The sequence below is a fragment of the Cupressus sempervirens genome, chromosome 9 (assembly GCF_028749045.1).
Source record: "Cupressus sempervirens isolate cs-2001-9-10 chromosome 9, ASM2874904v1, whole genome shotgun sequence".
Classification (NCBI taxonomy): Eukaryota; Viridiplantae; Streptophyta; class Pinopsida; order Cupressales; family Cupressaceae; genus Cupressus; species Cupressus sempervirens.
Window position 1 is genome coordinate 677204269 of NC_143126.1, and position 288358 is coordinate 677492626.

Sequence of the window (288358 nt, forward strand, 5' to 3'; positions counted from 1 at the left end):
ATGTCATATATATAATGATGATGATATATTGTCTTAAAAAAATTACTTCTTAAATAGGGGTCTTGGTACCTTTTTAAAATGAAAGGGTGCATCATAGCTTCAGACCCCTTCATAAGCATAACTAAATACTAACTAAAAGCAAAATTGAAAAACATAAAAAATAACATGATTTTAACTTTCCTCTATTTCATTAGCAACCACAATTTCTTTAGGAGTATCATTGGGAACCTTGAGATAGACTTCATTCCACTTGGAAATCTAGGTGTGAGTAGGTCATACAAATTTTGAACTGTTGGGGCAACAGCTTGCAATTCTGCCCACTTCTTTCCCCAAGCGATCCTCACATCTGTTATGAAATTTGTAAATTTTTCCTCTATAGAAATTATCTTATTCAATAGTCTATGAAATGAGTCAATCTAGAAATTGTGTTCCTCCCTGAGTTTGGTTATTACTACTTGAGGTAATTTTGTGAACTCATGCCTCCATTCTTCCAATTGTTTGATCTTTCCTTCTTCATTTTTAATGCTGGGGAAATGAGAATGATCAACAAAAGAAATTAGATTCAACTTCTCCTCCAAATTTGGATGTTCTTGGCTCATATAACTCAAATTCTTTGAAACTAAATCAATGAAATCAATATTAATTTTTTTTGTGTAGGGGCATCAGGGTCCCTCTTTGTAACTTCAAAGAGTTTTCTTAATCCATATCAAGAGGGTCCCTATTTCTTCTCTATGTTAGAGAGTATATATTTTCCTTTCACAAAGAAATATAATGTATTACAAATGTTATTAAACCTCCCATACACTTCATCACATTTAGCGAAAATAAGGTTTATTCTGTAAACAAGAATATCCTCCAATATTTTGAAAGTACTTTTCTTGTGATCAAATTTTGTGGCAACTTCCTTGTTTGGACTTTCATTAATACCAACAATTTCTCTTTCATGAACCATAATAGCCCAAGTGCTTGTGGATTTTGAATCATATAAACTCATTTTCCAATCTTTGAGTTTTCACATGCATTTTATTTATGATTCAATTCATTTCCATTTACATCCTTTGTAGTTCTACGATCATTTATTTCACATGTTTAATCTAAGCTTGATTAAACACAAATTTACGTGTCAATTATGTTGCAACTAGCATAGGGTCTGTACTATCTATAGTTTGCACCAGGGTCATCCCTTCTTCTCCTTTAGATATATCAATCATCTTGGGTTTATTTTCCTTAAATGTAACCCAAGTAGCAAGGGTTTTTGTTTTAGGATCGTATCCTATACCTTCTACTTTGTCCAATGATTCAAATTCTAACACAAATGTTGGGTCATCTTGCTTCCTTACTTGATGAAGAAAAAATAACTCTTTCAATGTTAAACCGGGGAGTATTAAGATGTCACTGTGTTTTACCATTTCTCTAGCCTCTTCTTCAGTACATGAAATATCATACAAATATAACTCATCCATCATTTGTTGAACAATTGTAGCATGTTGAGACTCATCCACACCTTCAAGCCTTTTATTTTTTGTTTCCTCAAAATCTCTCATTTTGTATTTGATCTAGAAGTCTTTTAATTCTTGTGTTTGAGTAAAGTTCTCATGTTCAATAAGCCTAAGGGAAATGGCTTCTCTCTTATCTTTAGTAAATTAGTACATCATTCTGCAATGTTTGAGCATAGTATCCATGTCTTTCCTCAAAGAACCTAGGGGGTGGATTTGATGTTTCAACATCTTTACCCTTTTTCATGTATATGAGAATCTTAACAATTTTTTTAGATCCTTCATTGTCTGAATCCTCATAAGCCACCAAAGAGGTACTAGTCCCTTCTTCTTGAGGTTTAGGAGCAGGAGAATCAGAACTAGAACCAGCTAAACTTAGCTTCCTCTTTTTGGCTTGAGGGGGTGGAGGAGATGCATGTTCAACATACTCTTTATACAAATTTTCAAAATTCGTAATACATTTTTCAATCCTAAGATCTTCATTATCATCTTCAAAATGAAAATGATAAAACCTCTAGTTAACATTTGATCCTCTATCTTATTCAAGACATTCAATTTCCTCAACCTCTGGTATGCCTCTTGCAAGTCATCATAGTTTCTAATAATATCATCTTCAATGTTTATCTAATGTGCATACATGGCTTTTATAGTTCTAATATGCCCTTCAGGATCATACTCTCTACATTTATCACTGATTAACCATAATTTATTCATAAGACTTCTTGGACCTCTTTAACCTTATTATATCCAATTACATATCCATCAAACTTTATAAAAGAAGGCATCATGTTTCATTTCCTTCTCAGCTAAATAATTTCCTTTTCAGCCCAAAGTAACTATCATATAAACTCTAAATAACCCAATCTTTCTCCAACAAACACTGCGAGCATATGAGGTGGTTGTCTACATCCATAAAGTCTTATCAATGAATACTTTGGTTTCGAAACCTTTATCAGCTTGACACTCTTTCAATTTCAATATATTTTTTATTGACTATGGTATTCTTGTGATATTTTCCCCAAGTACCCTCACAATCCACTACACAAACACATCTCTAAAAATTGTGAAGTCACCATCTCTCACATGTATCTTAGAGTGAGCACTAAAGTTGAATGGGATGTCTAGCACCTTCTTCATCGACTCTATCCAACTTCATGGAATTCCTAAATCGATTGATATTTTGATGAAGAATTAAGTAGCACAATAGATAATGATTCTTGAAGGACTTAGCGACTTTCCATATAACCAATTGATTATGCAAGGTTTTTTCAATCTCACTGGCAAAATCAAATTCCAGATAAGTATGAGGGTTTTGGATCTTCATGCACATGTACATGTAATCAAGTGGGATCTTCTGTTGATCATCTTCTCCAAACTATTGTGACCATGCATAAAAAATGTACTTCAAAAAATCCATAAAGGACTCAATAGGATGGGGACCCATATGATCAACATAAATGATTATGTTTTTGTGATCCATATACATAAAATGTGCAATTTCTCTGTATCTTATGAACTTTATGGTTCTTTGATATTCATTATATTAAAGTGCTTCCTATAAATTTTTGTAAGGGCTTAGGTGCTCAATCCAAAAAATTCTTCAATGCAAGATTTTGTGATGAGTAACAGTGGCATAAAATCCATTTTCCTTGTAGCCCTAGTAGTTGGTTCATAATGACTAGCTATAATGTCTATAAGCTCTGTATCTATAAATACATTTGGAACCATAATTTTTCCTAAATCTAATTTCCATGGGTTATCCCTAGGCTCTTTTTTTATCTCTATTTGCATAAAAGTACCAGAACAAGACTCTAACATGTAAAAGGAGGTTAACATCTCTACAGTTCTCGAATTCATTAGAAAAGATAGTCTTTTGACCCCTAGAAGAGGAACCAAGAAATAATTCTAACATCTTTCAAGAATTAACTTCTTAGTATGAACCTCCTTAGCACTAGTATGTTCTTTTAAAGGTATTTTAGCAAATAAACAACACCTAGAGCAAAAGGAGTTGAACTTGTTTTTGCAACATCACAGGTACCCCTTCAAATCTTCATTGCTAGCTTTCACCTTTGCTTGAATGTAATTGTGAAATGATTCTTTTTGCTGAAGTAATCAATTTCTTTTTCTTTTGCATTTATGACCCATAACTTCTCGCACATACATTCACCTTGCGAATTGTTCAATTAGTCACATCATTTGAGTGCTCACTACGTACTTTAACTTATTAAATTAATAATTTATCCTTTAAAAACTTGATAAAACTCTTTTCATATTTTTGTGCCTCGATTTTGGGATTATTTCTGAAATTAAGAATTTTACTAGGCCTTTCACCTGCTTCTCTGAAATCATGATTTCAGAATTCATCTGTTTAATCATTAGTGAAATCACGATTTCAATAACCTTCTTAGCTATCAGCGAAATCATGACTTTGGAATCTTTCTTCTTAGTTACCAATGAAATCACGACTTCTAAATCCTTTTAAAAAGTTGTTAATGAAATAAAAAAGTCATCTCTTCTTTTCTAGCTTAGTACTTTGAAATTTCCAAAATGTTGATATTTCGCCTTTTTGTTGACAACTTGATTTCTCTTCCTGAAATGCAAAAAATGCATTGAATTACTCTCTTTTTGGACAAGGATTTTCTAGGGTCTATCAAAACCCAAAAGAGAACAAGGATTGGATTTAGGAAACAAATACAACACAATTCCATTCCATATGAAATAAAAAATACCAACCTCGACACCTATCCAAGTTGCAAGTGTCTAGGTCTCAATGAATACCTAGTAAAAACTTCTTGCTAATGTAGAAATTTTACCCTAAAATTCTTCCTAATTTATAAAGTTCCTTCATATATTCCTTCAAAAAAATACTTTTAACAAAGATAATAATGCCTCAAAGATAACATCTTTGGTGCCCTAATGTCAATGTCTCATTAAGAATTTCTTTGATGCGAATGATGCCAAACATAGTATACAATAATAATAATATTTGTTGATACTTGTTGTCACAAAAGTTTGCACCCTTGCCTAAAGTTTTACCTAAAGGAAACCTTGTGAAACATGGAAACAATGTCATGCCCAAAAATTCGGGCAAAAAAAATACACCATTTTAAATTTTTTTTTTTTGATTCATAACATCATTAAGATTGATATGTTAATAAGCACATGTTAAAGTATAGGTATAATAAGAAACAAAAAAAAAAATTGGATCTCCTAAGGATGGCCTGTCATTACTGTTTAAGTTTATAATCAATGTGAAAGAAAAGTTGGTTAAGTCTGAGCATTCGTTATTAAATTGATTTTGAAATTTGTATTATTATTATTTTAATTTCAAAGTAATATATTATAATTAAAATAAGTAATCCAATTATCCTACAACCCACAATACCAAACAACTATTTAGATTTAAAATCAACACTTGAAAATTAACCTAATAATCTGACTTAATTTTACCACCCTTACTTATCTAAATCATTTTAAGATATAATAACACTGGCTTTCGATTTAAGAACAATATAATCAATTAACATAATAAATCTAAAATTATTTTTAAGATAGATTGAATATACTAACTATCTTATCTTATACAACATATTAACCAATAATGCTCAACTTACCATTAAACTATATTATTCGAAGAATTCTAATGCACATAGCTTAAATTTCGTCCTATATACTAACGTTAATAAAATGACCTAACAGAATCATCGATTCACTAGTCGTTACACTTGATCTACATATCTTCTAAATTAGTCATTCCTTAGGCAAGGGTAAAATACACTATCTATCTATATATATATATATATATATATATATATATATATATATATATATATATATATATATATATATATATATATATATATATATATATATATATATATATATATATATATATATATATATATATATATATATATATATATATATATATATATATATATATATGTTTAATTTATAAACCCATCCTTTACTAACCTGAAATATTATCAAGTTAATTAATCACAACTTATATTATCAATGAAAATGACAACTAATTCAACTTCCACTAACAATCCTAACTTAACATTAATCACGAAATTAAAACAAAATGGCACCTTACACTAATTATCCTACACAAACTCTTAACTAATTGCTAATACCATCTACTAAATTACTTACCCTCAGTCAACATTAAGTCTAGCACCTTGACAATACAAATTTGAAATATTTGAAATAAAATTAACTAACAAACACACTTCAATATGAACTAACTAAATAAAATAATTAAAATTACTACCAACTAACACAATATTAAAATTTCGGCTGATTAAAATATATTTTACTATAACTAAAAGAATGTAAATATTAACATTACTAAGCCCTAATACTACAAATCACCTAATTCTAACTAAATAACATAATATTAATATTTAAAAAAAAAAAACTAAATTCAATTATTTAAAACTAACTAATAATTTAAGTACATCTATGCACACTCACAAAAATAATAATAACAACAATTATCTATCAAACTTACTATCATAACAACATGACACTTACTCCTTAACATCATAATCCCTAACTACACCATACACCAAAAGAACTCCCCTAAATCTCACCCCATGTGGGCTCAACCCCAAGCAGATTCTAGAAAAAATTAAAATATACTTATTTTTAAAATTATAAAAAAAAAAAAAAATACTAATTCCCCTCCCTATACCAACTACCCCTACACAACCTAGGCCACATGGCACAAGTCAAACCCCCAACTTTCCAAGCCTTGGCCGCTTCCCCATGCTCTCCCACGCAAACCAAGGTCTAAAAAAAATGCAAGGGTGGCAGAGAACGTAGCCCAAGGAAAAATTAAGACATTCACTTGATGAGGGGTAAGGAAAAGATGGGATAGAAGACAACTTGTTAATTAATCCAATAGGGTGCAAGTTGATCTGCCCAAGACAAGGAATGCAACAATCCCACTCATGCATGGTATTGGAAAGGTCAGGAAATCTACAGGTGTACGACCCAACCACTTCATTGCATAAAGTGGCATAAATTCTTATGCAAGATGGGTGTATTTTTGAAGAAAAAGCCTAGGAACAGGACTTCTCAACCAACAAATTAAAAGTGGGAAGTGACTAAGTCTAGGCACTATTTCCAAACACATTAAATCGCCTAATCCCAAGCTCATGATAGCAACCAAGGGGAAGTTCAACGCATGGGAGTAAGAGAACATGAAGGTAAGTGAGTAGTCTAGGTATGGCATGATGAGTGGGGTGCTTAAGATAGGTTCTAGGATAGTTATTGCGAAGTTTAATAGTGGAGTCAAGGATATTAGGAATATATTTAGGATATTTAGATACAAATAGTACTTTTCTCTTTCTAATTTTAAAAAAAAAAAGAAAATTAGATTTTAAACTAAAGAATCCAAAGAATATGCTCTGTTACAAACATGGGACTTAAATCATTTTTCCCATACAAATTCTAGAGAGTCTTTTTGTTCCTGGGGAATTACTTTTTTTTTTTACACCATATTTTCTCTAAGCGTTAAATTTTCTAATGTAATTTCATCTTTGACAAGGGAATACATATACTTTTATTTTCTAATTAGATTTAAGCCAACTATTTCTAATAAATCAAGGGCCATATTATTGAATTTCCTTCTAATGTTGATTACATTCATCAAGTTCAATTATTGTGCTTTAAACCAAGACATAGGATTACTTTGATTTCTAAGAAACTACAAAAATGCAATGAAGTCCATACCAAGCATCAAATTTTCTTTAACATAGTTTGAACCTTAAATTGTGTAACAATATATCGTCATTCTATCAAATTAGTCTTAGACTAAATGAATATGATTACCAATCATGAAAATGTTGTAGTGAGGTAAAATTGTCATCGCCTCTAGTATCAAGTAAATGTATGCAAACTAAATACGAAAATCTCATATGCAAGAACATTACTCAATCTTTTCTCTTTTATTAATCAACCTGGTTCAAGGCTCCATCGAGAAAGAACTAGTAAGAAAACTCGACATCTTTGCCAAATACATCAAAATTTAAATACATTTTTACGTAATGTCACAATTCAATTGAATTCTCTTCTAGGTCTTTCTCAAGAGGTCCTTTCCAATATCTTCAATGCACCAAGGGAACCATGGAAAGACAAGAACTAACCCGGAGGTAAAACAACATATATGATGAACAATTGAAGCATGCATTTCCAACCCGGCTTTGCACAATAGGTTCAACATTGAACCAAAATTGGGGGGAGGTGGATTTTCTCAATACAAGACGTCAATCACCATACCATAACATGGCCCTTTCGGGGCTAAAATTTAAGAACTTCGGTTCTTCTACAAATGCCCTTTCGAGGCCAATATAACAAGGGTTTTCATTCCTTCCCTTCTTCAAAAATTCAAATTTTCATACAAGGTATGTGACGACAAGTAGGGGCCCATACACCCTACCCTCTTTCTCTCTTCTCACCATGAGAGGAGACTCTACATTATTGAGGTCCAACTAAGGCCCTTCCCTCGTACTCGGCCACTTCTTCTCTATCCAAGGGTGAGTAATGCCAAAAAAATCCCCATGAAATCCCCTCAAAATTTCAAAGCAAGCATAAGAATGGCATCCAAGAACAATTTAAGATCCCTCCCCAAACAACCTCAACACAAAAGCAAGCAATACATGAACTACACAATGCCTTATGCATGAATAAAAGTATAAACCATATGAAGAACATGATCAAAGGAGTGTAGAACCCTACCTTCACAAAAGAAAGTTATGGTAAAATGACAAGTTGGGAAGAGCTTATCCTTCATTTCCTTCAATCTTCAAACTTCTCTCTAAAAACTAGAGATTGGGCAACAACCCCAAAACTTCTCCAAAATGCCTCTAAATATGATCCTAACTCAACTAGACTTTAGGTAACCCCAAGGTGGAGTTTGAGTCACCAACTTATAGAGGAGACAAATCAATTTTCGCAATCAACCAAAAGTAGGATTTTTGAGTGACCCTAAAAGTCAACCAAAGAGGCTAAGGGTGTGGAAAGTACTCCCAACCCATACCCTTACCCCTAAGGTACTTAAATTTAATGTTTTTAGGTCTTAAAGACTTAATAGAACTCAAACAAAAGCTAGGAGAATTTTAAGACTATACAACAACCTTCAAACAAAGATAATGCAAATTAGCACAATAGCAAGGGGTTCAATTTCGTCTTTCCATTATATTTTTTGATTAAATATCCTGCACACTAATTGCACACATCAGTAGTTCAAGAAATCACATGCATATATTCAAAACCTATTTGGATAGTTACGTAAATCAAAATATGAATCTTTCATGTAACTAACTCATTTAATTCATTTTGACTCACATTTAATCATTAGAAATCATGTATTCTATATAACATAACATATTCATTAATTCAGATTAAAATACTAGAATAATCATTGAGGTATCAAATCAACATCTTTCTCATCAAGTGAAAATGCTTCGTATCATTGTTAGTAAAATTTTAAGGTTTTATCAATCGAGATAATGTAGTAGTTCTTGAATCACTAAGAATTAAAACATGGCTACATCAATTACTCTAAATTTCATTAGGACATTCACACATACGCATTACTCCATATCCAATTAAATCTTCTATAATGGTTTTAGCAGAGAATTCATATTTTATAATTACATACAAGGTGGGTCCTTACAAACAATTTCCAAACTATGGGACTTGAATTGAGAGATTGAGACTCTGGAGAAAGCCAACTTCCTTACTATCAGGATGCACCTAACTACTCTTTGAAGGAAAGGGGAGAAGGAAATGCATGAAACCAAACTACCTAATCTAATCTAGAGGGGTGATACACCAAATAGAAATGATTACAATTCTACCCTTATATGCACAAGACATCAATGAAAAGCCCAAATACACAAGTCTTAACTTTATCCTACTTCCAAAGAATCTCATGAAGGTCAGAAACTAATAAAAACATTGAAAGAAAGAAATATTCACAATACAACCTTTATCAATAGATTAAACACAACATGCAGAATTAGGGGAAACATAAAAAAACATTCAAGGATAGGAAAGATACATGCACAAACTAATGAATGAAAAGAAGAGGTAAGAAACCAGCTATTTCATTAATGGAAAGCAAGGAATACAATTGCAAAGCACAAGGCTGTTGCATGTAAACATAACAAAACAAAGAACCCTTAAAACATATTTACAATTGCCTTTTATAGAGTTCAGACATAACTCATATGTTTACATTGAGTTAAAACTCCAACCAGGTGGAGTTGGATTGCAAAGGAGAGCAATAACTGAGGATCAGAAGAAATTTGATTAGATGCACATCCCAACGCTAAAAGATCTAACCTTTGCGTGCAACTCAGGCCCTGAAGAGACAAAAACAATGGCTATAACTGCTCTGACCGGTAGATGGATTACCATGGTAGTGCAGGAATGTCTTTTGCATTTATCAAGCATTAACAACACCAAAAGGTGGTTGCAAGTGATCAAAGTATATGTTCTCCATTAATGAATCATTCTACAAGTGTTGAAACAATGCCACATCACCAACCAATAGAAAATTAGTAGTCAACCTTGCCACATGGTTATTTATCATTGAAGCATCATGCCAGATCATCTCCCAACATTGAAAAGTCTCTCACTTGGACAACTTGAACATGTGCTGCAATCATGTTTATCTCAAACCATAGAGAACACCCACAAGTCATAGATCTTCATCATGCCTTACACATTATGGATGGTGATCTTTTAATCGATCACTATATCTCCACCATCAATATTAGGCTTAAAAGCACTCGTACAAGATTGTTTACTTAAGCTCTGGGACACGTGGCCATGGATAACTTTAAGAAACCACCCTTTAGAAAAAAAAACATAAAAATTTGGCGAATTGAACATTAGTTCAAGGGAAAAAAATTAATTTATATTGGCGAATTATTATTTTTAAGTAGGAAAGCTTTTAATTTTATTGGCGATTGTTTTTCAATCATATGAAAATTCTATAAAATCCTGGTGAATCTTTCATTATTAATGAAAACTAGGGGAAAAAGGACACATACTTAGAAACAATGATTTTATTATTATTATTATATGGATCCTAATTAATTATCAAACTTTAAGGTTAAATTTAGCCCACTTTTATCATTACAATTTGCCCCCAAATTATTGAATGGTGGTTTAAGAGAAGCATCCCTATTATTTTTAACTATTGGATGATCCTAAATCAATGGCCTAAATCATATTTCAAGCCAAAATTTTAAGAGGATACCAAGTTTTAAAGAAAGTTCCCAAAGTAAAGACACTTGTCCCCAATCAAATATATTTCATGGCAAAGTGAGAAAGGATGAAATTTTTTATGAAAAGTCCTTAGAATAGAGACACATGTCAAATCTACATAGTTAATATGTATTATAACTTAAATTTTTACCAAATATTGGCGAATATGACCATCAATTAAGACAAGCCTTGAAAATTGTAGGTGAATATATTTAAATTACTATGTAGAAAAATTAGATTCCATTGGTGAAGTCATCACTAAAATATAGATACTTTTGTGTTATTATTGGCGATTAGCCTAACCATGGGACCTAGTTTTAGTAAAGTGTAGGTGACATGGATACCCAAAAAGTGTAAAAAAAAGCCAAATCAGGGGCGCCCAATTATTGAAATTAGCCTATTGGCGAATATTAGCCACTAAAGTTATCCTTGCACATGGCCACATTTTGAGCTCTTGAAGCCTTTTCTTCTTTCGGTCCATCAAGACCTTCTGAATTGTCGATGCATGGCCACCACTACGTCACCACCACCGAGTCCCACTATATATCTTTTGTTTCCTCGCAAGGACATGAGCATCGCCAGATCAAGGAAGATTTGACGATGGAGACTCCATTTCAGGGCCTCACTGTACCTTTTTTCTTCGATGCCCCTCAAAATCCCAAAATGGTGACACTTGTGCACCTTGTGACATCATCATTGGATCACCTGACCATGGCCTTGGCATGACACATGTATGCATCGTGCTATTTCACAAGAATAGAGTGCACCATTTGATGAAAGATCCTTCATAAAAAATGAAGTTTTAATAAAAGGGGTGCTTAGACTTGGGAAATGAAAAGTGGACACATAAATGATTAAATGAATAGGGTGTGGGGTCAAAATTTAGAGTGAATGAACCTAACAAGGGGATCCAACTTAAATGACACATGGGTAATCCGACCCTTCAAAAGGGTAATACAAAGTTATATCATTGAAGGGGAGAACTATAGGTTTAGTAGGTTTTGGCTACATGCTTGGCACACTATGCAAACCTTGGCACCATGAAAAAGTATCTCTAGTTGGATTTAAGTGATGGTGACATGGGAACAAAAGGGGGGGGCCTTAAATGATTAACATTTCTAGCAACTTAGAGGGGATGCTTGTCTGCTAAGCATAGACTAGTGGCCTCAATAAATCCATTAGGCATAGAGTTACCAAAAAGAAAGACACATGATTGCACCTACAGCTTCACAAAATTTTGCAACCAACAAAAAACAAAAACTCCGCAGAGCTCTAGAAAGCTCAGGAAAACTGTTCACGTGCAATTCTTGGAAAGCTAGAAACTCCTACTTTACTATGTACAAATATTTACAAAAAAATGATCAAACAAAGCCATTGAATGGATTTTTGAAGTAGTTGCCCTTCCTCACTAGTTGATTTCTTCTATCATGCACATGGGCAACTGAAAATGGTAGCAAGCACAACAAACATGTTGTTGCATGAAAAACCTTCCTAATGCTGAAAACAAAGAAGTTGCTCTCTAGGACAGGGACATGCTTATCTTGAGAAAAACATGCTTTATTTTCCTTGTGGTCTTCTCCCTCATGCTCTAGAATGAGCATGACCCAGGGCAACATGCATTGTTGTAGAGCTAGATGCCTGATGGAGCATCCTCTTGATGGCACTAGGTAAAAGCAAAAAGTTTTTGAAATGTCCCTTTCTCTAATTTTATATGATATTTCAAACCTCTAATCATATTTTCAAAATCAAACAACCAATATTACAAAGATCCACCAATTTCTCAATAAACCCCAAATCGGGTATGTCTGAAATAGTGCAAAAAACTTCACAACTTCACAAATTATTAATAAATTTGAAAATGGACATTTTTACAGAAATTTCAGCAGCATAATGGCCACAAAATGACATTTCCAGATTTGTATAGCATTTACACAACAACTCACAAACGTAGGACAAAAACTATGCTCATCGGGCTCCCGAAATTAACACAAAAATGCCCGAAAACACCACAAAAACACTAATAATCTATCTCAGAAGTTTAATCACGTCCCAATATATATATTCAGCTCTATTTTAACATCTTAAAGTCTGAAATACAACAGCAACCCAAACTGATATGAAATACTCAACTGAAACACCAAACTCTTACAAAAAAAATACACCCGAAAACCCACAAATTTGCACTGTTCAGCACAAGGGCAAACTCTGCATGAGCTTGCACATGGAATGGCTTCAAACTCCTGTCCTTAGCCTTCCTAGAAACTTGCAAACTCCCATCCTTGGGTCTCCTTCTCCACAGGTTTTCCAGCCTCTGAAGAACAACAGAGCAATAAGCGAATATCAAGTTTTGGAATGAGCCCAAAATGCCTCCAAATCCCTTAAGAGAGGGCTTAACCCTAACTCACGTCCAAGAGGGGTTAATAAAATATATTTTAATAATAATTTTTATTTATTAGTCCATTGGTTTCCAAAGATTAGCCCTTTTTGCTGCAACTTCACCTTTTTTGGGCTTGCTTGCGTTAGCAAAGATTATTATTTTTAAATATTTGAAAAGGGGACATGACAAGTCCTCCCCTCCCAAATATTGCTTGTCCTCAAGCAATGAAGATTGGAATGTTCAAGAATATGCGCTCCTTCCCAAGTTGCATCCTCCAGTGGTAATCCTTTCCATTTGACCAAATGCTCTATGATGCTCCTGTTTCTCAATCTTTTCTCTCTTGTATCCAAAATCTCTTCTGGTATCAAAACTAATTTTCCTTCATCATCAAGAGGTGGTAATTCTGTAAATACTATGGTCTGCTGGCCTAGAACCTTCTTCAGGCAAGATACATGGAAAACATTATGTATTTTGTTGTTTGGTGGGAGCTCCAATTCATAAGCTACCTCTCCTAATTTCTTGGTGATCTTATAAGGTCCATAGAACCTTGGCTTGAGTTTCTCTGCCCCACTCCTCTTCAAGGTGCTTTGCTTATATGGCTACAACCTGAAAAATACCAAATCTCCCACCTCAAAAGATCTTCCAGTCCTTTTCCTATCAGCATACAACTTTTATTTTTTTCTATGCATGTTGTAGATTATCCTTGAGGGACCTTATTATGTCTTGGCTCTGCTTGATGAAATCACTTGCTATAGGTACTCTGCTATCTAAAAGTACTAAATCAACAAAGAAAAGGGCATCATAACCATAAAGAGCATGAAAAGGAGGCATACCAATAGACATGTGATGAGATGTGTTGTAACAATACTCCCCTAGGTGCAACCATTTCACCCAAGCATGTTGTTGATTTGAAACATAGTTCCTCAAATATCCCTCTATCCATTTATTAACTATCTCTGTTTGTCCATCTGTTTGAGGGTGATAGCTAGTACTGGGAGTGAGCTCAGTTCTTGCCAAATGAAAGAGCTCCTTCCAAAAAGAGCTAAGGAATCTACTGTCTCGATCACTGACGATATTTCTAGGCAAGCCATGTAATCTAAAAATCTCTTTGAAGAACAATTTGGCCACTTGTGATGCCTTGAAATCAAATGTGAGAGGAAAGAAATGTGCATACTTAGTTAGTCTATCTACCACCACATATATGCAATCCTTACCTTGAACCTTGGGCAACCCGGTGATTAAGTCCATGGAAATACTTTCCCATTTTTGTTCAAGAATAGGAAGTGGTTGCAACAACCCTGCAGGAAAATTTTTCTCACTCTTGCTTTGTTGGCATACCATACATTCCTTAATGTGTTTAAGGAAATCCTCCTTCATACCCTTCCATGAAAATCGCTCTCGAATTTGCCTATATGTCTTGAAGTATCTCTAGTGACCAGCCAAAGGTGTGTCATGAAAGGCCCTCAATATCATCTCCTTAGTTTTTTATCCTGGCACTAAGAAGATCCTGTTCTTGTAATAAATCAATTCGTCAACAACCCTGTACCTGTTATCATCCACTAACTTATCCAAAATCTTGGTGGCAAAGGAATCTTTAGCATACTTTAAAATTATGGAGACTTTCCAATAAGCAGAGATAGATGTTAAGGAACACAGAGTGGGCTTTCTTGAGAGAACATCAACAACCACATTATTCTTTCCTTTCATGTATTCAATATCAAAGTCATAAGCTTGCAATTTGCTTACCCATTTTTGTTGACGATCATTCAAATCCCTTTGGTTCAAGAAGAACCTGAGGCTATTATGGTTTGTCTTTACAATGAATCTCCCACATACCAAATATTGTCTAAACTTATGAAGTGCATGCATGATTGCCAACATTTCCTTATCATAGATGGAGTAACCTTTCTATGATTGATTTAGTTTTCTACTCTCAAATGCTATTGGATGTCCCCTTTGAGTTAGGACAGCCCCTATACCTTCTCCAGAAGCATCACATTCAACAATAAAAGGTAAAGAGAAATCTGGAATTGCAAGCACAGGGCATGAACTCATTACCTTCTTAAGCTTATCAAATATTTTTTGTGCCTCTTCTGTCCAAACAAAAGCTCCTTTCTTTGTCAAATCAGTCAAGGGGGCAGCAAGCTGAGAAAATCCCTTAGCAAATCTCCTATAGTAGCTACACAACCCAAAGAAACCTCTCAACTGTGTAAGATTAGTGGGTGGAGGCCAATCTAAAATTGCCTGAATTTTTTGTTGATCAACCTGTAGTCCTTTAGAACTTATAATATGTCCCAAATATAGGATCTCTGTCAAACCAAACTCACATTTAGATAGCTTAGCATAGAAATATTGCTGCTCCAAGATTCCCAAAATAGTGTCTATGTGCTTCAGATGCTCTTCCCATGTTTTACTATAAATCAAGATATCATCAAAAAATACCAAAATTTTTTTCGAAGATGCTGGTTGAATACCTTATTCATACAAGATTGGAATGTTGCAAGTACATTAGTGAGGCCAAATGGCATAACAAGAAATTCAAAGTGCCCATAGTGACATCTGAAAGTAGTCTTTTCCACATCTTCACACCTCATTCGGATTTGATGGTACCCTGATCTTAAGTCAATTTTTGAGAAGTATACAACACCATGTAACTCATCAATGAGTTCATCTATGCGTGGTATGGAAAACTTATTTTTTATGGTCTTCTTATTTAGAGCCCTGTAGTCTATACACATTCTCATTGTACCATCCTTTTTCTTGACAAGTACCACAGATGATGCAAATGGACTCGAGCTAGGCCTTATGAATCCCATGTCCAGGAGTTCCTTAATAGTTTTTTCAATTTCTTCCTTATAACCTTTGGGATGGCGGTATAGGGTTGTTATAACTAGTTTGGCACCCTGTTCTAACTCTATAACATGCTCAAAACCTCTATCTGGTGGTAATCCTCGAGGCAAGTCATTGAAAACTATACTATGCTTATCAAGAATATTTTGAATTTCAAAATGGAAATTACCTTGATTCTTTGGAGAGCTTGTTGGATGGATTATGACTCCTGCTGCCCATGCTACTTGTCCTCTTCGAAAAGTCCTCTCCATCCTCTTTGCAGAGACCGCCTTAAGTTCTCCATTTGATAAGCCTCTCAATAAGACTTCTTTCCCATTGGAATGAAATTTAAACTCCATAGTTTGATGGTTCATGTAATAGACTCCAATAGAGTGCAACCATTGAACACCCAATACAAGATCTGTCTCCCCCAATGCCAACAACATAGAAGTCATCACATAACTCATAATCTCCTAAGGTCATCTTGAGTTGTTTCACCACCCATGTGCAAGGCATAGTGAATCCATCAGCTACAGTAATATTGAATCCTTCAAAATCTTCTAATTTAAACCCTCTTTTCATGACAAATCCCTCATCAATAAAATTGTGAGTTGCCCCACTATCAAGAAGAACTGTCAACCTTTGCCCTGCTAGTACCCCTCGAATTCGAAAGGGATGGTATCTTGGGACTCCTGATAATGCCGCTAAAGTGCCATCTTTGCTGATTTCTTTTTCTTTCTCTTCTTCTACCTCCTCCTTAGTGTTATGAAATTCCTCATGCTCATCTGAATCAGATTCTGAAGCAACTTCAATATAGTGCACTTGACCTTTCCCCAAACATCTGTGTCCTAGAACCCATGGTTCTCTACAAGTAAAACAAAACTTTTTCCTTCATAATTCACTCCTAGTCTCTTCATCTACCTTCTTTTTTGCCACATTTATCACATCTTTTGGTGGTAGTGTTGGGAAAGTCTTTTTCTGAAAATTCTCCTTATGTTGCCAAAGATTTGGGAGTTTTTGATTAGTGACTAGTTTCATAGGCATGCAAGTTTCAAGTTGCAAGCTTCTTTTGATAGCTTCCTGTAAGGTTCAGGGTGAGAAAGCCTTAACCAAACCCTTAACAGAATCTTCTAAACCATCAATAAAAAGATAAACAATCCTCTTTTCACTCATATCAGGTACCATAATAGCCACTTTTTGAAACTCTTCTATATACTCATTAACTGATTTGGTTTGCTTCAACTTTGACAATTCTTTAAAGTACTCTTCATCATTCTTGAGGTCAAATCTATCTATCACTCTTTGACTAAAATCATCAAATGTAGTTACTTGATCATGACCTTGAGTAGTCATTCCATGATACCACCAATCATAGGCTGCATCTTCCAAGTGTAGACTTGCAAATTGAACAACACCACTCTCCTTCATGGGGTTAAGTGTAAAGAAAGTCTATAATTTTTGTAGCCATGCTCTAGCTGAAATTTTATTTGTTCCATCAAAAGTAGCTGAGGTAAACTTGCATATTTTATTTTTGAGCTCTCTTCCACTTATGTCATGCTCCCTCCTGTTCTCTTTCTTGGGCATCAAAGTGTTCATCATATCCACATATTCTCTAAAATGAACTGAACTGCAAAAGTCATCATCTAAGCCATTTTAAGTAGCTCTTAATGCAATCAAGTTACCTATAACCTCTTCCACGAGATTAAGGGCTAGATTTGGTACTGGTGGCTCATCTGCAGGTAGGAAAATAGTTTTTGTTGATTTAGAGGGTGTGGATTTCAGATTTCTTGGCTCCTCTGAAGTGCTCCCTCTCTCATTAATAGATGCAACTCCTTGCAATTTTTCTGTCAATATCCGCAAAGCCTCTCTAGTTTCTGCCAAACTATTCACTGTTTGCTTCTGAGTATGTTGGATGTCTTGAAAAAATTTCTTTTCCATCTCATTTTGATCAGCCATAATTTTTTCTTCCTTGGATTTTGTACTTTTACTTTTAACTGGAGGTTTGATCAAAATTTCTTTATTCTTTTCTCGCTGCAAATATCTCTTTTCTCTTTCACTTGGTTGCATGCAAACATCTACAAACTCTCAGGCTAGCAAGATCATAGCTCTGATACCACTGAAATGTCCCTTTTTTTGATTTTATATGATATTTCAAGCCTCTAATCAAATTTTCAAAATCAAACAACCAATATTACAAAGATCCACCAATTTCTCAATAAACCCCAAATCGTGTATGTCTAAAATAGTGCCAAAAACTTCACAACTTCACAAATTATTAATAAATCTGAAAATGGACATTTTTACAGAAATTTCAGCAGCATAACGGCCTACAAAATGACATTTTCATATCTGTATAGCATTTACACAACAACTCACAAATGTAGGACAAAAACTATGCTCATCGGGCTCCCGAAATTAACACAAAAATGCCCGAAAACACCACAAAAACACTAATAATCTATCTCAGAAGTTTAATCACGTCCCAATACATATATTCAGCTCTATTTTAACATCTTAAAGTCTGAAATACAGTAGCAACCCAAACTGATATGAAATACTCAACTGAAAACACCAAACTCTTACAAAAAAATACACCCAAAAACCTACAAATTTGCACTGTTCAGCACAAGGGCAAACTCTGCATGAGCTTTCATATGGAATGGCTTCAAACTCTCGTCCTTAGCCTTCCTGGAAACTTGCAAACTCCCGTCCTTGGTTCTCCTTCTCCACAGGTTTGGCAGCCTCTGAAGAACAACAAAGCAATAAGCGAAAATCAAGTTCTGGAATGAGCCCAAAATGCCTCTAAATCCCTTAAAAGAGGGCATAACCCTAACTCACGTCCAAGAGGGGTTAATAAAATATATTTTAATAATAATTTTTATTTATTAGTCCATTGGTTTCCAAAGATTAGCCCATTTTTCCAGAACTTCACCTTTTTTGGGCCTGCCTGTGTTAGCAAAGATTATTATTTTTAAATATTTGAAAAGGGGACATGACAGTTTTGACCTTATAGCAGAGGCTGGCTCTGATGGTATGGCAGTTAATGTATGTGCCTCCACAAACTACAGAAGGGGGGGATTGCTCTGCCTGAAGTGAGTAAGTTTATGCCTCGGAGGCTCCTATGCTTTAGCAGATTGCAACTGGGCAAGCTTGAGTCTTGTCTCCTCCTGGTCTACAACTAACATTTTGTCAAGGTCCTCCTTAAATCAAGCCTTAAGCACCTCCCACTTTGGAGAGTAGATGAGGGCCAAAAACTCACTTTCATTCTCATTATATGAAGGGTAGAAAAAGGGGTCTCTATGAAGTAAGTCCATGTTGAAGCATTATAAGAGACTTCATAGAAAGTGAGAAACACAAAAAGATCAAAAGATCTTTACACAAAACAACACTTGGTCTGTTGAAACCAAAAGGTGCATAGATTCACCATGGTGTTAGATAAAATGCCTCTAAAGGTTGATGGCACTGAGAAAAAAAACCAATTTCTTAGTGAATGGATCTTCAAATTGGCTAACCAGGGGGCTCATGAATCTGAATCTGTCCCACTAGGCGTGCCAAAAACCGTTGTCACAAAAGTTTGCACCCTCACCTGAAGTTTGACATAAAGGCAACCTTGTGAAATATGGAAACAATCTCCAAGCTGTGGGACTTGAACTGTGAGATTGAGTCTCCGAAGAAGGTCAACTTCCTTACTATCAGGATGCACCTAACTACTCTTTGAAGGAAAAGGGAGAAGGAAATGCATGAAACCAAACTACCTAATCTAATCTAGAGGGGTGATACACCAAATAGAAATGGTTATAACTCTTCCCTTATAAGCACAATACATCAATGAAAAGCCCAAATACATAGGTCCTAACTTTATTCTACTTTCGAAGAATCACATGAAGGTTAGAAACTAATAAAAACATTGAAAGGAAGAAATCCTCACAATACAACCTTTATTAGTAGATTAAACACAACATGCAGAATAAGGGGAAACATAAAAGAAACATTCAAGTAGAGGCAAGATACATGCACAAAATAATGAATGACAAGAAGAGGTAAGAAACCAACTATTTCATTAATACAAGGAAAGAAATATAGTTGCAGAGCACAAGGTTGCTACATGTAAACATAACAGAACAAAGGAAAACCCTTAAAACATATTTACAACTGCTTTTTATAGAGTTCAGGCATAACTCAGATGTTTACATTGAGTTCAAACTCCAACCAGGTGGAGTTGGATTGCAGAGGAGACCAATAATTGAGGATTAGAAGAAATCAAATCCAATGCATGTCCCAACGCTGAAAGATCTGACCTTTGAGTGCAACTCGGGCCCTGAAGAGATAGAAACAATGGCCATAACTACTTTAACTGGCAGATGGATTACCATGGTAGCGGAGGAATGTATTTTGCATTTATCAGGCATTGAGAACACCAAAAGGTGGTTCTAGGCGATCAAAGGATTTGTTCACCATTAATGATTTGTTCTGCAAGTGTTGAAACAATGCCATGTCACCAACCAATAGAAAATCAACAGTCAACCTTGCCACATGGCTATTTATCGTTGAAGCGTCCTCTTAGATCATCTCCTAGCATTGAAAAGCCTCTCGCTTGGATAGCTTGGACACGTGGTGTAATCATGTTTATCTCAAACTATCGAGAACACCCGTGGGTCGTAGATCGTCATCATCCCTTACACATTATGGACGGTGATCTTTTAATCAATTAATATATCTCCACCATCGATCTTTGGCTTAAAAGCCCTTGTGCAAGATTGTTTACTTAATTCTGGGACATGTGGCCACATTTCGGGCTCCTAAAGCCTTTTCTTCTTTTGATCCATCAAGACCTCCCGAAATGTCGATGTGTGGCCACCGCTACGTCACCACCACTGGGTCCCTATATATATCTTTTGTATCCCTGCAAGAATATCAACATCGCTACATCAAGGAAGATCTAAGAGTGGAGACTCCATTTCGGGGCCTCACTGTACATTTTTTCTTCGATGCCCCTCAAACTCCCAAAATGGTGACACCTATCCACCTTGTGGTGACATCACTAGATCAGCTGATTGTGACCCCGCCATGACACATGTATGCATTGCGCTATTTCACAAGAATAGAGCGCACTGTTCGATGAAAGATCCTTCATAAAAATGAAGTTTAATAAAAGGGGCACTTAGACTTAGGGAAATAAAAGGTGGATGCATAAATGATTAAATGAATAGGATGCGGGGTCAACACTTAGAGTGAATGAACCTAACAAGGGGATCCAACTTAAATGATGTATGGGTAATCCGACCCTTCAAAAGGGTAATACAAAATTATATCATTGAAGGGGATAACTATGGTTTTAGTAGGTTTTGGCCACATGCTTGGCACACTGCACAAACCTTTGCACTATGAACACATATCTCTAATCAGATTTAAGTGATGGTGACATGGGCACAAGAGGGGGGGGGGGGGGGGGGGCACTAAAATGGCTAACAATTCTCATCATGAGTATTAGGATTTTTTAACCGAAGTCAAAAAGACAATATTGTTACCATATAACATGCTATAATGTCTCTTATGTATACCATGGTTACAAGTCGTACCAAATTTATTTCACAAATTATGCCAAGATCAAAAAAGTCATGTCCTTTGTGAATAGTCCGTTAATCAATTAAACATCCTTGTATAACATAAGTTATTGATAACTAATCAATATCTCGCATAAATAAGACAGTGATAGCTCATCAATGTCAATTCCTTATTAGTGATAAGGACCTATAAGGTATCACTACCTTACGAGTGACAAGAATACTAAATGTGCGAGACTTAAAAAATATAAAATACCTTATGAAAACTACTAAAGACATACAATGTATCAAACATGTATACAACTATATGACTAGTAAAATATGTGCGAGACTTAAAAAATATAAAGTACCTTATGAAAACTACTAAAGACATACAATGTATCAAACATGTATACAACTATATGACTAGTAAAATATGACAAACCATCTTGTACAAATGTCCACTAAAGTGAGCGTAAAATGAGTATGCCAGAGTCATATCGATGAGCGTCAAAATGTTCAGCCCACTGGAATATACCACATGCCAATTATTTATCAATGTACGATAAACTGAAATGTATACCAATCCAATCTTAAATGTGACAAAAACTGAAATGATATACCAATATCAATGGTAAACTAATCAAGGCAAGTAATTATCTGAAATGATGATACTAATATCAAAGACAAACAAAAGTGTCATTGTGTATCATTTCCAATCAAATATACATGCTCATACTATATCAACGAATAAACAATACTTTATCCCCTATTGTTAATTTGATAGCTTATTGATTGTCTTATCAGATAATTATAGATTCTTTGAATCCAGTATCCGGATATCTTAATATGGGGCAGAGATGTACCATTTTTCTTTCTTTTATGACAGTTTATGTGATATGTAATTCACGATCTCATTGTGTGGCTCACAAAGTAAAATACATTAGGATCTTTCATTTGGTGGAATTTAAGCAACAGATTCATTGAATCCTTTTGTGTACTCGATGGCCTTGTGGTGATTATCAGTTCAAAATAATAAGAATCTGAGACCTCTGATTAAATGGGTGAAGTTATCTTACTGTATAATCAATTAGTTAGTTTTGTTATTTTAGTCATGTTATAGAAGGAATTGGCTTTGGTTGATTTATATAGCTTGGTTTTTCTTTATTAGTTCGGTATTCTTTGTTGATATTTAATCTGTTCTTGGTTACAGAGTCTTACGAAGGTAACATGATGAATTAGTTTTTTGAACATCAGTACTGACTAAATAAGAGATTTTCTATCAGTTGGATTGAATATTGTTACCATCTATGATATTAGTTTAGTAAGAAGGTTTGATCACTCTAGATATTAACGAGTTGTCAAGGTTTTTGGAAGATATTATCATTTATGTGGATTCCAGAAAAGGAACAAAGGTCTTTGTGAAGGTCTTGATGAACAATCTATTTATCATCCAGTTATTTTATTTCCACAAAATGTGAACCATTTTTGTACTATACTATCATATAATGCTATGTACGTCCATGAAGATCATTTACCTCAACCTTAATGTAACTCGTATATGTAAATCAGGAAGTTAGGGTCCGTTTGGTTGATGGAATAGAACTGGAATAGGAAGAGAAAATTAGAATATGTTTTATATTTGCTGTTTGGTATGCTCAATCAGAATTGGGAATAAGAAGACATATTCCAATTTTGCCCCTAAAATAAGCATATGTCTATGCCAAAAAATAGTTGGAATTGGAATAGCCATTCCTATTCCCAATCTGTTTTTTAATTAAAAAAATTTAAAATTAATTCCATTCCCGTTCCATTTTTCTATTCTAATTTTCCATTACTATGCCAGCAACCAAACAGGCCTTTAGTTAAATATCGGAATTGCACAACAATTTGGTTTGGCTTTTTTTTTTTTTTGGGAACAGGGTGGAACTTTCCCACTAGTGCTCTTAACGAATTGATTTGTAATATAGACTTTATATTAATAAAAATCTGACATTGGCCCATTACTTATTAAAAAGAAATGAACAATAGAATCAATCAATGATCATACCATCAAATTTGTATTGAACCAATGTTTTTTTCAAATGAATCTTATAGATCATAGTGTCTTTTGGCATCAAGGACAACAAACAAAGAGAACAAAGAATTACACTTAGCATCCATTGCATATAGGTGATGCTTGTATTTGTAGAGGTGAAGAATTGATCCTTTCCTAGAGGTTACCCATTTCAATACTACTCCAACTCAAGCATGTTTAACCATGGAGTTTCTTCCAAGGTTAATCCCACTTAGCTTACTACCTTATTTGTGAAACATTCATCAAGTGTTCTACCTTACGAATCATTCACTATAGAGCTCGTTTAGCTCACTAGTTGATAAGTAGGAGATATTTTCCACAATTCGAATTATGATATTTTTGTTTGAATTCAACCATATAGTTTTTGAATCAAACTTGTTGACTAGAGTTTCGGGAAATATCTTCTAGTTATTAATTGATGAGATAAAGGGGTTCTAAAATGAATAGTTCATAAAGAACAATAATTGCTCTAGATTCTACTCATGGGATAAAAAGTTGTGTGGGATTAAACCTTGGAGGATAGTCCATTGTTAAGCTTGCTTATGTTTGAGTAAAACTAGGATGAATGACCTCTCAAGAAGGTCCAATGTTTCACCTCTATGAACATCACCTAAATGTAATGAGCGATAAGTGTTTCATTCATTCTTATGAGAGGGGATCTTGTGAACCACAACTCATGAAACATAGATCAATGAATGGCTCAAAAACCACACAATTGAATCCTAATAAGAATATTAAATTATACTATTTAGAAAACTCAAACCAAAAGAAATCATTTTTTAATTTCAAATTGTCCACCAAATGGAACATCTTGAATAAGAAAAACCAAGATATGCATTAAATAGATGAATTGAAAGTCCATCAATTTATATTAAAAACTATAGACATCTTCAAAGATCCATGTAATACATTTTCGAACGATTGTTATTCCCTTTCTAATATCTAGTTTCCCTCTCTAAATAAAATTAATTTAACATTTCATCTTTTGTAGCATAATGATTATCAAGCATTAGTATTATTAATCTATACTTTCACTTATATCTAGCATATGTCAATTTTCTAATGAGAGACCTCAAATTGATTATGTGATTTAACATAATAATTCTATCTTCCATTCTCAATATAAATAATTGTAGTTCTAGAGAAAACTTTGTATTAAATGCTCTCGCTTCAAACATTTTATTTCAATTACTTAGATTTTTTTTCATAATTTGTCTAAACTTAGATAATATAGTTCAATGTCAAAATAACATATTAAAGGCTAATAATAACTTTAGCTTTATTATTTCCTTTAATTCCATAACTTATTTACATCTCTAAGTGATTTCTAGTTTTTCTTATAAATGTTTTGTTTATCAATTTTATTTTAATTTTAATTTTTAAAAGTTTAAAAAAATTCTTAAAAAGAACTACATCTTGAAAAAACACGCAATCTAGTAATTAGGACATAGATTTTTTGAACCTTTATTTTCAACTTTTTCTGAGTTGTGAGATTAAAAAAATAAATAAATAGTTTTTGCTATAATTTTTTGCAAGATAGAGTTTGTTTTAAAGACATATATTTAAGTTTAATGTTTTTTCTTTATCATAAATTTGATCATGAAAAAATGACACTAGATATTGACTATAGATGCAAATAATTTATTGGAATTAGATAAAGACATGATAAAGGTAAAGTCATTATTGGTCTTTAATGATCATTTTAACACTAAATTGCATTTTTATAAGTTTAGGCAAATCATCATAAAAATTTAAAGATTATGCAAATAAAATGTATGAAGTAAAAGAAATTAATGAAAAGTTTTCTCTAAAACTTCAATTATTTATATTCAAAATGGACAATAGAATTATTATGTCAAAGCACATAAGCAATTTGAAGTCTCTCATTAGACAATTGCCATAAGTTAAAACTTGAGTACATGATGAAGATGCTAAGACTATTTTACTAAACAAGTTCCCTTCAAAATCTTATAGTATCAATTATACACTCAATAGAATCCCAGACATTATAAGGTACAATTTTAGCCATTTTATACAGGAAAAATGAACAAATGTAGAAAATTCAAAAACTAATTCTCAACAATAATATATATTGTATACATGAGGCGATAAACAAAAAACAAAATTTATTTGTTGTAAGACAAAGTCTCGTGGCTTGGACCTGTGCAACTCAAGCCAATTATATTCTTAAGAAAACATTCAAAGAAAACTCGTTTGTTGTTAACTTGCCTATTGGAATATTGTTAACTTGCTTATTGGAATAAGTTGAGGAAGAGGAGATCTTAGATGGTGCTTATGTTATGAAGATTCTAGGAATGATTTTACTTAGTCATTGGAGATTAATGACACTAGAGGTCGGAGGATTTAAATCATCTCCAGTCAAATTCTTAGTTAAATATGAGGTTTTGTATGAAAAGTACATGTTTCAAGATCAACTTCATGAAAACCCAATGTGTTTTGAGGAGGTTATATCTTGTAGAAAGAATCTATAATGGAACTCTAACTTTAGTTTTTCATGATCAAGTGACCACTACCTTCACTTGGTGAGTAACACCTAACTTTATAAAGTAAATATGAAGCCATGTAAAAGACTGGAGATTTTTATTAATATATAAGCCCTAATGATATAATATACACCAATACATTGGTAAAAATAAAACATCAAGGCACACTTTACTAATGAGATAAAGCTCATATGGATAACAAGATCAAGTAATGTTTTTGGTTCTAATAAAAACAGGTTTTAAAGGGACTCGAAGCCCTTTACAACTTTAGAGCATAAAGATATTCAACAAAAGTGCTAAGATAAAATGTTGTCAACAGACATTGAACAGTAGTCCAATACAATCCAAAGAAATAGTGCAAAGGACAACACTATTCAAGGACCAAAAGAAACTAGCAGAATAGAAAATAAACACAAAGCCCATGAAACTACCCAATTTGTTTACAAATTAGGAACCCACAACCTATATGAAACAATGAAAAACTAAAATTAAATTATGTCTCCCTTCTATTAGGAGTGCTATATCATGTCAAAATGGGGAGGGGACTTCTTATGGTGTTTTCCAATAACTTGGATCCACCCCCCTCCACTATAGAAGCCTTATCTTGCTAATCTTGAGGAACCAAATCTTAAGACCCCAAGATAGAAACAGGATAAGAACCAACCATAACACAACCAACAAGAGAGTTATGGAGAGAACTAGTAATGGGGCTCTCATTCAAAGGAATGACAACATCCATATGTAGGATAGAACCAACAACTATAGTTTGCTTGATAGTACTAATAGTTACAATTTTCTTAGCTAGCCAAGGCTCGCCACTAGTAAAGGAAAAGCACCAAGCCCAAACACAACATCTAAAGAAGAGAATCAAGCAGGTTCAATACCCCTAGCCTGCAAATAAGAATTTGAAAATGCCTTGACCAATGCAGAGCTAGCCGAAGCAATAGTAATAGAACTACTAGGAGCTTTACTAGTAGACAAAAGAGAAACAATGCAAAACCATCTCAAGAAGTGGCAAAGATAGCAGGAAAAAACACTAGCAGTGGTGGGATTCACTCCAATGGGAGACCCTTGTGCAACAACTTAGGAAAATCTTTTCTGAACAATAGTGTAATTTTCAGAAGAGATACCCTTCCACCAAGAAGAAAACTTTTTGTCTTAGCCCTCCCTAATCCATATTAGGCCACCAAATGACCCATTTTAAAGCACTTCCTAGATCTGAAGGGGAGCCCTTCATAGTTCAGAGTTCGAATCCAAAAAACCTTACAATGCTCTAACTTAATCTTTTATGGACCCCTTAAAGATGTTCATGTTTACCAGGATTCATGTATAAGTAGAGTGCATAATGTCAAATGACACATCTTCTACCATCAAGAAATCACCAAGAGCCTTCCCACCTCTTCCAACAAGGAATCAACCCAATGAAGAGGAAGATAGGGGAGTTTCACCCAAATCAGAAACTTGTTAACAATTTCAGAAGAGAGGGAGAAATCAAGAAACCACGGTTTCACCATCAACGAAAACCAGTCCTCCAAAGTGAAAGAATGATTGCACAAAATCAACTTTCTATCATCAACAATATCAAACTTAGCTATAAAAATGCCTTGTCCATAGGGAAGATATAAACAATATCAAATATAATAGATTCCCAATGAGAAGAGATCTACTTGTGCAAATCAAGAAGACTCGACCAAAAACCCTTGAGCCAACAGATCACCCCATGGTCAGATAAATCAAAGGAGGCAATCTCAATTTCTTTCATCACAAACTCATCCAAAGAGATCTAGATAGGGTTTGAAATAGGGAAAGGTCCCTTTAGTTTCAATCTCGATCTACCACCATTCTCAGTCCCATTGAAAAGAGGGGTCGAAGGCCCAATCAAAACCTTACCATTAGGAAACAAGGTCTCAGAAGACCGAGAAGCTCCAATAGATGGCAAGGACCCATATGCAATGTCGCACCACAGTATATAAACGAAGACTATTTTCTATTAATTTGAATTTATCGGTGAGATGGAAGAGTGAACATGAAAAGGATGGGTTTGTTTATCTAGCGAAAATAGTTGATTCTAACTTCTTATGTTTTTCTAAACCAAAGGGAAACATGAATAAAACCCACTTTATGATACCTTAATGGAGCAATGACAACAGTACTCTTCAAGCCCATACATAAGCTAGGGCCTATGCATGCAAATTAGTAGGTAAATAAAATTTTATAACATCCAATCAAACATGGCTTAGTTATCAACATAAATAAATCCAAAAACCTCACGCATTACTTTGATAAGATGTTTTACAAAAGCTCGGCAAAGATTTTACTAAAGAATTTGAATATATAACATACATACTCACATATATGATTGTATGTCACTATATATGTTTGTATGTATTTATTCATGTTTGTGTTTATGGATGCATGCATGTATCTTGTATGTTTGTATGCATGTACATACATGCATGCATGTGCACACACGCATGCACGCTTGTGTGCATATGTATACTTTTTCTTTATTCTTTTAGGCAATTTTTTAGTCTTACAAGACAAGGGTGACGTCCCTTACAAAACTATAGCCTGAAGGAGTAAAAAAAAATGATATTTACAAGGTCATGAAAAGACCATTGACAACAAATTTGTGACTCAACTAGTAACCCACATCAAGTGTGGGAAACATCTCACCAACAACATTTGGGAGGAGAATGAGAGATTGGTGATTCTTCCTTCATCATCTTACAACCTTTTAGGTAATATATTCAAAAGGCTCTCTAACATAAAGGGAAGGTGGTGGGACCCTCAGAGAGAGAGAGAGAACTGACACCATCAAGAATAATAAAGTGCTAAAAATATTGAACCTTAGCAACTATAGGTTAAAAAAACTAGGAGCAGTAGCACTTAGAGAAGAATTCAAACTATCAGAGGGAACTAGATCAACAACAAGAGGTGGAGACAGATCCACAGAAACATAGAATGTCAAAACAAGAGGAGCATCACTCAAGGGGGAGACATCATCATCTTGAAGAGAGTCATCAAAGGAAGGCTCAAAAGCCAAGGCAGTAAGGTGAGTAACATTTGCATTCTTGTCTTATTATTGAATTATATTGACCGACCTTAATATTAATTAATATAATGCATTAGTTTATTTGATCTTTATTATAAAAGCAACATGTCACTAGTTTATTTGTTATAATAAAAAAGAAATCTCACTACCCGTAATGGTAACTAATTATATTTTGATTTCTTTCTAAATTAAATGTTTTTAGAAGGAATAATTTTCCCCTAATTTATTATCAATCTTGTTATTTAATTTGTATCTTCATAATCTTGTCCTTTAATTTGTTAAAAAAAACTCCTTAAATTTAGAAACAGATATAGTAAATTGTTTTGCAAAGTGATAAATTAGGCCTGTTATTCTTAGCTAGGGCAACTATCTTTGCAAACACTAAGGCCCTCTCTTAACAGAATTGAGATACACATATATTGTGAAATCCATGATTTGAAACTATTAGAGATTTGGTGAACTCAAGATGGATTGTTCCCTAGAAATTTAGGGTTTTACAGATGTAGAAATTATATAGCCTTTTCAAGGGTCATGAGGCAAACTTGATGATACATTAGATTATTGTCTAGTAAATTGAAGGACATAAGAGTTTATAAAGTGATGGCCAAGAGCTTAGGATTTCAAAAAGGGAACTACATATTTCAAAGGGTACCGAGAACTTGATGAAGCTTTACATTTCATTTATGATTGTTTTCCAAAAAAAATATTCTAAAAAATATGCACTTATTCATTATGTTCAACATTTTTCTTGTTTGCAATGTAAATCTTAAGGGGTGACAAAAAAGGGATTTGATTTATTAAAGTTTACAACAATAAAATCATGTTAGTAGTGAAATGCAATTTCTAAACTAATTTATTATTGTTAATTCATAATCAGATACATTTTGTAAGTGTGAGGCCTTGCCCCGACCCTTCGTAGCCTTAGTTGTTACTTTATCTTTTTGTTACTCATGACTCGAGATGTCGAGACATTATCTGATGCTTAGAACATATTATATTATTTCATCCTATGTGATGTTATTTTTAGATATTTGAGTTCGTCATTAAATGTTTTATGTATGTTGATGAAATCAATAAAGGTAGGATTAACATTGTGGTTTAAGATATTATAAATGGTTAAGAATTGAATAGAATGAGAGGAACCCTAATTGTTGTTAATAGATGGATGTTTTAATTTATGTGATTCCTGATACGTATATATACATATGTACATGTGATTTTGGGACTACTGATGTGTGCAATGAGTGTGCAGAGATTTTAGCCGAGGAGATCGACGGAGGAACAGAATTGATCTCTATGTGCTTATTTTGGAAACCTTGTTGTTCGTAATTCAAGTATTCTAACTGTGAGATGTATGTACTCTCTTTCTGTGTTCGGTGAATGGTAATGTTCGTAACTAAGTTTCTTTAGTGTCGCTTAACACTCGTGAATTGTTTATGTTCTTCTTCGTGCTAGTTAGGGTTAGCTGTGTAACCTTTGGACCTAAGTCAGTTGAAGTTAGTGTTAGTTTGCTAAATGGGTTCTTGATCGAGTTTAGTCACCCTTAATTTGGATTAGTGCTTAATCTGCATTTTTGAGTTGTTAGTCGGCCCTAATTATTTTCCAGCTTTTGCTTGGCTCTAAACCTTTTTCCTAAGGCTTAAATCATGAATTATTATACCCAAAGGGTATGGGTATGGGTTGGGGGTCTTTTCCAACCCCTAAGCCCCTTTTTTTGACTTTTGAGGCCACTCAAAAAGTCTCATTTTACCTTTGTGCGAAAATTGCAAGTGGTTATCTTGAGTTACCTCACTTCACCTCCACTTAGTGTTTAACCATAGTGTGGGTTGAGTTTGAAGCTTATTTAGAGGCCTTTCTTGGACTAGTTGAGTTTGTTACCCAATCTCTACATTTAGAGAGGAGTTCTTGAAGATTGAAGCAAGGAAGGGGAAACTCTACTCAAACTTGTTCATTGCCATTACCTCTTTATGAAGGTTGGAATTCTCATGTCCCTTGTTCAGATTTCATTCTTGTTTCATGCTTATGCTACCTTGTTGTTTGAATGTTTGTATGTTTGTGGGTATGTTGGGAAGATTTGAAAACCATGTTATTTTGGATGATTTCTTTTTATGTTTATGTTGAAAATTTTGAGATTTTCTTGCATGGGAGTTTTGGTATTACTCACCCTTGGATAGGGCAAAAGTGACCAATTTTGGAAAAGGTCTGTTTAGTCGGACTCCAACCAGTGTAGAGTCTCTTCTCAGGATGAGAAGAGGGAGAAAGGGTAGGGTGTTATGGGCCCCTACCTATCAGCACAAACCTTGTATGATTATGGTATGTTGAAATGGAAGAACAAAAGTTCTTGGTTTATAGCCCCGATTGGGCATCTGTTTAGTGTTGTGCTTGACTTCTCCTGATTGGAAGAATCCACCTTTCCCTAGTGTTGATTCATTGTGGATCATATAGTGATAACCTTGTCTGAATATGCATGGTTGAATTGCTCTTGGTCATGCTTGTTGTCACCTGATCAGAATTCTGTTCCCTCCATGGTTCTAGAAATATGATACAAAAATTGTTATGAATCCCTTGATGAGGGTCATGAAGAAAATTCAATTAAATTGTTGTAATTCAGGATTGAAATCATATGTAAAGTGTATTTCAAACTTTGTTGTAATGTCAACGAAGCTGGGTTTTCTTCCTGATTCTTTCTCGGCTGAGCCTTTGAATCAAGTTTGCCAATAAAATTGGTGTTTGAGTAAAATTGTTTACCTTGTGATTTAATCGTAATTTCAAATTAGATGGATGCACATCAGGAATAAGATGATTTGATGATGGTTTAATTGAGCAAATTTTCAAGTTCCTTATATGTTCAAAATGATATTTGTGTTAAGGAAAGAAAATAACGTCTATGGCTGATATATTGCAATTCAAGTTGCATAGGAAATCATATTAAATATGGTGTTAATATGCCTCAAACTATTGTATCCATGTTTTAATTCTATTCCAAATATATATATATATATGCATGGCTTTGAAATCTATACTTACAAAAAATTTCAAAAAAAAAAAGTGGTCCAAGAGAGTAAAAAACTCTTTGCCTTTTGTATGGGAGTAGCATTTAAATGTCTCTAGTAACAGAGAATCAAAAAGATTCTCTAATTATTCTTTTTTTCACCTTATTGAATATTGTATTTAAAATGAATAAAAAAGCACAATAATAAAATCAATATAAAGAAAGAGATTAAAAACTTAATAAAATACCCTAAATATCTATCTTTGCTACCTATAAAACTTTATAACATAAATGCTTTTTCCTCACCCTTGGTAGACATCAGATTTGAAATGCTTTTAAAAAAAAGGTTTTATAAAAAAAAAAGTTATGGCAAAGTCAATGGTCTTGATGGAGGGTGACGTCACCTGTCTCCATCCCCAAACCCATCACCTTGTTTTGCGCATTCACCTCATGCAATTTAAGGAAGGCTTTATTAAATTTGTTAACTTGTGTTCTTTGCCTTCTCCTAACCCTGCGCATGTCTTCTGATCTTGGACTGCGCAAGTTGTGTATGGGGTAGAGCGTTGTCCCAAGGACAGCGCTTGGGAAGCACTGCCCATGAGGTCAGTGTAGGTGTGTAGGGGGAATAAGGGATAGAGTAGGGGTGTAGGAGATTAAGTGTATGTTAGTAAATTTTATTAGTTTTTTTTTAAGTGTAGTTTGTGTATGTTTTAGTTATTAGTTTTAAAATTAAGTTAGTTTACTTTTCATTTGTATATTGTTTTATTTAGTTTAGTTTAGATTTAATTTAGTTAGTTTTTAAAATATAGTTTAGTTTAGTTTGTTATTAATATTAATATTAAAGTTAGCTTTAGATTTAGTTAAGTTAGTTTGTTTGTTTTAAGTTATTTATTTTAATTCATGTCATATAAATTAATTTAAGAGAAGTCAGTTTTAATTTATTTAAGTATAGATATTAGATTTAGATAATTTAAGTTTTTAGATTTGTTTTAATTGCTTAATTATTTTAGTAAGCTTTAATTTCGTAATTAGTTAGAATTTATTTAGTTGTTAGTGGATTAAATTTAAAATTAGTAAGTTTATGATAGTTGATTAATATGTTAAAATAGTCGGAATGTTTTAAGTTAATAAATTTTAGATATATAGATATTCAGTTTTAATTTTAGTTAATTGTTTTCTTAGAGTGACTTTCCTATATCGATTCAGATTGTCAATTGATAATTGTCTAAGAGATTTATAGTTAATATTGATTAGATACTTTCAATTAATCTAAACCTGAATACATTTTCATTGTTATTTAAATAATTGTTTCATATTGTTGCAAGTTAAAAAATAAAAATAAAAATAAAAATGTATCTTATGATCGATATCAGTCTAATAACGAAAGCTTCAAAATCTTAGCATTGTAATCATCCTCTAAAGTTTTAAACTTGAGATGTATTGTAGAGAACCATCACTAAAACTATTATCACAATCATTTCAAACTTAGAGCATGTTTAATTATTAATTATTTTTCAAAAAAAATTGTGTGTTTTTTTGCCCTCGTAGTTTGGGCATGACAGTAAGTTGGTAGTTGTATTTTAAAGGCTTTTATAAAACTCAAATTGTAATTCATGTTAGTATGAAGAGTGTTTTTCACCTAGCGGTCATGTTTAGAAGGTTGGAAAAGGCATTTAAATTTGAGTACATTGAGGAGTTAAGAAGTCAAACTCCTTTGTCCCCGCATCATACATTGTATGATTGTCACTAATACATTAACAGAGGTAGTTGTAAAAACTACTGAATTTTTAACTAATTTTCAAAACCTAAGATAAATAGGAAATTAGATTCTTTGGGGTACCACCTATACAAAATGCATAAGGTATTGTGCATATGCATGTGGGCATAGCCACAATACTCTAACCCACCAAACCTCAACCCTATTAAAATCAAGAATATTATGAACAATCAAATCAAATCAAATCATTATTGAAGAACACCGTGTGAAACTTGAAGACTATATATTTGCTAGCGAAAGAATATTCTAGGGTTTATTGTGAAACAATATATTATTATTAGTTGATGTTAACGGTACATAACTTTTGGCTTCTCATGAATTCAAATGCAATTAAAAGAATATTCTTTGTTATCACAATTTTAGCATCTTATGATTCAATGCAATAAGACATTGAGTTCTAAATATGGTTTCATGGGTTGATCACCTGATAGTTATTATAAGGTTGTTCATAAAGCCCCACATTTCAAACTTAAGAAACACCATCGTTCACATTTGTCTTGTCTTTGATAGAAATGATCTTTCTCTACTTGTCATAAAGGAAAACTTAGGCGATCTTGTTCATTATCTACATGATCATTCCTCAAAGTTTGACATAAGTGTGGATACTATTAACATTTGAAAGAGGCTTTATCTTTGAATGAGATATTTTCTATGGGGTTATACTCCACATCATTTCCTAAAAGATTGGGCATCGTTATCATCAGTATAGCCTAGAATACCTAATTTGAGTGTGGCAAATTCCAATGCCAAGGTAAAGACAATTGAGCAAGGTTTGCAAACATCACACTTCATCCATTTGTGCTTATCTTCCTTTTAGGAATGGGAAGACATCCTACATACCATCTTAGTTTTGTTTCTTCCTATGAATAGAAACGCTAGTCAACTTCTTTAAATCATCTCAACATTTAATATTGAGCATCTACAATCATTGCAAGGGACTCTACATTAAAGAGGGGTTTTATGGTAGCTTTTATTCTCCTCTTATGTGCGGAGGAGATTTTCCCCACGCACAATATTGTCTACTTAGGCAATGAAAGTATTTTTCTTTTTGTGTATGTTGGGAAGTAGTTTTGCCCTACCACATTTTCTCCTATGTTTGTGAGATGTAATGTTCTTAGACGACTTCAACCTAAGCAAGTTGCAGAATAGTCGTACGAAAGTAGGGGTCGTACAGCTGATTTTTGTTGGTTGTACGTTCAAGCAAGTATTTTCATACGGAATGCCAATAGAGGTGGTTGTACGATGGACAATATGGCTCGTACGATGGGGGTAAGGGTGAGCCGTAAGGTGGGGAAGGTGACCTGTACAGTGGTGAATGCAAGATGTCCTGTACAGTGGAATGAAGAGTGATCCATACGGTGGGATAATGTAGGATGTATGATAATGTATTCCTTCAGGTCGTACAATGATCGGAGATAACACTTCCAAATGCAAGTGCAGAGATCTGTACGGTCAAATTGGAACATCATGCGGTGGTCTTAGGAGGAGATGAAGGGTAGAAAATGGAAGGTCGTACGGTGAGGTGAAGGTGTATGTACATAATGCAATGGCAAGTGCCCGTACAATGGCAGGAAGATGATGTTATATAGTGGTGAGGTACAACAATGGAAATGTAGATAATTTTGACAGGAATACACAGTTGGCTCTAAAAAAAAGCCTTGCTCATATACAAAAAATGTTCATGAAATCCACACCACAATAAAGATTCGAATGCGAATAATGATTGTCGAAAAAAAATGCTATGATTTTCTCGATCCGAGTGAAGAACAAATACACTGACGGAATAGGGTGAGGGTAGAATCCCACCAAAACTGCATGAGCCATATAGGGAAGATCTTTCACTTCCGAAATGGCAAACAACAGAGAACCCTAAACAAGAGTTCGCACTACAGAGAAATATGATTAAAAAAATACCTAAGACTTCCTACAAGCTATGCTTAAATACCCGTTGAGAAACCATTCTAAGGTGTACAAAGCTAGCCAACGGCGACACAAACTTCGAACAAAAATAAAAAATGGGTCTGAGATAAATTAAATCAATTAGCCTGTTACAAGGTTTAATTTATTCTATAACGGGGACATTACAGTCCTCCAGTCCCAAAGTTTGCTTGTCCTCAAGCAAATGCAATGCCAGATGCTGGAGAATGTGCTTGCCTTCCCATGTTGCGTCATCCAACAGTAGGTGTCGCCAGCGTACCAAGTATTCCTTCATAGTGCAATTCCGTAAGGTCTTTTCATGTACTTCGAGGATCTCAACAGGTTCCAAAATGAGCTTTCCTTCTTCATTGAGTGGCGGAAGGTCAGTAGCAATTGTGATATTTTGCTCTATGACTTTCTTCAGAATGGAAACATGGAAGACATTATGAATGTGACTTCCCTCCTGGAGTTCCAATTCATATGCTACCTCACCAATGCGACGAACCACACGATAAGGGTTGCAAAATCGTGGCTTCAATTTTTCTTTTCTTGTTCCCTTTAATGAAGATTATTGGTACGGCTAGAGCCAAAGATAGACTAGATCCCTCACTTCGAAACTCCTCTCTATTTGGTGCCTGTCGGTGTACATCTTCTATTGATTTTGTGTGCGCTATAGGTTTTCTTTCAAGCCCTTCAGTATGGCCTATCCTTCCTAAAGCCAGTCCCTCGCCCTTGATGCGCGACTATCACCCAGAACTGTGTCGATGAAGGAGAGGGTTCATACCCATACAAAGCTTTGAATGGTGTCATCCCGATAGACATGTGATACATGGTATTGTAGCAATATTCCTCCAGATGGATCCATTTTACCCATGCTCATTGTTGTGCCAAGGCGTAGTTCCGAAGGTAGCCTTCGAGCCATTTGTTCACAATCTTGGTTTAATCATTCGTTTGCAGGTGGTAACTCGTGCTTGGCGATAATTTTGTCCGTGCCATCCAAAACAATTCTATCCAGAATATACTGACAAATTGTCCATCCCAATCGTTGACAATGTTTCAGGGTAATCCGTGCAGACGAAAAACTTCTCTAAAAAACAGATCGACAACTTGTGCACCCTGTAGGTCTGAGGGGATGGCGAAGAAATGTGCATATTTTGTTAATCTATCAACCACCACGAAGATACAATCCTTTCTGTTCACCTTGGGAAGACCTATTATGAAGTCCATTGATATACTTTCCCACTTATGTTCGGGAATTGGCAAAGGTTGTAGCAGCCTGGTAGGAAGAGTGTGCTTGGACTTGTTCTGTTGCTAGACCGTACATTCTCTTACATAGTGCAACACCTCCCCTTTAAGTCCTTTCCATGAAAACCTCTCCCGAAGACTTCTGTAAGTTTTCAAGAAACCTGGATGCCTAGCTAGAGGTGAGTCGTGCATTTCCTTCAAAATCTTTTGCTTCAATTTGGATTCTGGTACAAGGTATATCCAGTCCTTATAGTAGATGATGTCATCCACCACTCTGTATCAATCATCATGGGTTTGGCCATCCATTATTTCACAGGGAAATGTATTTTTGGAATTTTCCACTAACATATGTGCCTTCTAGTCAGTGGAAATTTGGTCTAGTGAGCAGATGGTGGGTTTTCGAGACAAGGCATCTGCAACCACATTGTTTTTCCCTTTCACATATTCAATATCAAAATCAAAAGCTTGAACTTTGCTTACCCATTTCTGTTGCCGTTCGTTCAAGTCCCATTGCTCCAGAAAATATCTCAGGTTGTGATCCGTGCGAACGACAAAATTGGTGCCTACCAAATACTGCTAGAACTTGGTTAATGCATGTACGATGGCCAACATTTATTTGTCGTAGATGGAATATAGGCGTTCTGCTGGCGTAAGCTTCTTGCTCTCATAAGTGATGGGATGCCTATCTTGCATCAATACCACTCCAATGCCTTCCCCGGACGCGTCGCACTCCAAAATGAACAGTCAGGTGAAGTTAGGTAGTGCCAGCACGAGACAAGTCCTCATGGTCTCTTTCGGCTTATCAAAGGTGAGTTGCGCCTTTTCGTTCCACTGGAATGACCCCTTCTTCGTCAGATCTATTAAAGGTGAGTTGAGCTGGGAGAATCCTTTAACGAACTTCCTATAGTAACTGCACAGTCCAAAGAATCCTTGCAAATTTGTGAGTGATTTTGGGGGAGGCCAGTCGAGGATAGCTTGAATCTTCCTAATGCACTTGAGCTCTGTATTTACTGACGACATGCCCCAAGTACAATATTTTTGTCATACCAAATTCACATTTGGACTGCTTGGTGAACAAGGACTGTTCTTCCATGATACTTAGAACTTCATTCAAATGCTTTAGGCGCTCCTCCCATGACCTGCTATAAATAGGATCATCAAAGAATATCAATAAATACTTACACAATTGTTTGTTGAAGATGTGGTTCATCATGATTGAAATATAGCAGGTGCATTGGTCAATCCGAACGACATGACCAGAAACTCATAATGTTCGTAGTGACAACAGAAAGCTATTTTCTCCACATCTTCTTCCCTCATGCAGATCTGATGGTATTTGGAACAGAGATCTATTTTTGAAAAATAGACTGCGCTATGCAGTTCATCCAGCAGCTCATCTATCCTTGGAATTGGATATCTGTTCTTTATTGTTTTTTTGTTCAATGCGCGGTAGTCCACACACATGTGCATCGTCCCATCCTTGTTTTTGACCAAGACCACAAATGACGCAAATGGGCTAGAACTGGGTTGAATCCATCCTTTCTCTACCAATTCCTGAATCGTCCTTTTGATCTCATCTTTGAATTTCTTGGGATGGCGGTACAGTGTGGTTATGACTGGCTTTGCCCCTGATTCCAACTCGATAGTGTGTTCAAACCTCGATGAGGTGGTATGCCAGGAGGAATATCCATGAAAACCTTTTCATATCTACTTAAATTATCTTGGAGCTCATCATCATGTGGAGGTGTTCTTTGCCCTTTTATAGGTTCCTTGCCAAGATAAAACAATGCGCAACCCACACAACGTCATCGTGTCGAAAGATTGCCTCCATTCCATGTGCAGAAACTTCCTTCGAACCTTCATTTTCCATTCCTCAGAGGACAACCTTCTTCCCGTTAACCACAAAAGTGAAGTCCATCTACTTGAAACTCTAGATGTATTCATCAAGGGTCTCCATCCACTAAATGCCAAGAATAACTTCCATGTCAGCCAGGTCCACTATGAAGAAGTCCTCAGTCACTGTGTGATTCGCCATTGTGATGCTCAGTTGAGGAACAAGGTGTGTGTAGGCAGGAAAGTCCCTCCGGCTACCTTGACCTAAAAGCCTGCGTGCACCTCCGTAAGGAGACTTCTCTATCTTACCAAGGATGAGTTGATGAAATTTAGAGTAGCACTGCTATCCAACATCACTGCAACCCTTTGTCCTTGAAGGGTACCCTGTACACGAAAAACTGTACACCTCGAGCTACCAGCCAATGTAATGGCTCCTCTGCGTTGTACCAAAGCGACAATTCTCTCCATACGGTTCAGACTAATGTTGGTGTCATGGTGGGGTTGGTTATCTTTGGCCAACATTTCTTTCTGTTCATTTTCATCATAGGACACGACCTCAATGTAATGGATCTTCCCCTTTCCGAGGCATCGATGACCTGGCTCCCAAGATCCCTTACAGTTGAAACACAATTTCTTCTTTCGGAGTTCCTATCTGGTAGCTTCATCCAACAACGGCTTCTTGGGCGGAGGTTTGTCCCTCAAAAACGTCGACGGTTTAGGATGTGAGTAACTTTGAGAGGATGATGTCGATGACGATGCCATACTCCGTGCTTTATTGATTGCTTCCGACAGGGTGGCAAGATTGAACCCCTTTACCCAACCTTTCAAAGGTTCTGACAGCCCATCCATGAAGAGCACTACCCATCTCCTTTCGGAAATGTCTGTAACCAGAACAGAGTTTTTGAAATTCTGCAATGAATTGATCGACCAATCCAATTTGTCTCAGTTGTGCCAAATCTTTGAAATTGAGTTCCAAATCTTTACCATCAAATCGTTTTATCAATCTCTCCATGAATTCCAAATAAGTATTTATTTGATCATGCCCTAATGTGATGTTGTTGTGATGCCACCATTCGTGCACCACTCCTTCCAAGTGTAGTGCGATAGATTTGATTGCTTCTTCTTCTGGCACAGGATTCAACTGGAAGTAGTTATTAGCTTTCATTACCCACGCTTGCGCAGATATGGAACCAGATCCATCAAATAGAGACAAATTTACCTTACTCAACTTCCTTCTAAGATCATCGTTAAAGTATCCTCTGTTTCCGCCTCCCGAATATCTCATTCTCATATCTGCATAATCTTTGTAGGATATATCTTCTTCAAAGTTTTCATTCTTCCAGTCTTCTCTCATCTCTTCAAAAGTTGGTTGTCTCCCTATGTGTTGTGCCTCCGTCTGTGGTGGAAAAGTTGGCATGGAAGGTCAAGAGCGTGTTGGCTAAGGGTTTGATTTCCTTGACATCGAGTCTGCGCTGTGATCATTTTGTTCTCCAGATATTTTGTTCTCCACCAACTTCTTGAGAGTTTCTTCCATAAGTCGCTGCGTATCAGTGATATGTGTCTGATTCCTAGCAAGTTCCCTCAGAAGATCCACAAGTTCGACAGTGGTCGGTTCCCGTTCGTCAGCCATTCGATCAATGAAATGTGTCCTCTTCTGGCTATAAACACTCATTCACTATCCACAGGCTGGTAGGATCAAAGCGCTCTAATACGATTGTAATGTTCCCTGACGACTTCAACCTAAGCAAGTTGTAGAATAGCCGTATGAAAGCAAGGGTCGTACAGTTGGTTTTTGTTGGCCGTACATTCAAGCAAGTATTCTCGTACAAAAAATGCCAATAGAGGTGGTGATCATACGGTGGACAATATGGCCTGTACGGTGGGGGTTAAGGGTGAGCCGTACGATGGGGAAGATGACCTGTACAGTGGGGAATGCAAGATGTCCCGTATAGTGGAATGAAGAGTGATCTGTACAGTGGGATAATGTAGGATGTACGACAATGTATTCCTTCAAGTTGTACGGTGATTGGAGATACCACTTCCAAATGCAAGTGCAGAGGTTCGTACAGTCAAATTGGAAGGTCGTATGGTGAGGTTAAGGTGTTTGTACATACTGCAATGGCAAGTGCCCGTACAGTGGCAAGAAGATGATGTTATATGGTGGTGAGGTACAACAATGGAAATGCAGATAAGTTTGACAGGAATACACAGTTGGATCTGAAACACAATCTTGCTCATATACAGAAAATGTTCATGAAATCCACACCACAATAGATATTCGAATGTGAATAATGATTTTCGAAAAAAAATGCTATGATTTGCCTGATCCGAGCGAAGAACACATACACTGACGAAATAGGGTGAGGGCAGAATCTCACCGAAATCGCACGAGCCAAATAGGGAAGATCTTTCACTTCCGAATGGCGAACAATAGAGAACCCTAAATAGGAGTTCACAGCACAGAAAAATATGATCAAAAGCATACCTAAGACTTCCTACAAGCCATGCTTAAATACCTGTCGGGAAACCATTCCGAGTGTACAAAGATAGCCAATAGCGACACAAACTTCGAACAAAAATAAAAATGGGTCCGAGATAAATTAAATCAATCGGCTCATTACAAGGTTTAATTTATTTTATAACAGGGACATTACATGAGAAAATTGCATTGCATTTCAACATGAATACATAACATGGCTTAGTTGTTGAAACTCATTTTCGCATCATTTGCATTTTGCACATTTTCTCTAAATTGCTCTTGAGGGGTGTCATTTTGAAAATGGTGGTTTACCTAGCTAATTCAACACCCAAGTCCTAATCACACATATTACTTGAATTTATTTAAGAAATGCAAAATAATTATCGCCTTATTTCTCAAGACATACAATGAACATGTTGTGATCTCATGCAATCTTATGTTCACTTTGGCTTATATAAGCAAGGAGTCTCTTTGAAATTGCATATCATGTTTTCCTAATCTATCTTATGTTCACTATGGCTTATATAAGCAAGGAGTCTCTTTATAATTGCATATCATGTTTTCCTAATCTATCATTTGCATCTTTTGAAGAATAGAACTATTCCATCATAGGTAATCATTCTTGTGTTCCTATAAAATTTGTAAGTTTTGGGTGGCTACAATCTTCAACAAATCTTATATTTTGTGTAACTCTTTCAATTTGATATGAGATGACCTCAATAAAATAATTAGTATCATTTTGTGTTGATCTATGCACCCTTGATATTTCCAATAATGAATTAGTTAGGAGGACGAATACATTGATAACAGGGAACAAGAGTTAAAGAAACACCATATTTGCAAAAGGGTAGAGTCCCACATGGATGAATTTCTCAACATATTGAGTCTCGGTCAAACAGTGAATTGGCTTGGATGTTTCAAGCTAAGTTAGCTATAAAACTTACTCGAGTATGCTGAACCTCCACCAAGTTCTCAATAAATTTTATATATATGTAAAACGAGAACTCCAATTAACGTATAGAGCTAGGATTAGATGCATTTCACTCAAACAATATATGAAGATGGCAATTTAAAAATCTTGAATATTTATATCCAAGAGTGCAAGCAATTATGATTAACCCGTGAATCACCATTCTGAAACTAAGATTTGTGTTAAAAGAATATCAATATGAAAAATATTCTAAAAAGTTACATATATTACAACATGCTGACTTGGGCTTGACAGCAGAGACGAGCTTTTGGCCGTAAATAAATACATTCTAAACTACTCGAAGCTCCAATCATTTATTTTTTCTTATTCATTAACTGCGTTGCCCATTACTCAACCTTTGGCAATGCACATAATGAAAGTTGGTTTACAGCGCTGTAAGCTTTTGTTGGAGCAATCATCTCAAACTTTATATTTGCCATTTAGTACATTTTATACAAGGAACTAAAATAGTTCAACCATGCAAGGAGGGTAGAGACCAGAGTCAACCGAAACTTGAGAAACCACAAGCAACTCCTTTTGTACTTTTCTCCGTTCATAGAATACAGGGCAGTCAAGGGAAATACATTTGATTCCCTTTTTACCAGCCAAATCAGCCCCCCCACAGTGCCTGCATATCTGAATCATGAAGAATAATTCCCATTATTCAATTTCTCATGGATGTGTTAAATTAACACAAATTTAAGACACATTAGAGATACCCAGAAGCATCCAAATGGCAGATACACAGATGCATTAAAGATCATCTCAAATAAAATGTTCTAGGCAGTATGAATTTCAAGTAAGTCTATCTAACTCAAACTGACTTCCAAACAATGTACTGTGCATTAAACTACAATATTACCCTTCTTATATTACCATAAATGAAACTTCAACATCGTCCTATGCCTATCTCTGCCAAAACTTGGCACAAAACCAAAGCTATATGGTATAATCAAATCTGCTCAACAGCACTGAAACAAAAATAAAGTTAATTAAGAAGGAAATAAATTATTGCAAGTAGTAAACAAAGACAATGTTATGATGGTCAGTTATCAGGCAGCATGACCAAAGCGTGATCATTTGTAATAACATAATCGTTAAAAAGTGATCAGTATAAATCAGAGTTGCACACCCTTGGTATCAAACTTTGTATTTGTAAATGGTTATCAACAAACATAAGCAGAAAATTAGGTAGTCGCCCCTCCTTTGTGTTACATCCCAATTTTTGACCCAATTTAAATGTTCATATAGCCTTTGAGGTTCACATGAAATAAGTTGACAATTAAATTTGTTATAATTTTATGAAATGGTAATATGGTTAGTCGTTATAATTTCATATGAAGATAACATGCTAGTTAATTATTTATCATCAATTCATGGAATTGAAAAGGCGATTAGCCGTTATAATTATTTATGATTAATAACTTGTTATGGTAATATGATTTAACTGCAAAGAATTTTCTTGTACGGAGCACGTCAAAGGGGTGGAAGCATTGTCAAAAAAGAATTGGGCACAGGAGCATCACCATCACTAGGCAAATGGGTATAAATTATGAATCACTATAGTTGAGGGCCTATCGACTGCATAACAGGATACACACATTAGACATGCATGAACTATTAAATCAACACTTAAAATATTAGTTTTTTTTAATTAATTAAAAATGATGCATACCTCAAATGGCTTTTGATTGACTTTTTCACCACATCATTATAATACATATTTATGTACGTACACATAAATATAAATTAAAGGTGATATCATAGTATTATTTTTATATAAGATTTTCTCTATTTAATACATAAATTTAAATACATATACAAGAAGATAAAATAATCTTCCAAACAAAGCATATATTTAGATATACTTAATAATCAATATGACCTTGGATAAAATAAATAATATGATGCCACCTAATAAACACATCTACGTGCAAGTAGATAATTATTGTAATTATCCTTGATTTATAACCTTCAAATCTTTTTCCATATTTATTCAAATTCTTGCTAGAAACCGAAATGCACATTTGGCATATTGGCGTTCAAGAAGCCAAGTCTTTTCTTTTTAAGTTACGGCTTCTTGGAAGCCAAAAGGTTTTTCGAATACTTCTTTAAACTATGAAGCCGTGAGAGACCATGGAGTATTATTTTTTCTCACGATATATCTCTGCATTATTCCTCAAGTTCTTTCCCACTGCATATTTCCTTGCCATGATTTGCCCATTTCATTGAATACTTTTGCTGAAAGACGTGAATGGTAATAACACTGAGATCTGTGTTTTAAGTTATTTCCATGAACTGATTGATAGCGTCCAGCCAAGGCTCCAACACTTCTAGACTTACCAGGTTATGTGGTTGACTTACCATATCCAATCGATTTATAATATGTTTTTATCAGATACCACAGCATTGTATTTACAGTGGTAAGCTACAGATTCTTGAAATGCAGTACATCCTTGTTTGATATCATCAGGTAGTTCCTCCTTAAGTCAGAACTTCTCATGATAAGACAAGATCAATCATTCATGATATGATTTCAAATCTTTATTTTTTTGCTGAATGTCAGAATCAAGTGGTATTTATTATGCAAGTCTTAAGATTATATTCTCAGGTCACAGAAATGTGATTTGCTGAAAAATATGTATATTTTTATATTAGTTGAGGATCAACAAAAAGAGTTGGTTGCTCTGAGATTCAATCACTTGAGACTCACCCGGTTGTATAGCCAAGGAAAAGGGTGAAGAGGTGTGAGAGAGGAATCTACATTAGCATGAAAACATAATCAGATGTGACATAACAATTATTTATTATTTTAAAATGAATTATTTGATAGCTCATGCATGTCCAATACATTCTCTGTTGTCAAGTCGAGTGGTGTGATTAAGAACCAATTTTCTTAGTGGCTGACCAAGTGTTCCATGTCTATTCCGGGTAGGGAGGGCCTTTCTAGTTAGAGAAAGTGTGGGGATAAGTTTGAGGTACGTGATTGGGAGGTTAAGTCCCTAACAATGTTTCCCCTCTCCACAAGATATGAGGACGTGCATCAGACAAAGACAAGTTAAGCATTCAAACATTTATTGGTAATAGGTATTTTACTTTTGTGATGTTTATTCAAGTAAGAAGATTAAAATGGATTTATTATATATCATCGTTTCAGATAATTTCCTTTATTGAAAGCAACCTTTCTCCTCAACATAATTTGTAACCAATTAGATCAATTGATCTTCCAACTGAATATGGAATATATCTATAGGATTGTTATTTCAGTCTTTCATTTATAAGAATAATGATTATGAGCATATCTTCTAATCTTATATTATTGCCACAGTTAGCAATAGGAAAAAAAGAAATGAAACAGAGATAATCGATGCCCCAAATGATACAGTAGTATCTGATACCCCAAATGATACAGTGGTATATGATGCCCTAAATGATCCAATGGTAATTAATGTCCTAATTGACATAGTGGTATGTGATGCCCTAAATGATCCAATGATAATAGATGCCCTAATTGATACAGTGGCATGTGATGCCCTAATGATCCAATGGTAATCAATGCCCTAATTGATATAGTGATATTTGATGGTAATCGTCAGTTGATTTTGATATAGTGGTATTGGATGGTAATCGTCATTTGATCCTAAGTGGTATTTGTAGACTAACTTGGGTGTTTACAGAAGCATTCCTAGATTGATTTTAGTTTTGAATTTCATGCTACGTAGATTTTTAATTTCCATAGTAAATTCATTGATGGTGTTTTCAATAGTTAGTTATGAAATTTTTGTTTAACTGATTGTATCTGTTAATCTCATTCACATGAACGTAACTGATATAACTGTCATTCACATGAACATAACTATCAATGTTCATGTGAATGACAGTTATATCAGTTACGTTCATCTATCAATGTTCATGTGAATGACAGTTATATCAGTTACGTTCATGTGAATGAGATTAACAGATACAATCAGTTAAACAAAAATTTCATAACAATTGAAAACACCATCAATGAATTTACTAAGAAAATTAAAAATCTACGTACCATGGAATTCGAAACCAAAATCAATCTAGGAATGCTTCTGCAAACACCCAGGTTAGTCCACAAATACCACTTAGGATCAAATGACGATTACCATCCAATACCACTATATCAAAATCAAATGATGATTAATATCAAATGGCAATTACCATCAAATGCCACTATATCAATTAGGGCATCGATTACCATTGGATCATTTAGGGCATCACATACCACTGATATAACTGTCTTCCTACGAAAATGAAATAATAAATGTATTTCTTTGATATGTTAGTTGTTAATTAAGACCCGGAAAAGTGGATGTTACACTTTGGCACTTTGGAATATATTTGCAACATGCTCTAGAATCTGATTCGCCTTTTGGGAGATAGGTTCCAGTCCCTATCGAACTGGTGCATCTCCAACTTTCATCGAACTGTTGCATGACTTTGCCAAGTATTTTCCTCTCTCCACAGTAAGAATGAACTTGATCACTTCAATTCTTCTTAGGAGGTACTTGAAATTGTGATTCTACATTAGACATTGTTTGATCTCTCATACACTCTTGCTGAATATTAAAGATTCCTTCTAGTGCTGAATGCTATTCACCATCAGAACATGGGATATTTCCACGAAAGGATGTAATACCTTTTTCATCTGATTTCTCAACCAAATTTTTCATACTGAATGTGATGTCTGAAGAACACTAAACGACGCATAAAATTCTTTGCTCTCCTCACTGACCCTATCTGCTTAGATATAATTCACAAGTAGACTAAAAGGAAGCCTATTACAGAGTGGAGGGAGCTCAAAAGAAGAGAAGGCATTCTAGAAACTCACGTGGAACAAGAGGAAGCATGATGTCCTCTCCAAGCATTTAAATCTACTCCAGAGTTACCTCAAGGAATAATTAATTGTTGAAACTTTGAAAACGGAGTACAGACTACAGCAGGGTGCCTTTATGAAGGACAACTGCATTAGTCAGTAGTGGAGAAGAATTACGTGGGTTGAGAAGGCCTTAGGAGGAAAAAAAGATGTTGGTCAGGTATCTCTGGGAATCATTTTGTTCACATGGTCCTCATCGTCAATTCTGATGGCTGACAATCTCTTGAGGATAATCTGGTCCTAGGCTCCATATTCTGAAAAACAAAATGCACACTGACACATGGCCTTTTGCTTCTTTTTGACCTGGTTATATGTTTCTGCCTCATAAATTTTCACAGGGTCATGGGCGCACATGTACATTCACAAATGAAGTCTTTTTTTTCATATACCCTAGGGTTCATATTCTTATGCAAAGTCATTACTATTGCAGTAACCAATGAATGAAGATAATTACAACTCCTACAATTACATCTTTGTGATTTGCTACCCAGCCAACCAAGCCATCAAAAGAGCATCAAACTGTAAGTTACCCTCAAGAGGGATGTGAATCTTTAACAGCACAATCTAAAAGTAAAAATGCTTGGTATTTTTCTAGGAAAGATGCTGCTGTACATGAATTCCATAAATGAGGTCATTGGCATTTCTATAAACTTTTGTCCAATCAGCAATCCCAGTAGAGTCTCTGTTTGAAATTATTTTATTAAATTAAAACAAAGATCAATGAAACCCCTATTTATGTGCATTTTACAGTAGCTGTGATTAAGGCAAGAGATAGTGAAGACATTCCGTATTTCACTCACTGGATAGAATGATTTGAGACAATGTAGAGTTTGTGTGAGATTGAGGAAGAACAAAAGAGTTGCTCATGTACATTTGGCCCAAGAAAAGTATGAAGAGCAAGAGAAAGAAAGCCAGCTGTATAAGATAAAGAATGGGAGGCACAAACATGAGATTAAGAAAAGTTAAATGGATAGAAAGGGTCATGTAGGTCATGAACAATTATGTGTTTGTAAGTCAATTGAAAAGGAAGGTGAAAAATTAACAGAGCTTTTGATTCTTGAATTATGTGACTCATTCATATTAGGTTACTGTTAAAATTTAAAAGTATAAATTATTCTATTATTCATAATTCATAGTAGTTCATTTCTTCAGTCATACAGATAATTATCTTTTTCAACATCCCTCCAAGTTCAGGTATCTACTATTTTCGAGTTCCGATTCGGGTTCAATAATGTGCCACTTAATGTTTTTCTTCCCCAGTTCGATATAAACACAGACACACACACACATGGATTTGAACATTTACATGAAATAATTGATTGTCCACTTTCCTGTATTTAAATTGTAGCGCAAATTTCATAGACTGTCACAGAGATTGCAGACTCTGATACTTGAATGTGATTGGCCAATGGACAATATACAGGTGAGAAATTTATATCAGAACTTCATAGTCTAATATTATGCAACTCTGAGGCAAGAGCCTACAACACAACAGTAAATTGTGAGCCTCTTATCTGGGAGGTCTTAGGTTTGAGTGTACTCGAACTTAATAAATAATAATTATAAATATTTATTACACATAATAATAATTAATCTTGGCTTTGGCCTCTTACAGATATATACAAACACACACACACACACACACACACATTCTCGAACTTAATAAATAATAATGATAAAAAACTATTACACATAATAATAATTAATCTTGGCTTTGGCCTCTTACCGATATATATATATATATATATATTGAATCCTTCTATATAAATATAAAAATCCAATTCATATGCAAAAATTATCATACCTGAAGCTGAAACAGTCCAATGACAATCTGCTCAGAAGGAAAACATTGAACTATAGTTGGAAATGGAAATGACACAAAAAAGTTGGGTAGATTTTCATTAGAATTTGGGACTTTACATCTGGGGAAAAAATCAATTATTCCATTGCAATCAAAAAGTTTAAATCAATTAACTTTAGGCTTCTATTTGGTAATAGAGAATCAAAAGATTCCCTAAAAATCCTTTTTGTTTTATTGAAAATTTATATTTAAAATTAGAAGTAAAACAAAATAGAAAGAAACATAAATATATATGTATAAAATAACACTATCCATTTGTTCCAAATTTTGGCAGGCTATTTTGTTACCTTTTTTTTGGTAACTCGCAGGTATTCCCACAACCCACCCCCGCTCCTAGCCCACTTTATCTCGGTCTTATTTTAACTGCCAAGTTGGGCGCATGAAAGGGCCGACATGGCACATGACCAGTCCCTTGGGGATGCATGCTATCACCCACAAACCACATGCATTGGGTTAATCTGAGCCTTGGACTCCAACTTTGGTAATAGAGAATCAAAAGATTCCCTAAAAATCCTTTTTGTTTTATTGAAAATTTATATTTAAAATTAGAAGTAAAACAAAATAGAAAGAAACATAAATATATATGTATAAAATAACAAAACAAATTTCAAAAAAAAAAAAATCTACCTTACCCTCCTAAATACCTACCTCACCTAATAAACTTTTTGGCTTTCAATCCCCTTGGACGTCAGCCTTGGTTTGCCTTTTTAAACTGAGTCAACAAAGATCTTTGGGGGAGGGGGTGACGTCACCCTGCCACCATGTCCCATCCCCATCTCTCTCACCAAAATGGGCGCTCAGTTTGGAGGGGAAGGCATTAAAGTTTGTACTTAAGCAAAGTATGCTCAACACTAAAGAAATGTTTGTTTCTCCTTGCTGTCCCCATGGTCACCTCAGTCCAGGGGGTCAGCATACTTTGTCCCACCCACTTGGGCAGCGCGCTGGGTTTTTGGGAAACGCGGTGGGGGAATAGGGTGTAGGGTGGGGTGCAGGGGGAGCTTAGGGATGGGAGAAAGTTAGTAATAGAGTTAGATGGGTTAGGTGTTAGGTTAGTTTATTTGATAATTATTTTAAATTTTAGCATGTTAGTTTAGATTAAGTTAATTTTAGTTAGTTTTTATATTTATGTTAATTTAGTTTGTTTTTAATATTATTTAGTTTTAATATTAAGGATAGTTAGTTAGTTTAAATAAAATTAAGTTTAGATTTAGTTAGTTTAGTAATAGAATTATTGAATTATTAAGATGATAATTAGAAATTTGTGCATTAAGAATTAGTTAATTAATTTTGTTTAGTAGTTAGCATTATTTTATTTCAAGTATATATAAGAATTATTTAATTATTATTTGGTTTGATTTTGATAATCGTTATCTTTAATGGAAATATCTTAATTAAGTTAGAATTTCAATTTAGATAAAATTTAATTATTATTTCTTTATTGTAATCATAAACTTTTCTTAAAATGCTTAAATTATCATTGATAGATTTTTTTTATAGCAAAGAGATTATACAAATTATTTTTTTATAATGTTAACCTTGTATGAGAGGAAAGATACTATGTAATAATTGTTAAACCTATCCTTAATTATATTGTTATAGAGGAAATTTAAATCTATTGTTTTAAGATTACTATGAAACGAAATAAACGTCGATATTATTTTAATAACGAGAGCTTCATTTTAACGATGTATGCCTTCACAAGATATGTAACTTAAGATGTAATGAAGAGAATCTTTTCTTGAAATGTGATTCAACCTTATCAAACTTGAGCATTTTAATTATTATTTTTTTTAAAAATAAATTTTTTTGTATTTTTGCCCTCGTAGTTTGGGCATGACAGCATAATATTTTGCAAACTCTTTAAATTTGGCAGGCTGGCTAAAATTGGCATAAGATTACAGAGCTGTCCTAGTTCACTTCCCCTTCTAAGAAAGCTCCACAAGAAGCAGCATAACATTTGCTAAAAACTTTAGATTTTCAATTTCTTATACGTGTCAAAAAGCTCTTTTGAATCTAAATAGTATAATAATATTTTGATTTATCTTCTCCTAACAAAAGTGATTTAGATTTCTGTTTGAAACTAGCTTCTCACATACATTGCAATCACACTCAATTAAAGTGCAAAAACTTTGTAATTGCTGGGGCAGCCTAAGCTCTTTTAAATCTAAATAGTATAATAATGTTTTGATTTGTCTGCTTCTAATAGAAGTGATTGAAATTTCAGTTTGAAACTCAGCTTCTCACATACATTGCAATAGCACTCAAATAAAGCACAATTTTTTTTGAGTTGCTGGGGGAGCTTTAGGCATTCACCATTTTATATTTCCATGTACTAATAGGGGTGGGAGGGGATAACTTTTTGCATTTCTTTTGCTGGTTTGGTTTCTGTTTGATTGATTTGAGGACTTAATCATGATTAACAAAAAGCAACTTGCTATTATCAAGTTGGGTAGATGGAACCATAGTTCAGAATATTGTTATTGGCAACTAATCGCCAAGGGCCCAAAAAAGATGTCAGGATATATCAGAGATCAGTCAGAAACTTCTCAGGAACATATCAGGAAGTTAAAACCTGTTTTCCGGACAAAATTCTGTTTTTTCAATCCTGATGAAACCTTCTTTTGTCTCTTTGCCCTTTCTTTCCTCTCCAAATCTGTTTTTCCAATCAAAAAAATATATTTTTCTGGGCTGTTGCTTCCTATAACAGGCCTGCAGGCGATTAGTTTTATATTTATCACAATACAGCACAAATATTGCTGATATTTGACCAAATTCTCTGCAAAGTTAGACATTACTTCTCAAAGCCAAAAAATATCATGATAAGTATGCTTATCACAGATATATTTGAGATATTTTGAACTATGGATGGAACCATAAAACCTCATGAGATGGTATCCTGAAGCATTTCAAACGGATTTATCCCTTGCTCGGTCTCTACAAACTCAATCCTGAACCCACTTCTTTTTGGTGAAAATTGTATGGAGGGATCATATTGAACATCTATTCGGATTAATTTTGTGTAATACTAATATTAATATCATGATGGCCACCATGCATATTGAGTATTATGAGGATCCAAATGAACCTCCATTCCTAGAAAATCCTTCTACAGATTGTTTTATACCTCTTGATGTTTTTCAACCATATGATACTGATGTAGTTACATCAATTTCTATCTATGAAGATTTTAAACGCCAAAATGATAGAGAGAATTCTCCTAATACTTCTCCACACACATCATTGGTTTTTTTGGTGACTCCTATGGTAGATTCAAAGGGTTTATCTTCTTTACCTTCAAGTTAGCATCTTGAGATTGAGCACCCTTTTATTACAAGACTTGCTGTTTTATATTTGGCCATCTAGTGTGGACAGAAAAACAATGGATCTTTAATCTGATGAAATGCACTGAGCCTTCAACATCATCTCTTTCCATCATTGAGTCTAGTGTTGCTTCAATGCGGCTACTAGTGACTCAGCTCAACAAGAACATATATGCCTTGCAAAGATCGCTCATTAGGAGGACTTCTTCATAGATTCTGAAAATCTATTTCACAAGTCCTAACTTGCAGATGTAGTGGACACTTTTGATCTATTTGATTCGGTTCATTGTAGGTATTCCCTTCATCTTTGCTTCCTATTCTATATTCATTTCCAATGCTTTGAGTTGCCACCATCTTTAGTTAGGCCAAAAAAATCTTGATTTATTTCTAGAGAATGCAGTACCAAAGATTTTCTTTCAATTTTCTTCCTCACTTTTTGATTGGGATAAGCTTTGACATGCACCATTAAGTTTACATCTTCCTAATGGAAAGAATCTGGTTTGATACGTATGGATTTTCTTCAACTTGTATCATCTTTTCATCTCCAATGCAGAAGGCACCTTTAATTTCTCCTTTTTTAAAGGGGGTGGGGAGGGGAGGACAAAGGGCACTTCCTAGTATCTCTCTTTGGAGGTTTAATCATTGTACATGGAAACCTAAAGATTATTAATTTATTCCTCTTCCTAAAGATAGAGCATAGGGTGTCATCCAAAGGTCAATCAAAAAATGCTCTCACAGATTTTTCTATAAGCTGTTCGACATGTATGCAATCGATTGTAGAAACTCCATGACTCTAATGGTTTGTTTTGTTGGAACACATTTTAGATTTATCCTAAGTTGCACTTAAGGGGAGGTACTAGTGTAGATAATTGTTACACTTTGAGCTCACTTAAGTAGTGAATTACATTGACTCAGGTAAATTGATAGGATAGAATAATAAGTACATTGCTCCCTTGTATTTTCAGAACTCGGTCTTATCCTTACCCTCTTTGGATTTGGAAACTAGAGACTACATATAGTAGCTCTTTCCTTTAATTTACATACACTGAACTGAATACAAATATTGACATAATATAGTTCTTACTCTTTCATTGCTCTTGAATTTATATCCTTGCTGTTACTGTTCTTAGGATGGATATTGCAAGTTCAATATTTAATTTAACAATTTAAAATACAGAATATAATACTTATATCAATATGAATGTTTAAACTTATATTTTGATGTCGTTAATGTTTGGTTTCAGACTTACTGTAGCCTTTATTTTTCCTTAGTTCCAGTACGGCTAGGTTTACACTGTACACTATAAAATACAGAACACGGATTGATGGCTACTTTTGCCTGTAAGCTTATCTTGCATTCTATTCACACATATAGAATGGCATTTTGAGGTAACTTAGGAAGAAACAGTTTCTGTAACTGAAATTCACTTTTTAATCTTGTTAAACTTTTTGAGACACAAATGAACTCATTGGAAAGCCTTACCGCATTAAGATGTTCAATCTCTTTCTCCAGTCTAGAAGTCCTTCCTGTCATGGTTAGGGCAGAAATGCATTGATTTGCAGAGCAGTGATCACATAAAAATGTTGAAGCTCTAATCAGGTCCCCGCATACCACACAGTGCTGAGAAAGATAGTAGTGATCTATTGTCCATCTGTTTGAAGTTCCTTTCTGATATTTCTTGGAATCATGTGTTTCTTCACTATTTCTACTCTTCGATGGTGATGCATTGGGATGGCGTTTAGCTAACATTGGCCTTACTGGACGTGGCATTTCTGCAAACCACAATTTTAAGTCCACACCAACAAGGCTAAATGCTCTTTGCAGTGCAGGAATTATCTGTTTGGTTATGTAATAAATATCATGTAGCCTAAGTGGTGTATTGATATCTAGAAGTTCTAATGGATCAACAACCATATCCATGAGACGTGCACCAGGTTCCCCATGAACAACTGCATATCGTACACGCTCTCCATAGTGAGGCTCTGCACGGGGATCAACTCTCATGGCTTTAGTTGAAACAATGGCTGCCGGCGGAAGAGATGAAGCTTTCACACTGTACGTTCCCAGGCGGACCTCCTTTGCAAAGATGAAATCCTGAAGTGATACCCTACCACTTAAGATTTTACTCCACTGGCGATAAAGATATGACTTGACCTGTACAATGAAATAAAATGCAGTATTACTTTCAAAATACAATGAACAAAAGAAAATGGCAGCTGAAATTTGTTTAGAATCCATTATCTCTTCCATTCATCATCTTTGCACTACCAGTCATGTATATCAGACTGGGGTCAAGGTTGTACTACTTACTTCTGAAAGGTTGTTTGATTCAAAGAGTATTCTTAGAGAGCGTTCTAAGATCTTTGCAACTGCAGGACAGCTATCTCGTCGCACAGTTTCAATGCCTTTAGCATCAAATATAGGTTTGGACTGTGCCGAGCTCTCATAACTGTAACCAACGTATCTCTTCTTGGTAAGCAAAACACATGGTTGATAGACTTTCTCCATTTTCAATGTGACAGGCTTAGGATTTATTGCGGTTATTGCAGATGCAATCTGTTGGCCAATTCTGAATGCCTCTTCTCGTGTACGCCCTTTAAGTAGTACAAACATGCTGCACAAAAAAATACAGGCTAAAAATTGTAATATCTTTGTCAAATTCCTTTTAAAAAATGTGCAACTGACTAAATTAACTATATACCTATCAGTATCTCCATAGACAACTCGTGCATTCCATTCACTATTTGAATTAACAAAACTAATTGCATTTTCAAGCGTTCTTCGACCACATTGGACAATGCTATCCGCAATCTCTGCACAAGGCATGCGGCCGCTAAATCCAGCAGCTGTGTAACCATAAGTTACATTTGCTATCAGCTTGAGTGCAAGCTGCCTAGCATTGAGCACCTGCATGGATGATGTTAAACATAAATATCCAGATATAAGAAGGTAAAACATCAAGTTCTAAACTGAAATAAAATACATGCTTATTGAATTGCCCACTTGTGCTTGCATGCTTTATGGGATCTTCTATTTGCGACTTACATTCTTATCAAATTGTGTGTCCTCTATACAAGTCTAAATTATGAGAGTCCATGCTCTCATTATATTCATCCTGGATTCATGTGATGTAGCATATAAAGCAAGGGATTATTTGATAATCAGCAGCCTAGGATTTTATGTGCTACTCATCTGTATGTTCTTTTATCATCCACTTCTAATTCAGTACTAGTGCAAACAACTTCTACAATTTAAAAGCAATAGTGGTTAAAAAAATATACTGCAAGAAAATATAGTTTATAATTTTGTTTTACTTGAGACAGTATAATCCATATGTACTTTCTAGAAGACTTGTTAAAAATCCAAGGAAGGTTAAAAAACAGCCCAATAATGAATATTAGTTTGATGCTTCTAGCAATGATGCTTACTTGACCAACTATGGTTTCATATAGTAACAGAGAACAAAACTAAATCACTTTATTGTCAAAATAAGGAAATTCTGTTCAATGCATAAATAACTGAAATGCTTCAGATAAATAACTCATTCTCTTTAATAAATTCACCACCACCATCTTTTAAAGTACAAAGCAAAGAGTGCACAGATATGGATGTGGTATAAACTACCCGTTGTAAGACTCTTTGTGTTGGCTGCAATTTCTTCATTGCATTCTTAACCATGATACGTGTTGATAATATTTCTTGTAGTAATCTGGGTAGTACACCTGGACAGACCTTGAAAACCAAAAATGTAACCAGTTAGATATATAAAATAATTTGCAAAAAAAACCCCTTGTTATCAATCGCTATATTAAAAGAAGATGGCAATGGCTAAAAAGGTTTGATACAATACAGTGGTAACACCAAAGGTATTGCACCATCAAAGAGAATTCAGTGAACAAGTGTGTGATATATAATAAAGAGGAAAGTAAGTGTAAAGAAATAATGATTGTATATTGCATTCAAGAAAATAGAAATCTTGCTATAACCTACAATAACTCAAGTAGGGTATTCAAATAATGACTAGTCATACATATGTTCAGAGTAGCTGTAAGGAAATCACTTTATGGAAAACAATTCAAAAAGCTACAAAACTGAAAAGATTTTATTTCTCATGCTGACTTTTCATGGTACAACGATCATTATTAATCTGCATGTCGTTCTCATTTAATGGATGTAATTTGTCTTAACTTGGTATACATGTTCAACCTGCACTCTTTTCCATTGCTGTAATCCATAAACATGGTGAACAAGAAAAGTCTCTTTGGGCATAGAAACTAATTTATCCAATTAAGTAGTTCTATTTTTTAACAGATTGCAACAGACATTTTGTAACAAAGAACCTTGCTTGTTAGCGAAAATAAGTATCATTTGATACATCCTCGCCAACTCTATATTTAATTGTGTTAATTGCTTAATGTTCTGATGTAATTTGGACAAAGAAAAACCCTAACACTAAGACTATGATCATACTTGTTAATTTTGAACATTAACTTAATGGCTAATTAGGACTTAACGTGTTAAACAACTGGTGCAACTGTCAAGTAATTGAAGAACTAGGAATAAAATGGTTTCATTTTTAATTTACAACATGGTCAAATAACCAGGTATTCACATTTTGTAATGATGTATGTATGAGAGCTGAACTGTTTTGTAAGGTACCAGAAGTGCAATAAAAGTGGTCCTAGCAACCTATTCCATGGACGATCCTTTAACCTTATAACATTTCCTTGCAATTAGGAGGTTGAATTGCCCTAGAAAAACATTGCGACTGTGAATATCCCCATAAACTGCGAGGATGGCTTTGATTAAATATCAGTCACTCACCCTAGACCGATTAGTCAATTAACCCTCTCACGCTTTGATGAATGCTCATACTTGGAAAAAAACATAACAAGAAAACTAATAATAAAACAAAAATAAACAATAAAGCTTAAGTAAAGAAAAAGATAAAAATAAAAACCAAAAGAATGAAACTAAAGCCAAAAATCTCACTGAGGTTTGTGGCATTTTTCCAAATACCCAATAGGGAAGAGCAGAAGGTATCAATGGAGGAAATTCTTCCTTTTCATAGCTGGAAAATAGCCCACAGTAACGAGAAGCAAGCATGGGCATTCCAACACTTGGTTTGTCCAGTTTTACAGGTCCTGTGGAAAATAACTGCACACTAGGCTATCTTTCACTCACAACCTTGGTGGACCTGCTTTGTAGATTATTTTTGGGAAGGAAAACGAAAGGGAAAGGCATGAACAAAGACACTGTGGTATGGTGACTTGTTTGGAAGGAAAATGGAAGCCAGGCAAGGTGTTAAGAAGACAAAAGATTGCAATGTCCCCAAAACTGGTTATTTTATACCAGTGCTTTCTGTGTCTTTATGAAAAAACTCAAAACTTGGAAGAGAGTATGAATTAGAATGGAATAGCCAATAGAGCTAGGGTGTAATGCTTAAGTTAAGTTGTTTTGATGTCCTTGCCATCATGGTTCAAACCCCACTAGGGTGATGTTGTTCAGTGTCTAAATCCCGATGAGGTCCCCCATTTTTGACCTCACCGATTCATAGTTCCATGCTCAAAAAGAATTAGAATGGAATGAAGGAGTTAAAATGGAAGAAATAAATTGAAGCATTAGCCAGCTAATACACCATGAACAAAAGGATTAAAAATTAATGACAGTCCCCTGTAAAAGCATAAGTGTAAAGTTTCTGCAAATTCTGCTTGTAAATCAAACTAATATATGACCTATATAGTGCTGGAGATGGTCTTGATCAACTGCAGATGAATATTAGTCCTTCCTATATGATATTTCTGCAATAAAATATATACTACTGTCTATTCGAATGAGGCAGAGATTGGTAATGAACAGACTTCTTTGTATTGTGTGTTCATTATCCACATTTCTATCTCATATATATAAGGTGACCAAAGGGCATGTCCCTTGAAGGGACATGACCCTATCTAGGTCAGCCCTATAATATAACTCCCATAATCGGCACTCAATGAATAATATAATTTACTAAAGACATTAACTAACTATAGTTAAGGTTATCTTTAATAATCACTATCCCTAAAGAGACAGCGATAATGCCTTTATAGGAGGATATATATATATATATAAAATGCCATATCAGATCTGTGTGATCTGTACAATCAGATCAGCATGATAATCAAAGTTATAGTTTTAACACTCCCTCTTAACTTCATAATCATACTAAGAGATAACATATCTAGCATCATCAATTACGATGAATAAGCATAGAATGATACTTTATATCTGTCTGAATCTTCTTAGCATGTGGTATCATCAAACACATGATACTATATCATATTATTATACCTGTGATATGACATATCACTGACACTAGTGATAACAATATTGCAAAGAATACAATATATGGGATAAAATCCGAAGAATAATTAAATTCTTCATTTATCCAAGTTGTGACTCATAGGTACTGGCATTCCTATATCACAACATGATCCTGAGTTAAGAACTACCAAAACACGGGATAAACTTCAGAGAATAAATTCTTCCTATATGCAAGTTGTGACTCATAGGCACAAAAATGTATATGTCACAAATGATCTTGAACTCATCTAGATTTGATAATAGTTCTCTACTGTTCAACGCATTATCTAAGAGATCGTCATCTCTCATAATGTCTTTTATACAAGTGTTCATTATCTCAAAGATCGTCACCTCTTAAATAATGAATACAAATGGTGGAGCCCATAACAGTCAATAGCTTGACAATAAAAATTATTTTAATAATAATTTAAAGAATACAAATGTATTACAATTCAACCATACCAAGTCTCTTCCTGAAGTGATCTATCTTCACTCGAGAGAGAGGTTTGGTAAGAATATCTGTTGTCTGATCTGTAGTGCAAATGTATTCTAATTTTACAATATTCATATCTATCATATCTCTTACATAATGGTAGGGAATTTCAATATGCTTGGACCTATCATTAAAAAATGGATTCCCAAAAAGCTTAATTGAACTCTGATTATCACAACGAATAATCGTAGGATTCATGGCTTGACCAAATAATCCCACAAATAACTTTCTAAGCCAAACTGCATCTCGAGAGGCCATCGTTGCTGCAATGTATTCGGCTTCTAGTTTAGACAAATCATTTATGTTTGCTGCATAACTAGAAAACGTTTTAGGTCTTTTGTTTTCTCTAAATGTTCCAGATGGTGCAACAAAGTCTTGTGCTTCCTCTACCATCTTAATGGCCCAAAGTGGTCTTTTCTTAAAATTTTGAGTTTTTTCAAGATTGAGATTTTGAATTTCATCCTCAATTTCTTCAATGTTCTCCCTCTGAGACTTAGATTCAGTATTTTCTTTAGAACTAGGTAAGGGAGAGGGATCTTCTGAACTTAGGGCTCTTTTGAATGCTAAATCTTTTTCAAAAATTAAATCCCTACTAAGTTCAATATTTTTCTGACTAGGTATGAAAATCCTATATGTTTAAGATGTTTCACTATACCCTACAAAAATACCTTTCCTCCCGGAGGGTTCTAACTTAGTTCTCTTTTCTTTTGGAACATGTATATATACTAGGCACCCAAAAATCCTAAGATGACTTATATTAGGTTTAACCTTAGTAAAGACTTCTTCAAGAGTTTTATCTCTAAGGTAGGAGTGAGGACTTCTGATTTGAATATAGACAGCAATACAAAAGGCTTCTGCCCAAAGACAATATTCTAGATTTTGATCAAATATCATAGCTCTTGCAGCTTCTATATGTAATGTCCCCGATTTTGGTAGATCTACGCAGTTGATGGAGTTAACTCATCATAGTGACCCTCGTGAGCTGACAAGGTGTTTTGGGGGTCTAAGTTGTGGACTTACTATTCTTAGTAAGTCTATTTTCGGCAGTTGCTATTTTCGGCAGTGCAATGGATGGCTTTAGCAGTTGGTCATCACCTGCAGTTAATAAAGTAATAAATTGCATGAGCTCTTATTTATTTATTAATCGTTGAGTTTCCTTATTATAATAATGTTTATATTATTATAATGACTTCAAGAGATATTTCTTAAAAATAAGTTGGAAAGTTTCTAGTGTTGATTTGTTTTGGGAAACTTCCACAATTTCGGAAGTGGAGTTTTAAGGAAACTTTGGCCAACGAAAGCTTATAAATGAGGGCTCATTTCATTGGGAAACCACACTGGAATATATATTTTCTTTTTGTGTCTTTGTGGTTTTTTTTCTGAGTCTGAATTGTGAGCCCTTGCTGAAGTATAAGGGTCTCTGAGTTTCTAATCTTTGTAATCACTGTTGTAGTATAGTGGTTTCACTAGTCACATCTCCCATCTGTCATTATCTATGTCTGAGAGATTGGCGTAGTAGTTCTGAGAAGTGACAATTCACAACTGAGGTATTGTGAATCGGATTTTTGAGAATTATTAATCTTTCATTTCTGTGTTACTGTTGCTTTGGAAGAAGTCTTTGTGCTAAGAGTTTGTAGTGGATGGAATTTTGGACATTGTGTTGGAGTCTTTCCTTACTGTTATTGATGTTGCTTGAAAGACTTATTGAAGTAGAAGCTAGTAGAATTACATTCTAGTATTGGACGTCTCTATCCTCTGATTCCTAGGCATTCACTCCTCTTGTATGTGGCGAGGGTTTCTATTTCAATGCCCAAATATCATGTGTTTGGCGTAAGGCTTTTGCTGTGCATATCATAGCTGGAGAAATGAATGTTGTATGATTGTTGGACACCATTTTGTTTGCTGTTGGGATGTGATGTTAATTGGAAGGTATTGTGGTGAATTTGAGTGACTAAGATCCTCTAACTACTGTCATTAGAAGCCAGCTATTTGATGTATTTATATGGTGAAGTTTGGGCATCTGCATAGTGAATTCTCAGTGGCTAGGGAAGCTAGCATTGGGCATGTGTCAAGACTCAATTCTATTCCAGAATCACTTGTTGCATCAGCATTTTGTTGGGCGACCAGACTTCTCAATTAGGTTGTTGTTGGGCAACCTTTTTCTACACTACATGTAACATCCCGATTTCCTGGGTCTTAATTAACAAATAACATACTCATAGAAATACAATTATCACTTCATCTTCACAAGAAGTCAGTTAAATTAGTTTCATTCATATGAAAGGGATTGACGGTTAAAATCAGTTAAACAAAATTTCTTAACTAAAAACTTGGAACACCATCAAATGAAATTACTACAAAAATTGAAATCCACATACCATAGAAATTTGAGATCGAATTCAAAACTAGGGATGCTTCTGCAACCACCGGGGTTAGTCCACAAATACCTCTACAACAATATCACGAAACGACTTCTATCCAACATTGTTAAATCAAACTCAAATGATGTTTACCATTAAATACCACTATACAAAATTAGGGCATCACTTACTACTATAATCATTAGGGTATCGATTACCATTGGAATCTTTTAGGGCTTCTAATGCCACTGTTTTAGATAGGGCTTCCAATACCACGAATTCAATTAGGGCTTCTGATACCACAGATTCAATTAGGGCTCCCGATACCACTATATCATTTGGGGTTCTAGTCATCACTCAATCAATTTCAGATTACTTTCCTTCTGATTACTTAACTGTGACAGTAACTCAAGATTAGAAAATATACTTATATTCGATATTCATATAAATGAAAAACAATCCATAAATCTATCTCTTGCATCTAGGTGTAACGATGAAATAACTCAATTAATCTTACCTTCTTGCATATTAATCATAAAGTGATAATACCTATTTCCGACAACCAATTGAATGTATGACTTATCTCTGCCTGACGCACGCCTGACATCTTGGGGAGAGGTGAAACATTGTCAGCGGCTTAACCACCCAACCTCAGACCAAATCTTTTCCCCATACGATCTCTAACGAGAAAGGCCCTCCCTACCTAGAATAGACAAGGGTCATCTTGCCATCCATTGGGCATCCTGATAGTAACCACACCTCTCGACTTGACAACAGAAGATACATTAAACAAGATCTTGCATGAGCTATTAAATGTTTCCTTTTAAAAAATAAAACTATTAAATCTTGTTATGTCATAACTGATACTGTTTCGTATTATTTCAGATTCTTTTCTTTCACCTCATCACCCATTTCCTTGGCTACACAGTCAGGTGAGACCCAGGTGTTTGGAATTCTCTGAAGAACCAGTTCTGTCAATTATACAAGAAAGATTACATGCATCTAGCATTTCCCAATCTGTGATTATATGATTATGTTCTTTAAAGATTCCAAAATTTGATTGTGTCAGTCTAATATCCAATGGTGTAATGATTATGGATTTGTACAATGTTTTTCTTGGTTTCAACAAAAGATTCATAATATTAGTTTTTCATAAGAGTACAAATACATTTTATATTCACAGCCATTGCAGTGTGCCCAACTTGGGTCTATGGCTTAGCAAAGATTAAATTTGCTTTGTAAATTATTTACTGGTTCTTCATGAGAGTACTACCCCTTATCTCAGAGGCATATGGAAAATACTTTTGTATAAGCTTGCTCTAATATGACCACCTTTTTAAACAAAGTTCTAATATAAAATCTAAATTCTATTATGGAATCAATACTCTGATTTCAAGCCAAGAATTGTATATGTTATGAGTATTGCAATCATATGGATTTGTTCAACAATCATATTTATCTCAGTCTGCATTAGGCTGCATAATTGATGTAAGTTCAAGATCATTTAGAGATTGGTATCATAAATACCTTAGACAACAATAGATAGCATAATGGATTATCTCTACTAATCAGTCTTAACTGGCTGAGGAGAATATGTCGAATCAAAGTGAGAGAGAGAAGGATTAAGATAAAGGATGGAAATTTGTATGGATTAGTTACATTCAGCTGAGTTCAGATACAATCGGCTCCATATCTATCTCTGTTTCTAAGAGTAATACTTGCCATTGCAAACACTACTATATTGGTTTATCAAAAAATACCAAACAAGAGCATGACCTGTGAATTCGATTGCAACTTGATCTCCCGCAAATCTAAAGCTTGTTTCCGGCTTCACTTCAGCAGCAGAGGATGTATTGATATCAACAACAGATGACCCTCTTTTTCATTGATGTAAATGCAAGGATTCAGAAGCATAAATAGTATGATGTTTGGCGGTAATGAAAGAGTATTCAGCGCAATGAATAAGGTGAAGAGAACAGAAAATGTGAGAGAGAGCTCCCTTCAATCCCAATCACAGCTCCTTAATAGTTAAGCCGAGACTCCTTGGCTTCCATATGTTTTTCAAGAAGTCTGTTCGGGTGCTTGAAGAATAATAAACTATTTGAATTCCAAGATGACCATTCCAATACATCATAAATTCAAATTTAAAGATAAGAAAATAAAAAGGTTGGAAGAGAAGTTGGAAAGATTGAAAAACAATTTGAATTGCCAAATATTAAATCGATTAAAAGAAAGAATATTAAAATGGGAAGAATAGAATTGGAAGATAATAATTCCATTATTATTAAAATTTGAATGTTATAATTCAAATGTTATTATATTTCAAATATTATTATTAAAATATTATATTTATAAATGTACAAATAAACATCACTTTATTAAATTATTAAAATATAATGATGCCAAATCATTTTTATATTTATATGCACGTATATAAATATTTATTAAAATAATATGATGAAATATAAATTAAAATCCTTTGAGATACATTTTTATTTTATTTTAACCCAATTATTTTAATTAAATTATTTATTTAGATAACTCATGTGGGTCCCATAGATGTATCCTATTTCAAGTCGCCAGGTCCTCAACCCATTTGCTTGGTGATGGTGATGCTCCTGCCTCATTTCTTTCTGACAATGCTTCCGCCCATTCGACATGTTTCCTGCAAGGAAATTCTTTGTAATTAAATTATAAATTATTTAATCATAAATAATCATAATAGTTAACCTTCATCTCAATTCCATGAATTTGTGATTAACGATCAACTAGCATATTATCTTCACTTGAAATCATAACAACTAACTATCTTACCATTTCGCTAGATTATGACAAATTAAACTACCGACTTCATGTGAACCTCAATGGCTATATTTCAAATTAGGTCAAAATTTGGGATGTAACACTACATTACCCATGTTTTAGAGAGTAGAGTTGATTCTTGGGGCTGCTGCTAACATGCATCTTCAAATACTTCCTATGGGTAAAATCGAGTACATATTTTACACCATAGTCTGCCAATATATATATTACAGAATTTCAGAATTTTCGTTGAGTAGTTTGAACCCAGAATTCCTCATTATCTCTATTGAGAGCATATCTTAAATTCAAGAGTTTGAATAATAAGTTGCAAGTTGATGTTTATCAAGTTGGACTGCATATATCATTTCAGAATTTGGTTTCATTGTCATGGCTTAACTATTTACACTAGCTATATCAAAAGAAAATTAAAGTCCATATATTGAAAGATTGTAAAGTAAGAACACATTTACAAGAATTAATATTATCATCCAATTGAACTATGAGAGCCAATTCAATTCTAGTAGTAACAATCTCCTTGCCAAGTGTTTGATTAAATGTCAAACTACTGATGTAGTGAAAGAAATTGATGTATGATTAGTCATAACTAGACAGGGTTTTTACACTATAATTGTCCTATTCTTCCTTTTTGTTACCCGATTTTGTTGTGGGTTATAAGGAACGGTATACTCCCTCTTAATTCCTGCTTCTTTACAAAACTCTTTAAACAAATCTAAGGTGTATTCCCCTCCATTATCAGTCCTAAGAATTTTAATTTTATGTCCTGATAAGTTTTCAATTAAGGTTTTAAATTCGTTAAATCTATTAAGGATTTCTTCTGATTCTTTACATTTTAAGAAGTAAATCCAAGTTTTCCTAGAGAAGTCATCTATAAAAAATATATAGTACCAGAATCCTCCAAGAGAAGGAACAGACATAGGTCCACATAAATCTGAGTGGATTAATTCCAAAACATTGTTAGTTTTTCTAGTGTTATCATGAAATGGACTTTTAGTGTTCTTATCCAGAGTGCATCCTTTGCATATGCTTGAATGATCTTTATTTAACTTAGGTAAAGTAGTAACCATCTTCTCCATAGTAGATAAGGTTTTGAAATTTAGATGTCTTAATCTTCTGTGCCATATTTTGTTTATATCAGTAGCTTCATGAATAAAGGCTTAAATGGGTCGACTAGGTTCTGAATTTAATCATACAAGTACCCCTTTCTTTGACCAATCAATTTTGCTTTCTTAAATGAGGAGTTCTTAGCCCAGGTCATTACTTTATCGTCCATGAATGCAACATTATGTGCATCATCTTCAAGTGTTGTAGATTCTTTTTTATCCCTGGTACATAGAGTACTCCTTTGAGATGTAGAGAACTGTCTGACTTCAGTTTCAGGGTGCAATTTCCAATTCCTTTGACGGAATGTGTTGAATTATCACTGATGGTGACTTTGCCATTAACTTTTTCTGATATATGGTCTAGTGCTTCTTTTGTATCATGTAATATGTCTAGACGATCCACAATCGATCACCCATGCCTTACTTGAGATTTCATTTGACAAAGCCGAATACAATACACGATTCTCAGGATCATAGTTATCTTCTTTCCTAGTAATGTTTGTATAGTTTACTTGCTGCTTAGAATTCTCAGGGCAATTAGATCTATAGTGTCCAAATTTTTTGCATTTGAAGCATTTTATTTTGGATAGATCTTTCTTAGGTGTCATTCTTTTGATTGCCCTTTTTCTTCTTGAAGTGCTTCTTACCTTTATAGGAATTTGTGTCTATAGCCATCTAAAGGTAACCCATCTATAGCCATCAATGTTAGTTCCTTGTCATCAATTATGGTTCCTATACTTGCAAGTTCATCTCTTAGACTGGCAACCCTTAGGAAGTAAAAAATTCATCGATTCTCTCATCTTTATCTGTATATGATTTAGTTGTCTTTTTAGCGCAAGGACTCTAGTTGCATTGCTGACCTCATATGCATTTAATAATGCATTCATCATATGAAATGTTGTTTGATTTTTCGTTTGCATGGGTACTATTTCATTTTTCACTCCATCTAATATGATCTGCATGGCTTTCTTGTTTCCTTTACTCCAAATAGTTTTATTAGGTTCAACAACAAGTTGTTTGGATGCTGAATCAACAAACTATTTCACATCATTTTCTTCAAGAATCATCATGATTCTGAATTTCCAAGCATCGAAGTGTTCTTTCCCATCAAACCTATCCTCGAGTCTGATTGTGTGTCATTGAAGATAGAAGAATGATGCTAGATATATTAAGTCTGGTCGTTTAATTTGCAAAGCCTAGGTTCAACTACCAAAGCTCTGATACCATGTAAAGTTTTTGCAAATTCTGCTTGTAAATCAAACTAATGTATAACCTATATAGTGCTGGAGATGGTCTTGATCAACTGCAGATGGATATTAGTCCTTTTTCCTATATGATAATTCTGCAATAAAATATATTCCACTGTCTATTCGAATGAGGCAGAGAATGCTAATGAACAGACTTCTTTGTATTGTGTGTTCATTATCCACATTTCTATCTCATATATATAAGGTGACCAAAGGGCATGTCCCTTAAAGGGAAATGACCCTATCTAGGTCGACCCTATAATATAACTCCCATAATCGGCACTCAACGAATAATATAATTTACTAAAGAGATTAACTAACTATAGTTAAGGTTATCTTTAATTATCACTATCCCTAAAGAGACAGTGATTATGCCTTTATAGGAGGATATATATATATAATGCTAGATCAGATCTGTGTGATCTGTACAATCAGATCAGCATGATAATTGAAGTTACAGTTTTAACAATAAGGAGAAGGGCCTGAAAGAAGGATGCAAATTAAAAATAACATGGTATTTCAAGGACCATAGCTATTATCAAGCTGCAAGCATGTGGACAGTCAGTTTTGCCACTATTATGGAACTTGGTCAGAGTTGGCTTGAGTGTATAGAATATAGATTGGGCCGAAATGTATTTAGGTAAGTATTTACTTCTAAAATGGCTCTGTGAAGAACCCACTATCTTAAACACCAGAATCTCACAGCAGTATGCCTTTGTGGCTGAATTCCAATGTAATTCACTGTTATAAATGATTGTTCATTGAGTTTTAACAATGATTACAATCATGAAATGCAATGCTGTATCAATATAAGCATACAGTTTATAATATTTAACACATTCAGAAATGAACTGCTGTTAGAATTCATGTGTGGATTGATGGGATTGAATTCATTTCAAATATTTACCATGCTTTTCAGTACCAAAATAATTTGAACAATTTTACATAGAAATGATGTGGCTAGAGGACTTGCTGGAGTTTTGGAATAAACAAGATGTTATAGAATAATTATTTGGTGATGCAATGTTATTTTACTTCTGATCAGTTTAAGGTAGCTGCCGATGTTTGGTACTCCTAACTGCCTGACACTACATATGTAATTACTTCCTATCAGAAGGTAGCATTCTCTAGACTATATAAATTGCATTTGAAAATAAAATCCATATCATTCTGCCATGTTCTCGTGAGTATTGCTTCTTTCTAGTATTGAATCCCTTCAATACGTATGGTATGTTTTGGTATCTTGTTTACTCTGCGTAATCAATTAGTTCCCTTCAGGAGTAAAAAAATTGGTGTCATTCTTCCACAAAGCCTGGAGATCAAAACCATGCAGACAAACAGCAACAGGTGGTATGGCAATGTAAATAGGTCAACCTTACAAACAACCAAAAGTCTCTAAATCCAAAAAAGAAGAAAAACCTGTGGAGGAAGATTCTCAACTCATACGTTTTCTCCTAAGTTGCTGATTCGGGTTCGGGGATGGGTTCGGGTTCGGGGTTTGGTTCGTGGATTTGGGCAATTTTTTATTTCCCCATTTGGGTTCGTGGGTGGGTTCGTGAGTATATATATATATATATATATAAACACACACACACACAAGAGAAACATGCATGGTTGCAAAACAAAGTCATTTCACAATATGAACAATTGTTGCTTGATCATTGATCAATGCCAAATGCCAAAGGGTTTCGGGTCCCTTCAAAACCTGTTTTTACCTGAATCTAAAAGCATTAAATACTCGCTCATTAATCTATCTTCATGATTGTAAAGAAAATTATACATTGAATTACTAAATTGCAAAACATACACTAGTTCATCAAATAATACATTGAATTACTAAATTGCAAAAGAAAGACTAGTTCATCAAGTAATAAAGATTGAAACATGATGATAGATGACAAGGTTTTAGTAGTTTATCAATAATCACAGTATCAAATGCCCTTCAAGGGTCAAATGGATCATCACAAAATGAGGGATCAATGGCTTCATCCCCAACTGCAACTATATCTAGATCTTCATCATTAGAACCCAAACTGGTTCCACTAGTCCCATATGCTGTTATATCATTGTCCTCCTCCTTGACATAAGGGATTAGATGAGTGAAATATTTTTTATTAAGTTCCTTTGAGAGTTGCATAAGAAAACAATTAAAAAAACACACTCTTTAATGTTGTTTTAGCCTTGGGTTCGCTGTGGGTTCATCTAGGTTTGCTTCAGCAAGGACCCGGACGAATCCACAGTCAAAACTAAGGACCCTGCCCGGATCCGAACCGAACCCAGGGACGAATCCGGACCCGTATGGACCCGAACCTGAATCCGGGCAGCAAGGGACGAATCCGGCAACTAAGGTTTTCTCGGAAGCCTCCCAACAAGGAATTCCTGAGATGAAGTCTGAGAATGGGTTTAGGGAGAATGCAAACATTGAGCATCTCCTGGCAACATTGTTGGACTTGCTCACACATAATCTAATAATCCTTTGAGATCTTTTGGAACATAGAGACCAAGAACTATGTCAGGAACAAAGACTACAATAGGATGAGGAAAGGAAACAAAGGAAGGAGGAAGAACGTGACACAAAAAGATGTCATGCGTCCAATAATTCCAACAATTAGTGCCCCCTCTGCAAATCAAAGACTAGACAAGACATAATGTGCATACTTGGCAAAAGAGAGAAGTATTGATGAGAAGATCTCTTCAAATCAAGGAAAAAAGTAAAACAACAATTACAAGAAATTGTCAAGGAATCTCAAAGTCCACCACGAAGCAAAAGTCCAAGTAATAGCCAAAGCTGGAATTGAGAGACAAGAGCAACTCGATAGAAAAGGTAACATCATATATGCAGTGCAAGTAGGAGGAGATTATCATAAACCTATCACTCTCTAACGAGGTAAGAGAAAATCTTGTCTACAAGACAAATAATCTGTCCATACAAGCAAATGTCAGACGAGAAAGTTATTGCTCAATAAATTGTACAGTGCTTTCTGCTTTCAAAATAATCAAACCATTTACATTCTAGTAAGTCTAAAATTGCAGACCTTAAAAGATTTCAGATGGTTGTTACTCACATGTAAACACTTAGATGTACATTAATGTATATCTGCTTTTATAGTTTTAGCTACTGATTTGTTTGCTTCTTTTTGTCACACTTCTCATGGCTAACAAGGTTCCTTGCGAGAGGATATTAGTGAGTCTCTGCTTCCAGATTAATCAAGCCATTTATATTCTAGCAAGTGTAAAATTACAGATTTTATTAGATTTTAGGTGGTTGTTACTCACATGTAAACAATTAAATGTACAGTGATGTATATCTGCTTCTATTGTTTTAGCCATAGTTGAAAACTCGCCAAATGCAAAAACTCACCAAGCCCCCCAAAAGTTTAATCGAGAAAAACTCGGCGATTTTTAAAAAAAAACTCGTGAACCTAAAAAACCCCTGAAATTTAATTAAAAATACATTTATTTTGCAAAATTTAATGAGAAGATGCATCTAATAAGTTAATTAAAGATAATACAAAAGAAAGAAACAAAGTTTAGATATATATAAATGCATAATGCGTACAAAATTGCATTATCATGCAGAATGCTCATGGTAGGAAGCAAAATAGTAAATTACTAAATAGTTTCAATCTGTCAAACTAGAAGTAAATACTAAAAGTCTAAATACATCAATACAATGTGACAATGTCAATCACATCTTCCTCTTTCCACTTGCACTAGTAGGAAAGCGAGGGGGTCTAGTCCTAGAAGAAGTGCCCCGCACTGGGATAGGGCGTGAGCTGCGTGACTGTGAACTCTGTGGCTGTGCCCCCTCGCTCGACGTCCCTACTGATTGGCTCGGTGTCCGAGAAGAGGATGCATCTCCTCCTAATGGTAATGCCTGATCCTCGCCTGAATCATCATCATCCTCGTCTTCATCCTCAATGTCATCCATAGTGAACTGAAAATCAGTGTTAGCCTCCCCCTCCATGGCCTGCCTCTCCAAATCAACGATCTCATTTGGTGTAAACAATGGACTTGGCTCGTGCTGTCCAATCAGAATAAGGATCTATCTCATCTAGATCAAGCGGACCAGGTAGTTCTAAGAGTTGTGCCTTTTTTATGCGCAACTTAAGATTATAGTGTACATAAACAAAGTCATTAAGCCGTTTTTGAGTCATTCTGTTTCTTTTCTTTGTATGGATGGACTCAAATAAGCTCCAATTGCGCTCACAATGGGATGAGCTACAAGGTTGGGATAGGACTCTAAGAGCAAATTTCCTTAAATTGGGGGTATTGCCACCCCAACTTGCCCACCAAGCATCTGCAAAACAAAATTAAAAAAGTTATAAAGCAATAAAAAAAAAAATCAGAAGCACAACTTATCAATTAGCAAAAGTTTTAAAGTTTGACGCTTTACCTGGTGCTTGAGTAGATCTTGCTCTCTTTGCTAGCATAGAAGAGAACAAAGGACCCCTTGATTCCACATAGATTTGTTGTTCGCTCACAATAAGGTCTCTCTCCTCTTCACTTGATATCATTCTCTCAATGCATTTAGAAAGACCTTCCATGACCTCTCCATTAGGATCTAAGTAGGAATCATCAGCCCTAAAACAAATAGAAAATGATATCAAGTCTTACTACACAACCTTAAAAAATAAACTAAAATAAAGACTTATTAAAATCCCAACTTCAAGGACAATCAATTATCATAGTACCTGAATTTGGGATTGAGGAAGTAGCCTGCTGCATGAATAGGTTGGTGGAGCATATTGTTATACCTCCTATCAATTATTTCCCAAATGGGGTCAAATCTGAGACTATCCCCGTGATAGTAACTTCTAACAGCCTCTTTCGCCCTATCCATGGCCTCATAAAGACCTCCCATTGGGGATTGCTGCCCATCACATGTGCGCAAGACTAGAACTAGGGGCAGAGACATCTACATTTGAAATTTGAAAAATACAAATTAGTTAATAACATAGTAAGTTATGAATTGATAATGAAACTTGAATAAACTAAAAATATAATGAAGTTACCTCCACAATCTCCTTAGCCTTTGCAAAAAAGCTATCATCAAAGACTATTCGTGCCACAGCCTCTCCTTCGGGCTTCTTTGAGTAAGGTGAAGCAACCCAATCAGCACACACAAACATTTGCTTCAAAGCCAATATGTGGTCAAGAATACTTTGCAACGTCAAGAAGACCGTTGCAAACCTTGTCATAGCAGGACTCATCAAATCTTTGCCTTTAGTGGCTTTTCTCATCAAACTAAGAACCCATGGGTGATTATAGATATATTTCGTGACTCGCCTAGCATATTCCACAACTGGACTCACCCAATCAAGTTTTCCTATGTCCTCCAAAAGAAGGTCAAGGACATGTGCTGCACAAGGTGACCAACAAAGTGTGGGATGCCTCTCTTGGAGGATTCTACCTAAAAGATTAGCAAAAAATCAATAATCAGTAACAAACTTTCCATATTTAGTATTTACAAATTACATCAAATCTAAATTGAATAATACCATAGCATTACATTCACGATTCATATTGATTCAAATATAAAAAATTAAATCTACCTGCTGCTGCATTATCTGTGATTATTTGCACCACATTCTCTATTCCCACCTCCATGACAACATTCTCCAACATTAAAGCCAATGTGGCTGCATTTTTCACTTTGTTGGAGGCATCGACAGATTTCCAAAACACCACATCATCTTTGCAAGCAATCAAGAAGTTAATAATGGTTCTACTTCTTCCATCTGTCCACCCATCAGATAAAATGGTGCAGCCATACTTCTTCCACTCTTTCTTTTGGTCTTCTATCAACAATGTTGCCCTACCAACTGCTTTGTCAAGCAACCTACAAAATTTAGGTGTAATATTAAATAAAGTGTAAGTGTTAGTAAAAAATTAGGAAATAAGTTATAACAATTAAGATTTAAAATATAACAATGAACTAAAGTGAATCACAATTATTTACAATTACTAAATAGTAAAATACTAACCTTCCACTCATATCCTTGCGATTAGGCAGCTTGTACCCTTTGCCTGATATTGTCATTGCATTCACCATATTGACCCAATAGGGACTATCAGCAGCATTCATTGAGATATTGTTGAAAAACCAAAAATTAGCTGCTGCAATATCAGTTTGCTCATGCACCTCCTTAAACCATGCAATGCCCTCTAATGATGGGTGTGCTCCAGGTGTGTTCCTAGGCACAAAATAACCACCTATCCCTAATGGGGATCCGGATGGTGATGATGAAAAAATAGGAGATGTAGAAGAAGTGGAACCGGTAAAAGAGAAATTTTGTTTGCGGATCCGTGGGCCACAAAGAGATCCTGGTATGTTCTCAAGTGCTTCTTCTTCCTCTTGCATATCAAAAGGAGCTCCTTCAAATTCAGCTATGGCTGCCCTCATAGCTAATTTTGCCCTCTCCCTATTCAATTTTTTCTCTTCAGCAGCTGCAAGTAGGGCATGGATGAATTCTTTTTCTTCATCACTTACCTTGAGACAAGGATTTGAGTCATGTTTCTTTATGCCTGCCAGGTGGTATTTGAGGCGGTTTATGCCTCCAGAAATAATTCTCTCACAGGAATGCATATCACCTTCCCAATATCATTTGGACTTGGAGCTTCATAGGCATACCGCCATGCCTTATCTCTTGCATTTTTAGGCCGAGTGCCTATATATCCAGATGGGCATGGTGATTGTGGCCACTCTTCTTGCGGGTTTGTCATTTTTTTAATGGTTGACCGCTACCCTACACATAAATATATAGAAAAATGAATAAACAAAGTTAGAACTTAGAAGCTAGGGTTTCAAATGATTCAAAGTTTCAAACTTCAACCATATTCTTAGCAAACAACAAACTTCAACCATATCCTTAGAAGCTAGGGTTTCAAATGATTCAAAATGATTTTAAATGATTTGAAAACATTTACAAACAACAACAAAAACAAAAGAACATTTGTTATAAAACTATAAACAGTTTTCAAACTATGATAAGATGAACATACTTGGAAAGAAATTTGTCTTCTAAAATCAGTTAGAATCCTCTACAATCCACTCAAATCCGCCTTGAATCACTTGCAATCAGCCAAGAATGCCTCCAAACCTTCTTCTCTTCACTCCTAAAGGCTCTAAACAATGCAAATACAAGAAAGAATGAAAAAAAACACATTCACTGCCGCTTTAATCCGTCATAGGTCGTGGGCAAAAATCTCACCAGTAAATCGCGAGTTTTTAAACTCGTCGAGTACTCGGCGAGTTTTCCATCTATGGTTTTAGCTACTAATTTGTTTTCTTCTTTTTGTCACACTTCTCATGGCTAACAGTTTTTAAAACTCGCCGAGTACTCGACGAGTTTTCCATCTATGGTTTTAGCTACTAATTTGTTTGCTTCTTTTTGTCACACTTCTCATGGCTAACAGGGTTCCTTGTGAGAGGATATCAATGAGAAAATAAATTTATAATATAGTGTAGGATCTGTAAAGATAATTTTCAGGACATCCCAATAGGTATGCCAGGAAGGTAATAAATTATACTCTGACTCCTAGTTTTGGTTTTTTTTAATTTTAAGCTACTAATGTGCTAACTTGAAGGGAAGCACATGTATATTGGATGTTTACAACAATGCTAGACTATATAATTGTACAAGTCATCATATACAGGTTCAATTGGCTTCCATGTTGATGTAAATACTAAATATCACAAATTCACAACTACTTTGAAGTTCATCTATTTAACCATCCTTAAGATTTGTATTTCATTAAATCTACCTACTGATATGTAATGTATTTGTCATGTCACCCATTTGAAACCCTAATTGTGATGTCCCCATCCTTTTCACATCAATTTTGTGAAGTCTCTGAGAGACAAAAATGCAAAAGTGATAATCAAATGAAGCAAATCAATTAAGGCATTTACCATGCATTCACCAAACATCAATTAATGGGAGATGTTGACTTGTATATTGCTAAACAGTGTTGAATTGAAGGAGCAGTAACTGATTGATAAGACTCACTAAATGAATATTTAATAACAGTTAGCATCAACGATACAAATTACAGCATATATTGTGGCATTCAACAAAGTTATTTGTAATGCTTACCCCTAGTTGACTTTTTTGTTGTATTGCCAGATTCTTTTAGGCTAGTTTTTTTTATTGTGTTTTATGATTATCGGTACTTGGTTACTGGATTTGATTATATGTCATTTCATACTCAGTTGATTTATGTGATGAGTTATTTAGTTATTTCAAGATTACTTTTATGATGATATATGTATGTGCATACAATGATTTCAGTTATTTCATGATATTAGATATAGGAATGATTTATATGCAGTTCTATGGTTACTTACCCCATACTTGTATGTGCATGGTGTACGTGTACATTTTCTTTATGTTTGATGTTCCTCATGTGGTTGAAGGAGGGAGTCGTAGTCACCTGCTAGTCAGGATCTACACAATGTATCACTCCTCGCCATTGTCTGTTTAGTTTAGAATATATGTGTTTATACATGTGTGAATTTTATGCAGATTGTAGGTATCTGGTATTGACTTCCCTGAATTGTCAAGATGAGCATACCCTATCGCACTATTTCAATGGTATAGGTGAGGGGATAACTCTTGAGTCCAAATCCTAACCTAATCCAATTGTCCTAGAAAGTATGACAAGTATCTGAGTTGTTTACCCGTCTGAATCCGTCAAGTGATGTGAATTCATGATTTTGATCCTGGAGTCTGATTATGTTTTGTCTTTAGTTGAGTTGTTGTATTTGGTTCTGTGGGTCTATTGTGATTTTCAGTTGTAATTAAATCAAATTGAAAGATAATTTAATGAAAATTTTATTAAAAAAATTCAATATTTAATTATATTGAATTAATTGAGAAATTAATTAAATAAAAGAATTTTATTTAAAAGATTTTATTAAAGTTCTAATTTTGGCGTTTTATATTTATTTAATTTAATAATAATTTATTTAGGAGTTTTATTTTAATAATAAACTCTAAATAACATTATTAGTTATATTAATAAATATTATATTAAAAACGTCTCGCAAATTAATAAAAGAGAGAAAGAAAACATAAATTTAATAAAATTTATTTTAATTAAATTGCATAAAACTTATGCATGAAATTAAAATATAATAAATTAATTAGAGAAAGAAAGAAAATTAATTTAATAAAGATATTTTAAATTGCCAAAAAGGTTGTGCATGAATATTAAAATATAATAACAAATAAAGAGCAACGAGTCTTCTCATGTGATTGCACAATCGAAGTCCCAAATTTAGGAGAGAACTCTTTATCAGAGATCTAGAGCTCATTTTGCAATTACACAAGTTTGGGGGAGCCAATTTCCGAAAGGAGGGTTTTCGAAAGGAAAATGAATTGTTTGCGAGTTTTGTGCGTCCGTTGTTTAGCATTAGATCCAGGTAGGATCTTAAGGGTTTGTGCAGTAGTTGCTCATTCTTGAATTCTCTATCTTCTCCATGTTTGCGAACCTATTTTCAGAATTGAATTGAATTTGAAAACTCTTGCATGTGATTTTATCATTCTTCATTTGAGAAACCTTTGTTTATGAATTGAATCTGAAACCTCTATTTGTGATATTATTGTCCTTCGTTTTGGGATAATCAATATTTGAGTTGGAAATTAGAAAACCCTCATTGGATTTAAATTGGGTGATTCATAATAGATTTGTTAAAAATCGAGATGTGGGTTTCAAAATGAAAACCAAGTTTGTTTTATAAATTGACTGTTTGAGCCGAGTTTCTATACCAGGTCTATGTTGGAAATTTTATCAAAATATATATATATTAAATAGTGTAATTACTATGTAGTCACATTATTAAATATTAAAAAAATGAAATTTTGCAAATTTTGATGGGGAGGGGCATGTTTTGTTTGTTTTGTTTTTAAAACAAAATATTTTTGAAAAAAAATTATTATTAATTTAAATATATGTTAAGTTATATTATATGTTATTTAATATATATTAAATGTTATTAATTATGAACTATTAAATATTAATGATATTATTATCATTATTAATAGTTATTATTTTAGTATTAGATTAATAATTATGTTATTAATAATTTAATATAAGTTATTAATAAATAAATAATTATGATCTTTGATTATTTAATAATTATTATTTATTTTAATAATTTTCTTTTAAATTAAAGATTTAATTGTTAAAATGTATTTGGGAAGTAGATTGATAATTGTAATTGGGAAAAATGATTATTTTAGTAAACTGAGATTTACTTGATGGTGCAATTTTGTATATGAAAAACGACTTCTATGTTTAGGAAAAATTTATTACATCTTTTGATAATTCGAAAACCTTAGAAATCTTGATATTTCGGAAAAGACAAAAACGGTTGTGTATGTCTACTGAACTCTTATAGTTTTGATAACGAATTGAACTATGAAATAATGTTTAAACAACTTTATATGAATTAGTTGAATCGTCTAGGATTCTAGTGAACTCGAAAACCATAGTGAATCTAGTAACTAAAGAAATGAAAACGAAAACCTTGATTAAGATCGAAAATGAACTGTAATATTTGAAAATGAAAACGAAAACGTGAACCCTAATTGAGATTGAAAACTCTATAAACAATAATACTTGGAAAAGAAAACTAAATCCCTAGTTGTTATTTAATCTTTGTGTTTTGAAAACAAAAATGAGAACGTGGAAACCTATAGTGAAAATTAAACTTGTGTGTTTTCCAAAACCTAATAAATTATGATAATGACTTTTGTATGTACTATGTGATGTGCGATTTATTGGTAACTTACAGCTTTGACCGGTTAGGATGTTTACCAAAGGCTTGGGAGTTTTGTTTTGTGATGTCATGATGATGTTTTGTATACAATCTTTTACACCCAACCTTGGTGATGTGACATGTGTGTTTCTAAGATGAGTTTGATTTAATGGTGATTATTGGTTTCTAGTGTTCTTATGTGAAACTGAGGTAAATGGTGAGACTTTCCTGATATAACCTTTGAGTCTTCGATCAGTTATCCTTGATTGATTCCCAATTGCTTGTATAAGACTGAGGTGATTAAATGATTTGTTTGTTTGGTGATGTCATGTTATGACATGGATTTGGTTTATGTGTATTTGATTTTTGGATCAGTCATGTTAGGATGATCGTATTGGTGAAATTTGTGATTATGATAAGTAATATTTTAGTGCGTTCCAATTGCTTGTTTAAGAACTGATGTGTGGTTGATGGTCATTTATGATCTTTTTCTTTTGCTGAGCTTAGGGTAGGTTATTTGTGTCATGTTGGGAAGTGGCTTGCAATGGAGGCCGAGGCCCTAAAGAGGTTGGCGGGTAACCCATTGTAGGTTATTTAAATAAGTGATAACATTTCATTAAATGGGTATAAAATGAATTAATAAGATATTGGTACCACAGAAAGTCACTAGGGGGTCCGGAGTATTAAAAGACTACTAGGGTAACCTTAGAGCTGACTTGTTAGTATGTTAGTATGCCTTGTCTGTACGAAAGGATACTAATGCTGCATAGAGACACTAGGGGGGCCGGAGTCCATAGTGGCTATCGGGGTAACCTTAGAGTTGGCTCATGTGATGACACTTACCCAATTACATAGGAGATTTCCTACATGTCCATGTTGCCCCTAGGATTAGTTGATACTTGTGTCTTGATACCCTTTGAGATAGTTTTCTTTCAAGTGTTTCCTTGAACCTAGATGTTCGTTTTGACTTGTGTATTGTTATCCTGTTTGGGACTTGAGTTTATCTCCTCGATACGGTGGGAGTGGGTCATTTAGGTTCCACAAGGTTGAGTGGTAGTACTTTTTACTTTTACCATTGAGATCCGACCATTGGATGTCGTTGTTGGATGTGTTTATGCAGATGCTCTTTTCTATCCGATCTTGTATTTCTATGATAGATGGTTATACCTATTGTATTGTATTTACTTCATGGATCTTAAGAGATGATGTAATCTATTTTATGATGTATATTATTTCAGCTTCTCATACCCTGTGACTTGTACAGTGGATGATTGTGCATTCTAGTTATTGCCAAGTAGCATTCAGGATAATTGTATATTGTTTAAATAGATGTGTACATGTAGTTATTCTTTAATGTGGATGTGTTATATATTGGATTTAATATTAATAAACTTGAATGTGATTCAACGTCATGGGACCCTTAGGAGATGTACTCTATTTATGATGGTTGTTATGTATGTTAGTTTATGCTTCCGCTATATTTTGTATTTGTTGTTGTTTATTATCTTTCAAAACAAAAAGTTTGACAAACTTAATGAAACTTTAGGTTAACTTCTTTTTGGGTTCCCTAGCAAGGCATTACATTATTTGCATAACACGTATAGAACAAGAGTGTAATGCGGATGTATTTCCAGCCATGTGAATGACGACCTGGCAGAATCCAAAGTGACTAACGCCACACGTGGATGGATAATCGCAACTATACTTCATATCAACAGCTATGGTATTAACGAGATTAAGTCTTGGAGCCACCTATGATTAGTCAAACTACAGATCATAAATGTCAAGCTGCATTAACAATATTAAAGTTATTCCGATTAATAATAAAACAAACAGTATCGACACAATATCAAAGACCTTATGACAGTGGTTAGCCAAATTGGACTTGAGGAATGATCTAACGAGAGGAGATGTCATAAACATCAGATTTGTATAATCAACAAGGAAAAGTATGTGATTTATATAGACGGAAAATTACGATGCATTAAGCAGTTCATCACATCTATCGTGGGAATAGTTATCATCTCTGTATCAACAATTCATCATTACAAAAAGTTGATATAAGGAGAGGATATTGACTAAGACATAACATCAATATGCCTTGTAATCAATTCACTAATCAAAGTATTCATCTATGCTAGTTATCTAATGAAGATCATGGATTAATACTGCTCGGCAAGGGAATTAAGACTGGCTACATACAAAAATAAGACATCAAGTCCAATCAACTCCATCTATCATTAATATGCCTCAGACAATGACAACATGAAGATACATGATTACGGGTGAAATGGTCAATACAGAAACAAACAGTGATTACAATAATCAATATCAATAGAGGAATGATAAATATTGATTATTCATCATAGCAATTTGCCAAGGCAGCAATTATGACTATATTATTGTGACATTGACTTGACTAAATCAAACTATAGTCATTAGTGATAAGTAGTAGCAAGCAAGAAAATCAATAATCCAAAAGGCACAATTTGTTACCGAAAAGGCTTGTTAGTAAAAGATGTGATCCATCGCACATGAAAAGGTGTGACCCTTCAGTTTTGCAAGATAAAAATGGAAAGTCAAGCACACAGTACACTCCATTTAGGAGGGGAAGGTTCACAATTATTATGTATAATTGGTGCTCACCATAGGAAATAAATTGTATTATATTGCTGGCAAGCATTGCGTGACTGCAAATTACACGGCAACTTATCTATGAATCAAATATTGGTTTACAGAATGTTATGTCTGAGTTCTATTAGGAATAAGGGACCAATATATCTCTAGTATATATGTTGTAGCATTTATATTGATTAATAATAGTAAAATCAGAATTATATTTTTTTCATAATACATAAGATATTAGTATATTCATAGCTTAATCCCTATTGACCCTTAAGAGGATAGGTAGGTTTTGTTAGGGAGAGATGGAGTAATTGTCAGAATGTATGTGAATCCCAAGATGGGATATGAATGGGGTCCTAGAGCCTTGAGGAAGCCTACAAGTAGATTGGTTTCCAAGTGCTCTATGACAAGTACTTCCCCATCCTCCTTAGGGTTGATGATTAGGAAAGAAGTGAGGAATTGGGGCTCAAGTACATTAACAGTCAAATGTATTATGAAACATTAAACTTCAATCTCATTTAAATACATAGTAGTGTATTTTAATCATTGGAAATCAGTAGCCTCCTAGTAAGGGACATTACAAAGATTCAGTTAAATTTTCATATCTAAGCACAATCCAAACCCTAGTTGGGAATTTTGAGGTAAATCAAGTAAAGTCTCAGATGGGGACATTACAGTATTTTATGTGCTTTTTATATTTTGTTGTATAACCTATTATGTTATATTTGTATTTGTAGTGATTTAAATTTTCATTTTGTAGAATTTTTTCTAATGTAGTTTTTATATGTTTTTTAAGAAATATACACTAGAGGCTGCTCCTGCTGGCATGTCACCATATTCAAATGTAATCAATATGCCCACAATGTATGACTATGCTTGCATTTCAATAAGTCCAGCATCACTTTTGTGTCATATATGGGTGATCATATTCATATGTGGTATCCGGTATGTAGTGTATCTGGTCATGGGAAGGGAATTATCCAACTCCTCTACTTCTAACCAATGGCAATTGCATGTAATTTAAAATAAAAAAGCAATCGCTCACTATTCTAAGGATGCTTGACCCACTTCTGCAATATATTTAAAACGGACTGTGAACCAGATAGAGCTGTAAGAAGCAATAGCTTTTTTGTTAGTGTGGATTACCAAGGGGTAGAAGCAGACAAATGAGAAATTATCTCTGTAAGGTACTTGTCTAGTAACTTCACTTATACAGTCAAAGAATAGACATATGATTAGTTATAATTACTTAAAAAATTATTAACAAGAAATTAAGGATAATACAAATAATGACAAAAAAAAGTGACTATTTGTGGTTTGAATTAGTGCACAAATTCTATTTAGTGTCAGCATTAAAAAGTTATCTCAAGCATAATTTGCACATTTGCACAGAATTATGATTGTTTGTCGTAACATACCTCTGGCGGGACATACATGACACCATTAGGAGTGATAAATAAGTGATCCTCCATTTCAGACAAAACATTAGTATCAGGAGTATATGAAGTAACACCCAGTATCTTTGTCTTTCCTGGAACAAGCTTCCCCAAGCAAGTAGAGTAACAGAGATTATAAGCTATTATCATAGATGGATAAAGAGATTGAAAGTCCAAAACAACCACTGGATCAGTGTAAAACTTTGACTCTGGTTCCATAACAAGTGGAAGACATTCCATAGCTGGTTGTGATGCAACCTGTAATGTTCAATTGGAGATTAGAAAATAGAAGTTAAAACAAAAAACATAGTACCTTAATTAGAAACAAGATGTGGTATAACCAAAGTGTGTAATTGCAAAGATCTGGACAATACTTTGATGCTGAAGACAATGGGGCAATAATTAGGTAAAGAAGTCATTCAAAGCTTTCACTAACACAGCCAAAAAAAATTATGAATAACAGGCCTCAACTCAAAACTAAATTAAAATAAGGCTAACGAAAGAAACAGAAAGTGCTCAAATGTGAGTTTACAAAAGAGGTTCTAGGTTTTGGATGGATCAAGGAACACAACAAAAAACACTTAATTTACGGTTTGAATTGTAATAATAAATGTACACCAATTACAATTTATAGAATAAAAGACTAATATAATCAATACAAACTAGATAATTACTGTTTACTAACTTTTTAAATAAACATAAACAACAGTTGGAGAATGAAACTATCAACTTCCCAGTTCCGAAATGATTATATAAAAAATGCATCTTTTTCACAAGTCAATGGAATTCTAGATGCAACCCATTCAGCGATTAAAAAACCCAATACTACAAACAAGTTTTGAAACAATCATCAGAGATTCCTCACTAAGCAAGTACAAGGATCTATTTGAAAATTTTGGAATGTTACACACCAGGGTCAGAGTTAACCATCAAATCTATGAGTTACTATACAAGACAATAATTAGCAAAGAGATAATATTTTCCAAACAATGTTTCTGGCAGGACTTTATTGGACTATCATCTGACCACCTTAACTTCTTGTCACCCTTTGACACTCTCTTAGATGTCTTACATACTAAGTAAAACTATTTTGCATGGTGAACTCAAATTCATTTGAATATTCTTGCAACAAAATTGAAATTAAAGCTACATGATTGTATAGAATTAGTGACAATTGCATTCTGTGTTAGATTAATTCATATCAAGTACATGCTTCAGACGGACTGCATCGTTTCCGAGTAAATAACTGGCAAAACCATTGATTTACCAACAAAGTATCATAATTGCTATTATTGTTATTAGAAAATTCACACGTCAAGAAAAGTACCTCAAAATAATCTACAAGTTTCAAGAGTTCCAAAGATATTTTCACTTGACTATGGAAACACATTGAATTTGTTTCAAAAAACTTAGAACTATCAAAAGAAAAGTAACAGAACAGAAAAACCTGTTGTTTGCTTGGGGACATAACGAGGAAATTTTGAGTATGTGCCAATCGCAGCATCATTGATTCAACTCGATACTGTGATCCCCGTGAAAGTACAGAAAAAAATTCAATGCCAAATACACGTGCAAGCTCTGAAGTCCGATTTATCTGTCAGAACAATTTATAATTTTAGTTTTACAAGCAGACCAAAAAAATAGGCTCTTCCCACTGGAAAAGATGGAGCATGGAAAGAGATTTCTTATGCGCTACCACAAGACAAAATATACACACTAGAAGAAGCAATGGAAAAGTTGAGTGTTGTAGAGAGCAATACAGTTTTATCAAGGAGAAGCTGTCTCTAATTTATAACAAACAACTAACTGAAGTACTGGCACATGTATCCAACTTCACTAGGTTTAATCATCACATATTGTGAGAATTTGGGAATATTCAAATGAAAAATAACAAATAGTTTCAAGAATCTACCAACTTGATGGACAACAACCAAAAGAAGCTTGGAATATATACAGTTTCTTTCACTTTGAAACAATTTGATATCAATAGCAATCTATCTTTTAGAATGTTTTCATAAGGATCAATAGTATAGTAAAATGAACAAACATACATAAAAAATATATTCCACCCCTCTCCTAAAATATGCAATTTCTAGTATATGTGGAACTAGAAATCAATGTTAGCTTTGAACACTTACTGGAATGTTCTGACATTGACTATGTTACATAGATGCTGCCACTCCTCTAAATCCCTATCCCCATCCCCGCAGATGTTTCTGTTATGTTGGGATGGCAGGGAACATCCCCTAGCTATACTTAATCTGCAGAAAATTTGAGTAACATCCCCAAAATGCCATTCAAACAAGGGGAGCACCATTAGGACACTTAACCGTCAACTTGGGGAAAGCCAAATGTTGAAGATAGATAGCTGCAGGAGCTACCTGCATACCTGTGAATGATCACATCAGAATCTTGCACACCTCCTCTTCATGCTGTGTATGATTGTATTCTGCAAGATGATCATTTCTCAGCTACATTATCCTACCTTATTTCAAATATTGGTTATGGACACTGTTTACTGCATAGGTTAATTAAGAAATGCACACAGATAATGAACACGAACAGTAACAGCAGTACTTCTTTATTCACATATGCCAACAAATTACACCCAGAGCATAAGATCAGATCAGATGATTTACAATGATCCTAGACGGGGTATAAATACTTTCCGCCGAACCTTCCCGAAAGGGTTCGTCGGCTACAAAACAATCCTAATCTACCCGTCGGCCAAAATCTTTACCGATGACATGAACCCATCGGCCCGTCGGCTACAAAATCTTTACCGACGACAACACCCTGTTGGCTACAGTTTCTACCTACGACAGACACCATTGCTTATCTCTCAATCATGTGTGTGCGTGGTTGTATTTCTTAGAAGAATCATAACTACTGCAGAATGTAGAGCTACAGCTTATGCAGCACCTCCAATATCATAACCGTAGAAGTTATAGCTATTGAAGTTATCTCCCCGCATCTTGGTATTCTTCATTAACAAATATGGAGACGGTCCGAAACAGCTCTTTCTCATAACTACCGTTATTTCTTGTGTTGCAGAGTTTAATAACATTTTATAGTAATCACTCCATGTAGAGGGTTATGATCTCTTGCATGTGTTGCTGCACTTTGGGTAACTGCCATCCATTTAAGGCTTATGCTATTTGAAGAGCTAAGGTCTTTATTTTTGGTGGTCTCTCGGTATCCTTGTGGATGACTGCTTGCTGTTGTTGCTCTGATGTACTATTCCAGTCCCTTAGACCCTTGTCGGTCTCTTGTTGGACATTAATAAAATTATCTTATCTTGCTCTGATGTACTATTCCAATCCCTTAGACCCTTGTTGGTCTCTTGTTGAACATTAATAAAATTATCTTATTTTATTATCTGTTGTGTGTGTAAAGATTTGGACATCATTCTTGTTCGACGATAGAAAGTCATTTTGTGTATAGCATCAGCAATTGGAGAGCAAAAGTCCATAGTTCTTGTTCTTGCTATTCTGGTGTATAGCTCAAGATACAAGCCTGGAAGTAATTCAGTATCGTGGGTGTGCGAGCATTTAAATGTTTTCACATTTTCTTGTTCAAAGATCTGATGATATTATCTGAGATTTATGTAGACTTCAGTATTATGTCATGCTTATTATTGTTGTATACAGTATCAGTGAGTGATACAAAAAGGTTCTCGGTATGCAATATAAGTCTCATACTTTATGTATGTTACTAAAAAGGCCTCTATAGCCATCTCAATAAAGTAGCTGCTTCTGGTTAAGCTTGTGAGCTTTGTGTTCAGACTTACTGATTACTCAATAAAGAATATTTTTCTGTGTGGCTAGATTTCAGCGTCAACTGGAGGGTTTTCCCAGGATAAATATTTGTGGTGACTATTTGTTCTTGTGTTTATCGAGATATCTTTCTCTGTTTATGTTATTCTGATTCTAAATTCAACATGGGGTCACAGCGGGATTAAGGAAAAAATCCAAAACCAGAACTTTTCAAGCTTTAAAGTCTCTTTTCTTCTCTTCTAAGTTTGATTCCTTCAAGATTCAAAAATAGTGACTAGACTCAAGGTTGGAGATAGGCTGGATGGTGTGTCTAATTTCACTTCATGGAAATTCAGAGTCCTCATTGCTCTACAAGGAAATGATCTTCTGGACTATGTGAAGTCAGATGTGGCTGAGCCATCTGACGGTTCTGAAAAAGCTCAATGGAAGAAGAAGAATATTATGGCGAGGAAGATATTGATTGATTATGTAAAGGATCATCTTGTACCTATAATATCCAAGTTGAATTCAGCTAAATAAATGTTTAAGAGTCTTCAAAACTTGTATGAATTCAACAATACCAGCAGGGGTTTGGCCTTGAGATGTTAGTTCCTTATAAAAATGGCTCGAGGAGAATCAGTTGTCACCTTCTCTGGGACGATTACAGAATTGAAGGATCAGCTAAATGCCATTTGAGATTCAATTGAAGAAAAAGACCTGGTTATGTTCGCTATGAATGGTCTCCCTCATTCTTGAGACTCTTTTATTCAAGGTAGTAGTGGAAGAGATGAATTACCCAAGTTTGATCGTCTGAAGCTAATTGTATTCACAAGAAATTTAGATTATAAGCAAGGGGAAATAGACGGGAATCTCATCATGAAGATCATGTTCATGCTGCTCGTACATCTAAATGGGAAGGAAGAGAAAAGAGAAAAGAAAATTTCAAGAGCAGTGGATATAGGAGTTCAGATTCAGCTCCTGGACCGAAGAAAGATATCTCTAGAATTCAATATTTCAAATGTGATGAGCATGGTCACTTTGCCAAAGATTGTTTAACATGATCAAAACATCAAGCTGCTGTTACAAATGTTGATAGTGCTTCACCTCTTAAAGAATCTTGTGACAATTCAGAGGGATTTTTATTTTAGGTGCAAAGATCAGGAAAGAAAAATTGGTGGATTGTAAATAAGATTAAACAATCATTGAGATAACTATTTTATTGGCATGGCATCCAGTTATTGCATATTAAAAGATTTACTCTTTGTTACTAAATAGTTACAGATTAGTGTTGTTCTTTTAGTTTATGACATAATCATCACTATATGTAATGTTTAATGTTGTCTTTCTTCTATGATTTTGTTACAATCATTAGAGTAGTTGTATTTTATATTATTTTGTTGATATTGTAATTATTGAAACTGGTATTTTATTTTATTGTATATGATTTCCACATCGGGCTGGCCGAAGTCTCCTATGATCATCGTTTCATGCAGCCTGAACTTTGTTTTTTTGTGAAAATGTAGTTACAATGGGAAACTGAGGTAGGAAAATCATAAGTTGGAACAACTTCTTTTCTTATCTATCAGGCAATATCTCGTGTAAGATGTATTGCTAGCAGTGTTTCTATTGGCAAAAAGAATTAGTGTATTTCTTTGCAATTCCTTTGATTTTCTTGTATGCCAAAATTCTCCTAAGGACACACGGAGATAATCAATCTTTTCCATGAGAAGTCATATTTGAACCGCCTCAGATATTTACGTTTCTGTCGATCAAAAATTTCCAAGTCCTATTTTAGCTGGTGCTATTGTTTCTGGGTATTGTGTCCTGGTGCAAAACAAAGGACATCTCTTGCTGAACAAATTTAGTCATGATGGTGGTACCACAGTGAATAATCTGATAGCACTTTGTGGCAGTCAAGCTTCAATGGTTGTTTCGTATCCTTTGTGAGATATCTGAGTATTCTGGGAAGCACTACAAATTGACTTAAGAAAACAAAGAATATTCTGTTGCATCTATAGAGCCTATCAAATTCAATGTTAAGAACCTTGTTCTAGGAGTCTATTACATGGGTAAGCATAGCAGGAGACATCTCTCTCTCAAAGAATCTATTCAGGTTGACTAGTGATCAATTTCTTCTAGAAGGAGGCAATGACATCCAGAGGGAGTTAAATTCCAAGTATTCAAGGTTCAGGTTGAGAGCATTAAGGTTCTTAGATCTATAGAGGAGATTCATTCTAGAGATTTTCTTTGCAATCTTTGAGGTGGGGATCAGAGGGTGTTTTGTGAAAAGTGAAAATGTCAGCTAGGTGGGTTACAGTGTTGAAGGTCAAGTGCTAAAGTCCTTGGTAAAACTCTTCAGCTGCAGAAAACTGAATTGCATAAAAAAATTATATTGACATTGCTAACTATGCAAACTTATTCAGAATAGGGTGATCTGGGATAAGGTTGAGGAGGACAGTCCTAGACCCTAGCATGGCAAAAAACTCAGAGGTGTATATTGAGAGTAGTTCCTCCAAAGAAAGCGTTGCAGGCAATCTTGAACAAGGTTAGGAGATTGATGCAAGTTAGCAGATGGAGAGTGTCAAGTTCTTTGCAGAGGACCAGCAAACTTGAGAAGTAGTGTGGCTTCAAAAGTTTCTTGTTTGGTCAATCATTTGAGCCAGCTGTAATTTATTTTGATAATCAAAGCTGTGAAAATGTTGCCCTTATTGAGAGAGTCTCAACAATCAACTATTTTTTATTATGTGTTGTAATGCATTTTTCTTTGAGACAGAGAAATTTGAAGTAAAAGCCCTTGTGACGCATTTTTCTCTGAGATGAAGAAATATGAGGTGAAGCCCTTGTAATGCATTTTTCTCTAAGATGGAGAAATGAGGTGAAAGCCCTTGTAATGTATTTTTCTCTAAAATGGAGGAATTTGAGGTGAAAACTGTTGTAATGCACTTTTTTCTGAGACGGAGAAATTTGAGATGAAATTCCTTGTTGCTCTTTCTACTCATGGGAGTAGCCATAATGGGTCTCATGTTGAGAGACTCCATGACAACATCACGTTGAGTGATTATGTGATGGGAGCATGTGTTAACTTCACACATGGAAGTAAGCATGGTAAACATCACATTGAGCGACTCCATGATGTGAGCTTGTGTTTATTTCACACATGGGAATAGCCATGGTGACTCAATGATGCTATTACATTGAGAGAATCCATGATAAGTTATGTGCTTCTCACAAATCGGTGCAGCCATTGTGACTGTCATGTTGAAATAATCTGGAAAAGATACCTCTATAGCTAAGACAAAGTGTTGATTTTTAAGATAAATTATGCTTTCCTCACAAATGGGTGAAGCTATTGTAAGTGTCACGTTGAGAGATTCCATGAACTCGGTACTTGTAAAGATATTTCCTTTGCTAAGAGGAAGTGTTGAAGTTAGGTAGCTGCAATAGCTATCTGCCTACCTATGAATGATCACGTACATATCTTGTGTTTCCTCTCCATGTTGTGTATGACTTTATTTTGGAAGAGGATCGTTTCTCAACTATATTATCCTACCTTGTTTCAAACATTGGTTCTTCGTGCACTTTCTGGCATCTTGACAATGGATCATAGTGTAACAAACGGTTTTTCATAACAAAAACAAAGACAATTTATAAAGAGATTTTCCCAACATTCATTGAATAGATAACTGAATTCCTTTTCTTATGATATTTAACTATTTTAACTATCAACGATTAATTGAAAATAACTATATCAATGATCAACTAAAATAACTAGATTAAGGATTAAATGAAAATAACTGTATCAATGATCAATTGAATAACTAGCTTAACGATTAACTGAAAATAACTGTATCAACTGAAATAACTAGATTAACAATTAGCTATCTTTCTCTACATACAAGTAAAGTAAATGCTTAACATGGAAAGAAGAAAAAGTAACATACAAGTATTATCCAGTGGGTCTTTAGCTAGTTGTGCAAGCCTCGGCTTTCAGTAAGAGGAGAAGCATTGACTTAGGCTTAACCTCCCAACCTCAAACCATACTTATCCCCACACAATCTATTGAATTAGAAAGGACCTCCCTACCCGGGATCGGGCTTGGGATACTTTTAGTCTAGCCACCTGAGCATTTTGGTGTTTAGAATGTTTGCATAGTTATGGACGGACATGTCTGCATAACTGGCACCACTGACATCAAGTGATCAATAGATGGCAAACATGTCTTTAAACTACCTTGGCCAAAGTTTTCTGATGGGTTCAACACCAGATCATCACCGCTCGACTTGACAACAGGAAACATTTATAGGGACAAGCATGAGCTATTAAGTAAGATTATTTAATTAGTTTTAATGTATCATGTCTGATTTCACTTTCTTTATCCTTGCAGATTCCATCTCACCTCTTCACCTTTTCCATGGCTAAACAACTGGTGAGTCCTAGATGCTCAGAATTTCAGAGCAAACGACTCTTATTGATTCATGAAGATTATATACTTCCAGCATTTCACAATCTGTGATTTAAAAGATTATATTCTTTAAAAGAATAATAGCAAAAATAATTATCATCCGATTCAGCAAAAATAACTTATGATTCCATGTTATAGGTACTTTACTATGCTTATTGGTAAGCAACTCCCTAGAGTTATTTAGTTGTGAATGAGGATAATCTACAACTTACGGCTATGGAAATCAAATTGTAATAACAATGGAATATAACATTAATTGGGAATGATTGCCATATAACCTGATATAAATCCGAAACTGTCTAGAGTCTTGCTAAACAATTTGTATCAGCTCTTCTTTGGTTGCTTGTAAACGTAACCACAGTGTATAAATACTATTTAAATCCTCAGCAAGGAAAGAACATATACGGCAAACTGTAATAGGATGGCACTGCTATGAAATGAAAAGGTCTTCCAATGGACTTGCAAAAATTCAAATGATTTATAGCAGAGTATCGGTTGTGAAGGAAGCTGGAATAAGCAAGGAAAATGCAATAATGAAAGGAAGTCAGGAATGTGTTATGTTGCGTATTTTGTCTCTCCCAACCCATGATATAAAAAGGATTAAAAGGGACTCTTTGGCTTCCGTAACTTAAAGAATTATCTTGGCTCTTTGAACACCAATTAAAAGCCAGGTGTTCAATTGGTTACAAACAAAGAAAAGAATAAAAAGATGGAAAAAGAGTTGGAAGATTATAATTCAAAAATTATTATGATTTATATTTATCTACATGCATGTAAATATATTGGTGAGGTGGCATCATTTTTTTTATAAGAAAATAATATTATAATGTCACTTCATTTTTATATCTATGTGTACGTACATAGGTATATGTTATAATAATATGGTGAAAGATCATTTAAAATCCTTTGAGGTACATATTATATTCTAATTAAATTATTTTATATTTCTTAAATTATTTATTTAATAGCTCATGCGGGTCCTTCAGTTGTATCTTGAAGTTCAAGTTGTTAGGTCCTTGCCAAGGCAATTTAAGGTCATACATGTCAATCCTGATGACTAGACTAAGCTAATATCCCATTCCGTTGATCCCGTTTAACAATGCTTCCCCCATTCATCTTCTCCTACAATCACCCGTGAAACACTTCCACCATAATAACAAGTTCCATAATAATAAATATTTAAAAGACTTTAATTATTAACCATAATTCCAAAATCAAGCAACTGCCAAACATTATATAACAAGTAACAGTTAACGATCATCTTCATTAACAATTAACACAACGGATATAAATAACTACCTACTTCACATGATTATGAAAGAAAAACCCGTTAAATCCAACGGCTATGAGCAATTTAAAATTAGATCAAAATTTGGGATGTATTACACAGAGTGTGTTCCGAAACGTTGATGTTAAAAGGCTACTACACAATCAAATCCAGAAATCAGTACTGATAATATATTATTCTACCTTATTTCAAACATTGGTTACTGGGCACTGATGATTATCTCTTAGTCATGTGCGTGCATGGTTGTATTTCTTTGAAGAATCGTAACTACTGCAGAATGTAGAGCTACATCTTATGCAGCACCTCAAATATCATAACTGTAGAAAATATGGCTATTGAAGTTATCCCTCCCACCTCTTGGTATTGTTCATTAATAAATATGAAGATGATCTGAAATGGCTCTTTTTTGCAACTGCCATTATTTCTTGTGTCACAGAATTTATTAATATTTTTTAGTAATCACTTCATGTAGAGGGTTATGATCTCTTGCATACATAATGACACTTTTGGGTAATTGTTGTTCATTTATGCCTTACACCAATTGAAGAGAAGAGGTCTTTATTTTTGGTGGTCCCTTGGAATTCCCACGGATGATACGATTCCTTAGTGAGCATGATTTTGTGTTGCATGTGTAACAATCTGGGCATCATACTTGTTCAAAGATTGAAAGTCATTTTGTGTGCAGCATCAGCAATTGGAGAGAAATAGTTTGTAGTTCTTGTTCTTGGTATTCTGGTGTATTGCTCAAGATTGTAGTAACCCCAACAAGTTATCCATCCTCCAACTTGCAAATGTTTGAGTTTTTGAATATTTGGTTTTGACTTGCAAATTTTAAGTAAATTAACAACCTTTTGCCAGGCAAGATATAATAACATTGCAAATATAAAATATTAGGGAAATGAAATAGAGTTGCAATGGTTCTTATTGAGCATAATATATAAATATTTACAATGATTTTCATTAACCATTCATACCCAGAGGTCCTCAAGCTTTAATTATAAAATCTGGAAATGTATGGCAGTAACGTATGAAACTGTAAATAACAGATGGTAATGAATATTCAATGCCGGTAATAACTGCAGTGGCTTCCACAATCAATTCTAGAACTACACTTTAAAAGTTTGCACTTAAACCCTTGTATTTTCCAATTTGCAATTACTATTCCTGAAACCCTTGAATAAACTTCACAAATCTGATCATAAATGTTTGAAACCTGATTAATAATGGCTGCCAATGATAACCCATGTGTCTGCAATGACTATGCATCAAATATATGCATAAATCCTTAATATTTCTTTCAGAAATCTGCACGATGAAGACCTCTGAATGAAGCCTCTCCTTAAGCAATAATTTGGTTGATCTCTCACAACCTCAGAATTGCTAAACAATGAAAAATGGACTATCTTCAATGCCCTGATACAACTGAAAGCCTTATTTCAATTGCACAAACATCAAGAACAATCAGGTAAAGTTGAATAATTCTCTAATAATGATTTTGATTTTCTTTTTGAAACCCCTTGTATCCTCTCAACTCTTAAATGCCTGTAATTCCTTTTTCAAAATCCACTTTTAGGGTTTTAATAAGACTAATAAATCTCATAAAGTAGGCACTCATTCCAACTTAATTGCGTTTAATAGCTTGACTTATAATCAACAATGTTCTTTTATAATAAAGTCGAATAAGTCATTAAATGCTCCCACTTTATAATTTGACTTTATGTTATTAAACCCCCTTTAATTATAAAGTCACATGGAGTCAATATAACATTCCCTTACAATAATTAATTATTATTAAAGAAATATTCTAATAGAATTAAATGTGTAATTCCATTAGTAACCATTACTGATGCCTTTTTAATGTCCCACATTAACTTAGGGAGATAATAAATAAATAGCCCCCAAATTATCACATTCATTTAATGAACTTATAAAGTCAGTTGGCCCCATTTAAATAAAAACTTTATATTATAACTTTGAATAATTAATTAATAAAGATTTCTCTATTAAAAATTAATACCTTAAACTTGAGTCAATTAACTTATTCCACTTCATCAACTAATGAAACCTGCTAATACAACTCTGTAGTCACCATAAGCTCATGAGTGAGCTCATCTACACCATCTTCCTTTCTCATCAACGCATCGTAACAAGTGCACCCCAATCGAGAAGATTGTCTTTTTCAGCTAATATATGTAAGTAATTATGTTTCATTATCTCGAATATTTCTCGAAGTGAATAAATCTCTACCAAGCCAAGGCCACTATCACCGTGCTCATCCAACAATGGCTAAGATTTGACAGGCAACATCAAAATGTTCAATGGAGGTGGCAATTCGACTATCACTTACTATCAATTGCCCAACAAAATGATGTCCCTAAAATTCATGACTCCTATGCAACCTCTCTAACCCACAATCTACACTGTGAATATGAAGTCGTATCAACATCACTCACCTTATGACAAGTAGCATCATGTGTGTTATCATCCCAACAGAAATCAACAACTAGGGTATTGTTGCTAAGCACCTCAATAAATGGCTCATCTGATAAAGTGAGAGTTGTTGATCTAACCATCTCTATGCCCACTTCCAATATAACTGCAAGTTCCTGCAAGTCATGACCTTGGGACCTATTACCAACAAATGAATTTTATGAGTCCTTTTCCTAGGTCTGATTTATGAAATCAGATTTTCTTTGGCCAACATCTTCATCACATAACTCATTTCTAACACTCGAATCATGAGTTTCAACACTGAGAAACACCATGTAACTGTCTTCCACACATGGAAGGGCTTTTACATCATGCACAACACCATTATGGGTGCTTCCATAAAAATTAGAACTTCTATTGTTATTTGAATAAGTATTTATCTCCTTTTTCTTTGCAAACAAAGGATCCAAAATCTCTGAATGTTGTAGAAGCCCTGATAATATTTTATTATAATCCTGAAAGGCATGCATGAGCTCTAGCATGAGATCTTGCATAGATTTTGTTTTACCCATGATTCAAACAAACCCTTTATCCTGAATGTAAGAAGCTTCCTCCACGGGATGGCAAGAAACCGCTTTGATACCACTGTAATAACCCCAACAAGTTATCCAACCTCCAACTTATAAATGTTTGTGTTTCTGAAAGTTTGGTTTTGACTTGCAATTTTAAAATAAAAATAGAACTTTTGACAAGCAAGATATAATAACATTGCAAATAACAAGTATTCAAGAAATGAAATAGAGTTGCAATGATTCTTATTGAGCATAATATATTACAGCTTACAATGCTTTTCATTAACCATTCATACCCGGAGGTCCTCAATCTATAATTATAACATCTAAGAAATGTATGGCAGCAAAGTATGAACCTGCAGATAATAGCTGGTAATGAATATTCAATGCTGGTAATAATTGCAATGGCTGCCACAATCAATTATGGAAATACCCTTTAAAGATATGCAATACCCTTGTATCTTTCAATTTGCCATTAATATTCTCAAAACCCTTGACTGGACTTCACAAATCTGCTCATAAATGCTTAAAACCTGATTAATAATAGCTGCCAATGATAACCCGCCAGTATGCAATGAATAAGCATCACATGTATGCACAAATCCTTGATATTTCATTACCAAATCTGCACAACGAAGACCTCCGAATGAAGCCTATTCTTAAGCAATAATTCAGTTGATCTCTCACAACTTCAAAACTACTAAACAATAAAGATTAGACAATCTTCGATGCCCTGGTACAGCTGAAACCTTTTTTCAATTGCACAAACACCAAGAACAATCAAGTAAAGTCAAATAATACTCACCTAATGAGTATGATTTGCTTTCCAAAACCCTTTATATTCTCTCAACTGTAAAATACATTTAATTCCCTTTTTGAAATCCACTTTTAGGGTTTTAATAAGACTAATAAAATCTCATAAAGTGGGAGCTCCTTCCAACTTAAATGGACCTTTTAATAACTTATAATCAATAGATGTCCTTTTATAATTAAGTCAAATGAATCATTAAATGCTCTCATTTTATAATTTGATTTTATAGATCATGTGGAGTTAATATTGCATTCCCTTAAAATTATTAATTACACTTTAATAATAATTAAATGTTATAACTCCATTAATAACTATTACCGATGCCTTTTTAATGTCCCACACTGACTTAGGGAAATAATAAATAAACAGGCACCCACATTATCACGTTCATATAATGCACTTATAAAGTCAATTGGCCCCATTTAAATGAATACTTTATATTATAACTTTTGACAATTAATTATTAATAACAAATTCTTTATAATTAATACCTGTTGAATCCTGCTAATACCAAGTCCAGGTACATTACCAAGAGTAGCAACATGGCCATAATTGACTTACTATAATTACTAAATACTGAGTCCCTCAAACTAAGCCAACTGATAAATGAGTCAATCACTATGCATACCATGAATCTGGGTGCCCCTGCCAGAAATAGCACTAACCATAAATTTGTAGAACACAAACACTACTGAGAGGAGGGGTGAACTAGTAGTGTATAGAGATTATAAGCCAATTTCAACTCAAACGTTCTTTTGATGTTTAGTCTGATTTTCTACTGTAATGCAGCAACGAGAGTAATAAAAACAATCCAGAGAAAAAAGCACAAGATGTAATGTGGAACACACGGAGACTGCTAGGAGCTACTGTCTTAATCAAGTCTCAATCAACCTGTCACTTACAATTTGAGGGCTTCAACCCAAGGAGCAACAACCCCTACTTTCAGAGCTACAACTCTTCCAATTTTGAGTAACAACTCAATACGTTTTGAACATCTATCCAGTTACAGTTTTCAAATGCCTTGAGGTACATTACGGTTCATATCCTCTTATATCACTCAAAAACAAAACATCTGATGAATATTCAGCAAAAATGTTCCAACTCTGTAAATTATTACTTTTGATAATCATTCACCAAAATAGCTCAACTCTGTAAACTGATATCTTTTCAAGACTGGAGTTTTTACTGTTTCAATCAGAATAATATGAAGATTCTCTGTAACTATAAACTGATTGTCTAAATATCCAAATCCAATACTAGAAGAAATTCTGTATGTATAAACAGCAAGACACTAAAAACTTTAGATATACCTGATATGTCTTCAAATCATTGAGTTCAACACAAAGAAACGTGAATCGGAATCGGCAAGGCCGAATCGAATCGTGAATCGGCAATGAATCGGCGATGAATCGGCAAATTTGAAAAAACCCTTTAAATTTAAAGATTTTAACAATTTAAAACTTATTTCATGCACCCTTTATTGAATATAACTTAAGCACACTATAACATCATCAAATAGAAGTTAAAACTTAACATACATAAACATGGAACATAAAATCCATCACATACGTAACTATGTTATCTAAAATGTAAATTGTAGGCTAGCTGAAGTAAATAGAAATCAAATGATCATAATGATTTAAATCATAGAATGTATGTAAGATGATCCATAAGACATCAAATCATAAATTTATGTAAGAATCTAAGATGAAGATCCATGAAAGTTTGAAACATATGTCTATCAATGATTCAGTATCAATATCTGTAAACAAAATATAAAAACAAGGCTCCAGCTCAAGCCTCAGGCTCATAGTCATCATCATCCTCAACATCATCCTCAAGCTCGGCTACAGCCTCAGCCTCAGCCTCTGAGTATCCAGTCTGCCTAGTAGCAAGGCGTCTAATGTAGGTCCTAGAGGACTGTCGAGCCATATCTCCCGCATATAAGATGGGCTCACGAATGTCGCTAGGGCCTGTGTCTGTGCGTGCACGTGTGCGTCTACCAATGCCTGAAGAACATGCTCTAGCTGCCTCAGCCTCTATATCCACCTGGTCAATCCACGCACGATCTTCCTCAGTGAAGACTGGATCTACAACCTCTGTGAGCCACTCTGATTCTGGATCAATCTCCTCCAGAATGATCGGAGAGGAGTCAGTGCCCAAAATCTGTCTGATCCTAAGACGGAGGTTGTAATGAACGAAGACAAGATCATTCAACCTCTGCACTGTCAACTTGTTTCTCCTCTTCGAGTGGATGTGCTCGAACATGGACCAACTGCGCTCACATCCAGAAGCGCTGCTTGGCTGACTCAGAATACGAATGGCAATTTTTTGAAGTTTTGGGGTTGTGGCCCCAAACATTTGCCACCATCTATCTGAAATAAGGGAAAATAAAAATAATTAGTCTCATTTACAAATTACAAATCACAAGTTAACTCTAAAATTACATAATCAACTTTAAGTTTAGAATCTAGATTCATGAACATTGAATATATTATTTAATTTTTACCTGGCTGTATTGTTTCCCGAGCATCTATGGCTACCCTGCTAGAGAAAAGTGGCCCTTCTTTATTATTGAACTTATCAAGCTCAATAATTGCAGCACTGCTATCCTCATCAGTACTCAACCTCTGGATCACTGTATATAATCCGGTGAGAACCTCCTCGTCTGCCTTGAAGTCAGGACGGAAACGAAATGCCGAATTCAAAAAGTAAGCTGCTGCATGGATGGGTCTGTGGAGCTGATTCTGCCATCTCCTATCAATGATGTCCCAAATAGGGGCATACTTCTCCTGCACTCCTGCATACTGAGCTCTAATGGCCTCCTTGGCCCTATCCATGCCCTCATATATGTAGCTCATAGAGGGCTTCTCCCCATCAGCAATTCGTAGGAGAGATACAAGAGGCTCAGTGGCCTACATATAAAGTAAAACAAAAATTTGAGTCAAAACTTAAACATAGAATAATTCAATAATATAACTTAAGGTAAAACTAAATCATTAAACAATTAGCATAGTAAACTGTAAAATATTAAATGTTAAATTGCAATAAAATTACCTTAAGGATTTCTCTAGCAGGTTTCCAAAAACCATCATCATCAAATATGCAATCCACCACATCTATCCCTGCAGTGGTCGTAGCATAGGAAGATGAAATCCACTCCCGCCCAACAAACATGCTCCTCAAATCATCCCTTGATGTCAACAAGGACTGCAAGGTGATGAAATTCGAGGCAAACCTCGTGATCCTTGGACGAGCTAACTCTTTGTCTCCTGTGTACTTCCTCATTGTGCTAAGGACAAATGAATGATTATAAATAAACTTGCATATGTTTTTTGCCCTTTCCACACATGACTTGACCCACTCAAGTTTGCCAATTTCCTCCAACATGAGGTCAAGGCAGTGTGCTGCACAAGGGGACCAAAATATGGTGGGGTGCCTCTCCATCAAAAGTTTCCCTACAACAATTTTAAGATAATTAGAAATTCAAATTTCAAACATGTTAGAACTTAGGAAACTTAGAAATTCTAAGTTAGAATTAGAAAAAGTTCAAAAATAAATTTATTTTCAAAACTTAAAAAGTTAAAAGTTTACCTGCAGCAACATAACTTGTTGCATTATCCGTCACCACTTGCACCACATGTTGTTCCCCCACCTCTTCTATAACTTCCTCAATAACCTCACATAAGTATGTGGCATTTTTTACATGAGTAGAAGCATCAATGGATTTGAGGAACATGGTATATCCTACAAGTAACAAAACAACGAATTATAATTACTATTAGCAATCAACAAATCAAAATTTGAAATAGTCAATCACGATTCAAAATTATGTATGTAGGAAAATAGAATGATCATTGACCTCCACAGGATACAAGAAAATTGAGGAGTGTTCTTCCCCTCCTATCTGTCCAACCATCAGTCATGATGGTGCAACCCTTTTCGATCCACTCCTTGCGGTTGTCCTCAAGCTCATGCCTCATATCCTCAACCATTTCCTCCAGGAGGTATCCACTCAACTCAGCCTCAGTTGGGGCTTTAAACCTCGGACCACAAATGGTAACTGCATCTATCATGTTCTGCCAATAAGGAGTCCTGTCACAAATAGATAATGATATTGATTAGAAATTTAGATGTCAAAAACTAAAATCATAAAACAAGTAGATATAATTAAAGTTTTACGTTTACTTTTAACTTTAACTTTGAAGATAACAAAGAAAAAAGAATCAATTACCTGGCTGCAATAAATGGAATGTTGCAAAAGTACCAAAATTTGCAAATCTCTTTTCTGGCAGCATCATGAATCTCCTTGTTCAAACCCATGCCCTCAAGCGTGGGTTGGGAGCCAGGAGTAGTGCGGGGCACAAAGTAACTATCCATTCTACTTTTCCGCACTCTAGGCCGCAATAGGTTGGTGTTGGACTCTGTCTCAGTATGAGACCGACTACCACTAACACTCACATGAGCACTAGCACTAGGATGAAAAGGAGGCCTAGAAGAACCCTCTCCAACACAACCTACGGATGCGGAAGCTGATGCAGATGCAGATGCACTTGCAGATGTAGATGCGGTTGCGGATGTGGGAGCACGGGAGCCAATACCTCTTAACCCTTCAAGTTGCATTTTCTTAGTCAACTTGTCTTGTTCAATTTTTTCTAATGCCACTAAACAAGAGCGTTTTGCCTCAGTGGTTTGTTGAGTGCAAACTATGACATCATGGCCAAGTATGCCAGCAATATGGTATTTCAATCTATAGATACCTCTCGAATTTATTTTTTCTTTGCAAAATATACATTTTGTTTGATATTTGGTTCTCCCAGGAAACTCTTCATTATATTTCCAGCATTCATCTTTTTTACCCATTGTGGAAATTGGAAAATGAAAGCAAAGGGCTGCTGCAATAAAAAAATTCATGTAAAAAATCAAAGTTTGCAACTAATAAACAAAAACTACAAAACAACAAACCCTAGTTTGCAATTTAGTAAAAATAAAAAACATTCAAGATTTGCAAATGAACACTAAAAAAATTTAACAAAAAATGCATACTACACTAACATGCAAAAAAAAAACCAACACTTACCTCTTGCAAATGAGTTGAGGAGTGTTGATATTGACTCCTTAATGCTCCCAATGCAATTTATGGCCTCCCCAAATGGACTTCTGATCTCTTTGGTGCTCTTCCTTCTTGCCGGTTGGAAACCTATGGATTCTCTTTTCTCTTCTTCTCTCTCACTCTTCCTCTCTTCTACTCATACTAAGCAAATAGAAGGCTCTTTAGGGTTATAACAAAGAGGAAAGTCAACTTAGAAAGCAAATAAAACATGTGTTTTTTTTTTTAAATTGAACTTTCTATCCTTGCTGCCGCGACCAATTTCTGGAGATTCACCATGGCGATTTTGGCGATTTTTGCCATGAATCGCCGATTTTGGCGATTCAGGCGATTCACAAGAAAAAATCTCCACCAGCGATTTCCAATTCCAAAAAAATCGGGAGCCATGAATCTTATCGCGATTTCGGCGATTTCATGGCGATTTTTGGAACTATGGTTCAACATCATTTGTATCTTTGCAAATTTCCAATGCTTTTGTACAATATAAACCATCTGTTAGGGTTTGACAGACCTGGAACAAAAAGAAATAAACAGTTATATGCAAAAATAAAAGAAGAATACAGAGCTGTATGTGCTTTATCCTGGAATGAAAAGCAGAATTCTTTGCAAGATGAATGGCACTCTGGCTATAACTGTACAATGGGCGATCTTCCTGCTTCTGACCCAATTCCTCCAAAAAACATTGTAATCAAATCATCTCCTTGCTAGCTTCCGTAGCAGCTACATATTCAGCTTCAATAATTGAAAGTGCATTAACCTTCTGCAATCTAGAAATCCAACTATCTACAGTGCCCCCTACAGTGAAAACATACCTTGTAGTACTCCTTGTATCAATATCTCCTGCCAGATCAGAGTCAAGAAATCCACTTAGAGAAAAACTGGATCCTATGGAACATAATGCCTTTGTAGAAGTTTTGAAGAATCCATTTGACAACATTCCAATGTTCCATACCTAGATTGCTCATATACCTGTTGACAACTCCCACTGCATGAGCAATATCTGGCCATATGCATACCATTGCATACATCAAACTGCCAACAGCTGATGAATACGGGATGTTAGACATTTTATCTACCTCTTCCTATGCCTTTGGGCACATTTCCTTAATCAATTTGAAACGACTAGCCAAAGGTGTACTGATTGCTTTTGCATCCTGCAAATTAGATCTTTTCAACACCTTTATATACTCACATTGGGACAAATTCAAGGTTCTATTTTTCCTGTCCCATGTAATCCTCATACCAAGGATTTTCTTAGCAGCACCCACACCTTTCATAGAAAATGACCTTGCTAATTTATGTTTAAGTTCATTTATTTGTTGCAAATTAGACCCAGCAACAAGCATGTCATCAACATACAATAACAGGACAATATAACTCCCATTATCCAATCTCTCAAAATATACATAGTGATCAGAATGACATCTATGGTAACCTTGTTAAGTCATGAAACTATCAAATTTTAAATACCATTGTTGAGGTGCCTACTTTAGGCCATACAAACTCTTCCTTAACCTGCACACCAAATTTCCTTACCCTTGTCCTCATATCCCTCTGGTTGCTCCATGTAAATTTCTTCCTCCAAATCTCCATGGAGAAAAGCTATCTTAACATTTAGTTGTTCAAGATGCAAGTCGTCTGCAACCACAAGACTTAGTACAGTGCTAATTGAAGTCATTTTTACAACAGGGGAGAATATTTCATCAAAATCTATACCTTTTTTATGTACAAAACCCTTTAACACAAGTCTGGCCTTATACCTTTTTTTTCCTCCATCTTCCTCCTTCAGCCTATAAACCGATTTGTTAGGCAATTCTCTTTTTCCTTTAGGGTAAAGGGACTAAGTCCAAAGTCTTATTTTTCAACAAGGAGACCATCTCATCTTTCATGCCCAGCTTCCACTGTTGTTTGGCATCCACCTGCATTGCTTCTTCATATTCTTCTAGTTCACCAAAATTGGTCAATAAAACGGAATACAAAGAAGGAGAAAACCTTTCAGGAGGTCTACTTGACCTTGTAGAACATCTAACACTTACAAGAGTTTGTGGGATAACTTGTTCTTGATGAGCATCAAGTACCAGTGGCTTTAATTTTTTGGAGTCTCATCCAACACCACATATTCTTGTTTGACCTGTCCATGCTTCTTTTCCCGCAATTGTTCTTTATACATGACCTTCGCATTGAACATAATGTCTCTACTTCTAATTATTTTAAGATTTTCAGAATCCCATTATCGATAACCATAGTTGTCTACTTCATATCCAATGAAGGTACATTTTAGAGATTTAGCATCAAGCTTGGTTCTATTTTCCTTATCAACATGGACAAAAGCTTCACAACCAAAAGTTTTCAGAGATGAATAATTTATCTTTTCTCCAGTGCATGCTTCTTGTGGAATACCACCATCCAAAGGGGTTGAAGGTCCTCTGATTATCAAATAAACAACAGTGTTAACAACATCTGCCAAGAAATGAAAGGGCAAACCAACATGCAATCTCATGCTCCTTGTACGTTCCATGATTGCCCTATTCATTCTTTTTGACACCCCATTTTCTTGTGGAGTTCCTGGAATTGTCTTCTGCCTTCAAATTCCATTAATAGAACAATAATCTTCAAAGGTTGTGTTGCAATACTCAGCTCCATTATCGGATCTGGGACACTTCAACTTCTTTCCTATGTCATTCTCAACCAAAGCTTCCATTTCTTAAATGTTTCAAAAACATCAGATTTTTGTTTTGGGAAATATACCCATCTTTTCCTAGTTAAATCATCCATAAAAATAACATAATAATGAGAGCCACCAAAAAATGATACCTAAGTTAGTCCCCATACATCTGAATGCACTAGCTCTAACTTCCCACTCTTCTTTTCTTTCCCAACTCTGAAAAATCTGACTCTTTTCTATTTGTCATAAACACAATTTTCACAGAAGTCTAAATTGATATTTTCAGTCCTGGCAATAGATTTTTAGAGTCAAGGGTTTTCATCCCTTTCTCACTCATGTGCTCAAGTCTATGGTGCCACATTTTTGAATCTGTTCTTGCAACATTTTTAGTAGCTTTCCTTGCATTAACATTATTAGTAGCAGCTAAAGTAGAGTAAGTGTTACCAATACACAGATATAATGTGCCTACCTTCACACCTTTAGCTACTACTAATGAAACTTTACTGACCTTCTAGAAATTGTCTAAAAACATGACTATGCAGCCTTCACTACCCAATTGTCCTACAAAAATTAAATCTCTTCTTAAATTAGGGAAATGCCTTACCTCCTACAGTATCCAGTCATTTCCGTTTGGCAACTTGATCTTTACTTTTCCTTTCCCAACAATAGTACAGGGCTCATCATTACCCAAATATACCTGCCCAAAATCACCTTGAACATAATCTTGAAAATATTTTCTATGGGGTGTAGCATGGACTGAAGCCCCAGAATCTATTACCCAGGAATCATTAATGTTATCCAAACATAAGATTAAAGCATCTTGCAAACAATGTAAAGTATTACTTGCAACATTAGCTTCCTTACTATCATCTTCATTTTCGTCTCCTTGTTTGTTTTTCTAGACCAATAGTCTTTCTTCAGGTGACCAAGCTTTCCACAGTACCAGCAATCTTTCTCTCCTTTAGATTGAGAACGTCCTTTCTTTGACTTCCCTTGTGACTTTTCATGCGAAGGCACTTTTCCTTTTTCCCTTGTTCTTACTCTATTTTCCACGTTTAAAGCAGAACTTGATGAGGTTGAAGTTTCACCTGTGCTTTTCCATCGCATTTCCTCACTTAGGATAACACCAACAACTTCATCAACTTTCAAAATATTTGAACCAGAGACATAGTTACTTACATCCATAACCAAGCTATTCCAACTTTTTGGTAAAGAACATAAGATTAAGAGAACCCTAACCTCTTCATCGAATGAAATTTGTACAGATGACAACTAATTGGTGATTGTGTTAAATTCATTTAAATGATTTGCTATAGATCCTCCCTAACCCATTTTTGTATTAAACAAATGCTTCATAAGAAATCCCTTATTCGAAGCTGAGGGTTTCACGTATAACGTAGCCAATGTCTCCATCAGCTCTACTGTCATTTTTGCCTTTGATATATTGAAAGTTACAGACAGTGCAAGGTGCACTCGAATAGATCTCAGTGCCTTCCTATCCAAGATCTCCCTATCTTCATCTGTGATAGTTCCCTATTTCTTAGCTTTTCCTTCTAATGGCTTCCATAGATCCTTTTGATACAGATAATCTTCCATCTGCATTTTCCATAACTGGAAATTCTGGCCATTGAATTTTTCAATCTTGAATCTAGAATCCTCGATTGCTCCCACTCAAATCTGAAAGTCGTGTCAATCTACAACAACAAACCTTGCTCTGATACCAATTGTTAGGGTTTGACAAATCCGGAACAATATAAGAATAAACAGTTATATGCAGAAATAAAAGAAGAATACAGAATGAACATAGATAACACACAGATTTAATGTGGTTCACCCCAAAACCTCGGCTACATCCACCTACACAGCCTTCAACCTTTCTATTATCCAGCAAAAACATACACCAACATTCCAATGCATTATGCATCTCAGCCGCTTATAACAGTGTTTTAGATTAACCTCTAAAATCGACCATTTTAGGGTTTTACAATGTCATGAGTAGTCGCCACAACATCAACACCCACTACAAGATCAGTCGCCACAATATCAACAATCTCCCACTTGGAGACTGATCAGGCTCCACACCAAACACCATCTCCAGCATAGTTCTACAATTCTTCACAATTTCCTATATGCTCATGTTAACGTCTTTCTGTTTTACTTTTCATTTGTATTTCAATGTGTTGTGTACGATACTTTCTTCTAATTGTTTAACACATTTCATTTACACTCCTTTTTGCTCCAAGTAAGGTAATATATAGACTTTGTAGACAAAACTTAATTCCAACTATTTCCCATGTAACTCCATCAATAGATTTCAGCTGACAATGGCCACTTAAGCAAAGAGTTGTGTTTTTAATGTCGCAACTTTTCAAGACAAATAGCTTGTTTGAATTAACCACTATTGTTTTATTAACAATGAATTCTAATAAAGTTTTCGTTGAGAATATGTTATCAGGAATATGCACTTTAATTTAATCTCCCATCAATATTAACATCTGTCCAATCGTTGTACAGGTATAGTGAAAAAAATATTATTGTCTTAGTCGGTCAGAGTGATTACAACATACAGACCCAGCAAAACAATTTTCTCTTCTTCTTATTCCATCATGATTTGTGTCACTATTAAATATATTGCATAATCTGCAAACATGTTCAGAAGGTCTCTGCATACTCAACATATTCCAAATCATCCACGTGCCAGATAAGATAAGATAATGATAATAATGTTCAACAAAAGACCATCAAAAGGTCTATGGGACTGGAGGATTACAATAAGAAAGCTGACAACAGCAGGAGCACCAAACAGTGTCCGAGAAAAGCGTACAACAAAATAAAGAAGAAGAAAAGAAACAGAGAGAGGCCAAGACAAGGACTAGGAGTCATTTCTTGGTTAAAAGAAATCAGTCACAAAAGGATATGACTACGAATGGATAGAAGCTCTGATCTATCTCTGTTAGCTTGTAGAGGAGTGTCATTGGTGCAAGAAGCCGATACAAGGCTCGACAAACCTAGAATGACCAAAAGAACTGGTAGAACTAGACAACCTTTGCACACCACGTAAAGGAGATACGGGTGTGAAAAATGCAGTAATGAGCTGAGTAGATGTATGCCGGTGAGGAAGTAGTGACAGTAAAGTACTATCATGGAGCAGGGTGGCCTCCTGAAGATAGAGTGCAAGACACTGCTGGTTACAGTAAATGAAAAAATCTGAAAGAAAAAAACAATCCCGGAACAGACAGAAAAATCTCCCTCTAATCTCATAATAGATAGGGCAACAGAAAATAAAGTGAGACATTAACCTGCTAGGGTGTGTACCCGATAGAATGACCTGACTGACTGTGTGTTTGAAAGACAAAATGAACATTAACTTTATGCTGTCATGCCTTCTTCTGTTTTGTCTATATCAAGTCCATGTTTTTATATTTATTCCAGACTTCTTAATATCAAACCTGTCAGCCAACTATCGCTGAGATCTTCAATATATATAAAATATGTTGAAGATGCTGGCCACAACGCCTGTGTAAAATATATTGCCCTACCATTGGACGATACCTTATGAATGCTTTGATGGAGATATAGTGTTCAGAACAATACCAGAATTATTAAACTTCTCAATCAACAATCACGGGTACCAGGTATGAATACTCTTACATTTCTTGACTACATTTTAACATCAATGACATCTAACAAACTTAACTTACTATAAAGAGTGAGTCCCAAACTAGAAGCTCTGTTGATGTCCCCAGCATTCTATGCTACAAGCAAACTGTCCAAGTGTCCTAATAAAGATAGAAACTTTGATTTATCCAAAATATGTACTTACTACAAATAATTAGTGTGTCGATCTAACTCAAACAAAAAGAAATCCTAAACATCCCTAACCTTTGGAGGGGAAATTCACCTCCAACTCTGCCAATTAGACCCTCTGAACAACTCCATTAGCCTATGAGGGTTAAGAAATAGGCTAACTCTCTAATAGATGGCACTTATGAAAAAGGTGACATTACAGAGATACAAGTATGGGAGTAATTCAAAATTGTGGGCGTGAGAGCATTTATATGTTTTCCCTGTTCAAAGTTCGGATGATATTGTGTGAGATTTCTGTAGACTTTAGTATTTTCTCATGCTTAATATTGATCTATGCAATATCAGTGAGTGATACAAAAAGGTTTCTTTGTATATAGTAGAAGTCTTGCACCTTACATATGTTGGTAAGAAGGCCTTATATAGATCAATTGTTAACAATCTCAGTAAAGGAGTTGCTTTTGGTTAAGCTTGTGAGCTTTCTATTCAGACTTATTGATTATTCAATAAAGAATCAATTTTGTGTGGTTGGGTTTTTCACCCTTGAGTGAGGGTTTTCCTTGGATGTGTTTATCTGTTTTTGTGTTACTATATAGATATTTTTCTCTGTTTATGCTATTCTGATTCTAAATTTAACACAAAGACATCTATGACATATCTAAACCATCTAAAGGATGTTAACTTTAAGGAATTATTTATGGCCAAAAAAAACTACTGCAGTTTATTTCAAAAACACTTGGATGTTCTTTTCCAAAGTTATAAGGGGCATGAGGGCCACAATCCCTCCCATACTCCTTGTGCAATCCTAAATTAGTTTTTGTATTAACCACATCTCAAATATTGTTTTCTGCCAGTCAAAGGAAAGAGGATAAAGCTTTGCAAACACTCCACATCAAAGATCATTTTCACTAATTGCAATATAAGGTATGCCAGAGTCATCATGGCTTTTATGATTTATCTTCATTTGTTTTTCTTTTTTGCGTTAAAAAACTTCGAGCATTTGATAGTTTTTACTCTTTTTCTTTCAATTCAGTTTGCTCTTTGCTGTCAAATCACACAACACCAATGTTCTACAGCAGACTATCACATTTATTTGCAAGACAAACAAGCAGCAGTGATGAGTGTGAGATGACAAATGAATAAGTGAATGAAAGCAAAATGAAGTTGAATGAAGCTGTATAAGATTCTTGTTCTTTCAAAACATAAATTTCCTTGCAACAGACCATTTTGCGTGCCCTTCACTACTCTCAATGATCTTGAAAAGAAAATTTAAGCCCCAAAAAAACCTTGTTACAATTTGTCGCCATTTTGAGGAATTATCAACCTAGAATAACAGACCGCAGCAAGAAATGCATGTGTCATGTTTGCAAAACTAATTTCTGTGGAGGCTATAGCAGGATTGGGCACCATTTTTAGGTGAAAATGGGCATAGGCTTAATGTTTGTGCAGACCCAGAGTTGCAACATAGGATTCAAATGGTAAAGTTGATTGGGGGAAATAAGGAAAGAAACTAAATGTGCATCCAAATGCCATCAATTCAGAGAGTACTCCAATGTATCAAAAATTGCTAGCCGGGAAAATGATTATGATGAAGTAAAGAGGAAAACCATTTCTCTATTACAAATGGATAAAAACAATAGCAAGATTGTGGAATTTTCCAACAATGCAAAGATATCATTGATTTAGTAGCCAATTTTGTTTATGCCCATGCTATCCCATTTGTAATGAACCTCGATTAAGATAAGAATGTAATGTATATAGTTGTAATTTAATCAATTTGCATATAGTTGTAATTTTATCTTTATTCAATATATATGATAAGCCATACCAACTCCTTGTTCCTATATTTTTTGATGAATAGTCCCTTCTTTATATTAAAAAAAATACAATAAAGTTATATATTCACAAAAAAAGGGGCCGAGGTAAGCAGGATCGCCCCGCAAGTTCAAACGGCCTAAGGCCGGATATCAACTATTCGTCAAAAAAAAACTTCAGAAAACATAAAAAGCCTCAAGCTACCAACCGAGGGAGGAGGATCCTTATCATCAGATCCCCACCAGAGGGTGGGGTGAGTAGACGGCTTAGGGGGAGCCCATCCGTCATCAGCAGCAGCAGCATTATCTTCATCTTTTTCTCCCTTAGGCCTGGGAGGAGAAATGGCTAAGTCCATCCAAGGAAACACCCACTTGGGGTCTAAGTGCATACAGGGCCAATCGGTAGCAGCAGCAACAGGAGGAGCCATTGGGGACCACCCCAAACCAGACCTCCGAGGAGGCGAGGTAGAGCGATGCCTACCACCAGAGCCTCCAGAAGAGCGGCACCGACCAAAAGCACCACCGCTAGGAGAGCAATGAGGCTGAGAACGAGCAGAAGTGCTACGTCCTGGATAGCAACTGCAAGGAGGGGTACGATCACTGGAGGCCAAATCCGGCGAGACACGAGCTACCGTACAGGGGGCATTTCCCCAATGTTCCAAAAGCTCCTTTAGGTGAGCCACCTCCAAAGCCACTTTATCTATTTGTACTTGAATCTGCAACATGACATTGTTATAAATACATGCTGTACACAGCAACATTAATGTCAACTGTGTTGTTAGAATAAATAATTGCATTGCGATCTTTCCAAATGGTAAATAAGATCTCCAATCTGAAAGCATGCAATATCTGGAAGTACTTGAAGGGAATCTAAGTGTTATCACCCAAAACAACCATATGCCAAGAGAAAGGTTTTGGATGGAAGGGGCAAAAGAGATCATGGATCCATCGCCAATAACACTAAGCCCGTCCACAGAACCAAAAAATGTGCAAAAAGGTCTCTAGTTGACCACAGAAAGGGCAACGGGGGTCAAGAACACCCAGGTGTTGCAGCCAAGGGCACAAAGGCAAGCCCTAGAAAAAAATACACCAGGCAAAATGCATAATTTTAGGTTCAGTAATGGTTTTCCACACAGTGGAGAACCTATGACTCCAAGTATGGTGAGAAGATTGCAAATGCCATTGTTGGCTAAGAACTTCAACCATGGGCAGGTGAGGAACCAACCATCGGTAGCCCAACCTAGGCTTATAGCTGGTTATCACCTAGCAATTTCCCTAGCTCACAAGCTGACCATCAGCGTTTACGCTCTCTTCATACTGGTAAAGCTTTAGTTTTGCATGTACCTCCTCCAAAGCCACAAGAATTTGATCCTGCAACTGGTACATGGAAACATGTCAATATGGTATTGCAAGATCCATATGATCAGTTATATGCTTTCAATGAAAATGTACCCCCATACATTAACTTGGATACTTATGATCCAGTAAAAAATAAAGCCACATTAGATGCACTCAGAACATGGATGGACAACGCCATCTATGCTGCAAACATGGCACCAGATCAGGCAATAAGAAAAGGTTTGAATGCCTTAACCGGCATTGCAAGAAGTGCTTGGGATAGTCTACCTACAGACTATAAAGATGATTTGATCAATGTTGGTGTTACTACAGTCAGTAGTGCACTCTACCGCATGTTTGTTGGTCAGCATGACAATGAACAACGTGCAGCCCTCAAAAAGTTCAAGGAAAATAGAATCTGTGACATGAGCAAGCTAGATGAGTACTGTAGTGATCAGTACACAAATTTCTACAGATCAGGCCAGACTAATAACAATGTTTGGATGTATAACACTTTTCTTGATGGGTTCCCTTTGCAGTTACAATCCTACTATAGAGAGAAGATTCTCTTTAGTATAATGAACACTCCAGAGATGTCTATAAATGATGTAACATTTCCACAACTCTGTCAGTTCATCGAAGAAATTAACAGTGACTTATGTACAGAGAAGCAAAACCGGAAAAAGAAAAAGGAAGTTTTGTCATACCTCAAAGCTGGTCTCTGTCATTGCCAATCTACTTCATATGGCTGTGACAAGCATAAGAAAAAGCATAAGTCATACAAGTCCTACAAATCAAATAAGGACTATAGTAGATCTTTTCCTAGAAATAAGAAGTTTAAAAGAAAAAACGTATTTCTAAGAAAGAAGGAAAAGGTTAGAAAAAAGGATTTAAAGCCAGTCTGTTATATCTGCAAAGGAGATCACTACGCCAACAAATGTCCTGATTGTCAAAAGAAAGGAAAGTGCGTCCGCGCCCTGCAATCAGTCAATATACTCAATGAACCTGTTACAATAGTTTCAGAAGGGTCAGATTCAGGTGACCTTTGTATTGAAGATTGTTCCTCAGACAGTGAAGAAGAAATAATGCAAGTAATGCATTTAAGAATATCTGACAAGGAACATGCCTCTGAAGAAGAACCTGAACAATACTTCTCTCCAAGTGAAAGTGATATGTCAGAAGTATCATTTTATTGTACTATGTATAATCGTTCTGACCGATTCACAGACCACCATCAGTCTCTTACTCAAATCAACCCCAATTGGTTAAAGTTAACTCCAAAGCAAGAACTTGAAAGAATTCAAGTCAGAAGTAATCAGTTGCTCAAAAGGAAAGAAGATTTCCTCACTCCTCATCAATTTGAAAAAGTCAAAAAGGAGTTAGCTGCTCTTGAAGATCAGCGTAACAGAATCTTATTACAACAGCAAGAAGAAATCTTGCCACTTTATGATGAAGATGCTCCTGGAAATGTATCAGCTCCTCATGGGTACGCCCATAACCCACAAGGACAACAAGCCTTTGCTAAAGCGTCCAGAAAAGAATGGTTCTCTCAGCGCCTCACCTTTCTCTATCAGGCTAAAGCTGATGTTCTGAAAGAAATCAGTCAAGTTCAGCGTGAACTAAAGGAGTATGAAAGCAGTTCGAGTTCTCTCAGTGCTTTTGACAAACTTCTTCTTGAAGCTGAACAAACAACAGAAGAACCTCCTGCAAAACATTATGAAGAAGCAGATGTGTCTTATTTACAGACACAACCAGAAGATAATGCATCCAAGCAAGCCTTCGGTTATCAAAAGGGTATGCATAATCCTTGTACAGCATTTCTGCTCTCTGTCAAGCTTTCAGGATTAAAAGCATATTAGTTGTGTGCTCTATTAGATTCTGGTGCCGATTGTAATCTGACCAGGAAAGAAGCTTTTCCTACTGATTGTTGGATTCCAACACAGACCAGTATTCACTCTGTGACTCATTCCAATAATCCCATTCGATTTCAAGCACACATCCCCTTGCAATTTGATACTCAAAGTTGTATGGTTACCTTTCTACAATTTCATGTAGAACAGTATGACTGCATCATAGGCAGCCAAACCCTCCAACAATGGTCTCCCTATACCATCCACCAAGTAGTTCAGCCCCTGCTCGATCACCTAGCAATTTTCCTAGCTCACAGGCTGACCATCACCGTTTACGCTCTCTTCATACTGGTAAAGCTCCAGTTTGCGTCAAAATTATCAAAGTTTCCGTCAAAATAGCGAAGCGTGGTGGACGGATAGTGTCAATCGTTTGTCCTCTTTGTCTGCAACCACTCACCAGATCTTTGGTACAGCCCAAACGCTTACAACCACAACGCAAACTATTGCAAAGAAAATCTCAACCATAGAACAGACTACTACTCAGGTCCGCTCTCAGCAACTAGCAGCTACACAAAATATCCATCAAACCCTGACGTCTGTAAAGGATCAAGTTGAGAATGTGATAACAGATATACTAAGCTCTTTACCACCAAGTAGTTCAGCCCCTGCTTGATCACCTAGCAATTTCCTTAGCTCATAGGCTGACCATCAGCGTTTACGCTCTCTTCATACTGGTAAAGCTTTAGTTTTGCATGTACCTCCTCCAAAGCCACAAGAGTTTGATCCTACAACTGGTACACGGAAACATGTCAATATGGTATCGCAAGATCCATATGATCAGTTATATGCTTTCAATGAAAATGTACCCCCATACATTAACTTGGATACTTATGATCCAGTCAAAAATAAAGCCACATTAGATGCACTCAGAACATGGATGGACAACGCCATCTATGCTGCAAACATGACACCAGATCAGGCAATAAGAAAAGGTTTGAATGCCTTAACCGACATTGCAAGAAGTGCCTCGGAAAGTCTGCCTATAGACTATAAAGATGATTTGATCAATGCTGGTGTTACTACAGTCAGTAGTGCACTCTACCGCATGTTTGTTGGTCAGCATGACAATGAACAGCGTGCAGCCCTCAAAAAGTTCAAGGAAAATAGAATCTGTGACATGAGCAAGCTAGATGAGTACTGTAGTGATCAATACACAAATTTCTACAGATCGGGCCAGACTAATAACAATGTTTGGATGTATAACACTTTTCTTGATGGCTTCCCTTTGCAATTACAATCCTACTATAGAGAGAAGATTCTCTTTAGTATAATGAACACTCCAGAGATGTCTATAAATGATGTAACATTTTCACAACTCTATCAGTTCATCAAAGAAATTAACAGTGACTTGTAGGCTAACAAACCTAAATCACTATAAATCTCATTCTACTTCTTTACAGGCAATTTAAAACGTTCATTAGGCATAGAATAAGCTTCAGACTGTGCAACATCTTCTTCAACATTTATATCCTGAATAGAGTCAAAGACGGAGCTCAAACTTACTAATTCCGATGTTTGATCTGCAGACTGTCGATCAGCTGGATCGGCCATCTCGATCTCTATTCTGTATGTTGGTTGAAAGTGCGCTACCTTCCCTGCCTCTTAATGCCTTCACAGGGCTATAACACGAGGACTTACTTCATGCTGAAGACCAGACAAAATCACGAGAGACACTAAACAATTGCAAAGATCAAACAAAGGGCATAACAAGAAAGAACATGGCTCTGATAACAACTTTTACACGGAGCTGTGAATTGTGAACAAGATGCAGTATATTGATATTGATATTCGGAAGCTTATGAAATATTCACAAGATACATCATGCGCTCATATGCGCAGTAGGACTAAATCAGTTCTTGACAGTCTGATTTCTGATCTTCTCAAAGGAAAGAGAGCATACTCTCTATGCCAGAATGATTTCTTCAAACTAAACAAGACAATATTCTAAGACTTGACCTAGACTCAACAATTTCTTAGCTATCTAAACTCTGCCTAAGACTGAAGGAAGCTCATCTGTAATGGGCACCCCTGGATGTCCCAAAAACTAAACCAAATTGCTGAAAGGAATTATGTCAAACAGTTTGCATTCAACCTCTTATTTCTCCGTTTAATGTTTTAAACCCCTTATAACTCCAGAAATCAAATGTTTATTTGTTTGTTGTGTTTTGTGCATGGAATTGGTATCATACAACATAAACAAGAAAGAAACTACAATAATATGCAAAGTGGAAATGAACTACAGCCAATAAAATGTTATTTTCAGAATTCATAAAACCAAATACATGGCAGATTTACCAATTCACTAATTACTTCAGCATTATTGACATAATACTCCAGCCCATGCTTTCGAACTTTCTGCTACAGTACTTTGTCCTTCAATCAGTCCACTACCTTCGTAATATCGTTCCCTCAAAGCGGCACAAGTGTCGGACAAGTAGTGAAGAAGATATGAGCAAAATACCAAATCTGCCTGTAGTCGGAAATGCAACTAAACTACCTGATAATGAAGCCGATAACAAAGAATTCCAAAGGCCAAACCCCAAGGGAATGACGTCTAGAATGTTACAAAAGAGCATAAATGTCCTCGAATGCCAAGAACGGAGCTGCAACTCACACACCAATTTCTTCTCATATTCAACCTGTCTAATGAAGCCACAAATGCTTCCTTTTATTCTATTTCCAAGGGTCCGCTCAACTCATATGGGTAATGTGGGATAAAAGATGTGTAATATATAAAACATATATTAAAATACCCCTGATGTCTCCCTTGGGTACACATCACAAAAAAATAAATATTAAAGTAACACTTTAATATTTTACAATTAAATTAGACGTTACTTTAATAAAACTTCAGGCATTAAAATGTATTAGCAATCGGACTCCGAATAATGCGAGTGATAGCTCATCGGAAAGCTCTCACCGAGGAGTATCGAATCCAATCACCAAAATTGACCTGCACTGTGTCCTGCCGACTTACTAAAAATAGTAAGTATGCCTGAAACTGAGTAAATCAACTTCGTTTTGGCCCAAACTGGAAATGACTAGGCCAAAACACTCCAGGGTCCCATTAAACCCTTCATTAGCCCTCGGAACCATGTAGAACAAGGCTAACGAACACACACTTGGTCAACTGCTAAAATGGGGACATTACAGTCCGCCCCCCTTGAAATTGCTTGTCCTCAAGCAATCTCAATCCAGCCTGCTGAATAACCTGCTCACTCTCCCATGTAGAATCTTCCTTCGGCAGGTCTTTCCATCTGACCAAATACTCCTTCACTATCCTGTTTCTAAGCTTCCTCTCTCTGGTTTCCAAAATAGCCTCGAGTACTAACACAAGCTTCCCCTCCTCATCAAAAGGGGGTAAATCTGCAGAAGGCACTACACTCTGACCAATGGCTTTCTTAAGCCTAGACACATGAAACACATTGTGCACTCGATTGCCCTCTGGAAGCTCAAGCTCATAGGCGACTTTGCCCACTTTGCGAATCACCCTGTAGGGACCATAAAATCTAGGTTTCAACTTTTTAGCTCCCCGCTTCTTGAGCGATGATTGTCTATATGGTTGTAGCCTCAAGTAAACCATATCCCCTACCTCGAAGCTACGCTCTATTCGGTGCTGATCAGCATACAATTTCTGTTGATTCTGGGCCTGTTGTATATTCTCTTTGAGCACTTTCAGGATGTCCTGACTATCCTGCAATAAGTTTTTGGCTTTGGGCACTCTATTGTCCCCCTAAACTAAATCCATGAAGCTAGGTGCTTCATAGCCATAGAGTGCCATGAAAGGAGTCATCTTGATGGACATATGATAAGTGGTGTTATAACAATACTCTCCCATATGCAACCATCTGATCTAAGCCTTTTATTGTGCAATTACATAGTTCCTCGAATATCCTTCCACCCATTTATTCACAATCTCTGTTTGCCCATCTGTTTGTGGATGATAACTAGTGCTAGGTGTAAGATCTGTACCACACAACCTAAACAACTCTTGCCAAAAAACACTCATAAATTTACTATCCGGGTCGCTGACAATGAATCTGGGCAGCCCATGTAACTTGAATATCTCTCTAAAGAAAAGATCTGCCACCTGTGTTGCTGTGTAAATGGACGAAATAGCAAAGAAGTGAGCAAACTTCGTCAAGCGGTCCACCACCACATAGATGCAATCTCTTCCCTGCACTCGTGGTAAACCAGTGATGAAGTCCATCGAAATACTTTCCCATTTCCTATCAGGAATGGGCAAGGGCTATAATAAACCTGCAGGAAATGTGTGCTCTCCCTTATTCTGTTGACAAACCACACACTCCCTGACATACCTTTGAACATCATCCTTGAGCCCTTTCCATGAAAACCGCTCTCGGATCTGCCTATAGGTCTTGAAGACCCCCGGATGTCCAACTGTGGGTGCATCATGAAATGCCTTCAGTATCGCCTCTCTCAAATGTGATGACAGAATCAAATAAACCCTATCCTGAACTCTGATCAATCCATCTATCACCTCATAATGATCATCCTGTATGGTACCTGAAATCAATCCAGAAGCCCAAGCATCTCCGACATACTCTGCTATAATCCGATCTCTCCAATCTCCTGAAATCTCTGCCAGAGCACATAAGTGAGGTCTCCGAGATAAGGCATCAGCCACCACATTTTTCTTACCTTTGACAAACTCTATGTCAAAGTCATAAGCCTGCAATTTAGTCACCCATTTTTGTTGCCGATCATTAAGATCATGCTGGCTCATGAAGTATTTAATACTGTTGTGATCAATCTTGATCACAAAATGTCCACCTACCAAATATGATCGAAATTTGGCCAATGCATGCATTATGGCCAACATCTCCCAGTCATAGACAGAATAACTCTTCTCAACTCCCCGGAGCTTCCTACTCTCGAATGCAATGGGATGCTTCTCCTGCATCAATACTGCTCCAATCCCATCACTTGATGCATCACAATGAAGCTCAAAAGGCTTCGTGAAATCCGGTAGAGCTAGAACTGGACATGAAGACATTACCTGCTTGAAATGCTCAAAACACCTCTGTGCTGCCCCTGTCCACACGAAGGCTCCTTTCCTGGTAAGATTTGTCAAGGGTGTAGCAATCTGTGAAAATCCCTTAACAAACCTCCTATAAAAACCACATAAACCAAAGAATCCCTTAAGCTGTGTAAGGTTTGTGGGAGTAGGCCACTCTACAATAGCTCTAATCTTTTCGGGATCAACCCGAACGCCATCTGCACTAATGATATGCCCAAGGTAAAGGAGCTCAGTCATACCAAACTCACATTTAGATTCCTTGGCATACAATGACTCTCTCTCCAGAATAGATAACACCTCCTCCAGATGATGTAAGTGCTCCTCCCAGGTCTTACAGAAGACCAAGATGTCATCAAAGAAGATCAAGATAAATCTCCTCAGCTACTTCCTGAATACCTGGTTCATACAACTTTGAAATGTAGCGGGTGCATTGGTTAGACCAAATGGCATAACCATGAACTCAAAGTGGCCATAGTGACATCGGAAGGCTGTTTTCTCAATGTCCTTTGCTCTCATCCTGATCTGATGGTATTCGGATCGCAAATCAATTTTGGTGAAGAAGCATGCCCCATGCAACTCATCAATCAGCTCATCAATCCTAGGAATGGGATACCTATTTTTAATTGTTTTCTTATTCAGTGCCCTGTAATTGATGCACATGCGCATCGTCTCATCCTTCTTCTTTACCAATACTACTGCTGAAGCAAAAGGGCTCTTACTGGGCCTGATATGCCCCATCTCCAACAAATCCTTAATCGCCTTTTCTATCTCATCCTTGTGTTTCTTAGGATGATGATAGGGAGTAATCATAACTAGTTTGGCTCCCTCCTCGAGCTCAATAACATGTTCCATCCCTCTGTCAGGAGGAACCCCATGAGGAATATCGCTAAATACTTTAGCGTGTCTATCAAGTATCTTCTGGATATCTGGTGGATGACTCTTTTCTTGTGGCTCTGGTGAAGTTGGCATAATGTAGCACTCTGCCGCCCACTCTATGTCATCATGACGAAAAAGTCTCTGCATTCTCCTCAAGGACACTACTCTGCAACCTCCATCTGAAAGTCCTCTAAGTACCACAGTTCTACCCTCATGCTGGAATCTCATCTCCAATTTCGCTAGGTTGAGTGTGAACTCAACTAGTGAAGCCATCCATGTCATGCCGAGGATGACATCATAATCTCCCATGTCCACAACATAGAACTCATCCTCCAACTCATAGCCATCTCCAAACCTAATGCGAAGATTAGATATCTTCTGAGTGCATAATAACTTATCACTGTTAGCCACCATGACTCTAAACCCATCATGCTCCTCTGTTTGTAACCCTCTCCTGGCTACCAACTGTGCATCTATGAAGTTATGTGTAGCCCCAGTGTCAATAAGAGATATCACTTTCTACCCCTGGATAGTACCCCTGACCTTAAATGTGATTGCCTTTTGGGCCCTTGTCAAGCGTGCCAACGATCTATCATCCTTAGGAATGCTACTCTCCTCTATAGTGTTACCCTCATTTGAATCGGAGTGTTGATCCTCCCCCTCTGACTCTGAATCTTCTGCTGAAAAATACTCCATTTGATTTGCCTTAGCCTTGAGAGAACATTTATGAGATAAGTCCCAAGGCTCTCTACAATGGAAGCACAGCTTCTTCTTTCGAAGTTCATTCAAGGTTTCATTGTCTAGTCCTTTTGATCCTTTTTTGGGTTCGCTATACTCTTTCTGGAACGATTTTTTGTCTTTGTCCTTGCGGTAGGAAGAATCTGTTGAATGGTTTTTTTCCTTTGTATACCAAAGGGGCTAAATCTCTTGCTTTTTTAGTTGCTTCAGCTAAAGTGAGTGGATCATGTCCCTTCACCCAACCTCGTAATGGATCAGCAAGACCATCACAAAATAACACCACCAATCTCCTAGGAGAGATATCAATAACAAGTACAGACAAGCATTGAAACTCGGCAATGTAAGCATCCACAAAACCTGACTGTTTTAACTATGCTAGTTCCTTGAAATGTAACTCGGGATCCCTAGTGTCAAATCTCTCAATCAATGTTTTGGTGAATTCCTCATAGGATGTAATCTGATTATGCTCCAAAGTCACCATGCCATGATGCCACCATTCATGTGCAACGCCATCCAAGTGCATAGCCGCATACTTGATAGCCTCCTCCTCAGGCATAGGATTTAGCTGCAAGTATGTATCTACCTTCTGCACCCAAGCTCGTGCAATCATCTTCCCTGAAGCATCATAATAAGGTAAGGAAAGTTTTCCAATTTTCTTTCTCAGCTCAAAGTTTTGATTCCTCCCTCCTACTCTAGGCATGTGTTTCATCCTCAAGTCCATATAATCTCTGAGGGAAATATCTGCCTGAAACTCTGGTCCACTAGCCTCCCAGTCCCTCCTGAACTGATCCTGTGACTCGGTAATCTGCGGTTCGTTTACTAGTTGAACCAGATCTCTGGGTGGGAAGGTGGGTAGAAGAGGTCTCGAGCTTGCAGTCCGCGCTGGGCGTGCAATGTGTCTGAAGTTATCAGCCTCATTCCCATTATTGTCGTGTCCATTATTACCATTAATGTTATTCTCAGGACCATTGTTGTTGCCTTGGCCTCCATGGTTATTGTTTCCCCCATTGTTATTGTTTCCCTCATTGTTATTGTTTCTGTTGTTGGCATCACCTGGATTAATATTGACACCCATCTGTCTAGCCATGAGCTGCAACATCATGTCCATTCGCCTATTCTGCTCCTGCTGCATACGCTGCCCCTGCTCTAATGTATCCAGTAATTGTCTGAACAGTACCTCCCCCTGATCTGGACCAACATTTTCGCCTCCGCCTAATCCTGTTTTCCTGTCATCTCGATCACCCATATTATTGTCCTGATCAAAGAATATCTCCTCTGTGTCTGTATGGCTGGATTCAATGTCCCCCTGCATGGATGTACTAGACTGTTTGCTTTGCAAGTCTGAAATCCTATTTTGTCTTGCTCTGGTATCAGGGAAATTATAAGGCCCCTGTCGCATGCTCAAACATAAATGCTTAGCCTGTGTTTTTTTTTATTTCTGATTTTAGTGTTTTGACATTTCGTCAAACACTTTTCCCTCTATCCGGCTGTTCCAAATTCCCTATAAGACTTCCACAGGATGGCAGGACTTATAGCTCTGATACCACTGTAATGGGCACCCCTGGATGTCCCAAAAACTAAACCAAATTGCTGAAAGGAATTATGTCAAACAGTTTGCATTCAACCTCTTATTTCTCCGTTTAATGTTTTAAACCCCTTATAACTCCAGAAATCAAATGTTTATTTGTTTGTTGTGTTTTGTGCATGGAATTGGTATCATACAACATAAACAAGAAAGAAACTACAATAATATGCAAAGTGGAAATGAACTACAGCCAATAAAATGTTATTTTCAGAATTCATAAAACCAAATACATGGCAGATTTACCAACTCACTAATTACTTCAGCATTATTGACATAATACTCCAACCCATGCTTTCGAACTTGCTGCTACAGTACTTTGTCCTTCAATCAATCCACTACCTTCGTAATATTGTTCCCTCAAAGCGGCACAAACGTCGGACAAGTAGTGAAGAAGATATGAGCAAAATACCAAATCTGCCTGTAGCCGGAAATGCAACTAAACTGCCTGATAATGAAGCCGATAACAAAGAATTCCAAAGGCCAAACCCCAAGAGAATGACGTCTAGAATGTTACAAAAGAGGATAAACGTCCTCAAATGCCAAGAACGGAGCTGCAACTCACACACCAATTTCTTCTCATATTCAACCTGTCTAATGAAGCCACAAATGCTTCTTTTTATTCTATTTCCAAGGGTCCACTCAACTCATATGGGCAATGTGGGATAAAAGATGTGTAATATATAAAACATATATTAAAATACCCCTTATGTCTCCCTTGGGTACACATCACCAAAAAATAAATATTAAAGTAACACTTTAATATTTTACAATTAAATTAGACGTTACTTTAATAAAACTTCAGACATTAAAATGTATTAGCAATCGGACTCTGAATAATGCGAGCGATAGCTCATCGGAAAGCTCTCATCGAGGAGTATCGAATCCAATCACCAAAATTGACCTGCACTGCGTCTTGCCAACTTACTAAAAATAGTATGTCTGAAACTGAGTAAATCAACTTCGTTTTGGCCCAAACTGGAAATGACTAGGCCAAAACACTCCAAGATCCCATTAAACCCTTCGTTAGCCCTCGGGACCATGTAGAACAAGGCTAACGCACACACTTGGTCAACTACTAAAATGGGGACATTACATCATCCTTATATAGATGGAGAGACTTATCCTTAGTTTACAATTGCTTCAAGTCCGACCATAGGAGGTGGACGCGTGGAAAGTACTTTTGGGAAAAAGGAATCCCAAACAGGACCTCCACTACGGAAAAGGAGGTGAACAGTAATTTGGGATGAGAACACACCGACACACTTTATTACAAAGCATCTTTTTGAAGCAAGAAGGTTAACTCGACAGGTGTCAGTTTTACCATGGTTGACAGCCATGTCTCAGATTGGTTCACAAAGGTTGAGATGCCTTCGTCAAGTGACAACCCCACTTGATAGGTTTAATACCCATGACTGCGAGGTGAACTGGTTTCCCAATTCATGTAGTCTTCGTTTTCAGTGCTGGGTGATACAGGTCTTCGTTCTTCCTCTAGCTGATCTAAACGATCTTCAATGGAGTCCTCTTTCCAAAGAATGCATCGAGTGACACGGATAAAAGCAGTGGAAAGACTAACGTTTGGCATTCGATTTTCTGGAACTGTCTGGAACTGTGTGAACAACCAAACTGGCTTTCAGTCTTGAACAAAAGAAGATAATGTCCTTAATTCAATTGTATCCGGTTGAGGACAAGATGGACCATAATCTTCAAAAATTCCATTAGAGATTGGAGTTGGTATTCTGAAGAGAAACTAAAGATGAAACAAATAACCATAATTAGTGGTTATTGGATGCTGGCTATGTGAATGAGGATAGAGACCTAAGAAAAACTCATCAATCCATGATCGGTACTGATATTGGGTATGATTCTGATTTGGAATGTGAGTATTACTAAGAAACTCTATAAGCCATTCATAGGCTGAGGCATATGTGTCAATGGGGCCTATTGCAACAGATATTATAGGGTCAGCTTCACGGCAAGGATATTTGGCTATCAAGGATTCTGTTAGAAGCTGGCGATTGGCTGCAAAATGATATTGCCTAAGTTCATCATAAATGTGTTTTTTGAGCTAATAGGTGTTAGCATTCCAGGGAGTATTACAAACCATAGGATAGGTTTCTTTTCTTTCCATGATCATTCTCACATGTTGTTGATGAACTGGTTCTGGTGCAGGTTCAGGAATAGGAGGCTCAAAGCGGACCTGCACATACTGATCCTCTTGTGGAAGACATATCAAATTTTGATTGCGATGATCTTCAGCCAGGCAACCACGGTCTTCTTCAATGCTCATTTGGATTTGATCTTGATGAACCTGTTGGTTAGACATCTCAGGACGAAAATAAATACTATTATACAAATTAGTAACAATGTCGGGAAGTGTCTGAGCTATAGGATTTGCTCTCGGGCGGATATATGCGTCATATTCTTGTTCTTCGGTGAGAGCATTGACATGATATCCTTCACGACTGAGAAAGTCAGCAAGGACATTCTTGACACCTTCAACATATTCTGTTTCAAAATCAAAAGTAACGAGGAACTGTGCCCATCTTAATAGGCGACCTCGAGCAACCTTGTGTTTGGACTCCTTCTTAAAGAAACTGGATAAGTGACGCAAATCACTTCTGAGTAAGAAGGGTGAGCTGAAATTTAGTAAAAGCATTGATAACGGCTAACAACTCTTTATGAGTACTGTGGTAATTAAGTTCAGAACCTTTAAAGGCACCTGACTCATACCTGACCACTTCTTTAATTTTACCTTCATATTCAACTTGTTTGAGCAAGACAGCACCCCAAGCTTCATTGCTTGCATCTGTCTGGACAATCTTTTTACCAGAACAGGGAATTCGTAATGGCGGGAGCTGCTGACACTGATTTTTAATCTGTTGAACAATGTGATCATGCTTTTCTGTCCATGGCGAAGCATTCTTTCTCAGGAGCTTGTTTAACTCTTTTCGGGCTTCTGCGATCTTCTGATAATAACCTGCAATATAATTTACAAGACCAAGAAATCATTGCAAAGACTTCTTGTCTTTTACTTCAACTTTGTTGATTGCTGAAAGCAGATGATTTTGTGGATACAAGTGCCCATTGGGCTCAATCCGTGTACCAATAAAGATAAGACTTTCAGTGCCCCAGTGTAACTTGGTAGGATTGAGGCACAAACCATGACTTTGACAGATATTAAGAAACTGACGTAGATGACTCATATGACTAGTATAGTCTTGGCTGAAAATGAGGGTGTCATCTATGTATGGCTAGATAAACTTGGAATATGGGGAAAAAATCCTATCCATATGACTCTGGAATATGAATGGAGCAGTCTTGATGCCAAATGGCAAAACATTCCATTCATACAAACCTTGTGGGACTGAGAAGGCTGTTTTATATCTTTCTTCATTTTTTACAGAGATTTGCCAGAATCCTTTTGTCAGATCAAACTTGCTAAAGATATTACAACCTTGGATACGCTGCCAAATATAGTCTTTGCTTGGCAAAGGATGCTGGTTATTTTCTAAGCAAACGTTCAATGGCTTATAATTCACAACTAATCTTTTCTCAGCAAGTTCATTACCATTTTCATCCTTCTTTGAAACATACATAACATGGCATGAAAAAGGGCTTTTACTGGAACGAATGATATTTTTTGCTAGAATTTCAGTAATATCTTTCTCACAGAGTGTTTGTTCTTCTTTTGACAGGATGAAATAATTGGCTTTGCTTTTAGGAACCATCGCACGGGCATTCTCATCTTTCTTGAGAGGAAGGACACATTCGATATGGCGTTCATATTTGGTCAAATCTTTTGTTAACACAGTGGCTTCAAAATCGGCTTTGATTGCTGCTAAATCCCCCCGGGTTGAAAGAGATTGCGTAGCTAACCAGACACGTGAATTTGGAGGAATGGGCTTACCAGGCTGTGGAAATGATAATTTTGGGGCATAGGCACGAAATTCATTTATCTGAGGGACCCAACCAAACTGAAAATCTATATAGGTTCCTTGATGTCCAACAGTATAGGGAGACCATTGTTGGAGGGTTTGGCTGCCTATGATGCAGTCATACTGTTCTACAGGAAATTGTAGAAAGGTAACCATACAACTTTGAGTATCAAATTGCAAGGGGATGTGTGCTTGAAAGCGAATGGGATTATTGGAGTGAGTCACAGAGTGAATACTGGTCTATGTTGGAATCCAACAATCAGTAGGAAAAGCTTCTTTCCTCGCCAAATTACAATCGGCACCAGAATCTAACAGAGCACACAACTGATATGCTTTTAATCCTGAAAGCTTAACAGAGAGCAGAAATGTTGTACAAAGATTATGCATACCCTTTTGATAACCGAAGGCTTGCTTGGATGCAATATCTTCCGGTTGTGTCTGTAGATAAGACACATTTGCTTCTTCATAATGTTCTGCAGGAGGTTCTTCTGTTGTTTGTTCAGCTTCAAGAAGAAGTTTGTCAAAAGCACTGAGAGAACTCGAATTGCTTTCATACTCCTTTAGTTCACGCTGAACTTGACTGATTTCTTTCAGAACATCAGCTTTAGCCTGATAGAGAAAGGCGAGGCGCTGAGAGAGCCATTCTTTTCTGGACGCTTTAGCAAAGGCTTGTTGTCCTTGTGGGTTATGGGCGTACTCATGAGGAGCTGATAAATTTCCAGGAGCATCTTCACATAAAGTGGCAAGATTTCTTCTTGCTGTTGTAATAGGATTCTATTACGCTGATCTTCAAGAGCAGCTAACTCCTTTTTGACTTTTTCAAATTGATGAGGAGTGAGGAAATCTTCTTTTCTTTTGAGCAACTGATTACTTCTGAGTTGAATTCTTTCAAGTTCTTGCTCTGGAGTTAACTTTAACCAATTGGGGTTGATTTGAGTAAGAGACCGATGGTGGTCTGTGAATCGGTCAGAACAATTATAAATATTACAATAAAATGATACTTCTGACAGATCACTTTCACTTGGAGAGAAGTATTGTTCAAGTTATTCTTTAGAGGCATGTTCCTTGTCAGATATTCTTAAATGCATTACTTGCATTATTTCTTCTTCACTGTCTGAGGAACAATCTTCAATACAAAGGTCATCTGAATCTGACCCTTTTGATACTATTGTAACAGGTTCATTGAGCATATTGACTGATTGCAGGGCGCGGACGCGCTTTCCTTTCTTCTGACAATCAGGACATTTGTTGGTGTAGTGATCTCCTTTGCAGATATAACAGACTGGCTTAAAATCCTTTTTTCTAACCTTTTCCTTCTTTCTTAAAAATACCTTTTTTCATTTAAACTTCTTATTTCTAGGAAAAGATCTACTATAGTCCTTATTTGATTTGTAGGACTTGTATGACTTATGCTTTTTCTTATACTTGTCACAGCCATATGAAGTAGATTGGCAATGACAGAGACCAGCTTTGAGGTATGGCAAAACTTCCTTTTTCTTTTTCCGGTTTTGCTTCTCTATACATAAGTCACTGTTAATTTCTTTGATGAACTAACAGAGTTGTGGAAATGTTACATCATTTATAGACATCTCTGGAGTGTTCATTATACTAAAGAGAATCTTCTCTCTATAGTAGGATTGTAACTGCAAAGGGAAGCCATCAAGAAAAGTGTTATACATCCAGACATTGTTATTAGTCTGGCCTGATCTGTAGAAATTTGTGTACTGATCACTACAATACTCATCTAGCTTGCTCATGTCACAGATTCTATTTTCCTTGAACTTTTTGAGGGCTGCACGCTGGTCATTGTCATGCTGACCAACAAACATGCGGTAGAGTGCACTACTGACTGTAGTAACACCAGCATTGATCAAATCATCTTTATAGTCTGTAGGCAGACTATCCCAGGCACTTCTTGCAATGCCGGTTAAGACATTCAAACCTTTTCTTATTGCCTAATCTGGTGTCATGTTTGCAGCATAGATGGCGTTGTCCATCCATGTTCTGAGTGCATCTAATGTGGCTTTATTTTTTACTAGATCATAAGTATCCAAGTTAATGTATGGGGGTACATTTTCATTAAAAGCATATAACTGATCATATGGATCTTGCGATACCATATTGACATGTTTCCATGTACCAGTTGCAGGATCAAACTCTTGTGGCTTTGGAGGAGGTACATGCAAAACTAAAGCTTTACCAGTATGAAGAGAGCGTAAACGCTGATGCTCAGCCTGTGAGCTAGGGAAATTGCTAGGTGATACGAGTAGGGGCTGAACTACTTGGTGGTAAAGAGCTTAGTTTATCAATTATCACATTCTCACCTTGATCCTTTACAGACGTCAGGGTTTGATGGATATTTTGTGTAGCTGCTAGTTGTTGAGAGCGGACCTGAGTAGTAGTCTGTTCTATGGTTGAGATTTTCTTTGCAATAGTTTGCGTTGTGGTTGTAAGCATTTGGGCTGTACCAGAGATCTGGTGAGTGGTTGCAGACAAAGAGGACAAACGATTGACACTATCTTCCAGTCTTTCCACCAAGGGCAAGAGGACGAATGCCAACTTTATGTAACAAATGTGGAGGCACCGCAGAAACTAGAAGATCAAAAGTCTATCCATCTGGACGAGTGAGCCGGAATTGCACTTTCATGTCCTCCCATGACCGTAAGCTCATAGCAACTCTGGAGAAAAGATCTTTAGGGGTTCTTATGCTGTGTTTAAAAAAACGCAAAGCACTAGCCCCATGCACTTTAGCCAGGGGAACACCTTGGATAGCAAATAATGGTGACCACCAGAGATTGTGTTGGTTCATGGAGAGCCCATCTCTGAACCCATTACCAACCTAGTGAAGCCAGGGCTTAACTTCTTCCCAGGCTTTCCAAATACTCTTGGCAACAAAAGTGCCCTGAATCTGAATAGGTTCAATGGTCACAAGAAGGGTCTAAAAACCAATCCCCTTCTACGCTGGCTAGTGAACCGGAAAGCCTGAAGAAATGCAATGTCTTAACAAAATCTTCCAAGCTTCATTGCCAGAAAGAGCTCGGATTACCCATTTGGCACAAAGAGCAGTACCTTGCTTGTGGTAGACAACAAGCCTAAGCCACCAAACTCTTTGGGAAGACAACAAAAATCCTAGGCAACTCTATGAAAGCACTGGTGAGAAGCATCTGAAGCTCAAAGGAAGTCGCATAACAGGCGCTCAAGTTTGAGATAAAAGGCCTTTGAAGGAGCCCAACAAGAGTAGTACACATGGGTGGCGGCCAACACTCTGAAACAAATCTGGAATTTGCCCGCAAGGGAGAGAGGTTTGGTGATCCAATACTCTAGCTTCTTCTCTATTCTTACAAGAACCGCATTCCAGAGCTCGATGGCGGAAGCTTGGAAGGCAAAAGGGATGCCCAGAAAACGAAAAACTTCCCCATGCTGAACCCATTTCTATTGATATTGCCCAAGCCAAGTAGGAAGGGGAAGGGAAGACTGCCTGTAGCAAAGGGTTTTGTGCCACTAAATAGTAGACCCTGAAGCAAGACAGAAGGTGTCAAGACATTGCAAAGTGGAGGCACCATTCTCTTCATCCTCAATGAGAGTGAGGAAGGAGTCATGTGAAATGGCCATTCACAAGCTGATCAGGGGAGTCCAGAAGGGAAATACCACGAACCCTCTCTTGTGAGATGGCATTTGCGAGCAAGTACCTAAAATCTTCAACCGCCAACACAAATAGAGAGGGTGCCAGTAGGCAGCCTTGTCGAATTGAACAATAAAACCCAAAGGCTTGAGACTAGCGGCCATTAATGGAAATGCAAGCTGAGGCATCCCCAAAAGCATTTGGACTAACTAGAGAAAAGTAGGGCCAAACCCAAGCGCCTAAAGTATTGCAAGGATGAAAGGCCACTCAATCCGGTCATAAGCTTTGGCAAAATCAATCTTGAGAAAGATGGCCTGTTGCTTGGAATGTCGAGCCCATTCCATCCCTTCCCACAAAGCAATTATATTGTCTAGGATATAACGAGATTTGATAAAACCCGTTTGTTTAGGGCAAATAATCTGAGGAAGAAGATGACGGATTTTAAGAGAGAGAGAGCCTTGGCAATGATCTTGTAAGAGACATTCAACAAAGTGATGGGCCTCCAATTGCATATATCTTCAGGGTCAGTCGCCTTAGGTATGAATTTGATATTCCCCTTATTAATAATATTGCTTAAAGAGCAGGAATTGTAGGCTTCAAGGTAAACCTTATGCAAGTCTGGTCCAATCTTGTCCCAAAAGGCTTTGTAAAATTCACAAGCGAAACCATCACAACCAAGGGCCTTATCATCAGCCATGGAAAAGACAGCTTCCCTGAGGTCCACTAAAGTGAGCTTCTGCTCACAGAACGCATATTGTTTTGGAGCGAGTCTTTTAGGAGTGAAATTCAAACAAGCCTACAAGGCTTGATTCTAGGCTTTCGAAGGGCCCTGCGCCGTTAAAACTTTTTCATAGTAGCAAACGAAAGCTTGGAGAATGTCAAGAAGCTCACAGAAGGAGTGTTGACCCTCCTGAAAGTGTTTGATCCCCACTGTAGAATGGCGAGCCCTCAACGCATTAAAAAATTCCTTGGAAGCTTGATCTCCAACCTCCAACTAGTGTAGGCAAGCCTTGAGTTGAGCTTCCCAGGCAGTATAATTGTCTACAACCTACTTCTAGTGGCGAAGGTTAGCAAGCCGAACCTGGAGATCCATATTGAACGGATTCATGGCTAGAGCTTTAATGGTTGTACAAAGATCTTTGGTAGTGGCATCATAGGATATCTTGCGGTAAGTGGCCAACTGTCTCCCATAAATGTGAAGAAACCTCGCAGTACGGGTGATGGCGTCATTCCACCACTGAATCCACCTAGAGGTGGAATGGGGCCTAGGTTCAAGATTGCAAGTTTGTAAAATATGAGAGGCGGTGGGCGGATGTGACAGCATTAAAGTATTAAGGTAAAATTGAGTTTTACAATTACGAGGAGGGTAGAATGCCAGCTAATGGAGAAATGAATGGGAAAATAGTCAAAAAGAGTCACACTAGGGAGTGGAGTGACAAGTAGCAGACTCGTGTGAGAATAGGAAAAAAAGGACTGAGTAGAAATCATAGCATGGTCCAGCCTTTTAAGAACCCTATCAGATCACTCTCAAAAGTTGGACCAAGTGTACCATACGCCATCAATCCGGCGGCGATGAACATTGGGATCAAAAAGACCCAGCATGTTCCGCATGTAAAACCAGGCTTCTCGCTCTCCAGTTGACCATTGAAAAGGCAGAAGGCCCACTTTATCAATAGCCAGCTCAAACATATTGAAATCTCCGCAGCATATCCAGGTGATAGGCGGCAAAGAATCAACTAGCCACCTCCACAAGTATGAGTGCTCAACCGCATCATTAGGGGCATAGACATTGACAATGCCAAAAGAATGATTTTGAAAAGACAGCAAAATCCAAACAACTCTCTGCACGGGGTGAGAACCATGAAAAATAACAAACGGAAAAAGTCGAGGGGAGAGGAGAGTGACTACACCACCTCGACCAGCTTCATGCTAAGAAACAAAACTAACACCATCCGGCCATATCACATGGCAGGCTAAGTTGAGAAGAAACCCAGAGACTTCTTGCAGGCACAGAACATCAATATTGCCAAGCCTATGCTTGGTATCATGAACAGAATATTTTCTAGGGAGGTCTATTAGCCCCCGCACATTCCATAAGAGAAAATTCATTATAAACCAGCTTGCATATTCTCCTCGTCCCCAAGCGAGGAAAAGTTGTTATTCAAGAAAGTGGAGGATTCAAACAAGGGGTCACCTAAAGTGATGGCTCTTCGTTTATCCGATAGAAACTACATTCTGGCCTTTAGGGCTACGAGAGCGACGGAGAGACTAAGAGGAAATCATAGAAGTTGCTTGAGGCGCACGAACCCAAGCAGCTTGGACCTCCGGTTGTTTTGTCCCCTGCGACACAGGGTTTGAAATAGGTGGCGGCAAAACCATGTGAACCTCTGGTGCCGTGGACACAAGAGGAGTTGCAATGGAGCTGGGACAGCTAGGTTCTTGAGAAACGTGGCTTGGCTTAGGAGCGCCCTTGCTTTTCTTGACAACCGTTGTCCATTCATCTTTTTTAACGGTCGGAGCTGGCTTGGTTTCCTAGACCGAAGAGCAATTGCACTCAAGAAGAGGGCAATCCTTATCTTATGGCTAGCAAATTGACAGCGAAAGCAAGTATTCGGGAGATTCAAGTAAAGCACCTTTTGGGTAAAGGTGGTAGCACCAATCTAAATTTCCACAGATTCTTTAAGGTCCTTAGAGAGGTCGACCTCAACACAAACCCTTCGTTGAGGGCAGGCATTGAAAATTTTGTCCAATTCCACACAAATCACTTTGCCCACAGTTTGGGCAATTTTTGGGAGGAAAGACCAACAAGGGATGGGCAGCCCAAGGAACTCTACCCAAACTGGAACCCTAAGTTTGCGGTCATCCGAGACGCAAAAGTCTCAAGGCCATATCTAAAAAACAAGCAGAGACGAGCGAACTGTCCACGGCCCATGGATTAAATGCTCTTGGCCTGGGAGGGGTTACCAAAACGAAACAAAAAAAAGCCCTTAGTGAGGCTTTGAATCCCTTCAAGGAAAATCCCCTAGGGGGTCCAGGCCTTGGTGACCCATTCACGCAACGTGCTTTCAAAAGGAGTGCGACCCACAAAATACCCAATAAGGGTTTGGTCTCTAGCCATTGACAAGCAAATTCAAAAGCAGAAATATTCAAAACCAAGTTGGGAGAGGAATTACCTTGTGAAGTGCCTTGGGCACAAATTTGCGCGGGCGTTTGCTCGGCAAGACCATTTTTGCATGCAGCAACAACTCCAGCACCAGCAGCAACTACTGGGCCGGAGAGGGCCGAGGCCATTATATTCTAAAGGAAATTCCCACACTAAATGCGGAATGACAAGCAATATGGTAGAAAGGGTTCAGACGCAAACCGTACAACCCCTAGCAAAGCACATTTCACAGGCCTTGTTCCTATATTTAATGAGCAATGTTACTTAAATAATAACATTAAACTAAAAATGCATAGTGTCCATTTATCAATATTCAAATATTGCTTAATAAATACACACTACAATAAATAAATATGAGAATCACAACCAAGCAGATAATAAAAGTTAAACGTGAGGTCGTGACCCACTGGAGGGTTATAACATTCGATGACCCAAACTATATATCGCAAGTCATTGGGCATCGATCAAGGAGAAAAGGAGATGAACATAGCACTTGGGAAGACGACAAAACCAATACACGTCATATAAGGAGGAACTAATACGGTCAAAATTGAAACTCATAGAAGGTAGCTAACGAGGAGGACATGATACGAGTAAGATGGGAATATCTCCACATAATCAAGGTTCCATCCATGTCAAGAATCTCAAGGGCATTGACAGCTCGACAGAGAATGCTCAGAGCACAGTAACAAGGATAGAATAGAGAGAATCTGATTGGTAAAAAGGACAGTTGGGTACGAAAGTATGTGGAGTACTTCAAGTACTGTGCTTACAAGGTAATTAAAAGGTATAAATTTATAAGTACCATTACAATGGATCTTTTCTATGAATATATGTGTATATATGTATGTATATATATGTATGTATATATGTATGTATATATATATATATATATATGTATATGTATATGTACAAGTGTGAATTTTCTAAAATAAATAATACATATGGATTGATGTTTTATTTAATATTTTATAAAAGATCAAGAGAATCCCTTATGAGGGAAGAGAGTGATCTTAAATGCTTGAGTGTTAGTATCAGAGATAGGAGTAATTCCCATTTGACTGACATGATCGAGATTAATATAATCTCCATGGGTAGAATATTCTAATGAGTCATTATATGCATATTTGTTAAGGCCTTGGATAGGGGATGTCCCTTCCAAAAAAGACCTTATGGGGTACACTTCAAAGAAGATGGTGAAATAACCGAGGATGGTTCAACAATTGATATTATATTGTTCAGAACCTTGGAGATCCTTGGGACAGCTAGGGACCTCAATCTGAAGATGTCTTTAAGCCTTGGGGTTAGGATAGAGGGTAGAATCTTTTACTTAGACTTGTTATTGTTCAAATATGACATTTATTTTGCAAGTACTACTTATCCCAAGCTAACCCTAACACTAGGGACATTACACCATTAATGTAACACAATATCCTTATTTCAAAATTCACTTTATGGAGCAAAACATGGATTAGGACAAGTCATTTTATAGTCAAGGATTGATGGACTAATATTTAACATCAACCACTCATTTTTTTTGTTACATGTCCTTCATTCAAACTTCATACCTTCTTAAAGATGTCAATTGCTCTAGGAAATTACGGATGATGATTACCAAATTGGTTAGAGAAGGTTGAACCTTCCTATTTTGAGAAAGTTGTGATAGATTTAACTCATGCATGCAAATTAGCTAGTTTGATGGTTGAGAGTGCTTATAAACACATCTTTTAAACACCATTTAGTGTATATGCTTTGAAACACATTGGAAAGATAGATTGGTTGAAAACAATGAAGGTTAAAACAAGAGATGTTAACATCTGTAATTTTGTATATAAACACCAAACATCACTTGCACTATTCTTGTCTTTTACAAAGAAATAATTCTTGAAACCAAATAAGACTATATATGCTAGCCATTTCACTTTGCTAGATAGGATGTTGGAGGTGTAAGGAAACTCTACAATGAATGGTGATTTGTGGAGAGAAAAATAAACAAGCTGAGTCAAAGCCACATGGTGGGAAGACAGTGAGATAAAGAATGTTCAATGAGGTTCAGTGGTCCACTACTGAGTTAAAATTTTTCATCTAATATGCTTTTAATTTCAGTACTTTAACTTACTTTTCTTGTAATGCCACCTTTTTGACCAACTCAGAAAGTCGGGACAAACACCTAATTTCGACTTCTTATTTTGTCAAAATATTACAAATAGGACCAAGTAAAGATGTCACACAAGATATGAATTGCTATTTCTGTAAGGAAAATTGATATGAAATGAATAACAATGTCTGATAGGTACTTACTGAGAATGCTATAAGTGTCATTGCTTTATCACTTACGATAATGGAATAAGGCTATGTCTGATATGCAATATGCTCATTCAATCAATATGTATTGCTTTTAGCAATTGCATTTCTATGTCTAATATAACAATCTGAATATGCAATAAACAAGTGTCGCTTTAACGGTGATGGGTTGCTTCTTGTAATTTGTATTTATAATCTTGCAACTTCTATGACGGATGTGATACCTGATTTACACCTTGAAAGCCTGCAATATCTCCAATTATCACTTATAGCAATAGTATTGCTGTGTCTGATCTGGACTAAGAAATATGCAATAGGATGGCTGTGTCTGATTTACAATCTTTGTATTATATTCCACTGATTTGACAAGATGCAATTCGCTCAAGAAGAGCAGATCCAATACTGGATAAGAAATAAGGAAGAAATGTCTGATGATGCCTGAACGATAGATTTGCTATCCATCATATTCTTTATTGATCTGAAAGGTTGAAACCCTTCCGATGATAGAGATAAGTGTTATTCTGAAACAAATCCTTATTAATGATCATTGATTATGATTAGTAAACCACCTCTGCTGTTAATAACTACTCTAAGTCGTCGCACCTTACCTTTGTTTAGACAGTGCCCCTTGTTTTGGTACATATCGATACAGATGACTTAGTTATCATTCTTCTGAATTGCTGACTACGATATCTGTTACTACTAATCATCGTTTGATTAACCACACGATTAGCTCTTTCTCTTAGTTGCTCTACAGATCATATCGTAATTGGTGACTGTGACTCATGATTATTCTCTTACTGATTGGTGCTCAATCAGTCCTTATCATTGATAACATTAACTAATATATCTTTTATATTTCTCGGTTAACATAATTAATGTATATCACTAGCTTGCATCAAAGACTCCTTAATCATCAATCTGCGGTAGCAGGACTAATCAATTTAGTAGTTGATGATTGATGAGTCATTAATATTTCTAATACAATTGCTGCACAACTTGTTGTGTTAGATAACCTCTATATCCAGTCCCAAACAATCTAATCAGTGTCACAATAACATACATCAGGCATTGACTAATCTACAATAACCACTGAAGATTCTATAGTGGCAGCATCTAAGAAGAGTTTGTCACCATGAATCTCTCTAGAGAAGGATCAGCTCCTCAGGAATACGATATTCCTTAATCTCTTTCAATGACTCTATGAAATACTTCCATGCTTTGATCATTTGTGTTAATGTTATAATTCTGTCGGATATATTATATTATATATATGAGATATATAATATATGACAAATATTATACATGGAATAATTAACTTATATTAAGAGTGATATATATACAATCATTATATATTGAGGGTATATTAATTGTGTTATAACTATAACTAAATATATTAAAGAGACATGTCTCTTCAAGAGGCATGCCTCTTTATATCACATATATATTCATTCGTATAGTAACTTGAAAAACATATAAATATCCACAAGTGCTATTACAAGTTACAGATCCTATTTCACTAACATGGTATCAGAGCAAGTTTCTTTCTAGCCTGTGAAGTTTCATAAACAATGGAAATGGTTGTTCTCCCAAGGTTGATCAACGAAGCTAAAAGCTTGCCTCTGCAACAAAGAAAATAAGCAAAGAGACCAGATGTAGCAATGGTCTTTTGATGAAATCACTAAGAAATGAATTTCAGGAGATTAAATTGTAGTAAAAACATATGATGTAACACTAGGAAAAATCAGTATATTATAACATAGCTCATTGTCGTTGCTTGTGTGGAGGGATCAGTCGGATCAAATGATAAATGTAAATCATGATTGCTTCCTTGGGTGACTGCAGATCAAGTGTGCCATTGTGAATGAGATTCACATAGGTGGATCAAATGACCAGGCATGGGGATTATGATCCAATGTACTGCGCAAGAATGAGCTATGCAAACAAATGATGGATTAAGATTCACTGCTCGGGGTTAGAAGCTTGCACAATGTGGTCTTAAGGCCCATGCAATCTTTGTCAATATAATTGATGATGATGCTCGAGATGACCCAAGAGGAACCGTTGGATCTGCACTGAATCAGATCTCCCCAAGTTCAGTGAGAGAATGATCAGTGTTATGAATTTATATGATGCTCAATGCTTGGAATGTGTGGCATAAATGAATGTTGCCAATTGGTTGGACAACGCAAAGCCACCGAGGAAACATTGTGAGATTATCTTCACCGAATGAGGGATACCAAGATCGGAGATGTCATCCCTTTTTGGGTTTGAGTGACACCATGCTTGGAGGTGCCCTACGGATCAAAGGTTGATGGAAGGAGATATATTGAAGAATTCATCCAGGTCAACACAAATGAGATAATTATGACGCCCATGATAGCGTGTATATATTGAACCAAAGAAAAACCGAATCAGTTGAGACAATTCCTGCACTATTGTAATGATATGATTTACTGAACACAAGACCACATCATAGATTTTTTTGATGAAGAACGATTCCAGAAATAAAGATTTACATGCTTAGTTAAATATATAATGGAAACTGCATACGGGTGTGTTCAGTGTGGAAAGTCAATGGAGTACATTCTATACAAACCCATTCCATCCTTACATGTCATCAGATGCTTTGACATGACCAGCAAGTATAATGTTATTCAATGATAATGGTATACGCAGCAAAACATATGTAGGTGGAACTTGCGGAATGGGTGACGGTGTAAAGTATTTGGAGCAACAGAGAACATTGCAGCTAGGGTTGTCTGAATGGTATGCCGCAATGGCTGATCTCTACAAGTGCAAGCTATGGTATCAACTTACTCTAAAACTAGATCAGTTCTGCAGGGTTCTCATGACACAATTCAATACCAATAACAACTTGAGATAGAACATCGGCACACTTCCTCATTAGAACATTATTGGATTTGGCAATACTCTATGGTTTCTTTCTTTTGAACTTAACCAGTGGTCGGTGAAGCATTCCTTAATTGAACCATTAAATTAGGTTAACTTAGCAAGGCCATCTTCTGTGATATCCTTGATGCACAGCCTTAAACAACTTAACATTGTGAGCTTGATTCGCAGCATTTTTCAGCGGGTGAGGAAATTCCCCGTCTTCTTTGTTTCCGTGGTACAAAATGCTCCTTCGCACCGTAAATTATATGGAGGGAAATTAATCTGAGTCTATCACAAGATATTACAAAGACAACGCACACTTCTTATTACTCAAATCGAGCATATACCTGGGCGATTGGCAAGTTTGGTATGAACAAAAACTTACATGGTAAAAGGAACCATTGTGTAGTAAGTTAAGAGAACATGCCACCTACAGATCTGAATAAGCAAGAGTTGATGTATTTGGTGGAACGACATTGATGTCTAGATGGTGTGCATATTGATAATGATTTTCTTTCTCGGAAATGGAGAAAGAAATGATGGTAAACAAGCATTATTTGATACATGGGCATGGGACACATTGCGAAAGCCATACCAATGTGGTTTGAGTTACAAGGAGATAGGTGTGTGTCCAAATATATGCAACTTTGTTGGCGTACCTATATGTTCAATAATATAAGAGTGGGAATCTAACATTGTAAGGGGGTATGATAACCAATGTTCTATTAATGATAACCAATGTTCTATTCCCATTTGAACCATCCTTATATGGGAACAGAAAAGACGTACTCAAATTGTTTGACAAATTCTTACATGGAGGCATTTCCTAATTTGATGCATATGGACCTTCATTGGAGCAACTTATATTATTATTGCAGATAAATATTTATTATCCTCATGTATTGCATGTATCTACTCATTGTAGTCTCTCTCTTATTTTGTATTTCTATAATTACTATAAAGAGCTATTTGCCTTGATCTTTTCCTTTGTCTATGAGGATGTTCTTGCAAGAAAAGAAGATTCGTACATTAGGCATGCTACCAAATATTGCGCAGACTCAATCTTATGATAGTAGCTCCAAAGAAGTTGTGATTTAGGATTCACGAATCATCTGATGATTAGGTTGGATAATGTGAGATTCTTGAAGCAAATATCCTTGATGATTGAAATTATGAGAGGGAGTCTGACAGTTCATTAGAGGCAACCTTGGAGAAAGAGAGGGAGCAGAAAATAAAAATGCTTCAATCAAACTTTTGATGATATTGGTTCAGAAGGAGTAGACCTTGTTGATGGATTCTCCACTAGTCAGAAACTATAACAGCTAAAGGACTATGATTCATGGGATAAAGTCTCATGTATGTAGGCTGGAAGGCCTTATGCTATCAGGATAACCATTGAACTAATGAAGCATGACATGACTTGCTACCGAGAGGTTAGAAGGATGATAAGAGATTCAGAGGAAGTCTGATACTTCATCAAAGAGAACCTTGTGCTAAGAGGTCAGAAAAGTTGATATCAAACTAAGAGGGAGAAACCTTATTCTCTAATATGTTTTATGGTGAATGTTGTGACAACACCACATGACAGTATTCGTGGAGACTTCATGCGAACTTTTGATGTCATACATGTATGAGCCTATCCCCTGTGTACATCATGAAGAAGTGACGACTTCTAAATGATTACCACTTGTATTAGGAGAAGTTGTGAAATGATGTCCTTACAATAACTTGTAGCATGATTCATTTTGTGAAATTGTTTCATGTAAAGGCTTTATCTTATAAATCAACAACTAGGTGTTTGATATCATTAATTTGATTATCTACAAGTTGCTTGTATAGATATATTTTCGGTACTTGGTGAATATCTTGCCCTGATATTCTGATAGGCCAATACCACACTGAGTACTTGGTGATCATCATTTAATTGATGTTTCTGATAGACCATTACTCTTGAGAGCTTGGTGAATATCATATTGTTGATATTTTGATAGGCCAGTGCTCATGTTCTCTAATATGATATCAAATAGTAACTGGTGAATATCATATGTTGATATTCTGATAGGCCAATTCTTATATGATATCATATACTGGAAATCCTCTGATCAAAGATTTCTTATATGTATTATTTTTGAAATATTACCTATGGTGTAATATCTATGTGTTTTATCCTTCTTCATTAAGAGGGAGTGTTAATGTTACAATTTTGTCAGATAAATTATATTATATATATGAGATATATAATATATGACAAATATTATACATGGAATAATTAACTTATATTAAGAGTGATATATATATATAATCATTATATATTGAGGGTATATTAATTGTGTTATAACTATAACTAATTATATTAAAGAGACATGTCTCTTCAAGAGGCATGCCTCTTTATATCACATATATACTCATTCATATAGTAACTTGGAAAACACATAAATATCCACAAGTGCTATTACAAGTTATAGATCCTATTTCACTAACAATTTGACATTATTCATTAATTCTTAACTACATAAGATAGATCTGTAGATTCAAGTTTGAGATGATTGTTATTCTTTGATATGATGTTGAGTTATTGTCCATCTAATAATTGACCCCATCTCATAGTTCTGCTAACTAAATTGCTTTGTTGGATTGCCGCATCAGCATATCATATTAAATATGATAGCCTCAGTTCACCATGGTTTGTTTGAAAACTCCATTATTATATTCATTTCCATTGAGGGGTTCTTTGATGTTTGTTAACATTCCTTTCTTCGTATCATTCTTGCCAAGAACACTATTCCTTCATTTATTTGAATTCTCCTTTATGATAACCATTCTCACTGAGGGGTTTCTGTTTGATGTTGGTTAACATTCCTTTCTTCACATCATTATTGCCAAGAACATTATTCCGTCTTGATCAATGGGCTAAGATACATGAATGCTTTTTACTCACACTGAACTGAGTATCATTAACCTTTGTCTTTCTTTTGTATTCAGAGTCCAAATTCCACGCTATCATTCATCAAGTTGCTTTATGGTCTGGTGAATCAGATCTGGCCAATTACTAAGTCAACTACCTTGGAGCACAGACTTGCTTATTTGTCAATTTTCTTTAAGAATTCATTGCTTGTGTAATTAACTTTACTTCTTTCTAAAGTGTTGCTCATTCACCTTTGATATGTGCTCATGATGTCTTCTGAATATTGGTGATAATCCAATCAAAATTTATTGATGGTCCCTCGTGGTGCTGCATTAATGGCTTAATCCGTTAGGGGTGGGTTAGAAAGGGGAGGGGGGCAGGTCCCCATAGAATAGTAGGGCACAGTCATACGACCTAGACCCCTACTATTCTAAAGGGCTAGCAGGCTCATTAATGGCAGAGGGCTGCTGCTATATATCTGCCAGGGTGAGACCGCCAAAGAAACTATCATGCTTGTAGTTTATTGTTCTCTTAATAATAAGTTTGAATGTTTAATTAAAACTTATTTTAGCATTTATCAATTTTTGTTGTCTTCGAGTCTGGAATGTGGACATTACATTTCTATTTTGAAAAAATGTAGCATTCGGTTTGATACTCACATTGTTTGGTTCTGTTTTTTAAAATTTTATTTGTAATTGCTCTTTCCATTTCTTGATGTTTCCCATATAATATTTGCCCCATCATATCACCTACTATGGGTGTCAACATCCTAAACCAGCTTTCCTAACCTAGGAAAGATTTATGAAACTTTTGACAACATGCTTGATCAAATGGAACAAGTAATTCATCCCAAGGATCTAAAACTTATAAATTTTGATGAGCATGAAATCCACTATGACCAAGAGGTGAAACACAATGAACACCCATTTGCATATGGTTTCCTATGCTTTTAATAACAAGTGGCATGAAGTTTAAAATGGTAGAGCTCCTCATAGTGATGATGAGATAAAGGTCCTTGGGGAGATATACAACATTGAAGATGAAATCAAACTTCAAAAGTATTGGATTCAATTTGCCAATCTTCAAGGTTGTAAATTTAGCAGATAAGGTTAGGGCAGATAGGATCAACCTCATGCAAAAAGATTGTATTAGATGGTGGAGATGGCAAGCAAATAATAGACTAAAGTCGAGGCAACATGCCATTTACCCACTTTCAGGTTTATAGATTTTTTCCGCAAACAAGACTATATCCACCTACACTTTCATCCACTTAATCATGAGGAATCGGCTTACCTCTAGCAAATAGAGAAGCTAATTACAATTTGCAGCGCCTTGAACATCAGTAGACTACTAAGTGTCAACAGACTCCAACCACATGTTGAGATGTACATCCTCTACATGTTTGACAAATTGACAAGGAGAGAAAGCAACCAGGATCTGTATGAATTCCACCAGAAGAGCCAATAGTTGCTATGGAAGGTGACCCAAATTTAGAAAAGATTTTTCAATATTGATAGCCAAAATGAAACATAGTTGTACTTAGTATGATATTTTATTTTTTATTGTTATGTTTGTCACAAAATTGGGATCACTTTAAATGTTTATTGTTTCTATATTGCTATCATTGATCAGCCATGTCAATTACATTTCATTGTTTTTCTTTAGTTTTAATATTGTATTTGATACATCATGTGAAAGTCTTGATTTATTGTCATGTGTATATATACATGTGTGTGTGTGTAGACATACATATATGTACATGTATGTATGTATGTATGCATATTGCATCAGATTTAGGGAAGTCATTTTGAAGTTGGACATCATTATGAAACATTGTCCGAGTCTGAACAAAGAACTATAGGTTGATTTTCATGTCAATTGTTATATTTATATTTTTCTTGGTGATTGACTCCAAATCATTTTATCTGTAAGTTAACTTCTATTATAAAATATTTATCAATACCCCAATTTCAAAACCATTCCTGCTGCTCCTTTGAGACAACTTTGATATGTATTTCTACACACACATGTATATATACACGACATCAAAATTCAAGACTTTCATATGATGTATCAAATACAAAATTAAAACTAAAGAAAAAGAATGAAATGTAATTGACATGGCAGATCAATGATAGCAATATATAAACAATAAACATTTAAAGTGATCCAATTTTGTGACAAACATAACAATATAAAAAAGATATTATACAAAATACAACTTTGTTTCATTTTGGCTATCAATATTGAAAAATCTTTTCTAAATTTGGGTCACCTTCAATAGCAAATAATGGCTCTTCTGGTGGAATTCTTACAGATCCTGGTTGCTTTCTCTCCTTGTCAATTTGTCAAACAACTATAGGATGTACATCCCAACATGTGGTTGGAGTCTGTTGATACTTAAGAGTCTACTAATGTTCAAGGTGCTGCAAATTGTAATTAGCTTCTCTATTTGCTAGAGGTAAGCAAATTCCTCATAAATAAGTGGATGAAACTGTAGCAGAAAAAAAATATAAACCTGAGAGTAGGTAAATGGCATGTTGCCTTGACTTTAGTTTATTATTTGCTTGCCATCTCCACCATCTAATACAATCTTTTTGCATGAGAGTGATCCTATCTGCCTTAACCTTATTTTGCTAAATGTACAACCTTGAAGATTGGCAAATTGAATCCAATACTTTTGAAGTTTGATTTCATCTTCAATGTTGTATATCTCCCCAAGGACCTTCTTTATCTCATCATCACTATGACAAGCTCTACCATTTTAAACTGCATGCAACTTGTTATAAAAGCATAGGAAACCATATGCAAATGGGTGTTCATCATGTTTCACCTCCTAGTCATAGTAGATTTGATTTGCTCATTATAGAAATATAAATTTTAGATCCTAGGGATGAATTACTTGTTCCATTTGATCAAGCATGTTGTCAAAAGTTTCATAAATCTTTCCTAGGTTAGGAAAGTTGGTTTAGGAATACATGATGTCACCCATAATAGGTAATATGATGAGGCAAATATTATATGGGTAACATTATGTCATATCCCCATTTTAAGATAGACTTTTAATAATAATTAGATAATACAATGTTATTAAATAAATAATGATAATAAAGTTATATTGAAATTAATACTAAAATATAAAAATAGGAAATAATCATCATTTAATCTATATTATCAATAAAATAATATTTAGTATGATATTTTAAATAATTAAAAAAATAAAATCAAAATGAATAAATAAATTTAAATACAAGAGACAATATTGTAGAAAGTATGTTAATATTCTAAATAGAATTTAATAATAAATAACAATAAACACAAATCCGTAAGTAAATAAATAATATAACATAGAATAATATAAATTAACTAAATCTAATAAAAGTCGAGAGATATTTAACAAATAGACTTGACTCCTTAAAATTTAAACGGAGGAGAGTTTATTTTAGAAAGAGGAAAAAAAGAAGAGGAGAAGATAGGAGTTCAAAAAGGAAAAATGGAAGAAGAAAGCAATATGAAGAAAATAAGTGACTTTTTTTAAAAGGTTTCTATGATATTGAAAGGATGTGAACATTTGAAAGAGTCATAATTATGAATAGTTGTGACTCCTCAAAAATGTTGTAATTATAAAGTATTGAGACATTTCCAAAGGATTTTAATTATGAAGTGTTGTGACTTTTCAAAAGGATCATAACCATTAAGTGTTGTGACATTTCAAAAGATTTGTATTATGAAAGGTTGTGACTCTTGGAAAAGAAGAAATAAAATTTTAAAAAAATTTCCTTTCATTATAATTAGAAAATGAAGAATTTTAGAGGGCAAATATACAGTTGAGATAATCTAGAAGGACTAATTCATTGAAGGGCCAACTAATGATAGAGCCACATGGACCAAGAAAAGAGGAAGGTAAGAAAGATATGTTTATGGATTATATTTGTTTAATTATATTCATAAATTTATTTCTATTAATGAATCATACTTGAGGATAATTTATGCATATACATATGTATATGTAAAGATGTAATTGAAATGGATAACACACATGACTTAATGGTTAATGGTTTAAGATCAAGAGAGTCCCTTTTTGGGAAGACAGTGATCTTAATATGGTAAATAGCTTAAAATCAAGAGAGTCCCTTTGGAAAGAGAATGATCTTAATGTGGTTAATAGCTTAAGATCAAGAGAGTCCCTTTGGAAAGAGAGTGATCTTAATATGGTTATAAGGCCGAAATATTCTACAGGTGTTAACATGTGCATGTGTCAAGGGCCCTAGATAGAGAATGTCTCTTCTAAGAAGGGCTTTAAAAAGAGCACTTCATAGAAGATGGATAAGTAACCAAGGATCTAAGGATCTTCAAGAGGGTTATTGATCCCAATGTGGAGACGTCTTTAAGGTTGAGTTAGGATAGAGGGTAAAATAGTGAAATATAATTTATTATTGTATGAAATCTAACATTGGTTTTGCAGGTATTCTCTGTCCCAGCTAGTGGGGACATTACACATTAAGAAATGGAAAGAGCAATTACAAATAAAAAATTTAAAAACAGAATCAAACAATGCGAGTAGATATATTTATATTTTTCTTGGTGGTCGACTCCAAATAATTTTATCTATAAGTTAACTTCTATTATAAAATAAATATCAATGTCCCAATTTTGAAACCATTCCTGCTGCTCCTTTGACAACTTTGATAAGTTTTGTGTCCTTAAAACAAAGGCATATAAAAAATTATCCAAGGTCCAAACAAAAAGATTTGCTCCTTCATAAAAACCTTATTTGTAACTTTTATACAAATTTTACAAATTAATACCCCATTTCCAACACAATTCCCACTGCTTCATCGAGACAACTTAGATAATCCTTTTCTCCTTAAGACAAAGGCCTATAACAAGAATATCTAGGGGGTTCAAACAGAAATTGAAAGTCAGATTTTAGATCCTAACATTATAAAATATTTCACTCTTGGGCTTGGTTTACCTAATCTGATAAGAAATTGGATGTTTGCACAACTTTAAAAAACAGATTAAAATTCAAATTAATCAAATATATATTACTAACTCTAAAATAAATAAGCCCACAAGACAATATCCGAAGACATCAGTATGTACTTGCCCTCTATTGGTTCATCTAAACAAATATAAAGGAAAAAAAGTTTGAGAATATAATGACACGATAAATGTTTTCCAGAAATTACCATATCCATCTGATCCATTATTGCCAAACTCAATTGTGCCCTATCAATGATGTAGTCAATACATCGAAATCTTCCTCTACCAGGCCCACTTGCAAACCAGCTTTTTAGTGTGGACCATGGAATATTCGGAATTTTTCTTCTCAATACTGCCTCGGCGACAGATTCAAGAGTGTACATTCTAAGATTTAGCTCCCCACGCATGAGTCGCCAAAGGTTGAGAACTATTCTTCCGCTAACATGTATCCCACTTCCATGAGTTCGGCCCCATTCATCCTCAATTATTGTTGCATGCAAATCTAAAGCCTCGGAAGGAAATTCCTCAAGGATTGATTCTCTTAAGTCATCCCTTCTAGAATCTGAATGCAATTTCTCTAGCTTAGATTCAGACAATGGTGTCCGAGAAATCTTCTTCAGGAGACCTATTCCACAATATGCTGCCCTCTCAGCTAAAAATCCAACTGAACCCCCTTGTACTTCCCAGCCCATTAAAATATCTGGATCATACAGGCGAACTAGCTGCATGAACAAATAAAACAATGTCTTCTCATCTTTCACGGAAAATATCTCACAACCTAATAGACCATCGATATCTCTGCATTATAAACCACATCGAAAGAATCAATGGTAATCTTGGACCAGAATACAGTTATATGTGAATCTACCATGCATATCTTTGACAATCATCAAGAAAGATATTTTTATTGAAATGCAAACAAAACAACCTAAAGAATAGAGGTTGCCTACATGTTAAAAAACAACACTCATATCAAGAAATTGAAGATTTTAATTTCATAACCATGATGCATGAAATATATGTTTGAGAATAATCATAATAAAAATACAGTACGCACCATAATGTTCATCTAAGAACCCAAATTAAACCATCCATGGCAGCATTAACATTGGCACTTTTTGCTCATCAATATGAGGCTATTTGGTTATATATTCTTTCTAATGCCATTAGCAAACTGTCTGGAACATGAAGTTTACTAGAGATGTACAGTTCAGAATGTTGAATCATGGATTATTCGGGATAAGCATAGAGATTGTTTATGATCCAATTCGCAACTCAAAATACTGCAAGGGGAATGACGGATTTAATGTTACCATTTCCATATCAATTCAATATTCAATGCACAACTACCATACAAAATCCAAAGCTACATAGACATTGCAACCAATCATCCGTAGTTATTGGTAACAAGGGTGGGATGTTCCTTCCTTTGCTTGCTTGCTTGCTTGCTTCCTGTGTGATTGGTGATAATGTCCGGTGGTAGTTAATACAAGCAATAGGGTAATCTTTATCGCATAAAAGATCGCGGTGCCATAACTACGACTTGCTAATTACCAAGCTAGTAAGCTGAGTTGAGAGGTGGGCAGGTCTAAATAAAGTCAGCCTGGCATTTTGACAAACTTAGCAAGTCTATCCCAGACTCATGAAACTGGAAAACTTGTTGGTTCTTTGATACCCACACTTGGGCAGCAAGAAATAAACAGCTAGTATAGTAAAACACTATAATGACTTGAAGAACAATAAACCAGGACCTAAAACAATAAACAAAAGAAACAATGGTGATAAAATATGCTCCAAACAAAAATAAAATAAGAACAAAAAAGTGAGTTTGCAGCAGCAGCACACAACAAAAACAAATGTCTTCTTCAACACTATCATAACTCAAAATCCCTGCACAAAAAGGCTCAAAATACTTACAGACCTACAATCAATGAAAGAAAGACTCCGCTTTTGTGAGCACTATGGAAATGCATTATTCAGACAAAAACTAAATAAGACCAAATAAGTGATATGCAGAGACACGACAAAAACAAATACTGTTGATGTCTCCTTCAATACTGCTGCAACTAAAATATCCCTACACAAATAAGCTCTAAAATAATTGCAGACCTACAAAAATATGAAAGGAAAGCTTTGTTTTGTTGCAAGATCCAAGGAATTGACTATCTGAACATATTTCACAAACTCGGACTTGGCAAAATTGCTAGTGTCCCATATTTGACTCGGACTCAGCAACTTGGCAAAAACATAACCCGGCTCCCAGCTGAATGCTGACCATATGCACAAAGGAATCTTTACTTGCCATGTACAAACCGTAGGTACCTGAACATAGAAGAAACTCGGTGACAATGTACATTCAAAAACACCACAATAATACCAAAAACCCATGTAGTTTCAGAGCTTTTGGTTTTGTTTCCACATTTCAATCATTCTGGGTTGATATATAGTCATCACAAGTTACAGTGCTTTGGAATCAATCTACTTCACAAAAAGAACACAAAAAAAAACTCACAACTTCCCATGCAAGCCAAGTGTGAGTTCTTGCACAAGTAAACTGTTTTCTATTTCAGCACACAAGTACTCAAAGACTCTCCTATCCATGGTTTTGAGATTCACTGCATAAATAGGTGTTTAGTTTTAGGCTATTGTTTGCTTTGATCTCTGTTTGTTTTATTTTTGAATGGCCAACTATAACGTAGGCACCAACCTTTAATCATGAATTGGCCCGACTTGGTGGGCTGGAATGCCTCATGGAGATTTCCGCCTACTGCCTAAACATAAGAGAGTTGGCAAATCATAATTTGCCCACTTGAATAATCTGAGAAAAATTTGATGATGGTTGAAACCTTGACATTATGCATGGTGAAAGTTTACATTGGTTCAACCAGGCTGAGCACACACCTCAAACAAATTAACCTCATTCAAGACTTTGATGGAATTATTGAATGGCTCAACGGTCAACCAATACAAAAAATGTGTTGGGTGAAGTTGTAGTTTACTGAAGCCACTTTCTTGTTCGCTTATTTTAATTTGAATGAGAACTTCCATGCAGTTTCAGCATGAATGTGTGGGGAAAAGTTTGAATTGTTCTAGTTAGTCTATTTTGTATTTCACTTAAGTGATTAAATGAAAAGTCTTTTTAGTTAAGTTGGATTAAGCACTATTTAGACTTATTTTCCAAGTCATCCCCTGCATGATATAAGCCTGCTATTCTGGAAAAAATAGATTTTTGACTGAAATAGTATGAAGATAGCAGCACAGCAGAATGCTGCAAGAATTTTATTCAGATTGTCTTTCAAAAGACTGAAAGACTAAGTTTTCAAAAGGACTATAAAACTGAATGAAGATAACAGTCGGCTTCCATGCAATTGCGTGATATATCAGTTGTGGAGGTCTTCTTTATATGGTTTTTGAACAAATGAAAACACAAGTTATGAGAAGTAATTATCTGTGTACGCCTCTATGTTTGTTCAGCAGTTCGAATTCCAAATTCATATAGTTAATTTTAATGTTTTCAAAGCATTAGGGAAGTAATCATCGTGAATGGAATTTCTAACATTTTTAAGTTTTTAACAGGTCAACCAAAGATGTTCATTAGTTCAACCGGTCTAGGTGCATGCCATTGTAACTTAAACCATATACATATGCTGGGAAGAAAAACATAATGGTTGAGCCAAACAAAAACTATGCCCAGGCAGAATTTGTCTTCAATGTTGCTGCCTCTCAGTGTGGTAGTATTTTGGATAACTTAATAAAGGTAAATGAGCTTATTCTTATACCAATTTCATGTTAACTACAGAACTGATGTGCTCTCCTTACTTTTCCAAACTTGAGTGAAAATTTAGACCTCGGAAACACTTTTTGAAATTCCAGCAGTTTTTCTGAGTAGCTTAGCCACATTTAAAGTGAGTCTAAGTAGACATATTGCTAGCAGAAATTTTGTAAACATAAGCTAAAGCATAGCTTTGATTCATTCATGCCACCTTTACCTTTACCTTTACCTTTCGACATGCTTTGGACGTTTATTTGGCAGCTTCAGGCCAGAAAATTAATGATTGAGCACAAATCTTTCATTTACTTTTTTAACACTCCTGATTCTATTCAGCACAGGATTGTTGGTATCCTACGGTTTCAGATAGGTTCACTTCCTTTGACTTATCTTGGCATTCCTATTGCTGTTTCCAGGCAGCCACATCTCTTCTGGCAAAATTTGATTACCAAGCTTCAGGATAAAGTAAATCATTGGACTCATAGATGGCTTTCTACTGCTGCCCGGGTTACTCTTCTTCAAGCTGTTATCCAAGCTCTTCCTACTTATAGAAGCATGGTTCATGCTGCACCTATTTACTTTCTCAAGGAGTTTGATGCTCTTTCTTGACAATTCCTTTGGAGTGGTAATTTGCGTAGTACTAAATGGAGCTTGGTTAATTGGGCAACTGTTTGTAGGCCTAAAAAGGAGGGTGGTCTTGGCCTTCGTTCTGCTCTATTGAGTAGACAAGCTTTGGCTGCTAAACTTTATTGGCGATGGTGCTCTGGACAGCATCAACTTTGGGCTCGTATTATCACTCATAAATATTTTCATGGTGCTGATCCTTGCTCTGTTTCTGCACTTCCTCTTGAAGGTCGTGGCTCAATGGTTTGGCATACTTTGAAGACAGGTGCGATGTTGGTGAAGAGGGGTCTGTTCTGGATATGTAAAGGAGGTTCTCAGGCTTTGTTTTGGTCTGATGCTTGGGATGGATTCCTTTCCATTTTATCCATATACCCTCATCTTCAGCCTCTTTGTGACTCTTTTCTGGCCGCTGGATGGGATAAAGTGGCTCATTACAAGACTCCTTATCAATTGGGACCTGTTGTTGGTTATAGATGGAAGCATTCCTCTGATTGGCCTCCTGGAGGTACAGACATGGATCGTCAGGAGCTTTCTCAAATTCTGGCCTCTAGAGAGTGTTCCTCTTTGCTTGGTCCAGATGTATTGGCTTGGGGCGGTACCTTATCTGGTAAATATCATGTCTCTGCTGGGTATCAGGAGATAACTAGACAATTATTTGGGGATGCTGAGGTCCCTTGGTGGAAGCAAGTCTGGAATAAAGTTTCTTGGTCCAAGTGCAATTTTTTCATGTGGCTAGTGGCTCACAACCGTTGTCTTACTTGGGATAATCTTTGTAAACGTGGATTTCAGGGCCCCTCTTATTGTGTTTCGTGTGGTAATGGAGAGGAGTCTGTCTCCCATCTGTTCTTCCATTGCTCCTATTCTACTCAGATATGGCACCTTTGGTGGAGCGCTTGGGGTTGCTCTTGTCGGCATGCTTCCTCTTTGCCTGAGTTCTGGGCTCGCTTGGGTAGTGCTCCCTCCAAGTCTTCTTCTCTCCATGCTGCTTGGATTGCTGGCCCATCTTTCATGCTTTGGCATATCTGGTTGGAGAGGAATTGTCGCATATTCCAAGATGTTCGGCTTGGTGTTTTGCATCTTTGGTGGAAAATATCACATTCTCTCCAGGAAACTATTCTTGTGAAGTGTGAGCTTGATGGGGGTATGGATCCGATTGATCTTGCTATCTGTAATTGCCTCAATTTTCATCTGCAGGATGGGGTTGCGGCTCATAGGTTTCCTTCTATGTCCAGGCAGCTTCACCATCAGAGGAAGGGTTGGGTTAACCGGGATGGGCATTGGACTCCTCCTCCCTGTGGAGTTCTGAAAATTAACACTGATGGTTCTTCTCGTGGGAATCCTGGTCCGGCTGGTATCGGCGGAGTGGCTCGTTGTAGTTCTGGGAATGTTAAATTTTTCTTCTCAATTCATAAGGGTGATTATACTAACAATCTCATGGAAGCTCAGGCTATTTTATATGCTGTGGAACAGTGTTGCTTGTGGGGATGGAGTAAGATTATTTGTGAGTCTGATTCCCAGGTGGTGGTGAACATGCTTTCTTCGCAAGAGCTTGAGGATGTTAGTTGGCAGCTGGCCACTGTTGTTAAGCAGATTCTTTTCTTCTCTTCCTCTTTTCAGTTCATTAGATTCAAGTATATTCCGCGAGAATGGAATAGACCTGCTGATTGTTTAGCCAAATGGGCTTCTAGTCATGATCCGGGTTGGAATATTAGGGATAGGGGGCAACTGTCCTTTGAGATGGTGCAAGAATTTGATGATCTTGTTGCTCAGGATCGAGCTCCTTGTTGAGCTCTCCTTGTTGTATTCCTTTTTTTCTTAATAAATTTTTACCCCTCTTTTTGCAAAAAAAAAAACTAAATTACCATATTCACCCTCCATAGGCCAAAATCGACATTCGGTTCGCTTGGAAGTCGAGTTCGGTGCAGATTTGATGCAAAGTCTTCTGTCATCTATCAAATTTGATTGAAATTCCTTGGATGGGACGTTGCTCGATTTTGCAACAACTTTGGATGGCATTCGTTTTCCACGTGCGAACCCAGAATGACTTGGTGACAACTTTGGAGCGATTTTGAATTTCATTGACTTTTCAAACATTATTTTTAACTTATTTTACCGATGAAAACCTAAAAAGTGTTAGGCGGACATAAATTTGTTTGTTTTTACCTATGCTTTCTTCCTCCCACAATGGCAAAGCTTTCTTCCACCGTTTTTCTCCTTCCACACTATTTGCACAAGGTTTAGTTTGTTGTATTTCCTCACATTTAGCTCTCGTTGTTTGCTGCTTACTGTGTTCTTTTCTGCTTCCTTGAAGGTGTAAGATTGGTGTTGACAGTGTCATTATCCTCTTCACTGCCCTAACAAGGTCCAAAATCTGATATCTTCTTCCTCTTTAAATCTTCCCCAGTAAGAAGGTTATAACATTCAATATCCGATGGGATATCCAATAACATTCAGTCTATAATATTTTGTCATGTCCCCAATTTTCGGAGGCAGTCTGATTAATTAATTTGATTAACTTGGTTGTCCAAAATAATGAATATTTTATGAGGACGACTAATTAATCATTTTAATTAAATAAATAAGTGATATTAAGTTAATTATTTATAAAGTTATCAAATAAATAAATAAATATTAAAAGATAACTTTATATTTAATTAATTAATTTAATAAAGTGACTTGGATTATAAAATATTTAATAAAGTCACTTAAGAGATAAAATCAAAAATATTCTAGAAGTCTCTGGAGAAGATGGAGAGAAAAGAATAAATAGGCCCCCAGGGCTCCATTCTAGGAAGGGAGTTGTTTATCTCTCTTTGATTTCAGATTGTGATTCAATCACAGGTGCATTGTGGAACCTAGGGTTTTCGCAATTGTCACAGTTGGCCATTGAGAACGATAACTCTCAATTGATACGCAATTTTGAGGGTGTGAAATATCATCTGAATTATTGCAGATTGGAGGTGACATTCAGTCATTTCATCAGGGCAGAATCTGTGGCTCAAGGCCAAAATTTCGGGGGGATCATTCTGAGGGTTGATATTCGAAGATATAATTTATTCACAAGGTTTTACAGGATCAGTTGTCAAGAGGAGTCAGGTGACCTCTTCAGCAAAACGGATCGGAAATAGAAGACGAGTTCCCTTGACAACCTTCCAATAGCATTTCATCTATTATTAGGGCCGAACCTGGACCGAAAGCAATCGCAAAGATCATTTATGATGAAGCGCTTAGTTTGCATATACTTCAGGTTTGTCCATGACGTGATTCAGAAACTCAAACACAGCAGATGACCAAAAAAGTGGGATTTAATCTACCCGAGCCAGGCGTCATTCTTCAGGGCATTTTCATCATTGGAGGTAAAATCGAAAGGACGAAGAAATCACAAGTGCCGGAATCTCTTAGCGAAAGATTGGAGGAGGGACTTTCACGCGATTCAAGTTTGTTGTCCATACCAGTAAATCACCGTGGGATCATTAACAAAGGGCATTGTTGCGGGTGTATGTATTAACCTTCGCAGCGGCTCTATAAACTGGGCGTCGTTTTCCTTCGCAACCAGCTGTCTCAACTTCCAACAATTTGGGCGCCTTCGCAAGTTGCGATTTGATCTAACATTATTACAGTCGGATCACCAAATTAAGGAGAAGAAATCGTATCAGTCCAAGGATATCGATCTCAGTTCAAGGATATTACTTAGCCGTTTGTATAAATCCACGGGTGGAATTTATCTCAATAACAAAGCGATCTTGATCAAGTCTTGGCAACTGCATGTTCGATTAGCATTGAAGCAACTCACTTATAAGCCAGAACGATTGCAGCACCCGTCTCGGTTCAGACCCAGGCTGGATCGACACCTCAAAAATTGAAGAAATTGAGCACGGGCTCGAATAGAGGGTGGCGGATTGGTGGCATCAGTTGGGTACCATTTTTAAAGGTTGTGAATTCTAAAAAAAAAGTGGCGCAAATACAACAGTATTGGTAGGCGGGATGAGAACAACTTGATTCAATCCAAGCTATGATAACTGGAAAAATTCTGCACAGACCCGTGTCTCAGCAATAACACTTCCATCAGTTTGGGCGGGCCATAATTCACCAGTAAATCTCATCAGTAAGATTGCAGCCAAGGAGAAATACCATTTCAGGGGTTCACGTTTATGAAAACTCTAGGTTCTTGATGTTACTCTTATTATTCAGCTAAAGACTGAACATATCTAGATACTGTTATTCATTCGCTATTACCAATGAAGCTTGTAACAGACCAGTTCCTTAATGCAAAACACAATAAGATTTTCCTGAACATCGTTAGTACCACTAATATTCATTATAGCTATCTTGTTTGATGAATTGTTTGAAACGTTGCATCTTTTCGCATTTAACGGTTGCATATCAAGTATTTGACAGATTGCCACAGTTTAGTTTAGTGTGATTCAGTGGCCTTTAAAGTAAGGGTTATTGCAGTGGCATCAGGGTTGCTGGCAAAGTGTTTGCCGAAATGTCAAATCACTGAAGTACGAGGATTTTTAGTGTTGGAAGTAGTTATAACCTGTTGGGGTTATTTCATATTTGAATATTAATATCCGATGGGATGATTTCTTTCTATTATAGTATTATTAATCCGCATCAGATCTTCTTATTTAAATATTGTAGCATTTTTATTATATGTTATTATATTAGTAAGACTCAATACATGTCTTATTATTCATTTAATTATTAAGTATATCAGATTTTTACAATCCATATCAGTTGATAATTTTCTTCTAGGATTCATTGTGTGATAGTTTTTAACATCAACATTTCAAATCATACTACATGATCCATCATCAGGATGCAAAAGAGAGCAAAGGAATAAAAGTATAGCTTGCAGACTATACTTTCATTCCTTTGCTCTCTTTTGCATCATCAAGGGTAGGGGTCAGGGTAGGCAAGTTGATTCGTAGGGATACATCTTATTCCGTATAAGAGGGATACAGGTGATCGATTCGGGTGGGGCCGGCATAGGCATGATATAAAGGTGGATAGGTACCCAGGTGGCGGCTCTTCCTTACCACCGACTAGGGTTGTTCGTTTCCTCAATTCCAGATCGATCAGTTTCGCCCTATAGGCCTCCCACCAATAATAAAATAATAGGGCTCGATTCCCCCACCCTACCCTATATTGAGTGGGGAGTGGGCCCCATACCTACCTAAAATTATAGGGTGGCCCCTAGAATTTTATAGGCTAACCTACCTACCTAAAATGATAGGGGATATGATGCAAAAGAGAGCAAAGGAATGAAAGTATAGTCTGCAAACTATACTTTCATTCATTTGCTCTCTTTTGCATCCTGATGATGCATTTAATTATTATTACTCATTATGTTCTCTCTATATATAATGTGCATTTTAATAAATAATATAAAAATCAATTATTTGTGATCATATTTCAATTATTAGTATATTCTTATTATTTATTTAATTATCATTTTTATTATTGTTTATCTGATATAGATATACAATTATATTATTTATCTTATTTCATTATTATTTTCTTTCACTGTATTTATTCATTATTTATTTATTTATTATTAACTCATTTTTTCAATGGGGACATTACATATTTTTAAAATTTAAAAAAAATTGTATGGACTAACCTAAAACAAACCCAAACCTAGCCCATGTTTACCGTATTGGGTAAAGAAATCAAAGCATACAAATAATAGAACAAAATAGCAGATAAGAATAGCAGAACTCCTTCGATTATATTCGCATACACCAAGGTATTACATTATGCTTCTGATGCTGATGATTGCAATCATCCCGAAGGGGGATATAAATACTATCCGAGGAACCTTCCCGAAGGTATCCGTCGGCCACATAAAACATGTCGACTACAATAATAGAACCTTCTAGATACATACCAATACATGCCGGCCTGACAGCATACATCCCGATACATGTCGGCCTGATAGCATACATCCGGATACTCTGACGAAACCTCCCAATACCCCGTCGGGAACCTCCTGATGCACCGTCGGGAACCTCCTGATATCCCGTCGGGAACCTCCCGATACACTATTTCTTGACGACATCATCCCCCCCAAAAAAGAAAAGTCGTTGGGACCACATTATTCATAAAACAAAAGAACATGGCATCATCCGTAACTCATTCCGAACTGCCTCAATGTACGGTGATACATCTTCCAATCCGTGGGCGATACACTCTTTCAATCCGTATGGTGATATGTGTAGGCGAGAGTAAGATGGTCATGTTGTACTGTGTTTCAACTAGGAATGTCGTACGGTGATGAAAGTGCTCAGGCCAAAATGATGCCGTACGGTGCTCACATGAGGGCCTCCAAAATTGTGTTGGTCGCCGTACATACATTCCTATTCGTTGGTATTCCTGATGCCCACTCAACATGCGATGCTTGGTGTGTGTTGCTGATAGAATGCTGTACGGTTCATATAGAATGTCGTACGGTACATTTCCTTGATATAGAATGTCGTACGGTGCTTCACCTGGAGATGTCGTACGGTATTTTCTGTGCAACTATAGTCAAAAACTTGTACAGTGATATAGCCATCTGCCTCTGGGAACGTGACTTATGCCTCCAACGAGAAATGACATTATATCAACAGTACGGTTCAGCATACCTTCTCACAAGATGTCGTACGGTATTCATTTCCTCTCCATTATGCCGTACGGTCTCATTTCCTCTGTACGGCCAAGAGACCGTACGGTGTTTTTTCTTTCTTTTTCTTTTTTTTTCTTTTTTCAACAGATAACTCTGTACAATATTTACATATATACAGTACTTACAGTCGTTCTTGTCTCAGTTATTCATCCACGGAGGTGCATTACTTCTTTCATGGTAGACATTCAACTTCCACCTATTCACTGCATTGGCCGCATCCTTTCCGTCTAGTATCCATAGTTTTATTGCTCCGTTATCACCCACTTCCCAAATTTGGTACGGCCCAACCCATTTCACTTGAAACTTGCTTGGTTGGATCTCGTTCCATTCGTCATACTTCAACACCAATTGTCCTAATTGGAACTTGTTCAATTTCAAGTATCTATTATGCCATGCTTTGCGCCTATTCTGTATCACCTCTGTGGCCCCTTTTGTCTGTAATTGTTGCTCATCAAGTTTATTTAAGGTATACGATCTCCCCATCTAGTTTTCCATATCGCCCAGTTTGTTCCCGAAGCTTGGTACCATGGACTCCGTCAGCTGCCCCTTCTGGCCGTCAATAACACCTCCACTCCGTACTATTGCAATTTTTATTAAACCCTTCCTCTTTGTATCATGTGCAAACCGTATGCTGTGTCTTACTTGCTACCGGCACCTTTCTGCTATATCTGTGGTTTGACGTAACACTTTCTCTTTGCGCAATCGTACGGTGGAATCTTTCCTTCTTCTGGGTTCATACTGTATGTTCTTCCCTTCAGCTTCAGCCGTAACCGCCTTTCCTTCTTCCGCTTCTCTATATTCCTTCGGACATTCATTTCCTTCTTCTTTCTTATCTTCATTGACCCTTAACATATTACAGCTCGGAAAGAGTTCGTAGTCCTCTATCTGCCAGTAGTAAAGACCGTTCACCAAATCCAGATCGTCGTCTTCCAATCCTCCTTCCAACCACAGGACTCCTTCCTGATCTGGTTCCATATTCTGCCTCCTTTCATCCTCTTCTTCTTTGGAATCTGACAATAGAGCTTCTTCCCCGACCATTTGAGTGTGTAGATTGATGACGTACTTCCGGCCTTTGCTTTCAAGTGATAAAGTATTTTTCTTCCAATCGTGCTTTGCCTTGGCTTGTATCAGCCACCCCCGACCCAGAATAGCATCGTATCCTTTTCGCTTCAGAGGGATGACGAAGTCAAATAGGAACGGTTGTGTTCCAATCGTCACTGGTTGCGCTGTCAGGACTCCCAATGGCTTGATTCCATGTTGATCGACTGTTAGCAACTGGAAGGTAGGTGGCCACAATGTCGGTTGTCCCAACTTTTTCCAAGTTTCCTCTGGCAGCACATTGACACCAGACCCTCTGTCCACGATCGTGTCTGTTAGCACAGTCCCGAGAATGCCCATTTCGACAACTGTCGGATAGCGTTCGAATGAAAGAGCTAATAGCATCGGGTCTTCTGCACTGGTGCCCCCTTGGTTCTCCTTTTCTTGCTCTGTTGGTTGCTTAGCATTCGGGACTATATTTGTGAGTGTTGTACAGAGTTGAGGCATAGTGAGTAATAGATCATTTATCCTGATAGGTACCTCAGCTTGCAATATTTTCCATACAATGTTCTGCTCTACGCAGTTCCGTACGGAGGTACCAGGCGTGTCCTTCAGGTGTGCCATTTCTGCCTGCGTCACTCTCTGGATTTCTGCCTGTGCTTCTTCCAGTCTCTTCTTTTCCTCCGTCGGATCGGGGTATAGCTTCGCCTGCTTCCGAGTGATTGCCAAAACTTCTTCCTCGTCCGTCCCAACGGTAATCAAGTTTACTTCAGGCTTCGGGCACTTAGCATCGTCATGATCGCCAAGTCCACACCGTCGGCATAGCAACTTCGATGTGTTCGCCGTTGTGCACTCTCAAGCGAAGTGACCCCACAAATTGCATGCATGGCATTGGACTATCGGTTGGCCATTCGCATCATACTGGATTCGACTCCGCCCACCATTATTGTTGTTGCCGCTATTGTTGTTGTTGTTTTGACCGCGTCAATTATTTCTGTATCCTCCCAACGTGGCACCCTCTGTAGTGTTGTTCCCGCTCCCTTCGGACGTGGACGCTTCTTGTGTCAAGAACACTTGCTGCGGTGTTCTTGTTTTCAGATTGAAAGGCCATTCCTTTACCGAGTGTCCCATAATCTGGCAGATCTCACAAAATTGCTCTTTCGGGCAGGATCCCTTCGTATGGCCTTCCTTCTTGCACTCCATGCACCATAGTTCATTGCCCCTAGTCTCCTTGTTCATGCTCTTGAATTCCTTCATCATCCGAATCATGTCCTTCTGAAGGGCACGGACCTTCTTGCTGCTACCCTCATCATTGCTGCTATCTTCTCCTGAAGAGGCATCGTCATCTGAATCGGATGAACTATTCTTCTTCTTCTTCTTGATCTTCTGCTCACTTTCCAGGTTCATTGCCCAATTATACGCTTCAATGTATGTCGATGGTGGCACGATCTTCATCTTCTTTCGCAGCTTTGGGTGAAGGCCTTCAATGAACCATCTTTTCTCTAACCCGTCAGCTGGCTTATTCTCCATCTTATTGATCAAGTCCTTCAACTTCCTTGTGAAGACTCGAACTGTTTCATTCTTCCCCTGCTTAGTATTGAATATCTCCGCTACAATTTCATTATCATCAAGCAAGAGTTGAAATTCTGCAATGAACTCTTTTTTAATGTTATCCCAACTGTTTAACTTTTGTAGATCGGTATCAATAAACCAATCAATTGCAACACTCCGTAGGGTTGCCAGAAATTGCCTCATCCATTCATTTGTATCCGTTATGCCATTGGCTCTCCAAATTGTTTCACAGGTTTTACAATGTCAAATGGGATCAGCTCCTCCATCACCATCAAATTTATGTAACTTCTCCTTTGGTCCTGCCATCCCGATGCTTGGTATCCGACGCTCACACTTGGCATAACGGCAACTGTGTTGTTTGGTGAAGAAGGGTCTCCGTTAAGCGAATCTGTTCCTTCTGGAAGTGGATCCTGGACGAAGAGTTCACTCCACGCTCTTGCTCCTCCGGCACTCCGAGTCGTGCAAGTCGATTCTATTCCGTCTGGATTGTCTTCCCTCGGCAAACACCAATTCAAAAACTCCTCCCTTGCCTCTTCCACCAACTCTACCCACTGTCGAGTCTCCTCCAACAATGCTTCTGCGCTTCTGCGTCCGTCGACAGCAATCTTCTGGAACCTCCTTCTACGTTCGGCTTGTTGCGCCAAAATTAGATCTCCGTGTGTTGTGTGTATTTCGTCTTTTTCCTTCAGCTTGATCTTATTCTTGTTTAGCTGATTCGGCATTACTCTTCATTCGCCTGTCGTTCCAGGTCCATTGGGCAACGGCGCCAAATGTTTACCGTACTGGGTAAAGAAATCAAAGCATACAGATAATAGAAAAAAATAGCAAATAAGAATAGAAAAACTCCTTCGATTATATTCGCATACGCCAAGGTATTACATTATGCTTCTGATGCTGATGATTACAATCATCCCGAAGGGGGATATAAATACTATCCAAGGAACCTTCCCGAAGGTATCCGTCGGCCACGTACATGTTGACTACAATAATAGAACCTTCTGGATACATCCCGATACATGTCGGCCTGACGGCATACATCCCGATACTCTGACGGAAACCTCCGGATACCCTGTCGGGATTCTCCTGATGCACCGTCAGGAACCTCCCGATACCCCGTTGGGAACCTTCCAATACACTGTTTCTTGACGACAGCCCATAAAAATTTTGATCGAATTTCGAATCCAAATATCGAACTAGAATACAAACTAGAATCCGAACTGGCAACTTCGGTTAAAAACATAACCATTGATACCAATTTCAAGGCCTCAGTAAAAGATGATAAACAGCCATACCATTGGAAAATTGAGCTATTTTCATGTTCTTCCTTCTTCACCACAGCCATTGGCAATCCTAAACCTCATCATTGTTTTATTTTAGAACGGCTTCAACTTTGATTAACCTGCAAAAGCTGCAAGTGAAAAAGATGACCATGACAACACAGCCGCCTTGCAACCTAACGAGGAAGACCACAATTTGCATTGGATTTAAAGGCATCATAGGGATGCAACACTAAGCAATGTACATAACAAAATATATATGCAATATTACTCATGAGTTGAAAAAAAAAGTAAATCAATACGATAGTACGTCATGGACCCACAACATGCAGAGAAGAGTCTTGAGCACAATTATCAACTTTCAAGCATTGGTGTATGTGTATATTGTTGAACAGTTGAAGGTGGTGATGTACGGCAGAAATAGCCAAAACCACTGTATTAGACTCGGTTTCAGAAAGCTATTTTTTGGCTCAGAATTGGACCCAACATATGTTTAGCACGAAATGACCAAATTTAGGCAAGAATGACAAATAAATATTTTAATTGAAAATATCACATATAGAAAAACTCAACCCAGACTTGCCAAGTCTCGCAAAATGATAAGGAGGGCTCAGTTTTTGCTACTTGGACTTGGAAATTTGGAACTGGGAGTCTCAGATAGCCCTGCAACACAGACCAAAACAGTCCCATACTGAACAAGTTGAGATGTTTTATCATGCATTCACAAATCAATTTGCTCCCCATGTGAAACAGAAAAAGAAAAAGGGTAAAAATTTGACAACATTATAGCTGACAAAGAAGGCTTCTCAGGTTGTCCACTGCTTCTGCTACAAATCCTCACATGTTTCAGAGTTGCCTGAAAAGCCAAGATGGATACCACATAATTCCTAGCATCCCTGCATTAAAATTGTGATTTGTCATTCCTGCACATCTATATGAGAAACAGTGTACAAAATGTCCCATGTATCAACACCTCAGAGCAATAGTGAAAATATAGAACAAACTAGATCACCCTCATTCTATGCATCATAGATATGTTTCATTTCAGTGCAATAATCTTTCTTTTATGCAAGCTCATGGTTTTTTTATGCCATCAAGTCTTCACAGAACACTTGGAATTAAGGAGCTTATAGTGTTTCACCTGGCCCCAACACCCCTATACATGCTATGGCATTATCAGGTCTTGCGTTGTTTGTTCTTCTAACATGTAACTCTGGCCTTCCATTCACAATCTCCCATTCTAATCTTCAACCGCTTCATGGCTCATTAAGGGCTACTTCCCTCAAATGGCTATTTCAAATTGTGCTTAGGACTTACAATTCTAGATTTAAAAAGTTCTAGTTTACACTCTCTTGTTTTATTTTTAGTTTTATATCTTAATATTTAGTTACTTTCATATATAGAGATCCTTTTACCTGTCATATTTAGCGCAAATAAATATGCTTGCTTACCTTTATATTAATATAGTATATTTCTCTTCGTACATGTCATGCCTTTAATATAAATACGTAGGAGTTAGGACACTAGAGATAAAGTGCTCCTCGATCATCACTTATGTTAAAGGCAGCAATTGGAACAGCAATGAGAATTACTGGAATTCAGATCTCAATTTATAGAAACCTGGTTACAGAGCCTGCTGTATTGGACTTTGGGCATCTTGATACTCGATCTTATAAGACCAAAAATCTTTCTGAAGTATGAGAATCTAGTATGCAATATCAAAGAACGAAATTTCCATGTTCAGGTTTTCTGCAAGAACTATTCAACAAGTTTCTGTGATAGAATCAAGTCTACTTCTGTCTGGCGATTCTGAAAATTCAGGAACCAATTTTCAAACAGATAATTTACTTCAATCTGTTCATAACTTCATTCTCAAAATGCAAGGAATTTCAAAGAAATGCAGTGGCAAATTTTCCTTAAAAGTATCTGACACTGTCCAACTTTACTCACAAAGAGCCTTTTAAAGACTCCAAAAAGTGGGCACAATTTTAATGAGTCATTGTGTAGACATCATTCTATCTTATCTTATCTTATCTAAGAGAAGCTTTGACCAACAACAGTACAGAGATTTTCTTTCTACCTATCACAAAGAAATAATTTATATTGATGTTGACACTTAACAAAAATAGGTCAATGGGTACAAAAGTACAACAATAAAGTTTATTGCATAAATTATAAATATTGTATCTCCCCATAAATCCATAGACTATTTATGTTACTGTAAATCAATGAGCTTAAACAACAGATTGACCGTCAATAATATGAATTTGGTAATCACCAAACATTTTCATTAAATTTGATGACAGAAAACTTTCTACAAAGAAAATTGAATATGTATTGAAAACCTGCTATATATATTGGCATTTTCATCCCTCGTGAGAACTAAAACTTCCTTTGCCTGATTGAAATCTTCCTGAATTACAGCAACAATTATGTTAACTGCATCATACCGAGGATCAGGTCGCAGGTCTCCTCTTGATTCTGCAAGGATCTGGTCAACAGAAGATTTGAGATTAGCGACCTTTTTATGTTGCCATAACCTCATCTAATTTTAATTTTTCAAATTTATTTTGGTCTCAAAAATGAACAATTAACACCAAATGACTAAAGGGAAAAGAAGGTAAAAAGGTAAACAGAACCATATGTTTCCATAACTCAGTGAAAAGGTTGGTGCCCATCACCACATTTGAGCTCAAAACATAGTTTGAATTTTGAGCATTATTCTAAATCACTTTTCAAATTTAATAATAAAACTCAATAAGCATTGCTTCCATCTATCTATCCAAATGGTTTCCTGTTTTCAACAGAAAATTCTTTAAAAATAATTTAAAACATAAATTAAAAGACTGGACAGAGCATAGTGCTCCGTCAAGTCTTTGAATAGTTATGCAATCTTAAACATGTAACACTTGGTGCAAAAACAAGAACATGAGTGTCTTAATGTTGAGCATGGGTAAAGGAACTTAGCAATTACAGAAAACCTTGTTAATGTAAGTGAACAAATAACGTAATTATTATTAATAATATAAAAAGATTAGAAGAATAAGTTCGGTTTAGGTATCATGTAGCTCATTTCCTCCCCAAGATATTTATTTTATAAATTGGGTATGGTTTTGTGTTGATCAATTAGTAGTAGCTTAGCACTTGGATATTCTTTGTAAACGTGTACACACACACAAATGCTCTCTCTCTCTCTCTCTCTCTCTCTCTCTCTCTCTCTCTCTCTCTCTCTCTCTATATATATATATATATATATATATATGCCTTGCACACTTCATTTCACTTAACAGACACACACATTCATAAAACATGAAGCATCTGTGTGTGTGTGAGTTATTAAGTCAAATGAGCATGCCAGGCATGCACATCTAGAAGCTATAAATATGAACGTAAATCATTTCTGTGAGAATGTGTGGTCTATGAACTATGTTGTTTAATATCATCTAAATTTCTTTTCTTATGATTTATGCTACTGGTGGATTTTCACTTATCCCATTGTGGCCAAATCTGTATCTCTTCAACTTCATTTGCATTCTGCATGTATAAAAACAAGCGTAGGTTTTAAAGCAAGAAAAAGATGGATGGTCTTAAACAACATAAACCTATTCACCATAAAGTTTACTAGCTCCAAGAAGTATGATCGAACATGTTGACATTTGAAATTTCATGCCTCTGAAAGATTTGTTTTGGTAATAGTCGACCCAAAACCATCAATTGATTTTAACTGTGCAAGCCAATGAAAACAGTGAATTATTCCATGTTGACTCATTAACAAGAGGACAAGTGGGGGGAAACATTTGACTTTCAAGCATCAATAATTCTGAGATCAGACAGAAGTATGATTGAATATTCAAAGCAAGGTAACCTCCCAATTATGTCATACTTACCTTGTTCCTTTAGGCAGGTGTGACATTTCAACGGCAACCGCTACAATTGTCTCCCTAGCCTATTTGACTAAATCAATCTCCTACTCTACATTGTTTGGGTGGGGAGAAAAAAAAGTCTATTGTGATCTTCTGTTAACATCAATAGTGACAATAGAAGACTAATGCAAACAGCTCAAATGAACAACCAGCTAACAATTTCCTAGAGTTACACGATGGAACTCCTAAATAAGGAAGAAGAACAAAGAAACAGGAAAGCAGTCTCTATCACATGCAAACAGATGACAAGCTCTATTAGCCAATCCAAAACATATGGAATACAATCTTTTCCACTGAACAAAATTCAACCTTCTTTCACAGATTCTACATTACAATCCATCCCTTTGTTGTAAGCCAAAATATGCAATCCTTCTAGATTAAATACAACTGAAAACTCAAAACAATTGAAGCCGGTTCTAGTAACAAACCTTCTAAAAAAATAAATATACTAAGTCTGGTAAAGAAACACACAAATTACCATTAGAAATAACAGTTCTAGATATGAAAGTAATTTTTTAATGTCGTAGCACATAGCAGTAAAGAACTGCTATGCCAAATTCAACTAGTAAAATTGTATAACTTTTAGTTTTGGTAGTAAACCACTTAAATATTTACCTCCTTAACCCAACTTGTGCAGCTGCTTTTAGTGATGAACTCTAGGATGGACCATATTAGATTAGATGTCTTCTAAGGTTGTGATCCCATTTAATAAAGTAGTTCTTGCACTTGAACATTCGTAAGGCAGTCAAAAATTCAAAGCTGAGATCAAAATTTTATTATAGCAATGGCCCTGATAAGAAGAAAAAATTGTTGCAATCAAGTACTTCAAACAATACAGCAGAGCTTCAAGTTTATTATAAGATTGAGTTTCAGATTTATCTTATTTAATCGTTTTTGGTATCAAACCCATGGTGTTTAGAATGCTAGGCAACTCCCTTTGTACCATTTCCAAGGTGATATCTTGCTGTGATTAATTTCCTAAAGGAGCCGTACTGATTCTGAGGCCATACAGGCACTAGTAGCATTATGGCATGAGGTTTTGGGATGTTGGCACCAGGTATTCCAGCCTCATTTCTCCACCCAATAAATCCCATATCCCTTGTGGTCATTTGCTGAAGATTTCATGCTGAACCAATCTCTGAGTTTAAAGTTATGAAAGTTTAAAGTTATGAATTTTTGGAAGAGTGCCACCCTCTTCTCCAAAGACCTGTGGTAGTAGATTATAAATAAAATTAATTTAACATCGGCTTGATATTTCCTGTTGGTTGAAAGGTGGCTGAAGGATCTTAGCAACAAGAATGGGTTTCCTAATCCTACTGTTAGTATGAGCAGCCCTGCCATTATTGGAGTTTCCATGAAGATTTGATCCTATTTCTCTTGGTAAAAACCTGCAGCCACCAGTGGCTGTAAATTCAGGCTAGCCGAGAGATATCCTTCTCGAGGCGTCTATTTTCATAATCCCATAATTTTCATCATCGCATATTTAGGTGAGCCTAAGAGATGTGAGGAAATGATTCAAGACTCTTGATCTGCCTCATTTTTACTTCCATTTCCTCTCTGCAATTTTCACGATTTTAATTATAATTATATTTAGTCTATTTCTATTTTATTTTTCTGACATGTAAATAAACATCAATTTTCTTTTTAAATGAAAAATGTTTACATTGAAGATTGCTGCCACTGTAGAAAGCCTCTCGGCTTAATGAGACCTGGATGCTTTCAGTTCCAATCATGTCATTCAATTAGGTACTTTGTGATGGGAATCATTTGTTTATCTTCCTCGTGTAATGGAGTGCCGACTTGTGTGTTTATGTCCAAAATATATGAACAACATTTCAATAAACATTAAATTTTTTGTTAGCGGAGCTTTATGACAGCAAGAATCTCTTTGTATGTTCATTACTTAAAATAATATTGGGAGTTCATTGGCAAAATATTTTCAGAAAAAATGGGTAATTGTCACATTCTCGTAGTTTCAGGAACCTATGAAAATTCCGAACCTTTGTCTTTCGTTGTGCTTGTGCAACTTTTGTTGTTATTGAATACCAAAGCAAGAATAGAAACTTATCAAGATTTCTTGTGGTTCCTGGAACTACTAATGCTCCCAATGAAATGAAAATAATATAAATTTATTGATGTCCAACAAGAGACCAAAAGGACCTAAGGAACTAGAAAGAGTAGAACAAGGCAAATGCTAGCAGTGGGAGCACCAAATGGTGTCCGTGGGAAGAACAAGCAAGAAAGCAAAAGAACAAAATAAGGAAAGACTAAATACTCCTCACAGATCAGAAGTAGTCTAGAACCAAAGGATACTATCTAGGGCGAGGGTGTGCCCTAGATCATCTCCAGAAGTTGCTAGAGATAGGTGATGTTGAGTGTGTCTTCTACAAGGCCTCACAGATTTGGTGTGACCCGAGGAGGGTTGAGCAACCACTTCACCCCCGGGCAAGAGACACGTCTAAAGGAGGTGATGAGCTGGTTTGAAGTCTGTCTCGATGAGAATGGAAGCTACAACGTGTGATCACGAAGCTACAGGGCCTATTGGAGATAATGTGCAAGATATTGTTGATCAGTGTACCTAAAAAATAAAGAGGGACCTGCACTCCCTGAACAAGTTGTATAACCTCCCCCTGACCTCATAGTAGATGTGGTAATGGAAAAAAATGGGTCTCAGTTTTTGCCTCCTTGAGGAGGCAGAGGCAGCAAATTTTGTCCTCCCTATTAATCTAGTGGTCAACTTGTATGCATAACCGATGAAAACCCACTCTAAAAGATCCCAAGCAGATGCAAAGGGCATGAGTTTAGTGGCGAGTGAGGTATCAACGATGCAGAAGACCCCATCCTAGATATCCATGTAGTGCTAAGCGTAGAAAGTCATCCTTGAGTGGAGCTCTCTTGGAGGGTTACTACAAGTCGTGATAATATACGGTATCTAGATATTGAGCCTAACGTGCTAATTCAGCTCCTATTGCAGCTTTTTTTGAGGGGAAGAAGGTGAGTGGGGGCATCCAAAGAGAACCAAAAGGAAGGAAGGCAATCGCAATCTTGATCAAACCAAGAAAAGAAGAGGCTTGGGCAAACCAACAGCGAGCTCAACCAAAAAGATCGGAGCTCGCCACCACCTTAGAAGAGCAATAGGCCAGGTAAGAGTATATGTGACAGCCCTCAATAGAGTTTGCAAAACTTTTAAGTCGATGGAGGAATCAAACCAAATCAAATATGGTCCCCAACCTAAAAGGGTGAGCCCCAAACTCGGCCAAAATGATACTGCATGGGGTGGAACAATAACATTTGATAACGCGTCATATGAGGAGGGTCTAGAGTCTCTCGATTGAAGCATAATCAGACTCCAGGAGAAAGGGCCCCCACACAATATCATCGTAGAGGATGGTCAGCCTAACTAGAGAGTCCAAGAGGGACATCTTGGAACTGGTATCTTGGAAGTGATGTTTGAAGCACTGTCTCTCAAGCATAGCTAGGGAGCCGAGACCCTTCTTAACACAAGGATGCATGGCAAGTCTCATACAGAAGTGGTGTCTAGATAACTTTACCCCTTGGAAAGTATAGGAGGTTGTGATCTCAACCTCCACACCCTAAAAATAGAAATGTAGATGTGAGGTCTTCAAGCAATTGAAGACATTCACCCGAGTCTTGGCCAGGTTTATAGCTAACTGCCATGAGTCACAAAAGGAGGCCAATCCGTCAAGAAGCCATTGGAGCCCCTTGGGGTAAGAAGCCAAGAGAACCACATCGTCGGAAAATAGTAAAATGGAGATCAAAACCTAGTATAAGTAGTAGTTGTCACCAGGGAGTGACAAGTCTCAAACGAAAGCTTCGCACTCATCAATGTAAATATCGAAGAGTAGGGAAGAGAGGGCATCCTTGCTTCACCTCAATGGTGCTCTGAATAGGATCCAAAAATCCATGTGGAGTCTTGGATCTATCCACAACGCTCATTAAACCTCATGATAGCCATCAAGAGGATCTAAGGAACCCAATGACCCTAAGTCTTTGGAAGAGAGCCACCCATGGAACAAACTCAAAGGCTTTGAGAAAGTCAACAAACTAGCAATAAACCTTCATCGAGCGGTTCTGAGCCTCCTTAATAATAGTCTGCAAAGTCAAAATATGGTCCATGGTTTGAAATTATGTACAAAAATAGGCTTGTCCCCTAGCCCAGTAGTGTCGTTGATCAAGCTCTTTGGAAAATATCAGTGTTTAGCAAGATGGCATAGAGTTTGGCAAACGTATACCCAACCATGGTCCTATAGTTGCCAGGGTCTGACACCAAGCTGGATTTATGGATCAGATAGATTATATGTCGCAACCAAGAGTTGAGGAAACCAGTGCAAACTACTCTGTTAAAGAGCACTATGAGAAAGGAGCCCACAACTGTAATCCAAGCTTGAAGAGCTCCTCTCAAAACCCATCTTCATTCGTTGTCCTGCTATTATTCATGCATCTAATTTGCCCCACTGATGTTGGAGAACGTGAAGAGGTGGCAACGAGGCGAATGGGTGAGGTGGTTGGGGATTTATAGAGTAGAGGTGTGAGAAACAAGAGTTGTGATCTAGGGTGGAGGGTGGAGAAGGCGATGAGGAAAAGGGTACGCTAGAAGAACTTTAAAGGCTACAGGAGGGGCACAAAGGGATCTACACTACATCATCAGGAAAGTTCGCTTCTTATGGCAAAGAGCAGCGGTAGGCGAGCCTTAACTGGACTAACAAGGAGAAAAGGGTGGATGAGATCGAGTGAATCAAGCAGTACAAGGACTTGTTGTCATCATCAAACCAAAGATTCATGGGGCAAGTGCTCCTACGCTTAGGGCTACGAGAGAGGGAGGAGGTGCGGTAGGGAATGAAGGAGGGAAGACTCCCACAACACATACGCAAGTGAATCAAACATAGAGGGATCATCCCCAAAATTAGTGAAGAAATCATGGGGGAGGAGTTGTCTAAGGTGGTGGACAAAGAGGTCACAGTCACTCTCAATGAAGCAAAAGGAGGTGCAAGTGGGAAGGATTGCCACAAGAGGAAGTGAGGGGGCAGAGAGGAGACCCTCAAGGTAAGGCTAAGGAGAGCATGATCAGCCAGGGGGAGGCGAGAAATGGTGAAGAGACTGATGGAGAGGACAAGGAAGCACCTAAGAGAGCATAGTCTACAACACTTGTGTTGTCGCAGTGAGGCCAGCAAGTGAAAAGATGAGCCAACAAAGCTCATTTATGAACACAAAGTCCGAGGACTCGCATAAATGTAGTAGATGGCGGCCCTATCTAGTGAGGAGTCCCTAACTATCCTCAAAGAAGCGCTATAAGGCCAAGGTGTCCGGATCCGATTCGGTCATACAAACTGGATCAGATCCAAAGTCGTGGAAGAGGGTCCGAAAGTGTCTGGTTCGTGCACTAAAGTCTCCCAAAATGATGATGTCACCCATGGTCAAAAATCTAGTAACGTGCTCAAGTAGGTCCTCATAAGGGTCAGCCCCCTTCGTGCTGTAAATTGCATAGTACAACGAAGCCGGTAGAAAATAACACATTGCGATGAAGATGCCCCTATAATTTGACATCATTTGACCAATGCAAACCCACATGAATCTGGCAAAACTATCAAAATGAACCACATATAGTGTTGAAGTGGTGATCTCTAACCAAACAAGCAACCCCATCAAACCTCTTGACCCCACCAAAGCACTTGACCTCACTCCTAAAAACAAACTGCCATTGGTAGCCCGAGATGCTGAAGAGAGAGTTCACAATAGAGTAGGAACCTTCAATAAAAGAGTTTCAAATAGACCAAGAACTTCTGAAAAAGGAGTTTTGGATGGACCAAACTCAAACAAAAGAGTTCTTGATTAGTGTAAAATCTTTGATTCATTTAAGAAACTTAAAGAACCCTTTTTGGAGGCATTAAAACAAAAACATTGGATGATATAACATAAACAATGGTGAAGGTTGAATGGCACTAGGACAAGAATTATTTTTAAATAAAAACTTCGTACTTCTAATCAAAGATTAGGGAAACAAACCCAAAATTGAGATCTTGGAATGGTTCAGGATTTCGTGAGCTTAAATTCACATCTTTTTGTTTAGTTAAGTTCTCTTTCTATTTTTAAATTTTTTGAATAATTCAAGCTTTTTTAAAACTTGCGTTTTGCAGAACACAAGATCCTTAACATAGTCCAAGTAACACACAAGATCCATAATAATGTCAAAGACTTGTATCTATTTCTATAAAAGTAAACATTCTTTTAAACCACTAATTGGTCATAATCTATAAATCGCTGGTACTATTTTTCATATAAGCCATGCAAAAAATAATCAGTTTCTGAATATATTCCTCTTTTCTGTTACTGGGTCCCAGATGTACCATGGGCAGCAAAGTCATACAAGGTTGACAGAGTACACTCTACCAAAAACAATCCAACAAGGTTGCTCAGAAAGGTATCCCCATGGAGAGGCACCACTCATTCGGGCACTCCAAATTAACATGATATGCTTCTCTTAATTTTTTATTAATTCTGTAATAACACAAAAAATATCTCTGCAAATCCCTCACATGAAGGTGCAAGGAAAATTATTTAACACATGCAAGCTGTTCTTTGAAAATCGCAAGCACAAAATTACAAGGATGAGAGAAAAGAATAGCCTACAACAATAAAGGGAAAATTTATTTATATATTTTGGTGTTTGAGCTTAGTTGATTATGCTGAATTTACTCGCAGAAACAGAAAAAAGAAAGTGGCCCCTTTCAAATCTGCTGATTTTGTTTCTGGTATTAATTATGCCAAAAACAGTAATATATAGGATGAATTGCATATTATTTTATCCTAACTTCTAAGTACTACAAGAAGCCATTCAAAAAACCAAGGGCCGACAATAAAGTACTTGTATCATATACTCAAACGTTTAAAACTTTAATCCATCAGAGTTCAACAATGTCAACGGACATAGATATTTAATCTTTCAGAATTCAAAGAATGTGAGCACATGGGGTCAATGATCCACAAAAAAGGCACCTTGGATTTAACCATGAGAGCTTGGCAGATGCGACTTACAATCACAGTACACAAGTCCCCCATCAGTACCAAGAAATTAGTTGCTAACTTGCTAGACATAAAACTTAAAAGTGACAACTTATAACTAATATTAAACACGAACATAACATGTAACATCCATTTTCAACAATTTCTAGCCACATTACCCCTCATACTGCAAAATAGTGCACAAAGATTCTTTCAACTGCAGCGATTGTCTTTTGATGATTTTCAACAAGAAACCGTAACTGATCTAGAGTATGCAGCTAATCAAACCCTACCACAATACGTAAACAAAAGTCATGACATAGGTATTATTGCTAGCATCCGTGAAATGATGTATTCCCCAGCTTCAAACTGTTAAAACTATTAACAATGCACAATACTTTGTTGTGTCTTACTACATCAAACGACTGATTTCTCATGTCTAGTGCTAACTGCATGATAGCACCAACTGTTTGCACAGTATGCTGGGAGGCTTCCATTACTGCTGTCAATCAGGATCTAAACTGTATGAAAGAGCTTTACCACAGTATATGTTAGCATTAGAAAGTGCTCTTTGTATGAAAACATCAACAGATATAGGTGAAAAAATGGACCCAATCAGAATATTTGTTACTCTTCAAATCTATTCCATATCTCAAGGTCAGAGATTAGAAAATTGAGCTTCTCTAACACAAATCCAAGCTTTTCACTTTATTTATTTGACAAGATTCTTAAGCAAGCAAAGATACAGAAAGTGTTGTCACAGCCATGCCTATGAACCATCAAAACATTTATCCCTTTGTGTTTATACTTTTTGAAGGTCTAAGGTCATTCAAATAATTATTGCATGGAATGCAATTCTTCAGATTAACAGATTTGTACTTTACAGCTAAGTTCGAAGAGTGACCAGCAAAACCATATGAAAAGAAACAGCAGCTTTAGAATACTTTTTTTTATTTTATCTTCGTGTGTTTCCTTGTCTATCTCTGTTCCTAGATAAGTTGTGAAGTTCCATTTTGCATCTTAAGTTCCCATTAGAAAAAAACCATGTCAGTTCATCTAATAGTATTTTCCGCTAAAACTACTGATAGTAAGTTAGTAACTTGATCTTTCTAAATAATCAATGTTTACCATTTAGTAATCTGAAGTTACAATTTCCACTTGAAATCTTCTGTAGCTGTGTACAGTTAAAAGGAAACAAGAAACCTATTGCCTCTTGAAATGCTTAAAAGAGACTATTGTATACAAGAATTTGATGGAAACATATCTAGTTCTTTTAGAATATATAAGAGGGACTTTTCTTTTGTAGTTTGGTAAGAATAGCAGTCCTTCGAAGCCAATGGCACTTGTCTCTATCAATCCCAATAATGCAGAAGCATTCGACTGTGTTAGTCTTTATATAGAAAAAGCCAATAAAATGTTGATTAGTATCACATTTCAGAACAAACTTTCTAATTCTGCTTACTCCAGATTTCTCTTCAAATAAGTTCAATGCTTTAGCGTGTTTTCTGGCAGAAACATAATTCATTGTGATTCTTTCTGGTAATAACATCAATATTCGCTAGTTTAGAATGCAAACCCATGACTTATATTTGATTGTTGCTTTTAAACTTACAAGTCACCATAAGCAATATACAGTTACATTCCTCCCACAATGTTTTTTTTCCTTGTTGTGTCAACTCATGACAGTTGTAAGCTGTGTACTTCTGCCTGACATATAAAAGAAGGGAATTCATGGAACTAGAATAAAACTGGAAAATAGAAAGAGTACAACATATGATTACCTCAATGCTCATTAGAGTTAACTGTTGGCCTGCACCAACACTTGCAGGGTCACGAAAGCCAGTTTGGCTAATAGGAGTCTGCTTTGCTCCTGCTGGAGAAGGAGCTGAAATCTGAGAAACATTTCTCCAGATTTTGGGGCTCTCTTCATGGATTGTTTCCTTTTGTGATTTTCTATCTGGCAACTTTTTACTTGGACTGCTGACAGGAATGTTTCCGACTTCAAATTGGAGCTTCTTCGAAATGTGATGAGTTTCAAGCAGCTCAGAAGATTCAGATAGCCTATCTGCACACTGCATAGGATGTAGTAAAGGCCTTGTGATGCTATCTTGATCTAATAAATTAAGATTTCTGATTTGATTTGATTCTGCAGGAAAAGGTTCATGTGTTCGAAAGTATGCTTCTGCACACTGGGAGGAATTATCTGATCCACTTACGGATATACCAGTCTCATTGAGCTTTGGAGAACCAAGCTTGAAGCCATCATGACAACTTGGAACACCAGCATTATGTTTGCCATTCATTTCTATTTGAGTCACTTTGGCATTTTGCAAAGTGTGGGTGATCTTGTTATCTACTTGAGAATTTGGAAGGCTGCCCACTCTATCATCTTGTTTCTCAGATACACCACTCAAACTTTGACTTTTTGCTTGCAACAACCACTTTAACACAGCATATCTGGATGGTGGTGGCTGTGGAGGAGCTAGAAGATGTAACACGGAGCCATTATTTTCATAATGCATTGGAATACCCATTATAGTATCGGAACCACTGAAAATACCCTCAGGATTTCTATCCATAGGCTTCCTCTCACTCAGGCTCCTCCCTTGATCTGTTTCCATGAAAAATGGATGAAGATATTCGGCTTCTCCAGATTTCACTGCATGGAACGCATTTGTCTTAGTCCTGGTAGTCTGTATCCTTGAGCAATTAAAATAATAGAAAAGCTACATGAACAATTTAAAAATTTGTCCTAACTTATATCTAGCACTAACCACCTCTGTCAGAAAAATGCAAGCAGCAAACAAATCACTTATCTAGCGTTCTGTAGAGAGGAAGATGAGCATTCAAAAGCCACTACCATCAGAGAGTCAGAATTAATATCCATCATAGCTCTTAAATTTGAGATTGATAGACATTAGCGTTTGAATATAGTCATTGTTGAAAATCCACCAAATGCTAACAATGGTGAAGAATGTTCATTATACATATTTTAAAAAGCCCACACTTTGAAGACAGGGAAGTGTCTAATGTAAATGAAATTGACATGGATTGCTCCCCAATTAGCTTGGGAGTTTGTGAATGTTGGGAATAATATCCTTATGGGGATAATGAGACAACTTGATGGAACACTGGATGTAGCTCAACATTGATGGTTGTCCAACAATTTAGGAGATCCGTAATTTGAGAGATTTGGGAATAATACCTTTATAAAGGTCATTTGACAACTCAATGGAGCACTAGGGATTTAGCTCTACATTGATGTTGTCCAATAATTTATGAGATTCATAATTTGGGAGATTTGTTATGGGTTATGAGGTAGCTTGATAAAGTTCTATCTGGTCAAAGAGTTGTTTATGAGATAGGTTTCTAAAGCATTAATGGATTTTGTTTGGTCCTAATGTATTTCATTGTTGATCAATATGTTAGTATTTTTTAAATTTTAGTACAATAAGCCTTATGAGGGAGTATTCGGATGTACTTACTTGCAATGAAGTCACCATATTGACTTATTAGTCTGTTTTAATGCTAGCTATTTTATATATATATATATATATATATTTGGCCAAGAATAACACTTTTTTGGTTGTCAAATACATTTCTTGAACTCTATACAAGGAGATGACTCTCTTTGTGATAGACACTCCACTATTATATGTTATCATAGTGTTGTCATATGTATGCCTCATTTGTGCTCATCTAAGTTGCCAATTCGGGTTTGCATTCAAGTTTGCATTAAAAGAACTGGTTTGTCAGTGCAGCAAAATTTTGAAATGGGGTTTGGATTCATTTGGGTTCGTTAGTACAAAAACATATAAAAATTATATATGTGTGTGTGTAAGTATATGTATATGTTTATGTATATTTGTATATATACATATATATATGTATGTATGTATGTATGTTATTGATTAAGATTAGAATGGGACATGGTATCATAAAAACTGTTAGCCAACTGGATGGGTCCGGCGGTGTTTCTGTAGCCAACGGAATGATGTCCGGCGGTGTTTCTGTATTCTGTAGCCGACGGGGTGCTGTCCGGCGGTGTTTGTATATTCTGTAGCCAACGGGGTGATGTCCGGCGGTGTTTCTGTATTTTGTAGCCGACGTTGTCAGTAAATAGTTTGTAGCGGATGTAATGTTGTGGCCAACGGACTCCTTCGGGAAGGTTCGGCGATAGTATTTATATCCCGTCTGGGATCATTGTAAAGGATCATTGACTTAGTATTGCGAATATTATTCTGCTATTCATGGTCAAAAAAAAAAAAAAACGACGACAGATTCAAGTTGTTCAAAATGAGTGACAGATGATGCCAAAGAGAAGGGGACGCATCCGTGGTTGCCAGAAAGAGTGTAGAATCGGCAGATAATGACAGAAATGGTGTGTTCCGTGCATTTCTGTGTGGGTTGTGAAGTGCTAATTTGGTCTTGGCGGCGAGGGGCGCTGCCCCTCGACCCCGCCGAGGGCATTGCCCCCTGGACCCCCAGTCGTTGTGGATATCAGTCGTGGGAGTCTGACCAATTGAGAAGAGTTGAAATTGCTGCAGGCATGGACTTTCTGTGTACCAGAGGCAGTGGGAGCAGGTGTTGGCTGTGAGGCTGTCTTGGTGGATGCGTAAAGAGCTCGGGAGGAGCTAATCATCCAGTTGGAGGCAGTGCAACGACACTTGGCTCGAGATACCCAGGTGTTGGAAGTAGAGAAAGCAGCACAGGTGGCTATCAAGGTCAGCTTCATCAAGGAGGCAGTGTTGTGTTAGCAGAGGCTAGAGGCACGGGACGAAGGTGACAGTGATGTGTCAGAAGCAGATTTCTCTTGTTGTAGTCACTCTGTTAATGTATTTTGTTTCATAATTTGGCTCAGATATTTTGTCAGTCGTCAGGAGACGACTTTTCTTTTTGGGGGGGATGGTGTTAGCCGACTGGATGGGTCCGGCGGTGTTTCTGTAGCCGACGGGGTGATGTCCGACAGTGTTTCTGTATTCTGTAGCTGACGGGGTGATGTCTGGCGGTATTTTGTATTCTGTAGCCGACGGTCCGGCGGTATTTTGTATTCTGTAGCCAACAGTCCGGCGGTGTTTCTGTATTCTGTAGCCGACGGTCCGGCGGTGTTTCTGTATTCTGTAGTCGACGGTCCGGTGATGTTTCTGTATTTTGTAGCCAACGGTCCGGCGGTGTTTCTGTATTCTGTAGCCGACGTCGTCAGTAAATAGTTTGTAGCGGATAGAATAATTGTGACCGACGGACTCCTTCGGGAAGGTTCGGCGGTAGTATTTATATCCCTTCTAGGATCATTGTAAATCATCATTGACTTACTATTGCGAATATTATTCTGCTATTCATGATCATTGTCTGTATGCGTTGATTTCTTTACCTGTACGGTAAACAAAAACAACATAAACTTGTCATCATAGCATCATATCAACATCAAGGTACTAAAATAATAATATTGAGTTAAAGTATCACTATTTTGACTGTCGTCGGTAAATACTGTGTAGCCGACAAGATGATGTTGTTGGTAAATATTGTGTAGCCGACGAGGCCCTTCGGGAAGGTTCTTCAAAATGGTATATGTACACTGTGGGAAATCATTGTAATCATCATTTGTAAGCTCTATGTAATCTCTTGGCATATGTGAATAATAAAAGGAGTTTTGTTGTTCTTGTTCATTGTTTGTATGCATTGATCTATTTACCCATGTGGTAAACATTTCACGCCGTTGCCTGATGGACCTAGAACAAAGGTAGAGGAATATAGACTAATGCCAAATCAGCTTAACAAGGATAGAAATAAGCTAAAGCGAAAAGATGGAATATGCACCGCACAAGAAAATTTAATTTTGGCACAATAGGCCGAACGCAGACGAAGGTTTCACCAAATTGCCAACGGATTCCGAAGCACTGAAAAAATTGTTGGGGGAGACTCGACAGCGAGTGGAATGGGTGGAAGAAGCAAGGGAGGAATTTTTGAACCTGAATTCGCTGAGGGAAATGAATCTAGATGGAAGGGAATTAACTCGCACGGCTCGGAGTGCCAAGGAAGCACAAGCGTGGAGTGAACTCTTCGTCCGCAATACACTTCCGGAATGGGAAGACCCTCCTTCACCAAAGGACATAGCTGTTGGAAATAAGACAATTGTCGGAGAGAGTGCCAGTGTGGGAGTGCAAAGCGCCATGGGAGTGCAGAGCGCCGGTGTGGGAGTGCAAAACACCGGTGTGGGAGTGCCGAACAGCACCAGTGTGGGAGTGTCGAACAACACCCGTACATACAATCAAGTAATAATGGCTAGACCGAAGGAAAAGTTGCCAAAGTTTGATGGTGATGGAAAAGCGGATCTAATCTGACACTGTAAAACATGCGAAACAATTTGGAAGGCGAATGGCATAACAAATACAAATGAATGGGTCCGACAATTTCCGGCAACCCTAAGGGGGGTAGCAATTGATTGGTTCACCAATACAGATCCCAAAAAATTAACCGATTGGGACAACGTTAAAAAGGAATTTACCACTGAATTTCAATTGCTACAAGATGACAATGAGATCGTAGCAAAGATATACAACACAAAGCAAGGGTAAAACGAAATAGTTTGAGTGTATGCTAGAAAATTAAAAGACTTAATAAACAAGATGGAAAGTAAGCCAGCAAATGGGTTGCAAAAGAGATGGTTCATTGAAGGACTACGCCCAAAGTTGCAGAAGAAAATGAAGATTGTGCCGCCATCGTCATACACTGAAACATATAATCAAGCGATGAACTTGGAAAGTGAGCAGAAAACAAAGAAGAAGAAGAAGAGTAGCTCATCCGAGTCAAACGATGATGCGTCTTCGGAAGAAGAGAGCAGCAATGACAAAAAGGGTAGCAAGAAAGTCCGAGCTCTCTAGAAAGCTATGATCCAAATGATGAAAGAACATGCAAAAAGAGACGAAGGGAAATGACCTCTGGTGCACGGAATGTAAGACAGAAGGACACACGAAAGGATCCTGTCCGAAGACCCAGTTCTGTGAGATCTGTCAAATTAATGGACATTCCTTAAAAGAATGCCCCTTCAACATGAAAACAAGAGGACCTCAACAAGTACTTCTCACACAAGAGGCTTCCGCAGTAGGAGGGAGCGGAAACACCAACGACGAGGGTGCCACGTCGAGAGGGTACAAAAATAATAGGTGAGGTCAAAACAACAACAATGCCAATAATAATAATGGGGGCCGTAGCAGAATTCAGTACGATGCGAATGGCCGCCCGATGGTACAATGCTGAGCATGCAATTTGTGGGGCCACTTTGCCCGAGATTGCACAACGGCAAACGCACCGAAGTTGTTATACCGATGGTGCGGTCCTGGAGATCATGAGGATGCCAAGTGCCTGAAGTCAGGAGTGAATTTGATCACCATCGGGACAGACGAAGAGGAGGTTCTCGCTATCACACGGAAGTAAGCAAAACTATACCCCGACCCAACAGAAGAAAAGAAGAGATTGGAAGAAGCGCGAGCGAAAATTGAGAAGGCAGAGAAATCATAATTGAAGAACACTACCGGTACCTCAACAAGGAACAGGGCTAAGCAAAACATAATAAGGCAGGTGATGCAAATGGAAGTCCCGATCAAATTAAGTGACCTTCTCACAATGCCCCAATTAGGGACGGCCATTCTGAACATGACACCGTTTTCGAAAGCGACAAAGGAAACAGGAAGGGATAGTAGTGGAATGATGGCAACAGACAGAATGCTTCTGGCACTCACAACGGGAAGGCATCCAGCAGTAGTCGAGATGGGCATCTGGGAACTGTTTTGACAAACACAATTGTGGATGGAGGATCAGGCATGAATGTGTTACTAGAGGATGTATGGAAAAAATTAGGACAACCTACACTATGGCCACCAACATTCCAATTGCTCACGGTAGACCAACACGGGATCAAACTGTTGGGAACCTTAAGAGTGCAACCGGTAACTAGTGAAACGCAGCCATTTTTATCGGACTTCGTGGTCATCCCATTGAAAAGAAAAGGATATGACGCTATTCTAGGATGGAATTGGTTAGTGCAAGCAAAAGTAAAACATAATGGAGCGCGGAGGCAGAAGATTCATAATTGACCTATACGCACAAATGGTAGGTGAGGAGGCAGCATCGTCAAACTTAGAAGGTGAAGGCAAAAGTGACAATGAAGGAAAGAAGAGAATGGAACCGGACGAAGACGGAGTATTGAGATTAGAAGGAGGATCAAATGAGGACGACCTAGACTCGGTGAACGGCCTTTTTCACTGGCAAATGGAGGATTATGAGCTCTTTCCGAGCTGTAATATGTTAAGGGTCGACGAAGGTGAGAAAGAAGAGGGAAATGAATGTCCGAAGGAATACAGAGAAGTGGAAGAAGGAAAGGTGGTTATGGCTGAAGCTGAAGGAAAGAACATACAGTACAAACCCAAAAAAAAGAAAGATTCCACTGTACGGAACACAGTGAACGAACCACGCAGAAAGAAAATGTTACGTCAAACCACGGATATAGTAGAAAGGTGCCAACAACAAGGAAATAAACTAGATGAGCGACAACTGCAGGCACAATGGGCAACGAAAGTCACACAAAACATGCAAAAGACTTCTTTTCTAAGAAGTGCAAACCAAGTTGGAGGCAAGAGTTCTTCTCAAGAAAGTTGTACCACAAATATTGGATCCGGATCAAAAGATAAATATGTTGGGATGTCCTCCACAGGGGGGGAGTAGACGTAATTTTAGTAAATTTGGGTGCACATCAGCATCCAATGCCATCTCTTCAAATGGTTCATCCAATTCTCAATTCTCTGAGCAATCGAGCAACAAGAGGAAGGATTCAGGTAGGAGAGTCCCTAATGGCCATGATTCAGTAAGGGCTCAACATAAGGGGAAGGTGATGGTGGCAAGCAATACAGTTACTCCAGTTTCGCAGAGAAGTTCTGCGAACAGGGTGTTCCACGGACATTGAGTGTCTCGCGGACACCTGTGCCCCGCAGTGATATTTCCGCAGACGGTGTTAGATTTCGGCAGGGGTGTTTATGATTTCCGCGGACAGGGTCTTGGATCCCCGCGGATATGTTTTGAACTACTGTGGATGCTATTCTAATATCCATTGGATGTGTTTGAAGTTTCCGCGGCTTATGATTCATACCTTCCACGCGTATGTTTTAAGGTCCTGCGGGTTATGTTCCAACCTTCCATGGCTTATGTTTTAAGGCTCTGCGCGTTCTCTCAGACGACAAGAAGGTTGTAGTTGGTCATGACCTTAGTGGGCTTCCATCAAGCATAATGCAGTCAAATGGATTTGCACAGAAGTGGATGAGCAGAGGAAGGAGCCCAAGTTTTTTATTTTTATTTTTTTAAATGGCGACAACTCAAAGATGTTCAGAATGAATAATGTATGATGTCGAAGGGAAGGGAAAGATATAAACAGGTAGGAAACATAAGTGGTTGCCAGAAAAAGCGTGGGATTGAAAGAAAATCACAAAAATGGTGTGTTCCATGGAGTTTTGTGTGGCTTTGAGAGTGCCAATTTGGTCTTGGCGATGGGGGTGCTGCCCCTCGACCCTGCCCTATATCGCGACAGGGAACGCGCCTAGGGAGCTGCCCCTCAACCCCGCTGGGGGCGATGCCCCCAGACCCCCAGTCGGTTCAATGATCAGTCGTGGGTAGTGTGACCAGTTGATGAGACCTGAAGCTGTTGCAGGCATAGTGTGCCAGAGGTTGAGAGATCAATGGAGCAAGCCTTTCGAGAGGGTTGATACGCTTTGAGGCACTTGGAGTAGGTGTTGGACGTGAAGTTGTCTTGGTGGATGCATAAAGAGCTCGAGAGGAGCTAATCATCCAGTTGAAGACAATACAAAGACACTTGGCTCAGGGTACCCAAGAGTTGGAAGCAGAGAAAGTGGCACGGGTGGCTATCAAGGTCAGCTAAGGAACCAGTATTGTGTTAGCACAAGCTACAGATGCAACGTGGTTTGGAGACCAGTTTGGTGCAAGCATGGGACAAATGTGAGAGTGGTGTGATAGAAACAGATCTATCTTATTGTAGTTAGTCAGTTAATGTATTCTATTTTGTTAATCTATCTTAGATATTTTGTAATTTTTATCCGGAGACAACTTTTTCTTTTGGGGGGGATGATGTTGTCGGTAAATATTGTGTAGCCGACAGGATGATGTCGTTGGTAAATATTGTGTAGCCGACAAGGCCCTTCGGGAAGGTTCTTCAAAATAATATATGTACACCGTGGGAAATCATTGTAATCATCATTAGAAGCATTATGTAATCTCTTTGGCATATGCGAGTAATAAAAGGAGTATTGTTGTTCTTGTTTATTGTCTGTATGCATTAATCTATTTACCCGTACGGTAAACATTGACATTCAACAATTCAAACTTTACACTAAGTCTCAATCATCTAACAAATTATCTTAATCTTCATCTTCTTCTTCTTCATCATCAAATACATTAGTTGATTCACAGACAGTGCCAATGCCAATGGGATCAGCTGCACCAATAACACATTTTCTTTAAAAGTCCTTAAATGGTTATTAGTTTTTCACTATACAAAGAGTTTGTTTGTTTGTAATTAACATCCTACTTAAAACAGTAGCTTGCAACTCCCTTCGCCTATTGAAGATATTGTTTAATGTTTAAAATATTATTTATCAATATAGAGAGCTTGCAATTAATCGGACAGGGGTCATTATCAGCAATTTGTATAAATAATTTCACATGAAGAAATCTTGAGAACTAGTATTTGATGAAATAAATATCTGAACTTCAGCAAATTTTGTTTTATAAAGTTAAAGATCTTATTCAAATTCTGTAATAATTGTTTCCTGCACTAAGTTATAGAATGTTTCTAGGTGGAAATGTTGGTTTGCACTTGATCCGCCTCAGTATGCCCTGGTATGACCCTGGTTTGACCAAGGTTTGGCCCAGACAAACCAGCCTGCCAGGGTTCAAACCCTGTCCAAACCCACAGGCAAATCAGACTTAAATCAACCCAGTTCGAACGGGACTCGTACCAGGGTTCCAGGCAGGCGAACCAGAGTTACTGGGCTTGTTGCTTAGTTTTTATGAGCACAACTTGCATGTGATTTATAAAAACACAAAATTCACGAACTTCAGCCATAGCCAAACAGTAGTTTAAAAGACATAATTCTTACCCTCAAAAATGGATCCAGCTATCACAACAGATACATCAGGAAGATCCTCCAAATTCCCATAGTAGACTCCACCATGCTCTACAGCTGTGAGGTTACCATTTCCAATGTCTAGTTCTATCTGATCCTTGGTTGGTGGCTTCTTATGAAATCCCAAGGGAAACAAATCACCTTCAAAACAACCTTTCTGATTCTCTAAATATAATTCTCTGTCTTCTGGTAAAATAGAATCAATTTCATCCCTCGCAATAAGTTGTAGCTTCTCTCCAGGAACATGTAACGAATTCTCACTTTCACTTTCAAGCCTCTTTTCTTTACAACGTGCTTGACATTCATCAGCAGGCTTCTCCAATGTGCCTACCAAACTTCTCTTCTCAATTAAAGGTTGCTCGAAGCCAGTATCATTGAGAAGATAATCACAGCAGTGCTGTGTTTCCTTGCTTGCAGTAGGTGTAATTTGCTGGTGCCAACCATACTCACTTTTGCAGCTGCTACTATGTGGATTGCATTGAGAAACCTGATTAATTTCATTTGATGTATCTACCACCTGTTTCCTTAGAGTGGATTTTCTCTGACACGAGTCTTCACTATCACTAGCATATTGCAAACAAGTCTGCAGTTCTGGGCATGCAGCTTTTGCTTTTTCTTCAATCTCATTGCATTGTACAACTGAGTCCTTTGGCATGAAAAGACCTGATCCAATGCTGTACTCTTCTCTTAGCAAATTGTTAGGATCCCAGGGCTCAATGCCATTGCAACTATACTTAATGTCAGATTTATCCTGAAATATCTCCCTCAGACACTCTGTCTGACCATGGCAATTGTCAGCCTCGGCCTGCTTCTGTTTATTATTCAACAAATCTTCAACTGGAACCTCTGTCCCTGATTTCGGAAAGAATGCTTCTTCATTACAAATATCTCTTCCAAATTCATTATGTTTTTCCCCACAAGTTTCCACAGTATGTTCAATTGCCTTCAGCTTCACCAATGGCAGTGGCCCACATCGAAAAATGTTGTCATCCACCACCTTATTACCGTATTTACCAGAGCATTCTTTTAAGTCAAAAGACTGTATAAAGCCACGGTCCTTTGGAACCATGGATAAATGGCACTGTTGAGGAGTATCACCACTCAATTTTTCATGTATGTCTCCAGTTATTTGACATTCCTTCGCCAAAATGTTCATACTGTGTTTACATTTAGCACCATACTGAGTTTCCCTATCCTTAGTCAGCATCTCCAAATCATTACAATGCTCCAGTTCCAATGTTTCAGTCTTGCTTTTTCGCTTTTTTCTCATTAGGTCCCTCAAGGACAACTCCTTTGCCTCATATGCATTTCCCATATTTACTGAACATTTCTCCTCCCTCAAGTTAGTCACAGAAACATCAAGATTTTGCACAAAACCAGTTTTACTTGTTGAACTATTAGCACCATTATATTCCTCTAATGCTGATTTAGAGATGAAAGGCACACTTTCACTAGTGAATGTGTCTTTGAAAGATCCTTTGCTCGACAAAGGCAATGAACCCCACACTGCTTGATTCGCAACTGAATCATCCGCAGATGATGATGTAGTAGATACACCCCATGAAATATTATCAGAAGTCTTTGAAATAGGCTTTCTCTTCTTTTTATTCCTCTTATCCAACAAAGAAGCAGTTTTGGAATTTTCAACCATATCATCCCACCCACCATCCACTTGTGGAATTATGTTTTGAGGTGGAAAGACGTTATCGAAATGTTCAGGAACACCTACTCCACTTACATGACCTAGATGATTGCTTTTGTCCTTAGTGTAATCTTCAACATCTATAATTGAACTAAGAATCTCTTCACACTCTTTCTGTGATGCATCCTCAAAATTTGTATAAGCCATCTCCAGAACCCTCTCTATCGAATCAGAATGCAATAACTGACTTAAAACTATTTCTTCATCTTCTCTGTCTCCGGTATTAGCTTGAGACGATGCTAACCATCTTAGTAGCTCAATTGCTTCCTTATCTACATCCTGCAAACAAGAATCTTACCATTCTTCTATAAAATGGTTAAATGACCAATGTTGAAAAACAACAAAAAGGAAAAGTAAAACCATACAAAAATAGAGATCATCTAGACCAATACCTTCATCTCAGTATTTTGTGTCATTTGAGACCTAATAACATCCTCATCAACCAGTGCTTCAACTTTATTAAACCCTTTCTCACCTGGAACAAGCATTCTTGCATCAGTTGCTGCATCCAAAGATCTAATGGGAGAGGGCATGGAGCATTCAGGTATGAGATCTTTGTTATTTGCTGCTAGTGTATGCTTCATCAGTTGATCATACATACCCATAGATCTCTGACATGGAAAATGCCCTTCACATGAATTTGAGCCATCAGTTTTTCCTTGCACTATTTCTCTATTTCGATCTGTTGTGTCATTTGCTTGTGACAACATGAGTGAGTATTTTGAATAATTTGTTTTCTGCTCATCCATATTAACGAGTTTTGACAATAAATTATGATATTCTTGTCCATGTGAAAGGGTTTTCAATACTCTTTCTGAAGATGGCTTCTGATCGTCAACCTTTCCTATAGCCATGTCCATACCTGTTCTCAAGCATTCCTCCTGAAAAGGAATAACAAAGCACTAAATTAGTAATTAGTTAGCATACAAACTGATAATTAGAAAAACCATTGGTTCAAGATATGGCTACTGGTAAATTACAAGAATGAATTAACTCTGCAAGAGATTGCGAGAAACAAACCTCCCAAATCTGTATTAATGACTGAACCATTTTCACCTCTGGTCCAGCTTGAGACAGAGGAAAATACATTAGTTGATGCTGGTTCAAAATTTCTGCAGAAGAGCATTATAAGATATTGGAGTGTGTTTTTTCTCTCTCGATTGAATCCATTCAAAAATACATAATTACAATATCTCTGAAGTTTGTCTCTACCTTGTACACTCGTATCTCCCTCAAGATCACAGGTGCTCTGTCGCTTATACAGTGGCTGTCTTCCATGGCTTGGAGAACCCTCCATGAAATCTGGCACACTCAATGACCAAACCCATTCACTGGGAACTTTTGATCTCAGCCATAGTTCACAGTGGTTATTAACAGGCTTGGATGTACTTGTGTTGTCCCCACCAATTGAATTGCTACTACAATGCCTTACAGATGATTTAATATGTTCAAGTGAACTGGGGGTAATTGGCTCAACTTCATTTCCATAACAGTTTTCATCCCTTCTGAAAGATTTAGTATGTCCAACAGGACTAGGTGTAACAGGTTCACCTTCAGTTTGATAACAGGCTTGCTCAGAATCTAATGCAACTAAATTATCATCAATAGACAATCCACCAACTCTGAGCTTTAAAGCAACATCCCTGAAAAGACTAGAACATTTTGGAATACCATCTGGCAAAGGAAAGCGAAACTTCACTTTTGATAAATGTATGTGACCCATTCCATACAAATTATGGTCAATCTGTAAAATGCAAAAAGAATAATAACTCCTTTTATGTTAAATGCATAAGAGCTAACTAAACAAAATTGTAGAAACATTGGTCTAAAAGACAAACAATAAATTCTTAAAAATACAAAATCAGCAAACTCTATTTCGTATGGCAATAATGTTCTTATCAACCAGCAAAACAGAATAAAATCCTAAAAGATAGAACTAAAAAGCAGCAAGAGACTATGTGCTTTTATAACAATTTTGATTACTTTACAAAATGCCAACAGATAGTAACATTAGCATTCAAGATCAACATAGATAATCGATTATATTCCTTTTAGGTTGACAGCATTAGAATAAACTGAGTAAAAAATTTTAAAAACATTGGTTTACAAAATAAACTATAATTCCAAAGATAGTTCTAAACAGAGTTTACCTTGTTCGGTCATTGACCCAAGGGGACAAAACAAAAGTCTCAGGCACATAAATCAAAGACACTAGAACTAAAAGACTTTTCTTGTTTAAATGCCGCATAGATTATAGAAGTATATGACCTATTTCATACGGATTGTAATCAATGTATACAATGCATGCAAAATAGTAATAGAAGACAAACTGTAGCATTCAAGTTCAATAAAGATAATCAATTACCATAACTGCCAGGAGGCTGGAACAGGTACTGCATAACATTAATGGTATGAAATTGTTTTCTTGTTAAATAGGAGATGGGTACGTGGAGATGCCATAAATAGGATATGCTAATAAAATAAAATGTTAAATAAATCATATAAATATTGAATAGCCATCAAGCTTAACTCCAAAACCATATAATGAATTCTAAATATTAAAAATAAATTAAATTGAACTAGACATTAATAAATTTAAGAATATTAATCACTTAATTTTAAATAACATCAATTTCTTAATTTAACTTAATTATAATTTAAATTAAAATAAAAAGAAATTTATGGTTTCTATTAACAATTTATACTTATAATGCCTGAGTCTTGCTCCAGCCAAAGAAATATTCACGTCATGTCATAGAATAAGTGACAAAATCTTACCAAGAATTGAAGAAGATAAGGTATATGTGATTCATGAGGCTGAAAAACATGATTCAGTATCCCACCACCCTGCACAACATCCATCGTTTTAATTTTTTTAAATACTATAGAACACATAATGGAAATCAAGACAAATTATGAATAAAAAAGCACTTAAATCAATCTCTCAGCTCTCAGTTTATAGATTACAGATGCCTCGTTGCTAGATTCTTACACAAAGCTTGCCTCAGCAATGCATTCAATAAAGAAGACTGTCATATTAAGTTAAGATAGATGATACAATTATGTAAAAATGTACATAAGACATGCAGAAGCTGATTGTAGTATGGCAGACATATAAAACATAATAATAATATCCGTATAACATATTATACAAGTGGTATATAAGTTAACAAATACAAGATATCGCCTCCAAGAAACACATAAGGAAAATTATCAAACTAATATATAACACCTATTCTAAAATTCTGAGATAACAAAAACAGTGAATTCAATAAAGGTGTGAATAAAATATTTAATGAAGAGCAACTTTAGTAAGTGATGTAATTATGTGTGGTTGGCTGATTAACAATATTATAGTACCTACTACCAAAGACTACATGCTATGTGAATTTCAACCTATTATGGACCCCTGGTTGATATTCTATCCTTATGGAAAGAAATGCATGGCAGAGACCATGACAGAATTATCCACTTTGGCACCATTTGTAACCGGTGATCACCTACCATAGTGCACTTATGTGACCATGACTCAGCAAATATCTTCACAGCCAAGCCCACAGAGTTTGACTTAAGATGCTAAACCCTCCATCTGCCAAGAACGTATAGTGCATCCATTATATATTTTTATCTGAAGCTTAATCTGGGATGATTAATCTGTTTACCTAGGTCACAGGGGAAAGCAAATTTTAATATAGCCCTGGACGTTGTTCATACATTGCTTATTAGGTATCATGTAATATGACTCAGATTTTACCAGGGAAAAAAATCCAAAAAACAGAGAAAAATTAATCTAAAATATTGATCTCCTTGCTTAAGTCATAAAGGCAAGAAATTTAGGCAGCCTTGGATCTTGTATACTCTGTGAGTTTATGTACTATGTAATCTGACTCAAAAATTTTAGGTGAAAAAGATAATGATAGCCAAGAACCACCTAGGTTGCTAATCAATGTGATAAGCAAACATACATATTGAATTGCAATTGAATAACATCAATAGTTATTTCAGGAATGCAATTTTACATATAGCAAGAAATAATTCCAATACTATTGCATAAATATTTTTTTCTATTTTTTGTATTTGAGATAAAATGAAAATTCTAAACCATAATCATCAGCATGAAGCTAACATGCAATTTTATTCTGATTGAGATAAAGCCAAAACAAAATTTGTGACCAACATTCAAAAAACTTACCAGAAGCAATGCAGCTACACGATTTATGTCATCTGGATAATATCTTTCTTTGGCATTAAGGTCAAAAAACCAAGAACCTTTATGTAATAGCCAAAAAAAAGAACGAAGTCTGATAATTTTTAACAAAAAAAGGAAAAGCAAGAAAAAAAACATAAATTGATGAAGCTGAAACAACACTTACAATCCAAAACTATCAAATTTTACAAATATTTTTAAAAACAATCTTCAATATTACATCAAACATCTAGATACTAAATAGCAGTATTTCAAAGAAAATTTTATTAGGAGCGTTAAATAGACTTCCAAGGAAGAGGGTGAATGTTGCTGGGCTAAGGCAAAATACAAGCCAAGTGCCCAAGAACAGTGAAAATATGATCCATCACAATTAGTTTAGTTTACATGAGGTGAGAAAATAAGGCTCAAGTGAATTGAATCAAGTGCCTGTGTACTTCCATACAATGAGAAATATTCATAAGTTTAGATATTGCCACAAGGAGTAAGTCTCATTGATCACTTGGGATAAAAAGTTCAACAATGTAGAGCCACAAAAGTTGTAGATAGTCATGACTACCACTAAGAGACAAATTAATTAAATTTTCCATCAAATTATTCTATCACATACATATTAAACATAAGTGTCTCTCAATAATGATGAGGAAATCTGTTTTGATTTATTTGTTAACATATCCAAACAAAATGGTTAGAACATTGAAGGATACAGAATGATTTTAATAAATAACTGATCATTTGAGTAATGACCATAAAACTTCTTAGCACGAACAAGACTGCAGCTATGAACATGCTGCCTTTTTGCACCAATGCCACTGCTCAGCTGAAGTTCCACAGTATCAAAAAATAAGAACCAGAAAAAAATTAAGTTCATCAGATGCTTGCAAGCTAAAATACAATATAACAAGTTCTAAAAATTTGAGTATCCGGCACAGTGCACAATTGAGCGGATTAGTTTTGCTAAGTAAGTAATCCACACCTTCATAGCTTTCTCAATAGCAGAGGCCAAGAGACGAACATAAGCATAGCCTGAAAAAAACAATGAAGAACATTACTGAGACTCCTAAAACACAGTTGCATAAAATGTTTCAAGGCATTGAAACTCCAAAACACCGCTGTATATTAGAATGTAGAAAAATCCATAGAACCATGACAAAAACTCAACATTGTATGGAAAAACAAATGATTTTCTTTTTCGATTGTATAATTTATATTTAAAAAGAAGTATTACATCTGAAGGAGTCCTTGCAAAGAAAAGAGTTTTGAGTATCCACTTAAAAAATCAGCAAACAAAAAACCATTTTCAAAGCATAAAATACCCTCCAGTTTCAAAAGTGGTCTTTGGTTTCCCAATAAAGAGGCAAGCACTGTTCATTAGCAGCTATCCAATCTCAATAGGAACCCAGTAACCCTTTTCAAATTTTCAAACAATAGAGTGTAAGTAGAATCTATGAGAAAATACAGAATCTGAAATGGTACAACTATTTTTTGACAAAATGATTTCTGATGCCTAAAGTACATACAGGGAATTGCGAGAAGGATTAAATATAAGTGGGCAGCATTTGTGGCTCAAAAAACTAATACATACTTATTCAGGTGTAAGTCAAATACTACAAACGAGCTCAGATGTTCCCTGTACACCCAAGCATAGATTGAATATTAAATAATTAGGAGAAGATTGAACTATTACCATCTATGTTCAAGCTGCCGATAAAGTTTAACAGCCAGCTGAGTTGTATAACGTATAAAGCATACAAAACTCAAATGAATAGGCATGAAAATGCCAACTTCAAATGAATTACAGATGAAGAAGCTGAGTCTTCAAGTGAGGCATCCATTATTCAGAAACAAAAGACAGGAACAACATAGGTTGGAGTGGCTAAGCCAAAGTAATCATCCACTGAAGCCAGTTAATGAAGCTCCTCCTGCCAGTGTCGCTGTCATGCCAACAAAATTAAAAGGTCGAGGCCTACAAGCTCTTGTTTATAATAGGTTTAAACCACCTAAGACTACAAATGTACCAAAACACACTCCACAAAAGAAGAAACAACAGAAATATATTTAAATCCTCAAAATTATGGACAATAATATGATAGTAGAAAAACTCTCACATACTCATACGCTGACAGAAACTGTCAATGAAGATGGGGGGAGAGTGATTTTGAGGTACATATCCATCCTTTCAAGAAACCGGTGAGGAGGATAATTTTGAGTGAAAAGGATATAAATAATAAACATAATCAAGAATCATTGCCAACCAAGTCGAAGATTGAGCCACCACTGTGCTTCATTCAGAGAACTGTGCTTCCAATCATGAGATTAAAACTGTTGTTGAAGATTCCAGATTTGAACAACAAACTAATTTAAAAGACTTGCTGGAATTTGTATAAAAAATTGATTCTTAATAAAAGGCACTGGAAAAAGGAGGGTAACAGTATCTGACAGGATCTATGACAAGAAAATACTTCTTGAGCTGCTACACTTCATACAGACAGCATGTAAACAAAATATATCAATATATTCACTCTTTGTAAATCAAGGTCTGCCAATATAAAAGACGAATGCACTATCGTAGCAGAGATTAGTGTAATAAAAAAACATAAAAGGAAAGGCAATTAGCGTAAAAACATGTAAGATTTGGCTATGAAGATAGCCATCCAAGATCCAGAGGCAATGGAAAGCACAATAACAAGAGAGAGATAATATAACAAGAATGTATTCTCACCAAGAAGGCAATACAATAACTTGATTAATTCAGCTGGAAACAACTTAAATGGGATGATCATTACATAGAAGACCCCTTGATTACATAGCCAAGGTGAGTACAATGGAGGCAATGAGACAATGATAAGTGTTATCATCTCATTACATGATAATCAAGAAACAACTTATCACCCACCCAACATGAAATCAAATGTCCACCAGAGATGGATCATCCTCCAACATGTAATAAAATATGTGCAAAATGTGAAACAAAGGTGGAGAGTGATGAAGCAATAAGTGCACTAAAGGTGGAATCAACATGTAACGTGCAATGAGATAACATAATAACACCACCTAGAGTGGAAATGCTCCTAAAAGATCTTATGTGGTCCCTAAGTAAACTTAAGTGTAATAAGTACCTAGGTGAGAAATAAAAAGGGCAAAGTACCTTAATTACACCAACAGTCCTCTTTAAGTGCGTTAAAAGTGAATGTACAAAACATAACAATGTAAGATGAGTCACAACTACTATGCCATGCCAGGTACCCATGTATAAAAGAAAATCAATCTCTCAAAAGCGGAGAAAGGGAGCAAACCACATGGGAGAAAACCCCCCTCCAAAAGAGATAAAATACAGAACTCTGAAAAAGAAAGAGGACAAAATCTCAAATGAGGAAAAAGTTTCCCCTCATAAGGGAGGAGAGAAAAGACCATGAAGCCCTACTAAATGTCGAATCTCCAAAAAAGATGGTCCAAGGTGCTGACCAATACTCCTTGATATGAAGAAAAAATAAAGCCAATGTTGCACCAAGAATGTCAAAGTGGGACAAAACTAGATATTGATTTCAATGAAGAATTGATGATGAATCAATCACTGCAATATGATAGACATCAAGCATGGAGGCACCTACTTGAGCATCAATTGGATACTCATCAATGTCAGATTGTTACTTTCCAAGCCTCAACCAAAGCCCGTGCACTAATTCTCACAAGTTAATTCCTAAACTATAAGTACAAAAGGATTACATCAAATTTATCATCAATGATAAAGTACAAAGGATGACTCTTTAAAGTAGTGTATGTACAGCATAGCTCATGCAAGAGAATACATCACATAAAAAAGATGTAAAGATGGAAACTGTAATAATGCCATCGAAGAATGTGTTGCAAACAAAGTAACGAGACTCACCGCCAGTTAGGCGAGTTGGCTAGTCATGTTACCTTGGCCAAGTCAAATGACTCCTGACCCTAACTCGGCGAATCAACTGGGCTGACTCGCCTGACTCTCCTAACTCGCGGGTCAGGTCATGACTTGCGGATCACAATGCCCATGGCCTAGCCTCGGCTAGGAAAATCTGGACATTAAAAAAAAATGCTTTTTTTATATAAAAAAAAATCGTTTGTTTATAACCTTAAAAGGGCTTTCATAACACTCTAATGTGAGAAAACAAAAGAGAGAGAGAGAGAGAGAGAGAGAGAGAGGAAAATAGAGTGCCATTGTTTTGCAACCAGCTGAAAAGAAGAGGAGAAAAGCTTGCACTTGTGACATTGGAGCAGCTATATACTTGCATTTAGATCATCAAGGAGTTTATAGGAACTCTTCTCAACACTTATTAACTCATTTCAAAGAAGTAAGAATTGAATTTTTGGATTTAGATTTTTTTTTCTATGCTTATGGGTTTTTTGGATGAATTTTTTCTCTATGTTTATGGGTTTTCTTTTAAATTAAATCTTCATAAAATACAATGCTTAAATAGTAATTCTTAGTTTAAAATGTCTTATTGCAGCAACCTTGATATTTTGAAAACATTTTTTTCCTTACTCATAATGGCGGCTCCAGCTAAAAATCCCAAGCTCTCTAAAGAAATAGAAAAGATGAGTGTTGGAAGTACATCATAGACTTTCCGAGTAGAGGTAGCAATCAAAAAAAATGCTTATTTTGTAAGACCATTAATAGTGAGGGGATAAATATATTGAAATACCATAATGTTGGCATATGTGGACATGATGTTGAGCTTTGTAAAGTTGCAACCGCTGAGGCTAAACATTTTTGTTATGTTGCCTTAGAAAAATATGAACAAGAAAAGGAACTAAGAGAGAAACAATTAGCAGAGTTAGCTCAAATTGGTTCCACTTCTCGTCCACCCTCATCTGGAATTGCTTATGTATCGAGTTTTACACCCCTAGGTTCAGTAGGTTGTGTTGGAGAAGGTTCTTCCCTTTCGCCCTATCGTCCTAGTGTTTTTGCTAGTGCTACTGCTTCTACATCTATTCCTGCTACTGGTGCCACCGCTAACCTTGATAGTAGTACTGAAATTACCTTTTGTCCTAGAGTCAGAAAATCAAGGTTGGACAATTTTTTTGTTCCACATTCCACTCCTCGTGCACAACCCTCACTTGAGAGCTTAGGTTGGAATAGAGAGATCCATGAAGCTGGAAGAAGAGTAATTTGCAAGTTTTGGTTCTTCTGCAACATTCCATTTATTGCAGCCAAGTGGTTCATTTATATTTGATTGTTTTAACTTTTACTTTTAATTTTTAAAATTTAACTTCCAAAATAAAATTTTATAATTTTAACTTGATGTTGAAATATGCTAATTTAAATGATTTTATAAATGTGACAGGACTCCTTATTGGCAAGGCATGATTGATGCGGTTTCCATCTGTGATGCGAGGTTTAAAGCCCCCACTAAAGATCAGTTGAGTGGCCCCCTCTTACTAGAAATGGTTGAGGAAATGAAACTTGAGTTGGAGGACCATAGAAAGATATGGAGCCAAAGGGCTTGCGCCATTATGACAAATGGATGGACAAATAGGAGGTATAAGACTCCTAAATTTCTTGTTTCTAGTGGAGGTAATTCATCATCCTCTACTTCTCAAAGTCTATAATTTAATATATTAAATTATTAATTGATTATTGAATAACTAAAATTTTGTTTTATTGATTGGTCAATAATAATTATTTTGTTTTATTTTCACTTTTAGGATCCACCACGTTTTTGAAGTCTATAGAGACAGACAATGTTGTTCAAGTGGTGACTGATAATGCAACTAATTTCGTTGTAGGTAAAATTTTAACTTTCTAAATTTTTAATTTTAGTTTTTAAAAATTAAAAATTTCTCAACACATCTAAATTTTTACTAGTTAATTTTGAATTGCTATTGAAAAACTTTTGATGGAGAGACGCCCAAGAATCTGTTGGACTCCATGTGCGGGTCCATTGCCTCGACCTCATGTTAGAGGATATTAGGAAGACTAAATGGGTGAAATCATGTGTTGATAAAGAAAAAAATCTTTGTAAGTTCATCTATAATCATGTCTTGGTCCTCAGCATTACGAGGGAATACAAGGAGGGAAAGCAGTTGACTCGTCCCAGAATCACAAGATTTGCCTCTAATTTTATCACACTAAAATCCTTGTTGAATTCAAGGTTACCTTTGAGGTGCATGTTTGTTGGTCCACAATGGACTTCCTCCTCCTTTGCTACCACCCCTGCAGGGATAGATGCAACAAAATGCATTTATGATGAAGAAGGTTTTGGGACCCTTGTAAGGAGATTGTGAAAGTAATTCAAACTTTAAAACCTTAAAATTTATAAATTAATTTATGTCATGCATTTTTTTGTTTTATTTTCATTCTGCAACTTCGCAAAGTTTCACATTTTAATGATCATATTATTTTTCACTCAATTGTTTTTTTGTTTAACTCTTTTGTAGGTCATTGAGCCCCTTGTAGCCCTCCTACGAGTTGCTGACGAGGAGAAGCCCGCTATGGGCTACATATATGAGGGCATGGATAGGGCCAAGGAGGCCATTAGAGCCAAATATGTACGAGTTGAGGACAGTATGGCTCCATTTGGGACATAATTGATAGAAGATGGCAAAATCAGCTTCAAAGACCCATCCATGCAATAGCCTATTACCTCAATCCATCATTCCATTTCCGTGATGATTTCAAGGAAGACGAGCAAGTTATCAGTGGCCTATATACTATGATATCGAAGATGGCCACTATTCCCACATATATATTGCTTGAGATGGTTGCCTATAATAATAAAACAGGGCCCATTTTTTCAGGCCAAATTTGCAAAGAAGGTCATAAAAAGTTGCAGCCAGGTAAAAATTGCAGCTTAAGCCTTATGCACATTGCATTTTAATTTTATTATCTAGTTTCTAACTTTCTAGCTATAAAGCTCTAAATGAGACTAATATTTTTTTTCTTTTTCTCTTTCAGATAGATGGTGGCAAATGTTTGGGCCTTCAACCAAAAACCTTCAACAAATTGCAATCCGCATATTGAGCCAGCCATGTAGCGCTTCTAGATGTGAGCACAACTGGAGCATGTTCGAGCACATCCACTCGAAAAGGCGTAACAAGTTATCTGTGGAGAAAATGAATAAACTAGTCTTTGTGCATTAGAAACTACGCATTTGGACTAGGGAGATTTTGGATAGTGACACCTCTCTGATTACTCTAGAGGAGGTTGATCTAAAGTATGAGTGGCTTACTAATGCTACTAATCCTGTCTTCGATGATGAGGACCTAAAGTGGGTTGATGACGTAGACAAAGAGGCTAAGGTCATGGCTATCGCAGCAAAGGAGCAAAGAGCTACAATTGATCCTAGTGGCACCTCACAGGCACTAGCAAAGACTATAATTGATCCTAGAGGCACCTAAGGCTCACACGCAGAGGCTATGGCTAATCAGTCATTTACGACCTACCTTAGACGCCTTACTAGGAGACATATTATAGATTATTCTAAGGCTGACGTTAAGGACGAGGATGAGGACTAGGTGCCATAGCTATAGACTTGTTTTAACTTCTTGTTTAACATATGTTCGGAACATTGGATGATGACTATTGATGTGATAGATATCATGGATATACATTTTGATTGGGTTTCATGGATTTTATAATTTATATATCTATGTTTACTATTTCCTTCGGCTACTATTTAGTAATTTACCTTTGTACTCATGTAATCGATGTATGTTTATGTATGTGATCAAATTACCTTCTATTTCATGATGCTATTGTATCTTTAAGCTTTATTCAATAATGGGTGCATGGAATGTTCTTTAAATTGTAATAAACTAGACTTGGCTATAACATGAGCAATTTTCAGTTTCACCAATTTCTTATAACATTTGGATGGTTTGCATTTCATAAAGCCTTGGCAAGTAATCAACCAGTTCTGATGTAACTAACACAATTCAACTCTATACTGATTATATTCAATATTTGAAATGATTTAGAATTTCCAGCAAGACTTTTGTTTTTTTATGCTTCACAACCCACAATTTGCAGTACCAAAGATAGTATGGAAATATAAAACATCGACTCATAATTTCAGATCTGTATTTTATTCATTCAAAACTCAGAAGATATTACATCTCAGAACCTGGTTTAGAGGCAAAGGGCAAATTCTCCAAGTCTAGACAGCCACTTTGACTTGAGCCTGTTCTATACTGGCAACCACGTCTGCCATTCCTAGTGTGAGCTTGCAACTTGAACACAAGTCTGCGATTATGTTCGCAGATTTCAAAAGAACACCCAACACTGACTGATATAATGAACGGCAACAATGATTTCAACCCCAGCTTGTGTCAGTATGTCTCAGACCTGACATTGAAATGTGAAGGATTCTTGGATGCTGCAATTGGTAGAAGTTATATAGATGCCTCAACACAGATTTCAATTTCCAGCTTATGCCAATGTTGCAGCCCCAATCACTAAAAGTATGCCCATGTCTGATATAAGCAACCAAATACTGGTCAATTTTCCTTAATGCAATAACCGTCCAGAATGCTAGTTACTTTGGCCTCTCAAGAACAATATAGAATTGGCATCCAATGTCAAATAGGTCCTCCCAACTTCAATCTGTGATTTCTTCACCCAATAACCACCTCCCAGCAACAACAGTATGGATAAGGAGACATTGAATGCATATGGTTTCAATCATCCAACACAATCAAACCCAGCTTGAACAATTCCCAATATTAAATCCACCACAAACTCTCAGCATAAAAATAGCTTCTCAGGCACAGCGTGTACAGTAGAGAAGCACAAACAAATTACCATACCTCAGTGGCAATTGGCAATGCAAACTTAGAACAAAATCTCAAATTTGGATCTACAATACTTCATCTGTAGATTCAATGGACAATTCAGAATTCAAACCCTTATACTTCAGCAATGGCATCAAAATTCAGAACCTCAAGAAAAGCCACAAAGGCATTAAAAGCAAATAAAATATCCAAGCGTGCTTTTCCCAGTGAAATAAGCTCATATTTATAATGCCTTTATTGATAAAAGTTTCCAAAAGAACTCAACTTTTGAAATTGTGAAAGTTCCCCTAAAGAACTCAACTCTTGAAACTTTCCAACTTAACTCTTTTGGCAACATTTAATACTTGGCTTAGGCATAATATTAATGAAATAAATGGCCCCTTCCAATGATGACTCAACCCTCAACTTAAGTGATATTATAAAGTTAAATTATAACTTTTTTTATGATTTTCATTTAATAATAATTTGGCCACTAAAAATATTATAACTCTCAAAATACTCATCATTTAAATATGTCATCTGAAAAAGGAGTCACACCTATTATTTCTCCATGTGACCAAATGCACTTTTCTAAAATAGAAAGGGTCCATCTCAATCAACACCTAACTTACCAAAATTAGTAAGTACACAAAACTAAGCCCAAATAAAGTCCGATCTAAGCCAAACGAAAACCAACCTACAACTCACTGAATTGTGGAGAAGATAAGACCCTCCCAAGCCAAGCCACTACCTCAAAAGACCCCCTATCCACAATAATTAGCCTACGAGAATCACAATAATAGCCTAATCTCTGAAACTATGATACTGGCAAAAATGGGGGCATTACATAAGTCCTAAAAATCTCTAAATTTCAAGGGTTTTGTCATGGGCAAAACTGAGCCAAGTCACAAATCAAGTTACCCTTGTCGGGTCAGGGTCGGGTTCAAGTCTCATTACTTTGGTTGCAAATGATCATTGATGATGCCCTCCATTTGGATTGATGTACCAAGAAATCATAGGAGTAATTGACCCCCTGCCTCCTAGTTGGAGGACAGATCGCTACAAGAAGTATTCTAGGTGTACAAAAAATTTCTTTCCCAAACTTGTTTATTTTTTTAAAATTTGCTTTTAAAATTTTATTAAAAAAGGTTATTAAAAAATTAATTATAAAAAGTTATTAAATACTAAAGAAATTTTTAATTTTCTTTACTTTTTTTTTCTGGACTTTCCATTTCAGTGATTACAATTGCCATTATTAAGTTACAATAGACTTAGGTCATTATTGCAAAAGACCAAAAATAAGCTCTATACATTACAGCTGCAAAAGCCAGCCAAATTTAATAAATACAATTGATCAGTAGTCACTTTAAAATGATAGCCCCATGTAAAATACTAAAAATTATGCATTTCACAAAAAAAAAAAATTGCATCTAAAATGGAATTCATATGAATCCAAATGAGGATTGGAAGTTGCAAAAACAGAATTATGCAATTTTTTGATAAAATTAAGACAACAAAATTTGAAACAATTTATGTCATTGTGGAGAGCATAAAAGTTTATCACAAATCAAAACAAAAAATTGAAACGGGAAGTTCGAATGATCGAGATATTGTTGTCTGAAAATTGCCTTCATAATTATGATGTCTAAATTGTCGTCGCATTTTCAAACTTCAAATAGCTCTAGATTTGGCCTCCAATGTCCAATTTGGATGAAACAAAAGTTGATCTTGGGGTGTTATAACCTCCTCAATCTGATTACAAGGTCTAATTTGCACCATCAACCTCCAATTTTGCCCTACAATAGAAGGCCATAAAGAGGATCTCCAATAATTCACCAAAATATGCGCTCAAATCTCTTATAAGACTATCCAATGGCATTTTGTGGGCTCTAATACCATGTAAGATTTGGCTGTAAAGGTAGCCACCCAGGATCTAGAGGCAATGGAAGCACAATAAAAAGAGAGAAATGATATAAGAATAAATTGTATACTCACCAAGAAGGCAATACAATATCTTGATTGAATCAACTGGAATCAATTAGAATGAGTTGATCATTGCATAAGAGAACCCTTGGTTATATAGCCAAAGTGAGTATAAAGGAGTGAATGAGATAATGATGAGTGTCGTTGTCTTGTTACATGATAATCAAGAGATAACTTACCACCCACCCAAGGTGGAATCACATGTCTACCGAAGGTGAATCATCCTCCAATGTGTAATAAAGTATGAGCAACATGTGTAACAAAGGAAAAGAGTGATAAAGTGATACGTGCACTAAAGGTGGAGTCAACACATAAAGTGGGAATGTGATGACATGATAATACCACCTATAGTAGAAACACTCCTAAAAGCTCCTATGCAGTCCCTTAGTAAGTTTAAGTAAAGTGTAATTAGTACCTAGGTGGAAAATAACCCAAGTAAGATACCTTAATCATACCAAAAAAATAAAACAGAATTGGAATTGGTAAAAGTGAAACAACAATTTAAACATGTGGTAAATGTGATGATGGAGGCTCATGACATGATTCCTCGTCATTATAAGTTGTTACTAGAAGCCAAGAATCTTCAAACAGCATATGAAAAATTGGTTATGAAATTGAAATAAGGGTTGAAAATTCTAGTCACTCATTAATCATGTGTGAAAAGCATTAAAGGGAATTGAAATTAGATATAGTGAAATTAATGAATCTCCCCTAAAAGAAATCCTAGTTCAAATGCCAATAACTACTAAGTTTTGTCAAATACAACATCTGCAAAGACAAGAAGAAAGGTTGGAACAATTGTTTTCTAAATCACACTGTTGAGAGGCAATGAAGGGAGCCAAGAAGCAAGAAGAAGTAGAGTAGAGTTTTCTCACAAATAGAACCTTTGCCTAATCAGTTGAGTGAGGCACTAAATTCTTTGGCAAGAGTTGTTCACAAGTCAACACACAATCATATGTTTAATTTCTGGGAGTTTGATAGTATAGCTTAGAGCTTCGGTGTATTTGGAAAATAATAGTAGCATTGATAGTCAAGAAATTTTGGGCTGAAGCAGTCAACTCTATCGTTTATCTCCTCAGCTGCCCTCCTAGAATGGTTCTCAAGAAGACTTCGGAAGAGGCTTGGTCAAGCCATAAGCCCAGAGTCAGTCATCTCAAAACAATTGGCTCCACTGCTTTTGTTTGGATCCAAGACTCCAAAAGAAGCTTGGTCAGGCCGTAAGCCCAGAGTTACTCATCTCACAAAAATTGGCTCTATTGCTTTTGTTTGGATCCTTGATGCAAGTGCACTAAGTTGGATGTCAAGAGCCAAAAACTTCTACTAACCAGCTACAATAATAATGATAAGACCTATTGACTAGTTAGCAAGTCTCATCTTCAATCGTGATGTGGTTTTTGGCAAGGAATAGGGGCCATTTCAGCTCTCTCCAACAACTAGGGATTCAGAGAACCAACCTCTCAAGGGTCAAGACTTGAGTATCTATCTTTCATTAGGTCTACCTAATGGGAGGGCTTCAGTTATTCTAATTCCTGCACCTTCAATGATTCCTTCTCTTGTGGAATCCTCTAGACGCGAAGTTGCACCACCGAACTTTCCTCAAGATTCATCCTATCTTCGATTTGATGAACTTAGTCCTATTGCACCTCCTACTTCTGATGTTGGCATTTCTACTCTCCGACTTATATGGTGGGCTAAGACGATTGACGAACTTCGTGATAATGAGCTAATTGAAGGTAGAACAACTAGAAAAAAGAGCAAACCTTCTAATTTTGTAATTTTTTTCTCTCAAGGCCAACATTCACAGTGTATATGAGCCTCAAACATACATAGAAGCAAAAGTGATAACCGAGTGGGAACAAGTTATGGAAACTGAGAACCACAACTTGCTAAAGAATAACACTAGGTTCTCTCAAGATCTCCCCTCGAGAAAGAAACCCATTCGATGCAAATAGATCTATAAGATCAAATACACGGTTGATGTTACTTTGGATAAGTACAAGGCTCATGTTATTTCAGAAGGCTTCTCTCAACGTTAAGGAATTGATTACAAGGAGACCTTAGCTCTAGCAGCATAGATGAGCACATGGTGGGGAAACACCAAAGTTGAGCAAAACATTAAAACAATTTAAATTACTTGGGAAAAATTTGTAACCATTTTTAGGAATCATTGGTTACCCCAAACTTTTTATGACCAAAAATTACTAGATTTCCAAAACCTGAAGCAAGGAGACATGACTGTACACAAGTACTGGGAGAAATTTACCCGACTACTAAAGTATGTACCACCATATCAGCAAGATAGAAATCTGAAGGTAAGGAAATTCATTATGGGTCTGAATAATAGAATAGGAGGAGCAGTTGATGTTCTCACTCCTTGAACCATGGAAGAAGATCTAGAGAAGGCTGTCCGACAGGAATACAAAATCAAGAGAGATAACTCCATTCGGGATAATAAAAGGAAAACAAACTAGAATACAAAAGGTGCAAATACTAGATCTCAGAAGAAACAATTTAAGGACTACAAGTATAGCAAGCCAGAATCAAAAGGAAATGGAATCAAGGATTTCAAAAGTAATTTTAGTACAAGTAAAAATAATAAGAGCAATGAGAAGAAGGGGCCACCTTCGGGATGTTACAATTGTGGGGGAGATCATTATGCTAGTAAATGCCCCGTCAAACCCAACACCAATCAGTCGCACCAACCACCTCTTCCATAAAAATAGCATGTTTATCAGCAAAGAATCCACACAACCCTGGACAATAGACAAGCAGAACAACAGATAGGCCCGACTGAAACTCCGGGTAAGATCTATGGGAACCCTATCTCTATTTTAATTGATATTGGAGCTTTTGAATGTTTTATATCGCCTAAACTATTAAGTAGATTTTCAAAGAGATCTAATTTTATGGCAAAACCATGGACAATCAAGTATGCAAACCAGTCAAGGGCTACGGTAGAGCAGTGTCTATTTGAAGCTCAGGTTGATTTTCCAAATTTCTCCACTTAATTGAATTTGTATGTAGCACCTCTTGGGTCTTACAACATTATTATAGGCATTAATTGGCTCAGTGAGCATAAGGCCAAGGTGGATTGTCTTGCCAAAACTGTAGATTGTTTGGATGACCAAGCCAAACCTACAAGCATTATAGGGATAAATATGAAATTAAATCAAAACAGATATCTGCCATGCAACTTAAAAAATATGGAAGAAAGGGTTGTGAGATTTTGCAATAAGAATTGAAGACATAAGAGATCCTATAAACACCACTTATAGAGATGACTACATTTTTGAAGATGGGGGAATCAAAGAAAAGTTAAACGAATCTTTGAAACAAAAATATCCCTATCTAAAGAATTATCAGGATGTGTTTCCTGAAGAACTCCCTGGTCTACCACCATCCTGAGTCTTTGATTTTACCATAGATTTGATACCAAGAGCAAAACCCATTTCTCGGGCACCATATCAAATGACCACTACAGAATTAATGGAGTTGCAAATACAATTATAGGATATGTTAAACAAGAAATTGATTCGGCCCAGTGTTTCACCATGGGGAGCCTCGGTATTGTTTGTTAGGAAGAAGGACGGAACCATGAGATTATGCATAGATTACAAAATGCTCAATAAGGTTACCATCAAGAACCAGTATCCACTTCCTAGAATTGATGACCTCTTTGATCAAATGAAAGGTGCAACAGTATTTTCAAAAATTGATTTGAGGTCAAGATATCACCAGCTTCGTATTAAGGATGAAGATATTCACAAAACTGCATTCAAAACCAGGTATAGGCATTATGAATTCACAGTGTTACCTTTCGGGCTAACCAATACTCTAGCGGCTTTTATAAACTTGATGAATAGCATATTTTAAGATTGCCTAGATAAGTTTGTACTGGTCTTTATAGATGATATTCTAATCTATTCAAAGAACAAAGAAAAACATCAAGAACATCTGGAAAAAGTCTTACAAAGGTTAAGAAAACATAAATTATATGGAAAATTGTCTAAGTGTGCTTTCTATCAAAAGGAAATTCAGCATTTAGGACATATTATATCAGCTCAGGGAATAGTTGTAGATCCGTCCAAAATCAAAGCAATTAAGGAATGGCCTATACCTAAAAATGTGATAGAAGTTAGAAGTTTCATGGGATTGGCTGGGTTCTATAGGAAGTTTGTCAGAAATTTCTCTAAGATAGCATACCCAATTACATCACTTCCGAGAAAGGGAAAAAAATTTGTATGGACGGAAAAATGTCAATCAGCTTTTGAATACTTGAAGAAAAAGTTAACCGTAGCACCCATATTAAGAGTACCTAACCCACAAAAAAAATCGTTGTTATAATTGATGCATCAGAAGGAGTAGGAGGTATGCTAATGTAAGATGAGCAAGTAATTGCATATGAATCTAGGAAATTGAAGGATTATGAACAAAATTACGACCCTCATGCTCTGGAATTAGCAGCTATTGTTCATGCTTTTCAAATTTGGAGACATTATTTGATTGGAAAACCTTTTGATTTACAATCCGACCATCATGGCCTAAAATATTTTTTTACTCAACCAAATCTAAATGCTAGGCAAAGAAGATGGCTAGAATTTTTAGCAGACTGTGAATTTGGCATAAGTTACATCAAAGGCAAGGAAAACAAAGTGGCAGATGCCTTAAGTAAGAGGAGACACATTTTTGCAATGGCTACTATAAATTTCATATTAAAGCACCAAATTTTATAGCATCTAGAGCATGATGAATTTTATGCAGAGATCAGCCTAGCTCTCATCAAAGACCCATAAGATCCCAAGTATTCAAAATTTAGGATAGAAGAGGATGGATTGTTAAGATATCATAACAGGATTTATATACCCAACAAAACAAAAATTCGGAGAATGATTCTGGAAAAATCCCATTCAGCTCCACATTCAGGGCACCTTGGAGTAACTAAAATGTTGTCAGATATAAAACCTCTATATTTTTGGAAAGGAATGAAAAAGGAGATAACAGAATTTGTGGCCGGATGCTTAGAATGCCAAAGAGTAAAAGCAGAACATTGATACCCAGCCGGTCTTTTGCACCCAAATGAGGTACCAGAATGGAAATGGCAGGTAATTTCCATGAATTTTGTGCAAGGATTACCTATGACACGAAATAGACACAATACCATTCTGGTAGTAGTAGATAGATTGAAAAAAGTTGCTCAATTTATACCAAGAAATCTAACTGATGGAGCACCAGAATTGCTCATAAATTCATAAAAGAAATTTTCAGATTGCATGGAGTCCCAAAGAAAATTATTTCAAATAGGGATGCTAGGATAACTTCTAGATTTTGACAAACATTATTTTCAGCACTAGGTACTAAACTAAACATCAGTTCGGCTTATCATCATGAGACAGATGGTCAAACAGAAAGAGTAAACCAGGTATTAGAAGATTTATTACGAGTTTACTGCATAGATTGGCAATATCAGTGGGAAACATATTTACCTTTGATAGAATTTGCTTATAACAATTCCTACCAATCCACCATTAAAATGGCCCCCTTTGAGGCTCTATATGGCCGCAAATGTAGAACTCTTGTGAGTTGGAATTGATTGGAAGATAGAATTATTGTTGGTCCTGAAATGCTTAAGGAAATGGAAGAACAGATAATCCAAATTTGTAAGAGATTGAAGGAAGCTAATGACAGATAAAAAAGTTATGCAGATGCAAAAAAGAACACCTAAGGAATTCTCATTGGGAGAAAAGGTACTATTAAGAGTAAAACCTCAAAAGAGTACTATTAAGTTTGGTAAGAATGCCAAGTTAGCCCCAAGGTATGTGTGACCCTTTGAAATATTAGTTGTGAACCCAATAGCCTACAAAATTGCCTTACCACCAACCCTTGCAAAGATGTATGACGTCTTTCATGTGTCATACCTTGAGAAATACATTACTTATCATGATCGTATAATTGATTGGAACCTATTATAGGTGCGAGAACCAGGGGTGGTGGAAATAGAACCGCTCAAAATATTCAAGATGAGTAAGCTGCACTTACAAAATCGAGAGGTGACTCAATGCAAGGTCCAGTGGGATCAGTATGCAGAGGATAATGCCACCTGGGAAGATTATCATGAAATCTTTCACAATACCCTCATCTTTTCTCCAGGGCTATAACCTGAACATTTCTTTTCTTGAAATAATCTGAATAAATATTGTTTAAAGTTTTGTTGTGATATTCATCGAGGACGATGAAAAATTTAAGGGGGCAGGTATGTTACCAATTTTTGACCTAATTTTAAATTTGCTCATGGTCGTGAGATTGAACAGATTTTTCCTTCATGATCATGTGAAGTAGGTAGTTATTTATATTCATTGTATTAACTGTTAATGAAGATGGTCATTATCCGTTATTGTTATATGATGTTTTAGCAGTTGCTTGATTTTGGGATTATGGTTAATAATCAAATTCTTTAAATGTTTATATGAAAAATATTATGGAATTTGTTATTATGGTGGAAGTGTTTCACAGGTGATTGCAGGAGAAAATGAAGGGGGGAAGCATTGCTAAATGAGATCAACAGAATGGGATACTAGGTTAATCCAGTCAACAGGATTGACAGGTATGACCTTAAACTTTTTTGGTGAGTACCTAGCAACTTGAACTTCAGGATACATCTGTAGGACTGCATGAGCTATTAAATAAATAATTTAAGAAACATAAAATAATTTAATTAAAATATAAATACGTACCTCAAAGTATTTTAAATGATCTTTCATCATATTCTTATAATATATGCTTATGTACATATACAGACATAAAAATGAGGTGACATCATAATATTATTTTCTTATAATAAAATGATGCCATCTCACAAATATATTTACGTGTATGTAAATAAATATAAACCATAATATTTTTTGAATTATAACCTTCAAATCTTCTTCCACCCTTTTAATTCTTTTTTTGTTTAAAAACTTATTGAACACTTGGCATTTAATTGGCATTTTTTTATATCATGGGTCGAGAGAGACGAAAATACTCAAGAGAACACATTCCTAATTTCCTTATTTATTATCGCATTTTCCTTGCTCATTTCGGCTCCCTTTATCATCTTCAACTTTTTCATTATTTCCATCTTCCTTTGCTCATATTTTCGGCTGCCATTTACCATTCGAATCCCTACAAACTTCAAGCAAGATCTTTGTAGATTATAGCGCTGTCATTCTTGTTACAGGCTGCCGTATATTATTCTACCTTGCTGAAGTTGAGGTTGCCTTTACATACTACGGTTACACCAAGTAATCAATTTGAAGAAGAATAGATATAGAAGTGTCTAGCAAGGCTCAGGCATTTCCAAAATTTATACCAGGTCATGTAGGTCATGTGGTTGAATCATTTTCCAAATATTGTTATATTTCCTTTAATAACCATTAATGCATTTCAATTTTCATAGCAGTAAACTGCAAATTATATTCATTCATACTTGAATAACCTTAGGAAGTTGTTACTATATATCATAGCAAAGTATCCAAGACATGGAATCATAAATTATTTTTGCCACTAGAAGTCAGAATATAGTGATTTTATTTCTACAAGTCTTAAAGAGTATAATCCCTCAAATCACAAGATGTGAAATGTTGGAAGCATCTAATTATCATGAATTAACAAAACAGAGCCGATTGCTCTGAAAATCCAAACACCCAGGACTCACCGACTGTATAGCCATGGAAAGGTGAAGAGGTGAGATGAAATCTGCAAGAACACAGAAATGGAATCAAAAAAGATTAAATAAATTAAATAATCTTACTTAATAGCTCATGCTCATCCGTATTAATGTTTTTTGTTGTCAAGTCGAGCAGTGGTGATTGGGTCGTTGAACCCATCAAAAAACCTTGGCCAAGGTAGTTTAAAGGCATGTTTGTCATATATTGATCACTTGATGTCAATGGTGCCAGTTATGCAAACATGTCCGTCCATAACTATGCAAACATTCTAAACACCAGAATGCTCAGGTGGCTGGACTAAGAGTATCCCAAGCCCGATCCTAGGGTAGGGAGGGCCTTTCTAATTCAATAGATTGTGTAGGGATAAGTATGGTCTGAGGTTGGGAGGTTAAGCCTAAGTCAATGCTTCTCCTCTTACTAAAAGCCGAGGCTTGCACAACCAGCTAAAGACTCACCAATTGATACTTGTATGTTTCTTTTCTTCTTTCCATGATAAACATTTACTTACTTGTATGTAGAAAATATAGTTAATCGTTAATCTAGTTATTTCAGTTGATCATTGATAAAAGTTATCTTCAATTAATCATTAATCTAGTTATTTCAATTGATCATGGATACAGTTATTTTCAGTTAATCATTAATCTAGTTATTTCAGTTGATCATGGATACAGTTATTTTCAATTAGTCGTTAATCTAGTTATTTCAATTGATCATGGATACAATTATTGTGGGTTAATCATTAATCTAGGTTCTTCAATTGATCATTGATATGGTTATCTTAGTTGAACATGGTTATTTCAGTTAATTGTTGATAGTTAAAACAATTAATGTCATATGAAAAGGAATTCAGTTATCTATTCAATGAATGTTGGGAAAACTCTTTATAAACTGTCTTTGTTTTTGTTATGAAAAACTGTTTGTTACAGCCTTAAGCCAATGTTCATCAAGAGTAAATACAGCAGTAGAGTATTCTAGAGAATATCCGACACATAAACAACCTTAGAAGATATCCCACCTAACATCCTCAAATGCCCTAAGTGGCTACATATTTATAAAGCCCAACACAAAGTGGATAGAGCTCATGGTTTCCAAAACCATCTCTAATGCCCAAGAGGTATGTAGTATCAGCATGCTAAACCAATGACACATTGCACATAATAACTTCCAATGCAACAAAGCATAACTCAGCCATAACAGTCACCATTCCATATGCAACACCTACCTCACACTACTTGTCAATAGTGAACTCCACCATAAATATAAATTGTCAAGCATTAACTCTCCATGACTCTTCCACCAAACTAGTAACTAATATAATCATTGCACAGATTCAACATAGCAACTTATGACACTGGTTCCTTAACATTAGAACATCCAAAGAGGTTTAAAAGAAATAAATAAATAAAATAGCATGTCTAGACTCAAAGGTTGAGGCATCTTTATCATAACACGGCCTTGTAGCTCATCCAATTGTGAGCATAATAAGAGCTTATTCAAGGCCATTCACACGAAGAAGAGATACAAGCTAGCATAGAAATGCATCAATGACCTCATCTTCGTGCAATATAACCTTAAGTTGTGCACAAAAAAAGTAGAGTTAGCACCAACTAGTCCACTTGATTTGGATGACATAGATCCTTACTATTATTGGACAACACAAGAGTGGCTTCAATTGTTCATAGAGAATGAGATCTACAATTTGGAGAGTCGAGCTATAGAGGAGGGTGGAATCATAGTAGGATTGGACGACATTCATGTGGAGGAAGAGAGCACTAAGAGTGAGGAGAATACAAATGTTGATGAGTCATTGCCAATGTCAACACCATCTACATCTAGGATAGAGGTTGAGTCACAGCCACAACAGGCTACTAGAGCTAGACCCAATCACATTCTAGTAGGTTTTACAAGAGTTGCTAGGAATCCCATTCTAGTAGGTTTTACAAGAGCTGCTAGGAAGGGGAAAAGGAAGATGTAGACTATTTCAATATTATACTCGACGCTTGTATTTGCTTATAGTTTTACAGAGACAAATTGTTATTTTTAGTTTACTTCAAAGTTCAGACTATCGAACTTTGACACGATCACATGAGAATGTAACTTTGTGTCGTGTTTGCATTTATATATCTAGATCAGCTTGCTTGGTTTGTTCACTCATTTGGTGACTCGTTAGATGCATCTCCTTATTGAATTTTGCAAAAAAAAAATGCATTTATAATTAAATTTACGCAATTTTTTAAGTTCCCGATATTTTCCTAAAAAATTCCCAACTTATTTCCAATATTTATCAATATCTTTTTTTTTGCCCTCGGTGATAAGTTGTTGATAACGATATTTTGAACTATGGTTGTAACCGCTCCTAATTCTACAAAATACCTCTATATGGATCCTATAGCATCATGTATATCAAGTTTGAAAAGCTGAATGTACTCATCATCCTACATTACTCTTTTGCTAGCATCCCCTATGGCATCATTGTGTACAAGTGTTATATTCTTCCCTCCAACATCTTTGCCTCCTATGGTGGGTAAAAGTGAACCCTCGACTATAGGGGTCGCACCTTTGGTAGTAGCAACGAAACCTTCAACCATAGGGACTGAACTTTTGGTTGTGGGGAACAAACCATCAAGCACAGGTACAACACCTTCAATTGTGGGGACCGTACATTCAATCATAGGAACCGAACCTTTAGTTGTAGGGACTACACATTCAGTCATAGGGATCAAAACTGGCTGTAGGGACCACTTCTTCGGTCGTAGGGAGTTTTTCCTCTTGTTAATAGTATGAAAGTAATTAGTAAAATATTGAATGAAGAATCAAGCAATCATTTATAGATTACAAATAGACAATGTTTCTATAATGAAACAATCATAGAATTAGAAACTGTCTAATATTTACAGAACCTCCAATAGTGACCATTAATTAAGGAATAATAAAGATATTATTCTAATTACCTCCCTTAATGGTCAATCTATCAACTCAACCAAGTTGCCACCTAAATCTTACAAACTTGTCTAGCCTCAAAGTCTTGGTGAGAATATCCATTGTCTGATCCACAGTTGAAACATACAACAATTGAATTGATGTCTTCAACCAATTGTCAAATAAAATGACAATGAAGGTCAACATGCTTGGTTCTCTTGTGGCAGACCAGATTCTTGACCTGTTCAAGCACCCCTTGATTAACACAGTAAAGGGGACTAGGACTTGCTTGATAAAAATACATGTTTGAAGGATCCTTCAAAGCCAAACTGCCTCACAAGTTGCCTTCACTATTCCTTAATACTTAGCTTTAATCGAGGAAAGAGACATTGGTTGTTGCTTCTTGCTAGTGCATGCAACTACACTAGATCCTAAACTGAACCAATACCCAAATGTTGATTTTTTTGTCATAAATGGAACCTCCCGAATCTAAGTCTGTAAAACCAATAAGTTTAGGTTCATGAAAAGACCAAAATCAAAAGTGCCCCTCACATAATATAGCACACGCTTCGTTGCTACCTAGTGATCAACCTTGGGGGTTGTCATGAAGCATGAAATGTAGCTCACTAAAAAACTAAGATTAGGCCTAGTAGCAATAAGGTAGATGAGACTGCCCAACAGTTGCCTCAATGTTGATTTGTTAACCACAGGTGTATCTGATTTGGTTGTTAGTTTCAACCCTCTCTCCATAAGTGTGGATGCAGTTTTGTAATCTTGCATCTAAAACTTGTCCAGCAAACTACGGGCATACCTAAATTGAGATACGAAGATACTTACTACCTTCAATCTGCCAAACTTCAACACCTAAACAATAGTGCAGAAGGCCAAGGACCCTGTTTCAGGCCATTGAGTGCTTTCACCAGTCTGCACACCTAATGTTATTTTTCCAGCAACTTTGAAACTAGGAGGCTCCATCATCTAGACTTCTTAATACAACTACCATTAAAGAAGGCACTCTTAACATTGATCTGATGGACTCTCCATCCAAACTGAGCTACTAAGGAAGGAAGAGTCATATGGCACTAATTTTGGCTGTAGGAGCAAAAATTCCCTGATAATCAATGCTTACCAGAGTTACCAGAAACTCCTCTATCCTTCCTTGGGCGCTCCCCGTATCCAATTTGGAAACGTATCCAAGACTGCCCAGATACACATTGACTATTGTACCCATGTTTGCCTAAAAAATGCTGATTTTCCATGTGTGCCAAATACTATGTAATTTGATGTTTTTAAGATGTGGTGTAAAACTTCCCAAATTTAAATTTAAAAACTTTATTAATACAATTGTTTTAAAAAAATGGTATAAACGAAACCTGCCCCATATGACAAAGACAAACAAAATGTTTTTCTATTCAGCAACCCATTTTGTTGGGTTATCTTCTAATGCAACTCTACAATTTTTGCATATTGTGAAGTGTTAAATTAAGTTATATATATTTATGTAGCATTTATCTGTCAATGTTGTTTTTGAAGTATTGAAAAGCTCTAATAACTTAGAAAATTGTGTTAAAAATATGTGTATGTGATATTTATTAATGTCATATCCAACCGTATCCATATTGGGGATCTTAAAAAATGGTCGTATCCATACTCAGTACCGTATCTGTATTTCTATCTGTATTCGTATCCATGCAAATTTGATGTTTACTTTATGTAAGAACCCTCTAGCAATGAGATGATCTTTGTACTTGTCAAGGGTTTTGTCAGAGTTGTACTCAACTTTATAGACCCATTTGTAGCTAATGGGTGTCTTCCCCAAAGGAAGATCAAAAAGGATCAAGTGTTATTCTTCAAAAGACTCTAGGTGTTAGCTCCCATGGTTGTTTCACACTCAGAAATCCCTTTGTTCAAAAATACTATGAATGTTGGCCATGAAAGCAAAGTTGACTGTATTTTACTACTTGCTATTGGTTCTAAAAGGTCTACCCTCGATGAGCTCATAAAAAATGAAGATCATTGATGGTCTCAACCCACCATTTAGGTCAAAGAGCAGAAGAGCCAACATCGGATGTAGAAGAATAACTCATTCAAATTCTGGAACATGTTTAATAAGAGCAACATCTTTTTGAGGAAATTAAGGTAGTACATCATCAAAATCAAAGTTTGCATTATCCCTTCCATCAAGTGAAACAAGTGGAAGTCAGACACTCAAACCAGTAGCCTTGAAAGGCTGATCCTCAAAATTTTGTATGCATGAAGAGAAATGAGAAGGTTCTCATTCTTCATCAAAGACAACATCATGATTGAAGATGAGACGATCAATGTCTACATCAATCAATCGATAAACCTTGTGGTTGTCACTATATCCTATGAACATAAGTTTTTGACTCTTCGAATCTAATTTGGAATCCATACATGTGTCAAAAAGCCAAAGATTTTCCGATGACTAGTCCTAGGCTTGCAACTAGTCCAGGCTTCCTTGGAAATCTTTCCCCTTAACAGCCTATGTAGGAGACTGATTAAGAAGACAAATTGTAGGGAAAATTGCTTCTACCTAAACTTTCTTACGAACACTCTTGTGTTTCATCATTGACCTGGCCATTTCAGTGATAGTGTAGTTCTCATTATCTTGTGGATTGTAAGGTGTGATTAACTGAAGTTTAATGTTATGTGTAACATAGAACAAAACTCCTCCACCCCCCATTATTTGACCTAAGAATGACAATGAGACAACCAAACTCTTTTTCTACTATGGCCTTAAACTTTTGAAATATAATAAATACATTTAATTTTTGTATACGAAAGTACACCTATATTTTACACTAAAATCATCAACAAAAAAGCAAGAAATACCTAGTACCAATAATAAAAGAAGTATTGCTTGTGAATGGGCTCAATAAGGTTAATCTTACTTTTGATGTTGGTCCAAAGGCTATTGTGGTTTGGAACAAACATCCTAGAGGATGGTGAAAACACAACTTTGATGGGGCCTCGAAGGGTAACCTAGGACCTTCAAAAGTGGGATTTATCATTACAGATGCCTTGGCAGATTTAATTGCACTTGGGGGCAAAAGATTAAGGGACAGTACAAATAATATGACTAAAGCAGAAGCAACCCTTTTGGCCATTAAGGCTTCCAAGAAACTAGGGATAACTAAGCTACAGGTAGAAGGGGACTCCCTCATCATAATCAACATAGTTATAAAAGGCTCACCGGATGCTTGGCATCTTGCAAATTACATTCTTAACATCAGACAAGAACTCTCCACTCTGGAGGATATTAAAGTTACACATGTGAGAAGACAAGGCAATCAGGAAGTAGACCGAATATCCAATTGGGCTCTAAATTTGAGCATTAATGAAAGGGTGATTGGAAATTTCACCGAGGTAGTTTTACCTATGGTAGATGGACTTTCCACAAGTAATTAGTCGAGCAGTGTGTAGCCTTTTAAGAACCTTGTAAACTTTAGATTGAGTGTTAGGGGTATTTGGAGTTGGCCATCCTTCACACACTACATTCAAATTGATTTCATTTGTTTTTAAACATGAACATAAATGTCTCCATCAAGGGACGATGAGTACATTTGGCAAGGCGTGCCTCATTAAATAAGCTGACAAGATGTTTTAACATTTCATAATGAGGCACTCATAGCTCTTTTTCCATTGTCTAATTTGTCAAGTAGCTTGTTCCTCAAGACTGTGGTGGGTGTCATTGGCTCTAAAAAACAAGAAAATGGAAACGTCCTTTTCTATTACAGAAGTGATCCAGCAATATCCCTTTTATGGTTGAACCACAAAACAAAAATTGTCTAGTATACTCACTTTCAAGCATGAATTTATTTCAGAGGCTATGAAAAGGGTGGTGGGTGAAATGTTTTTGAGGTCAAAGAAAAGCATCGCACAAACACGGTGTCTACTCCATGATTATGGCTTGGGCTCTTCAGCTTGGAGAGCAAAAAGCAAGGGTTAGGTTTGTAATGATGAAATTGCTTCTAGCCAAGTCTAAGATTGGAATGGAGGAAATACTTCATTTCTCCACTCCAAAAGTGGGATTGTAGATTGGTGAGCAAAAACTAGGGATTGATCGAATTGAAGGAACAAATTTTGTATCCTTTGTGTGGAGGTTTACAAAAGGCCAAAGACATGCACGGTTTAAACAAGCACAAGGGGGGTGATAAACGCTCAAAGTGTTGGTTATGATGCATGTACTTGATGAAGATGGGAAGGCCATGCAGAATAGGTTACACTTGAGTCGTGCAGATGAAGCAACCATGGTTCAAAGTTTGTTAGCTCGGACCCAAAACCCTCACAGGCAGAGAGAAGATGAGAAATGGCCCAAATGGAAAAGTAATGCACTGATGGATGAGAGAATCTGGGATTTTATTCCCCCTGCACTCAAAGAGGAGAGACCACAAAGAACTTCCAAGTGACATGGGTAAGGTTGTTTGTTCCTAGGTTTTGTTTGTGTTTTGAAAATGTGAAAATGATCTAAAAATGTAAACAAAAGTTTTGTTGGAGGCAAATGACATTGCTAGTTGAAACCTACAGAGGTAGCTCACTTGTCTTTTGTTTTTGCTGATCAAGATGATCTGGCTAACAGTTTGAATTATTTCGACAGAGGCATAATCGCCCAAATTATAAAATTTTGATGTTCACTAGTGGTATTTGTATGGAGAACAACACCATGGGGTATTTTTTGCAAAAAAGACACTGTTAAATCAAGTGGAAATTTTGAATTTTTGAAGACAAGGTTCAAGAATGACAGAAAAGGACATTTTTGGAACTCGTGTGGAGCCTTCTTCCTAGTGACCCGATCATTCAGTCATGTCTTCGAGTTTTTGCAAATCAAGTTGTTGGCTTGGCTAGGTGGCTACTTGAACATTGTGCATTGTAAAACCATTACTGACAAGCTCCTATGAGTCCACCTATTAGGTGGGAATGTTGTTGGGACATTTTTGTAATTATTCAAAAGAGGAACCTCGGTGTCTTTTCCGAGGAACTTATGCATTGTACTTTCTTTTTAAATTATTAATTAAAAAAAATCCTATTACCGAAAAATATAATAGAAGAGGCATTCATTGAAATACATAGATCAACGTGAACTAACTACAATACCTTTGAGGCTCACCACGAGTCACCATCCTTAAATGATGTCTCATGTTGCTTCCTAGCCTAACAAGCTCCACAAACTCTTTGATTTTAAGTCTAAATGTTAAGTAAGCCAAGAACAAGATCCTCCTGAACAAGCTGAGCAAGATAGATAATGTTAGATGACCATACTGTTGATGCCAAATACAATTGATGGAAGATGAATTAGCTACAAAAGCATGCTCAAGAGAATCACCCGAATCCACAAGTTTGTACAAACCATGATCATCAATGCTAAGTGCCACAATAGTACGAGTCACACGATCAACAATCGAACACTTGTGTGAAGTGAATACCACATCAAATTGAGGAGAATGCAACATAATTTGGCTCATAGGGAGAAGATTCAATTCCATACCAAAAACTTAGTATACATTGACAAACATGAGATTCCTCCCACCAAATTGTATTTGAATGTTCCCCTTGTCAACAACTGTATACTCTTCTTCTTCCCCAAAAATGACTAAATTGATAAAAGGTGAGAACTCTGAACCCATCACACCGATGAGTGAAGCATCAAGAAGGCACCAAAATCTATATCCCAAGTAGAAGGTTTCACATGAGTTGTATGTTATTTTGCCAGTAAAGCATAAAATGTAAATTCTTTCTGCACTAAGTACTCGGTGACATTGTCCTTAGGTTAAGATACTCATTGTTTTTGTTGTTCAAAAGCAATCTGACTCCTCAAGTGAACGAATTTAGGGCAATTATTACATTGAACTTTCTTCTTCTTCAAGCTATCCTAAGGCTGATAAGAATCTTTTTGTTGAGAGGATCGAGCTTGGTCTTTATCCTTGTGAAAGGATTTGGCTACAAGGCTTGTTCTAGGAGGATTGAGTTGCACTGCTAGTTTCCAACGACACTGCTATAGAAGTTCAGTGCATAAGAAAACTTTAAGTCAACATTAGTTACAATAAAGTTGAGCATTTCTATGAAGTGCTCATAGGACATAGGTAGACTTTTCAAAGTTATGACTATATGTCCTCTTCCTCCATTTATTGACCAATGGCATCAAGCTAATTGTGAATGTCCTTAATCTTTGTCAAATGCTCTTGTAGGGACATATGCTTATACATCATTATAGCAAACAATTCGGTTATTAGGAAGAATGTACAACTCTTTTTCTAATGTTCAATGGAGAATCTTCAAAATAGTCCAAATCAATGCAGCTATCTTATCAAATGGTACTTGTGGCAGTTGATCATCTATTACTAAAAGCTTGTTAAGCATGACCACTTCTAGGTTGCGCTCGTCAAACTTATCTTGATCTCGTTCAGCTCTGGTAGAAGAAGAGTATGAGCCCAAAATGAGTACATCAAGGTGAGGATACTCCAAGATATTGGGGATCTACTCTACTTCCAAGTATTGTATATTTTTTCGTTGAATCCTCGATTGACTTCTAACATTATGTTGGTTAAAGATGCCATCTGCACCTTTTTTGAGGCACGAAAAACAAGAAGTTTTGAAGAGATGAAAAAACATCATTCAAAACTTGAGGCACGAATCCCAATGCACAAAGAAAGGCAAATTTGGGTACAAACTTCAAAAATATGAAGGACAGACAACATGCTTCCTATAGTGCAGACCCAAATAAATGTGATGAAGACCTAAAAATCTTGTCAAAAAAACTAGCAAGAATCTATTATCAAAATATAAATCTGACTAAAAAACAAAGCATTTCATAGAAACCCTAGTCGATTATCTGCAACCACTCCAAAAATAGCAAAAAATAGACAATCACAAACCACTGGTGGGGAAAACCCTAGTTGTGCAAAAAAAAACACTGATAAGATTGATTGAGCCAAGAAATGAATGTCAATTATTGTCATCTTAAAAAATGGCATCCCGTCAGTATGAACTCAAACAAAATCTCATCGAGATTTATAGACTCGTCGCATGCATCAAAGGATTTGTCGCAGGCAATAGAGAATCTTAAGTAAAAATGGCTCACGAGCTATCAAAGGACGAGCTACAACAAAGAAACGTTTGTAGGAAATCCGTGTGACTAAGGAACACAGATGCGTCTATCTAATAAAAAGAACCACAAAAATGGTCATGGGTAAGAAGAAAACGACCACAAAATGATCCTTTGAGCCTACACCTCTAAAAACAACATCAAAGAAGCTTCAATCACAAGCCTTAATACAAAAACTAAGAGCCAAAAATGGCGTTGATTGCAGAAAAAATCTCATTTGAGTTGAGCAAGCATGGACGATCAAGAAAAATGCAGATGTAAAACCCTACATGGATTTTTTTTGAGGGACATCAACAAATAATTTCTGCAAAACAAAGATTTCAAACAAACCTGAGAAAAAGGAAAAAAAATTCCAAAAAAATTAGGGAATAATTTTGAAAAGGAAATTATAAATTTTACAAAAACAAATTAGATTTTCTCTTATACCATATTATGAAAGTAGTTGGTAATATATTGACTGTATTGAATGAATGATCAAACGATAATTTATAAATTACAAAGGGACGATGTTCCTATTATGAAACAATTGTAGAATTAGAAACTATCTAATATTTATAGAATCTACAATATTGACCATTAGATAAGGAATAACAAAGATATTATTTAATAGTTTAGAGTTGGATCATAGTGGAGCTTATCATGGAGTCTTGTGGAAATTCTTCAAGGCTCAAGAGCAATGGGAATAAGCTTCTCTTCATTTTTCTGGCCTTTGCTTGCAAAAGAAATCATTCTTTGTTTAAGTAATTTTAATCAAAGTAATGAAAATCGGAATTGGATCAGAATCGGCAAAGGCCAAATCGGATCACGAATCAGCCATGAATAGGAATTGAATCGGCTATTAATCAGCAAATTTAAAAAACCCTTGAAATTTAGAGATTTAACAATTTAAAACTTATTTCATGCATTCTTTATTGAATATAACTTAAACACACTATAATATCATCAGATAGAATCTTACATACACAAACAAGAAACATGAATGATAAATCCATCACATATGTAAAATATAAATTTTAACTAAAGTTAATAGAAATCATAGGATCATAATAAGTCATGACATAGATATATAGAATTATAAATGTTGTCAAATCATAAATGTATGTAAGATGAAGATCCATAAAACCAATGACATCAAATCATAAAAGTATGTAAGAATGAAGATCCATGAAACGTATGTCTATCTGTAAACAAAATGAAAAGACAAGTCTATCTGCTCTAGCTCTAGCTCAAGTCTATCTGTCACTTTTCCTCTCTTTTTGTCATACTCAACAAATAGAACTCCTTTAGAGTTATAAGAAATAGAAATGTGAGAAAAAAATCATTTAAAAAGTTGTATTTTTTTATGTTTTTAAGTTGCCCAATTGGGCTGCCCAATTTTTCCAGCCGATTCATGTGATTCATGGCAATTCATGCCAAGAAATCATCGTTTCGATTCATTGATTCACAGAAAATTGCCTAGCTCGAATCAAACCACCGAAACGCATGAATCGCTATGATTCTCATTCTATGATTTTAATTGTTTTAAGCATTCAAGTTTGCCAAGTTGGCATCAAAATGCAGTTTTTAATTTAAATTCTAGTGATTTGGTTTATTAAATACATGTTATATGATATTCTAAACTTAATTCTGTGTTTTAGGCAATAAATATGTATAGTTATTTTTAGTATTTTGTGTAGGTGTACCCAAAACAAATCCAACACACCAAGGCCTAAACAAGTAACTTAGCTAAATCTTCTAGAACAATATTTATCATTTGTTTCTGACCTTTGCTTGCAAATGAAATTATTATTTGTTTTAGTAATGTTAATTGTTTTAAGCATTCAAGTTTGGCAAGTTGACATCAGAATGTAGTTTTTAATTTATACTATGGTGATTATGTTTATTAAATACATGTTATATGATATTCTAAACTTAATTCCAGTTTTTAGACAATAAATATGTATATTTATTCATTTTTAATATTTTGTGTAGGTGTACCCAAAACAAATCCAACACGCCAAGGCTTGAATGGGTAACTTAGCTAAATCTTCTAGAACAATATCTATCATTTCTTTCAGCCCATTCAGGGGCTTTGAAGGGGTTGCTTCTAAGGGTGTCAAGGAGGTGAGATGGTCTCCACCTGCTCAGGTTGGGTGAAGGCAAACTTCAATGGATCTTCAAAAGGGAATCTCAAACACTCTGGAGCTAGATGTATTCTTGAAGCCAGTAATTGACACACCTTGGTAATTAGGGCCAAGAGGCTTCGAGATGGAACAAATAATGAGGCTGAAACTCAAGCACTCTCTTCGCAATCCAAACAGCAAGACAATTAGAGGTTAAGAAACTTCATCTAGAATGCGACTTGCAAATTACAATCATGGCAATTGTTAATGGCCCAGCTCAGGCATGGCACCTCAACAAATACATAAAGATCATTTGTGATCTTCTAAAGGAATATGAGAATTATAAGGGGACTCGTATAAGGTGAAAAGGGAACGTAGAGGCGGATGTGTAATCTAAGATGGGAGTCAGATTGACAGAAGTGGATATGGAGAAGTGATTGAAGATTTTAGAGACATAGAAAGCGAGTGGTTAGATTCAATAGGGTGGTAGTGCTTCAATTATTGTCAAGAGGGGATCGTAGATTAGCTACGGGTATATGATAAAGGGGGATAACAGATACCTTTTGTCATTTTTGCCTTGTTATCAGTGCCAACTCTAAGTAAGATCGGAGAAGTGGATTTACAATCATGTGTTGACAGCGGGGTGATGATGACACCAAGCATGTGAGAGTACTGAGGCCTTAATGGCAAGTATATGGATCATAAAAGAATCAAGGTGGAAAGGCTAAATTCACATGGCAACCTAGCTGGAGACCTCATTCGCAACATTACTGATTTAGGAAGTCCAGCAGAGCGGAGGAAGGAATGATGGAAGCAAACTTCTCTCTTAAGACCTTGCATACCCAGCACCAATTTTGCGGTGAAATTTCAAGAAGGTTGAAGGCCATCTTTCGGTATAAAGATGCCTAGTTCCTGCAGATAGTGGAATCTTTGTTTGGGGCAGATTTTATGCAGACTGATTATCAGTACCAGGTGAATGTGGATATTTCTCACCCATGCTTATGGCATGAGCAATGCAGTTGGGTAGCACAGAGAAGATAATGTAGGTTATGAGGGCGGTAGTGAAGGCTGAATGGATGGGATGCATGGTACCCATATTAATATATGCAGAACCAGGGCTCAGCTTTTTGGTTGCAAAGGAGGATGGAGGTTGTTGATAGGATCGGGGGATACAGTTCATCCTTTCCTAATTTGGTATATGTTCAGAGGAAAAGAGTTGAAGATTGCTGAGGCTTGAGATGCCTGGAATGATTTGAAGAAGTATGTCAAAGAGAAGGAAGTGAAGGAGGTCACCTAATGGGAAAAGGGATGGCGAGAAAGGCAGTTGTGGATCATCCTGTAATGCAGCAGGGTGGGAAGCAAAAACCAAAGGGAGGACTGATGATCCCAAAGGGCTTGAGCATGGCAGTGGAAACCTGCAAATCCAAGAAAATGAGAAATGAGTGCTCCATGGAAGGTGGACTGGAATGAGGTTTTGTCGATCTGTGTTTTCTTTTACATCTCAATGATGAAAGGGCTTGTTGTTAATAGTTTTAGTATGTATGTAGTACATAAGTAGCCTTGTCCAAATTTTAAGCATTGGACTGTTTGTATTGGCTGTCAAATAGTTTATAGCTTATAACTTATTAGCCTATGTAAGAGGCTTTATGGTGATATAGGTCTGGCAGATGGATAGGAGTATAGGAATGCAGATGGGTCTAGTTGAATTGTTTTGTAGTATGAACTATGGTTGTAACCTGAAGTTTTCATCAATAGAATATTATCATTTACAATTAAAAAATATATATTCATCATTTGTTTCATTTTATATGCTTTACTCTACTTTCCCTAGAACAGCCTTACCTAGCTTGTAATTGGATTCATTTGTCTTACAATTTATTCTACTTTCCTTGAGATATTTTAATCGTATAGCTAATATTTGTGTTTTATTCTATAAACAAAGCATTATTTGCAGCAAATTAAGTATCAAAGCTATCCAGAAATAAATATGGGGAGCAAAGAAACTAATAAAAACTATTTGACCCCAAAAGGTAAACCTAGGGAAGTCAGTATGCAGAAAATATATAATAAACATAAGGCACTTTTCTCCCTAACGATAAAATTAGCCAACCTCTCCTCTTCAACTTATGGGGTGTCATACAAATTTGTTATCTGTCCAGAAAGACTCCACAAATGTGGTCAGCTTGATTCCTTTTCAGAGAGCAGTTAGAGTATGTTCTGGATTGACAAACATTTTTGAATGCAAGAAAAAAGATTGGCACATTAGTCAAATTTGAAATACACATACATTATAAGCTTACAAGGGTTCCAGATAAGAAATTATGTGAAGATTTAGTAAGACCCTAACATCAGCATCTCTGTGTAAGTAATAGCATCTGTTTTCTTATACATTGTGCTTTGGGATATAATTTCAATACATTATTTGTTTTTTTCTGCTATGGCACAATCAATAAAAACCACAACAGTTATCATGAAGACAGATGTCTTGCACTTTGACACTGTCAAAATCAGAAACAAAAGCATATATCAGATTTTATAATGTGACAATCACTAACCTTCTTCAAGGTTTTGAGGGAGATCATTATCATAAGGAACGTAGAGATATGGAAACGCCTGCATGAATTTAGTTAGAAAAATCAGTCAAACTCAAAATTTGGTTAACATGAAGAAGCGAAAATTTACAAACCAATGCCATAAAAACTTTCAACAGTTAAAAGACAAGTTTATATCAAACCCAATATGAAAGAAAAATGTGAATGGCAAAGGTCTATTGACTGTGCGAAAATGACTCTCAATACAATCATTAGAAGACATACATGTCAACAAATAAATCTAAATTGCATATTAAGCTTGCTTACCAGCAGATCTCAAGAAAAACTTTTGTACAATTCATTTCTAAGGGAAAAAGAACACTAAAGTTGCAAATAAAAATATCTTCCTACGAATCTCAAATATAAGATGAGTTATATGTACAACAATCAACAGATATTCAGTTAGTATGCTGTATCCACACCTGCACATACAGACTATTTGAATTCTGTATAGATACAAGTTAAAAATTCCAAAGGGTCGTGTCATTTTGTCACTACACATTTTGCTTCTTACATAGAATCCAAACTTCTATTCCTCATGCTACTGTTGTCTAATATTAATTCCCAGCCAGAGGTACAGCAAGGATGAAATGTGATTTATGCATGTGTAAGTTATGCGGTCCATAAGGCTATGTTTTGCATCATTGCTTTTTCTACTGTACATCACTACCAGCTATACCTTTCTTAATCTTGCCATCACTAGATCACGACAGCCAATTCTGCAGAAACATTAATTTTTCTTTTGAAAAGTCTAAGAATTGCATCTATACAACTTCAGCTGACTTCCATCCACTTCCTTTTCTATTCAATTAACCTATATTCTGATATCATAACTCTTGCATTTCATATTTATATCATTCAATCTTTATATCACTTAACCCATTCCTCATTCCAATTAAATTATTATTAAACAGTTCACCACATCAGACATGTGTCCGTTATTACATTCATGTAAAAGAAAATTTGAAGTAACTAAACAATGAGTAATGATCAAGAAATATATATATATATATATCAATAATGACATCTTTCTTGGTAAGGGCAAGTGTAACAAATGTCAAATTATAATCAGCCTGTACTTTCTAAAATGCTGTGCCTCCTGTCCCACTACCCCTAACACCGGCCATCTAACAGTAGAGGAGAGGATGAATGTTTGGATTAGGGTAGGGATGGGGTTTGGGTTGTGGTTGGGTTGGGAATTGGGAGTTGGTCTAGAGTGATCAAACTGATCCATCCAGCTATCAAAGTGCAAAGCTTCTGAAAACAGCCCTAACACCCAGAACAAATATGACAGTTTCCATTAAAATTAAACAGGTCAAACAAATAACAATTCTGAAATTTATCTTTTGCAGCATCAACCCAAGCCAAGAGTAAAAACACAGCATCTATATGTACATCACACAACATCCTAAGCAGAGGCATAAACATGGAAAAAGTTAAAAAAGCAATATAAATAACGAAACGTGCACCAAAATCCACCAAACCAGTGGCTATCTAAAGCATCCGTTTAGTCCTGCAAGCCTGGCAATTGCTCAACAGAAGCTTGTGTTTTACTGCAGAAGCACTCATCTTATTGCAGCTATTTGCCAGCTCAATTATCAATGTGTGCTTGCTTAAGCCAACAGTCCAAACAGTAGAACCCCCAGCAACTTCAGACAAGCAAAATTTACCATACCTACAAAATTTTGAACAATACCAAACATTTTTGGAACTCAAAATTGGTATCCAACAGAAATACTTCCACTGCATCTCACTCCTCTTCCCAGCAGCTCTCAGGGGCCTCCAAAGGTCATCTAAAATCCTTTCCAACTGATTAAGAATGACTTTTCAAATTCAGCTGTTTAGGATTTGCATTTGAAGCAAATTCTTTCATAGGCACAGAGCTAAGAAGTAGGAAGCTAGAATAAACTAATTTAACATGCCATATTAAAAAGATAATTGTTATCAAAGTCAACCAGACTGACCCATCCAAGATGTTCCCTAACCCACATTCTGCCCACTTTGAATGGCAGCAGCCCATCTGGACTTGACGCTTACTTGATGTTCTTGGACCCAGGCTTCTTCTTTAGGTGGTCCAATGAATAATACTTCCTCCCAATAAATCATTTCACCAACACCTTATTTGGCCATGTCAAACAAAATAACCATAATTTTGTAATATTGCTACCAAGATTCAACTATGTAGTTTTCAAATCAAACTTATTGACCTATGTTTTATGAATAGTGGTTCACAAGAACCCATCTCTTATGAGAATGAATGGAACACTCAGCACTCTTGCAACCAGGTGAAACCTCGGACCTTCCCAAGAGGTCACTACTCTGAGTATTCCTCCAACTCAAGCATCGAAACATTTAGCACTAGTTGTATCTCGTGAAGCATTGGATATTCCAAAAGGTTGCCCGTCCCAATATTCCTCCAACTCAAGAATACTTAATTATAGATTTTCCTTCAAGATTAAGGCCACTTAGTTTTCTACCATAATTTTAACAACCCTGTACTCACTTGGTGAAGGTTTTGCAAATGGGGTTGCAAGCATAGTGGGTTTAACCATGGAGGAAACTTCGTAGTTAAGCGCGCTCAAGCTGAAGTAGTACTGGGATGGGTGATCTCCCAGAAGTCCCGGTGCTTCACCTCTATGAGCATCACCTAGATCCAATGAGTGCTAAGTGTTCCATTTATTCTCATGAGAGATGGATTCGTGTGAATCACTACTCATGAAACATGGGTCAATGAGTTTGACTCAAAAACTGCACAGTTAAATCTTGATAGCAAAATAACACAGTTTGACTTGTTGTGGAAAATATCTCCACTTGTCAATCGATGAGCTTAAGGGGCTTTCTAATGAATGGTTCATAAGACACAACACTTGATGAAGGTTTTGCAAATGGGGTTGCAAGCATAGTGGGTTTAACCATGGAGGAAATTCCATAGTTAAGCGCACTCAAGCTGGAGTAGTACTAGGATGAGTGACCTCCCAAGAAATCTCGCTGCTTCACCTCTATGAGCATCACCTAGATCTAATGGGTGCTAAGTGCTCCATTTATTCCCATGAGAGATGGATTCGTGTGAATCACTACTCATGAAACATGGGTCAATGAGTTTGACTCAAAAACTACACAGTTAAATCCTAATAGCAATATCACAATTTGACTTGTTGTGGAAAATATCTTCTGGTTATCAACCCTATACTCATTGAGAGAGAACAATGAAGCAAAAAGATCACTTTTAATGAGCTCATATGGAATAAAAGAGAAGACACATGAGTGTGAATGATTAGTATTAGAGTTCCCAAACTCACCGCAAGTCAAGCAAGTTCGGCGAGTTGGTGAACTAGGTCTACCCAAACGAATTATGTCAACTCGAACTCAGCTTGCAAAGTCTTCGGGCATGACTCACCCAACTTGCCAAGTTCAAGCATGCATAACTCCGCTAGGTCCAAGCCAACACTTGCAAGTTTACTCTACAATTCAACACTTGGCTCAAGGGGCAGGAGGATTTATACAAATAAAACATTTAAGTGTAGGAAATAAATATAACTTAAGTTATATTTGTATAAATACTGTCAAGATGTTTGAGATTGCTTTCAACTTCAGCTTCAAAGGAGTTAAGTTGCAATATCTAGATTTTGGGGTTTTCTGAAAAATTCCAAACTCAGCCAAATTCTAAAATTCAACACACTTTCAGCTCTCTAATCCCTGATAACGTATCCTTACTTTCTAAGGTCAAATGGAAGCTAGAACAAGGATTGTCTAAAGGTTTTAATTTTTTAACACGTTTCATCCAAAATCCATTTGGTTTCAATTCCATATTCCTAACATACTTAGCTAAAATTTACACTTTACATATATGATGGATTTATCATTCATCTTCATTGTTAATGTATGTGACGAAAAATTAGCTTCTTATTCTAGTGTCTTTAAGTTTTACTCAATAAAGGGTGCACAAAACAAGTTTTAAATCGTCAAAATCTCTAAATTTCAAAGGTTTTTTTTTGTCGAGTCATAGCCAATTCCTTGTCGAGTCATTGCCGAGTCACTAGTCAAGACGGGCCACCCTTAAACATCACACACTAAGGCTAAAATTTATCTTGGAAAAAAAAGTCAACTTTGACTATTTAACACTTTTAGTCTTAGAATGAAGCCTAGTGTGTGATGTTTAAGCCATGCCGTCAAAAGGCCTTGCCAAGTCCAAGTTCGGGAACTATGATTAGTATCACACTAAGTAAGTAGTTATCATGCAAACATGAGTGCAACAGATTGATATGAGCTGCTTCGCTTACTTAAGTGATCTGAGGATGTTCTCTGCAGCAGAATACATATGCTTGGTGTCAAAACAAGTGTGTCAACCTGTAACATTATAATCAAGATTTTAAGTAATTCATAGAAAAATTCTTTAAATCAAGCTTCTTAATTATTCAATTGCAAGTGTTCAAACAGATTATAACACCCAATGTCAAAAGTGCAATCAGGGTTCCATATGATCACATAAGTTTGATCACTTCATCAAAACTACGAAGCGGATTTATCGTTGCTGCTCAATGCTTATGCTCGTTTTAATGGACGTCAGTTCAAATTCTATAGCCTCACGTCTCTTGCCAATGTTCCCTGAATCCTAAAACATGGCTAAACAACTTCCTAAGATTTTGCTTCCAAATTAATTCAGTACGCATCTAATGTTTCTACTCGAGTGTACAAATTATTATTCAGTTCCCGTTACTCCAAATTCCACGGTCATTGTCTTGAAAATACACCCAAACCCTACACCCATGTTTAACAAGTTCTTTAAAACAAAACATTCCATATTACAATTGTTGAGGAGTGGCAATAAGTAAAACGCTGAAAATGCAACCTGGTGGACGTGCAGACAAGTCTTCTGTCCAGCAAGAGTTGAGCCATATATTCTTATTACCGGAACCTCTGCAATCACTTCCCCTGCGCAAGAATCATACAAGTTTCCTTTAACATATTGAATAGGAATATCCAATATAAGGCACTGATCAACCAACATGTTTAGAACCGAATTTGAATTATGAGTTTGCATTGCCTTGAAATGGGTTATAGCAGACATCCACTTCTGGAAGGGGAGGGGACATGTAATAGTCCGTGCAGACAATTCTCATGCTAAATGTTAGAGCCATTACTCAATTCTGAATGCCAGTGCCGCTGAATAAAGCCTTAAACCGTTACATATTGCTCATTCAAAGTCGGCAAAGCTTCCCGCACAATATTCCTTCGCTTTCATATAATGTACAGATGTCCTGCACAAATAACGACCAAATCGGTGGGTCTCGCTTAACTAGTTGGTTTAATAGATAATTAGGCTTACGTGGGAGTTACCCCTTGTCAAACTTTTGCACCTACCAAGTGAACAAATCTGATTGGTTGGCCTTTTTTCTAACTAGATAACATGGAAATGCTCAATGCCTGACCCGTTTACGATTACGATTGACTTATTTTAAGAAAAATAGATGAAAATGGAAATGCTCAATGCCTGACCCTTTACGATTACGATTGACTTATTTTAAGAAAAATAGATAGATAGATAGATAAAATTTTAACGTCCACGAGGCTAAAAATAGCCTATGGGACAGCAAGACAACTCAAGCAGACTTAAGTAGCGTTGTTTGCCTCTTGTGTAGACTAATGATGAGCCCCCCCAATTACTCAATGTACTCTTCGTTGAACAGGTTATGTCAAGAACTGTCACATATAGTATCCGCAAACTTATCCCTGCTATCCTTGTAGGCCTCACATTCTAGAATAAAGTGTTGTTCAGTTTCCACTTTCCCAGAATTGCAAAATCTGCAAATTCTCTCTTCCCAAGCCTCCTTTGGCCTCTTCCAGCGCCCGGTCTCAAAAGAAACATTAGCTGAGAGCAACTAATACTCCACCAATTTTCAAAAATTTGAAAATATCATGAATTTTTCTCAAAATTTTATCATTTGACTTTCATGATTTGCATAGTTTGTATTAGAAAACAACAACAAAAATTAGAAAAAAAAATCATTAATTTTCGTGAATATGAAAAAAAAAAGTTTAATTTTATTTTGTCTTAAGTGCATTTAACATGTCCCATAGTTGCGCGGGGTTCAAGAGTGGATCATTGAATATTTTATCTAATCTTCTAACACATTTTTATTATTATTTTATATTGTAATTAATTGATCAATTTGTAAATGATAACAAGTACCACATAGTGGCATGTACTTGCCCTAATAGTTTAGAAATAATTAAAGTGACATGTACTCCATTAGAAATAATTAAAATATAATTTTTAAGTTCTAAAGTTAATTATCCATTAATTTCAATAGTTTGTTTAATTTAAAATATAAAATAAAGTAAAAGTAAAATAGATTTGTTCAAAAATCTTGGATTGAGTACATAAAAATTTAAGGGTAAATAAACTAAAACTTTCATCACTTCATATTTTATTTAATAGAAGAGTTAATTTGTATATTAAATTCAAATTCAAATAGTTCAAATTATTCCATAATAATTATTTAGTTTGAAAATTTTGAAGACATAATATAAAGTATGATATGATAAGAGAAAAGGTTAACAAGTTTTTATATAACAAAAATTATTTTAATATTAAAAGTTTATTTTGATTGGTAGAATTTAAAATACGTTCTACTTAATTGTGTTAAATTCAACTAGTAATAATTTCATTTTTCAAAGAGTAACAATTATTTTTAAAATAGAATTTCTAATTTACTTTACTTTCTATTTTTCAAATGACAAAATATATCAAATATTCTTGATTTTTTTTAAACTAATATTTTGCCGGAAAAAAAGGAATATGGGAAGCCTCCAAAAAAGGACTCCTATAACACCAAATCACATTAGCCTATCACAATTGAGATAAAATATTTGCCTATGGCAAGTGCAATGAATCCAAATGTTGATTAAAAAAGTAGACCAATATTTGAACACATGAAGACTTATAAATATGTAAGGTTTCAGATTATGAGTTGTTTTGTTTTGATCCAAGAGTCTGTTGGAAATCTGATTGAAAATATCATTGTTGAAGATCAAAGAGGGAGATTGTTGCAAAGAAGGAAGTTGGTGATAAAGAATGGTTTCAATCATTGTTTTGTCATTGATGTCAAATCTACTATTTGTAGGAATGACAATTGCTTGTAAGATCCAAGCACTATCACTTAGTTGATTGATGAAGAGGATGAGATCAACAAGATGTAACAAGAGTACCTAAGGGAAAGGTTGAGTTATGGTTTTGTAATGAAGTGCAAGGATCAGTTAAGACAATGGTTAAATGATGTATTGATACATACTCAAAGATATAGAGGTTGGCCACACTTAGAAACACTAGAAGTGTAAGTTGGAACAAGGTTGATTGCAAAACTTGAACTAAGTTCATTAGTGGGTGTCGAGAAAGCTAGTTCAAGCCAAGCAAATTTTTAGTTGGAGCCGAGCAAATGCAAAACTTAGTGTGCCGAGTAAACTTCAAGTGCCGAATGAAGTTCAAGTGCCGAGTGATATAGAAGGAGTCGAGTGTCAGAAAATCTTAGTAGGTGATGAGTGAATTTCAAATGCCAAGCATCAGTAAAATGTAGTTGATGTTGAGTAACACAGTATGTGCTAAGCACTAGAATTTCAATAGTGTCGAGCTACTGCATTATTGGAAATGTCAAAGATTTGCCAAATCTGAGTCGACAGAGTTGTTACCTTGAATTTTGTGAACCAGTTGGAGGATAAGGATGATGAGCTGGTGACACAAAATTTTATGTAAACCATTTTTGAGCAAATTCAAAAGGATTCTTCAAGATGTTTCTAGAGGAAACAAAATATGGGTTAGATTCCATGAATCCTACCTAACCCATTCAAACCAAAATCAAAGGAGGAAAGAATCGAATGAGAAAAGCAATTCCAAACTTCTATTTAAGGAGTCACAGACCAAAAAGCAAGAGTTGTTGGTGTGCCAAATTGCAAAGTGGTTGAAGGGTGTCAAGGAGAAGGAAGAACAGAGCACTGAGACTCTGCTTTGATAATTGGTCAGAGAGAGATGATTGACTGGTACATTAAGCATGAAGACTCAAGGAGACTAAGCTTGAAAGAAGGGCAAACTGTCAAAGCTGTAGAGATTGAAAGCCAGGCAATGTTATGAGCTGAAGAGTGATCTGAAATCTGCAAGATAAGTTGTATACTGTAATTAGGTCAAAACCCCTTATTGTTACTCTCTAGCAATTGTATCAGTTAGGGTAAAGGAAAACCCTATGGACTTAGGTTGGTTTAATAGCCATTTGTAAATCCTTTAACAGGGTGGCATTCCAAGTGAATGTTCTAAAGTCCTCTAACCAGACCCACTTCTAACAGAGTGGTTAAATCCTTTAACCAGGTCACATTTAACAGTATGTTGTAGCCTTTAACAAGGCAGGCCTTTCACAAGGCATCACTTCAGAAGAGTGAGAATTGAGTAGCATGTTACTGGTGGTTTTTCCCAAATTGGGTTTCCACGTAAATCATTGTGTTATGTGTTGAACTTTTTATGTGTTATGCTTGCATGTTGATTTACAATAACTTGCTAAGTAGGAAAGTTTAAAACTTGGATGAATGAACAAGTTTGATGGGTACACTTTACTTGATGAAAAGTTTGAATAGGACATTTGGACCTTGAATAATTGATTCACACCCCCCCCTCTCAATTATTCTAAAGCATTTCTAACAATTGGTATCAGAGTCATTTGCTAATTTAGTTTCAAAGCACTAGAAGCAGGAAGATCAAGATGTCCAAGAGAGAAGTTTCCAGGCTCAACAAAGACAACTTTGTTGCATGGCAGAGTCTAATGAAATTGCACCTTGGATCAATAGGTGATCATGCAAAAACCTCAATTGGAGTGGAACATGTAGATCCAGCCGGACCCCTCTTTGTAGATGATTTGAACAAAAGGAAGGAGCACAATCAGGCAATGTTGGAGATTGCCTTTGTACTTAGCTATGATGAATTTGATGACATCAAAGGTTCTAACACTACATTCAAGATGTGGAAAGCCCTATCAGATATCTATGGAGGAGATCAGAATGTTTAGAGAGAAAAGAGAGAAAGCCTTAGAGAAAAGTTTGATGACATGAAAATGGAGGAAGGAGAAAATACTACTCAATATGGCTCCATGATGAAAAAGGTGGTAAGTGCAATAATAAATTTGGGTGGTCAATTGGAAGAAGATACTGTCAATAGCAAATACTTGAGTGCTATTAGAGTTTTAGCCATCTAAGAGCTAAGGTGTGTACAAGGAAACACACTAACCTTTGAAGGAATAGTGGGAAGACTTGCTACATTTGAATTGTCCAACTTTGACAACTATAGACCTGAGAACCTTGAATCTACTTTCAAGGCCAAATTAACATTGAAAGGCACTAAGGAGGTGGCATCAAAGAAGAAGAGCAGAAAAAGAAAACATGCATCCAGTGATAACAACATAGCTGAGGAAGATGTGGAACAGTTGGAAGCACTACTAGCTAAGAGATTCCATAGAGGCAAAGGTAAATTCAAAGGTAAGCTCCCTATCATTTGTTTCAATTGCAATGAAGTAGGTCATATTGCTGCAAGATGTACACAGAAGAAAAACTACAAAGAAGGAAACAAGTACAAGAACAAGAAAGAAGATAATAGCAGAGATTACAAGGACAAAGGAAAAAGATGCTACATTGTTGAAGAAGAGTCTGATGAAAATGATGATAAAGTAGTTTATGTGGCCATGAAAAATGAATCAAATGAAGATGAAGCAACAACATTGGTAACCTGTGTGAACAAAAATGACAAGTGGATCATAGATAGTGGATGCTCACATCACATGACAGGAGATAAAAGTAAGTTTGTTACCTTTACTCAGTATGATAGAAATAGTATTAGATTTGGAAATGGTGCTCTATGTCAAATCAAAGGAAAAGGTTCAATTAAACTTACTGAGAAAATTTCATGGGATAATGCATACTATGTTGAAGGATTGAACTACAGCTTGTTAAGTGTATCACAATTAGGCAATGTAGGTTGCAAAGTAGAATTTGGAAACAAAACAGCCAAAATCTATGACACTGATGAAAATCTGATAGGAAAAGGTGAATAAACTAGGAGTAACTTGTTTTACTAGATATGGAAGATGAAACCTATCTTGTTTTTAGACTTGATGATGTGTGGTTATGGCATAAAAGGTTGTGTCATGTTAACTTTGACAATCTGATTAGTATTAGCAAAAAGAAGAAAGTCAGGGGGTTGCCAAAACTAAAGCAACTAGAAAATACAATGTGCAAACAATATCAACCAGGAAAGATGACTAAGTCTAGTTTCAAAAGAAAAACCTACACTTCCAAAGAAGTACTAGAGCTAGTCCATGCAAACTTATGTGGACCAATAGAAGTACAAAGCTACCTAAGAGACAGCTACATTATGTTATTTGTAGATGATTATTCCCGTATGATGACTATCATGTTTTTGAAGCAAAAATCTGATGCATTTCAAATGTTTAAGTGGTATTTGGCCAGAGTTAAAAAGGAAACAAGAAAGAGTCTGAAGTGCCTAAGATCAGACAGAGGAGGTGAGTTTACATCCAAAGAATTTGAAATATTCTACAATGACAAAGGTATCAAAAAGAAAATATTAGCACCAAGAACTCTACCACAAAATGGTATTGCTGAAAGAAGAAATATATCAGTGATAGACTATGCCAGAACATTGATGATGGAGAAGAATGTTGCTCTAAAGTACTGGAGAGAAGCTGTAAACACTATTGTTTACACTTTGAATAGAGTCCAAGTCAAGAAATGTACAAATGCAACACCTTTTGAATTATGGTATGGTCACTCACCTAATGTAAAACATTTCAAAGTATTTGCTTGTAAATGCTATATTCTTAAAGATACTAGAAATGACAAGTTTGATGCAAAGAGTGATGAAGGCATATTCTTTGGATACTCCACTAAAAGCAAAGCATACAAGTGTTTGAACACTAACACTGACAAGATTGTGGAGAGTGCAAATGTAAATTTTGATGAGCACATAGAAGTCCAAGTTGATGAATTCAAGCAATCAGAAGATTATAGATCTTTTGTATACTTCTATGAAAGAATGACTGTTGAAAATAATGCTACCAATCAAGTTGGGAATCAGCAACAAATTTCAGTATCAGTCGAGTCATAGCTAGTGAATGTCGAGCTGCATTCAGAAGCTGATTTGTAGAATGCAAAAAATACACATTCTAATTCTGAAAATAGTACACATGAAAGAAATGATGAAATACCAGATGGAGAAGAGCAAAATGACTCTGAAGCTAAAGAAACAAACATGGAAAGAAGGACAAAATCAAGACTAGCTAAGTATGTAAGGAGACATCACCCTGTAGATCAAATCATTGGTGACAAGGATGCCAAACCTATGACCAGGAATAGACAAAGAAATAAATCATGTTTGATGAGCAAGATTGAACCCAAAACGGTGAAAGATGCACTGTAAGATGATGATTGGTATAAAGCTATGAAAGAAGAGATAGACTAGATTAAGAAGAACAAAATCTAGACCCTAGTTCCTGGACCAGCTGATAAGAATGTAATTGTTACCAAATGAGTGTTTAGGAACAAAACAAACTTGATGAGAATGGTGAAATAACTAGAAACAAAGCTAGACTAGTTTGCAAAGGCTATGCGTAAGAAGAAGGATTGGATTATGGGGAAACATTTGCCCCTGTTGCAAGAATGGAAGGAGTAAGAACACTGCTTGCATATGCTGCTTACAAAGGTTTCAAAGTCTACCAAATGGATGTGAAGTCTACTTTTTTAAATGGTATACAAGAAGAGGAAGTCTACATAGAAAAACTTGAGGGATTTGTTGATGACAACAACAAGGATATGGTCTGCAAACTGCATAAAGCACTCTGTGGTTTAAAGCAAGCACCTAGAGCATGGTATGAGAGACTACACAAATATCTTGTGAAGATAGGATTTGAGAGAATAGATGACAACAACAACTTGTACATCAAAGCAAAAGAAGGTAAAGAAATTTTGATATCTGAAATCTTTGTTGATGATATAATATTTGGAGGAAAAGATGTTCTATGCAAAGATTTTGCTGATCAAATGAAACATGAGTTTGAGATGTTAATGTTTGGGGAAATCAAATTCTTTGTTGGATTGCAACTACATCAATTGAAGTATGGCATATTTGTGACCCAATCAAAATATATCAAGGAGATACTCAAGGCATTTGGATTAGAAGATTCAAAATCAATAAGCACACCAATGTAACTGGACATAAGTTATCCAAGAATGATGAGTCAGTTGAAGTGAATCATAAAATGTATAGATTAATGATTGGAAAGTTGCAGTATGTTGTACATAGTAGACTAGATATTGCATTAGTAGTTGGAATAGTGTCAAGATTTTATGCAAATCCAAGAGAAAATCATCTAATGGCAGTAAAGAGAATACTGAGGTACCTAAAAGGAACTGATGACTTTGGTTTGTACTACAAGAGGAGTGAAAAGTTTGAGCTAAGAGCCTACACTGATGCAGATTGGGGAGGCAATATTGATGACAGAAAAAGCACCAGTGGAGGAGCACTCTTCTTAGGTAGAAGGTTGATCACTTGGACCAGTAAAAAGCAAAGTTGTACCTCACAATCAACAATAGAAGCTGAATATGTTGTTGTTGCTATCAATTTCATAATATTGTATGGATCAAACATTTGTTGCAAGGTATGAAAGAAGAGGTAAATGAGCTTGTGATACTTTATTGTGATAATACAAGCATCATCAACATATCAAAGAACCCTGTAATGCATGCCAAAACTAAGCATATTGCAATTAAGTATCACTATGTAAGAGAATTGGTGGAAGATAAGAAAGTGAAGATGGAATATATTAGCTCAAAGGAACAGATTGTTGACATCTTCACAAAAGCACTACCTAAAGATGCTTTTGAGTATCTTAGAGGTAAGTTAGGGGTGATACCCCTAGCCAAGGCTACTTGAAGCAAAAGTAAGACTGCCCTACATCAAATGAGTTGATTGTTGAAATATTACACATTGATGTAAAGGATACTTACTTTAGGATTTTTCCTGAAGTAATCAAAGAGTTGGAGTTTCAAATCAGTCACAAGCAAGGTGACAGAGGGAGAAATTGAAAGAGCCTGCAAATTCTACACTTGCATGTTAAGATGTTAAGATAATATGTCTTTGGCATTGTTGTCAAAGAGGGAGAAGTAGCAAGAAACAGATCAATAAAACTCAACTAGATAAAGGGAGAAGATATAGAATGAAAAAGAATGAAGATAGAGGGAGAAAATGAAGAAACTGATCAATAGTTGAGGGAGAAGATGAGATAGGTGATAAGAAAATATGGATAGAGAAAGAAATAGCAGAAGATGAGCAATGCATACAGAGGGAGAGAATATAAGAAGGAATAAAACAAAGAAAAATGATACATCAGCTAAGAGAGAGAAGTAGAGAGGAAGAAATTGTGTAATCCAATTTTCTTTTTTGAAATTTGACTTATTGTTCTAACCTAGTTAGCATTTTGATAACATGGTTAATAGTGTGGTCTAATGGTTGATCAGTTTGGTTTGCCATCAATGCCAAAGAGGGAGATTGTTGGAAATCTGATTGAAAAGATCATTGTTGAAGATCAAAGAGAGAGATTGTTGCAAAGAAGGAAGTTGGTTGATAAAGAATGTTTTCAATCATTATTTTTTCATTAATGTCAAACCTGCTATTTGTAGGAATGACAATTGCTTATAAGATCCAAACACTATCACTTAGTTGATTGATGAAGAGGATTTGATCAACAAGATGTAATAAGAGCACCTAAGGGAAAGGTTGAGTTATGGTTTTGTAATGAAGTGCAAGGATTACTTAAGACAATGGTTAAATGATGTATTGATAACATACTCAAAGATACAGAAGTTGGCCACACTTAGAAACACTAGAAGTGTAAATTGGAACAAGGTTGATTGCAGAGCTTGAACTAAGTTCATTAGTGGGTGTCGAGTAAGCTAGTTCAAGCCGAGCAAATTTTTAGTTGGAGCTGAGCAAATGCAACACCTAGTGTGTGTCGAGTAAACTTCAGGTGCCAAATGAAGTTCAAGTGCTGAGTGATATAGTCAGAAAACTTTAGTAGGTGCCTAGCACCAGAATTTCAATAGTGTCGAGCTGCTACATTATTGGAAATGTCAAAGATTTGTTGGATCTAAGCCGATAGAGTTGTTACCTTGAATTTGGTGAACCAGTTGGATGATAAGGATGATGAGCTGGTGGCACAAAATTCTATGTAAACCATTTTTGAGCGAATTCAAAAGGATTTTTCAAGATGTTTCTAGAGGAAACAAAATGTGGGTTAGATTCAATGAATCCTACCTAACCCATTCAAACCAAAATCAAAGGAGGAAAGAATTGAGCGGGAAAAGAAATTCCAGACTTCTATTTAAGGAGTCACAAACCAAGAAGCAAGAGTTGCTGGTGTGCCAGATTGCAAAGTGGTTGAAGGGTGTCAAGGAAAAGGCATCTAGGAGAAGGAAGAATGAAACACTGAGACTCTGCTTTGATAAGTGGTTAGAGAGAGATGATTGCATTGGTACATTGAGCATGAAGACTCAAGGAGACTAAGCTTGAAAGGAAGGCAAGTTTTCAGAGCTACAGAGATTGAAAGCCAGGCAATGTTATGAGCTGAAGAGTGATATGAAATCTGCAAGATAAGTTGTATATTGTAATTAGATCAAAACCCCTTATTGTTACTCTCTAGCAATTGTATTAGTTAGGGTAAAGGAAAACCCTATGGACTTAGGTTGGTTTAATAGTCATTTGTAAATCCTTTAACATGGTGGCATTCCAAGTGGATGTTTGAAAGTCCTCTAACTAGACCCACTTCTAATAGGGTGGTTAAATCCTTTAACCAGGTCACATTTAACAGTGTGTTGTAGCCTTTAACAAGGCAGGCCTTTCACAAGGCATCACTTCAAAAGAGTGAGAATTGAGTAGCATGTTACTGGTGGTTTTTCCCAATTTGGGTTTCCACATAAATCACTGTGTTATGTGTTGAACTTTTTATGTGTTATGCTTGCATGTTGGTTTACAATAACTTGCTAAGTAGTAAAGTTTAAAGCTTGGATGAATGAACAAGTTTGATGTACACTTTACTGTAATGTCCCCTTTCCAGCATTCATAGCATGATGTTGTCGTTAGCCTATTTCCCCATAGTCCCGTAGGCTAACTAGGACATTAAAGGGGCTTAGAGGCCATTTGGCCTAGACAGTTTCAGTTGCAGGTCTTTCTGAGGGGTTTTGAGGCAACTTTGGGCATACTTACTATTTATAGTAAGTCATCTTGGACATGGCCGGACATTCAGTCACAGTGGTATGTCGATGGTAATTGTTTAAAATTGACAGGAAGACTTATTTATCATTGATAAGATTTGTTATGCATTGATAAAGCCATTTTATAAAGTTAAATTTAAATATTTAACTTTATTAATGCATAGACTATAGTTTGTGGGAAATATTTAAATTAAAAGAGTTCCCTTTATTTTTATAACACATTAGAGACATAAGGTACATAAAGGGAGTTATGTTTTATCCCACATTGAGAAAACGAAGGATTGAGCTCTTGTGAGAACACTATAAAAGAAATGGAAGAGTTTTTTTTTTGTATGCTTGGATGAAGATTAATGTTATGTTGCTGGATATCTGATTATCGGGCTTGAAGGACGGAATCCCTCTTTGCTAGCATTCTCTTCGCTGTTGGAAGACACAGTCAGGAGGATCAAGGGTGTTTTCACTTCAGGAAATACACTGGGTTTTATTTGGGGCGTTTGCATAAAGAAATTTACAAGGGTTTGAGGTGCAGATCTGAAGTTAGTTATTGCTATAGTGCCGCATGAACAGTATTTTGCTACAGTCGACATGAACAATATTTTGCTACAGTACGGCATGAACAGTGTTGGTATCAAGTTTACTTGTTTTTTCGACTGATTAGAAGTTTGGAGGGCTGGCCGACTACATCTGCAAAATACTACGGCAACTAATTCCAGGTTTCTTCTATCAAATTTTGATATTTTGCATAATAATTGTTGAATACAAGTCTGAATAGTTGTTGCAGCCTTTAAGGCAGCTGTAAGTGCACATCTACATTTAAAAATCACCCTTTATTAGCAGATTGAAAGAGTTTCCAGATTTTTCATATACTATTGAATGTGTGCCAAGTGTTTGTGAAAATGTTATGATGTGTATTATGCATTTTAATGTCACTTCATAGTTGTTCGTAAATATACTCATTGGAAAGCAATTTATTGAGGAAATCAGCTTTATGAGTTTGCATACAAAGTGTTTGACAATATTCCTTAAGTTAAATTTCTGCAAGTCAAAGTTCAAATCAGGGGAGGATATTACATTTACTTGATGAAAAGTTTGAATAGGACATTTGGACCTTGAATAACTAATTCACCCCCCCCCCCCCCCCTTCTTAGTTATTCTAAAGCATTTCTAATAGAGTCACCTTAAATATAGTCATAAATACGATACATATTTATTGGAATGAAGTAAGGAAATATTCCATTTTTTCATATACAAATAAGTAAACATACACATTTGATCTAATGACAATAGGAGTAGAGTTATGCATCATCCTCATACATTTCTTAGAGACACATTTTCTAATCTTATTTTCTATTTTTTACTGTATGACTATATATGGGTGGCTTCAACTTTTTACAAATCTTTCAAAGGGGAATCCTGACTGGACATGTAATTTATTTTAGGTCTTCACTCTAGACATTTTATTGTATGTTCCTCATTTCAACTAATCGAGTCACTATTGAATAATCTAATTATCATGGATGTTGGTTGTTATAGGTTCAGTTGGTTTATGGAGTGGTCTAATTGTGTCTCTCTATCTTTATCTCTTTAATGTATTATTTCCTATATCTCTATATTTTTGTCTTATTATCTCTACATATTTCTACCTCAGTTTTCTCCCACTCTCTTTACTTCTTATATCTCAATATTTATCTCTCCCTCTTTCTTCTTTGTCATGTATTTCTTTATGTGTATCCTTGTTTGTCTTCCCCTCTCCCTCTCTGTATCTTCATCTTAATGTGGTCATGTATCCCCTTCCCCGTATATCTACCATTATTTGTCCCTTACTTCATCAATTGCTACCCTTCTCCTTGTTTGCCTCCTCATCTTCCTCTTTATATATTTATCTTAATCGCATTACCTATTTCTCTTCCTGCTCTATGTTGGAAACTACGATTGCAACAATTGTTATGTTGTCATTGATGTCAAACCTTTCTTGTAAGATATTTGTTAACAGTGTAGAGTGTCATATCTTTTAATTGATGAAGAGGATTTGAAAAGAATGATAATAAGATGAATTAGTAAAGTGGTTCATGAAATTATAAAGGGCACTTAACCAGTTAGTATTTGACAAAATAATATGTTGTTTTATCATTGTATTAAGTGAAGAAGAAAGATGTGTTGAAGTGTAGAAGAGATGATTGATAGAAGTCAAAAAGTTGAGTAAAACACTCAGCTTGACTGAGTGATAGGTTACTAGTTCAATGAGGAGGTTGAAGTAGAAGATTAAGGAACTTAAGTATCAGTCGAGCAAAAATAGTACTAGCTGAGTGATGGTATAGACCGAGCAAAATGAAGGGAAAACTGTAGTAGTGACCAAGTGAGCCAGTGTAAGTTGAGTTGAAGAATACAGTGATGACTAAGTGTCGACAAATTAATAGTTTGTGAAAGAATCAAAATTTGAGGTCGACACAATTGAATTGATTGAATGGTCAAAATGTGTTAAAGATAAGGATTGATGAGTTGGCATATTTAATACATGAATTGAGTTTGTTAAGCAATCTAAGGCAAGGATTTAATGAGAAGTTTCCAAAAGTTTCAAGAAAGGTGTAGAAGGACAAAATGATGGACATATTCAAGGGATATGATCAAATCCTAAGATTGACAAATATGTTTAAGCAGAAAAAGATTAACCTGTCTATTTAAGGAGGTATGAGAGATGATTTACAATTGTTGTTGAACTAGTAAATTTGTAAAAAACAAGTGAAGAACAAAGTTTCAAAGGAAAATTTGGTGGAGCAAGATTTCTTGAAGTGTTTCCAAGTAGGTCAAAGATGGAGAATGTGATGAAGTCCAGTCAATGAACCAAGAATGGGCAGAATGGAGATCTAAACATTGCAAAGTGAGTTTATTTTATCAGATCAACCTAGTTGTTTTGATTAAGTAAAAATAGGTTCTAAAGGACTTGAAACCTTTTACATCAAACCATGAGGCTAGAGATAAACAAGAGAAGTAAACAACATAGAAAAGTAGCATAGGACAACATGAGACAGACCTCCAAAAAGAATAGCCACGAGGTCACCCAAGACAAAGCTGGAAAAGACAATAAAAGAACAGCAAAAAAAAATAGCAACCAACCAATTAAGAAGTCTTTATCAGGTCAACAGCCTGATCTGCCAAAATATGCATATTTTCAGCAATGGCCTTCACCTCATCCTTTTTTACTCACATCCTTGTTCTTCTTAGAATGAGCTCGAGTGTGTTTGTTGGGGCCTTGATTCTTTGCTATTGGAGGGGAGTCCTACCCTTTGTCATGCTCAAGCCACTTCAAGAGGTTACCCACATTATCATCCATCTATTTGAACAACTTTTCCAAATTGCCCAACTTAGCATCCATTTTAGACACCTTCCCCTGAATACCACTAATTGCTTTATCCAACACCCTATGTTTGGCCTAGATAAGGTTTTTAACTTCTTCTACATTCCCAATAACCTCTAAAAGTTTTTCTATGTGTTGGCCAAGTGTACGCTCACCTCTGACAGTTTTACTGACTTGCTCCATTTCCTTGCCAAGCATCTGCATTTTTTGCTTGAGGAAGCCAATCTCCTTCAAGATTGTACCAGGGTTACCAAAAAGACCTTTGGACGACCCAAGCCCACCATCAGTATTATCATCCTAGTTGTTACTTTATAACTATTGTGGTAGTAAAATTATTTAATCAAGGTTGACCTAACAGTCATATTGTAAATCCTCTAATCAAGGTGACATTCTGATGGGATGTTTTATAGATCTCTAACAAGACCACCCCTAATAGGGTGATTAAATCCTTTAATGAGATCACACGTAAACATCTATTTTGTAATCTTTAATAGGGTTGGCTACCTCTAACAAGACCACCCCTAACAAGGTGATTAAATCCTTTTACAAGATCACACCTAACAATATGTTTTGTAATCTTTAATAGGGTTGGCTCCTAACAAAACTTACTTCAGAAGAGTGAAAAGTGGTACCATGTTACTTGGTGATTTTTCCCAAATTGGGTTTCTATGTTAAATCCTAGTGTCATACTTATGTGAATCTTGTTTTCATGTTTCATGTTATTTACTGTTATATGTTTATGTTATTCAACATACACTAAACAAAGAGCTAAATGGTGATATGATAAGTTAGATTAGTCATGAATTTCTATATTGGTCGAGTGGATTTGTGAGTGTGATTAAGTTGCTAAAGTTGTTAAATGTTGAATTGGTACATCCAGACTTGAGGATAACTGATTCACCCCCCACCCACACCCCCCTAGATTATTCTAACCATTCTAACACACTATCTATATTTATGCCCTCCTCTATCTATCCTTATGTCTCCCTCATTCATCCCTCACTACCCACTTTATGTTGAAGACCTTGTGGAACCCTAGATCTAGAATGACAATTGATTGGATTTAAACATAGGATGTATGCAACAAGATAATTACATGATGAGGATTTTGTTTGGAAATGGTATTTATGTTAAAAAAAAAATATCTAAATAATTGAAATCTAATGTTTTCTTTCTTCTTAAACTTAGGTAGATTGTGTTTTTATGAAATTAAATATAAGATAAATCGTATAAACATAAGATGGAAAAATTTGTCTTCTAAATAATCAAAATAAATTTATTAAAATCATAATTAAAAATAATACTTTTGCACTGCATTTTTTTTTGTAAATTGAAATGCTTCCATATCCATAGACTGTAGTGGCATCATACCTATTTTTTTCTTACACGAATAAGAAAGCCTATTGTCATTGTGGAGTTATGACTATGGTTTAATGATTTGAGTAAAAAATGATTCAAAGAAATAAATCATTTTTTTTGCCTTTCCTTTTTGAGTCTGCATCCAAGATCTTCTATATACTACTCCTACACAAGTATATTTTGATCAACAGTGCACATATTTTCATCATGTGGTTCGATAAAACTCAGTTTTCAACATTTTGTTTCTATGACTAATTAATTTGAGCATTATTTGTGCAGGTTGAAAATTTTCAAAATGAACACCATCGATTGGAGATTGTAGTTGATATTGCAAACAAAGTTGTTTTGATGGTACAAATGATACATAATTGTTCTTCTCATAAGAGGACTGGCTCAGAGGCTCAAAAACACTTCTTTGAACTCTTTCTCAAGATGTAAGGAAGATAAAGTTTTTAGGCCATAACTAGAATTTAGTATGCTATAATTTACATTTGAATATTAATAATATAATTTATTAAGGAGGGAAACTAAGAAGATGGAATTTTGGATGTTTTTGTCCGCTTGAGCCTGATTTGCGATTCGATCGGGCTTCGCATCTTCTTCCTCTGCGCAAAAATGGTCAAGCAACTTATAGAGGAGTAGAGCTCTGAGTTCAAGGAGGCTTTCAGTTTATTTGACAAGGATTATCTTAGGTCATAGGCAGTAATCGAATGGAGAACCATACGAATAACAGTCGCCTCGCTCACTATCTGGAACAACGGTCGGCGAGCTCTTAATGCTCTTGGCCGAGAAGACAGTCTTTGCCATAGACAAAATTGTAAAATTAATCGACCAATGCAAGGAGACACACAAACAAGGAGATTAGATTTAGAGTGTTTTTTCCACTAGATTTAGATCCAATCAGCAACTTTCACCATCTCCTCCCCTCTTCCGGACTACCACGTTTGTAGAGTGTGCTAGAGAATACACCAGCTCTTGTGATTTAAAAAACCCTTTGTTGTTATTCAAACATATCCATATCTCAACGCCTCCTTTTAAAGTTAGAAATTTAAGGAATTTACGGAGGCGCTTGTGGCTGAGGCTGTGGAAGGCTTAAAGTTTGGCCTATGAATTTCTGGAGAAAGGAGACTACGACTGAATCTCTGGCAGCAGATAGGGCTCAATCTCACGACCTTGGCTTAGCTTCCACATTCTTTGACAGATTTTCAAATTTCTCTTTGCACTTCTTCAGACTTCCATCAAATCCAAGCTCTGTCAGCCTCCTGAGTGCCATTAATACATCCAACAATAGCATTAATCAAACCTTGCTATGAAATATAACAGAAATAATTCAGCATGCCCTTTATCAAAGTTAATTGCCCTAGCAGGGAAAAGAAATGAAGGTGCTTCAAAGGTACAACTGTAAGATCTAATAATCTCTATTTCTCAACATCAACAGACACTGACATAGTATCTCAGGGCTGTAACCTATCTTACAAATACAAAATCATTAACTTAGAATCAGATTTGTAGCCTAGGATTTTGAATTGTGACAACTATCAATCATTAATTTACTACTATATCTACATGAGAGGAAATCAAGACCTGTGACCTTCAACAAATCCAAATCTGTGATTTTGTATACATTTACTAAGGTCTGTAATTGGATTATTGAAACACAAGTATGGCGCAGAGTGGGGGAAGTACTGGAAAGGTCAAGTGGTTCGATTTGCAAAAGGGTTATGGATTTATTACCCCTGATGATGGAAACAAAGATATTTTTGTTCACAAGACATCTATTTTTATAATGGATTTAGATCTCTGGCAAAAGGGGAATTGGTTGAGTTATCTGTTGAGCATGAACGAGGTGGAAGGACTAGAGCTCTTGATGTGCATGGAAGGTTTTCAAACCAAGCTCATCTTCCTCTTCCTTGTCATCATGGTGGAAAAATAGGTGAAAGGGACTTCAACATATCATATGGCTTAGCCCATAGTGGACGTGGTGCAGAGAAGAAAAAAAACATGGTCTTAGGACTACCAAACCCCAGATCCAGCTGATTTTTGACATTTGTCATGGGCCACTTTAGCAACCCACACCTATTTTTTCTAAAAATGGTGAGGAGATTGGACATTTCAACTACCAACTCCCTTCTTATGTGTCATGGCCAAATAACATCTCCATTATCGATCCAAAATTTTTGTCTTATCCCAATAATATTTCACTTGGAGATTAAAAAAATATGTGGAAAATCAACCTACCAAAGTTTAGAAGGAAAAATTGGGGTTTACATCTTCAGTAAGAAAAATTGGTCCCAATAATAATCTGGATAGTTCAAATGCAACACCCATAGATGGTGATGCCCAATTTCTTGTGATTGAAGATGGACTTCTCAAACCACAGATCACTTACATGCTCGACACAACAATCATCAGTAAGATTTGGTCCTCCTCCCGGCTACAGATCTTCTTTCTTGGGTGAAGTGTTACTAGTATGGTGTTACTGATTTATTCTACATTAATCATGAGTCTTCTTTTTTTATTTTTTTATTTGATTCTAAGCTTGCTCGAGATAATGTTCTTCGAATTAAGAGTTGGTTTTGTAAAGGGTTGGGAATATATACCACTGCTTGGTCTCCAAACTTTAAACCTAGTCATTCAACCTATGATTTTATGCCATTTTGGATTGAGCTTCTTGCTTTACCAATGGATTATAGAGATCTACAAATCATCGAGCTAATAACAAATAAAATTGGGGTATTCATCCGACATGATCTAGAGCCTTTTGATGAACCATCTCTTTCTATAAGGTTTTGTGCCTTACTAAATCTGAATAAACCATTACCTTCTTCCTTAATTATGTCATCTAAATATGGACATTGGAACCAAGCAATTATTATTCAAGATGCACAGATTGTGGTTAAGATGGCAGGTTGGTTGGATCATTTTACTAATCAATGTCGAGATCCAAGTTGCTCTAATTTGATAGTTTGTAGTTACCATAACTCTGACCCACTAAAGTGCACTTTTAGGACAAAGTCCATTCCTTCTACCCCTAATGATGTGTGTGTATCTCAAGCTAAACTATCAAGTGACCCATATCATTTCTCATTTGTAAATCCAGTTGTTTACCATTCACCAAAAGGTCATTGTTATACACAAAAAGATCAATCCCACGGAGACTGTTTGGGTCCTAATAACTCCTAGTGCTCATTTTTAGGGAATTATTTTCCTCTTATGGATTCTCCCAATTTAGGGTCCTTCTCCTCTGATTTTGCTAAAAACTTTATGTTGTTTTTGACCCATCTTTTCTCTAAATGGAATAGTCATCAAGATAAGTATATAAGTCTAGATCAGTCTCTTTTCATGTCATCAACATCTTCTAAACTTGTAATTACATTTTTGACTGCCAATGAAGAAGATGTTATTTATCACTCTCACATGGATGTTGTTGTTAATGAGCTCATTTTTAATGATCAACCTCTTTCTTTCTTGTCTAGATTAGAAGTTGCATCGATTTCCCAAGGACATTCATTGTCTTTCGAATATGCCCAAATTTTAGCAGTAGAGGGTAGTGTACCAATTCCTCTAAAATTCTTTGATGAAGATAACATGCTCCATGACCCACATGAGGATAATGTACACTTTAAATTAGATCTACCTTCACCTAGGATGGAGGACTCTATGAATGTTTTAGATCTTGGCTTGGCAGTCAAAAAATCTCCTGCTCAAACAGATAGTTATGGTCAGACTAGGTCCCTCTTTGCTGATCCACTTCTTACTAATGTTAGTTTTGATTACTCTTGGAAATTGATTGTGTTTCAATCCCCCCTCTCACCATCTCCAATAACTAAGAAATCTTCTAAGCCTAGGGGTAGACCATCGAAAGCATCAAAAGCTAAAATAGAAGTTGATGCAAGGATCCAGTCAACTTTGGACGGTAATTTTCCTACCTCTAAATGATCGACAAGGAGCACCAAGAGTGCTCCTTATTAATTATGAATATCATTTCATGGAATGTCAGGGGCATTAATGCCCTTGACAAATATAATAGGATCAAGCAGTGTCTTGATTCTATCCAATGTGATCTAGTCTTGCTTTAGGAGACTAAGCTATCAACAAATAACTTTCAAAAATATGTTGGATGTTGGTTGACATGAAATTCCTCACATATTCCTAGCTCAAATGCTTCTAGGGGCCTTGCTCTATTATGCAATCCAAAGACTATCAAGGCTCAACATCTTCATCAAGGAACTAACTAGCAAATGTTATCCATTCAATACTATGAACTTTCATTCCATTTGATTAATGTTTATGGCCCTACCCCTACATCTTATAAACAAAGTTTATGGCCTACTCTTATAGGTTTTATCCAGCAATCATTAGGTGTCAAATTTATTATTGCTAGTACTTCAATGTCATTCTTCATCCTAGGGATAATTATGGAGGTATTATTCCCCCACCTAGAGCTACCTAGGACTTTAATGACTTTGTTAACAATATTGCTCTATTTGATGTTCCCCAACAAGCTGGATCTTTCACTTGAACTAATAGAAGAGTTGGGTTCCACTGGATTGCAGTTAGATTGGATAGATTTTTGTGTTCACAATGTTGGAAATTGTTGAATTATACTATCCAATTAGATATACTTCCATATTCAAAATCTGACCATTTCCCTATTCAATTGTCCATTCTTGCATCAAATTCTCCTCTTACTAGTTTTTCTAGACCATCTTTTAAGTTTGAAAGTGTATGGTATCTTCATCCCCACTTTGATGGCCTCTTAAAACAATGGTGGAAGGATGCTCCATGAGAGCTAGGAACCAAAATGTTTCAATTTCACAAGAAAATGCAGTATGTCAAAGGGCTTATCAAGATTTGGAATAAACATGTTTTTAAAAATATTTTTGAGGAGAAAAAGGTGGTAGAAGAAAAACTAGCTGAGAATAATGAACATATTTTACTCCATGGTTTAAATGCCGATATGCATTCAAGATAGAAGAATTTGAAAGAGGAGTGGTATGAATTTTGTAAGTGAGAAGAAGAGTATTGGAGAAAAAATTATAGAGAATTGTGGCTTCAACAAGGGGACCAAAATACTAAGTTTTTTCATCCATCTACCAAACAAAAGAAGGCTAATAACACAATCTTTACAATTCATGACCATCTAGGAAATTTGATTCCTGACGTTAAGGGCATTAAAACTCAGAGTGTAAGGTTTTTCCTCTAATCTTTTTTCCCCGCCATCATAGGATCCCCCCTCTTCCCACCTTGTGGATGAGATCTTGGATTCCATTCCTTCTTTGATTACACAACAAGACAATTTGATTCTTATGGCTCCTTTTACTTTTTTTGAGATTCATGGTGTAGTATTTTCTATGCCTACTGATAAGGCACCAGGCCTTGATGGGTTTACTGCATTATTTTTTCAAAAATTTTAGGATGTAATTTGTTTTGAATTGTTTGAGGCTCTTGAAGAATCCAAGAAAAATGTTTTCATTTTGAAGAACTTTAATACCACCAATATTGCTCTCATCCCAAAGGTTGATGATCCCTATTCTTTTGCCGATTTTCGTCCTATTTCTTTATGTAATACTATCTATAAGATTATCACAAAGGCTATTTATTTGTGACTTAAGCCCATCATTCAACAGAACAAGGAGGTTTTGTTCCTGGTCGAGAAACAAATGAGGGAGCTATAATAGCCCATGAGACCCTTCATTCCATCAAAAGAACATAATATTTTAGTATTTGTTGTCAAATTAGATATGATGAAGCCTTACAATAAACTAAATTGGTCTTTTCTTCTTCTAGTCCTTCATTAGTTTGGTTTTTCTTCTAGGTGGTGTAAATGGATTAAAGCTTGCATTTTAGGTTCACATTTTTCTATTCTCATTAATGGTGCACCAATAGGTTTCTTTGCCTCCTCCCAAGGAGTTCATCAAGGTGATCCTCTTTCTCCATTCTTGTTTATCATTATGGCATAGGCCCTCAACAGACTTATTAAATCTTTTAATCAAAAAGGGTTGTGGAAAGGTATTAATATTATAGGTACATCTTTGTCCATAACCCATTCTCTTTTTGCTAACAATGCTTTACTTTTTGGATCCATCTACATATCAAGAAGCACAAAGTATGAATAAAGCCATTGACATAGACACAAGTTTTAGGTTAATGTATTAATGCAACTAAATCTAAAATTTATGTTTTTAATACATCCCAATTGGTTTCTCAAAGAATAACTCATCTTCTTGGTTTTCCCTATGATCATTTACCTTCTACTTATCTTGGTGTTCCCTTTTTTATGGGATTAAACAAACCCTCTTATTGGAAATATGTGATTGATCGTATCAATAGTAGAATTAGTGCTTGGAAGGTTCGTTGCTTATCCCTCTCGAGTAGAATTTTGCTTATCAAAATTGTTCTTTCTACCATTCCTAACTATTACTTCTCCATTCTACAAGCCCCCAAAGGTGTCACCTCTCAAATTGAAACTTTAATTTGCACCTTTCTTTGGTTAGATAATATGAATGGTCAAAAGAAAATACCACTAATTCCTATTCATGCCATGTCAATCTCTTATAGAATAGGAAGTGTCAAACTTCCCAACATTACCAATAGGAATAGGGCTTTTGGTGCTAAACTTGTTTGGCAAATGTATGAAAAATCCTCTGCCAAATGGTGTCGCCTTTTGCAAGAGAAATATTTAGATAACTTGGAACCTTCCAGAGCTCTTACTGTGCTAGACCCACCAAAGGGGTTTGTCATTTGGGATTTCATGATGGCTTCTTGAGAAGTTATTACTTCATTCATATCATGGCAAGTGAACAACGGGGATAGTGTCAATTTTTGGTTTGATTCATGGAATGGGTTCCCCCCTCCCTTGCCGCTATTGATTCTCTAAAGGATTTTTCAAACATAGTGATTCAAGCTTGGGGGACATCCTTTTCTACTTATGTCTCAGCTATTCATAGGTTCACAGGGCTAGTCATTTGGCAAGACCCCTCATCTCTTCCTATATCCCACAATCAGGCTACTTCTTTCAAACAAGTACTAGCTGGAAGGAATGTCTTTATGTCTAATCATCCAGATTGCCTCTTTTGGGTTCCAGCTAAAGATGGTAAATACTCTATTAAACTAGGATACTTGGTGCTCCAACACAACTAGTATAATCAAACCACATATCGTGCTTTTGAATTTTGCTGGAATAGTTCAATTTTGCCAAAAGCAAGATGCTTTGCATGGCTTGCACTAAAGAACCAAATTTTAACTAGTGATCATCTTCACAGATTGAAAATTTATGATCCCTTTAAATGTGTGCTCTGTCTGCAAGTTGTAGAAACAACTAAATCACCTCCTCTTAAATTGCCCTTTTGCCAAAGATTGTGGCATTTTGTCCTTGATAAACTTAATTTCCATATGCCATTACCTAATTATCTATGGGATTTATTCCAAGCATGGCCAATCTTATACTCTAAATCAATATTTTCATGTCTTTGGAAGTGCATCCCTACATCTGTAGTATGGGAAATTTGGTGGGAAAGAAATAAGAGAATTTTTAGACAGACGTCATCTCCAATACCTCAATTTTTGGAAGGATTAGAGAGATCAATTTTTGAGCTTGTTAATGCTTCAGTAAGTAAATATAAGGGTAAACATATTTTTTGTCCTTGGGATGGATATGTTATTCAACGATGGAAGGGTTTACTTTTTCCTCATCTTCCTGCTCCATTATGTCCATCCAGGATTCCTCTTATCCGAGTACAAACCAAGTACATTCCTCCAAGTGAGGGTTATTTCAAACTCAATTTCAATGGAGCCTCTAGAGGAAATCTAGGCAACTCTGGCTATGGCATAGTAATTAGATATTTTAAAGGTCATGTGATTGCAGCAAAATCATCTTCTCTCCCTCAGTGTACCAATAACAAAGCTGAGACCTTGGCCTTGCTTTTTGGTTTGGAACTTGGAAAATCACTTTCTATATCTAAGTTACATGTTGGAGATTCATCCATTATTATTAATGCATGTATTAAACATCATGTATACAATTGGTCCATACAGTATATATTACATCAAGTATGGTCTCTTCTTGATTCAATCTCTGAATGTTACATCATGCATACTTACAGAGAAGGCAATCTTTTAGATGATTGTCTGGCTAATTTAGGCATTGACGGGGTTTATATTAACTCTTTACTTTCTCTACTTAACCTCCTTGATCTCCCCAACTTGGTAAATATTATGACAAAAGAATATGTTTAGAATAAGGTTGAGTCCTCCTCATATTATATTTGATTGTAAATCATGACTTCTTTATGATTTCACATGTTTTTTTATTTTATGGATCTCACTTGTTCTTTTTAGATATTATATGTAGGTTAGGGTCTTGGATTACACTTGCATCAGATGGTTTTCTAATATCATGGTCTTAATTGAAGTTTTGGATATAGATTAGTGATGGTAATCTCTATGATAATTTTTGGTTGGGCTCTGGGTCTTGTCGCTGGCACCAATCAATGAATTATATTAATATGAGTTTTGGGCTCTTTGTAATTACTATATTCTTGATTTGGGAATCTCTAGGACTAGATTCATTAGTGCTGATAGATACTCTCTCTTGATGCAATATTTCTTCTACTTTTTTGTATCAGGCAATGACCGGAGTTTTTCTTTTATGGTTCTTTGCTCCAGGAGCTTTTTTTGAACCAGTTATTATTAATATAAATATAATGTTTTGCCAAAAAAAAAAAAAAAAAAAAAATTTATTAGTAGCTTATACTACACTTCAAATTACATAAAATGAAATGATATGGTCTAAATATATTTTATGAGGAGATCAATTATAATTAATATTATCAAAATTAATACGCTATCAAATTTCTACATTTCAACTTTTCCTTCAATTTTTTCTTTAACCCAACAATGGGCCATATTATAAAAATTAGACAATTAGATCCAAAAATTCAATGTGATTAAAGGATGGCTATATTATACAAATTACACATCATCATATCCCAAAGTTCAAGATAAATGATATTCAACGATGATTTTTGGGGGATTTTAAAAGTAGTTGTCATTTAACATCTTTTGCTTCTTGTTAGGACTTGGTTATTTTAGCCTCTCTCATGATCGAAATCATAAAAATTCCAATCAATAATGTTAGTTGGGTATATTCTCCTATTGACCACCACTTTTTATTAATTAATCATGATTATTGCTTCTAAATTAAGATTTTAAACAATTTAATTGGACACACCCTAATATGGTCAAGGATATTTGCCTATAATAGACTATCATAGGCCTTATTTAACATTTGTGTTGTGTTTTTCAATGGAAAGAAATTAACTCTTTTTGCTTTCTAGTTGCCTCATTGCAGAACTCGTTACTGATCGATTTGCGAATAACTTCCCACACGAACCATTCTGGCTACAACCACCGCCAAACTCGCTACTGATGAAATTTTTGTTTGATATGAAGCTTTATGAGGGCCAATGTGATGAAACTAGTCACCCTTCACCTAGTTAATAGCCTATCAGCTAAATTATTATATAGTAATAACTAGTTGCTCCCTTGCAATGTATTAGCTGATAACAACATGTAGTTGGTATTATATTGTATAGTAAAATAGGAAAACACAATAGATACAACTTTACTTCTTCTTTTTTTCTCTTTCTAAGTAATGGAAACATTGAATAATGGGTGAAGCCAATTTATTTATCAAGCACTTGATTTCAATTTGTTGTCTTCACTTTATTATGATGAAAAATTCCTCAATCGATCTTCTTGCTTTTTTCTTAGAATCGTGTATGTGATATTTTGCATTTTTTAGTATCTAACGAAGGAGAGCATCAGTTGAATGGAAGGGATTTTTAATGATTTTCCTCTTGATAAAGTTATAAATGTCAAACCCTGCCTCTTTGTTCTACCAATGTCGATTGTTGCTTTATGTAGTGTTAGCCCTTGAGAATTATGGATTGTTATAGCCCATGTCATGGTAATCATTATTTGCCTTCAACTACCTAGTGAAATTGGAATTATTGGTATAGTTATGTAGTCATCCTTATTTCATGGTGGACCACGGTAGTTATCAATCATTGCTGCAACTTATGCAGGTACATATGGCAGGCAAGATCCAAGGTTGTAAACAATGTGAACTACTTTGCCCAAAGCATTTACCAACCTTGCTTGTGTCCATATGTTTGTTGTCAACATTATGCATTGCCCTTCACAAAGTAAGATCTATGTTACATCCCAATTTTCGACCCAATTTTGAATGTTCATATAGTTGTTGAGGTTCACATGAAGTCAATTGATAGTTAAATTTGTTATAATCCTACGAAATGGTAAGATGGTTAGTCATTATAATTTTGTATGAATATAACATGCTAATTGATTATTTATCATGAATTCATGGAATTGATAAGGCGGTTAGCTGTTATGATTATTTATGATTAATAACTTGTTATGGTAATATGATTTAACTACGAAGAATTTCCTTGTGTAGTGCCTGCCCCTAGTTCGCATTTCTGTTATCATTGTCAATTTGCTTTAGGTTGATTTTATGCATTGATTAGTTTTAGAGATACTAGATTTGTAATATTATGATATTATTTCATGACTTTGATCACAAATGTATCAGTTATTGTTGCTTAGTTGATTTCATTCATGTGTTGTTAATGATATTTTAATGATCCTAGTTAGTAAATGTTATTTCTTTTATAAAAATGTTAACATGATGTCTTTAATGATGATTATGTTGTATTGATAGAGATGCATTATTATATGTACGCATTTGATCTTAGATTTGTGATTTTATACTTACCCCATACTTGCATGTGTATGGTGCGCATGTTTATTTTATCTTTCTATCTGACTTGTTTGATGTGGTTAAGGGAGGGAGTCGTAGTCACCTGCTAGTCAGGATCTACACGATGAACCACTCCTCGCCATTGTCTGTTTAGTTTAGAAATATTATATACATGTACATGCTCATCTTTTATGCAGGATGCAGGTACCGGGCATCGACTTCCCTGAATTGCCAGGATGAGCGTGCCCTATTACAAATACTGAAATGGTGAGAATGGGAATATAATGATCAGGTCCAATCCTAGCCATAAGCCTATAATACTTGTCCTGCAAGGAGGACTCGTAACAGACTGTCTACCCTTTTTAAAACTCGTGAGTATTTTGTGCGTATGTTGTTTTGTGAGTCTTTGATGAATTTTCTATTAATTAAGTCTAATTAAAGGATTAAATTAATAACTTAATTTAATGGAGATTATTATGACGTTTTAATATTTAATTATATTTAATTAATTGAGAAATTAATTAAATATAAAGAACTGAATTGAAGATAAAAGCTATAAGATTAAATTTAGAACGTGATAATATTTATTTAATTTAATAATAATATATTTAGAGTTCATTTTTAAATAAATGCTAAATATTATTGTTATTTAAGTTAATAAATATTTATCAAATTAAACGTTCAAAAATATATTAATAGGAGAAAGATATTAAATTATGAAAAAGATCTAAGTTCGCATGAATAAGTTTAAAATATAAAAAAAAATTAATTAAAAGATAAAAAAAAATGTGAACTTGAATAAAGATATTTTAATAATGTGCACATGAGATTTAAAAAGTTATAAATTTATTAAAGTAAAGTGGAAAGTTAAATAAAGTAATTTAATAATTCTCTTAAAGTGCATGATGGAATAATAAAAGAATATTTTAATTAAAAAAGAAATTAATTGTGCATGAAAGAATTAATTAAATAAAATAATTATTCTATTTTAGAGTTGTGGAGACAGAAACCCTAAAGGTAATTAGATTCTATATTAGAGGGTTATCGGGTCATTATTGGGGACACAAGTTTTTCACACACAGGTTTCAGGGAACACACTTTTGGAAAGGGGAACAAAGAAATCTTTGGAAGCTTGGAAGGGTTTGAATTAGCAAGGGTTTTACCAGATTGTTAGCATCAGATCAAGGTAGGGTTTGTGAACCATTCTAGAAACACTTTCGGACCTCTGTCTTCTTCGTGCTTGTTGAAAATTGCCTTCTCAAAATTTATTGAATGAATCTTGCTACCTTTCTTCGGAATCTTTTGCTATTTGATTTCTTCTGGGAATCGGGTTTGAAAAACTATTTAGATAACCTTGTTCTACAATTGAAAGGAATTAGTGTTAAATCGAGATATGTGCTTTGGATCAAAATGGAATTAAGAAATTTAAATTTGGAAAGGGTTTGTTTTGGAAATGGAAATCTTAGGATTGAAAATTCGAATGGTTGATAGAATTTCTTCTATCAGACTATATTTGCAAATGATATTAAATAATTATAATAATAATACGTTTTACAGAGGGGTTGTTTGAGTTAAATTTAATTAAAAAAATAAAAAATAAAAAATAAAAAATATAATAAAGTATAAGAAAGAAAGATTGTTTTGGTTAAAATTTTATTAAAAATAAGATTTTAAATAATATATATTTATTTGAGAGGATTGGTTTAAAAATTCCTAACAATAATTAATAAAGTTTTGAAAACTAAATTTAATCTTATTAAACAAATAAATTTATAAAAAAAATTAAAAAATGGAGCATATATATACGTGGGGAGGGGTTTCACCCCAACCCCCACCATTTACCTTTATTGTTTTGGCGGCGGCTATACTAATCGCAGTTTGCATGCGTTTGGGGCGGCGTTGTTAAAATCGCCGCACGGTTGGCTTTATAAAAGCCTGCGGCAACCTTTTTAAGGTTGACCGCATGGCTATATAAGCCAGCGGCTTTATTATTAAGCGCTTGTTTTTTTTAAATTTTGTTTTTTAATTATAATTTTATTATTATTAAATTTTAATTAAATTAAAATTTTAAATTATTAAATTTATATTATATTAATTTTAATTTATTAAATGATTTTTAAATCATTAAATTTAAATCATATTAATTTTTTTAATATAAATTATTAAATTTAGATTATATTAAATTTAAATTGTTAAGTATAGATTTTGTTAAATTTAAATTATTATTTGTTAATAATTTTATTGATAAATCTTATTAACATTTAATAATTTAATTAATGATAGTAATATAATTACTATTTTATTTGAGATTGTTAAATAATGGAAATTATTTAAGAAGAAGTGAATTGATTTTATTATTAATTAATGACATTGATTTTTAATAAAATCACAATTATTTTACTCAAAGATCAATAGATATTGCTTTGATAATATTGGTAAATAGTTATGCTAAATTATTACTAAAATTTGATTTAAATCAATTAGGGGCAACTCTATACTTTATTCAAATAAATGATTGGGTTAAGTTATAAGGGCGATATTAAGAATCTTCTATACTTAAAACGTACATTAAAACGTAAACTGAAACTTTACTTGAAATCAAATTGTGTATTCTCAAACCAGACCCAGACTATGAGACTGTATTGTTTTGTGTGTATTGTCTATGCTTTTGGATTTTGGAGTCGATTAGATGTTGACCAGTCTAGGACGTACACCAGAGGTTTTTGTGAGATTTCTTTAATACCATCTACATGGCTGGATGTCATGATATGTCTTGTGATTCAAATTGAGAGTATGTTTATGAGGTTTACTTTGTGGAGCATTATGTGTACTTGGATGGAAGAACGATCTTATTATCAGGTTTCCTGTTAAGGAACCGAGTTTGATCTTTATGGGTGTTGTGGTATGGGACACAACTGTGTTTTTATGTGCTTAGGAGAGGTTGTCTAGGTATGTGACTTGGGAGTGGCTTGCATAGGGGTCCGAGACCCAAAGTGGTCAGTGCCAGGATAACCTAATGCAAGTTATGTAATAAGTGATAATCTAGTAATTAAAACTTTTGGGGGGAAAACACACTAAAAAGATAAGTTAGAGATTTTTGATCTACCCATACTTTGAGTGCTTGTATAGACTAAGGATGGGAATGAGATGAGTGCCTCGTCTTCTTGAGAGGGCTTTCTAGTTTCCATATGTGTGATGTTGAGGGTCCGGGGTTCAGAGTAACCAGTCCAGGGTAACTCAACGCTTGAGGGTTCGGGGTCTATTAAGAGATCAGTCCAGGGTAACTCAAGCAGCCATGTGATGACACTCCCTAGTATGTAGCCTGAGTCTCCTCTGTAGATCTTTGTAGATTATTTGTACCTCTGGTGGCGTATTTATTGTTGGATATGTTTATTGTAGTTATTACTTTCATTGAGGATGATTGGTGATTCATGGATGATGTATTTTTGACATGTGGCTTTTGACTTGAGATGATTATCTTTCGTTGACTTTATCTTATGATCTTGGTATTTGGTTTATACTTGGTTCATGTATGATGTTTGGTTATGTGGTGTCGGTATTGGATTGAGTGTTCTTTCTTTGGATTATTTTATCTTCTTGAGTAGCATGTGTTACCTTTGAGGTAGTTTTGGCTATTAGGAGTAACTTGCCTAGGAATGTTTTATGTTTGATAGCCGTATGTGGATCGTTCATTATCTTCCCTGCACGGTGGGAGTGGAAGCCTGACTAGGTAACCACACGGTCGGGAGGTAGTGCCTTCTTACCATTTGGGTCCCCCTTCACATTGCCAGCTGTTGGATGTTCGTTGTAGAAGATGTACCTTTATCGTTCTTATTTCTTATCTCAGAGACTTCTTTTTAGATGATGTATATATGTTATCATGTATTCTGATTTATTGTATCTATTTTCACATACCCTGCGACATGTGCAGTGGATGTTATTTATTGGATGTACTTTCATTGTGTTAGATATACTTATGCATTTGCTTATGCGATTATGTATCTGTTATTTCTTTATGATCTTGAGACATTGTACTTGGAACTTAAACTAATTAATTTAAAATTATTAAATGTGACTCAACGTAAAGGAACTCTTGAGGAATTGAAACTGTATCTGTATTTGCATATGTGTATTTGATGTGTATGTTCATATTGCTTCCGCATTAATGTTATCTTGATGTTGTTTAAACTTTAAAAAAAAAAAAAAAAAAGTTCAGTAAACATTGTAACATGTTAGGTTTATTTCTCTTGGGTTCCCGAGCGGGGCGTTACACCTTGTAGGGAGCACGTCAAAGGGGTGGAATCATTGTCAGAAAAGAATTGGGCACAGGAGCATCACCATCACTGGGAAAAAGGGTATGAATCGTAAAGCATCGTGGTTGAGGACCTAGCGATTGCATAACAAGATACACACATTAGACATGCATAAGCTATTAAGTAAACATTTAAAATATTAATCATTTTAACTTAATTAATTCGTACCTCAAATGGCTTTAGGTTGACTTTTCCACCACATCATTATAACACATATTTATGTACATACATAGATATAAATTAAAGGTGGCATCATAATATTATTTTTTATACAAGATTTTATCTATTTAATGCATACATTTAAATGCATGTACATGAAGATAAAATAAATCTTTTGAGATGAAACATGCATTTAGATATACATATTTAAAAGGTACAACCTTAGATAAACAATTACCACTTGCCATCTTAATAAGATATATTGACATACAAGTAAATAAATATGTTTATAATATTCTTTTGACTTATAACCTTCAAATTATTTTCCTTATTTATTCAATTCTTGCTAGAAACTAAAATGTACACTTGGCATATTATATTGGCGTCCAAGAAGGAAAAGCATTTCTTTAAGAGTTACAGCTTCTCAAAAGCCTAGAGAAATCAAATGCCTTTACATATATTTGGAAGTTGAGAGAAGTCGGATATGTAGTTTGCCTCCACACGATTTTACTCCTTCATTTTCTTTCCATATTTTACTGCTTGTTTCTACACCCTTGTTGAAGGTAGAAATCAGACTTATTTTGATATTGCATACAGATTATTTTTTATAGGGATCCTTTTATTATGGAAGTCATGAGAAACCAAGATGATATAAGACCATTGAGTCTCGTTCCTCACTATATATATCTCTCTGCAAATTTCCTTACATTCTTCCCCCCTGCATATTTTCTTGCATCGATATTCTCATTTCATTTATACTTTTGCTAAAATACGTGATTGGTAATCACACTAAGATTGTGTTTGGAGTTCTTTCTATGAGGGAGCTGGTTGATAGTGTCCAACCAAGACTCAATTACCTTTCGAATTTACCAAGTTATGTGGTTGCCTCCCCGTATCCAAATGATTATAATGTCTTTTATCAGATACTACTACATTTGTGATTACAATAGTAAGATATAATTCCAGGATATGTCGTATGTCATCCTTGTTTTAATATTATCAGATAGTTCCTCCTTAGGTCATTACTTCTTATGATGATTCAAGACCAAATATTCATGCCATGATATCATATCTTTATTCTACTTTTGAAAGTAAGAATCAAATGGTATTTATTTTGTAATTCTTAAGATTATATTTCTCAAGTCACAAAAATGTGATATGTTGAAAGCATGTAGTATTCTTATATCAGTTGAGGATCAATAGAAAGAGTTGGTTTCTGTGAGATTCAAATACCTAGGACTCACACTATATAGCCAAGGAAGAGGTGAAGAGGTGAGACAAAAATTTGCAATAACATGGAAATAAAAATCAGAAATGATATAACAATAATATATTATATTAAAAAGGGAAATCATTTAATAGTGCATGCATGTCCAATTCATTCTTTGTTGTCAAGTCAAGTGGTGTGATTAAATACCAGAATGCTTAGTGGTTGACAAGGTGTTCCATGTCCATTTCGGGTAGGCAGGGCCTTTCTAGTTAAAGAAAGTGTGGGAATAAGCTTAAGGTCTATGGTTGGGTGGTTAAGCCCGTAAAAATGTTTCCCCTCTCCACGATATGTCAGGACATACATTAGATAAGGATAAGTTGAGCATTCAAACATTTATTGGTAACAAGTATTTTTACTTTTATGATATTTATACAAGTAGAAGATATGATGGATTAATTTATATTGTTGAATTTAGTTATTTCCTTTAATGAAAGCAACCTTTCTTGTCAACGTAATTGGTAACCAATTAGATCGATTGACCTTCCAACTGAATATGGAATATATCTATAGGATTTTTATTTCAATCTTTCATTTATTATAATAATGATTTTGAACATATCTTCTAATCTTATGTTATTGCCACAGTTAGCAATAGGAAGAAAAGGAACGATACAATGGTCTTTGATGTCCTAAATGATATAATGGTATCTGATTTCCTAAATGATACAGTGGTATCTGATGCCCTAAATGATACAGTGGTATTTGATACCCCAAATGATAGAGTGGTACCTGATGCCCTAACTAACATGGTGGTATGTGATGCCCTAAAAGATCTAATGATAATATATGCCCTAATTGATCCAATGGTAAACAATGCCCTAAATGAGCATAATAGATGCCCTAAATGATCCAATGGTAAACAATGCCCTAATTGATATAGTGGTATTTGATGGTAATCGTCATTTGATATTGATATAGTGGTATTTGATGGTAATTGTCATTTGATTTTGATATAGAGGTATTGGATGGTAATCTTCATTTGATCCTAAGTGGTATTTGTGGACTAACCTGGGTGTTTGCAGAAGCATCCCTAGATTGATTTTCGGTTTCTAATTCCATGGTGTCTAGATTTTAATTTCCATATTAAATTCATTGATGGTGTTTTCAATTGTTAGTTATGAAATTTTCATTTAACTGATTCTAACTGTTAATCTCATTCACTTGAATATAACTGATATAACTATCTTCCTATGAAAATGAAGTAATAATTGTATTTCTTTAATATGTTAGTTTTTAGTTAACACCGGGGAAAATTGGTTGTTATAATCTACTTCTCCATTTTTTCATCAATGAAATTATTTTCCATAGTGCTTTTGATGCTTGTTACAACACTTACTGGAATTGGACAATTTAACAATTTTAACATTTTTTAATTATATAGCATGACAAATCATTACTAGCAAATAAGTGTGTTGATCTATCAAATTTTCCCTTTTCACCTAATGTCATATGTGTATTTGTGTGCCTCATTAAGTGTTCCCAATCCTCTTCTCTTGCTTCAACTTCTTGTATATTTTGTAGCAGTTGTTAGAATTGTACTTGTTTTGCACTTTCACATTTTTGTCGATATGTAGTCTTTAAGGTGACTATTTTCATGAATAGTTCTCATAATGTTCTTGCAATTGATTGTGATGTTTAATTAGGTTTGTCTAGTATATGTGGTAAGTGTGCAAATTTATTGACAAGGATTATGGACATCCCCCAAAGTACATGTGTTGATTATGTGGGAATGCTTGCCTCATTCTACCATTGATTTTAACAATAATGTTGACCCAATGAAGCTTAGTTCATTTATTAAAATGTATCTCATGTCCTTAAATTCTTCCTAAAATGTTTTCAATTCTTGACCCTATAATTCTTGCATTTATTTAATAGAAAATTTGAGGGTTGATTATATATTGAATGTTCAAACACCTACAGGGTCTAGTGTGAGGATTTTCATTTTCCTGCTGCCATTTCATTGTTTAGTGCATTCCTTATCTATGCTATCAAGTAAGACATTCTTGTAACTATTGTTCCTTGTATTGTCATGTATAATGGTTGTGTACATGAATACTTCATGTAGGCCATGATTTTTGAGAGTGCATTCTCTTGTTCTAGAGATACACTATTGCATTTGGTCCTAACTTTTTATGTCAATTTCCAATTGAGGGGGTACATTTTTTTAATTACTATTTTTTTTTTCAATTGCCCTCTTCATTGTTGGAATTCTAACTACCAATTTTGAGGCTTTCAAAATTCCAATGATCATGAGTAATACATTAAAAAAAGACAAAAATTAAATAATTTTTACAGTCAGCCACACACAAAATACATGATTATACCATGAAATTCCCATGTGAGTCAGTAAATTCTACAGGCCCACACATCATGGGTAAGGACATGAAATGATTCAAGTTTATGTACTTGGAACATTAAATTACTTGAAACTTAATTTATGTGATTTGAAGATGAAATTACTTGAAACTTGATTTATGTGATTTGAAAATGAAATATTTGAAACCTAATTTATGTGATTTGAAATTGAAGTCCCCTAGCTTGAAACTGATTTTATTTGAAAATAAATTGCTTGAAATCACAAAATATATGCAAAAACACCATCAATTACACGCTAAGAACATTGTAACCCTTATTGTATTTGAGAAACACAATTTTGTAGCACCAATATTTTCGAGATGACTTCCTATTAGCAATAAGTTGCAGCAAAAATTTAACCCCTTGGACAAACTATACAATACACCCCATTTCCATGGCATTCACATATTCATTTAGTATATTTGCTAACCTTGATTATGGTTTTTCCAATTCTAGTTTGTGGGGTTTTGATTTATAAAACTAGGTAGGATTTGTTGAGAAATAGTTGGGATTTTTCCAATGTGGGTAAGAATATAAATAGTTTCTTGTCATATATACACATACTCTTCCAATACCAAGAAAGTCTTTCTATGGTGATGTTTTTCTTATACATGTACACACCAGGTTGAGGGAATCCATTTCAAACTGGAAATAAGATTCATTTGTATTCATCTTTGATCTGTGCCTCTCCACGCATCCCATCCTATCCCATTTTTTAACCTCTCCTAACACCCATATAAGAAGTCAACACAATATATCCCCACAACCCACATATTGGATTTTGCAAAAGGCTAGCTAATAGGGCATTTGGAAAATTGGGTAGGGTTGCCTTAACCTATATAGTGGAGGAAAGTTGAAAGAATACATTTTTTATTGTGTTTTTGTGAGTAGATTGGGAAGAGAATTCAATAATGGAGGATCTTAACTTTGGTTACATTCATGATAAGGGTGATTCAAAACCACCTCTTGGATTCAGGTTCCATCCCACTAATGAGGAGATCACAACACATTATCTCATGAGGGAGCTTTTAGACAATAATTTCATAGGAAGAGCAATTACTGATGTGGACCTCAACAAGTGTGAGCCTTGGGACCTCTCTGTTATGTTCAATTCCCTCCTTTATTTTTTACTATGTGTATAATCCCACACACCCATTTGATCTTCAATGATGATATATGAATACTGAATGATAAGTGTTTGTGCTGAGTACTCCAAAATCATCCATTTCATACCTTCACCTATACACAACATCTTTCTAGTTTCTTTCTACTCACATGCCCATTTTATTTCATATGATCATCTAAAAATTATGTGAATCTAAGCTCTCAATTATTTCCTCTTGTTTGATAATCTCATAACTACTAAATAATGATTATTGTAGAGTAGTGCCAAATGTCTACTTAAATATCTAACTTATGTCTACTTAATAGATTCAAATGTCTACTTCCTAGGTCTACTTAATAATTTCTAACTTCCTGTATGTGAATCTGATTTTCTAGTATTTTTTGTGCTATATTTGATGATTTATATAAATGCACATTCACTAATTATCAGAATAAATTTCTATGAAGTGATATGTTTGACATGAGAGATATAATATCAATTTTTTATTTTTCTCTCAACAATGCTTTCTATATATGACAAATGAATTTTGATTATGAAAAAAATATACGTCTCACTATATATGATATACTTCTATCTCAAATCAATTCTCAGATGATTGTAACTTCAACTAATGTTTCTCTTTTAGATATGGTACTCTCACTAAAGTCTTTATGGTGTTTTTAGTAGCTCAGATAGAAATCTATATTTCGATGAGCAAGTTTTGTCCATCTCAAATATAAATGCAATTGATTCCTTGGTAAGGTTGATCTATGTGGATTCTCATTCTTTTAATTCATAAACTTCATATCTTTAGCAATCACTGCAACTAAATAATGAACTCCTCAATCGTTGCATACACTATTTTCTAATATATTCACTACTATTATAAATGTATTTAACAACTTCAATTTCTATTATACTTCTCCTAAAGATAGTACCTCCCTTTAAAAAAATTATTATATAATACCTATATTTTTTCTTTTTTCTTGTATGCCTTTTATTTTATATAGTTGATCTTTCATTATAAGCAATTATTATTTCAATTAAATCTTTAATAAAGTATTGTCTTATCTGTGATGTCCCCATTTTAGCATATAATTCAAATAGGTATACTAATAATGATATTATATTATAATATCATATATATAACACATTATAATATCATATATATAACATATTATAATAATAATCTAATATAATAAATAATAAGATATATCTTAATATAAAAATACTATATTAGTAAATGTATTACAATATAATAATGTATACTTTACGTATTAAAATAATGTTCTTTATGACATTATTATAACTAACCTTATTAATTAATATAATATAATAGTTGATATATTATTAAAATAATAATATATGGTATAATTATTAAGCAACATAATAAAGTTTATTAATATAAATAATATATGTTATATTATGCTTATTAATATAATATAATATATTTTATGAAATAACTAAAAGTTATTAGTATGAATATATGATTTAATATAATTAAAATGTAACATAACTAAGCTATTAATATAATTAATATTAATGAAAGGACGTGACTATTTGAAATATATGTATAAATATAGAATATTGAATACTTGAAGGGATATCATACAGAATAATATCAAACATATACAAATAAGAAAGCAAAATCAATAAATGTTCAAAACGGGACATTACAAGTGGTATCAGAGCAGAAATCCTGCCAACCTGTGAAGAAATGTTTATGCAAATCAATCAGAGGATCTATTACAATGAGTGCGACAAGTTTTAACTTCGTTCTTCCTTTGTTCGTTTGAAAGGTCTGCGGCTCTGACTAGAATTTTTTCAAACGCATAGATATTATTTCAAAATGACAAATCGAAGATGCTTCTTCTAAATGGCCACCATTTATACATCAAATACTAAAGTTTAATCTTGGGCCATGCTAGATAAGTTTTCCACCTTTTTACTAGATTGTATCGCAATAGGGGCTGATTCAGTAGCTGTGGGAAGATCTGCGATTGGACCCATTGCACTATGCTGTTACGGAAGGATGTCGATGAATTATTCTCTTCTATGTTATCAATTATCTTAAGTGGCTAAAGGAAGATGAAAGGATCTTCACTTGCACTCACATGTTATGTCTGCAATATGATCAAGCAATCTTATTTTTCCTTCTACCATCTCAGAGAAATCATGTGATTCCTATTATATCAATTGTGTGACTTATATTTAGTAGAGATCGTGTGATTCCTATGATACTAGTAGAGGTTGTGTGTTGCATGTAACATTAGTGAAGGCTGTGACAGTTATATTGTGTTTTGTGAGTTCTAGATAATAATCACAAGAAGCTGTGTATATCAGAGTTGGTATATCCGTCTTGGTGTGTTCATATGAGCTCTTTCAAGGTCTTGTGCATTGATTATATTATGTAGAATCTCTCTGTTTAGTTTACCTATTTCAGATCTATGTTGCTTGGTACTATAATTCCAAAGGAAAATCTGTACCAGACACTGTATATGCTCTCACAGCAAAGGAAAGTCTTTATAAGATGTAGCGCACTAAGAAGTTCGTAGATGATATAGGGACATTTGGTCATAGAGATAATGAGGAGCTAGGATTGACTTCTATTGGTTGGTCAAACTGATAGATTAGAGACCTTTTATAGCCATCATTACAAGTAGAAGGGTTGCAGAGACAATAATTACCTTTCTTTGCCTAGAATAACAAACAGAAGAAGTGGATAGTATTTTCTATTGTGGGGAAAATGTCTAGAGCTCTACGCCAACATACATAGATGTCTGGACAAGAGTTATATTGTCTGAGATAACCGATAATCTTGAAAAGGTTCAAATAGTATGTTTGAAGTAATGATAACAGATGTCCTATGATAACGTGTAGTAAATGATTGAATAGCACCAGCTATTTCCTGCAAGTGATTGAAATTTAAAGTTAAGATTGGTCTCAGAGGGAAGCCGGTTGGAGTCATCGACATACAGTTTGGATGGACAATAATAGAGGATAATTATCAGTAAATTCCAACCTGCAAAGAAGAAGAGTGGATATATAAAGAGCAACGCGGTGGAAGTAGAATATTAAAAAGAATAGAAGAGTGAAAGAAGATGTGAAAAGGATATAATAGAAAATTAAGATAAACATAGATGTGTATTAAACATAATATAGATATCTGATTTAATAAAAATGTGTGTGGAGAATTTAAAGAAGATATACATCAAAGAGAGTATATCATAAAGACTACATCAGAAGTGTTTTCAGATCTAAGATTAGATAATAAGGAAGAGACTGCATTTCTTATGACATATTTGTGAACAAATTTATATCAGATTTATAGCAAATTTATATTTGATTTTAAGGAAGGAAAAGCTTTACATGAAACCCTAAAATTAAGAAGATGAGATATGATCAAGGGAACATCAATAACATTCAGTCAATGAACAGAGAGAGAAGCCAAGGGAGCTTCGAGGAAGTTCAACCATAGTTAAAATATGAAATTGTAAGTTTCCTTAGTTAATGTAATCACAAATGTGTAAAATTGATTATTTGAGAAATGATTTAGGGATTTCAAGTAGCTTTCCTATGGAGTCTACAATCAAGGAAGGTCTATAAGATGCCTTATTGTAGTACTAGTTAAGGGAAAGGCCATATTTAACTTTCCTATGGAGTCTGCAATTAAGGGAGGTCTGTTAAGACACCTTATTGTAGTACTAGTTAAGGGAAAGGCCATATTTAACTTTCCTATGGAGTCTGCAATTAAGGGAGGTCTATTAAGACACCTTATTGTAGTACTAGTTAAGGGAAAGACCATATTTAACTTTCCTATGGAGTCTTCAATTAAGGGAGATCTGTTAAGATACCTTATTGTAGTACTAGTTAAGGGAAAGGCCATATATAACTTTCCTATGGAGTCTGCAATTAAGGGAGGTCTGTTAAGACACCTTATTGTAGTACTAGTTAAGGGAAAGGCCATATTAAACTTTCCTATCGAGTCTACAATTAAGGGAGGTCTGTTAAGACACCTTATTGTAGTACTAGTTAAGGGAAAGGCCATATTTAACTTTTCTACGGAGTCTTCAATTAAGGGAGGTCTGTTAAGACACCTTATTCTAGTACTAGTTAAGGGAAAGGCCACATTTAACTTTCCTATGGAGTCTGCAATTAAGGGAGTTCTGTTAAGACACCTTATTATAGTACTAGTTAAGGGAAAGAGTATAAGGGCATCTATCCTTTCTATGGAGTCTACAATCAGGAAAGAGCTGCTATGATACCTTATTGCAATACTAGTTAAGGGGAAGATAGTAAGGGAACCCTACCACTTTCCTATGGAGTTTGCAATTAGGGGAGAACACCCTATTGTAGTACTAGTTAAGGGGAAGATAGTAAGGGCACCCTACCAACTTTCCTATGGAGTCTGCAATCAAGGGAGAGCAGTTAGGACACCCTATTGTAGTGCTAGTTAAGGGAAAGATAGTAATGGCTCCTTTTCACAAGAACCTTTCTAGCCAAACAAGCAATCCACTAAGTAGACCACCTCGTGTGGATGCCTAACACCCACCACTGGGGTCGAGGGGGCCAAAGTTCCGCTCTTGGGCTTATTATGGAACTGGCTTGGATTAACTTATTGTCATTTAAATTTCTTTGAAGTTTATATATATTTACATGCATGTACTAATGATTTTTAGTTGCAAGTTCACAATTAAGAAAATTCATAATGTGTGTCTTATGTGTTTGCATCGTGTTTCCTTCGTGTCTTCATTTGTCTGCATTGTGTTTGCTTTGTGTCTTCAACTGTCTGCATCGTGTCTACTTCGTGTCTTCATGCATTCAAGTGTTTACTTTGTATCTACTATGTGATGTACATCTCATAAATCTTTTAGACTTTGGTGTGAAAACATGTTTGGTGTCTGTAAAGGAGCTTATGTATGAATGATTTTGCTTGAGGACAAGAAAATTCGAGAGGGGAGGACTGTGATGTCCCCATTTTAGCATATAATTCAAATAGGTATACTAATAATGATATTATATTATAATATCATATATATAACATATTATAATAATAATCTAATATAATAAATACTAAGATATATCTTAATATAAAAATACTATATTAGTAAATGTATTACAATATAATAATATATACTTGATGTATTAAAATAATGTTCTTTATGACATTATTATAACTAACCTTATTAATTAATATAATATAATATAATAGTTGATATATTATTAAAATAATAATATATGGTATAATTATTAAGAAACATAATAAAGTTTAGTAATATAAATAATATATGTTATATTATGCTTATTAATATAATATAATATATTTTATGAAATAACTAAAAGTTATTAGTATGAATATATGATTTAATTTAATTAAAATGTAACATAACTAAGCTATTAATATAATTAATATTAATGAAAGGAAATGACTATTTGAAATATATGTATAAATATAGAATATCGAATATTGGAAGGGATATCTTACAAAATACTATCAAACATATACAAATAAGAAAGCAAAATCAATAAATGTCCAAAATGGGACATTACATTATCATGTCACTAAAGAATCCTTGGATGATAATCTTGCTTAAAGTTATTGCTTATAATATCTCCTTTTTCGCAAGGTAGATTGCAATGAGCATAAGAGAAGCCCCAAACATTTAGTTAGATGGTATAATATTGACTTTAATTATGTAACGTGTCTTTCAATAGAGCAACCATTTGTTCTTCAACTGCATCTTTGAACTAGTAAAAAAATTGATGTACTTTCCCATGTAGTAGAATTTAATTGTCTATAGATTTAGGGGTAATAGAAAGATCTTTTAATTATGAGAGATTTTGTAATGTCACAACAATAGCTAATTCTTTAGTGATTTGAACCACAAAATTTGGGTTGCAACCAATGAAATAGTTCCACATCTTCATATAAGCAAGCACTGACTCCTACTTTTTCTATTTGAAGAGTCATTCCATTATAGGCTTATTTCTCAATGAACTACCATGTGATGAGTAGAAAGTTGATTGGTTTTGTCATTTCTTTAATATAGTTGTTTTTTGTTTTGTTTTTGTTTTTGTTTTCTCCTCAATATGATTTCCCTTTATTGTTATTGTGAATTACTATTGTTATTAGTCTGGATGATCTAGCTATGTTTGTTCCATTCAATGACCTGTAGGTTAGCTAGCATGATTGGATTAAGTGCTAATTGTACATATTTCTCACTACTTAGTTTGATGTCTTTCTTATTATCTCCATGTATTTGATCATATGCCTTTTCTTCTTACCCCTAAGAATGTTTCCAACTACTAAGTTTCACATTTGAGTGTTTGGCGCTCAACATTTGAAAAGCCCTCTTCCAATGTTGTATGTTATTTTTTGAATTAGATATATTATCAAGTGATCCTTTTACATATTTATTGGCTATAGGCATAGTTCTTTGTCTCTCAAATTGGTAAGAATTCATTCAATCCTATGTTGTGTTTCAATCTTACCGATTGGTCAATTTTTGGAATGTTGTATTTGCCAAATACTTGATAAGACTTATGTGGCTGAGAAGAAGTTATGTGTTTCTTGGACTATCATATATTTGGTTATATTTTTGTAGCAAGTCTCCAAACATATTACTTAAATTCTTCATTCTATTTGGTCTAAATCAACGTTTATTTATTTCTTACATTTTTTAGGTGTCATACATAATACTTTTCTATGCTGATTGGATTGATTGTTGTTGTTGATTAAGATGTTTTTTTAGTTTCCTTGTCAACCTCTTTATAAAATTTATAGGAAAATCCATTAGTCACATGTATTGCTCTTTTTTTTAATAATGTGTATTGTTTTCTTCTTGAACATCATTCTTAATAATATCTCTAAATTAATAATATCATTGTTTTACAATCTATCATTTTATTTAATTTTAAATATTTGATTTAAATTGTGTTTTACCTTTTGAATCAAAGAGTAACATCCATTCAACCATCTATCTATAATTTAGACTAAACCTCAATGTTCTTACCATTCCACTTCTTTCCCCAACTAGTTAATTTGAAATGCTGATATGGGAACTATATTAGCATCTAGCCTTTCTATGTTGAAATGGGAACTTTGGAACAGGTTACAAATGTTCATCAAAGTATAAAGGATACTAATTTCATGAGATATTGTAATTGAAAATTCTCAGGTAAACAATGATGGAATTATTGAAGCATAGACAAGGTGTATGAATAACTTGAGGCAAACACTCACATGTACACAAATGTACATATCAATTTGAGTCCAAAATGGAGATGAAAAAGTATTTAGTTTTCACACACACACACACACACACACACACACACACACACACACACACACACACACACACACACACACACATGCGCATGTATTTTTACATACTGATTAGGAATCAAGTATTTTCCTAAGCCTCGTCAGCACTTTTCATGTGAATACAACAACAATGACTTCGAAACATTCACAAATGATTCGAAAAGGAATAGTAGATGTTCCTAGATCATTATAGAAACAAAAGGAATGGGATATAATCAAGGAGTCATAATTTTTTTTTAGAAATAATGAACTTTGATTGCTTTTCCTCAATTAATATGTATCAAATTCTCTCCAATCTACACTCCTTATAGCCCTTGTTCCTTAACCAGGCTATATAGGATGGGAAATAAATTCCCCAACCAATCCAAGTTAGTCAAAAGCATTAAAAATATGTTTAAGGGTCTAAATCAACTTTCCCTCTAAAAGCCTACTAACTTCTAGAATTCAAAAAAGTTGAATTTCTTACTTACATTTCTTTGCTTTAATGGATTTAAAACTCATTTAAATTTCTTCCAAATGCACTCTGAGGCTCATCTACCCTACATAAGGCCCTTTCAACTTATTTTATTTCCATGTGGCCACTATTGGCCCTCCTTACATTCATTTGATCCTAAGTTCCTTATCAAGACCTTTTTGATGCTATGTCATAGGCTTTGAATCTATTGAAGTCGCATTGATGCAATAATTGTCAATGCATCCATGGTGGGGCTTTATGTCAATAGTTAGGAAAAGATAAATATCTTGTAGATGATTGGAGTGTAAGCACAAATTGTTTGAAAGATTCTAGCAAATATCCTCACATTATTATGTTGAGATGAGACATATTATTTGGGCCTCATCCAAGTAAGGGTAGGATAAGGCATAGCACATGAGAACATATGTGATAGTCTGGGTCCTAGTCAATCTTGTGTTGCCATGTTATTAGGACAAATGGAGGAAAGGTGCAAAGTCCATCTACTAGTTACAAAACCTGATTGAACCTCCTTTGAATTTTAGTCATTGATTTTTCCATAATCTAAACACATCAATGACAACATATAACATTACAAATACCTAGTTCTTGGTTCAATGGCCAGATAAAATCCATGCAGAGTTACAAAAATACACAAGTCAAAATGAAGAAGTTGCCAAGATTTTTGAATGTCAACGACCAAGTGATAGATTTTTTGGATCTTGGGAGGATGGATATGGAAGTGGTTAATTTTCATTTCAATTAGTCATCTAATTTAAATTGAATCAAATCTTGCAATGATGACACGTGTTTTGCAATTTTGAAGCGATGCAACATTTTTGGCCTATGCAAATGGACCAAGTCTTGCAATTGGAAATATTCATTAGAAATCATGTGATCAAATAGAAAAATTTAAATGATCAAATCATTTATTATAATGGGCACAAGTTCCCAAATTTGCTTTGTATTGTAAAAATCAAAATATTGTAAAATTGCTTTTTGAGGCTTTAAGTCAACATGTCTAAAATTTTCTATAAGTGGGGGAATTTTTGATGGTGCAAGGGATCTAAACTATATTGAATATCTGAGTCATTTGGTAAATGAGATGGATTTAGTGTAATGTTTTATAATCATGAAGACTATTTTATTAGGAAAAGTGCAGTTTAGATTTGTAGGTCATATTGCTTTGAGTTGTTTCTAGTTTATGCGACAATCTAGTAATTAGATTAATCTTAACAAAAATACTTGCGTGTTATTTACATGTAACCGATTCCTTGACTATGAACATTTTCCTTGTAAGTGAAGATATTAAGAGTTTTGCACTTATCAATAAACAATTTCTATATGGTTCAAAACCTAGATAGACACAAATTTGAGAAAGTTGCCTGGTTTAAAACCTAGATTTAAAATTAGAATTAAAAAAGCATTTACTTTCTATTATATATATTTCAATTATCTTAAACATTCTCAAAGTGCTGAGGTGTGATCTATTTAGACCTTGGTATAGCAATGAGAACATAGTGCTCATTTTATATATAAATGTGTGTGTCCATGCTCCATTTTTGAATGCTTGTAATTTTTAGCTAACATACACATGAACTTGATCCCCTTTCTCAAGAATTCCTCACAATATCATGGATTGATAGGCATAAGTCAATACACCATATAGAGATCTTTTATTTAATACAATTATGACTAGTATGCTACAATATTTTATTATTAAGTTTTTTGGCTAATATTTTTATATTTGATCTTTGTCTCAGGGCCACATGAATGAACAACCACATGGCACAGATAGGGATATTGATACTTCTGGCTCTTCTTCCCAATAGGTAAACCTCAATGTAATTTTTAAAATTAGATATAAGAAAAATGTTATTTTATTATGTTCTTTTATCAAGTGTATTGGAGTAAGTTTGATAGTGTTAAAAATATTGTTGTCATAGATTGATGCTCAGGGAAAAGGAAAGGAACCAACACCAGATCTCGAGAAGAGCTTTGATAAGGAGGATTATGATGTCATTATTGCATAATTTGATGACCCAATCAATGTGATTTAAAAATTAATTAAGGATATTATAATTAAAGTTATGTAGGATCTATTATAGAGGTAAAAAAACTAAATAAAAATTATTTCCAAATGAATACTTTACCAATAGTCTATTTGATGTTATTTTCCAACATAAATGGTGCAATATGATGCAAAGCATCTTAAAAAACAAATAATCATCTAAGATATTGATGATCCAATCTTCATTTAATCATTGAAATAATTTAAAAGAGGCAAATACCACTTGTTTTCTTTTTAACAAACAACTTCAATATTGTTCCAAGTTTTACAATTTCCAAGAATTGAGTCATTTGACCCACTAAAACTCAAAACCAAAATTTATAAAAACAATAAAGTTTGTAGATAACTATAGTAACTATCACCTCACCAAATAATTAAGTCTAAGGACCCCATTTGATTCCTCAAACAATTATTATTTTAGACTACAAATTCTGCTCCATATACCTATCATAATTTAGAATTAAAACACCAAACCTTGCCTAGGGCATCCCATATATTTATCAAAAAAAATCCAAATGATACCAAACTACCTTATGAATTTAGTTTAAGAATATGTAAGCCATTTATTTTTCCCAATCATAAGTAATTTTCCAAGCACAAATCATTGCCTACAACTCCAACAGAGATCTTTAAAAACCAGTTTCCACTAAAATATGCATAACCTTCACAAATATGCATAAAAATGATTTAAACCAAAAGGAAATGAAAGATAATTCACATATATTTCCAATTAATATCATTGGAGTTCTTGAATCTCCAAAATGTGTCCATACTACATGCTGCAACATGACTGTATTCAGGGAATCTCAATTCTGCAAATATCACTTTCACCAAAATGCTCATAACTTATTGATTTCTTTCTAAAATTGAACCAAACTAAAAGAATGAGAAGAATTATTCATCATTATATATATCCATTACTATATTGTATGGTTTTCAAGCTGTATAGGACTGTACAAGTCCTGGAAACAACACTAAAACTAAAAAACCAATCAAAACAACAACAATAGAATGCACCAAAAATGTATCAAAATATTTACTCTTCTCCAATCTAATTTGATTCGACCATACAATGGTATTTATATCCATTTGATTGTTGGAAACCTTCCTAACTACCTCCAAGACCAATCATCTACCTTTTTACATCATTTTTGTAATGTTAGCAACTTTCTCAATGTTGCATTTTACAACTTTTTATGCAACTTTTACATTTTTGACAAAATGACTTCAAAACTTTTTCAAACCTCTCTATACATATCCAAATGGAATTTTTAAGACATTTTATAATTATTTTACCCTTCCATGGGTCTTTTACACAAATTTGACCTTGTAAACCTAAACATGACCTATTTGACAACTTGAGCAATATTGTGCACATGTTTACATTTCTTACAACACCTTTACAAATGGATTCAAAATGAATCAATACATCATATAATTGACTTTAAATGACTCAAAAACTTTATATATCACATGGTGACCTCTAGGATTAGGTGCTTCTACACCAATAAAGTAACTAAATTTGTTTTAAATAAGCAATTAATGATAACAATACACATGCCATTGGAATTCAAATTGTTGCTTCTAGAGCACAATCCACATATGATGAAGGTCCCAATCTGGATTCTAGGATGCAGGTAATCACTTCTATTAATTTTTCTATGTAATTTAATGTTAATGAATGTTATTTAATATTGATAAATATTAATGAATGTTAACTTGTTTGGTGCTACTTATGTTGTCGAATGTTATGCATTTATGTGCTATTGTTAATGCATGTTGGATGTTAGCTTTGGATATTATGAGACTACTTTATGGATGCTCATAATTTATTTTACTTCATGTGATAATGAATAAATTTTATATATTATTAATGGATGAAATAATGGTTGAATATTATATGTTATGAGGAATTTAGAGTTATTTTGGGGGGGTGCAGTTGAGCTTCCACCTTCACATGGTTGGCCATTTTAAGTAGAGAATCGTAAACTATTATTGAAACAAAGAGAAGCTAAATAATATAATAGATCCAACTATTCTACATCATGATCTAATAAACATCATCTCAACCCTCTCCCAACATCATGTGAACCTCATGTTGCCTTCCAAGATCATTTGCCAACTTCCCTTCCAACACTTCTCCTCATCATGGATCACATCAACTCTGATTACATCAACCTATTTTTGAATTATTCAAATTCCTTACATGATTCACCTAACACCAATTCTGATTGTAAACTTCACTCTTATCCCTGGACACAACTCTTACTCCTTTGATTGACCCTATATTTGGTTCTAACTCCAAATGTTAACTCTAATATTTCTAAGTGTCCCAAATAGTTCCAACTCACACACCTATAATTGGTTCTTCTCACCCAAATCCACATTCATCATTCATAGCCTAGTTAATAAAATGCCTTACCATCTACAACAATAGGAAATTGACTTCAAGAACAATAATGTATCTCTTTGCTCAATACATTAATAATATTTCAATCATCAAGAAACTCAAAAAATTGTCAATAGTCATAGGTAACCTATACTAAACCCAAGATGTTACCCATTTGGATAGTATATTTGATGTATGGTGTTGTGTTTGCACAATCATCAAATTTTTTCACAAAGTAGGGAAGCAAAATGGATAGAAAAATTGGTCAACACTTTGTCATCCCTTCTACAAGTATGCACCTTTTTACCAACATATTTATTATGTTGTTGGTACATGTTTATTATCGCATCTTTGTTCCCATTACAAGGAGATTATCAAGGAATGAGATAGGTATAACATTGCTCCAAAGGATAGGCACAAGAATATTTTTTCTATACTTTCAATGATTTTTTTTGCAACTATAAAAATGAAAAGGTTCAAGGTAGAAAAGCATAATGAACCAGTAGATGATCCCTATGCAACAATCCCAATGAACATTTTTTGGTTACTTCCACAAAATGTACTTTTTGGCATGGATGATTTTTGTATAGTGGTAGGATTGCAAGAATACTTTTATGATCAAATGCTAGACATAATGAAAAACTTGTGTATTTGTATTTCTATGAGTTTTATACAAGTTGGTAGTTTCTTAAGTGGTTTCCTAATTTTGGTCATTGAGAAGGTTACTTGCAGAAAGCAGGACACGAGCAATGTTGGTATGCAAAAAACTTAAATATTAAAGCTCATTTAGATTACTTTTATCAATTTCTAGCTTCTTTGACTCTACTCTACCTATGCATGTTCATTACCTTAGGCAACTGCTATAAGTATAGAAAGGTTCCACCTATTGTGATAAAAATTCTACCTAAATTTTTTTTGTGTTATACCAGTAGTATTTGTTTATTTCTTCACCTTTAAGTATATGCCTCTACAAGGGTAAGTGCACCAAGTTGTGGTGCTGAAAGGGGGGTATAAGCGGACAACTTTTTTTTCTAAAATCAGCAATTTTTGAACTTCAACAAGAATTTGAGGATAGTTATGCTCAAAATTTTAAGATATGACAAAAACAAAAGTAGTAGTCCTTTGAATCTAGTTTCTAAATTACTATTTTTTTTCAAAATGGTTTAGTTTTAGGTCCTCAAAAAAGGGGGCCATAGAAAGTGGTACTATTTATTCTAAAAAAACATAACACAGTACAAAGTGTGGCCCCCGTAAAATTTTAACTTTTTTTTTGAAATTCTTTAATCACTCTAGTCAAAAGTTACTTAACACTATGTAGTTTATCCAAGATTTTTTGGGTAATTTTATAATGTGTATTTTATTTTTTATGATTTTTTTAACTAGACACATCCAAAAAATGTGAAATATTTGTGTGCTCCCCCTAGAAATGATTGAAAACTAATCTAAAATCAAAACTTCTTTTTTTCAAAGTGTTTAGAATAGAGTATAGTTTATAAAAAGCTAAGTTGTTGCACAATTTGATGAATGAGCTAAAATCTACAGCCCAATTAGTACATGTTGGTTTTTGAAAAAAAAAATGGACATGCATTCAAAGGAAATTATAGATGAAAGGCTTGAAATAGTTCAAATAAAAAATAAATTATATGGTTATATAGCTAACACAGAGACCTACAATGTCATGTAACCTAATCTTATCGATGCTCAACCATGAGGAATATTGAAGGAGAGCACATAAGAAAAATCAATCTTTTTTGTATGTTTGTAGAAAAATACATCTTAGACAAGTTTATAGACTCCAAACCTTTGGGTTAGATCCCCAAGTCAAAACCAAGCGTTAGGCTTGGTAGAATGCAAAGGTTTGAATAGCGCGTATGCCCTATAGCATGTGTGTACTATAGTGAACACACACTACTTAAAGCTTTTTAAATTTGGGTCTCAATAGTGTGCGCGCGCTATAGTGCGCACACACTATTGAGACTCAAATAGTGCATAGAGAGGGAAGAAGGGAGGCAAAGCAAGAGTCAGAGAGAGAGAGAGAGAGAGAGAGAGAGAGAGAGAGAGAGAGAGAGAGAGAGAGAGTAGGGGATGAGAGAGGGGAGAGAGAGAGAGTAGGGGATGGGAGAGAGAGGAAGTGAGAGAGAGTATAGGATGGGAGAGAGAGGAAGCGTGATAGAGATTAGGGTTGACAAAGAGAGAGTATGGGATGGGAGAGAGAGATTGAGAGTAGGGTATGGGAGAGAGAGGAAGTGTGAGAGAGTGAGTAGGGGTGGTAGAGAGAGTACAAAATGGGAGAGAGAGATTGAGAGTAGGAGATGTTAGAGAGAGAGTAGGAAATGAGAGAGGGAGAGAGAGAGGGAGAGAGAGAGAGAGGAGGATGGGAGTGTGTGTGAGAGAGAGTAGGGCATGGGAGAGAGTGTGAGAGTGTGAGAGAGAGTAGGGGTGGCAGAGAGAGAAAGTAGGTGATGGGAAACGGGAGAGAGAGAGTAGGAGATGGGGGAGAGAGAGTAGAGAGAGAGAGTGAGAGAGATAGTGGGCGATGAGAGAGGGAGTGGGAGAGGGAGAGAGGGGGGATGGGAGTGTGTGTGAGAGATCTAAAGAATAGGGGATGGGAGAGGAGAGAGAGAGGGGGGATGGGAGTGTGTGGGTGTGTGAAAGAGAGAGAGTAGGGGATGGGAGAGAGAGAGTAGGTGATGGGAGAGGGAGTGGGAGAGGGAGAGAGAGGGGGGGAATGGGAATGTGTAAGAGAGAGAGTAGGGGATGGGAGAGAGAGGAAGTGTGAGAAAGAGTAGGTGTGGTAGAGAGAGAGTACATGATGGGAGAGAGAGATTGAGAGTAGGGGATGGGGGAGAGAGAGAGAGTAGGCGATGGGAGAGGGAGAGAGAGAGAGAGAGGAGGACGGGAGTGCATGTGTGTGAAAGAGAGAGAGTAGGGAATAGGAGAGGGGGGAGAGGGAGTGGGAGAGGGAGAGAGAGGGGGGATGGAAATGTGTGTAAGAGAGAGAGAGTAGGGGATGGGAGAGAGTGTGAAAATGTGAGAGAGAGTTGGTGGTGGCAAAGAGAGAGTAGAGAGGGAGAGAGTGAGAGTGTGACAGAGAGAGAGTGAGAGTGAGAGTGAGAGAGAAAGTAGGTGGTGGGAGAGGGAGAGTGAGTGAAAGATAGAGTAGGGGATGGGAGAGGAGAGAGGGGGGATCTGTGTGTGTGTGTGTGTGTGTTTGAAAGAGAGAGAGTAGGGTTTGGGAGAGGGGAGAGAGATAGAGAGAGAGTACAAGATGGGAGAGAGAGAGAGAAGGTAGTGGGAGAGAGAGTGGGAGAGGGAGAGGAAGAGAGAGGGGGGATGGGTGTGTGTGTGTGTGTGAAAGAGAGAGAGAGTAGGGGATGGAAGAGGGGAGAGAGAGATAGAGAGAGAGAGAGTAGGGGATGGGAGAGAGAGAGAGTAGGTGGTGGGAGAGGGAGAGGGAGAGGGAGAGAGAGAGGGGGATGGGAGTGTGTGTAAGAGAGAGATAGTAGGGGATGTGAGAGTGTGAGAGAGAGTAGGGGTGGCAGAGAGAGTAGGGGGTGGGGGAGAGAGAGAGTGATAGTAGGGGATGGGTGAAGAGAGAATAGAGAGGGAGAGTGTGAGAGAGAGAGAGGTAGTAGGTGGTGGGAGAGGGAGTGGGAGAGGGAGAGAGGGGGGATGGGAGTGTGTGTGAGATATCTAGAGAGTAGGAGATGGGAGAGGAGAGAGAGGGGGGATGAGAGTGTGTGGGTGTGTGAAAGAGAGAGAGTAGGGGATGGGAGAGGGGAGAGAGAGAGAGAGTAGGGGATGGGGGAGAGAGAGTAGGCAATGGGAGAGGGAGAGAGAGAGGGGGAATGGGAATGTGTGTAAGAGAGAGAGTAGGGGATGGGAGACAGTGTGAGAGTGTGAGAGAGAGTAGGGGGTGGCAGAGAGAGAGTACAGGATGGGAGAGAGAGAGTGAGAGTAGGGGATGGGAGAGAGACTAGAGTAGAGAGGGAGAGAGAGAGAGAGTGAGAGAGAGATAGTAGGCGATGGGAGAGGGAGTGGAAGAGGGAGAGAGAGGTGGGATGGGAGTGTGTGTGAGAGATCTAGAGAGTAGGGGATGGGAGAGGAGAGAGAGGGGGGATGAGAGAGAGGGGCGATGAGAGTGTGTCTGTGAAAGAGAGAGAGTAGGGGATGGGAGAGGGGAGAGAGAGAGTAGGGGATGGGGGAGAGAGAGTAGGCGATGGGAGAGGGAGAGAGAGAGAGGGGAAATGGTAATGTGTGTAAGAGAGAGAGTAGAGGATGGGAGAGAGAGAGTAGAGAGGGAGAGAGAGAGAGTGTGAGAGAGAGATAGTAGGCGGTCGGAGAGGGAGAGAGAGAGGGGGGATGGGAGTGTGTGTGAGAGATCTATAGACTAGGGGATGGGAGAGGAGAGAGAGAGAGGGGGGATGGGAGAGGGGAGAGAGAGAGCAGCTCAAGACAGAGAGTAGTGGATGGGAGAGAGAGTAGGTGGTGGGAGAGGGAGTGGGAGAGGGGGGATGGGAGTGTGTGTAAGAGAGAGAGTAGGGGATGGGAGAGAGTGTGAGAGAGTGAGAAAGTAGGGGGTGGCATAGAGAGAGAATGGGATGGGAGAGAGAGAGTGAGAGTACAAGATGGGAGAGAGTGTGAGAGAGTGTAGGGGGATCGGAGAGAGTGAGAATAGGGGATGGGAGAGAGAGAGTAGAGAGGGAGAGTGAGAGTGAGAGAGAGATAGTAGGTGGTGGGAGAGGGAGAGAGAGGGGGGATGGGAGTGTGTGTGAGAGATCTAGAGAGTAGGCGATGGGAGAGGAGAGAGAGAGTGAGAGAGAGGGAGTAGGTGGTGGGAGAGGGAGTAGGAGAGTGAGAGCAAGAGAGAGTAGGGGATGGGAGAGAGAGAGTAGGCATTGGGAGAGGGAGAGAGAGGGGGACGAGAGTGTGTGTGAGAGAGAGTAGGGGATGGGAGAGAGAGAGTAGGTGATGGGAGAGGAAGAACAAGAGAGAGAGGAGGGGATGGGAGAGGGGAGAGAGAGAGTAGCCTAAGAGAGAGAGAGGTGGGGATGGGAGTGTGTGAGACAGAAAGAGTAGGGGAGGGGAGAGGAGAGAGGGTGAGAGAGTAGGTAGTGGGAGAGGGAGAGCAAGAGAGTAGGGGATGGAAGAGGAGAGAGAGTGAGAGAGAGAGTAGGGGATGGGAGAGGAGAGAGAGAAAGAGAGAGTAGGGGATGGGAGAGGATAGAGAGAGAGAGAGTAGGGGATGGGAGAGAGAGAGAGAGAGAGTAGGTGATGGGAGAGGGAGAGGGAGAGTGAGAGAGAGAGAGAGTAGGGGATGCGAGAGGAGAGAGAGAGAGAGTAGGGAGAGAGAGAGAGTGGGGGATGGGGGATGTGGGATAGGGAGAGATGTGTTTTGACATAGTGCATATGCACTGTAGTGCGTACACACTTTATAGTGTGTACACACTATGTGAAATCGCCTAAAAATGGTCAAAAAGCAAGTTTGGGTCTCTTTTAATCCATTTTCTGCTTTTTGTCTATTGTGCATTCTATTGTTCTAACAGAAAACATGGGTTTCAAGTTGTTGGAAGTTAGCAAACACTACTTGAAGACTTTTTGAAGCTAGCAAACACCAAATTCAATCATTGGGTCGACTTTTTGAATATTCTTTCTATAGAAAAGGTTAGTGCATTCTTTTGTAAATATTGTTTGTTGATATATAGAGATAAATTTGATTATAATTTGACATGTTTTTTATATAGTGAATTCATTGAAATTTGTATGTTTGAATGAATTTTTATTTGGAAATGGTTAGAAATTTGGCAAGTTATTTCATATATATTGTGTATTCATTGAAATAATTGTAATTTTTATATGTATTTGAATGATTTGTAATTTACAAATTGTAAGTAATTCAGATGTTTGAATAATTTGACATGTAGAAATCATCATCATGCTAAGGAAGAAACCAAAAACTCAAACAAATGAAGATAGGGAGAGAGATTTGGCAATTAAAAGAGATAAAATGAAACTACTATGTGAATAGAGAAAATTGCAAAGCAATAATGAAGAATTGACTTTCAAAGAGGATCAAGAACCACCGATACAAAGAAACAAAGAGGAAGAATTGAAAAGGCAAAGAGAACAAATGAGACTGTTATGCTCAAGAAGACAATTGAATTGTGAAGCTACAACATATTCCAATGTTGGATTCATATCATTCTCTCATGTTGAAAAGACACTAATTTGTAGATCTAATGATGTACAAACTCCATCATGTCATGTTGAAGAAACAACATCAACATATCAAGTCGGTGATATTCCATCTTTTGCATCTTATTGCCAAGGCACATCATCTTTGGTTCAAGGTATGCAAAACACTCAACCTTATGTTGATGTTCAAAATGTTGAGGGAATGGAAGAGATTATAACACCTTCTAGAATTCATTTTAGAAGACCAAAATATTTGATTGATATTGATACTAACATTTTGAAATAATGAGAGCTTATGACAAAGTGGATTCTAAATCACACACCAAAGATAGTAATATCACAAGACGAGTACTTACATCGACAATAGTAAGTACCCAAATGAAGAAAGCTCGACTCATGAGAAAGACAAGAAAAATATTAAAAATTGGTAGAGGTAATCTAAGGAGAGCCATGCTAAGGTGTGAGAGATTGGAAGATCCAACAAAAAATGAGCTATGGACATTTAGCAGTAGACTACCACGAAAGGATAAAGAAATTAGTGAAGCTTTGAAATCATTGATCGAATATTTTTGGAAAAATAACACACGTGTTTCCCCTAATCAAAGAGATGTTGTAAGAAGGAGGATTGGTAGCCAAAATCATGACTCACATGTGAAACATTTTTTGGACTCAACTTAGACACAATTTTTTGCAAAATTTATTGGGATGTATCCTCAAATTCGAATAGGTCAAAGATTTTTTGAGATGGGTAAACCTTTTTATGTGAAGATAAATCACACATGCACAACTTGTTGTAGGATACATATTGAATTTTCTAACCATTTTGATATTTTTAGGCATATATGTGTGTTTTGTCATTATGAGTTTGTTTTGCAAGATTGTGACATGAATGAGCCACCAAGATCTTCAAGGGAATTCATATCCAACATTTTATGTGAAATAGGGGACGACCAACAATTTTACAAGACATCATGCTTGGATGGTACATGCTTATTTTGTGGTTCTTTGCAACTTTTATCAACTTGTGAACATATGGATAGTACAAATGCAATTGGAAATGAAGTAATAGATTACAAAAGATTTAAGACAGTGACATATGCTCTAAAAGATGGGAAATAGGGTAAAATATGTGATTTATTCATTGAAAAGATACTAGTGTATGAGTTCATGAAGATTTTTCATGGAAATATTATTTACGAGTATGCAAGGCATACACATAGAGTTCGATGACTTGATTTGCAATTCAAGTTGTGCAAGGATGCGTTTCCACTGGATACCATTGTTTTGGTTGTAGACTTCACAGAGAACTACACACTAAACTAAAAAATGAGGTGCAAGAAAAGTATTATACCTCTCAATAGGTTTCCATATTTGTTCACATAACATTCATGCATTCATCTAAAAGTACAGAGGATGATAGGAAGATTTTGAGGGAGTACCATTTTTACATTAGCGATGATCAATCACATTCTACAGAGTTTGTACATGGTTGTTTTCAACTATTTTATGGAGATTTGGCTAATAGGGGCATAACATATCATTAACATATTATTTGGTCAGACAATTGCGCATCTCAATTGAAGAATGCACAGATGTTTTATTGGTTGAGTAGGATGCACAGGTTGTGTAGAATTCAATATATGTGGAATTTCACAGAGGCTAGTCATGGAAAGGGAGAGCATGATGGTGCAAGCGTATGCATCAAAAGAGCCTTAGCTTGTGAAGAGCTAAAGTACAAAGATGGAGCAATATTGACAAATGCAAAATTCATTGTCCAGTGGTGTAACGCTACAATGGGTCCAGGTAAGGAAGGTGAGTCTACGATTCGTAGATTTTTTTAGTTGATAGATAATACTAAAATTGCACCATATGAGGATTGTTGCACACTAACAGGATCCAATGAGTTGCACTCTTTTAGAAGCTCCAATGTAGGTTCATGGAGTATCCACACATGAAAAATGGCATGCTATTGTCCATCATGTGTAGAGAAAAATTGGGATGAATGTGAGTCAATTGAATGGGTGGACAAATGGGATATACGAGTTTTAGACCCAATTGACACCTATCGTCCCCCATAAGCACTAGAAATGTAGAGATGGATTTGTTTATTGACTTTGACCGCTTGTTTGATCTAGTGAAACCTGGTAATATATATATTTATATATCTTTGTAATTTCAATATGTAACTTTATAACTTTTACCTAAGTATTTTTTGAATTAATGACCGCATTTTGTACATTTGTCACTGTAGGCCATGTTTTTGCTACTATTGCACCTGAAGACAATGAAGATGGGACAGATTATTATTTGTGTCATTGTGTCCAAGCCAACCAAAAATTGGATCGCTCGATTATAGATGGTGAAGGTTTAGAGTACCATATCGGTGTGGTGGTTGTAACTGGCACATGGCTTAGATGATATTCTATGAAGAACCCTAACTTGTGGTTATTTGAGGATTGACAAATAGAGAGGAAGATTCTTCATTATTCAAACCTTGTTGTCACAACAAAAATGTCCACTTGATAAAATATGGTGGAAAACCACATAATAAGATTCTTTGGAAAGTTTGTGAGTTAGACCATGAGGCAATACTTGAGACATTAAAATGTAGAGAAAATCTAGTTGGTTCATTAGATTGAATAGGGAGAGAGGGAGAGAGAGAAAGAGTGATAACCTCTCCCCCAAGACTATCCACATGACAAGGTGGGTATTGTTATTATGTGTAAGTGATGAGATAAGTTTAAATCAAAGATTTTATGTTTTGATTTGTTTATAATCTAGATACATTATTTGAATTTATATTAGATTCTTTAATAGGACCCATTTTCAGATTAGTCATTTGAATAAGTGAAAGTTTAGAATTTGTTGTTTAGATCAAAATGTAATGAAAGAAAATGGAAATTGTTAGAATGTGAATGCTTTGTGATGTAAAGTCATGATTGTTTGCATGTAACTAGAAACTTCAAACTGGCGAAAGAAAGGATACAATGGGAGAAGTTTCCAAGACTCATCAAGCCATTCAGTAAGCCACTTGATCATTGCTAGAAGCTCAAATGAATAATTCTTTGCATTTGGAACATTATTAACAATAATGATATTATGACTAACATGATTTTATCTTTTATTTGTTTTGTCATCTATAATTATTTTAGATAAACTCCAAAACAAATTTATATCCAAATCATAAACTTATAAAACCCACCTTATAAATTTTTTAGATGTTGTCTATCTGGAAGCATTAAGACCAAAGTATATGATCTTTGGTTCACTCCTAGTCACAAGATTTAAGATTTTAGCATATGTATGGGTTTGGGGGTTAAATCCTTTAAGGATAACCATAAGATGTTATGTTTGTTCGCTCTTAGTCTCAAGATTGCAAGGTTGTGATTGTGTGGAAGAATCCACACCCTTAAGGATAATCATAGGTGGTTGATCAATGTTTGATTTGAGGAAAGATGAAAATGACAAGAGAATTTCAAAGGAAGATCAGAGGCACATAACTACAAGACTTGGTGAGAAATATACTAAAATACAAAGTTTGACATAAAACCATATTGACATGGTAAATCATTTACTCAGTGCTAATAATGAGATTGTAAGAAAGATGGAAGAGATTGCAAGAGAGAGGTAAAAAAAAATAGCAACTAAGAAATTAGATGAAGACTAGGAAAAAACCCAATGAAAGGTTAAAGAGATATCAAGAAAGTATAAGGAAGTGGGATGACTAGTTAAGAAGCCAAAGAAGACCAAGAGATGCCACTTAACAAGGTTATAATGAGGATTCTACAACTAAAAAAGGAGAGTCATTAAATAAATCTAAATATAGGAATATTTATGCTACTCCAAAACCCAAGAATCCAACATGCTATCACTATGCAAAACAAGGTCACACACCCAATGTATGCATGAGCAAGTTTAGTAAGACTAAAGTTACTCTTAGATTTTATGGCTACTATTATAATTTCAATAAGTATGGACATCAATAATTTGAGTATAAATCAAAGTTCAACAAGATTTGAAGGTGAATTTTTTTTGATGGCTATTGATAAACTTGCAATAAGTATGGTCATAAGGTACAAGATTGCATATCACATAAGAAGAAAAACTTGATACATAAGATTGCGTATCATATTTTGTCCACTAGAATAAATATGTATTTTATACTCATGTCACTACAAAGGGTGTGAATGATGGCTTGAAAATCCTTACAAAGGGAGGCACTCTATGTTTCTTGATTATTGACAAGAGAGTTCAATAGATTGGTAGTGAAATGGAAGATCTCAAGACTACCATACAAAAGGGTGCACAATTTGTGAGTCAATTAATTGGAATTAAAGAGAATTACAAGTTCCAAAAGTAACACAAAGGAACTAAAATAAAAAAATCCCCATAGGCATGAAACATGTTGTAGAAGAAGCAAATGAGTGCCACAATATGAAATATATTTATACATTGAATGCTCTTACTGATTACTAAGTGGAGTCAAACATGTTGCTTCTAGGAATAGAACATTATGATATGGATCTTTCTTACAAAATATTATTGAGGCTTTATGTATAGGACACAGTGGTTGTGCAATTTATGTTCGTGTAAAACTCAATATTCACATTTCTGACCTCTTGAAAAAACTTGTTTTTGTGGATTGAGCTATGTTATGTGCACAATTACCTAAAATGCTTATTTGTGATTATATCTTTGAGGATCTAGCTAGAGATGGGAAATTGATGCAAGGATGGTGGTGATGATATTTGTTTCTTGACACAAAATCTCTCAAACTAGGCTAGGCTTCTTCCAAGCCTACCTAAGCATAACATATGCTATCCCTTTCAATTCTCTAAGGTTAGAGACAAGGTGAATGGCCTATTCCTTGTGCCACTTTCACCTATTCTAGTTCTATCTATCTACACCTTCACAAAATCACATAAAAACCCCCTTACACCTCACCACACAACACCTCGATCACCTTGCACCTTCAGGATCTTTATCAACACCATCTCCCTATAAGCTTCCAAAGGAATTAAGTCACTGCCAATACAAAACCTTCACTATTCATAAGGTTCTAGACACCTTAGAGATTTCAAAACACCAATACAAACTACTCTATCTCATAGCCTACCTTGGAATGTAGGTTAAAACTCAAATCCCTTAAATCATCTACCAATACTAAAAGTAGATTCTAATACCTTTTACTGCACCTTTTTTTTTTCAATTCCAAAATTTGAGATTCTAACTTGCTTATTCAAACATAAAATTCGAAGACTTAGGCTATGCTATTAGGCATACAATCCTCACTCAAACTATAACTCTTAACAACCTCAATCAACTCTACCAAATGAACTTACATACTTCATTACCTCATTAAAGTCTTTCAAAATGCTGATGTTCGGCTCCCAATTATTGAGAAGATCTTTAAATTGTCAAACCCTTGTATTGATGAGAATTTTATTGTTGATTACTATGTTTGGCTTCTAAGCTCAAATATCCTACCTTTCCTTCTCTTTCAAATGCTTATTTAGTGTCTTATGAAAAAAAGAAATCTTCCAACAAACATGCAGACCACACACCAACTTTTGCCACATTTTCTTTATTTTCAAATTGCTAATTTACTGTTAATGTATGCAGCAACAACTTGCTGATTTATGGGCATCTCCCTTACAAGGAACAAGTTAAGGTGTTAACTTAGTAAGAGGACAAATGAGAACAACTATGGGAATTTTTAATACCTTCCACTATCTCCACAAATGAGAATTTGCAATCATTATCACACCATATTCTGAAAAATTACAAAATTTACTATCTAAATAGCACAAATGAGAATATGCAATCATTGTCACACCATATTCTGAAAAATTACATAATTTACTATCCAAACAACAAGTAATGTATTCTTGGTAATAATATTTAATGATAACATACAAATGTTTTATCAACCACCGAAGTATTATGCTCTTCACTTAAAACATGAAATTGGTCAACATGACCTTAATTTGAACACCTAATAACAGGATATGAAACAACTAGGTCATAATCTATCAAGACTTAAACCATACTAAATAAGATTCAAGATTCCATGGGAGATGTTCAGAGTGCTCGACACCATAAATTCTTGTTGAAGACATGGAATTTAAACAAAAATATTAGGTTGATGGATGTCTTCAATTGCCAAGGTGTAGGATGGTGCAAAGTTGAGAAGAAATGATGGTGGCATTTATTCATCAAGCCTTGTATACAATGATTTTTAAAGATGTCATTACAACCAACTAATTATAAAATAGTCAAAGAGAAGAGTAGACATGATTTTAGTCGGTGAATTTCACATTTGGCATTTGAATTTTTGAGGAGTTTGAGGGCATTTTTAGAATAAGAATAAATGAAAATCAGATTTTGGACAAAATTCAAGACTTTAAAAATCATAAATTCAAGCCTAAAGAGGTGTAAACTTGCAGATCTAGGAAAGAAAATTAGAATATAAGGAAATATCACACAAATATTAAAGTGGTTAACTCAAATTCTATTTCTACTCTTAGCATTTCATTTCATGTGGTAGATAATTTTAAAGCACATACTTGATGATAAGAATAGATGACCATCAGTCCATCCTACTCTCCCGCTACACAAATATTGAGTTGTGGAGAGAGATAGAACCAAACCTTGTAGTTAGACAAATAAGTTGTTCCAAGACATTATTTTCATTTAAGTTGTTCTATTGTAATGAAATGGGTAGATGTTCACTATCATTTGTCAAGATTCATATTTTGATCTTTATGGTGGAAAAATTCTCTGTACAACTAGGTAGTATGTTAGTTAATTTCAAGATGTTGCTAAATTAATAATTTTTTCCATAAGTTGAAATCAACTTGAAACAAGAGGGAAACCAAGATTATGGATTCCAATAGCAGAGTTGCCTTGGTCTTGGTAGTCAAGATTTAGGAGCATGCAGATAGTCTAGATTCCAGTGAGAGGCATTTCAACGAGCTTGGCTACAAGTAAGATATTTGAAGAGAAATGAATTTTTTCAAGACTAAATCATGACCTTTGATTTCCATCGAAGTGCATAAATACTAAATCATTACCAACTAGATAGTAGTATTTGGATGTTACCCTCTCCCTAAGGTTCACAACAAACTTGGTTCTCAACTAGGCTTTAGGGACACTAGCCCTCAACTAGGCCAAATAGGGAAAATTAGAGAAAATGCTTTAAAGGGTTCAAAAAAAGACCTTTTTTGTCATACTCAGACCTATCCCACTAGGATTCATCCACTTTCAAGGTTCAAACACCACCAATAGACCTAGTTCCCAAATCTAGGCCTAGGAATCCTAGTAGGTCTATTTCTAGTTTTCAAGGGTTAACTCCCAAACTCTCCAAACAAAGTGGAAAATAAAATAAATTTTTGGATACCATTTTCTAGACTCTTGAATATCCCAAAGTCTTATGGGTTGATCCTACTCCAGCATACCCAAACACCAACTAGGTTCACAATCCTAATAGGCCTAATTAGGCTAGCTTTCCAAAGCAAGTGCCAAGAGATGGGGTTATAGAATCAACAAAACCACTTGGAACTCTTCCTCACCATGCCAAAAAACAAATTTTCCCTTCCCTTGGGTCACAATGACAAGTTTGGGAGTTCTAGACCACTTCTTTAAAACACGGTTGAATACATGGTGATATTCAGCCTAGGGCCTGCAAGAAAAAATAGAAAACCGAATTTTTTGCCCTTGAAAATATTCCATATATGAAAATACTCCCATAACTTGCTTCCCACCAAAAATTAGTCTGGTCCCACCATTGGGTTGCAAGTTATAGCTCCATGAATGCAAACTAGTCATGTTACAACACTAATTAGGCAACACTTAGTAAAACAACAATAACTTGCACAAATGAATAGATAAAAACTTGAAACCAAATGAAGATGAAAGGTGATTAAATATCTATCCAACCATATCACTCTTTCACATGTTATAGTCTATACACATCTGTACAACAACAAAAAAGGAAACTGGCAAAAAAATTAGGTTTTATTGCTCCAAAACACTTCAAATCCGTACATCCAATACCACTTTAGGTATGTACGGTCATATCATACATATATATATATATATATATATATATATATATATCCATCCCAATGGTTATAACACATTTCAAATGGTGGTTGCAACTTTTACATCTTTAAGCAACAAACTTGCAAAGTTGTCAACATTTTTGCAATTTTGCTTGACAACTTTTGCAATTTTTTGCAATTTTTCACATTTGACCTCTTAAACACTTGAAACTAACCAAATGATTCTAAGGACCTCTAAAATAATCTAGGAAACATGAAAATCCCTTTTTCCTTGAAAAATCAACTATTTTTCACATTTTTGACCCCTTGGTTCAATTTGGCACTTAGGTTTATAATTGACACCTAAAGTCCAATTGACCTTATATCTTCAGTCTTATTACAAAATTTTGAAATCTTGTACCTAATTTCCAACTAGGATATCTACCAATTTGCCTTGGTGCCCTGTGCCAAAATTTAATGCATTTTCATGCACCCAAGCACTCCAAACTTGTCCATTTGGATGATCATTGGTGTAGGGCACCAAGGAAAATATATAGGTATCATCCTAGTTGTGAATTAGGAACAAAGTTGCAAAATGATGTAATAAGACCCAAGATGTGAGGTCAATTGGACTCTAAGTGCCATTATAAGGCAAAGTGTTAAATTGAAACAAGGGATCAAAAATGAGCAATATAGGTGATTTTTCAAAGAAAAAAGGATTTTTATATTTCTTAGAAGGTTATAAAGGTCATTAAGGTCATTAGGTTAAGTTTTAGGTGTCTAGGAGTTAAGATGTCAAAAATTGCAAAAGTTGTCAAAGAAAAATTGCAAAAATGCTAACTTTGCAAGAGTTTGGGAATTGGTGAAGGGTGAAGCATTTGGAAATAAGTTATTTTAGTGTTGCCGAACCTTTTCCAAGTCATAGAAGTGGAATCAAGTGAAAAATGTGAAAATTAGACTTTTTGTGCAAAGTTGCATTGTTGAAAGTTGTAAAAGTTGCTCAAATTTGCAATTTAGTGGAAAAGGAGTTGTGGGATCGAACTGCCTATTCCATTAACTTTGTGTGGCTGGGTAAACCCTATCCCCAAACTCATTCCATCTCATTGAGTGCTTGAACATTCTCAGGGATGACGAACTAAAATGTCCCTAAGGGTCACTAAATGCCACAGGGCAATGATCTTTGACGGGGCATATCTTAGAGCTCGTGTGAGGTATGGATGCAATTCTCATTCCTATAGGACCATGTTGTAGAGATCTACAATAAACTCTCTCTCTTTTTTGGAGATCTTACTCCATTTTAATTTTGTGATGCCATCTCGAGTGATGCTAAAACTTGTAGTGTTGACTAGTACAAAGTAGCCAACTACCAAATCTCTCTCACCTTTCGTCATGGGATCGAATTGTCTATTCCATTAGCTCTAGGTGGCTAGGTTAACCCTATCCCCAAGCTTGTCCCATCCCATTGAGTTCTCAATGTTCTTGAGCATGCCAAACCAAAACATCCCTAAGGGTCACTAAATGCCATAGGGTAGCATTCTTTGATGGGGCATATCTCAGAGCTCGTGTGAGGTATGGATACGATTCTAGTTTCTATAAGATTGTGTTGTAGAGACCTATAATAGCCTCTCTCACTTTTTTGAGATCTTACTCTGTTTTGATTTTGTGACGCCATCTCGGGTGATGCTAAAACTTGTAGTGTTGGCTAGTACAAAGTTGCCAACTACCAAATCTCTCTCATCTTTCTTCATGGGATCAAACTATCTATTCCATTAGCTTTAGATGGCCAATTAAACCCTATCCTCAAGCTCATCCCATCCCATTGAGTGCTCAAACATTCTCGGGCATGCCAAATCGAAATGTCCCGAAGGGTCACGAAATGCCATAGTGCAAAGATCTTTGACAGGGCATATCTCAGAGCTCGTGTGAGGTATGGATGCGATTCTAGTTTCTATAGGACCATGTTGTGGAGACCTATAATAACCTCTCTTTCTTTTTGGAGATCTTACTCCATTTTGATTTTGCGATGCCATCTTAGGTGATGCTGA

General features: G+C 35.8%; 3 protein-coding genes across 4 annotated transcripts; all 3 read right to left on the reverse strand.

The window, feature by feature from the left end:
- Positions 1-42480: 42480 nt before the first annotated feature.
- Positions 42481-225076, reverse strand: REV3 (recovery protein 3). Of its 2 annotated transcripts, XM_089801635.1 has the most exons (22): positions 224872-225076; positions 224677-224759; positions 219792-219849; positions 187632-187681; positions 187363-187475; positions 186644-186686; positions 185230-185298; positions 183664-184195; positions 183472-183563; positions 183053-183332; positions 182844-182926; positions 180723-182730; positions 171342-172219; positions 160963-161108; positions 143874-144465; positions 83106-83252; positions 81641-81916; positions 56092-56199; positions 55169-55374; positions 54778-55081; positions 53950-54621; positions 42481-43018 (listed from the first exon to the last, which is right to left on the reverse strand). In XM_089801635.1, exons 1-22 carry the CDS (start codon positions 224963-224965, stop codon positions 42845-42847), a joined length of 7008 nt encoding a protein of 2335 aa, XP_089657761.1. In that variant the 5' UTR covers positions 224966-225076; the 3' UTR covers positions 42481-42844. The 2 variants fall into 2 exon arrangements, with proteins under 2 accessions (XP_089657761.1, XP_089657760.1); XM_089801634.1 differs by having other exon boundaries at positions 182844-183332.
- Positions 70349-73559, reverse strand: LOC149540542 (uncharacterized). Its single transcript, XM_089799633.1, has 6 exons — positions 72820-73559; positions 72388-72674; positions 71848-72245; positions 71527-71750; positions 71229-71416; positions 70349-71132 (listed from the first exon to the last, which is right to left on the reverse strand). Exons 1-6 carry the CDS (start codon positions 73419-73421, stop codon positions 70825-70827), a joined length of 2007 nt encoding a protein of 668 aa, XP_089655759.1. The 5' UTR covers positions 73422-73559; the 3' UTR covers positions 70349-70824.
- LOC149540543 (uncharacterized) lies at positions 99080-103853 on the reverse strand. The gene is made up of 2 exons (XM_089801636.1): positions 100057-103853; positions 99080-99871 (listed from the first exon to the last, which is right to left on the reverse strand). The coding sequence occupies exon 2, from the start codon at positions 99837-99839 to the stop codon at positions 99207-99209; it is 633 nt and encodes a 210-aa protein (XP_089657762.1). The 5' UTR covers positions 99840-99871; positions 100057-103853; the 3' UTR covers positions 99080-99206.
- Positions 225077-288358: the final 63282 nt, after the last annotated feature.

Excerpts from the sequence above, each read along its gene's own strand:
- LOC149540543 (XM_089801636.1), bottom strand. The coding sequence starts at position 99,839 with ATGGGTAAAAAAGATGAATGCTGGAAATATAATGAAGAGTTTCCTGGG.
- REV3 (XM_089801634.1), bottom strand. The coding sequence starts at position 224,965 with ATGGCTCTAACATTTAGCATGAGAATTGTCTGCACGGACTATTACATG. Across the intron at positions 144,466-160,962 it reads AATGCCAATATATATAGCAG|AGATATCGATGGTCTATTAG; the intron begins GTTTTCAATACA and ends TTTATAATGCAG. Across the intron at positions 56,200-81,640 it reads TCATGTATGTCCCGCCAGAG|GTCTGTCCAGGTGTACTACC; the intron begins GTATGTTACGAC and ends TTGGTTTTCAAG.
- LOC149540542 (XM_089799633.1), bottom strand. The coding sequence starts at position 73,421 with ATGCATTCCTGTGAGAGAATTATTTCTGGAGGCATAAACCGCCTCAAA. Across the intron at positions 71,751-71,847 it reads AGGCTAAGGAGATTGTGGAG|ATGTCTCTGCCCCTAGTTCT; the intron begins GTAACTTCATTA and ends TTTCAAATGTAG. Across the intron at positions 71,417-71,526 it reads TTCCTCAATCCCAAATTCAG|GGCTGATGATTCCTACTTAG; the intron begins GTACTATGATAA and ends TATTTGTTTTAG.